Source organism: Peromyscus californicus, unplaced genomic scaffold (genome assembly GCF_007827085.1).
Source record: "Peromyscus californicus insignis strain IS unplaced genomic scaffold, ASM782708v3 Scaffold_9__1_contigs__length_137607984, whole genome shotgun sequence".
Classification (NCBI taxonomy): domain Eukaryota; kingdom Metazoa; phylum Chordata; class Mammalia; order Rodentia; family Cricetidae; genus Peromyscus; species Peromyscus californicus.
In genome coordinates this window covers 112,418,608-112,706,965 of record NW_026294617.1, presented here as the reverse complement: position 1 = coordinate 112,706,965, position 288,358 = coordinate 112,418,608, and the positions used below count along the sequence as shown (strand labels likewise).

Here is a 288,358-nt window from a genome sequence, read left to right as displayed (position 1 = left end):
TCTCTCTCTCTCTCTCTCTCTCTCTCTCTCTCTCTCTCTCTCTCTCTCTTTCACACACACACACACTATCTCTCTCACACTCTATCACCACACACACACACACACACACACACACACACACACACACACACAAGCTAGAGATGCAATATTGATAAAGGGTGGATTTGAGGATTTGGACACTTTAGGTAAGAGGCTAACATTTTTCTTGCCTCCTATATATCAGCTTTCCAGATAGCATGCTCAGTCTTAATTCCTGGCAGAGGCCCCACCAGACAGGAGGCATTAATGAGGCCTTGTGTCTTGCTGGCACCGGAGCAGGCTGTGAAGTCCAGTGACTCCAGGTCAGTACCAGCTCAGCCACTCCAAAGGTTCCATGTGTATTGTATAAACTCTTCGTACCTTAGTCCTTCTATAGTTCACCGTTTAGAAGATTTCAGAGAAGACCCAAGACACTGACTATGAGATCCTTAGCACATGTGCAATAAGACACAGCTAATTACTAACGGCCTCATTTTCAGAGAAAGAAACCAACAGAAAAGACCAAGGCCTCACATTCTTGATTTAAAAGCATTCAATAGTCTGTTATCTTTTCACTGGGGCACATGTCCTCGATTACTCTTATTCAGAGTAATTTTTCAGGTTTTTCAATTAGGTGTTTTAAAAGGAAGGGGCAGGCCATGAGCTGGAGGGAAGCTCAGAATGCCTCCCACTTCTTAGTACTTGTGTTCCTTCTTCTCTCTCCAAAACAAAACACGTTCCAAGATACAAGATTCATAACCCAGTTACTAGTACAGAACTAGCTACTTGTCAGTTCATTTCCTCCCAAACCACTTTGCATTTGCCTGTTTTAAATCCATCACTAGATGTGGATAAGGGTGCGGCTGTCCATAGACAGAAGGAGACGGCTCAGATAACTGGCCTATATCTAACAGTCACTATTAAGCACATCAGGTCACCTTTGAGCAAAATAGAACTTACTCAGTTTTATGCTAGAAGCATTTTCTGCCTTTTCATAAATTGGCTCTCTCCCTGCCCCCCACCTTTGATTTTTGGTCATCCCAGAATTGAGAAATATAATACATGTTTATCGAAAATGGCTGGACCATGTTCAAAACTTGAGCAAACTTCAAAATCCTTGGTCCATTGGGTTCTAGGAACTTCTGCTATTGCTTCATCCCCACACCCTTTTCAAATTCCTTCAAGACCTGTAAACCTGAAACTATGTAGGGGTGGTTATTTATTACTTTCGCTCCCAGGTGCTTTTTTTTTTCCACCTTTCTTAGAACATTTAAGTTCTTCCCAGTCGTCAGTCACACTCTTCTGTCACCTTCCTTATGTCACCGTCTCAGTCATAAAACCCTAGCAAGTAGCTACCTGCCCATCAACCATCACATTGGGTTGATGAAGTTATATATATGCACATCTATAGCGTTATATACTTCTGAGCAGTCAGAAGAACCTGCGTGAAGCAACATGGATAAATCGCAAACACATGTCCTCAATTACTCTTATTCAGATAAGGTTTTTCAATTAGGTGTTTTAAAAGGAAGGGGCAGGCCATGAGCTGGAGGGGAACTCAGAATGCCTCCCACTTCTTAGTACTTGTGTTCCTTCTTCTCTCTCCAAACCAAACACGTTCCAAGATACAAGATTCATAACCTAGTCACTAGTTAAAGGCTAAGTTAAAAAATGCCACACAATCATTCATGTGGTCCTTTAGAAAACCATGGGATAAAATTATTCTATCTAAATGAAATTCTGAAGAAGGCAAAACCATACTGACAGAAAGCAGGTCAGTAGTTGTCAGGAGATGGGACAAAGGACAGGGGAAGCACCAGGGGAGGGGGAGGCAGAAAGGTGACAGAGGATTTGTGGGGTGGGGTTAAATTTCACTTCACAATTTTGGTGATGATTGTATGCTTGCCTAGATCGCCCAAAAGTTAAAATTGACAAGTTTTATTGCATATCTAAATTATGAATCAATACAACTTTGCCATGTGGGTGTGGGGTATGGAAGAGCAGGAAGAGGTTATGTTAATTATGAGCACCAAGGGTGGTGAAGTGTAAGTCAGTATTGATGAGAGGAAAGGAACAGCAATGATTCATTATTTCTGGAGCTGAAACACAAGCGTGGCAAAGGCCAAGTGGGAATAGACTGTAGAAACTTCCCATGGCCACATCCACCTGCCTAAGAGGTGTAGCTCTAGCATTGGAACAGAGAAAAACAAAACGGGGGTGGGCATGCTCTTTTTATCTAGGGCAATGAGATCCTGTTTGATGGAGTCATGTGCTGACCTGGGATGCATAAATGTAATCATTTACATCATAAACTCGAAGCCCAGGTGGCATTTTTTTCCCAGCAGTGGTGGTGCTTCCGAAAGCAATCCAGGAAGCAAAGCATTTCAGACTAGGGGTAGATTTATCCCATTGGAATTTAGCAGTGTCCTAAGCATGTCGCCAGTCTCTCAGAGAGGTTCTTTGTCTCCTATGTAAACCTAGGTAAAAGTTGGTGAGCCGCTTTTAGCTACATAAACTCAAAAGGGAAATTCTCTGTGATGAGTAAACCAAAATAAAATTCTACTTGACCTACCACAAAAAACAGACCTGAGAGAAGATGACAGAGGCAGAAAAAGAAAATTAGAAATGAAAAGACAAAGTGAGGACTGGAAATCTACCTCCAGAGGAACGAAATTAGATCTGCATTTCTCACCCTGCACAAAAATCAATTCAAAGTTGATCAAGGAATTCAACCTAAAACCTGAAACTTTTAAAGAAAAGCACAGGGAATATATTTCAAGTTACAGGTATAGGCAATGAATTTCTGAATAGAAACACTCAATAGCACAGGAAAAGCTTTCCAAATTGACAAATGGGATTACCTGAAATTAAAACGCATTTGCACCGCAAAATAAATTCTCAACATGAAGACTCCACTGCCTACAGAATGGGAGAAAACCTTTGCCAGCTGTATTCCAGATGAGGAGGTAATAGCTAAAATTTACAAAGACTGGTAAAAAATTAAATCTGGACACGTGCCAACAAACAGACAGTGCTCAAAAGAAGAAATGCAAATGACCAGTAAATATTGGGAGAACTATTCAACATTCCTCAGGGAAATGCAAATTAAAACTAGAGATTCTCTGTCACACCAGTTAGGATGGCCATCGTCCATAAAATGAGTGACAGTGGATGTGGATGATGATATGTGGGGAAGGGATGAACCTTTACCCACTCTTGATGGAAGTATAAACTGGCACAGCCATGCTGGAAATCAGTCAGGAGGCTTCTCAAGAAGTCTAAGAATAGAACTGCCATATGACCCAGCTGTACCACTCCTTGGCGTTGACTCAAAAAACTCTGCATCTTGCACATTCATGTTTATGTCTGCTCTAATCACAATAAAGAGGAAATGGAAACAGCCTAGATGCTCATCAAGAGATGAATGGGTGATAAAAATGTGATCTATTTACATGATGATTCATTCAGCCATAAGAAAGCTGAAATTATGAAATTTGCAGAACAATGGATGAGACGGAAGGAAAATCATGATGTTAAGTGAGGTAACTCAGGCTTAGAAAGAAAAAAACATGTTTCCTCTCATATGTGGATTCTGGTGTTTGGTTGTTACATGTCTATATTTATGTAGGAATAAGTGTGGGTAGAGGTCAGGAAACTTCCAAGAGGCCTACAAGGTGGGGGGAAAGAAACTTCAAGGGAAAGGGGTGGGGAGTGTGATAGGACACAAGTATCAATAATGAAAGGGGAGTACTGGAGGTGGAAGGCCACAGTGGGCCAGGAAGTGGGGAGAATAGGACTGGGGCAGAACCAACCCAAACTCAGTAAGTATGAAAAAAGTCATAAGGAAACATGTTACTTTGTAAGCTAATTAAAATATACAATAAAAGAAAATTTAAAAAGAAGCCAACAGATTAATTTCATAAGAAAAACCCTTACTGTTCAACTGTTCAAAGTTGCTCCCTGTCACCCGGCCTCCAAGTATCCCTGTCCAGACAGCACCTGGCTTTGTTCTCTCCTGTACAGCAGACCAAAGGAATCCGGGGTCAGGGCTGGATTGTACTCTGTCTGGGTCAGGTGAACACGATAATCAATCTCCTACTTCCACACACACTGGATAGGTGTCATTTGCCTGCCCAACATTCGCAGTCCAGACCTCCTGCTTCCTTGTATGACTCCAGAAAATTCCGTGTAAGTACTGTTGTTTGCTGGTAAAACCAAGATCATGCACAAAAGACATTTTAGAATCCTGATTTCAGCCTGCTAGAAAGTAGTATAAAAGTTTGTGGATTTTATGGCTAGAGCTCAATGTAGGGCAGATGTAATTAAAAACAAAAACCAACAACAACAAAAGACCATGGAGTAGCCCTGCCTTCTCCTTCCTCTACCACTCTCTTCGGCAGCCTCCACCCCTCTGCTTTATTTGAGGCCAACAAGATTGCCCACACCAACAGAGCAGCTCTGAAGGATGACTGAACTAACCCAAACCCACACGGATAGAGATTGCCTTATCACTCACTCTGCAGAAATGACAGCGACAGCAGCAATAACAACTGTCACAAAATACCCCACACTAAGCACCCATAACTTGTTGGACACCCTACAGCACAGGTCTTTCTGACCGTGTGCAGCAGATCCCGTGATTCTCAATTTCTAGAGGTAGAAAGGCTTTTCAAGTTGATGTTCGGATGGTATATCGACAGAATGAAGACTGAAGCGCCATACCATGTGTTTTCCATGCGCATTGAAGGGAGCTGCGGCTAGTATAAAAGAAAAAAAACAGTTTTGTGTCCTCGTGGACTTGGGGGTGGATAGTCCCAAATTGGAAAAGCATGTGTTTACTGTTACCTGTAAGACATGAGCAAATCATCTAAACTCTTTGAATATCCATCCATTTGAGCCTTGGTGGCCGCATGTAGAAAAACTTCATGCATCTTCCAGCCAACAATTATGATGAGGGAAAATGATAGGCCCAGAGCGGTTATACATAGTCTAACCCTCAAAAGTGAGTTGACACCATGCAGTTGAGGGAAATGACATACCAGACACACACCTCCAAGTATTACAGAATTTTCTACATGTTACTACATTTGACACTTTGTTATTTTTAAGGTGAGAAAAAAATGGGACTATCATCATTACACCTATTTTAATAACAGAAATATTAGAAATAGAGGGTTGAGCCTTCTGAATCAACATCTCAAGACTCTCCTGATGCAATTGGGTAATGGGTGCCATGGAATATACTAGATAGTAAAATTTTGTAGGTATCAAGTTTTAAATTTTATTGTATCCTGTATTCTTTATAATATTCTACTTTTTAGGTTTGCTGGGTTAAAAATTCTCCCTCCAAATGTATGTGAGTATGAATGTGACACACCCTGTCAGCATAGGGCTGGGACAAACACAACATGAAAGTCACCTTTCACCTATGTCTCATGCCAATTCTTTTACTTAACGAGGGTTGCTTGACAGGTGGGCTGAGTACAAATATGTGAGCTGAATTCCTACATGTGTATAGAACAAGGCTAAGGAAGTAAAACATTTAAAAACACAGGGCAGGTTGCTCTGTATTCAGTGCTAATTGAAAGGAGAGTCTCTGAGAACCATGATGTCTACTTGAGTTCATGTCAGTCATCTAAGCAAACCACCCAAAACAGGACACTTGAGACAGATTCAGGTATTTGGGTAATTTTTCTGAAGAGCCCTGAAATATGTGAGCTGGAGAATGGCAGCATGCAGGGCAGGTGGAACTGAAACACCAAATCAGGTTCAGGAAAGGTTGAGATTGAAGGAAATTTGCAAAGCAGACCATTGAGACACACTGATAAGGGCTAAAGGAGTCTGTTGTAGAGCAGAAAAAAGTAATAAGTATGTGTTAGGGTGCTAAATTAAAACTCATTAGGTATTACTGTACATCAAACATTAATGTATCAGAAGCTTCAAATTTTGCTCATCATGTTTTCATAAACAGTTTATTACTATGTTCCTATTTCTGGTAGATAATAAAAGGGTAGGTGACTTACTTAGCCATACCATTCACTGGTTGAGATCCAGAGCTAAGATTCCACCTCAAGACTTTTGACTCTAAGGACCAAGTACTCAGACCCTCTGCTATTTCTGTTTTGGAGCTTTGTCTTGGCACTAAGCTATATCTAACTCTCTCCAGATCACCTATTGTGCTGTCTGTAATCTACTGGATGTCTCCTTCCCGGATTCCTAAGTTGACTATAACCTTTCATATAACTGTGTTTGGAAACTGAGCATTGGAAGTGGTAATTAAAGTTCAGTGTTGAAGAGGATGAGGCCCTACTCTAATAAGTTCAGCATCCTTATAAGAGAGAGGCAACAGGGATAACGGCACAGGTAGGGCTGCCATGAGAAGTGAGCCAGTTATCTACAAGCCAAGAAAAGAGGACTCACCAGAAACCAACCATGTTGCTGCCTTGGTCATAGACTTCCACCCTCCAAATGATGAAGGAATACATTTTTGTTTTTTATTTATTTATTTATCTATTTATTTATTTATGTTTGGTTTTTTGTTTTGTTTTGTTTGAGACAAGTTTTCCTTGTGTAACCGCTCTGTCTTCCTAGAACTCACTTTGTAGACCAGGCTGGCCTCACATTTTTTTTAAGTCATCCATTTTCTACTGTTTTGTTATGGTAGCCCTAACAGAGACAAAAGTTGACCTAAAAGACACATAATTCAGTCAATTACAAATATATGGTATGAAGAAAAACCAAAGTGCAAAATAGAGTCCTTGGTCTTAGCCTCCACAGGGTTTTTTTTTCCAGAGTTACACCATAACTTTGAAAAGCAAATAGTGAGAGAAGCCCATTCATTTAACAGGAATCTATAGAGACCAACCCCAGTGAGCTGGATGTGAAGAATTCATCACATACCTGGACAAATTGTACATATAAACAGGGCAATGTAGAACCATGATAAAAGCTTAGCAGCTAAGATATGGAACTAGAACAAGATTAAGCTGTTTTGAACTTGTGCTCTACAAATTTGTACTCTGTAACATTATGAACTCGGGAGACACCATCTAGCCTCCTCTCCAAGTCCAGATTTCCTCATCTACAACATGAGGTTAAGACACACTATAAAGTCAACATGAGATTTAGTTGTAATTTTTTTTTTACTCTTTGATTCTTTGCCTCTTTTAGGGGGCCTGCCATCCAGCTTCCAAGTAAATACACATGGAGGCTTATTCTTTCTTACAAAGGCCCAGCCTCAGCTTGGCTTATTTCTTGCCAGCTTTTCTTAAATTATCCCGTTTACCTTTTGCCTCTGGGCTTTTCCTCTTCTTACATCTGTGTATCTTACTTTCACTCTTACTTCATGGCTGGCTGTGTGGCTGGATGGTTGGCCCCTGACATCCTCCTCTCCTTCTTTTCTCATTCCTTAATCTTTCTCCCAGAAGGATTTCCCCTTTAATTTGTTCTCTTTGCCTGCCGGCCCCACCTATCCTTTCTCCTGTCTCACTGTTAGCCATTCAGTTCTTTATTAGACCATCAGATGTTTTAGACAGGCAAAGAATCATAGCTTCACAGAGTTAAACAAATGCAACACATCTTTGCATCATTAAAACAAATGTTCCACAGCATAAACAAATGCAACACATCTTTAACAAATAAATGTAACACATCTTTAACTAATATTCAACAAAGTACAGATAGTATCATTATTGCAATACAAAAGTACAAAGTCTGGTTAGAGGAACCGTAGAGGAACAGATACCTCCACATGGGAATATCAAGGAAGATATTCCAGAAAATTCAAATAACTAATCTGAATTTTTATTGTGTTTATGTATTTGTGTATGTGTATTAGTATGATGTATATACATGTATATTTGCAGATGTAGACACATGTGGGTGCCTGAAGACATCAAGTATCTTGATCTATCACTTTCCATCTCATTCCCTTGAGACAGGGTCTCTCAGTAAATGTGGAGTGAGGCTGGGAGCCAGCAAGTCCCAGCAATCCTCCTGTCTCCGTTCCCCCACAGTACTGGGATTACAGACACATTGACATGTGGCTTTTTACATGGGTTCTGAGGATTTGAGCTCAGTCCCTCACATCTGTGTAGCAGATGAGCCATCCCCCACTGAGCTACCCACCCCCCAGCCTTTTGATCTGACTTTTGAAAAATAAATAGAAGAGTCCCACTAGCCTAACTCAATAACTCTTAGTTTGCCAATAGATAAACCTTGAAAACTCTTAAACCATATGCCAGGTGTTTAGGTCAGACTCCCTTATGGGGAAGACAAATTTCCTGCAAGTGGAACAGGTCCCCCAAGTGCTTCTTATGCACAGCAAAGGAGGGAGCTGTTGCCCTTACTGAGCTGAGCCCTACAGGGAAAGACTATGCCTTCCATCCTAAGCTCATAATAGTGCCTGAATCATGCAGGGATTCTAGCATTCAAGGGATAGATGGATGGATGGATGGATGGATGGATGGATGGATGGATGGATGGATGGATGGATGGGTTGGTGGATGGATGATGGATGGATGGATGGATGGATGGATGGATGGATGGATGGATGGGTTGGTGGATGGGTGGGTGGGTGGGTGGATGGATGGATACATGGATGGATGGATGGGTGGGTGGATGGATGAAAAGCTAGCACTTCCTGGCCTCAAGGTACTTACTATCAATTTTTAAAAGTACAACTTGTACACAGATGCGTGATTCATACTATATTTCACAACAGAGATTACAATCTGAAAGAAAATCTATTTAAATGTTTAATAGGCACTTTAATTTATAAGCCAAACAGGAAAGACTTCAATTAACTTGCTGATGAGTACTTAATTTTAGAAGAGAAGTAAGGAGTCACCACAGAGATCTTATCATTTGGAAGAAATGAAAATGCTATTAATAATGAAGCGGGAGAGATTGAATCTTGAGAATGAATTCCAAGGCTCCCTTCAGCCCTTTCCCAGTACCTTTCCTGGAGTAGACTATGGGTTTGGTCGAGTTGGGTTTATGGTGACTTTCCTCTTCTCTTAACATTCCCAGATCTCCTTGCCACTGCCCTTTAATCCACAATTGGTGCTTTCATCCGGCTAAATAAGCCAGTTCTTGGATAATGATCTATCTGCGGCACTCAGCCAACATCACTGTTACTTAACTCCACCACACCCCAGTGTAACTCACCAAGACTAGATACTTTATACTAAACACTTCTAACAGGGCACTGTGCAAATGAGTCAACTCATCACAAACAACAGGGCATTCAGAATTAATACACCTTCTATTATCAGCTGAATGAATGAGAAAACTTTAGAAAACAATAACATTTTAACAAAATTTCTCTTTATAACCACTTCTGTATGTATGTCCCATGAGGAAGGAGAAAATTCTGATAACTTTTTTGGAGAAGAAACTATTAGAAATTTTTGGGATCTTTTCCACCATAGAATTACATAATGTGTCTAATCAAACATGTCTCTAATGTATAGGAGCATCTTGTCAGGATCAAAAGTGATTCTCAGTCAAGCCCTCCCACTGGGCAAATGAAGTATAAGCACAGGAATTGAAAGACTGGTATAAGTTAATACTAACATCTTAGTATCTTTCCCAAGATGCAAGAGTCCACTTTTCCTTTCACTCTCAGGAGTGAGGCTCACCTCAGGGTTGTCCTAACTCCAACCAGGAGGGAGGGCCTGAGTCCCTGCTGCTTGGAAAGGCAGCTTTAGTGCCATGCCAATGGTGCCTTTCCAAGCAGCAGGGCTGACAGTCACCATCCTTAGATCTCAGCCTAATGTGTGATTGCAGATGACCTAAGCACTCACAGAATTTCACCAACCACCAAGTAATATCCTCAGATAGTTGACCTTTCTTCCTCTTCAAGGAGCCTAAACTGCCCCCTTCTCTTCACAGACTGCCACTTCCACAGCTGTTGGGACCCATTTTCTCATCCTTTTGAGGTAAGTTTCTTCTGAAGTCTCCAACTGCATTCTCTTATGTGTCCAAGTCTCTAAAACAAAATTTGGTATCCTCTTACTTCCCTAAATGTCCCCCTTCTGTCTTGCCCATCTCAACTTCCTGGCCTTACTATGCCTCAAGTTGTCCACACTAATGGCTTTCCGAGTGTTCTGGATCACCCCTCAAAACTCAGCCCCATCCCCTCTTGCAGACGCCCGCTCAGACTCTCACCAGCTCCAGTCTCGGCTGATGCAAGAGTCTCCTGGCAATCTTCACCACTCATTTTCCCCCCACTCTCTCACCCACCCTCAGAGGTTTTCTAGGAAGCCAACTACATAATTCCAAGAGCCTAGCGGGCACCTGCCAGAAAGTAAGCCACTAACACAAACTCTATCTGAATGGCTCCCCATGAAAGAGACATAGAAGATGCTTTTGCTAAAGGCCATTAATCTCTACTTGGGCCACAGGGTGACTAGATTCAAGGTAACAGTTCTACCCTCACTTGGCGTCGGTCTCCTTTACTTTGTTTGAAGGCACATAGACATGTCCTGGTGTAGTTGGAAGTTGTCCCACTACATCCTGGTCTGTTTTTGACAGGGTTTCTCTGTAGCCCTGGCCATCCTGGAACTCACTCTGTAAACCAGGCTGGCCTGCAACTCACAAAGATCCACCTGCCTATGCCTCCTGAGTGCCAGGCTATATGTCTTAAATCTGAACTCATCCTGAGATTCTCCAGTGAACAAAACCTCCAAATCCTTGAAGACAGACCTCCCCCCTTGATGAAGGCACCTTAAAACCATGGTAATCATCCTGTGATTGATCCTCACAACAGATGACAGGGACAAGGACTTTATCTGTGCATCTGGAAGAGCCAGATCAGAGATAATGATCAACCAGAATATGCCTTGATGAGGGCTGTTTAATTTTGTACACCTCTTGCTCCACTGTTCAGATTCTTCTATTTAAACCTGAAACTCAAGCAGATACCTTGAAGATGGACTTGGGGGCATCACTAAGTTCCTCCATTTCTCTTCCCAGAATGGTCATATTGAATAAATCTCCTTTCTCTGATTGTTCCATCACTTGTCCCTTTAATTGCTTTGTTGGGAATGAGTGATCAAGGCTAGCTTGTTGCAGCTGCTGACTCCTAGCCTTTTACCCCAAGCTCCCTGCTTCTCCCCCTTATCCTCAGCATCTGACACTTGCCCTATTCTTTTTACATATTTTTATAAGGGAATCGCTTGCTCAAAAACTTCCCTGCGAAGAAACAGCCTCAAGCTCAAGATCGGATATCAGAGAGGTGCTAAAGAAGGAGGCGGGGAGGGATTTCAGTCATTGGACAAACAAACAAAATAATTAAGACCCAGGCAGTGGGAATAATTGAGTTTGAAATGCCCAAGAGGAAAGGCCAGATAGTAGATAAGGTTAAAAGGCTCAAGGGTGGGGAGAGGAAGTGATTAAACATGCCGGTCCAGGCTGAACCCAGGCTGGTAGATAAGAGCCCCCCTCCTTCCCATAAGTCCTTTTAAAGTGGTACCCTGTGCTGCAGTTCACCGGCCCTGATAAAGAACACCATCTTCCCTGAGTTTGTTGGTCCCTGTTGTGCAACACCTCCCCAGCACCTGACGTCACGCCCAGGTGTGACACTGCGTGACAACGCTGTGCTATAAATACCTTATGATACAGAAACCCCTGGAGCGCATGTAATGTAAACAAGTGAACGCTTGTCAGAAGGTCACCTCACTGGAGTCACACCAGTGATGCTGGCTTGAGAGGGAAAGTTCACAGCATCAATGTGTTGAGTGCTATGATGGAGTCTAAATCACACATGGTTTCTAGGAAGTTTCCAGCTGCTTTTCTCAGTCCTGTTTTTAGAGCAGTGATCCTGAATTTCATGACCTAGTTTGCGACTTTGAATACAATAACGTTTTACCTTTAGAGGCGGCTCTAGGTGAATGAGATACCTAATTTTAAAAAAAAATTTTTTTTTTTTTTTTTGGTCAGACTTGGAATACTGTAAGCCTCATTTTTAAAAGAGCAACACGTACTCAAAATTATGGGCTGATAAAGCATTATTTCAGCTTTTTGGTATTCCTCTGTGGTACAATGTAAATGTGAGCTTCTGAGATAAAGACTTTCTATAAGAGTTCTAGTGAAGAAGTCATAAATTCAATCACCCATACTGAGATATGAATCCTCTCTCTCTCTCTCTCTCTCTCTCTCTCTCTCTCTCTCTCTCTCTCTCTCTCCCTCTCTCCCTCTCCCTCCCTCGATCCCTCCTTCGCCCCATCCTCTCTCCTGGATGGGACAGTACAGAGGGAGAGATACCATGTGATCTCCAAAACTCATTAATCCCTGCTCCTGACCACGACTTGTGCTCTCTGTTGGAGCCACTAAGCCAGCATGGAAGACTTCCAACTTCCGACTCCCCTGTGAGCGTGGTGCTGGAGGGGTACAGGCAAGCCTTCCATGTAGCATCCTAGCTAAGCCTGGTTCAGCCATCCCAGCCCAGAAGGGTGCAGCGAGGGAAGAAGGCTTCTGGAAATAAGAACTCCTCCAACTGCAGTCTTGAAGTCAACCCGCCAAGTGAGCTGTCCTACAGAACTGCCTCTGCTTGGGCTTCTTCAAGTTCCTCACCACACTCGGTTCCACGCTTCAGACCTGTCATAGCAACGATTTGGTTGTCTGCAAGAAAAAGAGGGAGTCCAGGTCCAGGTGCGCTTACAAATGAAGAGGCCCTGACGCAAGACCCATGGGATTTGACCTGACTTTCCGGAGACTTCCAGACACCAAGATGGACAAACTTGACCCCGAGATCTGCCTCAAAGCACTTACCTGAGCAGTCTTAGACACCGATAACATCTCCACCTTCCCTGGGTTTTTGATATTATTTTTTCTTTGCTCTCCTTTCCTTATCAAGTTATAACAAGGAATTTTCTAAGCCATCTTAATTTCAGAGGGATTAAAGCAAGCTATAAATACACAAACGTAGTAAAAACAATTCTTAATTAATTAACTAGATGGCTCACTAAAAGTTAAAGCAAATGTCACTAGGATAAATGCTGCCTTGTCTTTTTTGTGACAAAACACGGTTATGCTGTGGAATGTACGCCCTATCCCTTCAGAGTTGAAACCCTAATTCCCAATGCTATGGAGGAGGCTTTGGTAAGCGGTTAGATCATTCATGCCTTGCCAGTGTATTCATTTACCCAGTTTCTAAGGGCACAGCCTATAAAAGGAATACAGAGGTCTTTCCTAGACCTCACACCTCCTGAGGACTCACTGAAAAGGCTCCATTTATGAAACAGAAAATATCTTGAACAGACACTGGATGTTTTTTTTCAGCACATTGATCTTGGAGTTCTCATCTTGCAGAACCATGAGAAATAAATGTTATTTATATGCCACCTGTGGTAGTTTGAATGTAATTGGCCCCCATAATCTCATAGGGAGTGGCACTATTAGGAGGTATGGCCTTGTTGGAGTTAGGTGTGGTCTTATGGAAGGAAGTGTGACACTATGGGGGCGGGCTCTGAGGTCTCTTTTGCTCGAGCTTTGTTCAGTGTGACACTGATCCTTCCTGTTGCCTTCTGATCAAGATCAGCACCATGTCTGCCGGCATACCGCCAAGCTCCCCACCATGATGATAATGGATGGAACCTCGGAAACTGTAAGCAAACCACCCCAATTAAATGTTTTCCAAGAGTTACTGTGGTCATGGTATCTCTTCACAGCGACAGAAACCCTAACTAAGACACTACCCAATCTGTAATACCATCCCAAGTGGACAAAAGAAAGTGGTAACAGCAACACAGTGATGAGTTTTGTTGTTCAGATTGATGTAAACAACCTGGAAGGGTAAGGGCTATCCAATGTAATCACGATACAGGGACAACATAGACTATTAAGCAACAAGAGAAAACAGGTCATTGACTTAAAGGGATCTTCTGGAGGCATAAGAATGGAAAAAGGTAAACTGTTGGCTAGTGCAAACAACATAAAAGAAAAACAACAGCATCTAAAACATATACAAAGGCAGCTTAGCATATAGAAATGCATGAAAGAATGCTCATCGAGTTAACACTCGCCTTGTGGAGACACCAGTGAGGAAGGCAAGGGACAGCCAAGTGGGAAAAGGTGCCCCACATTTTTAATGCTACTCTAATTATTTCCAGGTTGACAGTACTTTTGCAGTTTTTGAAAATTACTATCTTACTGTTTTATTTTTAATGACATATCAATTTCTTTATCTCGTGTCCATGTACATTTGTACACTCATGTCACAGCACTGGTAGGGAGGCCAGAGGTAATTTGCAGGAGCCAGTTCTCTCCCGCTATCAGGTGGGTCCTGGGAATCAATCTCAAGCTGCCAGCCTTTGTAGCAAGTGCCTTTACCCACTGAACTATTCTGCCAGTCCTGTCTTTATTTTTTTAAGTCCTTAAAATACCCATGTTTTCTTTTTCATTCCCCAATCCTCCCACACTCTCATAGTGATGTCTTGGTGTCTGTCTCTTGCATTCTCCATGCTATATCTCATGGGATAGAGTTTGAAATTTCAACAAAGATGGTATGAGATCATTGGAAAAGGAAAAGAGCTGTTTTGTCAGTGAGGTGTGACTAAGTGCACGTGTTCAGTCCCTGAGAACTTCCTTTTCACACAGCTTCTTGGTCTGTAACTAAGAAGCAGGAGACTAGAAGACAGAGGAGTCTATATTTTAATTAAATCCACCTCTCTGGGATGGTTGGATGGAAAACCACAACATTTGCAGTTGTTAATAATTTGTAAATAAATAAACAACTCTCGACAATCTCATTGAGATTATCAGGAGCCAAGAGATAAGCAGTCTTAGCTTTATAATTCAAATATAATTTCCCTTGCAAAAAAAGTAAATATTTTGTTATTGTACTAGACTGCATCCACAATTTTGCTACCATGTAATCAATGAAAGAAAGTTTGCTGAAAGTCCATGATCTCTAACAAATTCACGTTTTTAGCAGATTATCCTCCAAATTTAAATTAGCTTATATCTAACAACTCTAACTAGCATGCCAGTAATTTTTATAGTCAGGGAGACATTTCACAAATCATTTTCCCCCAAAGGGTCACCAAGAGCTCTCAACTACTGACATTTCACAACTGGCTATCTGAGATTTTTCTGTGGGTAATTCTGCTTCAAAATGTTTCCAAGCTGAAGTTGTCAAAGTGTGGTCTGCAGCATTGAACTTTGGAATTGTGATGACTAGTTTGTCCTTATCCTGGAGCACATCCAGAATTGGCTTCTGAGAAAAATCTATAAACTGCCTCCAGTGCTCCTCAGGCCTCAAGGTAGAGGTGGGTCAGTGTCTACCCAAGACACAGACTATGTTGGGAACCTTTACTTCTACTAGGAGATATTAATATGTTTTCTCTTTGCTCAGTTGAATATATTTTTAAAGTATATGAGTTTTTTTTAACTAAATATACTACAAAACAAAAAATTGCTTCAAGGCTTCTGATAGATAACAAAATATGCATCAGTCACTCCCTGATTTTTATCAAAAGTCAAAATACAAGAAATAATATTCATGTGGGACTAATTAAAGGATATAGAGTCTATCCAATCCTGTAAACAGGATATGTGTTGCTGAGGGACCACATCCCCCTTTCAGGAAGGGAGGGACCCCTTTGGATAGAATTGGGACTCTGAAAGTCTTCTAACCTATCTGTCACTGTAAAATGCTCCATCATCAAAGAACTTTAGGTAACTAAGGTGCTATTACATTAAAACCAGGTGGTGGGTGGTTAGCTCTTGGCATGAAATAGTGATTAGTTGGATTTAAATGCAGTACTATTGAAAATCACCCACATCAGGGGCCCTCAGCAGAGAATAAAGGAGAAATGGACTGGGAAAGAAATGAATGGGCTGATGTTACAAAGGTGGAGCTCAACAGCACGGCCACCCATGGGGACAAGGAGTTATCCACGAGTCCTCCAAAGCTTGGGAGATACTGGCTAGAGATACAAGCTTGAGAATCAGCATCCAGTGAATTGGAACAAAAACTGTGATAACACTCCAGCTTCCCTCTGTATCTTCTTAGTTGAGTCACATGAGTCTTATTGACTCATTTTCTCCCTGTGTGGAGATTATCAAATGGATTTGAGAGTCACTTGAAAGCATTATCCCTTCTGCTCAGTAAGCATTTGCTTAAATAACTAAATTATCACTAAGATCACTTTGGGAAGACAACAGATAATAGTGGTTATTAACCTTTTAGAGAGAATTAAGTGACTGAAAACAATTGTAAGCTGTAGACTTACTCACTGAAAATCACACATAACAAACAACCGAATTCTGTACACAATTTCAGGAGGTCTGTGGATCCCTAAAAAACGCCTGGTTTTAAACTTGTTTTAAAAATTTTAATGTATTTTATTTTATGTGTATGAGTGTTTCCCCTGCATGTATGTGTACCAGGTGAATGAACTGAGAATATGATTGCGCCCCCCCCCCACTTCCTCACCCCCAAAGTATACTTAAGGAGAAAGTTTTCATTATAGATATGAAGGAGAGTAAAGCCAGAGATACCTGGAATAGTCCAGAGCAGGGAAAGAACACAGTAGACTAAACATGGCCAGCAGACCAAACCAGGCCACGAGAGGAAAAAGGGGGTCGGGGAGGATGAGAGAGGAGAGGAGAGAGGACGAGCAGACCAAGACAGCACATGGCCAAAATGGCAGGGTTATGTAGGAACGAGAAGCTGGGGGAAGGGAAGCCCGTAAGCTAGAGAAGTTGAGGGTAAAGGGCCAAGTGAGAACTTCAAGAAGCCAGAATGCCAGCACGGGACTCTATAACAGGTACTTACTGAGAGAGCCTAGAGGCAAGCATGCACTTTGGTATGCTAATAAGCACCACAGTTAGCCATTCCTGGGGTCTTCAGAGGCCAGAAGAGGGCATAGATCCCCCTTGACTGTGGTTATGGATGGCTATGAGCCATGTGAGTGCTGAGACCAGAACCCAGCTCATTGGCAAGAGCAACAAGTGTTCTTAACCACTGAGCCATGGCTCCAGTCCCCAGGTTTTACATTTTCCAATGTTTAGAGGTAAAATGAAGAATCCAGGAAGCAACCAGAAAATTTAATAAGTTGAAGAGAGAAAGGAGGGAGACAGGGAAACTGGGATAGGGGAAGATGAGAAATGGAATACTCATGGACAAAAAATGAAGAGTTAAATGGAAGATAGAGAATCTGGGTCAAAAAGGACTGATTTATTATTTTCTGTCTATTAGGGGTTAGGGAGAAATGGTTATGAGAATCGAGATTTTTTTTTTGTCCCGTTTTTCTGGGGTGGTGTTGTTATTTCGTTGGTTTGGTTTGATTTGGTTTGGTTTGGTTTGGTTGGTTTGGTTTGGTTTGGCTTTTTGATGAGAGCCACTAGAAAGAACATTGGCACATGTTCTGTGTGTGAGACATATCAGACAGAGATGTCTGACGAGCAACATTTTGGGGATGGAGACAGGGAAGGAAGAGAATCAGAGTTCCAGACAACAGTTTGGCTTTAGGGGTGAATGGAAACAAGTGGTCCTCCATGACATACCTGAAAGGAGGTAGGAAAATGCCTGCACCTCAGGAAGTGTGGGGCGGGCCTAACAACTGACAGATAACCGGTTTTCCAATTAAGGAGGAGACTCCGTGCCCTGACAGGGACGCTGAGAGGTAAATATTGATAATGATGAGCATTTGAAGTTGAAAACAAAGAGCTGATAAGAAAATACAATTAAAGCATGTAAAATTCTGTGGCCCTGAGATAAGCTGTGAGGATGCATTTCTCATGAGAACTACCAACAGCATAGCAAGGAAGTATTCAGCAACTAGCCTTACTGTTGCATTATCAACAGTGTCTAGATGGACTCACTGTAATTACATCTTCACCAAAAATACGTCAGACACACAAAGTTTAGACACTATAGTAAGCATCATCGGTGGGCTGTGTTTCACCCTTAGGATTAGTGTGTGTTTGTGTGTGTGTGTGTGTGTGTGTGTGTGTGTGTATAAAATGTTGATACTAACTTCCAAAATTTCATTTGATGTTTAGATATGCTTAGTGTACAATTGGTTTTTTAATGATTATTGCATTTATCTATTTATTTATTTTTCTGTGTTTTTGTGGATGGGTGGACAGGTGTGTATATGTATAACATAGCAGGCAGGTAGAGATTGGAGGGTAACATGCCGAAGTGGCTTCTTTCCTTCTACCAAGTGTGTCCTGGGCTCAGGCTTTTCTTTGTGAAGAGCATAAGTTGGCTTTATCAGTTTCTTCCTGACTCTGCTTGTTAGAGTAGCTGGAATAAACTTCATTTCCCACTGTTAATACCACCAGCTTTGATGTTACTAAAATCAAATGCAACCTAAAGCATCTCATAAAATAAGTCCTGCATTTTTCTATAAGCCCGATTCCTTTTTTATTTTTATCTTTGGACCCACTGTGAGTCCCATCACCTTTAGTCATCATCTCAGGCAAATGTCCTTGTGATGAGGTAAGTTTTCTCACTAGATCTGGTGCACAAAATAGTAGTGTTATATACCACTGCACTTTCTAAGTATAGTGAAACCCTGTTATAAACAAAGACTAGTTTGTCTAGTTGTTTTCCTTTCCTCTTTTGGATTGTGTGGGGGAGGTGTGACATCTTTGTACTGAGAGTTTGTACAAGTGCGTTAAGTCTTCTTCTTCTTCACGTTGAGATGGTTTGAATTATATGGGAACAGTTGGGGAGGGTGAAGAAACCATGTACCCTGAATCATTTAAAACCTTAACTCTTCAACCTCAAGAGTCAAGTCAAAAGTGTTTAAGACTCTCATGACTCATAGGGGCTAAAAAAAAAAAAAAAAAACTTAACCTGTAAAGAAAAATAATGCTTTCACCACATTAAACACATTTAAAAATGAGTCAGGACGTTAATTCTTACTTGCCGAGCTGTCTTTGAATGTCCATGTCCATAGTGCCACCTAGCGGTCAGACCAATCTTACAACTATCTCTAAATACACTTATCCAGTTTATTCTCGATGTCAGACATCAGGTGGCGATAGAGTTCTTCGTAAAAGGGTTCTGGGCTTCTTTATAATGCTGGAAACTGTTAAGTTCCCATTCAAAAGCATCCATTTCTTAGGGAGATATTTTCTTAATTGAGGTTCCCTTCTCTCAGATGACTTTAGCTTGTGTCAAGTTGACATAAAACTAGCCAGAACAATTGACTCTTTGTTATCTAGACACACATACACATCATAGTTAATCCACAACCTTTCCTTTCTCATTCATCCCCAAGGTCTCACACTAAAACTATAGATAACTTAAAAGTCTTTACAAAGCCAAACACATTGAAAGTTCAGTCTCTTTAAAATAGCCAATCTCTTTTAAAATCCAAAGTCTTTTGAAATTCAAAATCTCTCAACCACATGCTCCTATGAAATAAAAAATAAATTAAATACTTTCTTACTTCAAGAGGGAAGAACCAGGGCACAGTGACAATCAAATTAAAGCAAAACCAAACTCCAAAAGTGTAAATAACTCAATGTCCCATGTCTGGGATTCACTCACAGTCTGAGCTCCTCCAGCTCCACCCTCTGCAGCACACACAGCTTGTCTTCTGGGCTTGGTCTGGCTCCACTCCACTGCCGCTGCTGTTCTTGGTAGTCAGCTCATGGTACTGGCATCTCTAAATGCGGGTGTATTCTGTTGCAACTGGGCTGCACTTTCTCCAGGAGCCTCTTCTAGGCTCTCTTCATGTTGCCAAGCCTCAATTTCTCTACATGACCCCTTCAAAACCAGTACCACCTGGGTGACTCTTACACTACCAAGTTTGGCTGCCAGCAAAGGGTACAGTACAGCCTTGGCCACCTCTGGAACACAGCTTCTGTGTGTGATGCTCAGGAAACACCAGGGGATTCATCTCAACGATGCTGATCTCTTCTCAATCACCAATAATTTCTCAGCTTCAGCTGACCAGCATCGAGCATCCCAGCAAAGCAAAGGTTTCACTTTAGTAGTTCTGATATCTTGTTGATCACAGCTGATTCTTCAGCCCCAGCTGACCAGAACCACAGAATCTTAATTCAAAATAACAAATGTCCCCAATAGAGTCTTTAAACTTCCCTCTGAAACTTCACAAGCCAGGCCTCCATCCTCTGCGCTGCTCTCAACATTCTTATCTTGCAAGCTCCTACAGAGCAGTTCACCAGGCATTAAACACTCAATGGCTTTTCTTGCACCAAGTTCCAAAGTCCTTTCACAGTCTTCCCCAAAACAATAAGGTCAGGTCTGTTGTAGAAAACCCCCACAATCTTGGTACCAACTTGTCTTAGTTGGGGTAACTATTGCTATGATAAACACCATGACTAAAAGCAAGCTGGGGAGGAAAGGGTTTATTTCACTCACAGTTCCATATACAGTTCATCACCAAAAGCATTTGAGAGCAGGAACTCAAGCAGGACAGGAACCTGGAGACAGGAACTGATGCAAAGACCATGGAGGGGCTGCTGCTTACTGGCCTGCTCCCCATGGCTTGCTTGGTCTGCTTTCTTATAGGATCCAGGACCACCAAACCAGAGGTGGCATGACCCACAATGGACTGGATCCTCTCCCATCGATCACTATTTAAGAAAATGCTTTACAAGCCAGGTGGTGGTGGCGCACGCCTTTGATCCCAGCACTCGGGTGGCAGAGCCAGGCGGATCTCTGTGAGTTCGAGGCCAGCCTGGGATACCAAGTGAGTTCCAGGAAAGGTGCAAAGCTACACAGGGAAACCCTGTCTTGAAAAACCAAAAACCAAGAAAAAAAAATGCTTTACAGACCTGCCCACAACATAATCTTACCAAGGCATTTTCTCAATTGAGGTTCCCTCCTCTCAGATAACTTTAGCTTATGTCAAGCTAACATAAAACTACCCAGAATACCCTCTAAACTGATAAAGATTTACATAGAAGCTTAAAACTGTAAAGCTACTAGAAGACAATAGAGGCAAAAACCAAGACATTACTATAGGCAGCAATGTGTATAGACCTCAAAGGCATAGAAGCCAAATGGAAAATAGACGAATGGGCTTACCAAACTAAGAAGAGTCTTCACAGTAGAGGGGCAAAAAGTCCACAGAGTGGAGAGACAGTGACTGCAGGGGAAAGTACCACCTGTTAGGTCAGTGCCTAGGAAGAGGTCAACACCCAAAATTCATAAAGAATGCCAACAACTGCAGACATAAACAAGCCGCTGACTTCGCAACGGGCAGAAGGAAGTGGCACTGAAGACATTTCAGCAGCTAAGCGCTCCTGTGGCTCTTGCAGAGAACCAGCGTTCAGTCCCCTGCACCCATGCTGGGAGGTTCAAAACCACCTGTAACTCCAGCTCCAGGAACTCTGACACCTTCTACACTCCTTAGACACCTTTGCAAAACGTGTACTTGTGCACGTGCAGGTGTGCAGGCAACACACACACACACACACACAGCATTTTTAAAATAAAATAAATCTTTATTAAACAGTCATAGGGCCTGAATAGACATTTTCCAAAAAAAGACATCCAGTGGATGAACAATATGAAAAAATACTCCCTATCACCATTATCAAAGAATACAAATGCTGGGCAGTGGTGGCTCACACCTTTAATTCCAGCACTGGGGAGGCAGAGGTGGGTGGATTTCTGAGTCTGAAGCCAGCCTGATCTATAGAATGCATTCCAAGGAAGCCAGGGCTACACAGAGAAACTCTGTCTCAAAAAAAAAAAAAAAAAAAAAATACAACCTAGCCCCATGAGCTAATGGCTCATTAGAATGGCTCATAGAAATATCCAATAATCAGTGTCGGCAGAGATGTGGAGAAAGGACGTCTCTGCTAGGTAACACTTACAGGAATGCAAAATGATACAGCCATTCCAGAAAACAGTACAGCGGGTCTACCAACAATGAGAAGAGAGCCACTGACCTGTGATGAAGCCAGTGCCTCCCAGGGGCGTCTGCACAGTCACGCTCACGACAGAGCTATGCACAACATGCAGGGTACAAATCAGCGTCCCTCTTATCCAAATGCTATCACTGACTGTATCTCAATAAAGTCGGGGAGGGCACCCAGGTGGTCACAATTTCCGGAAAAGTGGGACAGCTGGACCCGTCCCCTGGGAAGCTCAGCATCAGTCCCCGTCACTGGGTGTAGGACAAGACTTACGAATCATAAGCAGAGCCTTGACTCGGAGTGAGTTACAGAGCAATAGCAGGCCATGGAGAGTGGCAGCAGCAGCCCCGCAGCTCGAAAGCTGGGGGTGTCCCCACTTAATGCTGCATGAGTAAGACCCCGGTTTCTAAGGAAAAGCAAAGCGGAGAGCGCATCCTGACCATTGAGTGATGCTGTGCTGTTTGTCCCCGCAAAGGGAGGGAGGGGTGAGCTGAAGGAAAAGAAGGGAGATGGGGCATTTTAAGTTACCAAAGTAGGCAAAATTATGTTAGTCCTTATAGCTCAAAAATGATGATGGATCATTTCCAGGGTCTGGCTCGAATGTGGTTCCAGTGCCCACTGGACTGGTGCCATCTTAGAATGTCTAAGCATTGCCTGGTGTTGTAATTTATTTAGACAAGAAAGGAAGGAAGGAAGAAGGAAGGGAGGAATAAAGGGAGGGAAGGAAGGAGAGAGAAAGGGAGGGAGGTGTTTTGAGGGGGGGAGGAAGGGAGGGAGGGAGAGAGGGAGGGAGGAAGAATTTCTTCTCACCAAGGCTATTCCAACCTCCCTCCTCCTCCAACCTCCTGCTTCCCAGAATGACTGGCCTCAGTCATTGCCACACCCTAAGAGACAATCCTGTCCACACTTCCAGCCTCCACAAAGCCTCTACAAGAAAAATGGCAAGCCATTTTTAGCCACATAGAAAACACAGTGCAAGCATTGGTTTCGCTCTATTCCAGAATCCGAATGTTTCTGTGAGACAAACCATTTCCTTCTCAGACGAACACTCCTGTTCTAGTCTCCAGCTCACCCTACGCCGATGCTAGGGAACAGTTGCGGGAGGAAGTAGGGTTCCCCAGACTACCACTATTAAAGAACATTGTTTTACACATTTGTGGATTGCTGAATGTGTGTTCTCAATACAGTTTCACAGAGTAACTTTCAGATCTTGGAATTAATGCTTCTTGAGTTTAGCACAGAAACATATGTACGTATCCCGGGAATACAAATACCTGAGATGAGAATAAGCCGTGGAAAGCCAGAACAACGGGTTTGGTTAACATTTTCTGTGAGTGGATGCTTGTCTCAAAGCCTTCTGGGGAGTGGGGAATGCTTATAACTTCTTCAAGTCTGGCTGAATAATCATAACAATTATTTTGCTCACCTATACAAAAATACCACGTTATTCATCTGCTTCGTCGGCATATCAGGAAATAAAAAGCCATTGCCACTGTAAGAAACCCCGACCTGATGAAATGCCTTGGAGGTGTGCCTCAGCACTAATTAAAATAATAGACATTGTCACATGAGGCAATTATTTTCCAGAAAACAGCTGACGTGTACTGCACTATGCTTGGCAAAATTCCTGGCCCGTTTCGCAAGAATGTTTATTCCAGGCTGAGATCATCTTTAAAAAGAAAAAGAAAAAAAAGAAAGGAAGGAAGGAAGAAAGAGACTGAGAGATCAGAAGGAGGGGGAAGGGGGAGCAGTAAAGAGGGAGGGAGGGCGGAAAGGAGAATTCTTAGTAAATCAAAAGAGAGTTTCACATTGTCTTTCATCATTATCACCAGATACCTCCCAATCCTGTAATGAACTTTTGTTAATTACAGAGATGATGTACTTGTACAGGAGATTACTGAAGTATTTTAACCTCAGTATTAAAGAATAGCATTACATTGGCCTGGAGAGGGGCATTAAAGGGTGTAATAATCTTCCCAGTTCATAGAAATGATTGTAAAGAGAATTGAGTCGAGATGAGACTTTCTATTCACGGAGCTTTACAGAGAGGAAAACACAGCAAACGTTTAAGAATAAAGAACGCAGAATTCAGAAATCCAGGGCCGTGGATTATAGGCTCTATTCTTGCAGCATCTGAGAGAGACCAGCATCCTCTCCTCTGTGTCCTAGGACTGGGCTGCCCAGGCAAGCACAGCTGCTCACACACCCAGTGAGAGCTGGGCTTTGCCAGGCCAGGGCTGACATGCCGGTCCCATCTGGTCAGAAGATCCTAGTGCGTTCTTCCTGTCACACTGTTTGCTTCTGACTTCTGAGTCCTCGAGAAGGCAAAGAGAGTGAATTCTTTTTCATTTCTTTATTCAGAGTTTGGTGTGTTCACTACAAAAAAAAAAAAGAAGGAAATTGTTTTCTTGCCAATAGTGTACTGGGGTCTATTTAGGGATCTATTCATTATCTATTAGTGTTCCAGCAAAAATATCAGGATGTCAAGCTCTGGAAAAGAAATACAATAGTTTGGAATTTATTTCAAACTTACTGTGGGCCCCAAAGTACTTGTTTGATTCTTGTTTGCTCTAATATTCTCCTTTGGGTTTGTTTTCATTTTGTGTTTCTGAATTTTGGTTCTAGGGAAGTGTATCTACTTCTACAAGCATCTTGACAATGGTAGTTATCTCAGAAAGTTTGGAAGGCTGTATATAGTTTTAAGATTTCATACAACATTTGCTTTACATGCTCATTCAACAAGCTGGGTGCACGAAATGCTGGGGGAACGGTGAGAGCTTAGGGAAAACCATGACTATCCTGAAACTCCCACTTTGCTCATTCCTTTTCCAGAAACTTCTCAGTGAATGGGGAGGAGTAGAAAAGTCTTATTAATATGAGAGGACAAAGCTGGTTATGGAGTGAGTGCATAGTTCATATGATAATTTCTAATCACTGTATTACTAATCACTGTAATTAATTAACACCGTCCACCACTGTTCAACAGAAAAGGGCAAACTACCAACACACAGGCATTTGCTCCTCACTGTATTTACAGTTTGCGTAGAGATTCTGCTCTTGTGAGGAAGAGCAGTAGGCTGGTGAGGTGGTTCAGTGGTAAAGGTGCTTGCTGCCAAGCCTGACAGCTTAAGTTCAAACACCAGACTCACACGGTGGGTCAACTGACTCCCTGCTAGGCAAGCACTTTAAGGCTGAGCTATACCTAAACCCCACTTGCTTTCATACCTAAACCCCACTTGCATTCAAGAAATCATCCCTGAGGCTAGAAAGGGTCCACATCAAGATATTTTTATTCGTTTCTTTTCCTATGGCTGGAATAAAATTTTCTCACAAGATCAACTTAATGTAGAAAAGGTTAATTTGGCTGCACAGTTCAAGGGCACAGTCCATGACGGTGGAGAAGGCAGGAAGTTGAGGCAGCTGGTCATTTACAGCTGCCACAGGAAGCAGATAAAGATGAATGTTGGGGTCTAGCCAGCTCCCCTCCCTTTTCCACAGTCCAGGATCCAAGCTCAGAGCATGGTGCCACCCACTTTTAGAGTGGGCCTTCCTACATCAACAAATCTAAGTATGGCCATCCCTCGAAAGCAAGGCCAGAGACTAATCTCATCAAGATGGTCCCTGGGGGTTCATGTCCTGGTGATTCCAGATCCTGTTAAGTTGACAATACTAAGCATCATGAACATCATGAACTAAATAGTAGAAATGTATTCCTTCAATCCAGTGTGTATTGAACTCCTCTAACACGCCAGATGCTCTCTCAGGTGTTAGGAACAATCACTAGTAAGATGCACAAGTCCATACCTCAAGGTGAAAACTCACTGGAAGGGACTCTGGACTGGAGACGAGATGAGGCAACCTTTGTGGCAGTAGCAGGTCAACAGCTAAAATTCTTTGACTGAAATGATTAAATGTGATTTTAATCAGCGGAGGCAATAAATAACGTACTGGTTCATACAGCTGATACTAGAGAAGCGGGAATAGCGAGTCTACACGTGCCAACCCAGAGCTTCATGTCTGGTCACCAAGTCAGCCTGCCCTCTCTTTGCTCCATGGTCATCTATACTGCATTTGTTCCCAGGCTGTAGGGAAGGCCTCTGGCAAAGTTTGGTTTATTTCCCAGTGTGTTATTTGAGATTAACCCTTTTTTATTTCCCGCTATTGACAGAAAGGTAACAGGTTTGTGGAACTTAATCAAACATTCTTATTTTGTTTTTCATTCTTTCCCTATTGGGTCTCTGCTCCCGATTCCAGGGCCACAATCTGACAAAATTTCTGTACATAGAGCGAGTACCCTAACTCATTCGTTGACCCACTCCCAAGCTCAGGGGTTAACTACATTCAGCCTGTCAATGTCTTTGCCACAAGCTCTACACTGTGGAGATCCAAATTAAGACTAGGGTGTCGGTCCAGGACCCACTAGACCCCAACTCATCCTCTCTGAAACATTACCACAGGCCCCTAGCAGTTTCTACCAAGCAGTCATGGTCTCTGGTCACAGCTGGTAAAACTAGAGACTGGAGTCTGACATAATGACTGGGTTAGGAAATAGAGGTCCTTGTTCCTTCAGTGTGGGGAGACTCATATGAGGAGACTGAATGGCTCTCCTCCTTGTGGTTAAGTGAGTAGGAATTATGTCAGTGAGCTGTTGTTAAAATGCTAAGAACTGGAAATAAGCTGTTGGCTGTTGGAGAGGATTTAAATAATAACAATAATAATGATGATGATAGTGCAATTGGTATGAATCACTCCCCCCTTCAGGATGCTTACTATGTGGGACTGCCTCCTTCCCTTTGTATTTTAGAACCCATGAAATACTCATAAGGATCGAACTGCAGAGCAAAGCATGGAGCAAGCCAGAGATAATTCAAAGGCGCATGGTCCATAACAAAGGGCCTAAGTAACTTATTTGGGCAATGAAATTTGGGTTATGGCCTCACTACAGTGAAAAACTGCCTGGCATGAATGTCAGGGCCCAGAGTTGTCTGGCCTACCTGAGGCTCCTCACCGGCCCTCAGGCTTGGGAACTAACTGCTCTGGGACTGCAGTGGCAATTGGTCTGGTCAGGTTCCTCCCTGGAGACAAAGAACAAGTGACAGCCACAGGCCACAAGTCAGCAGGGGACAAGAAGGCCATGGACCGCACTCCAGCATTCTGAAAGCATGACCTCACCACTGCTTAACAAAGCTCAAGTGTCCGAATCATTGCTCAACGTCACTTGCCAGATCAACCATTCTTCATTAACATGCCACATGGATCATTTTAAAGGAGATGTGGGTCCTCCAATCTAGCCGCCTGTGGAGAGAAAAGGGTCCACACCTGTGTGAGAATGTGATCAGCTGCCAGTTGCCATGTTCCCTGCTGTGAGGTCTGAGGCGCTGAGGCGGCCACCACAGCCTATGAAGTGAAATGACCATGGCTTCTCCAGCCTCTTAGGCCCAGCACCTAAGGCACTTAGCATTCTACAAGTATCAGCCACTGTTTAGCTATTAATCCCAGCATGCTATTTCAAAGTCGTTTGTTTGTTATGGCACCAGGAATCGATGCCAGGGCCTCACACGTGCTAGGCAAGCATTCCACCAATGAGCTAATATCCAGTCTTGTTTTCATATATATTTATGCATGTGTATGTGCGTGCACATGTTTGTGTGTGTGAGTGCACGGGCACGCATGCCACAGGATGCCTGCAGAAGTCAGAGGACAGTCTTAACTGCTGGTCCTCAGCGTCTACCTTGTCTGAGGCAGGGCCTCTCTCTGTGGTGCACCACTACATACACTATCTGGCTCTTGGGCTTCTGAAGATTTTCCTGCCTGGGCCTCCCGTCTTGTCATAGGAGAGCTGAGAGAGTAGGCTCATGGTACCACTGCCCAGCTATTGTGTCAGCTCCGGGGTTTCAAACTCAGGCCCTCACGCTTGCTTGGCAAGTCATTCACCCACGGAGTCTTCTTCCCAGTCCCTTTTTCATGCACTGGAAACAGGGTCTTACTAATTGCATGGGACTGGACTCAAACTTAACAATACTCCTGCCTCAGTCTCCCAGGTAACAGCAACTGCAGGCATGTGCCTTAATACCCAAAAATGTTTGGAGGTTATTTAATACACATAATCAAGTCCTCAGTACTAAATATGCTGTGTGTGTGTGTATGTGTGTGTGTGTGTGTTATATGGGTGCATATGCAAGTATGTGTGCCTGTGGGTGGGTGTCTTCCTCTGTTACTCTCCACCTTATAATTTGAGAGAGTGGATCACTGAATTTGATGACTATCCATGAGGCAGACTGCCTGGCTAGTGAGTCCCTAGGATCCTCCCATCACTCCCAACCCTCTGCCCTCAGTGCTGGGGAAGAGTCATGAGCTACCACACCCAGGTTTTTACCAAGGAGCTGGGGAACTTCCAGGTTCACAGCAAGCACTTTACACTAGCTGTCTCCTGCAATTCCCCTACTACTGTTCAGTATTTAGACTTCTTTTGCCATCCGTGGTTAGAGAAACATCAGGCTATGGTCTGAGGAGTTTCCAATTTAAGGACCTCCACTTAGGTGTTGCCCAGATCTTCACATGTGCTGCAAGTAAGTGTTTCATTATGAGTTAATGTGAAGCAAAGTTTGGGCTTATTATAAAAGAGACGGGGCTGGGAAGACAGCTCTTGAGAAGGACCTGAGTTCGGTTCCCAGCGCCACATCAGGTGTCTCACAACCGCCTGGAACTCCAGCTTCAGGAGATCAGACGCCCTCTTCTGGACTTTTCAGGTACCACACTCACACATGAACACACACATCTGCATAATTTAAAATAAAATAATTTTCACATAATTGTTTTTAAATATCGAACACTAAGAGACAGTACATACTGAGATATATGTTCAGGCATTGAAAAAGACACACACACACTTGAGTTTCTTGCTACAACATGTGTGATTTTGTCACTTTTTAAATTACAAGGGATATAGTTCACAATGAGATTCAAGAATTAAGCAGAGTTTAAAATGAGCTTTTAAATGTACTTCCCTTATCTCTAATTCACTTTCTTTTCAACGTTTTGAGAATTCCATACATTAGTACTATGTTTCTATCATTTCCACTCCTCTCTCTCCCTTTCAATTCCTCTCATGCCCCAAGTCCCTCTCAAATTCATGACCTGTTCCTTATTACTGTTTTTCATATGCATGCACACACACATACTTGTACACATACATATATGCACATACATGCACACATACATACACACACACACACACACACACACACACACACACACACACACTACTAAGTTCAGTCATCTAGCGATGGGACCTTGGGAAATTTTCTCCATCCATGTTGACATGTCAACTGGTACTGTCATTATGCAGGTCTTGTTTAGGCAACAGTATTGTTGAAATTTCATGGGTACAGGTTGCCATTCATGTCTAAAAGACACATCTAACAACAGACATCCTGGTCCTCTGGCTCTGTAATCTTTCCAATCCCTCTCCATGATTTTCTCTGAGCCTTACATATAGAGATTGTTATAGATGTATCAACTGGGGCTGGGGACCCTGTGGCCACTTATTCTCTGTATTTTGACCAGTTAGGGATCTCTCTAATAGTCTCCATCTGCTACAAAAAAGAAACTCCTTTAATTAGGGGTGAGAGCTACAATTATCTGTAAATGTAAGTATTTAGGATATAGTCGAGTTTACATTGGTTTAGGAAAATGAAAGTAGTAGGCTCTCCTCTAGAGTCTATGACCAATCCAGCCAGGGGTATTTGGCTAAGTTTGCAGTATAGGCATGGATTCCCTCCTATTGAGTGGGCCTTATGTTCAAGTAAATGACTATTGGTTACCCCCAAGATAAAGGTGCCATAATTGCTCCACTGGGGATATCTTCCAGGTCACTGTTAGAGTTTGTAGGCTTTAAGGTTCAGTAGGACCATTGACTACTTCTCTCCCTTCAGAACTTGTGTGGCACCTTTGGACACGATGAGAGCTACTCCTCAGGGAGGAGACCTCAAGGTCAGTTCCCTTTTGACTGCTCTGAGTCCTGCACTGAAGTGCATGATATCTTCAGCAATGAGGATTTAGCTACAGCCTCCAGGAGGCAAGCAAGGGCAAGGTCAATAGCCTATATTGTCTGGGGAGTCTCTTCAACTCCACTGACCAAGAACTCAAAGGGCCATTTGTGGTGATATTGTGTTCCCCCAAATATTGTGTACCCTAATAAACTTATCTAGGGTCAGAGAACAGAACAGCCACTAGATATAGAGGCCAGAAAATGGTGGCACACATGCCTTTAATCCTAGCATTCCAGAGGCAGAGATCCGTCTGGATCTCTGTGAGTTCAAAGCCACACTGGAAACAGCCAGGTGTGGTAACAAGAGCCTTTAATCCCAGGAAGTGATGGCAGGAAGCAGAAAGGTATTTGAGGCGTGAGGACGAGGAACCAGAGCTGGTTAAGCATTTAGGCTTTTGAGCAGCACAGTTCAGCTGAGAGGCATCCAGTCTGAGGAAACAGGATCAGCTGAGGAATTGGCGAGGTGAGGTTCTGCTTCTCTGATCTTTCAGCGTTCACACCAATACCTGGCACCAGGTTTGTTTTTATTAAAAAGACGTTCTAAGATTCATGCTACAGACATTTCAACCCATGTCTGACACTAGGGTTTTCATTAAATAGTGTTTGATTCTTGGGGGGAGTGTTATCACCCCATGTGGCATATAAAATATTGTTGAAGCTTTTAAAATAATGTTTTCCTGTGACTTTTTTCAAACATCCTTATCGTCCATCTCTTATTCCTCCCTCTCCCTCTTTAGTACCCCTCTTCTCCAGTTAAAGCCCCCCCCCTCACTGTCCTATTTCCCCCCCCACCATCTCCTACTATCCCTTCTTTAGAATGCCTCTTTCCTCACTTCCTCCATGGTCCTCTCTACTTTCCTGGCTTCTGGAGTTACTTCAGGTTATATATTCAAGTTTAAAGATTCAGAGCTAAGATCAATAAATAAGAGAGAATATGGGGCATTTGCTTTTCTACAGCTGGGTCTGTGTAGCCCTGGCTAGCCTGGGACTTACTATGTTGACCAGGCTATTGTTCAACTCACAGAGATCCACCTGCCTCTACCTACCAATTGCCACCCCTCTACCCCGCTCCCACCTCCCACTCCCAGTACTGAACTTAAAGGCTTATGCCACCACACCCAGACAATTTCCTTTTCTAAATAAAACAGTAAAATGGTTTATAAGGTGCATTGTTTGAGTGTAGGGACTAGAGAGGGGTGCCGATAAGGTAAAACTCAAAGGTCACATGTTTTGCACTGAGACATTGTCTATGTTAGCATTCCTGCTTGAGATATCCCTCAGAAAGAGGAGTATTGTATCTACATAAGCAAGCAGTCCTCACAAGGGTATTGGTTTTGCCAGGCAGTGAGAAACATTAACCAGATCTCAGAGCAAAGGGCTCCTTTCTCCTCCCCTAAACTTTCCCTCTTTTCTAGTCTACTTCCTCCCCTGCCCCTTCCCTCCTTCCTCCTCTTCTTCCTCCTCCTTCTCCCCATGTCAGTCTCTCCTAAAAGATGAAGAATTATCCCAACACTTGTTAACCAGTAAAGAAGACTTTATTGCAGTAAGAGAGTGAACCAGACTCCACTCCAAATACAGCACAATGAACACACACAGCCAAGAGACACAGTAAGGGTAGAGAAGTGGTAATGGTAAAGCAGTTTTTACTAAAGATGAACCAAGGACTCATGCTTAGACGGGTAATGGGGCCCTTGATCAGATATGAAGAGTGATCCAATATCAATGAAGGGAGGATTTCTTACTAAACTGGACTTCGCAAAACAGCCCAGGCAGAAAGGCCAAGGAGGAAGCCTCACGCAGAACTCGAAGAGTTTGTGAAAGTTTCGTCAAAGTTGTTACAAAAAGAAAGAGCAAATTGTCTGATTAGAGTAGATTTCCCATAATGCAATGCAGTGCAGTCAAATGTTTGAAGGATTTTTTGCCTGTTTGTCTGTGACTTTATTTTTTTACTGTTCTGTGATGCAGGGTAGCGGCTACTTTGATAGAAGTAAACTTATAACACAAAATACACAACAAAATAAGGTTCCCCAATTTTTAAGTTTCCTTTTGGCTAGTTTCTAATATATATGAATGCCTAAAATTCTTAAGTCATATAAAAAGAAAAAGAAAAAAAAAAACCCTGAGTACAATCCTCTAATTTTGCATTTTATGAACAGAACTGAATGCTTCCTGCATTAAACCTGGAGTGCTTTTGAAGTGTTTAGGGCTGTGACCGGTGTCTCTAGAACACTGGACAGGCAGCCTTCTAGTCTCGAGGACACATTGGAGTTTATTTTAGACAGATTGGCTTCTACCTTCAAGCCACACGATGCATTGAAGTCTAAACACTGCTAGTTAGCCTCCTAGTGGTGGCTGTTCTGCTTGGTTTCTTTCTAACTGACTCACCAGGGACAAGGTAGTCTCAGCCACAGCCAATCGTTGTTCATGGGAGTCTTCTACTCAGTCATTAAACCATTCATCGGGTCATTTTCTTCACTGAGTTTCTTTCCCTTCTCTTAAGACGAAATAAAAGGGAAGCATTACAGAAGACAAGGGGTGAATGAGAACATTCTCACTATCTTAGTCACGGGCACCATTTTCAAATTTTCTCTCTTAGAAAATACAAAGAATTGGGGAAAGTTATGGCAATACAGCTCACACCAAATAGACAAACCTTGCATCTCATTAGAAAGTTCTCCAGTAAGGCTTCTGTGGGGTAGGAGGAAAATTCCTTTCCCTTTGCTCAAACACCATGTATTCTTTTCTACAACATGTAACTCCTGACTTGGACAAAAGGCAGGCAGGCAGCTCATGCTGTCCTGCTCTCTCCTAGTGCAGTCTCTGTTTAAGTCCTTTGCATGTGCTTAAATGTAATTAAAATAATTCCGTTCAAAATTAATTCAATTAATTCTTTCTAGCCAACGATGCGAGCATCATTGTACAGATAAAGAAAATGAGATAGGAATTTTGCCCAAGGTCACAAAGTGAAGTGAGGGACAGAGCTAAGTTGGTTCAAGACATGGTATGTCTTGTGTCTCTGTTCCAAGGATAAAACATAAACACTAAGCTCAATTTTCTTAATGACACACTAGGGCTGCGAGTCCAGTGATTTATCAAAACTCTTAAAATCATGCTTCTATATTCATTCAGTTGGTCTAGGAACTTCCACCTGTTTACAGTTCAATGTCTATAATATTATGTATACTTAGTGATAATTTGGGATTAATTTTGTTTTGTCTTGTTGCTGTTATTGTTGTTTTGGTTTGGCTTGGTTTTGGTATTTTTTAATTAATTAATCTACTTATTTTTATTTATTTGGTTTTCTAAGACAAGGTTTCTCTGTGTAACAGCCCTGGCTGTCCTGAAACTCTCTTTGTAGACCAGGCTGCTCTCAAACTCACAGAGATCCACCTACCTCTGCCTCAGAGTGCTGGGATCAGAGGTGTGTGCCACCACTGCCCAGCTGAGTTTTTTATTATTATTATTTTTTTAAGATAGTGTCTCACTATATAGCTTTAGCTGTAATTTACTATGTACACAGGCTGGCCTAGAACTCACAGAGATTTGCCTGCCTCTGCCTTCCTCTGCTGGAATTATAGGCATGTGCCACCACACCAGGCAATTAAGGGGTATTTTAAAAGTTAGGTCTACCCTTTATAGTTCTTAGATGTCAGAGAAATTCACATTCGTTGTCAGTTAATGACTCCCTAGACTGAGGCACACTCATCTGGTAATGTACCCTTGCAAGGATCTCTAACATCCCTTTTCCTTGTAACTATTGGACTTCCCCAAACATCTTCACATGTTTTTCTTAAGATGTACTGACCAGAGTCACACACAATATTACAGGTCTGCACCTAGAAGGACTTTGTTGAAGTGTAGGGAGTTCCATCTTTTTTTTTTTTTTTTTTTTTCTATGCCTCTGATGATGAATCTTCTTGACCTTTGGGGCAATTGACACACATTGGCTTTTCTTGGAAATCTCTGTCTCTGGGGTCATAATGTTATATGTCAGAACTGCATAGAGTGGAAAGAACACTAGCATGTAGATGAATGTCTCTGGCCCAGTTTCATCCTTGCCTATCTAATAAACCGTGATTCTGGGAAATTCTCTTTCATCTGAAGTCCCTCACCCACAAATGGGAAAATGATGAGCAACTCCACCATGGTGATGAGGAACCTACATGCTGGAGTTCAAAACCTAGCTTGACTCTATGGGCGTGCCTCGAATAGCTTCACCTTTTGTGCCTTGTATTCCTCATCTGCACCTGAAAATCCAAACAGCAGGCTCTATTTTCAAACATCAAATGGTTGCTGGTGAAGCTGTGGGAAAGAGGAAGCCTCGTTCATTGTTGGTGACAGTGTACCCTAGCATGGGCACTATGGAAATCAGCGTGGCAGTTTCTCAAACGATTAGTAGTAGAACCACCATGTGATCCAGCTATACCACTCACAGGCATATGTCCAAAAGAAGTCAGCATACCACAGAGATAGTTGCACACCCGTGTTTGCTTCTGTGATACAACAGCAAGGAAATGGAATAGCCTAGGTTATCTGTCCATCAACAGATAAATGGACAATAGAAAATGTGGTGCTTGTGCACAGTGTGACACTTTTTCAGCCATAAAGAAAAAAAACGTATGAAATTTGCAGGAAAATGGATGAATCTGAAAAATATTATGTTAAGCCAGGTAACAAAATCAGAAGGACAAATACTGCACGTTCTTCCTCAGATGCAGATCCTAGACTTTAACTTTGGTATGTGTGTACGGATGTGAATATAAGTCATGAAACTAGAAAGTGGGCTATGAAAGGGCAAGAAGAGGTTTTAAGGAAGGTAAGGATGGTATTATAACAATTATGACATAAAGGTCAGAAGGGACAAGTCAGGGAGGCAGAAGGATGGGAGTGAAGGTGGTCCAGGTATAAACAAAACACATCATGATGAAAATGGTAGGATGAAGCCTATTCCTATGTACGCTAAGTAAAAGAGAAAAAAATAAGGGGTCTGGGGAGACGGCTCAGTATGATAGAGTTCTTACTGTGCAAACATGAGGCTCTGAGCTTGGATTTCCCAGAACCCACACTATAAAAACTTTAAAAAGCCAGGCATGGCAGTGCATATCTGGAACCCAAGTGCTCGGGAGACAGTAACAGTTTCTTGGCAAGCCAGCCAAGCTGCATTGATGAGCGCTAGACTCATTGAGAGAGCCTGTCTCAAAAATAAGGTGGAGACGTGATGGAGAAAGACACTTGGCATCAACCTCTGGCCTCCATCCATGTGCATACACACTGCATGCACACCCACACAAGCATATGTACACACAAAAATAAATGTAACAATAATAAACATCAAATGGTGGGGAAAACCATCACATGAGTTTATGGACGAAGGTGCGTAGAGCAGTGTCTGGCACAGAAACTGTTAGTTATTATTACATTACAAGAGTAATGTAATAGGATGAAATGAGAAAACAAAAGCACAGCATGCCTGAACTATCGGCCAGACACTAGTTCACCCAGGAACTCACCTACATGGGGCACTTACTCCCTGCAAGTCAACACGCCAGGCACAGGCACAAGACCACTGGAAATACTGAGTCATCATCACACTCAGTACATTCTCATGAGAACGGAAACAATAAAACAACAAATAAGTGATCCAAAAGATAATAGCATGCATCTGTTGTCTTTCTACTGCGTACTGGCACTCTGCTGTGCCAGGCAGATGCACACCTTCGCGATAAGTCTTTATCCTTAGGGAGCTCTCAGACTCAAAAGTAGAATTGACTCTTCATTAAACTGCTACTGAATACTGTCATTATTAACTTAGGGAAAAAATGAAAGGATCTATAGATCATGGCATCAGACATCTATGTAAATCCAAAGCCCAAGTCTTCACCACCGTTCACAGCCTTCTAGCAATTTCTGTAAACAGTGGTAAATACCAATCCTAACACCTACCCAGGGGTTGCCAGTGTGTTTTCTTTCTCTTGCCATCAGCCTCAAGGCTTTCTAGGAGGCAGAGCTGGGTCCATCCTCAGGGGAAGATGCTTTGACAAATGTGACTTGAAGCTACCTACTTTAGATCTCTTCGATCAACTGAGAGGTGGAATAATTGGTGATTGTAAGTGCTTTCCTATAGGAAAAAAAAAAGAACCCAAAAAACAAAAACTTAACTTTGCACAAATTAAAAACAACCTGTGCTCTTATGATAGAATAGGGGTAAAAATGGAAAAGCAAATAAAACCCAAATGTGGCTGGGATTGTAGCTCTGTTGGTCGAGTGCTTGCCTAGCATGCATGAAGCCTTGGGTTCTGTCTCTCGCACCACACAAAACTCAGTGTGCTCGCCACACACCCGTGATCCCAGCACTTGGGCAGAGGAGGGAGGAAGAGCAGAAGTTAGCTATCATCCTTGTCTGCATACGAAGTTTGCAGCCATTATAGTTGGGCTACATAAAACTCTCTCAAAGAAAAAGAAAGGAAGGAAGGGAGGGAGGGAGAGAGAGAGAGAGAGAGAGAGAGAGAGAGAGAGAGAGAGAGAGAGAGAGAGAGAGAGAGAGAAAGAAAGAGGAACAAGAGAGTGGTCCCAAGCCCTTCCATAAATTTCACCAGAGTGGTCTCAAACATTTGTTGCTACTGTTTTTTTAAAAGATGGAACTGACTTGCAATAATTACTTTCTCTTTCAGGAGTGGTTACAAAAGTGGCAGGAAGTCTTCCTTAAAGGTAGCACGTGTGTGTGTGCACGCCGGCCAGCATTCTTTTAAACAAGCAAGCTGTATAAGCAATGTTTGAATAACCAACCAATAGCTCACTTATTTTTTTTTAAATCCCAATCAGATGACCCTCAAGTGGAGTTTCCTTTATAAAAAGCCCTCTGATTCACAGCTCGGGAGTAGGAATCCACATGGTTTCTAAGCTCGAACAATGCTTAGAATAGAAAGAAGGAAACAAAGATGTGAAAAACTCGGTTTTGCATAGCCTCAATCAGAAAGTAGCACCAAGTGCAGATGGTCATACAATCATCTAACTTAGAGAAACAGAAATCTCTGCTAACGGGTCCTATAGCTGCAGGGGAACTGACAGTGGGGGGCTAAGTTACCTGAAGACCCTGCCTTCCAGTCACTGGTGTGCACACCAGGGGTCCAACGAAAATGCGGAATCTGACCCAGTGCAGCTGGGTGAGGCCTGAGGTTTGGCATGTTTTTTCTTTCTTTTTTTAATCAACACATTTTGTTCTTTGATAATTTCATACATGCATGTAATGCATTTTGGTTACTCTCCCCTGACACTCTCTCTATTCCATCCCACCCCTACCAGATTCCTTTCTTCCTTACAAATCTTTTTTTCTGTTTGTTTGTTTTCTTGTTTTCTAGTTTTTGTTTCATTTAATATCCTAAAGACTTTAACTAGGGCCATCTCCATGACCCCGAGTTTGGAACTACCCATCAGAGCTTTGCGGGCTCACAGGTGGGTATACAGCTGGATATTATGCCTTCTCCTCTCCAAGAAACCACAAGTAGCCAATACATCAGCAGTAAATGGTGCGGTCCAGAATGGTGCGGTCCAGGAAACCCTCCCCGCTCTATGCCGACTCTTGCATGGTCCCAACTTGCAGGCCCAGCGTCAGAGGGCTCGGCTACTTTGAGTTCCTCCTTGCCACAGCTGGGACAGGCCCAGTACATGGCATTTTGTAGCTCTTTCCCCTGTCTTCCTCCAGCTCTTAGATTCTTTCCACCTCCTCTTCCATAGTGCTTCCTGAACTTTAGGGGATGGTGTGCTGAGCACTCTACTGTCCTTTCGTCTAAGAATCACGTGCAGCCATGTGTCTGTGCATTCACGTCTGTTCACCGCAAGGTAATGGTTCTCTGATTAAAATTGAGAGCAGCCTTCATCGGTGGGTATAAACATATATGTTTAGAAGGTAGTTTGAAGGTATGTCAGTTCAGCTAAGCAGGAGATTCCACTCTAGAAAATATGACCTTTACATTCTTTTAAATATTTCTATTATATATGTGTTTTATATTTGCATGTTGTATATTATGTTACTAAAAGTGTCCCTTGAGAATGTCGTACATGCATATAATACAATCTGATTACTTCCACCCCACATTCCCTCTCATCTCCCTCCTTGTCCTTGCCAACACCCCCTCCTCCCTACACGTCCTTTTCCTATATTCCTGTCTTTTTGTTTTGTTTTGCGACCCACTGAGTTTAACCAGGGCCCTCTGTGTGAACATGGGTTTAAAACTATCCATCAGAGCCTGGTCAGGCTCATCAGTGGGTGCACAAATGCATAATAGGCCTCCCTTCTCCCAGCATCCTTCACTAGCCAGCAGTTCAGCAGAGAGGGGTGGGGCCTCTGAGCCCCATCCACAGTTGGCTGAAGATAGGTGCAGTCTTATGTAGGCCCAATGCAGGGAAACACACATACTGTGAGTTCATGATTGCAATGGTTGTGTCACAGCCAAAGGACAACATTTCTTTACCGCCCTTTTCCTTATCTTCTGGCTATCCTCCTTTTCTTCTGCAGTGTTCCCTGAACCTTAGAGGGCTGCGCACTCAGCCACCACATGCTCTCAGCACCTTGAGCCGCCATGAGTCTCTGCATTCACCACTATTCACTGCAAAGAGAAGCTTCTCTGATTAAGGCTAAACGTTGTGTTTGTCTATGTGATGAGCATAAATATTTAGGAGTGTTTGGCGTCCTATCAGTTTAGCTAAACAGCAAGAGTGACTTCAGCATTTGTCACACACTCCTTGAAGGGGCTCTGCCGGACCCCAGCATGGCAAACATGACTCTGATGGGCCTCACCCTTCCCACATTTCCTCTTCCTTGCTAAACTGTTAGATTACATTCCTAAAACTAGCCACCAAGGTCTATTCTCTTATTTGGGCACTTCCTCCTCCTCCTGAGGCCCACCACCAAGATCCAGCTAACAAAGTATTGAAGTCCAGCAATCAAAAGCCCCCTTTTGGCTCACCAAATTAACGTGCCCAATTAAAATTAAACACCTCATCCTAACACGGGGATTCCCCTTTTACCTTTACAAATTGCCATTTGCCTACAGGCCAAGTCTGTCTCCTTTCCATTCAGAGGCGGTCTTTGTCCCCACCAGGACAAATACCCCTCCCTCTCTCTTCTCTCCTTCCCCTTCTCCCTGGTCCCCTGTCTCCTGTCTTTGTCTCTTGTTCTCTGACCTTTGTCCCTCTGGGGCAAATAAATCTCCTTTGTGCTCAGAACTTGGCGTGTTTGTGCCAATACTGATTCTTTTACTCCTCGCTGGGACCACAGAAGTTGGTCTCTGAGCCACACTCTGGTCAATACCATGTACAAAGTACATGTGTGCTTACTGCAATGTCTGTATCCATGCTTAATTCAAATGCTATTTCATATGTTAAACTGAGGAATCAGACATTAAGTAAGGCTAGAAAGTAATCATCCATTCTACTGATGTTATTAAGTGTTTTGTATGCCTAGGCATTATGGCAGGTGCTAAACCACTCAGTGATCACTAAGGCACAAAGGACCCATTCTGGGTCACTCTACTTTTGACTGTTCTCCCTCCCAAGAGAGCAGCAGGCATAAGGATTAAAATGAATGTCCCCCACTTACAATTCAAAAACGAATCAACCATGTTCCCTGTATTTTTTTCTTGATGTACTTTCCTAGGAGTTCTACAGCTCAGATCTCTACATGTTGAGAACAAGTGTCACCTTCACCCAATGAGAAAACATTGGTCTATTTTATGTGAACTAGCAAGAAAGTTTTAAAGTGTTCATATGCTTGCCATAGTTTGTGGGCAGCTATACTATTGAAAATGTTGTTGGATCATTTTATTTAAAATTAAAACAAATATGTCTAGTAATGGATCAGAAAACTCTTCACCAAATTTTGACATAGCATGTCCAGTGGCTCCATGGATGTCAGAGCCTTTGACTCCAGCTGGTATCCATCAAAGAATAGACCTTTTTCTCAATTACGTGCATCGACTAGTGTCCTGCTGCATATTAAACGACTAAACAAAATCACCAGTTAGTTTCAAATTCCGTCAGATTGTCCTTTCCACTGCCCCTTAACTGGATGACCACTAGTGGGGATGGAGAGTAGATGTCTGAGAAGCTCATTCACAAATACCATCTGACTTAAAGCCACCTCTTCGTAAGATGCCAGGAGGTGGCAGCATATATTGTAGCTTGCAGAACTGCATCAAAGTAAGGGTTCTCAAGGAAAAGTCAGACACAGAACAGGAAGGGTGGTGACACAGGACAAGCATCAGAAGCCTGGCTCAACAAGGCACGAGGACAATAGCACAGTTTTGTTCCTGAAAGTGAAACATCTCTGATGCTACGGGTGTTCTTTTAAATCTTAGAAGATCGACTTACAGGAACATTCAGAAGTCACAGCCATTTGCAGAGAGAGTCACAAAAGGAAACCTAGACTTTGGCTGAGATACAGATGACTAAAGTATAACCATGGAAATGTGTCCACAAACAATTTGCTTCACACCTATTTGTCAGAGGTTTGGTGTGGTGCCGTCTGCAGAGTGGGCGTACTTAATAACTATTACTTCCTTTTCTTAACTCCTCCCCCTAACTAGCAATCTATGTCCCGGCCATCCTCAACAAGTTCCATTTTTGATTACCTTACTTTTCTCATAGAAAAATAAATTTTAGAAGCCCTTACCATAAATACCTGGGAAGTGATGGCAGAAAAATGATCAAGAATGTAGAGGTTCTTGGGCCGGAGACAGCTCTTAACTCAGCAGTGAAGAACATTTGTTGATCTTACGGAGGACCCGGGGTTGGATTCCCAGCACCCATATGGCAGTCCACAACCATCTGTACCTCCAGTTCAAATGGATTTGATATCTTCTCCTGACCTCCTCAAGCACCACGCACCCATGTGGTGGGCATATATATATGCAGGCAAAAGACTCATACTCATAAAATAACGAAATAAATCTTTTTTTTTTTAAGGGGTGGGGAATAAAGTGTTTCTTTCTGGTCAAGGTATCATAGAACAACATTGTACTGACTGGTTTTGTGTCAATTTGACACAGGCTAGAGTCATCAGAGATAAGGGAGCCTCAATTAAGAAAAAAAAAATGCCTCTGTACAATCAGACTGTAGGCAAGCCTGTAGGGCATTTTCTTAGTTAGTTAGTGATTGATGGGGGAAGGCTCAGCCCATTGTGGGTGGTACCATCCCTGGGCTGGTGGTCCTGGGTTCTATAACAAAGCAGGCTGAGCAAGCCATGTGGAACAAGCCAGTAACCGGCACCCCTCCTTGGCCTCTGCATAAGCTCCTGCCTCCAGGTTCCTGCCCTGCTTAAATTCCTGCCCTCACTGCTTTTGATGATGAACTTGTTATATGTAACTGTGAGTGAAATAAACCCTTTCCTCCATAACTTGCTTTTAGTCATGGTGTTTTATCACAGCAATTGAAACCCTAACTAAGACAAACATGTTACCTAATAAATGTATTGAATGTGATGATTCTAGTCACCCTAGCCCCAGGTCAATGTTTATTGTGAAACCTTTTGTCTTACCATTAATTGATCTCCTATGCAGTAAAACATTCACATTTCACTGTTTAAAAACTGTGAATACTCTAAAGCTACACAGAGAAACCCTGTCTCAAAAAACCAATAAATAAATAAATAAACAAACAAATTGTGAATCAGTAGAATAAAAATTTCTTAAGTTTAAAAAAAAACAGCATTTACATGTGGGCACAAATTCTCAAAGCTTGATGATATGTATATTAAAAGCCTCACTGCCCTTCTTTAACTATAAAAATATTTTATTATTGGAAACATTCTCGATACCTTAGAAACCAAAATGTGTTCTAAGGTAATATCTCCCTTTGTTGCACCTTGCCAATAATTCCCCTAAAGTGAACTAAAAATGAGCAAATCATGAATCATGCCTGGTTCAGAATGACTCAAAATTCTAAAGAACAGATGTCCTGTTATATATTTTTTCCCAGAAAATAATACAAGCTTTCAGTCCTAGTGGCTTTCAAAAAACTCCACTAAACTCTATTTATACTAAGGTTTCAAAAGCAAAATGTAGTGCTCAAAGTGGCACCATGAGATAATTCAATATTTTTTACATGACAAATGGGAAGATATTAATAATCCAACCAGTTATTTAGATTCTAAAGTTTAAGAATGTCATTTTGAAATATTTGTACTCATATCCACGTACTTATTATATATTATATATAAAAATGTTAAATATTTGCTGTCTTCTTTTGTTTTTAAGAAAAATATGCTATATTGCTAAAACTGAGAATCAGTTATGACTTGCACACAGCCACGCATTTCATGACTTGATATGGCTGTTGAACGAGATTCTATTCGCCTCAGGCTGGCACAATCTAGAACATACGTAAGCAATGACTCCAACATCCACACGTGCGAATAGTTTGAAAAGAGGAGAAAATGTTGCAATGGCACAGATATCAGGAAGAGCAAGATAATTAGAAATGAAATGAAATAATACATTTTCATGGAAACACGAAGCACGTGGTTATGGGGGTGAATAGCCTCAGGGTTTGTAACCGGGAGAAACTGCAGAGAGATTCCCCACTGTGTACGGTGTGGTGGGAGGTGGGGAGTGTGGGGGTGGAGGGGCTTTAGGAAGCAGGTTAGACCCACCTAATCAATTCCTCCCAACTCATCACTAAAATTGTTATGACTGTAGTTGTCCTTATTAAACTGGCACTAGCTCGGTAAACTCCGAAAGCTTCTTGCCAGATTTGAGGTTGAATTTTCACTAAACATGGTGTCAAGAGATGGATGGATTATTTGCCAAATTTTTCCACACTCTGTACCAGAGTCAAATTGACAAGACCGAAGGAGATGGAAGATGCTTCAGTTCACCTTCCATTGAGCATTCAGCCCCCTTGATCTGTTTAGAACAGAGGAACACGTGCATATCTCTCAGACCCATAGAAATAGGATAGGACAGTCCCCACTGCCCTCCAGCCAAGAGTGAGAGGGCAGTCCCACCTGCAGCTTTACATGAAAGCGCATATGCTTAAAAAAAAATCTGTGTGTTCAGTGAATACTTTCTGTGAAAGGACACTCAACCTTCCTTGAATTGTCTATGAGTTTTTCTTTTTTCTTTTGAGTTGCTTGACTTTACCTCCCTACATAGCTACTTGCCTGGTTTACCAAAGAAATAAAAAATGGTCCTGAGGGGGTCATCATATATTTCACCCCAAACAAAATTGTGGTGATGTAATAAATTGGAAGCTGCTTTAGATCAGTTTTACACTAGAAAAAGGGAAGTTCTTCCAGGCTCTGAGAGAAAAACATCCAGAGTGAAAGGAGCAACTATGCGGTTAAGACATCCACGTCCTGTTGGAGTGAGTTGGACGCAAAATCCCCAAACCTTGACATTGATATATTTCTGAAAGTGCAGAAATTAACATCAAACAAGCCCCGTGAGCTTCCATTATGCAGAGAAAGAGTGAATTGGGGACTGGGAAGGTGGGGCTGAAAAAGTAAAGTTGTACGTCCCCCAAGCTCCTTCAAACACATCCCAAAGTGTTAGCAAGATGCATAAAAAATTGGAACTTCAGTCACAAATTCAAATATAGCAGAAATACAGCCCACTCTGTTTTTCTAGAAATCAATTACATATCCATTTCAAGTTCCTATTAAACTCAAGGCTCCCATCTCTGTTTTTGTTTTTTGGTTTTTGGTTTTTCGAGACAGGGTTTCTCTGTGTAGTTTTTGCACCTTTCCTGGAACTCACTTTGTAGACCAGGCTGGCCTCGAACTCACAGAGATCCACCTGGCTCTGCCTCCCCAGTGCTGGGATTAAAGGCGTGCACCACCACCCGGCTCCCATCTCTGTTTTAAACAATATTATTCATGGAGTATCATGATGAGAAGCTGGCTATCTGTCAACCATTGCCATGAGCATATGCTAAGACCTCTGTCAACCAATCTAGTCTTCAGCGACTGAGCATTACACCACCCAGAGGCAGGCACTCTGGACACTTTCTAGCGTATTCAGCCTGGGCTTGTTAGTCTTTCCTTTTCTAGGCAGAGACAGTTCCTCAGAACTGTGTTTGTGGGTCGGGGGTCCAAGAGCTCTTCCCAGAACACCAGGGTAATGTCTCTCTACTTGCCCCCATCCCCCTCCACTCCATTCTAATCTGAGAAGTATTTTCCTGTTCTGAGTGGACTAGGAGAGCAGAACATTTCTTTTCTTTTTCATCAGATAAGGTCTCAGATATCACAGGATGGTCTTGAACTTGCTATGGAGCTTAGGATGACCTTGAACTTCTGACCCTCCTGCCTTCACTTCCCAAGTGCTGGAATTTCACTCCCCAGGCTTGACACCAAGAACTTTCACCTGCTCAGCCCTCTCGTTGGCCCACATTACTAGCCCACTGCCTTCCAAAGACTACACACAACTAGCACATTACTAATTGCAACTGCCCCTTAGTAGCCTCAGGCAATTGTTCTGGGATCCCATAGATAACAAAAACACTCAGGTACTCTAGTCTCTACACGAAGTCAATCAAGAGTCACAGAAAACCTCTACGGGGCTTCACGTACCTTCACGTACCCTTCCTCCTTTCCCTCCAGTCTTCTTTTTTCTGACTTGGAACTGACTGTGGCCTCAAGATGATGCTGGACTTCTGGTCCTCCTATTTTTGCTTCCCCAGTACTGAGATTACCAGTGTGCACCACCACCCCTAGGTCATGCTTGCTGGGACTTTGTACAAGCCAGGCAAGCACTCCACAACGGAGCCACACCCCCAGCCATCACACAAAAACCCAAAACAATGTAAACTCTATGTAAATATTTGTTATTCCATATTCTTTAAGGAATGATGACAAGAAAAAAATTTGTATGTTCAGTACAGATGCCATTTTTACAAAATAGTTTTTACCTTCAGTCAGTTAAATCCATGGATGTAGAAACTGGGAATAAAGAGGAACAACTGTATGTTATTAAAATTCCTGAAGGGATTTTTTTTATTCTTCACCTGCTGAATTGCTATGTTGCCAGAAATCTTTAAAAACAATTTGTTAGAAATCTTTTTATTGTAAATAGCATAAACCCAATTCTAATTACCATAGTACCTTAAACGAACTAGTTACCTAGAGCTAATGCTAGCTAATTGAACTGTGATCTCCAAAATATGAAATTCAACCCAGGTTGGATCTAGGAATTCAAATGATGCCAAAAGGTTCTTGGTATTGCTTGATTCTGTCTTTTTTCCTCAGGAGGTTTCCTGTCCCTGGGAATAAGACAATTCTAGGCAGTCTGGACTTAGATTTCTTGGGTTTGGGGTTTTGTTTGTTTGTTTGTTTGGTTGGTTGGTTTTTGGGGGTTTTTTTGTTTGTTTGTTTTTTGTTTTCTTGTTTTGGTTCTTTTCTCTTTGTAGCTTTGGAGCCTGTCCTGGATCTCATTCTGTAGACCAGGCTGGCCTCGAACTCACAGAGATCCACGCTCTGCCTCCCGAGTGCTGGGATTAAAGGCATGCGCCAACGCCCAGCTTGGAAAAACTTAATTTTAATTCAGACACATAGCCCATTAAAATTACAACTGATCTGGTGCCCTCTTCTGGCCTGCAATCATACATGCTGTATACATAATAAATGAATAAATCTTTAAAAAAATAAAAAATAAAATAAAAATAAAATTTCAACTGATGTATGTTGTCTTACTGTGTGTGCTACCTTAGGTTTTTTCCCCCTCTCTCTCTCTATCCCTCCCTCCAACTCTTTCTCCCTTCCTTCCTAAGTTTCTATGCTGTTTTCTCTATTTCCTGTTATTTCCTCTTGGGTTGATTTTGTTTTGTATTATTCTCTTCTAAAATGATGTCTGACATCTGGTTTCTTTCTTTTTTTTTTTTTTTTTTTTTTTTTTTGGTTTTTCGAGACAGGGTTTCCCTGTGTAGCTTTGCGCCTTTCCTGGAACTCGCTTTGTAGACCAGGCTGGCCTCGAACTCACAGAGATCCACCTGCCTCTGCCTCCCGAGTGCTGGGATTAAAGGCATGCACCACCACCGCCCGGCATGGTTTCATTTTTATGGACAAATTTACAACAATTATTTGAACCAAGTGTGACAGTTAATGGGCCCATTTGACTGGACCAGGGGATGCCCAATTTTTAGTGTGTCTGGAAAAGTATTCATTAAATTGGTGTTTGAATCTGTACACTAAGGGAATCGAATAGTCATTTGTAGGTGGGGCTCATCCAGCCCACTCAAGGCCTAAAACAACCAGAGGCCTGGGTAGAAGGAGGTTTCTCCCTCACTGGAATGTCTCTGGCTAATCTTCCTGCCTTAGGATTCAGACACAGACTGGAGTGTTCCAGGGCTTTCTACGAAGCTGTCCAGTTGCAGCTATTGTGACTACTCAGCCTCCATAATAGCCTGAGACAAATGCTTGTAACAATTTTAATTAATGACGTGGCATAAGACAAATCCTTGTAACAATGTAATTAATGTCATGGCAGACTGATGCAGAAGCAAAAGTCAATAGTAATGCTGATAAAAACAGGCAAACTCAGAGTAGGAAAGGGAAACTCTAAGAGTATTAGTTTAAAAGACTTACCATGTTACAAAACAAAGTAGGGCAGAGAGAGCCATCATTTAGCAAATTCTTCAATTTTAAAGGTAAAGGAGAGGAACATTAGCATCATTTTTATAAGTAGTATACACAGAGAGCGCACAAATATGCATACAGTACCATCTGCTTATATAGAGAGACCCCTCAGCCACCTAGTTTTATGCTCGAATGAGATCACTGACAACTGACAGACCTGTAACAATATAACATCTATTTAATGGTGCAGAGACTCACAGTTGCTCACGGAGTTGGGACTAAGTGACAGTTGAGTACTCACTCAGCCCTAAACAAGAAATTGATAACAACTACTATAAAGCTCTGGAAGACATCAGAGGAGGGAGTAGAAAGAATGGGAAAGCCAAGAGACAGGAAGGAGGACTTCAAATGCTGCTTCCGAGTGTGACACATATGTTCCAATCATGAATTCAATGCAACTCAGTTTGCCTATGCTGAGCCCGCATGAGATGGGCCCTGTCAATAATCACTCCTGGATGGGGAGGGGCTCATGGGACTCTACTCACTGAACTACTTGCTAGATTCTAGGGGAAGGGGAACCCTTGTCTTCAGTTTGTGTACCCAAACTGAATTGGCAAGCCACCCATCTCCAATAGGTAATTCCAAACCCTGTCCACACAGAAGGCACTGGCTAAACTCAATGGACCACAAAACAAAATAAAACAGAAAGACATGAACGTGGGAAAGGGATCTGTTGTGGGGGTGGGGAAGTTAATAAGATCAGGAGGGAGATAGTAGAGGATGGGGGTGAGAGTAATTAGAATGCATTATATACATGTATGAAATTGTCGAAGAACAAATGTAATTAATCCAAAAGTTACATTAGAAAAAAATTAAGCATGCAACTACCATACAAGCTAGCAATTACATGCCTGGCAATTATCCCAGAGAAGTGAAATTTTATGTTCACAAATACCTGTACAAGAATGTTTCTAGAAGAATGTAAAAGCCAGAAAGCAATAACCAGATGTCTTTCAGTATGTGAATGAGAAAACAAACTGTAAAGCAACCAGACCATGGGACGCGTCAGAGACAGCAATACATAGAAACTGGATGGGGAGGTGGCTGGGTTCATAAAGTACCAAATGCGCAAGCGTGAGGACCAGGGCTCAGTTCCCCAGAACATGTAAAAAGCCAGGTGCAGTACTGTATGCCTGTAATTTCAGTGCTGGCTGGAGGTGGCGGGCAGAGACAAGCACATCCCTGAAAGCGAATGACCAGCCAGCCTAGCTGAATTGATAAGTTGCAGGTTCAGTGAGAAATGCTGAGGAACGATATTTGATATCAGCCTCTGACCTCCACGTGCACGTATATGCACACATGTGCATACATACCTGCACATACCTACACTAACAAGTACATGCGCCATGTACAGTGACACACACATGCATAAAATAAATAGACCAATTGTTAAGGTCCACAACCACCTGGGTGAATGTCAGAATATTGCACTTGCCCTTAGCAAAGAGGGCCCCCTTCTGTCCAATTCTGTAGTTAACATCCTGGAGGGATGTGGAGGGTGAGAAGTGGGCACAGCTGTGAAAGAGCAGCAGGAGGCATTTTGGTGGTAATGGAAATGTTCTGCATCTTAACTATCCATGTAGAAACCCTGGCTGTAATTCCATACCACAGTTTTGCAAGATATAATGCTATTAGGAGAAACTAGACAAAAGGCATGTAGAATCTCTCTGTCATCTTTTTCACAGCTGCATGTGAAACTATGGTTAAGTCCAAATCCAAGTTATGATTTTTTCAAATAGGCAATAAGAAAATATTATGAGCAATTGTATGACTAGAAATTCAACATCTTAGGGAGGAAAAAGCAAATTATTTGAAAGATCCTAACTGTTAAAATACCTGACAGAAAGCAACTTTAGGAAGGAATGGCTTCTTTTGGCTCACAGTTCAAAGGAATACAGTTCACCATGGCATTGAAGGCAGCAGGAACAAGGTATGGCTGGTCACATTGCAGCCGTAACCGGAAAGCAGAGAGAAAGAGGAACACTGGTGTGCATTTTGCTCTCTCTCTTTTATGCAGTCTGTGACTCAGCCTATGGGATGCATTCCTGCGGGGCACCCCCCCCCCCCTGTGCCATGGTAAAACATTTCTGGGGACACACCCTGCGGTGTGCTTCCATGGTGATTCTAAATCTGTCAAGTTGACAATGAAGATGGCCATTCTGGAAACATTTTACCACCTACTCTGAGATGCTGACATTACTGTGAACTAGACAAGGATGTCATGGATGACTATGTCTCACAAGTAGAGATACAAAATGTTGTAAGGTGGAATTTCACAAAATATTAGCAAATTGAATACAACAGTGTGTTAAGTCTGCTTGTTTTTGAGCAAGACTTACCACAGAAAGGTGAGACCGATGTAAAATTGAAAAAAAAAACATATTTCAATATGTAGATAAATTAAACGTGGAAAGTTGTATAGCCATTTCAGCTGATGATAGAGAAAACACATTTGATAAATTGCGAATGTTAAGAGCATTAAAAAAAATTCTCAACAGAGTTAAAAGTAGAAGGTAGTATCCTTGAGCTGGCATAAACCATCTACAAAAATATTGGTGTGGTTTGATGACTTTCCATTAAAGCCAAAATCAATATAAAGATGTCTGTTCCCTCTTAGCTTTATATTCAACATTGTAGCAGGGATTTTAACCAGGGCAATAAAGTAAGAAAAGAAAAAAAAGCACATAGACTTAAAAATAAGTGAAATGTATTATTCACAAATGCCATGAATATAAATGTTGAAAATCTAATGGAATACTTTTAAAACTATTAGAACTAATGAATAAATTTGTCAAAGTCGCACCAGGCAAGATCAATAAAATATGCTTAATTTTCCAGACAGTTTCTGACTTACAATTTATTTTATCACAGCTTGAGAGTAGTGCATGCTCAGCAGAAACTGATTCTTTTTTGTTGTGTTGTGTTGAGTTTGAGACAAGGTCTTCTTATATCACCTAGGCTGGCCTGTAACTTGAAATCTTCCTGCCTCAGCCTCTTAAGTAGAAAGCACATTCTGATTTTTTAGTTTTTATTGGTCCATGGTTATAAGATGCAGCAGCATGATACTCTAGCAATGTCAGGCAGTAGCCACAAGCTGTGTCTCAAGTCTTTCATGAAACCTAGATGACAATGGCCCCCATGACACACTGTGATGTTTGGTGCTCTGTTTTAATGCATTTTTTAGCACAACACACTCAATTCATGAGGATTGGTTAGCATGAAACTTGATTATTAGTCAAGGACTTTGTGTGCTGGAAATAAAATATTGAAATAAAACATCTAAATTCTTAAATATTTAAATAATATAAAATATAAATACTTAGGGATAAACCTGACAAAACTGTGGAAGTTTTAAACACCAAAACTTATAAACATTGCTAAGCTAAATTAAAGAATTATAAATAAGTTGAGACATGTAACTTGCCCATGGGACAATACCCATTATTAAGATGTGAATTCTTCCAAAACTAAGGAATAAATTTAATACAATCCAAATCAAATCCCTAGCACACTTGTAGAAGTTAGCAAGCTGGTTTTAAAATTTATATGGAAGGGCAGAAGACTTGGAATGGTTAAACCAATTTTTATTTCAGCACACACAATAAAGTTATAGGAATTTGGTGTGGGGGGTGTTGGGAGAATGTTGTTGGTTTTTCTCTTACACTTTTACTCTTTGCTCTCTGGGGGGCCACCACCAGCTCCCAAATACATACACACATGGAGACTTCTTTCTTATAAAAATGCCTGGCCTTAGTTTGACTTGTTTCTTGCCAGCTTTTCTTAACCTAAATTATCCCTTCTATCTTTTGCCTCTGGGCTTTTACCTTTCTCTATTTCTGTATACCTACCTTATCTTTCCTTCTTATTCCGTGTCTGGCTGTGCTGCTGGGTGGTTAGCCCCTGATATCCTCTTCTCCTTCTTTCTTGCTCCTTGATCCTTTCTCCTCCCAGATTTCTCCTCCAATTTATTCTCTCTGCCTGTCAGACCCACCTATCCTTTCTCCTGCCTTGCTATTGACTGTTCAGCTCTGTATTAGACCAATCAGGTGTTTTAGACAGGCAAAATAACACAGCTTCACAGAGTTGAACAAATATAACATAAAAGAATGCAACATGTCTTTGCATCATTAAAACAAATGTTCCACAGCATAAACAAATGCAACACATCTTAAAATAATATTCCACAACAGGATAGGGGTTCTCTGTGTAGTCCTGGCTATCTTGGAACTCACTCTGTAGACCAGGTTGGCCTCAAACACACAGAGATCCACCTGCCTCTGCTTCCCGAGTGCTGGGATCAAAGGTGTGTGCCACCACCACCCGGCTAAGTTATAGTTATTTTTAAAATGTGGTATTACTACATAATTAGAAAACAGATCAATGGAACAAAATAGAGTCCAGACATACAGAGAAACTGTTTTTGACAACTGAAGTGGGGAATGGGTAGCCTTGATAACTGATGCTAGAACAATCACATGCCAATATTTTAAAAAGAACTTTAACCAGTATTACCAACTGCCACACCCAGAACTCCCACTGTATTTTGTATCTAAACTTAATTCTTCAAATTATAAACATTCTAGAAGAAAACATAGAAAAAGGTCCAGCAAGATAGTTCAATGGGTAAATGCTGAGGACCTGAGTTTTAGTCCAGGAAGCCATGTAAAGGTGGAAAGAGAGAATCTACGAAGCTGCCTGGATTCTGCATGCACACTGTAACAAACATGCAGCACACCCTCACACATTCACAATTAAAAACTAAGGTATATTTTTAAAGGAAAATATGGGAGAAGATCATTTGTGGGCGAGTGTGAGTCAGGCAGAGTCCTCAGACTTGCTGAAGAAGCCACGATGCAGAAAAAGTACTCACCTATTACACTTCACCAAAATGGAAAATTGTCTTCCAAAAGGGGGGGGGGAGAGAAATTGAAAGAAAATTCAACACATACTATATGATTGCATTTATATGAAACTAGAAAATGCAAACTAGTGTAAAGTGAAAAGCTGATCAATGATGCTTAAAGGTGTAGGAACAGGAATGAGTGGCCACAGAAAGTCAGTAGGAAACTTGTCTTATTGCAGTGACAGTTTCATGGGTGTACATGCGTCAAAACCAAGTTGTATTCTGAAAACACTTCAGTGTGTCAATGATAATGCAGTAAAAATGTCTAAAAAAGATGTGTGCATGGTCCAGCCCTGGCCGATAGAAATGAAAAGCCCGATGAAGTCTTGTGGGAAAGCCCTTTTGTCTCACAAGCTTCCTGTGTCTGCCTCTCTGTTTCTCCTTTTCTCCACGTTTCTCTCTGAGGAGAATGTTGCCCACAGTACAGCTGGAAGTTATCTTATGACCAAGGAGAAAGCCAGCATGAAGAAACTGCTAACATGAACACAGACAAGCAGATACAAAATCCTCAGTGGTAACAGAGCCAAAGTCCTGCTTGCACTGAATCAGGAATCCCCTTTATCTAAGTATCTGTAGGATGTAGTACTATTCTATACTGGCTATATCATTTTGGATTGTGATTCTATACCTTACAGTGTAAAGGTATCTGAGTCAGGACAGGGATATTTTCCTCTGAGAATGACATCAGAAAAATAACTTTTTGTTTAAACCATTTGTTTAAAAAAATTAAAACTCTTTATCCAGTAAAAAAAAGTTGAGGAAATTTATCTACTACTGATGATACTTACATTAGTAAAGTTGACGTGTGCATCTGTGAATGTCTACAATGTATGAGATATGTAAGTGCTAATCCAAGCACACCAGAGGTTTATAATCTTCACTTATCCTTGCATTTCCTATAGCAGTTCTAAAGTTTCCTCAGAGCAATCTACTAACCTAGGGCTTGTCACTCGTGCATTTCAGATGAGGAAGACTCCTGCAATCAATAATCCATGAGATTGAAAGAGTGCTGTGAGAATATAGAAAACTACCCAGATCCACTAATGTTCCCTGGGAAAACCTCTCTCAACAACTTCCCCACATAGGAAAAAAAAGGCAGAGCAGGTAAGCAGGGGCACATGCAAAGTGCTCTTAGACTGAAGGCTTCAGGGTCTTTGTTTTAGATGGACTAGAGGATCTTACCATAGAGAGACCTACCACAAAGGCCTCAGTGCCATGGTTCCCAGGAAAAACCAGCTGGAGGATGCTCTGTACCTGCTATCGAAAGCTCTCCAAGCTACTGTGTGCTTCTGAAGGTTGGCCCAGTGCAGCCAAGGCAGGTAACACGGAGGGAGCTAGGCCTAGTCCTACCCGAGAGGCCCGGCACGAGTCCCCACTTGCACCCAAGAAGAGCTGGGAGAAGAGACGCTTCCAAAGCCTCAGCTGGGTATTGACTGACTGCCAGCTGGTTCAGTGCCAGCCCACAGGAGCAGAAACTTTCCCCAGGCTGCCTGGTCGACCCTAAGTACTTGGTCTGTAATTACAGGTCAGTGTATACAAGGCAGGAAATGGGAAATAACACCTTGCCCTGTAGCACCAGCAAGCCAGAGAGGAGAACCAAGACAAACTCTTCAAACAGGTGTTTCACTGAAATGAAACCATTGGGAGAAGCAGATAAAAGCTTTTTAAAAATAATGAATTCACTCAAGGAGATATAATTAAAGATTAAGAGGTTAACAGTTAAATATATGATGGGTGCCGGAACTTTCAAAACAGTTTAAGAAGTATGCACAATCTGCGTGTTCCTGATAGTAAGCCCCTCATGGTAGGATGAAATAAAATGAACTACAATGAAATGATAGCTGGGAAAAGCAAAGTCACTAGATAACATAATTTTAAAAACTGAAATACTGCTTAGCCAGTAAGTATATCAAGAATTCACCTATTTCCCAGAATGGCGAGTAGAGGGAGTAACTGATGGGTGGCCTGTCTACTCCTGTCAATGGATCAAAAGGAAAGTCTCACCTGTAGTTACCAGCCATTTTCACTGTAGGTGGGGAACAAAAGCATCCCAGGAAAGACCCGAACATATTCCCGAGTAGATAGTGCACCAAGAGAACATCTACAGAGTAGCAGTTTCCACCCAGGCTTCAAAGAATTTCCAAGGTTCAACTTCAATTTTCAAACATAACATCCTTTCAATAACTCAGTTATCAATTAAGCAGCAGATGAAACGTAGTTGAAAAGCAAGTAGATAAGCCAAGGAAATGATCCAGAATGTTATGCAATGAGATATGATATAAGAGGTATTTGGGGGTATAAAAACTATCATGAAGGTCTAACCTATGTCCATTTAAATTCCAAAAGGAGTATCTAGAAAAAAAAGGCAATAATTAAAGTAAGGAAAATGGAGTAGCAGTTTTTCAGAACTGTTGAAAGATATCAACTCTTGAGATCCAGGGAGCCATTTAAAGCCCAATAAAATCTAAATAGGGATATAAAAGTAGAACATGCCTGGATTCATCATAAGGAAGCTATAAATAAAAATCAGGAGAGCAGCAATTAAGCTGATCCAGACTGCCCTCGGAAGGGTGCAGGGAACTGAACCTCATATTCATGTTCCACCAATAAGCAGGTCCAAACTGGTAACAATGAAACTTAGATACTTAGGGGCTAAGACTACAAGTGGTATAGTACTTGATTATGAATATGAGACCATGGATTCAACCTCCCCCTGAAAAACACAAACAAACAAAAACACCACTAGCAACAAAGAAAACTAGAGAATTGACTAAAGTTGAATGGGGGGGAGTAACAATCTAGAATTGCGGATGAACCAAACAGTCATTGAAGAGTATCACACCATATAGGGCTGAAAAGATAGCTCAATTAATCAAGTACTTGCCAGGCAAGCATCAAAGAGACCAGTACCAGGTAGGTACTGGTAGGGAATGGACTCTGGGTTCACAGACAGACAGCTTACCAAGCACCTTTTGGATCAGATATCTGGTCAACCCAGGAAGCATTAGAAGTTCATCTTGTAAGGGACTCTGGATGAGAGGATGAGATGTGTCAGAATAACCTTGGTTCCAATCACAGGAAATTATTTCTCCATGTATTAAAACAACCTGGTCCCTTTGTAATGTTCTGTGGATAAGTTTGCTGTAAGAATAGAATCTAAGAGGAAAAAAGAGAGCACCACATCTAATATCATCTGACGGTTTTTCATAGGGATTGATTGCTCTGTGTTTGATTACTCGCCGAGAGGAGGACCTCCTTCACTGAACAGTGGCACTTCTAGGCATGATTCCAGTCTATCATGGCCTTCCTGTAGCCACAGAATGAGGCTCCCTATGTCACTCCATGCTGATGGCCTGAATGCATGTTTTATGGTAATTTGATAGGCATTTGGGTGCTGGGGATTGAACCTAGGACCTCTGGCATGTGAGAGCTATGTCCTACCACTCAGCTATTACCAATTCTCATTTAAAGAAAAGAATATAATCTTTTTAATATCTATTTATTATTTATGGAATACATTTTAGGTGCTCTGAAATTACTACAAACTACGCTTTGAACCCAATTTCATGTTTTTAAGAATCATTCTCACCCATCTTTTATTTTCTCTTGTTTATTTTGTCTCTATCTCTTATCCGTAATTCCAACATCCACTAAATGTTAGCCTTGTTACCATGTTTCCCCTCTGAGAAACCACAGTACAATGAATAACAGCAAATGTAAAGGAATGTTTTCGGAGACTCAGAGCCTTTATAAGTACTCATTTGACTGCTATGCGGCAGACATTATCTGCATCTCACCTCACAGATGAATGAAAGGAAGTCTTAGATGGTTACATAGCTTGATGGGGCTCACAGGGTATCCTAGTGCAGAAGAATGGATTCTTCTCTTAAGGGTATAATCAGGCACTGGGTTCAATTTTGAAGGTGGCTTTGGATTTCACAGCCTAAGGGCTTAACTTCCAGGAAATTCTTCCCACACTGCAGTATAACTTCCTAAGCACATAATTATAATTCCATGAAAGTATTTGCTGTATTCTGTCTTATGTGACACCACATACTACTTTGGCTTTTGTGACCTCTTAGAGGACAGTGACAGTAGTGTATAATTCATTGAAACTGACACAGGAGGTGCCAGTATCTGTGAAATCAGTGACAGTCTCCTTCCAAGTTCAATGATGTCCCCATTTCAATGTCTCTTCATCAGCAAGGGAAGAATGTTTTGAATTTTTCTGCATCAGAAAGACATTCTTGCTCTCTGTTGTTGGGGTCACTCTGAGTGATAATATCTAATACAGATCACTTTTGTCCTGGCTATTAGATAAAGGATTCTTCCAAGCATTACGTTAGGAGTAGAAATTGTACCTTCTTACTCTTTTAGGGGCTGGTTGAGAGCATGCTCAGTAAGATCTGCTTAGTGCCCAACTGCAGCACAGAATATGGCTGGCATCTTCATGGAGGTAAAATAAAATACTGTATCACAATGTGTTGTAGCGGTCATCAGTACAAGCATTAATAGCCCCTAAGACTATGAAGAAATTAATTTATTTTAAGTTCCCATAACAACTGTTTATGCTTGTAAACATTCCCTGTGCATTCACTAGCTCTTTCTGGTATATAAAACTGTGAATTAGGGTTGTTATAATGAAACATACATTGTGTGTGCATTATATATATATATATATATATACACATATATAATTCAACTTATAAGTTGAAATGTATATCATGTAAAGCATTATATAAATCTATCCTATAGGGTTTTTTTTAGCTGTAATGTATGTTTATTGTACAGGTGAAGAAACTGGGGCTCAGCTATTACTTGATAAATTACAGAGATAATTCAAGACAAACCTAGGGCTCCAGTTCAAGACTGATTTCAAGTCAAGTGAAGTCCTTCTGTTTAATTTTGGCTTTTACAGCTAGGAGCTGTGGCCCATTCTAAGCAAGTTGTATCCTTTTTAGAAATAGAAGCAGAACACTCTTATTCCATTTTCCGCACATGTTTTAGAGTTTACAATGCTCAGAGTATGGGTCTATTTCACGACTCCTCTTCAAACTGTATAATTTCTTGCCATTTACTTACTATGTGGATTTCCAGCCTCCGAACTAACTCTACACACTATTGTCAATACATAACTTCATGATTAGGGAAATGCATGTGATTTTATGGACTTAGCAACAAATACAATCTGAACTCACAGTATTGGTGAGGGAGTTCCCACATTTAAGCATTTTTTCTTTGTAGCCTGATTATGACAAATACCTTTTGACACCTTAGAGTGGATGAAATTGTTAGAAACATCCCAGAAAGCAGATCTATAGAACATAGAGAAAACATTGGGTATCAAAGCAGGAGTATCTGAAGAATGTTTCATGGCAATGGATTGCAGCCCACAAAAGAATGTTCAAGTTCGAACCAAAGAGGTCTATGAACATGATCCTATCTGGAAATGGCTCTTTGCAGACCCTGGGCTAAGAGGTGGTCATAATGGCTGGTTTCTTAATAAAAGAAAGGAGTAGTGACTGGGAATGGCTTGGAAGTTAAGAAGTCCCACTGCCTTTGCAGAGGATTCACATTGGGTTCCTAGCACATATCCTGGGTGTCTCATAACCACCTGTAATTCCAGCTCCACATGATCTGATGTTTAGTTTGGACTCCACAGACACCTGCACACACACATATACAGAGTTAAAAATTAATCTTTTAAATAAAAGAAAGGCAAGTCTCTCTGGATCTGCATTAGAGAAGGCACAGGGAAGGAGCTGACATAATAATGTAGAGACTGAGATGGTGCAGCCATGCCTAAGAATGCCAGGCATTGACACAGCCACCAGAGGCTAGGACTAGACGAAGGATTTCTGGGGAGCGTGGCCTTCACAGCCACACCTTAATGTCAGACCTCTGGCTTCAAGGGCTGTGACGGAACAAATCCCTGACATTGTGGGTTCTGTTGCCACAGATATAGGAAGAACCTAGTCTACCTGCTTCCCATGCCACCTCCTGTTTTAAGTATATTCCACGGGATCATTTTGAGCTTGAAATTCAACTTGGTATTTGTTGCTGATGAACTTGAAGTGAGAACCCATGAAAGTCTGGTCAATAATTTATTAAGGGATGCAATGGGAATAACACAGGCACGAAAGCTCCCGTCCTGGCTCACCCCACCAAACCCTCCATGTCCCAGAGCGCGTGACCCTCAGTTCTTTTTTTTTTTTGGTTTTTTCGAGACAGGGTTTCTCTGTGTAGTTTTGGTGCCTGTCCTGGATCTCACTCTGTAGACCAGGCTGGCCTCTTCTAACTCACAGAAAACTGTCTGGCTCTGCCTCCCAAGTGCTGGGATTAAAGATGTGCACCGCCACCACCCAGCGACCCTCTGTTCTTATCGGGTCACACACCCAGACAAGACCATGCCCTAGGGATAGTCACCCTAATACCATTGACTGAAGGGATTGAATTCCCACAACAGTGAACAGCCTTCCCCTTGTGTTCTCATGGATATCCCACTGCCTCTGCCTTTGTAACAATCCCTTCTGTATGCTTTTGACAACGAGACTGCCAACACCTTGCACACTGTAGTCTTCCCACCCCCACCTAGTCCAGACAGGAAAGAAAAACACCTTACACTTCATTGTTTCACGAGAGCTTGCAGGCGTTGTATTCATGTCAGCAAGAAAAAAAAATCATTTTATATTACACTCTATCAGTGTACTAAATCATATTAAGGGCAGTCTCTCTCTCTCTCTCTCTCTGCCCCCCCCCCGTGTGTGTGTGTGTGTGTGTGTGTCACTTTATGTCACTAAGCCTGAAGCTGGGCGGTTGGCTATATTGACTGACCAGTGAGTTCCAGGGATCCAAAGGATGCTGTCACTGCTAGGGTTACAGATGTCCCCACCTACAATGGCTTTTTACACACATGGGTGCTAAGAATCCCAACTCCCACCTCAGGGCTAGGCACTATGCTGACTGAACTATTTCCCAAGCCCCTAGGGGCACAATTTCTAATAATGTCCCATTAAAAAGTCGTTGCCTTCCATTTGTATGACGCTTCTGAACTCTAGATGTCAAAACAACCTCTGGGATTTAAATGAAATCGCTTTAAGGTAAATTATTGGGCTCTTAAGGTAACTTAAAGACTCCCCTGTATCCAATGGAAAACGTGTTCCCTCATCACTGTACCAAGAAGGTTTTTACAACCTCACGGGTTGCGGTGGAAAGCGGCTCAGGGGGCTAAGTACCAAAGCAACATTACCTGGTGTTTCAAAGTTGTATTTCCACTTGAACTCAGTAGTGAGACCCTGAACTCTAAAATATCTTTTTCAGGTCAAAACTCACTTGGGAGCTACCTCGCCCCAGGCTGTCATCCCCAACCCATGAAGGCACTGTGCCCAAAGAATAAAGCAGCTCAAATGCTCGCAAACGGTCATCACTGGGAGGCCTCTCCAGAAAAATAACCTCCTTTGAGCCGGATAAGGATTTATGAGCTGTAAACCAACACTGTGGGTCCCACTGCCGCTATAATTCCATCCACAGCAGTGATCACACAGGCCGGACAACGTGCTGTGGATGGAATAACTGACCAGACTGAAGACTTCACCCAAACCCAAACTAAGCTCATAGTTCTCTGGAGAGATGGCAGCTCCGATCTCGAAATTCCGGTTCAGTCTGCGAAGAGACCTGAGTGTAACCGAGACCCCCCAGAGCGGGGAACCTGCAGATGGGATTGACTTTTGTGCGGGGCACGTGGGGACGAAGCCGGTCTCCGGTGGCCTCCAGCTGTTCGGGCCTGCCCTTGGGCAACCGGGCGCCTCCCGGGGGCGTCACGACCGCAGCGGGGCTGGGGGTTCGGGGCGCCGGGTCGGGGCGCGCGGGCTTTCCCCCACCCCCGGCGGCGACCCCACCTCCCGCCCCCGCTGCGCGCGCGCGTGGGTCCGTCCGTCTGTCTGCTCTCTCTCTCTCTCGACGTCAGTGGGAATTTCCAGCCAGGAAGTGAGAGAGTGAGCGAGAGAGGACGAGAGAGAAGTACCGAGGCGAGCCGGGCAGGAAGAGGAGGTTTCGCCACCCGAGCGGCCCGGCTACGCGCTGACGGCTTCCCGTGCCCTGCGCGCCCCCGGCCTCCCGCCGCCGCTGCCGCCGCTGCAGCCGCCGCCGCCGCCGCCCTCGGCCTGCTCGCGGGCGGGCTCCAGCAGCGCAGGCCGGAGCTCAGGGCCCCGCCGCGCCCGGCCCGCCCCGCGCTTCTCCGCCCGCGCCGCAGCCATGGCGCGCCGCTGAGCCGCCGGCCCGCAGCCCCGACCCCGCTCGGGCTCCCGCCGGTCCGCGCCGTCCCGCAGCGGGAGCCCGCAGGCGCCGAGAGGCCGCGCCCGCCCGCCGCACCTCCAGGGTAAGCCCCAGGGATCGGAGGGGGACGGAGCCGCCACCTCTCTCTCCGCCGCAGCCCTGCGGCGGGTCCGATCGGCTCGCTGCGGCGCGGGGCTCCGGGCGGGTCCGCCGCGGGGGGGGGGGGGGCGGGGGGGAGGGCGAGCCGGGGCAGGAATTGCGGGACGCGCGGCCCCGGCTGCGGGGACAGGGCACATCCGCACTGGGCGACCCGAGGCCTCTCCGGCCGGCGGGGCCCATCGCGACTCCGCGGGCGGGAACGGGAACCGGAGGGGAACTCTAGCAAAGTTTTAGAGATAGCTCCCCAAGCCCCTGCCGCGGGGGGGTGGCTGCCGGGCTGAGGTCCGCTGCGGCGGAGGAGAGATAGGAAGGTGCTTGGTGCAGTGCACAGCCAGATTTCACCGAAGGGCGGTCGGTGAAATGAAAGCAGAAGTGTCTGTCAGTCCTCTTGGCTGGCAAACCCCTTCCCAGCTCCTCAGAATCCAGCAGGAGAGCCCGGGGGGCCCACTTTCCGATCTGTGATAGACACCCCAACACACACCCCAGCCACACACACACACACACACACACACACACACACACACACACACACACACACAGTGTATTCAGCTGCCAGATCTCAACATTGATTTTCAAAATATAAGGAGGGCCTCACACCGATTCTCCAGGCCTGGCATTTGAGAGAGAAATTACCTACTAATAGCACCTCTTAAGACACTTGAATGCAGGAAACTCTAGAATAATGGCACTGTGTATCGTGCATGACCTCTAAAACAAAAAACAAAAAAACAGTACAAACGACTCCTTTCCTACATGTAAGCTTTGTTAGGTCTCCTGAGATAGACACCGACCTTGACTCTATTTATTGGTCTATTCTGAAACTTAAATGGAACTAATGATAAAAGATTTCATCATCTAGATTTAATCCATTTTTTATGGACTTTTTAAAGTGAAGGTTGACATTGCAGCTTTCTGAGTAACCATATTTAACTAAAATTTTTTGTTGTAGGGCTCATAACTGAGAAATATTTGCAGTGTTTATTTACATTTGATAGCCATGGCATCAAATAATGGGTATAGACGGATGGTCGTTGGTAAATACAAAAGCTGGAGATCAAGATAGACTTCAGTAGCTTTCTAGTGGAATCCTCAACGGAGTATTCTTGGGTGGCATAAAAATGCATTAATGTTTGTAAGACCTTCAAAAGGGAAACTCGATTAAAGTAAGCCCTTAACTGAAGTGTGTTTTTCCCTGATTTTAATATTGTGCTTTCTAGAGATGGAGCCACTTACTGTCTGATGAACTAAAAATTATGTAAATTATTTACAGCAAAGTACTTTGCTTAGCCTATGAACTTGAGAAGATGGGAATCAAAAGATTTGCTTCCTGTTGCATTTAACATTTGTCATCCAATCGGATGACTAACAGAACACATATAATGATGGGAACGTGAAATCTGCAGCCCTTGTCCGTGTTGATACATCTGGGAGTCTCTTGCTAGCTTAGAGAAAATGTTTTCTTGGCTTAACATACTTCAACAAATGCGAGCACAAAAGAAGGCTTCTCCGTAGACATAATGCTGGCACTAAAATACTATACTTGCTGGGAAATGCTAACCACTTCAAAACCAAACTACTTTTAAAGAAAGTTGTTTAATCCTGTTAAAGGTTGGTGGCCACCTGACACTCTGTTATCTTTGTTCAGAAAGTCGGCTGCATCTTGTGTTCTACACATGGCAATTACTTGAGCTGAGTAGGTAGTGAACGTCCCTGTGTTTCAAAGCCAGTTAGTCAATACTGGAGTATACATACAAAAATAGTCCTTCCCCTTTGTAAGCACTGCTTTGATCTTTATGTTTCCTTTTTGACTTGTGCCTCTAAAACTAGATCAGCCAGGCTGGCTGGGTTGCAGTGGGTTAAAGCCCGACTAGTTGGAAATGGACAGCGTTTTAGATTTAGTGATCATGGTCCTTGTCGTGGTCCCTCCAGACAAATGGAAGCTCAGTGGAGAAGCTAGTATTTCTGCAGGCTGTTTTCACTGCTGCTTTCAGACTTCCCGAGAAGTGAAGTAAGCCACTGCCTTGACGTTCAGGGATTGCTCATTGTGGCAGATAGAGCTAGATAAAAAGTTGGCAGCCACATGGATTGTGGATTATCATTCAGTCAGCAAGCCCATGGTTTTACCTAATTTATTTATAAGGTATTCCCCGGCTCAGCAGAGGTGAATGTTCTGGCTTCTTGGGGGGAAGTGACCACTTATAACCTTCAGTTAATTTGAGCTTGGGAAAAGAAAGAAAAGTAGCTGCCATTTTTAAACAATAAGCTAAAATAATTGTTCCTGAGTTGCCACGTGGATTTATTGTTTAGCCAGACTGGGCGTTTAGCTAGTCGTTTGGTTTTGAAGTGGTTAGATAAAGGTTTACTAGGGCCTTATAAGTGTTCTACTATGGAACTATACCTCCATATACCTCCAGCCCAGCTGGCAGTATTTTTGGATAATGTGCTCAAGATAACATCTTTTTTCCCCTCCAGAAATTACTGGTAGATCTCCTGTTCTGGGCTCAGAGATACTGTGTTAGGAAGTGTACCAGGAATGACTAGTTGAACCAAAGGAGTAAATCCTTGTGTTGTGCTCTTTTCCTGTGACAGATTGGACAGGAATTCTGTCCAGGAGATTGGATGTCTGTGAGCCAGTATCTGAGTTTCATGAGTTTGTCTTCTGGTAGGAAGCTGTTTGGTTTGGATGGCTTACTAACTTTCTGCTTACAACATGAGTGAATTATATAAGGTAGTATGCTTGTTGTGTTAGAAGAAAAGGACCAGGTTGAAGAGAATTGTGCTAGAACACTAACATGCATTGCTCCTGCATTTCTGTCTGATTATGGCTGGTTGACACCAGAGCACCCAATTCTGCTTCTGGGAATTGTGATTTTGCACCTCCCATCAGTACTGAACCTAGTTCTTGTGTTAGAGGTGAGCAGGTAGAAGAATAAGAGAGGATGTATCCCAGCAAATGCATTCTGTGGAAGCTTGGGAGATTTGAGGTTTTTAACTAAGTGCAGACACTCAGCCTCAGGGAGGAATGTTTGGAAGATGGGCATAGTCTTGCAAGAGCAGAATCTGGAAGTTTGAAAACCACATAGTGTGGTAGAGTTAATAACTCTGATCTTTGTGCTGTTGCCTTAATGGGAATACATTGTCTTGTTGGGAAGGAAGAAGAGAAGGGAGGGAGAGAGCTGGAAGACAGGAGGGAAGGAAGGAGGGAGAGATGAAGGAAGGGAGAGATGAAGGGAGGGAGGGAGGGCATTCTTTTCCTGCTGATGAAATTGCTGTATCCTTCTTGCTTCTGTACTGTCTTGGAGGATGTTCCTGGGTGCTAGTTAATATTTTCAGATGAGAGTGGAAGACTAACCAATAGTTTTAAAAATAACGTAAGACTGCTTTACTTCAACACAAAGAGTTTACAGGCTAATAAAAGATAAGATTTGGTAAAAACTGTAAAGTCTAAGAGACAATATAGATAAAACTTTTGTTGGAGTATTAATCCTAAGTACTATATATTAAATTTTTTAAATGTACTATTATGAAGCCCTATACTTTGTGTAGTAACTAACAGATTTAATTATCAGTAATGTAAGTTTGATAGGCTTTAATTTGTTGTTTGTTTTTAAAATAGGAATAATGATATATATGTTCTAATTATCTAGTACAAATTGCTTTCTAACTTTTTATCTTTTACTGTTCAGCCCCTAATCTAACCAGTTTTCATTCTGACCCGTGCTTCTAATAGATTTAAATATTTATTTATTCCTTCTTTAACTGTGAAAAAACCCTGAGCTTTCAAGAAGGATATAAATATTCTATAAGTCATATTCTTTAGAAGAGCCTAAAATTATTTTAAAAAGAATAAAAGGCTATTTGAAAGAGTCTAGTCTTATAGTTCTAACTAAAAGCAAATAACATCTAATCTATACTGAAAAGAAATCTCTAACCCTTACGTTGATATTTATATGATAGTTATATTTATATTCATATGATATTTATATAATACCCGATAAATGATTCACATTAAATTGTTTCAACAGGCAGCCTTTTACTAAAGGCCAGTTCTCAACCTGTGGGTCGCAACCCTTTTGAGAGTCGAACAACCCTTTCAAAAGGGGTCGATATCAGATATCCTACATATTCAATATTTGCATTACAATTCATAACAGTATCAAAATGACAGTTATGAAGTAGCAAGAAAATAATTTTATGGTGGGGGGGTCACAACATGAGAAACTATTGAACGGTCTCAGCATTACGGAGGTTGACAACCACTGCTATGGGCAGTAGAAAGTACTCTGTTTGCCGGGCTGTGGTAGCAGCACAGGGCTTTCACCCCAGTACTTGGAAGGCAGAGGCAGGCGGATCTCTGTGAGTTCGAGGCCAGCCTGGTCTACAAAGCAAGTTCCAGGACAGCCAGAGCTACACAGAGAAACCCTGTCTTGAAAAACCACAAAAAAAAAGTACACTGTTTCATCTTTCTTTCTGGTAAGAAAGAAGAAGCCCCAAAACCCAGTTTTTGCTTCCTAGACACTGTATTTTATGTGAAGTACATTTAGAGTTTATTAGGGTGAATAAATTATTAAAAATTACCTATTGCTCTCATAAAAAAGGAAGGCTTTCATTCTAAAGGGGAATTTATAAAATGGAAAAGTGTCATTTTAATTTTAAAGTTTTAGAAAGACACTAGCCAAGCAAGGTAATAAAGTAACCAAAACACTTACACAGGTTTTGTGTGTGTGTGTATGTGTAAAACTTTTTTGCAAGGTTAGAACTTCTCTAAATTCCACTGAAACCATAATTTCAGTGCTAGCCTCTCTGAAAAAGGAACTAATGCTAACAGAAAGGTTCTTAACACCTACCCAAATCCATCAGCCAAAAGGTCTGAAATACAATATGGCCTCCAGAAGTAATGCTTGTCACTCGTGAGTCTGTGCCTGTTCCAAGGAACTGGATGGGAAACCCGGTGAGCATCACTCACTCAGCCACTTTACTGTGTTTCCATTGCCACCTTGTGATGACCTTGTAACAGCGGAAACCTGGGTCTCCCACAGGCGAGCTCGGTTCATCCCTCAAGTAGCACTTTCAGAAAATTGAGCTTGAAACTATGCATCTGACCACTTGTTTTTGACAGACTCAATTTATCCAATGAAGTACACCACCCAGACTAGGAAGGGACGAGATGCCAACCTCCATCCTGATGTCACTGTGTCCTGGGAGGCCCTAGGACAGCCTTCTTTGCTGTCCTCAACTAACTGTTCTGAGCCTCACCTCTCTTCACAATACTTATAAACATACATCCACGTTGGGGAAAAGTTAGTGCGTGTGTGTGTGTGTGTGTGTGTGTGTGTGTGTGTGTGTGTGTGTGTATGCTTCACCTCTCTTCATGACACTTATAAACGTATATCCATGTTGGGGAAAATTTAGTGTGTGTGTGTGTGTGTGTGTGTGTGTGTGTGTGTGTGTGTGTATTCCTCACCTCTCTTTACGACACTCATACATGGATGTGTTTATGAGGGAAAGAGTGTGTGTGTGTGTGTGTGTGTGTGTGTGTGTGTGTGTGTGTGTGCATGCATATCTAGTCTTTTTCTTTGTTACCAACAAACTCAGAGAATTAAGTGTGTACATATGCACCCCGTGCATGAAAAGCTGTCTTTGCTAAAAAGGGCAGTGAAAATGACTGGCAGAGGTGTTTGACAGTTAAAATCGTAGACAGCCCAAGCACACTGCCTGTGCCCTCCTCATGACACTGCTACTGCAAGCAGTCTGTTTAGCTGGGCTCCGTTGCGTGATGAACTCATCCTGCAGCTTCTGGATATATCTAGAATAAACAAAGCTGTAACTTTGTCCTGGCCACTGTGTTAGTCAAATGTGTGTGGGCAGCCATGCATTTCATATTGGACGTAACAGCTGTTTGTTGTTTTTTTTTTTCTTCCATGTAAACCTCTCCATAAATGAGGCTCAGTAGAGTTTCTATGGAGGGCTTACTATTTATAAACTTGACCTAAAGAGAAAAAAGAGCTATATCAAGTTGAGCATTCCTTCTGAGAAAGAGGTTAACATTTAGGAGCATAGATTGTTTGAATGAATTTTATTCACTCAAATAGCAACAACAACAACAAAAACTTCCCAAAGGATTATTCTGTTATATATTCTGTGATTTGATCTGAACCTGTTATGCCGTTTATCAGTGTGGGAGTACACCCACCCCTTGCTGTATCACCTGCCAGTCCTCCCATACCTTCTACATATTTATTGGCTCTCTCTCTAAGCCTACAATTCATTTTAATAGAAAAATTATTTACTTAATTGTCTTAGAAAATGTTCCTTCCAAGATAAGAATTTTAGGAGTGAAATCATCATGACTATTTTACATATGTTAACATAAATTTATACCTCGTGTCTTAATGACTTTCCAAGGTGTTTCCTAGCTATTGGTTCTTAAACATGGGTTTCTTTGTAGGGTCAACCATTTATTGATGTTTGGCTATTAACATTTACTTAAAGGCTTTAGTATCTTTTGTTGTTGTTGAGGTACAGGCATGGTACAGAAGACAACAGCATCTAATATAAAGCTCTATGTGTGATGGACTTTTTTTTGAAAATTACATTTATTTCTTTAGTTTGTGGAGATCAGGGGACAACTTGCAGGAGTCAGTTCTCTGCTTTCACCACATGGATCTTGGGGATTGAACTCAGGTCGTAAGGTTTGGCAGCAAGTGCCTTTACCTGCTGAGCCATCTCACCAGCCCCATACGGTGTGCTTTTATGGCTTAGAAATTTAAAGGTAGGACAGTGTGGAAGAAATATGGATGGCCATTCATATGGGGCAAACAGAGTAGAAAGGAAGAAATACACAGGCGAAGACGAGAATCAAAGTTACGTCAAACCTAACGTTGCCCTGTTGGACATTTATAAAAGTACTTAGGAGAATATGTAATACCATTGGTTTGTAGAAAATCAAAACTGAAAACAAATATAAAATCTAGGAAGTAGGAAATATATTTTTAAATATGCTCAAACTGCTTCTTCTAAACCAAGTAGGCAACCTGGGAGGGACTGTCTACAGGAAATGGATTAAAGTGAACCTAAGATACAGCCAGTTGAATACTCCATTTATTTAATCAATTTATTTCCAATGCTTCGAATCCATGGAGCATTGTAACCAGTATGACTGTGTAGGTGTCATTAAACCTCAGAGCCTTGAAAGATTTGGCCCAAACAATGACAATAAACATAAATAAAGGTTTAGGGAGAGTTCTCTGGTGTTTAAGATTTAATGTTAAATCTTGAATGTGAAAATAAAACAATCTAGAAGGTGAATCAGAATTCCAGAGAAATGGGTAAGTTATGAACTTCATGGCTGAAAGGGGAAAAGGTCACTAAAGTAGAGTTGTTGCCTGTGAGTAGGTGTTTGTAGGAATTTCACGGCACTTACCCTGTTTAGAAATTGAAAACAGGGCCTGGAGATGCAGTTTGCTTACTGGCCAGGTATTTGCCTATTCTGTGCAGAATTATTGCACACACTCCACTACAAAAAAAAAAGGTCATTTCTCCTATTGTAAGAAAAATTCTTAAGCAAACATTGTGCACTTGTTAAAATCAAAGCATGGTATCTGACAATAATTAAATATCTTCCATTGTTCTCTTGCCAATTATAGTACTCATTTGGTATAATATAATTTCTTTCCGTGTATTTACCCAATTTCCCATTGAAAACATTTAATTCAATTTTAACAAGCACACAGAACCATTAAAATAGTTCCTGATTGTTTAAGAATACTGTATGGTTGGTCATTTACCCTACAATTATGGTTCTTTTTTTTCCGGATGGGTAGGGGAAACACCCTGCTTCTCTTAGAAAGTCTACTGTGATAGCCAAATAGGAGTTAGTCCAAGTTGCTGTTGAGGTAGTTTAATCCTGTGTTGCAATAGATAGATGATGTTTTCGGTAAGTCTCTGCACTTACTACATATGTGCTCGACAGACGTGGGATAGCCATTTGGGACAAATCACAGAAAACAGGGTTTGATTGCTAGGCACTTGAGGATCTCTACAGAGATGCTCCCATCAGTATGCCAGTCTAAATTTCTCACCACCCTCTCACACCTGTTCCTTGCACACATCAGGGGATGTCCTTGCTCGCCCACCATGCCATTCTACAGGCTTGCCACTCTGCCAGTCTAACAGCCCTTCCTTCCCAACCCTCACTTTCTCCTTCAGTTGCATCTAAAGTCTCTTGATCTGCTGCCCATCCCTTCCGGGCTGGGTTTCTGGCTTTCTTTTCTCCTCTGTCTCTCAATGCAGTCTCTTGCTTTTGGCCCCTTTAGCCCAGGCATCATAGCCTACTTTCTTGTTCTTTCCTATTCTGAAGTGAATCACACTTGTTTTTACAGCTGATCTCACCATGTCTCACCTCCCTAAATCCTCACTCATCACCTAATTCTCAAGTCATTTATGTCGACTTTCAGTCGCTCCTCCCCACCCCCAGCTTTCTCTCTTTAATACATTTGCATGAGAGGACTCTCTTTTGTGCCCACCCTGCTGACAGCTGACATTCAGGCGACATTCAGGCCTGGCTCAGCATCACCTTCCTCCATCTTCCTTTTTCTGTTATGTTGGCCTCCCTGTGAGGAATTATGTTGGCCATTCTGTTTTCTCTTGACTCCTTACATATTTTTAAATGAGACATCATCAGGCAGAGCTTATTTTATTTAGTTTCTATTTGGATAGCACACTTTATGTTTGCTGAAGGAACAAGTAACTAAACAAAATGATTAGGAAGCTGTGTTCCTCATTAAGCTGTGTGGCTCTCAGTAAGCAAACTAATTTCTTTGGGTCTTGTTTTGTTTCTTGTAAAAAGAGAGGGCAAGTTAGGGATAGGCTGTATGAATATCTGCCTCTAATATAATTAGGCTTCTTTTCATGCCATTGCATTGATTGGAAGACCTCAGATTTTCTTGCCATCTTGAGGGGTCAATAAAAAGAAAGGGCATGGGTGTGCATGAAGCCAATTCTTGATTTTCAATGATTATATGACTTTGTTGGTTTTGTGGATAGTGGGTTATTTTTTTTTGGTCCTGGCACTAGATGGTTTTGGGATTTTATCATGCAGTTATTAACTAGTTTCTTACATTTAATCTACCCAAAGAAAACTTTGGCAAATTTGAGACAGACATTGAATATAAAATTCAGTATTTGAATTATTAGTTGATTCCAGTTTGGAAAAGGAAGAAGACACAGTGGTGATGGTGTAAGCTGAGCCCACATCTGTCATAGAAACTTGATAAGTCACTGACAAAAATATAAGCACATCTCTGGGAATGTGAATAAAAGGTAAATAGCTGAGTCTTTGGGGTTAGTAGGATTGGAGGCAGGCAGGAGAGAGGGAAGGCAGCGTTGCTTATCTTAGCAATCATTTTAACCTTATTTTTCTTCCTCCCTCCCAGCTTTCATAGACTAATTAAAAAGCATATATTTATGGTGTACAAGGTAATCCTGTTCACACTTCAGGAAATGATTAAATACACTGACGTATGTAGTATTTTAGTTATACAGTAGCGATTCATTTGAGGAGCCATCAAATCCTTCTTGTGTGCCGGGTACTCAGAAATACAATACTGACCAAAACAGAGGTACAGAACTGAATGGAGTTTACATTATGGAATGTTGATAGTTTTAAATTTCCTTGTTGATGTTAACCTTTCTGAAGCTTAAAGAACCAAATAACTAAGAAAGTACATGGATGATGAAGGGGAATCATTAGTGATTTCTCTTAGAATGAGTATACTTAGCCTTGGTAGAAGTCAAAAAGTAGAATATTGCTGACCCCACCAAACTCTTATGACCCCTCTAAGGACCTCTGCCCAAACTCTCACCTAAATGGCTCTATTAGCAGCTTCTGGATTGTAAAAATATTGATTCTCTCACTCACATTCATCCTCACCCAACACTTAAGAATTAAGGCATGGCAGCACATGTTAGAAATCCCAGCATTCTGGAGGAGGCTTCAAGGCTAGCCTAGGCTACATGATAAAAACCATGTCAAAAACAATAGCATCAGCTACAACTAAACCAAACCAACCCCCAAATCCCCACAAAACAATGAGTTGATACTGCGGAGTAGCTGATGGCCTCAATGTCAGTCAGTTTATTTCTGATTTTCCTCACTAAACAAAATGTTGTTTGTTTGTTTGTTAATTTAGGATAATTAATTGTCTGCCAGACAAATCAAATTCTCACATTAACTCATCAATTATGAGTTAAAGAAAATTTTTGCTTATTGAAACAGGGTAGTCGAGGCCACTGACAAGGGCACATGGGAGAGGGATGTCTTCACTTCTGGCATCAGCTGTGAGAGCGCAGGTGGCCTCTTCCTCCTTGGTCATGCGTTACACATTGACATCTGTGTAGAGTAAGCAGCGCCCAGTACTGACAGCCCTAAATGAGATTCAAGGACTGAAAGAGCTGTTTGTGAAGCCTGACTTGGGTGCTTTTGTGTGTACACCTGGAAAGTCTTCACCTTGGTTGTTCCCTCGGGGATACCATTTCTCACCTGAGCTTGGCTGTACTGCATTGGCAGAGCCAAAGTTGCTGGTTCACACAATAAATGCTTTTCTTTTCAAACCTAGGGGTTGGGGATGTGACTCATTGGTAGAACATTACCTAGTGTGCTCAGGCTAGAGATTCGACCTCTAACACCATACAATGAGACCAAAAAATAAATAAATCAGAAGAGACATATTTTCTGAGTTTTTGTGGATTTATAAAATAAAAACCCAGTGTGTCAACTCATTCATAATCAACACAGCTGGCTCAGTTTCTCATTAATAACCATAAAGTCATCATCTCCTTCATTCTGGAGATATGATCTTTCTAACAGGGCACTCAGTGGCAGACCAGACATGAGAATTAAACCCTGTGCTGCATGTTTTTAGGGAATAAGAACTCCGTACATCTAGGAATGGGAAGCAGACCTCCAGAACACAGTCCAGGAGACAAATGAGCAAAGGCTTTGATTTGGTAGTTATGAGGAAAACCAGGCAGGACTGACTTTAATTATAACATGTAAGTTTTTTTTATCTGATTTACTCCAATCATCAGAGAATATCCATAGCTCTACAAACTTATCCTCTATGATACTACTAAAAATAAATTGTACTGAGAATGGAATATGCCATTTGTTGTAAATGATACTTACTTACAACATGGTTTAAAAAGTGTCCCAAACATCTTTTTGATCTCATGTGTGTTAGTCTGCTATTATTAAAAGACATCCACAGCCCAAGATTTGTTTCTTATGGACCATTTTGTCACACACTCTAATCACCGTGCTGAGGTGTCCCTGTCCCCCTCGGTGACAGTGACTTTGACACAGCAGGACTTGAGATGTTTCTTTCAAGTAGGGGAATGAGGTTATGTTTATTTGTATATTTTTATTCTGAGGCAGTTCCCTTGCCACTACCACGATGACAACTAATCACATGTGTTTGAGAATTTTGGTGCTATCTTTCTTTTACTAGTTTTTTACTGAATATCATGTTTAGGTTACATAAGTATTCACCAGCTTTCTGTCACTATAATGCAATACCTGAGTTAATTAACATATATAAAGGAAAAAAGGCTTAGTTGATGGTTTGGGAGGTTCCCATCTACTGCTGGGTGGCCTGTTACTGTAAATGTCCAACGTGGCAATGTGTCATGGCCAGAGCACTTGGCAAGGCATAACTACCTGCTCATCAGGTCCCACAACATCCTTCAAGGTCACGTTCTAGTAGAACACCTCTTCCCAGTAGCACCAGCCTGTTGACCATGTCTTTAAAAACGTGAACTGTTTGGGGAGTCCTATCCGGATACCAGCACATATTCTGCATACTTTGCCTGAAATTTGTTGAGATGTGGATTCATGGCCTGGTTCTTTGAGATGTAATTTATGGCTTCTGTCTTTGTGACTGTTCTGCTTGCAGCCCTACAAAATACAAATGGCCAGTGTGGTATTAAGAGTAGTGGGCCTTTAAGAGGTGAGGAGGTCATAACACACACGCCCTGCCCTCCCCACGCCGTGAAGAGGGTTATAAAGGGGCTTGATGAAGGAGGTTCAACCCCCCTGCTCTTCCATCTTCCACCATGTGAGATTTCAGAGTTTGTTTCCTCTGCAGGATACGTTTCTCACTGAGATGCTTAGATCTTGGGCTTCCTGCCCTCTGAGATAGGAGAAATACATCTCTGTTCTTTCTAAGTTGCCCAGTCTTAAGTACTCTGTTGTAGTAGCACAAACATATTAAGGTAGCTTTTCATGTGCTGTCACTTTCCCTGAAGGCAGTACTGAAAGAGGAATGTTGCAAACTTCCTCCATAGTTGTGGATTTCTGTTTCTTCTTCTAGCTCGGCCACTTTTTGCTTCATGTACTTTGGCAAACTATTAATAAGAGCATACACATTTAGACCATTATTTTTTATCCGGGCCTGGTTTGCACACTTATATAGTTCCAACACTGGAGATCTAGAGGCAGGGAGGTCGCTGTGAGTTTGAGGCCAGCCAGGGCTACATATGGAGACCCTGTCACAAAACAAAACAAAATTAGTATTGCTCCTTGATGAAGTGACCCTTTTATTCTTATATATATCCTCCCTTGTCCTTGGTAATACTCCATCCCCTGAAGTCTTCTTATTGGTGATCATGACATAGGCTGCTGTCCTGTGTTTAGTATGATAAAGGCTGCTTTTCTGTGTTTAGTATCGCATGTTGTTAGCACAGAATCCTAGGCTTATGCTTTTAAACACTTTGTGTGTCTCATATTAAAGTGTAATTCTTAGGAAAAGCATTTTCTTGGGTCTTGCTTTTCCTGTATGGTTTTGACATCTCTTCTGCGGGTGAGTTTATTCCATTTGCATTAGTGTGGTTATCCATATGCTGAGTTTAAATCTCTTGGTGTTTGTTATCTCATCTGTGTCATCTTTCATTGCCATCCTTTAAATGAAACAAGTGTAGGGTGTCCAGAGTTCCATGTCACCTCCTTTCTGGTAGTTCTGTAATGGCATTCTGCATTAAGAAGAAATGCATCCTGAGTCTCCAGTGAATGAAGTGCTGTGGCCTCAACCTGGAAGCCTTGATGGTTCTCTCCTTTGTGCTAGTGTTATTAGACCTTTTACCTCTAAGGGTACTCCACACTTCAGAATGTATTGTATTGTTTTATTTTGAATATATTGTATTAAAATACAGTGATGTATTTTAAAAACCAAGAAACAAAAAGCGTAAGTCCATGTACCCATACTTTTATCATTATTAGTATTTTCATTGCTTCTTGTGAGTCAACGTCTGTCTCATTTCTTTTCAACACGAATATCTATTTTTAACATGTCTTTTGTCAGTTCTAGTTATGAATTCCCTCTGCTCTTCTTTATTGGAAGATATCAGTGCATCTTTATTGTCAAAGAGCATGAGCAATTATAGTGCATTCTGGGCTGGTGATTTTTCTTTTAGCACCTTAAGTTACCTTTGCATTGTCTTTCAGCTTCTGCTGTTTGATGGTAACTCAGCCACCTGCCCATTGTCCTCTCTTCCGCTCTCCCGTGTGTATGTATGTAAACATACAACTATCATGTCCTTGCCCCTTGATCTTTGGGGAGCTTTTAATTTAGGGTTAGTTGTTAGCACTTTGTGGTTTTGTTTGTTTGTCTTTTGAGACAGGATCTCTCTACCTAGCCAACGCTTTGTACTTTTCTCTTTATCTAACATGGAGATCTAAATTCTTGGATATATAGGTTGAGTTATATAAGCCAACTTTTGATATTTTTTACCTTTAGTTCTACAAATATTTTCTTTTCTTTTTTTTCTAGCACTTTAAATTGCAAATACATAAACTACTTCATATTGTCCCCTAAATCAGAGGTAGTGTTCACTTCTCTGCCTTTCCTCTGTGTTTTAGTTTGGTTAGTTTTTATTGATTTTTTTTTAGTTTATTGATCCTTTCTTCTATAATGCCCAACATACTGTTAAGTCCATCTGGTGAAATTTCATTTCAGTTCTAGGATTGATTTTTCTTTGTATTTTTCTGCTGACATTTTCCATTCATTCATTATGCCTATCTTTTCCTTTACATTATTGAACATGCATTTGTTAGCTGTTTTAAAGTTTAAAGGCTATCAATTTAATCTTGCCACTTTTCCTTCTTCTGGGACACAGGTGCCTGCTTCTTTGTAGGCTTCAGTATTTTTGTTGTTCATTATAGATATCATAATGTGCAGAATTTTCATGTTTCTCTTTTTCACAGGGTTGATTGTTGTCATAATAGGCAATAAGTTGATGGTTGGATCTCTGCCCTTATTAAGATGGATTTAGAGTTGCTCTTATTTTAAGGTGTGTTCCTGTCTCTCATAACATGGTTTTTCCATAGACTGAGAGAATCTCATGTTCAGCATGTTTACTGGTGTCTCCTCCACCCAGATGCTTTTATACACAGTGTCTCTGAGCTCTGTATAACTTGTAATCTTACCAGAGCCTTTGTAGCCCAACATCTTCCCACTGAGCTTTTTGGGGCCTTTGTTAGTATTTCACCAGTGAGTAGAGGTGGCCTGGATGCAGATTTCTGAGGCTTTTGCATGTACATTGTTTCTCTGACACCCTGACCAGTACAATTGCTGTTCTTCATTTGGGCTCTGCATTAGAAAGTGCCCTCAGTCAGAAGGTGAACCCAGAGCTCACTGGAACTGTGCAGCCTGTAGCTCTTGTTCAGCCTTCAGCTTTTGTTGTGTTTTGTAATTACACATGAATATTGCCCAAGATCAAATAGTGGTCAATCTACAATGACTGAAATTTGATTTGTGGCAATTTTTAAAGAATATTTTAATTGATGTGCAATACCTGCAATAGGCTATTGACCATTTTAAAATGTTATTCCAGGGCATTTATGTACTTACCATGTTGGCTAGCTAGCATATCGCTATAGCTTTGTTTTGGAATTCTCTCCTCTTCCCAGAAGAATGCCCTGAACGAGGTAACTACTCACTGCCTTCCCCAGTCCGCACTCACCCCCTGTCCTCTGGCAAACACTAAACCTTTCTCTCTCTAAGACTCTGCCTGTTCTGAGTGTTTAGTGTTAAGGGAATCATGTTATAGGTGAGGGACCCTTTCTATCTGGTTTCAGTATAATTTATTTAGTCCACCAGTTTTGAAATATAAAAATAAAAACTCATTGCTATCTTTAAGTTACTCATACACTTAAGGAAACTATAAATGTGTAGGTGGAATTAAGTTGCAGCAGAACAGTGGACTGTAGTCCACTGTAACATGTGTTATAGACCTTATATGGACTACAGGGATAGCATTGCAAGAGAAAATTCAGGTTTCATGGGAGAGGTTGATTATAAGTACCACTTTGCAGAGTATGTAATATGTAAACAGGATAGTATCTCAGGGTGTGAATAGATATACAAGGTGGAAATAGCAAGGTGTTGTTATATTTGTTTATATTTTGTATGTGCGTGCACGTCACACATGTATGCATGTGTATGCACAGTAAACATTCACATGTGTAGTGGTCAAAGGATAGACAACTCTGGAAGTTGGTTCTTTCCTTCTAGCATGTGAGTTCCAGGGATTAAACTCCTGTCCTTGAGCTTAGGAGCAATCATCTTTACATGCAGAGCCATCTTGCTGGCCCAGCAAGACGTCCTTAAATGACTTGGGTTGGAACATGGTGATAATTGTGATGCTTATGTATGTAATATAATACAATACAATACAATACAATACAATACAATACAATACAATACAATATAATATAATATAATCATATTCTGGTCTTTGGCCTTTAGTGTGTAAATCACCTGGCAATGATCTGAAAGACACTTAAGCAGAAAGAAACTCTGCCATGGAGGAAGCAGTAGAAAGGCTGCTTCCATCAGAGTGAGGTAATGAGGCCTGTCCTGAGGTGTGGCCATGGAAATAGGAAGTGCATATACAAGAAACAGCACAAAGAAAGAAATGAGCAACAACAAAATCGTTAACTGGATTTGCTTGAGATTGATATATTTGCAAAAACTAGAAAGCCAGAAATTGGGCTTGTTGTCAAGTGATAAACTGTAGATACCAGCGTTGATGGGATTTAATGTATCATCGACTTGTTTTGTAATGGCATCATTGCTTAAAGCTAGCGGTGGCTCATTAATGCTTACACCTTGACAGTGTTAACAGTTCTAATCGTGTGCCGATGGACTCATAGAGCTTTTTGTTGTTGTTCAGTTGGGAATTCAGTAGCTAACCGAGTAAAAGCCAGTGCAAAGTACGGCACTGTGACTAAGAGTGTAATTAAAGTTACAGTACTGAATTGCCAAGATAATTAACCCATGCCCCACATGCCCTCTGTTCCCATGGCACTTACCAAGCTGCATTGTTTAGGCAGTTGTCTTTCTAGTCACTAACAGTTTGGATTAGTTAGCTTTTGCTGCAAGAGAAATCACAAAGAAACGAATAGAAACGCAGACATGCCTTATTTCTTGTAAACCTGTGATTGTGTGTGGTGATTTGTCAGACTGGTCTGTGAAGTTGTTGAGCTGTTCTGCTACTGTGAGCTCAGCCTGGGAAGTCTTGGCTAAGCCCTGCTGTTTCTCCAACTCCACATGGGCTTTCATCCTCACTGGACTGGCCCAGGCCTTCCCTTCCAGGAAAGAAAAGCTGGTCATTGCGTGGCCTGTTGAAACCCATGTTCATGACCTACTTCTGCACCCCCACCCCTCTGTTGGTAAGTGCCTGCCGTGGGCCTGATAAGATTCAAGGAGCAGAGATATCGATTTTATATTCCCGAGTTGTAAGGAGTATGACACAGTTGTGGCCATTGTTTTCAGTCTCCCACAGCCAGGAAGGCTGAATGCAGACTGGGTCGCTCCTGTGCAGTTTTGTTTCTGTGGAAACTGACATGGTCAGATGATTGCTTTCCGGTGAATCGGTGAAGAGCAGAAAACATCCAGGTAACATTTCAAACATGGTTTGCCTGGGACCCAGAGCATGGCATAGACATGTACCATGGATCTGCTCCTGATAGCTGTAGATGAAGCTCAGACACATTTTAATTTTCAGTTTAGTAGCTGTGGCTTCTGAGAGAATCTTTTTTCTACCCTTTGAAACTTAGCATAGGAATTTTTGAAAGTATCACTTTGTTGTTTTTACCTTCACATTTGGATTGCCTTGGAAGTAGTTCATTTGAATTCATGCATTGTCAGGGTCCTAGTCTGTTCCTCAAGCTACGCTCTGTAAAAGAGCTAAGTGGGTCCACCAGGTAATAAGTGTAGGGACAGAAAGACACCCAGGAGATCAAAGAGTGGAAGAAGGTGGATTATTTGTAATGAGGAAGGAAAACATTCTGAGACTCCTAACATGGGTCTCCCCACAGGAGACAAAGGAATTTGGCTGGGCAGTGTGTTCGGAAGGCTGGAGAGGCTCCTCAGTAAACTTAGAGGAAGCCTGTTCCTGCTCCAGTCGCTGTGACAGCTTGCTACTTCATGTATTGGCATGCTCAAAATTGGCAGACAGGCAGAAAGCCTCTACTGTGGAGAATTTAGCATTATAACAAGATTATAGTAAGCAAAGATCACTCTAGGTCACCTAGAAGAGGGACTTGGCAAATGTGGCTGCTTTAAACCAGCTCCTTGCCATCTTCTCTGGAGGGGCTGATCTGAAAATGTGCAAAAACAACTGGTTAGAACAGGAACTTTAGTGCTTATCACAGTAGGCAGCATCCCATAACCTCCCACCTCCCCCACCCCCCACTCCCCCACCCCACCCCCCACCCGGCCACCAGCACGGGTGCTTAACCCTTTACACTCCTCCTTAATATGGCTTAGCCATTAAGAGTGCTCACTGCTCTTGTAGAGGACCCGGGTTCAGTTCCCAACACCCACATGGTGGCTAACCTTCTATCACCCTAGTTCCAGGGGATGGGATGCCAGCATCCTCACACAAGTGGTGCACATACACGCTTGCAGGCAAAACACCCAAGCCACATAAAGTAAAAATAAATAAAACCTTAAAGAAGATCCTGCGTAGCAGCTAACATTATGAGTAGACTAGTTCCAGCCAGAACATTTGAGAGGCTGGGAGCAAAGATGCCTTAAAGTGAATGATATTCGTGTCAAGAGGAAAATCACGTTGCCCATTACTGGAGTACAAGGGCAGTAGACTGTTCAGTCAGATAAGCTGGTTGTTGTCTGTCAGCCTGAGCAAATGACTCACTCTCTCGAGAGCTCAGCTCTTCACATGGATTACATTTTCTGGGCTCAGTATAACAAGTGACATGTGTGACTGTACCTAGGGTTCCTGGTTATGGGAAGCAGCCTGCCAAGCTTGGCTCTTCTTCCATATGAGCCAAAGCACCTGTCCTAATGCCACAGCCCTCACCATGGCTTCTCCTCTGCATAACTGGCACCTGGGATTAGGTAATTTGTTGTTGGGGCGATCCTGTGCCTTCCAGGATGTTCAGATCGCCTCTAGAAGCTGGTAGGACCAGCCGTCCAGTTGTGTCAGCCCAGAACACTCCAGAGAATAGCTTCCAAATCCCCCACCCACCCCAACAGGAGGAATACAAACATTTTATAGGGCAGTAGCATAAAACCGCTTCAGACTCAAATGTGGTCGAATGCCCATTAATATGGATGGGAAATTAAACATCTTATCTGCCTTAGTCACTGTTCTGTTGCTGTGAAGAGACACCATGACCAAGACAGTTCTTATAAAGAAAGCATTTAATTGGGGGCTCGCTTACAGTTGCAGAGGCTTTGTCTATTATCATCATGGCAGAGAGCATAGGGCCACCAGGCAGATGCTGGAGCAGTCGCTGAGAGTTCTACAGCATGATCCATAGGCAGAGTAAAAGAGAGGCTTTGGGCTTGGAGTAGGATTTTTGAAACCTCAAAGCCCACCCAAATGACACACTTCCTCCAACAAGGCCGCATCTCCTAATCCTTTTAATCCTTTGAAATAGTGCCACTCCCTGGTGACTAAGCATTCAAATATATGAGCCTATGGGGCCATTCTTATTCAAACCACCTCACTGTCTTTCTTAGGACAATGAAAACATTTACGGTTTGCATCACGCTTTCTGTGATTTATCTTGAGTGTGGTCTTTATTAGACAGTCTGATCTGTTAACACATGTTCTGTATCTCCCACTCACTAATAAGTTTTACATGAGTTAACTAACTGAATGTTTTCTGTGGATCTGCTATCCTGTTAGATTGACATTCCGTCATGAATGGAGATCTCTGCCAGTTCTCAGCACATGTACCTGCATTCACCCGGTGGCTGTTCCATAGAATTGTCTTGATGCAACCGGTGAAGTAATATTGAAAATGGAAGAAGTGGAAGACTAGTTTGCACAAATTTCAGTGTGGTAGCACACACCAAAACATTAATTCCTAAAAAAAAGAAAGAAAGAAAAGAAAACTCAGAAATCAGCATATCTGAAAAAAGTAAGACCACTACCAACTCTCATCTCTAGTGCGACATAATGTCAGAAAAGGGATACACAGCCGTTTGAAAGCCAGCTGTTTCCTAGTTTACGTCTTCTGAGAGAAATCAGGAGTAATTCGAGCTGGGCAGTGGTGGCGCACGCCTTTAATCCCAGCACTCGGGAGGCAGAGCCAGGCGGATCTCTGTGAGTTCGAGGCCAGCCTGGACTACCAAGTGAGTTCCAGGAAAGGCGCAAAGCTACACAGAGAAACCCTGTCTCGAAAAACCAAAAAAAAAAAACAAAAACAAAAAAGGAGTAATTCGAAATTTTGACTCGTTCATATTTTGTTTAACAATGTCAGGGCATTTTAAATTTAAGACAGCCTCTCTTTCTATTACAATATATCTCTAAGATATATTAGATAAATTTCCATGTCACTGTATATATCTCTCCAAATTATTGTAGCAATTCTATAATACTTAACTTACAGTTGTAGAATAATAATATAAACAATTATATCGAAGCACATTACAAATTCCTAAAAATGGATTTGCAGAAACAGACATCACCCCTCTGAATGTTTTACATGATATACACCATACATGGCCATAGCCCTTATGTCATGTTTTCTCCAGCAATTTCTCTATGGAAAAGAAGTTTCAATATATTTTATTATTTTGTCTTTAACAACTTATCCATGCGGAATATAATACAGAAATGTTGTGAAAAGTCCCTTTTCCCTGTAACTTTACCCTTATTGCTAAAAAAAAAAAAAAAAAATTGTGGATTAAAATTATACCTAAGTGGTACCTGTGATGGCTAATACAATTTTGAACCACCACCACCCCCCCATTCCCAACTGTACCTTCTAGTTGGTATCTCTACTATGCAAATTGTGATTCTCCATGGATGATGATACCATTTTGGTTTGGAAAATTAGAGGTTTTATTTTCTCCAGTGAAATCTAATAGAAAGAGTTATGTTGTTGCTGCAGTTGTTTTACAGTGAGTCCGCATCTCAAACTGCCGACATCACTGATCCTAGATCTGTACATTTACTGGCAGGAGTGCTCCCGACTCCTTCCATGATGGCTTTAGAGTTTCTCCACTCAGTCCAGGCTGCTTCACCAGGATGGCCCACGTGAGGCTTAGTGACTAGGAGGATGGCCACAGGAATGCAGCAAACAGTCCATTCAGCACTCAGACTGTGTCACACTCAGGGCTTGGCTGGTTTTGTTACATTACGCTTCGTGTAAAAAAGACAACTCGGGGGTATTTCTTGAGACTTAGCTGTGTTTTCTGTGTCTCTTTGTGTGGTGTGGAGAGCTGCCTAAAGCCTCACGGTTGGGGGAGATGGATACAGAAATGAAACCCAGGCTCGGCTCCCTTTGCGTCTCAAGGTCCTTCCTCAAAAGCACAGGAGTGAGCAAAAGGAGAGTGGGGGAAGGCTGGGGAGTCGGGGTACAGAAGGGACTTTCCCGCCGCTTTTCTAATCCCCAGTTCCAAAGGCCTCGTCGATATTTCAACATTTTAGATAGAAAACTGGCTTTTGCAATCAATGCAAATATTACCCAGTGATTCATCCTTTCCAAATGACTCTTGGTTTCTTTTGACATTTTATTTTAAAATTATGAATTAGCATTGACATCACCCTAGAGTTGCTATTACCTCTCGATGCTTCTGTAATTACCAAGGCTTTGTAAGTCAAGACTCCAAGCCATCCAAGTGTTCCTGGGGCTTCCTTAGTGGTTTATAGAATTATGTCTTCGGGCACACAGTCTAGAAGCCTTAGGAGAGAGATGTTATTGAAGACAAACTGTTTGGTGGTTTGTCAAGTGTCTAAAGTGGAGTGATCTTCTTAGGGCTTTGTCTAGAGTATGGACCAGGCAGTGTCTTCCAATTTGGAGTGAGACCTGCTCTAAGTCCCCAAACTCAAAGGTCAACAAAACCATCCAACTATTAGAAATAATTTTTGTATTTTTTAAGATGATAGTATAATTACATCATTCCCTTTCCCTTTCCTCAAAGTCCTTCCATGTACCTCCCTTGCTCTCTTTCAAAAACTCATGGACTATTTTTTCTTTAATTGTTGTTAAATACATATATATATATAATATATAGTGATATGTATTATATATAATTTATATAGATGTAAATTATTTTTTACTAAGTCCATAAATACAATCTGTTCTATCTGTGTAATGTTATGTATCTGTATGTTTTCATTTGTGTTGAATAACCAGTGTGTACTCTACTGGGGAAGACCATTTCCCCTGCTCTCAGCATTCCTTATTTACCTGTAGTTCTTACTCTAGGGTTGAGGCCTCCTGAGCTGTCTCAAGTTCGCAAGGTGCCATCCTTGTTCAGGTGTACCCATAATGCCATCAAAGTACTGAATGGGTTTTGAAAGTTTAATAAGGCAGTAGTGTTGCCTCCACCTTAGAAGACGTTTTTGGATTGCTAGGAAAGAATTCCATCACCCAGGCTAATGGACACCCTGAGTCAGAAGGATGGTGTGAACACTGTAGCAGTTTGGAGTAAACGGTATTACCCCCTATTTTATTCACTGTGACTTGTTCTAGCATTCCAGTAATTAGACTGTGTACTGAACTTTTAATGCAGAGATCCACTTACAAAAGTACATGTTTAATGACATGGTATAGATACATGCTTACACACATAAAATCCAAGTTTACCAACACACATTTTAACTTGGAGGCTGTGTTCTACAAATGGGCACTCATTAGCTAAAATATTCAGTGCACAGTGTTTTACCACTTACTCAAAAGTCCATCCAATCCAAGTCTTATAATTTTTCAGATGCAAAAACAGAGGCCACCTTGAGTTTAACTAGTATCCAAAGTTACACACCCGGCAGTGGCAGAACTCTGGTATTTTGAATGTCTTAATACTCCTTTACTATATCAAGTCAATATTCATGTTTTAACTACTTCTCTGAATAGATATATATTTAGTTGCAGCTGCTTGCTTGAAAAAAAAATTTTTAAGACAGAGTCTCACTGTGTAGCCCTGGAATTCACCATGTAGAACAGACTAGACTCTACCACCCAGTCAACTACTTGCCTCTGCCTCCCAAATGCGATTAAAGGCATGTGCCACCACACCCAGCAAATGTTTTATTTTTAAATATCTATATATGTTTAAATATATATTTAAGTTAGGTATTTGTGTGTGCACTTGCCTAAGTTTATGTATACTATATGTGTGCAGGTACCCTCAGAGGCCAGAAGAGAGTGTCAGATCCCCTGTAACTGGAGTGCCGGTTGTGAGCTGCCCCGTGTAAGTACTCAGCACTCTGAATTGTTGAGCTGTCTCTCCAGCTTGTGTCTGAATGTTTTCAAGTGTTAGTTTCTTTTTTGTTTGTTTGTTTTTGTTGTTGTTGTTTTGTTTTGTTTTTGTTTGTGTTTCTTTGTGTAGTTTTGGTGCCTGCCCTGGATCTCAGTCTGTAGATCAGGCTGGCCTCGAACTCACAGAGATCCTCCTGGCTCTGCCTCCCGAGTGCTGGGATTAAAGGCGTGCACCACCACCGCCCGGCCAAGTGGTAGTTTCTTACTTTAAGCAAATATCCCTTGCAAACCTGTGTGAACTTGTTCCAAAGGACTCACAGCTACTACGTCGTCCTTAGTTGCAGCAGGCATTGCTCCATGACCCACTGGGAGTGCTCAGGAGGTTTCCTTGCATTCCACTGGTCACTTGGTGCTATACCACAAGAGCGTTTCACTGGAAATGAAGCCTTATACTTTTGGGAATGTTATGAGATGTTTGCACTGGTGTGAGGCCCAGACATTTGACTGCAACTGGACAGTCCATTGAGTTAAAAAAGGACAAAGAGACTCCTTTCTTACATCAGCAAGGGTACATGCTACAGGTTGGGCATAGCAGCCCTGTTCCATGTTGTCACAGATCCAGAGTCCATCCACCTATGTGGTAGAAGCCAGGTCTTCTCTACATTTGGGGTTTATCCTGCATGAAGTATGATTTCAAGGTACAACCACGTGGTTCTTCATGTTTATCAGGGCCTCTGGGTGACTGAAGATTGCTGGAGCCTGTGCATATTCATAGCTGGGCAGAATTCAGTAAATTTGAGGTTTACAGGTTTGGTGCTATCATTGGTATTTTCTATTGTACTCTGTAGAGTTACAGAGTTTCCATTGCACTTTGACAAAGGCAGAATGAATTCAGTGGTCCTCACAAGAGGGCAAAGGGTGGCATTCTATGGCTTCCCTCCCCAGTGTTATGCAAACTAGGATCAGGACTTCCTGGGCTTTTCAACCAAGTCTAGAGAGTTCAAAGACCATTTCAGAGTTCACGAGAAAACAATACATATAAGGGATACGGCTGTAATCTGTTGATATTTGGACTATAATAAGTAGAAAGGGCCACACAACTCCATCTGCACATGATTTTTACACACAGGTAAGGCCATCTTAGTGAGGGGTTTGGATCCTGCAATCTCCCTGCCATGAGTTAGGTGCCACGGAGGGACTGCATACAGCATGCCCTCCTTCTGAGGTCTCTTGGAGCATATGTATCTGTCATCCCCACAGTAATTCAGCCTATCCCTGCAGATATGCCAAGGTTGTGGGACTTTGGAGGGCCATTCCAGTATTACAGTTTTGATTTCTTTTGTTTTGTGTACAGCTTCAACATGGCGGACGATGATCCATACGGAACTGGGCAAGTAAGTCATCATCTCACTAACAACTTTGTTTAAATGTATTCGTGTTCCAGAGTACACAGAGACAACACTGATAACTCAGTGGGAGGCAAACTCTAAATTAGTAAACATTACTCATTTTTTTTTTTTTTTTTTTTTTTTGGTTTTTCAAGACAGGGTTTCTCTGTGTAGCTTTGCGCCTTTTCCTGGAACTCACTTGGTAGCCCAGGCTGGCCTCAAACTCACAGAGATCCGCCTGCCTCTGCCTCCTGAGTGCTGGGATTAAAGGCGTGCGCCACCACCGCCCGGCAACATTACTCATTTTTTTTTTCAGTTTTTCTGCTCTTCCAGGGTAGGAGAGAGCCCTTTCATATGCATTTTTTTGCATAAAATTGTATGTACACTGTATTCACGGTGGCCAGAAGATAGCCGCTGAGCCGCTTGTGGTGGTGTTTGCCTGATCCCAGTATGTGATATATGTACACACACACACACACACACACACACACACACACGCACACGCACACGCACACGCACACGCACACGCGCACACACACACACACGCACACACATGCACACACGATAGCCAGTGAGTAAGATTTCTAGGGCTGCTATTAACATCGCTACAAACCCAGTGACTCAAGACGATAGAAATCCATCTTTTCATAGGTCTGGAGGCAAGGACTCAAAATTGGGGGCTGGCAGGGCAGTTCCTGCCTCACCCAGCTTCTGGGGGTGGTTAGAGATCCCTGGCACCCTCGGCTCACAGCACGCCATCACACCAGTTGCAGAGTCTGTTGTTACATGACTTCCCTCCCTGTCTTTATACACACGTCTCCTCTGTCTTATGAACACATCACGCTTTGGATTGAGGACCCATCTCCTTCTAGTGTGAATTCATCTTAAGTCATAAAAGCAGAGGCTGCATTTCCAAATAGCAGGAGCACTTAGGGATTCCAGATCTATGTTTTCAAAGGTACTGGAGTTAAACTCGCGATAGTCCCTGGGAATGCATGCGCTTTGAGAGCATTGAGAGCATGGCTCTGTCTTATCATTGTGTCATCACCGCTGTCAGCAGTGTGTTAGCAGTTATGACACAGGTTAACTCTAGGATATCTGTGTCCTCCTTCTTCCTCCTCGCCTTTTCATTTGAAAAACTCTAAACCTACAGAAATGTTGAACGCTCTGATGAATCCATGTTGGTTATTGGGACTTGTTTCTTTCTCTTCTCTCCAGAGAGAGAGCACAGAGACTCTGGAGAGCAGTTTCTCGACACTGGTGTGATTGCAGTGGTAATATTAAAAGTGGACTATAATGATCTTTCAAATTATTTAAAACTGGTGTCTGCTTGTTCCTTAGCTATTTATTGAGACTTTGTTATGTACAGACGTTAGCATCCTAGAGACGGAGAGACAAGGGATATGCGGACGGATTGCAAGAGCTGCATTCTAATTGGAGGATCAGAACCACACTTTCTGTAGTCAGTGGATGCTGCCATGGTTCACTGAGGGACAGAAGCATTAGCAGGGATAGCTGTTTGCTTCTCTGGGGAAAGGGCAGGTTAGGGATCACTTTCCAAAGGCGGTCTAAGCTGAGCTGTAAAAGCTACAACCAGTCCAGAAAGCACTCCTTACCTAGATAACCCTGGCACAACATTTGATATTACTTCACATTTACATTTTGATGGTAAACATCTAAGACTACCATTTCCCAAATTTATGCATGCAAAGAACCAACCAAAAATAAAACTGAAAATGAAATATTTTTAGGGGATCTAGTGTTTCTATAATCAAACAGCCTAGAACAAAATAGGAATCATGTTCTTACCAAGCCAGGTAGAGTAAGCATGTATGACATTCATGTCACCATTATCTCTTCTAATTTTGTTGTAAAAATGGTGATATTGTATAAATCTAGAACATTTCTCTTTTTTTTTTCAGCATAAAAGACACCTGGCAACTAGTATTATCAAAACCCTTTGTTTTACCTTTCACTTTTAATATGCTGTTTCTAACAAAGGCCAACTCTCACCAACATGAGGGCTGTTTCTGCTTGGTTTCAAACCATGCTTTCCGGTCTATACACAGGAAATATTATCAACCAGAGATGGTCTTTTATGCCACAAAAGAGTAAAACCTGCTGAGCACAGTCATTTTGAAAGTTTCTTTTGTGGGCAGTTTTGAGCTGCTCAGCAGCAGGAGTAGGCATGTTCTAATATTTTAAATTGGGGAACGGGGGAAGAGGTCCTTGAAGTTTTGTTTTTGTTTGTTTGTTTTCCTGTCTTGAGCTTTGTATTGTATTTCCTAAAGTCTGTATTCATCAGGGAAGTGCCTTCAGTGTTTTAGTGTACACTGGAGTTCTTTCTCCACTCCTCACCAAAGAAGCACCCGAGGCTGCATGCAATACAGCCTCTGTCTTATCTGACGTGTCCCTCGGTCTGTCATTGTGGACACCTCCATGAACACAGCAGAGGATTTCTTTTTGAGGTCATCCTTTCTGCTCAGAGATAGTGGACACCCTTTGTGGCCTGGAACTTATTTTTGCAGGACGTAGTTTCCCATTCTGTATTTCTTTGCTGGCAAACAGTGAATGGCACAGGAGAGCTTTGATAAGCATTGAAGTGTAGCCCACTTTTTGCTCCTTCATTGAGAATTTGCATCCCTCAAAACTGGATTTGAAGTGATTTTCATTAAAACATCACATTTTAGGAGCCAGTTATATTTTTCAGAGAATGAAGTGCTTTCTGAAAACCTGAGTTTGACACCCTCCCAACACACACACAAATGAATGTAACAAAATAATTTAAGCATTACTTTCCTTACTCTTGATTTAACTAGACATTTTAGGATTTGAGGTACCCAGGAATATCCAGTGATTTACTAATAAAGCCAAAAATACTTACAGCTTACAAGCTGAGCAGAACAAGTGAAATAAATAATTTGTTTTCTGTGTTATATTTCAACAAGTGACTTTTGAGAGTAAGAAAGATCATAAGCTCATGAATAGGAATGTGAATTTCTAAATGAACTAATTCCTTTTGGAATAGTTATGAATAGTAACTTATCAAGATAGCGCTTAATTCTATCAAAACATGTTATATGTCCACTTTTTCCAGTTTTTTTTAGCTGTATGTTGTTCCTGTAACAAGTTACCACAGTCTTATGACTTGAAACAAGACAAATATCTTCTCCTGTAGGGTAGAGTAAGAATTCCCAAGTCAAGGTACTGCCAGGGCTACATCCTAGCACCTGTTATTTCTCGATGAGTCCTCCCATCACTCCAGACTCCTGCCTCTGTAGTCATGCTTCTCTTTGATTTCTAACTCTCCTAAGTAGCACACTTGGATAGTCCCGGGTGATCCTGTCATTTAGCAGTCTTACATCAGTGTCACATGCAATACATCTTTGCCGTATAGAGCCTCGGTTCTTTGTGTAAAGTATGCAGACATCTTTGGAGCCATTGTGCAGTGTACCACCCTCTACTCAATTCCAGGTTGTAGTAGAGAAGTAGAGGTGGGGGAGGGGAGCATGAACTCCTGGCTCCCTTGTATTGTCAGTTACTTTGTAAGTTGTGTAGCTACTGTCTGTAACTCTTCCAGGCCCAAGAAGGAATATATTTATCATCAAAACACAGAGATCTAAGATTACATGCATGTGTGTATGTGTCTGTCTGTATGCACACATGAGTTCCTGTGAGTGTGCATGTACATTCACATGTGTTTGGTGACTGAAGGTCAATGCTGAGTGTCTCTCCCAATTACTAGCCATCTTATCTGTGGGGAGAAGATTTCTCACTTAACCTAGAGCTCGTGGATTCAGCAGGATACCCCGCCCAGCAAACCCGATCCTCTCTCGTCTCCATCTCCCAGAGCTGGCATTGCAGACAAACACGGCCATAGGCTGCTTTTCACATAGGAACTGGGGCTCTGACCTCAGGTCCTCATGCTCGTGCGCACGGCAAGCACTTCATCCACCAAGCGGCTCCCCACCATCTGGGGTTATATACTCTCACTCCTCAGAGGGTGCAAGATTCAGATCACTCATTCAACAGATGCTGCTGAAGTGTCCACCAGGCCTGAAGCTCAGTTGGCTCTGAAGAGGCACTAGCTAGTGGGATCCACAGGTCCTTGCCTTTGGGGACCCATAGCTCTTACTCTTCTTGAATTCCTTTCTTACAGACATAAGTTCCACATGCGACAGCCTAACCGGGTCTCAGAAAGTCACCTTAAAATCCTGATTTCATATAGACTTTCATTTCTAGTTTTCATTCTTGTAATTAGTTTTTTGGCTTCATGTAAGTTAGAAGAGGAATTAAAATATTTGTATTTTCTTCTTTACAGATGTTTCATTTGAATCCTGCTTTGCCTCATCCAATGTTTAATACAGAATTATATCAACCAGAAATGCCAATGTCAACGGGTAAGAGAAACAGGCCCTTTTTCCTGTTGTTTTGCTTTCCCTTAAAAATAGCATTTGGGGTCAGGGATCAGGGAGATGTGGATCAACCCTAACTAAGTATATATGAAAATACTATAAGGAAGCCTGTCACCCTGTGGGTGCTCGGGACCAAACCCAGGTCCTCTGGAAGAGCCACAAAATGCTCTCAACCACTGAACCGTCTCTCCAGCCACAATGGTCTCTTTTCAAATTCAGTGATGTTCATAGGAAGGAAGTGGTGATTTATGTTTTAAAACCAACCTTTCAGTATGCTTTCTGGAAATGTATTTCACAAAAAATGTTTCAGCTCACTCACACATTGTTTTAGTGAGTGTGGTTTCTGGCATCTACTAGAATACTCCGATGGTGTGAGGACTTTCCTTTCTCCACGTTTTGTTACCCTCTTGTGCTCCTCTTTGCCTTGTCTCAACTCCTCAGTTCCGTCCCGGGAGACCATTGTCGTGATCAGCCAGGATGCTAGACACTGGCTAAACAGCACCGAAGTCACCTTCCTATTCCGATCCATCCAATAAAGCTTCCAGTCCTAATCCTCCTAACATGACTGCCAATAAACGGATCCGCACACTGTTTAATGTCATACGTGCAATAGCACACACACTTCAACTCTTTATTGATTGGCTTGTGTATAACCTTGGTGTGATGGCTCTTTTCACTTCTTTGTTTGCACACTCACGTCACCTGCTGGAGTCAACCCATCTTCCAAAGCAGTGTGTTAGTCAATGGAGATTGTATGTGATGTTTTATCCTTCTCGTTTAGAATACTATGGTTGCACCAGCACTTGCCTTTCGTTGTTCAAATCAGAAAGTTTTCTCCTTTTCCCTCTTCAGACACACATGGGAGGAAGGAGAGTTAATGTCACACCCTCCTCACCCTCACCAGCATAGGAGAAGTTACAGCACAGAGGCCTGTCTGCCTTTACCCCTAAGTCACCATCATTTATGTGAGATCATGAGCTGTCCAGTGTACACGCTAGATCAGCTTCCTGTGAACAGTAAATGCAGCAGAGGCATCTCTGTTTCCTGCGAACTTCTAAACTCTGAGATCCGAAGTGTTTGCTTTGGTATTACTGTTTTATTGAAAATGTTAAGGACTTGGTTTTACCCTCAGGAAAAACACACATGTCTATAAAATGCTTCATGAATACTAAACAGTATCCTGAGGCAGATGATTTTTCAAATGTGTTTTTCCTCTTCCTTAGGTTTATAGACTTAGAAATAAAATTATCCAAAGAATCATCTCAGTAAATAGTCAGTGTTCATATTGTGTTGTGGAAACTCTTTTTTCCATAGTGTTAGAAAATTCTTTATAATTATACCTAAAAATACATTATTTTCTACTGTTACCAACCCTTTGTTTTTACTGGCATTTCCCCCTCTCTGATTCAGTGTGTTGTCCGGTTTTTATAGATGGACAGGTCATTTTGTTGAGATTTTAAAGGACTAGGAAGTTTGTCTAAGCCAATATTTGCTTATAATTTTCATGTGGATTTTTTTCAATCTTCTCCGACTCTTAAAATCTCAAACTATTAGCCGGGCGGTGGTGGCGCACGCCTTTAATCCCAGCACTCAGGAGGCAGAGGCAGGCGGATCTCTGTGAGTTCGAGGCCAGCCTGGGCTACCAAGTGAGTTCCAGGAAAAGGCGCAAAGCTACACAGAGAAACCCTGTCTCGAAAAACCAAAAAAAAATAAAATAAAATAAAAAAAATCTCAAACTATTAGTCTTTCCAACTATGAGTTGGAAACTCTGAAGCAAGGGGTAGCCATTGGGTCTGTGTTATTTTTCTGTGATTTAATATTCTCTGTACAACAGGAGATCATTTCTCTGGCCCAGAAATGTGGCCAATAGAAAGTTAGCCTTAAAACAATCGTGTGTATATCCAATCTAATGTTCTACTTGGCTTTGAGTGTGCTCTTAAGGGTAATAATGCCCACTCCACATGGAACTTCACATATGTAAGGCAACTCCTAGAAATAATCCCACAAGTAAGAAGGAAGGGACGTGAAGCCTAATGTGAGGAGGATCCCTACACCTCCATATCTCAGCAACATCCTGTCCAAATACCGCTTTCTTCCTGGTCTGGCTTCTTGGTAGATCTTTAGGATGTCTAGAGGAAATGTATGTTTGTAATATTGTCATACAAGCTGTATGGCATTCATAGCATGAAATCTTTTTCTAATCAGTTTTATTTCCTTAGAAAAAGTTAAATTCTAGCAGTTTTCTTTCTTAAATTTGAAATTATAGTTACTTTTCTAAAAGTTCAAAATGTCAAGGGATGTGTGTCCTCAGACAGAAGAATGTAGTTTGCTACTTCACCGCGCTGACCAGTGGTACCCACCGCCCATTTGCCTGGCTTGTTTTGCTTCAAATTTGGTCATTTCCTAACTGCCTTCTTTGTATAATTTTAGTCTTTAGTGTTTCTGATTCATCGTAATATTGAGAAGATAAACTATATTCTCTTTGAAGTTACAGTGTATTTAAAATTACAACTTCAACTTTTATCTCTTCTCAAATTTATTTATGCAAATAAGGCTTCAGCTTCAGCTGAGAGGGTGAATTTTCAAATGAGCACCAAAGCATTCTTCTAGAATATCTTTAGCTTCAAAGGTCTTCATTTTCATTCAAACAGATACAAAGCATCCACTATGTTTGCGTGCTGCACAGCTATGTGTTATCATACTATGACAAAACAGCCAGCTGAGGTCCTCAGGGAATTCCTCATCGTAACATTTATGTTTGTGTTCTCAGAAGTTGTGGTTTTTCTTTGAAATTTCAAGTCAGATATCACTGGGATAGGGATTAAGCCTTTAGGTCTTTTTCATAGTAATTAATTGGCATGCATTTGTCTTTAGTTGCATTATTTTTGGTATTTTGTCATATGCCTGGGCTGTTTTAGATCAGAGTTCATAGGAGAGCACAATGTTCAGGTATTTTATATCAGCATCAGAAGCTGTGGATAAGATGCCAGGTGTAGTGGTGCGTGCTTTGAATCCCAGCACTTGGCAGGAAGCTCTCTGTGAGCTCAAGGCCAGCTTGGTCTACATAACGAGCTTCAGGCCAGCCAAGGCTGCACGGCGAGACCCTGTCTCAAACAAAACTAAACAGGCCATGGATAAGAAAGCAAAGTTCCCCAGGTCTCACAGAGGATGAGAACAAGCCAGTTAGGCAATGGAGGCGGTACCTCAGGTTCAGGTAAGGGAAAGAGTGGAAAGTCGGTGGTAGCGTTAGGAGAGGCGGGTGACCCAGACTCATCCTGGACTCTGTCCTGTAGATTGCTATCTCCAGCTCTTCAGTTCATACTGAGCAGTTTGCTTTGAGGAAGGAAAGTTGTTGTCTACTGATGAGAGGCAGCCTGAAGTGCCATAGCACTCAGAGGTGCTCGCTGTACTTCACTGTCTCAGTGTTCTGAGATGAGTGTTGAGAGAGGAGGCTGAAGGCTGCTGACACTGTGATCTTCACCAGCCATCAGGCCTTTGCTTGGGTCCAGCCATGTACCATCAGCACCCCCCCCCATTCCCCGCCACAAAAACGCCATTTATTTATTGTTATTCACTTAAACTATGAACTGCTGTTAAAATACACTGAACTTTGGGGCTGGAGCAATTGGTCAGCAGTTTACAATGTTCGTTGCTCTTCCTGGGGACCCAAGCTTGGTTCCCAGCACCACATGGCAGCTAACAACCACCTATAACTCTAGTTTCAGGACATCAGACATCCTTCTGGCTTCCTTGGGCACCAAGCAAAACACTCAGATACAAAAAAAAAAATAGAGAAAATATTTTTAAAAATAAGAATATATTTAATGTTTCAGAAGAGAACACATCTTTGTAGAATCTCACCTATAAAACTGATTTGAAACATAATTTCAGCTTTTGACTTGCTTTGTATTTCATACTAGATTCTAGAAGTCTCACAGTTTCTTCTGGTTTTCCTTTGTTGTGTTTGTTTTTAACAGATGGCCCATACCTTCAAATATTAGAGCAACCAAAACAGGTAAGGATGAAGGGGTGGGGCGTTTGTTAATGTTAGATCTCTACACCTAGTACTAAGACTCAGGCATTGAATAATGGTAGCTAATCTGATACCAGAGGTGGTTTATCAGGATGATCAACAGCCTGCCATGTTATGTAATACCTTCCTGTGTCTTCTTTACATTTTCCTTAGGCATTCTTCAAAAGGCCTTGAAACTTCAGTTAATTATAGAGCCTTTGTATTCTGCATCTCTTTCGGCATAGCTTATCAGCCACTTCCAGGGAAATCACTGGTAATTTTCACTCATAAGGAAATATTCATGTAGAGGTTCATATCTACTCCCTATTGGTCATGTCCATGCCCACAGGATACTTCTCATGCCTTTAGAAACTCCAGCCTTTTCTGTGTGTGGAATGTGGAGCCCGAGGCACTGAAAGCATTCGGGGAAGATGATTAGAATGGACCATAGAATCCCCACCACACATGCCAGTGACCACTGACTTTAGTCCCAGCCTCTCTGGAGCAAGAAGAGGACCATTTGTGCATGTGTGTGTGTGTGTGTGTGTGTGTGTGTGTGTGTGTGTGTGTGTGTACAAGTATGTCAATGCAGGTCAGATGTCAACTTTTGGGAGTTGGTACCCTCCTGCTATGTGGGTCCTGGAGATCAAACTCACACCAGGCTTGGTGGCAGGCACCTTACCTGCCGATCAGTCTAGCCACCCCAGAACCTTATTTTTTTAAGCATAGCACTATGATAAGACTTTCAATGTGCAGTTTGTTATCATGAACCCCAAAGTCATAGGTATTTGTGATTTATTTGAATGGCTAATATGGTTCCAGAATTCAAAATTTAATTCACTGTGTGTGAATATATAAAATGTGAGTAAAATATTGTCTCTGTTTACCACTCTGTGTTTTATATCTAGCTTTAGTGGAAGTAAGGAGGTTGTATCTCAGTCAGACTTTTGACTGCATGGATGTGGCCTCTCTGAGGTTAATGACTCATTTTAAGTAAATGGAGTTCCTGAGATGAATAGGGGTAGATAGCAAACATTTAATTTCAAAATGTTAGCATTAGAAATTCATCAAGATTATGTATTTAAGACATCTTATTTTTTAGTTTTTTATTTGATTTCAAAAATTGACTTATTTTTGAAACAACAATCTCTGTAGTCCTTGCTGACTTCAAACTGGTGGCAATTCCCCTGCCTCCACCTTCCAGCTGCTAAGATCATAGGTATGAGTCACCACCCCCAACTCAGAATCATCTTACCATCCTAGCAGAGCAATATAAAGTTCCATCTTCAGAATAAATGCCACGTTGTATAGAACTTTAGATACTCTTATGCAACCAGGAATAATACCTAGTTTGACATGCTCTAAGTTTGAATCACCATTAAATCACATGATTACAGCATTAGGCATCACTCTCCATAAGGTATGAAAGTGTACGTGTACATATTTTTCCAATGCCATAAAGGAATGTTGTGATTAAAGATAAGGAACTAACTCCTGCGTTGATTTTTTGAGTTAGAAATGTTCTTTTTCTTGGGGGTCTTTTGGACACAGATTTTTTTCTAGGTCTAATGGAAATGAATCAAAGCATAGATTAGTAATATTTAGACTATTTAGTTTCATTGCATAGTTCTCAGTGTTAACTGTCTAATCATGTTGTGCTGTGTCTTGTTTTTTTTTTTTTTTTTTTTTTTGAGGCAGGGTCTTACTGTGTAGCTTAGCTGGCCTCAAACTCACAGAGCTCCATCCACATGCCTCTGTCTTCCAAGTGCTGGGGTTAAAGATGTGTGCCATCTAATAGGGTTTTAAACTGAAGGTGTGTTTGGATTTTCTCAGTTAAGTAGGTCTCCATCTTTATGGTTAGCCATTTGTAACAGCTAGGAGTTAGCTGTTACACATGCTGCTGTCTAGTTTTGGATTCACTGATTTCAAGTATTGTCCAAACTGGATCCCAAGTGCTGAGAAGACTGTCAAGTTTAGAGTATTGTAGCACACGGGCCATGTCCGTAACACTGATGCACTTTATTTGAAAAGGCACGCCTGTGGCCTGCCCCAGTTCAGCTCTGATCGGAGCAGATAAAGGAACACCTTCAAATAATTAGCATAACTGTTACTGACTAAAGGTGAAGTGGAGAGTTTGGCAGCAGCAATCTGAGATGAGAAGGCTGCAGCTGAGACAAGCTGTAGCATTGTGTCCAAAGCCCTGAACTTCTCATCATTCCTCCTCAGCAGAGGAGCCAGTGAGGTGCTGAAGATGCAGACACCAGCTAGCATCATTGACATAATAACTTCTGGAAAGTACTTCTTGTCTCCATAATTGTCTTCCATAGTTATATGTGTTTAGAAACTTGTGTGTAACATTGTCATTGTTGTTTTAATAATTACTGCTTGTGTTCACCTCTGCAGAGGGGATTTCGATTCCGCTACGTATGTGAAGGCCCATCACATGGTGGACTCCCTGGTGCCTCTAGTGAGAAGAACAAGAAATCCTACCCTCAGGTCAAAGTAAGTTTGAAGTCTACCACTAGCCAGGGAACTGTTTTAAATGAATATGAATCAATAGGATACTCCTTTGCCCTCAGCAGAAGAGTTTACATGGTTATTAGAATTTTTAAATAGAAATTCATCTCATGGAAATGACAAATTTTCAAACACCATTAACAGCTCCATTTAATTGAAATGGTTCCAATGCCAACTAAGAAAAACTTAATACCTCTCCATTGATCTTAAAGCTGTCTTATAAAATCTTGAAGATTTAAATTGTATATTCTCTGATGTTTTAGTAAAACTTTGAGCCAGGTGTCGTGGTACATACCAGTAGTCCTAGGACTTTGGAGGGTAGGGGCTGGAGTATCAGGCATTCAAGGCCAGTCTCAGCTAGATGGCAAGTTTGAGGTCAGTCTGGGCTATGTGAGACCCCTGTCCCTGAGAAAGCCAAGCAAACAAAAAAAATGTCTTTGAGACAAATTCCAAATACTGGGTTTATAAAGATTTCATGACAGAACAGTTGACAGACTATGTAGTCTATAGAGTATATTATTTAAGGTCATAAATTTAGTCCCAAAGTGATGAGCTAAATGGGCCTTGAAGAGACTTACCCAACTGTCCAAACGTATAAATACACAGACACTGCTAGTATGTACTTCATAAGATTTTTAGATTTAAATGAGGAAATATACTTAGGTACTCCATAGAGAGCCTGACAGGGACCCTGTGCAGCCACTCCGAATGAATTCTGTAGTATGGAATGGGCATGAGATTGGGTACAATTTCACTGTCTTTAGCTTCTTACATTGGTGATTTAATTGAGAATATCATTCTCTAGTTCTGAGTTTTTTATTTTCCTAATTCAGTGCCACGTTTTCAGAGACTGATAATGATTTTTCAGGGAAACAATGAAAAATTGCAATTTAGTCATTTCAAGTTTTTGTTTGTTCAGTAATTCAAGCTTAGACTAACAGTTACCAGCAGTAGAAGTTACCATCCTTCGACCTCTGTCTTCCTGCCAGCTTGTTCTGTGAACTCAGTATTCTGACACTGGGGGTTTACCTTTGGTTTTGCCAGCCTTCTAGTTTATTCCTCCTTTTCATACCCCCTTCCAGGCCCAGGCCTTCCTAGTTCCTCTCCCTCTGTCTCAAACAAAAGAGCCATGGCATCCTTTATCTTTCCAGTGAAACTCAACTCCTCGCCTGGATTCTATGAGTCACAGTTTCATTTTAAGACTCTTAGCTCCAGTTGGGGAATGAAAGGTATTTTTCTTAGAAAAGGTAATTGGACATAGAAGTGCAATGTTTTTCATTTGCAGAAGGCCACAGTTATATTAGACAGTGTTTTTCAGAGAAATAGAACCAGTGGAATGGAGATGAGTGGATAGATGATGGATCGATAGGAAGGTGGATAGACAGATGAGAGGTGGATTGGCTGTCCTAATTATGAAAGACAAGAAGTCCTACTGTGGGCTATCTGTAATGTGTATCCGAGGATGCTGGCAATGTTCCAAGCACAGAAGCCTGAGCACCAGGTGACTGATGGGACTCTCAGTCTAGGACCAGTGGCCCAAGAATCTGGGAGCAGCAATACAGGAAAGCCTGGAGTTCTGATGCCCTGGGGGGACAGGGGGCAAAACTGAGGAATACCCCACGTTCTCCTGGGACAGAGGAAGGAGAAGGAAGAGGAGGAGAGGAGAGGATTCTCTCTGGCTTTTCGTTCTAGCAGGGCTTCTACCTCACTGGATACATCTGTCCACACTGAGGGTAGGTCTTCCATCAGTCCAGCACACTTGCCAGTCTGTCATGTGCAGACACTGAGCAGGGAAAATGCTTTCTACATTTTCCCACTGTAGTTGACTGTACACCTAAAATTATCCATCAGGACAGTCAGTGGCTTCCAGTCCTTTCGAACCTAGCTGAGGAATGCAGAACAGAACACCAGCAAAGAAAACAAATGATTTCTTCAACATCAATGATTTATCATCTATTACCTCTTGTAATACTTATTAGCACTGAGGAACTGGGGCTCAGAGTTAGGGCAGGGGCCTCTCTCTCCTGCAGCTCGCTGGCCCTCCCATGTAGAGTGCGTGCTGCTGCTTAGGCGGGGGCAGGAGCTTAGGGACAAGACCTGGAGGGCTGTAGTAAATTAGGGCAGGGAGGATGAAAATTCTGGACTACAAAGAAGAAATGGGCAGAGGGCATCAGGGGTTGTCAGATCTAGAACTTCCCACCTTTCTGTGTGTCGTACATAAATACCATGTGCATTTATGTGTCTGTATCTATGGCAGGTAACTGAGAATCACTTGTCAACACTAACACTAAATGATGAACTAAAGATCTAATGTTAGGAGAAAAGTAGGGTTTTTCTGTGTGGGCCCTGTACAAACAGTATAAGTTGTGGTCTATTCATGAACTCTTTTCTTCAACGGCACTAGAACTTTATGGTCCACTGTGCATGAAAAATGGGAGCATCTGTAGAATGCTGCTTCCAGGTGGTATCATGAAATTACCTCACGTCCACCCCACAGTCCATCCCCAGAGGTGGGCGCATGCACTTACTGAGAGAAGTAACACTTCTGTAGCCTTGCACGAGCAAGGCCTGTGACCTGTAGCAAGTACATTTGTTCAGACTTACAGGTAAGATGGTCGGGCTCGGCTTCTTCTTCACCCTCATCAACATCCTCTGTCTCTCTGAACTCGGGCCCTGTTTCCCTGCCCCGCCTCTTTAGGCACCCCCACCCTGCTGTCCGTGGAAGGCTAGTGGTTGATGTGATAGGAGGATGGCAGTGCAGGATGTTGGAAGCTTTGGGAACTGGTCGTGACTGGGGTCTACAGAAATCAAGCTGTGCTTTCCGGAGCGTGTAAACTTCTGTCTTCTTTGGGAGTCTTCTTGTTGACTGTTCAAATCGAAGGCCCAAGGTGACTTTCGCACCAACTCTAGGAGTCTCCCCAAGCCCAGCATTTCCCATGAGAAGTACTCCCATGCTTAGAACTATGGCAGATAACTGGGACGCAAGCTCTGCCTAGATACCCTCTCTCTGCGGTACCACCTCTTCTGGAACTCGGGCCACTGTACCGTGTGCCTATGCGTGTTCCTTTCACGGGTCTGAGAGGAAAGAAGCTGCTTAGCTCTCTAATCTTGCTGTACAAAACTCCACACTCTTTCTATTCCCCCCTTGATTAACTGCTCTGGGATTACTTATTCCTGTGCCCTCATGGGTGTGGTTAACGTTCTCTTCAGACTGAAGCATTCTTTCTGCTGCCTTTGGTAGCGCTGGATTGGTGAATATTCTTTTTTTTAAACTAATTATTTCACATTACAAAATACTTCAAGCCTACAAAATTTAAAATTCTATATGGCAAATACCATATACCAAAATGTCAATTTAAAGGATAGTAATATTTTCCCTATTTGCTGTTTGTCTGTCTTTCTCTGGGTCTCTGTCTCCCTCTCTCTGTGAACCGCACCGTAGTTATGGTAGAAGCGCCTCCACTCAGCCACCAATTTGCCCTTTTACCGTCCGCTGTTCTGAATGGCCTTTCTCTGAGATGTTTTTATATTTTACCACATAAGCATGCATTCATAACTAAAATCACTTTCAAGACAATTACTTTTTACTAGCTTTAACCCAAAGTTTTTATTATATATGATGGCTCCTCTTTTTCAAACCAAAACAGGGTTAAAACTTTCCTGCCTGAAGATTAAGCCATGATCACTTTGATACTGTCTATTCCCTTTTACTGTCTGAATAAAAATGTCTTCAACCACATTACAGAATTCACGCCGACCCTTAAAGCAAAAAAGTCATATTCAAGGGGAAACCTCGGGAAACTAAATATGCAGAATTTAAGGAAGCTTTCCGCTTTTTAAAAACTGAGTAATCCATTGTCTGTCCTAAAGCTCTCCCTTGGGTGTTTGCTGGGTTCTGATTTCATCAGGGAGACAGCGGAGAGCCTCTTCTGGACCAAGCCTGTCGTTACCTGTTCTTGACTCAGCAAGGAGTGCCAGGGAAGGCTCGCTGCCATCCTTTTCCCGAAAGTGGTGCAGAAAAATTTTAAATCAAAGTGCCTTCCTGAAGCAGGTGGAGCAAGGCCAAGAGGAGAAGCTGCATGTGGCTTTAGGAATGCTTCTGCAGCCCATCGGCAGTCACTATGAGTCCTTCTGCACTGGCACCCTGTGCAGATTGCACATGGACATCGGTATCTTTCATTTCTAAAATACGATTTATTTGTGATCGTCAAACTCCAGGAGCTTGGAACCCAGTGGTGCCAGTGTGACTGTTGCGATCAGCTTTGCAGGCTGCTGCTTCGCTGCCCTCCTTCTGGGGTTGTATGTGCACTGAAAGGGTATACTGGAATGTTCGGGTTAACAGCTCCTGGCCCCTTCCTCCCACCTGCTGTAAAGTCTGCACTCTTAAGTACCTCTCACTTAAAAATCCTTAATGTTAACTTTCTGTCAAAGTTAATAAAGCCTGGCTGATCTGCTGTGTGCTTGAGGATATCAAATATCTTTGCATAAGCTCTCTTTTCTTTGCACGGACATGTCTGAATCCAGAGGCTTGCCATCCTAGAGATCTAGTTGGAATACTAATTTTGAATAATTTAGCCTGATACAGTTACCTAACATGCCGGGGGGGGGGGGGGGGGGGGGGATCACCATAACCGATTGGGCGTGCATTCAGAACCTGTTCATAGCATTTATTAGGATGTCCTTTGACACTCCTAAGATGTTTACTCTGCTCAAATAAAAGAAAATAGCCACATTTTCTACAGATACACGCCCTGTGCTTTGTAACACACATGCATGCAGATGCACACACATACACACGCAAGCTTATTGAAACAAGGGCTTTATAACTCAAGATCCATGGATCCTTTCATGGTTTCAAAAAGGGTTGGGACTTGTTAGTTTACACATAGAATTTTATGTATATTCATGTGGATTTTTAAAATCTTGAACATGTATAAAAATAATGCTGAAGGGTATTGGCTTTTTGACAGCAGCTCATTAAATTGATCTCTACAATTTTTCTTTTTCTTTTTTGGATAGGGTCTCATCGTGTAGTGTAGGCTGGCCTTGAACTCACCACCCTACCTCTGCCTCCAGGGTATTGAGGAATTGCAGGTGTGCAGTTGCCTTGAATATTTTCCTTCTTTCTTTTTTCATTTCTAAACTTTATATTTACATTTTTACCCATTTTTGGTAAATTGAAGCACTTCGTGTTTCTCAACATGTAATTTAAGGTAGTTGCCCTTCAGTTTTCCAGTCAATGGAAAAGATGTGAGATTTAGTGCCAACAGCCAGAAAAGGGGAAGTCTCAGTTAGTCATCTGTCTCCGTCTGTCTGTCTGTCTCTCTCCCTGTCTTCCTGCCCCCTCCTCCCTCCCCTCTCCCCCCACTCCCACCTCTCTTTGATACTGATTAAATATGAAGCCAGTCGTGGTTAAAACCAAACAAGAAAAGAAAATTATTTCACTAATATTCACTCAGCACTGTGGCAGGCCCTAAGCTCCAGACAGGTGACGTTCTCTGTATAACCATCTACATAATCTTTCTTCTAAGTAGCCTAGAAGTTTTGCATTTGGCTCCCAGAATAAAATACTGACTTAGGAGATTTTTAAAATAGCCCTTTAAATCAGTGTTACCATTAGAAGTTGGAGAAAGCTACTCATTGAAGGAAACTTTTGACATAAATCAGAGCAGTGAGAATTAATCCTGAGAATTAGGGGAGTCAGGCTTATCGGATTCGCAGGTTGTCTGAATTTCTAGGCCTGGCGTGGTGGCCTGCCTCTCCTGGCCTTCCTCTTCCCCTCCCATGTTTGTCTGCATGTACACGTGTTCTTAGGATGGTTGTTTGTATGGTCATCTCTGATCGAAGTGGCCTCTGTTGGAAGAGGATTAATGCTTCCACCATTCAATCAGGAAGCCACATATGGTCCTCAGTTGTCTCCAAGCACCTTCTCCATAGTCAGGGACTTCTCAGTCTTTGGCAGGTCCAGGGGTGCTGCTGCTGGCTCTCCCACAGTCCCCCTCCTTCCTCCTAAGTGGACTCCAGGTCAGAGTCTTCCAAAATGGAGGTGGGATGGAGGGTACATGCAGAGTTTCACTGACACCTTTGGCCTCGGTGCGCGGAACAGAGGGACGTGAGGATAGCTGGCCATGCTCATTTGCCCTTCTCCTGCGGTCATCACAACACTGCACAGAAGCAGCTTCTCTGATCCTCCTTTTGTCCATGAGGAAGTGGAAGTGCAGGAAAAGCTGAGCCACTCTGCCCGAGTTCCACTGCCTTTCAGGAGTGAGTCCCAGGGTTCTAGTGTAAGCAGTGTGATGTGAGATCCCGTGCTTTTTAAATAAGAAGTCTCTTATGAAATACATCACTAAGCGAGGGCTGCCATCAGCCTAACTAGCTGTTGTACAAACTTGATTAAAAACTATCATTTCCTCAGGTGTAAATGTTTTGTTACTGTTTATTTCTCAATAATAATTACTGAAGATAGTACTTCTGTATACATTATGCAAGTAAATGATTCATTATAAAACAATGGGAATTTTCAATGGTTCATTATTAAGAGCTCAGAAATCACTCAGATATAATTTGAATCTACCACACAGATGACTAGAACCCACACTCTCAAGCACATGGAATATTATTAATTATGATACTAAGTACTTCTCTCTACTTACAGTGTCCCTCAGATCTGTAGTTCTGAATCATAGTTGTGCATAAGAATTATTCAAAAATGTCCAACTACAGTGATGTTTAGGGCCCACTTCACATTGATGAGGCATAGCATGTCATCTAGTGAACCAGGTTTCTGTGGTCATTTCCTGAGGATGTCTATTATTTTATAATGATAATATGTGCTAGCATGGTTGAAAAGAAGTCAAGTATCATCAAGGAATAGAATATTATATCATTGTATTTTTAAATGATAATTGAGAATCTGTGTGACCTGAAAAACTGCCGAGGATCTAGTATTAAGACAGTAGGCTTGCAAGACCTGTGAGATGGCTCAGCAGGTAAAGGCATGTGCCACTGAGACTAACAACATGAGTTTGATCTTCCGATCCATGTGGTGAAGGAAAAAATGGACTCTGAGAGTTGTCCTCAGATCTCCACATGTACAGCATGCACTACCCCCCAAAGCCAACACTAAATAAGTAAATGTAATTTTAAAAACGACAGATAATCTAAAGTATTCCTTTCTAATAGTTCAGATATTAGCCTCTGTGCAGCCGAGACTGGAGCAAGTGTGTGCACTTTAGTTTTGTTTACTCGTGAATTAAACTAAATTGCTTGAGCCCAGACTCCTACTAGAGTAGCTGGACTTTGGACTGAAAGGAAAACACTGTGAGTCAGACTCACTTAGCAGCTACAGTATGTTTTAGCTGCAGGCAAGAGACATAAAGACACAGAACTACATAAACTGATCTCCTCACAAGCCCCATGGGAGACAAGCCAGAATGGTTCCCAAGCTTTACTCTACAGAAAACTTTCCTCTAAACTTATTTCAAGTGGTGGCTTTGTTCAGTGTCAAAGCCTTGTCTGTGGAGCAGGTGGTCCTTCAGTGTAAAACACTGAGAAATGTGCCTACTATAGAAAATATAGCCCCTGTGCCCAAGACACAGCAAACCTTTTCTATAATGTGTAAATAAACTTCTAAAAAAGTAGGAGGTCGGGGAGAAAGATCAACAAGATGTATGTATGGATATGTCATAATGAAACATATGCCTTTGTATACTGTTTTTAAAGCACACACAGGCACATACACAGAGAGACAGACAGACAGACGGAGAGTACTCAAATGCCATTAAAACAATGGGGGAATTTCAAAAGCACAGTAGATTTTCATGTGTACTGGGGTCATCCTGCCCTAGACCTAATTGCTGACCTGAGTAATTCAGGGGCATGGTTTCTAGCTCTCTCACAGAAGTAAAAGATAAGGTTTGGGTCTTTCCTGTCTGAGGTCCTGAAACTGAGTCCTCCACTGAAGTCAGGACTCTTGCAGGGCTGCAGTGTCTGTTAGTGGGTGACCTTGAGAGCCATGGTGAAAGGGCAGGTTCCAGCCGGACCCTGAGGAGTCAAACGATGTGATATCTCTCCAGAGAATCAGGCCTGGCTCTTACAAACACAGAGCTCAAGTTTATATACCCTGCAGACTCTAGAAACGCCAGGTCTAGAAATGAATAGAGTGAGTCCAGGTCCAGGGATACCCTCCATTCTTGGCAGGAAGAAACAAAATATAATCTGTTCACATATGAACTCCTGACCACAAATAAAACACATATGCAAGCAAGCCAGTATTATTGTCAGCACACCAGTGAAAAGCAGGAATAAATTTCCAGAATCTTTAGATACCTGAGTTATCAGTTGTTTGATACATTAAGTACAAAATAAGTTTGCTTGTACTAGAGAAGATTTGGGGATTGAAAACAGGCCAGGAAGAATTAAGGCCAAGTACACATTTTTCAAATCATGTATCATTGAAATGGTCTAGACATCAGAAAAATAATCGTCAGATGGCAAAGTGGATAATGAGGTTCCTCAGAGTGGAACAGAGAGACATGGAGACCAGAAGAAAGGGTGAGCCGGAGGGTGAAGAGCAGCAGGTGTCTGTCTGAAGTCCTGGGAGGAGTTAACATGGCTGTACATGTGTGCTTCTCCGTGTATGGGTCCAGGCTGGCATGCAGTCCTCGGCTTGTGGACAGCATAGTCAGGGTTTTAAGCAGCAGCTGTGAAGTCACCTCCAGCACTGGGTGTAATGTCGCTTCCTAGATTTGCATTTATTAGTGGTGTGATGAAGCGTGGCTAAGCCTCAACTTCTTCACCTATGAAAGTGGCATAGAGAACCAAATTCATAGAATATGTAGGTAAATTCAGTTGTTCTATGCCTGGTACACAGCCAGCACTAAAACATAATTCCTTCTGTTTTTTGTTTAAAATTTCATGAAATTGAATACTGTACCAAAAGCTTGTATTTAGAGGTAACACATGATGTTGTAGGAATCTCATAGAAAACAAGAGGCAGAAAGAATTTTTAGTTTGGTTAGGTCCCTTCACTGCCTCCTGGCAGGCCCTATGCATCTAATGTGCACAGTATTATATTCATTTCCTAGGGCTGCCATTACAAATAACTGTAACCTGGGTCATTTTCAACAACAGAAGTTTATTCTCCAAAGGTTCTGGAGACTCCAGAGTCCACAGTGAAGTTGCCAGTGGGTCGTGCTCCCTCCGGAGGCTTCAGGGAAGAATCAATCCTTGCCTGTTTCAAGCTCCGGGTGGTTGCTGGCAGTCCTCAGCATGTCCCAGCTTGCAGCCCTGTCTCTGATTTCTGCTTCTCTCTTCACATGGCTGTTCTTGCTGACTTTGTAGCTGAATCTCCCCCTCCTTTCTCTTACAAAGACACAAGCCAGTGTGGTTAGGGACTGCCACATTGTGTAATAGGACCTCTTCTGACTAGTTGCATCTGTAGAAACACTATATGTAGATGACGTCATGTTCTGAGCTTCTGAGTGGGAATGACTTCTGGGAAGCGCTCTTCGACTCACTCACTGTGAGCACCATGCCCACTGGTTAAGCAGTGTTCCTGAGAGTATGTGGTTAAGGCCATGTCATTCCATGCAGCACTCAGAAAGCAACTTATGCACATCCATGTGCAACGTTGTTATATAGTTAGGTAGTGGTAGAAAATCTTTCAGGTCTGAGGGATTTGCCAGTGTACTGGTGTTTTGAATATTGTATTCTAGAAAGAGAAATTCCTAAGGTATTTCTTTATTGAGTAGATGGAGGGTATGGTAGTGAATGTTTGACAGCGGTCTCTTAGATGTAGTGCTCTTAACTGTAACATCTGCCAGTTTCCTTCCCACAGGAAGTTCCAAGGTACTAATGTGAAGTCAACTGGCTTGCAAAAAAATACAAAATAAAATAAATGTGTGAATTTAACCATCAACTCTGTGAACTACTCAACCCATTTCCAGCATACTACTTCAAGATTTCATTAAAAATGATAATTTACAAAATCACATCTTAGATATTAACCTCATGAACAATAGTGAGATCCAGAGAAGGTGATAATTTTTTTCCCATAGGAAATAGGTTCTGTACCCATATGTTGCACAACACAGTTACCAAAGATTTGCAGGCTATGAGTGAGCCGGTATGTGCTGTTGTGGAGAGTTGGTCTTGTGAGAGTCAGAGAGCCGTGGGTTAGTGGGAGGGACACTGTGTTGGAAAGCAAAGCCTAGATCTCCTTCCCGATTATGCCGCTTGCAGGTGGTGCGATCTTCAGCAAGTTGCCAAAGCTCTTCAAACTTTGCTTTGTTTACGAGTTGAAAACAGAGACAACTACCTTTGCAGGAATTGTGTGTGGTTAATGAAGAAGGAACCTGTTTTTAAAAGCAGCTAGCATTGTCCCTGGCACATCTGTAGCATGAAATGCTTGTTTGGGGCATGTGTGTAGGCTGAATAAAAAGCCACGAAGACGCCTGTTATTTCCACAAGAGCAGAAGTTTGCATGTACTGTATTAACAGCACCTGGAAGATACCCAGGCATAGAAGGTAGTCCGCGGTTACTTGTACTGTGAACAAGTGGTCCGTCAGTGTGCAGAAGCTGAGAAAATCATCTGAGGGAGCCCTGGTCCTCCCACGGTGGAGCTAAAGGAGACACTGGCTGCACAGTGTCCACCGGGTCTCCACCTGCCATTCCTGCTCGCTCTCCACCAACCTACTTCTCTTCTGCTTCTCCAACCCAACATGACTAGCAGCCAGGACAGCCACACCCCAGTCCTGGCTAGACACTTAGGCATAGCACCAACCTTTTCCAGGTTGAAATCGGCTTTTCTGCCTCAGTTTCTAAGCCCATTTGAATCTTCCAATTGCAGAATAAGAATTTAAAGACAAAAACTAAAACGGTTTAAGCAAAATGGACATTTATTTATTTTAAAAACTCAAAATTCTAAGGGAAGAATTAGCAAGCACCAAATTCTCCCAAAGCTGTAGAAAAGCTTCCATCTGGCTTTTCTGCTTCTCTCGGCTGTCCTCTGAAGGCTGTCGGCAGCCCGGGCTCACTGTGAGCAGCGGGAGTTCCCAACAGCTGACATCAACGCTTGCAGTCCCCTCTGGGCCGTTCCTAGGCCTCGGTTGCTGAGTAGTTCCACCACCTGCCCCTAAAGGTAGCCATGGGACCGGGTGGCAGTCGAGCGACAGCTATTCCCACCCTCTGCCCCTGATTCTGAAAGTGACATTAGCCACTGACAACCAACGTGGAATGAATTGAGTGGGTGGCTCACCAAGCAGAGCTCTATATACTAGTCAAATGCAGAGGACCCGAAGTCACAAGTGTCAATTAATTCCTCCCTCTTAAGATCAGCCTCAAATGTCTAACCTCTTTAATCCCTAAAGCTGTGTGATCGGGTGGTTCTTCCTTAGAGAACAGCTGCTCCATGTCGCTCCTAGTGTGAAACTTTGGTTTAAGAATAAACCAAGAAAATATTTATTTATCTACAGATATCACTTGCATTAATAAAATTTCAAGAAACACAAAGACATATAAGTGAAGAGCAAATTCCCCTTCTGCCCGAGATTCCTTTCTTCCCTGGAGAGAAGGCTGTTATGAACTTCTTGAGTGCATTCCCAAACATCCCATGCATTCACAGGCTCACCATTTTATCTTTATGCCGGTCAGCACATTTATACTTGCACATCCAAATGCATGTAAACATAAGTAAAAGCTTATGGATGCACATGTACTCTACTGATCTATAAAACATTCATTGCTTACTTTTTTTTCACTTAATGAATCTTAAACAATCTGCAGTACCTCCCCAAAGAACTCTCAAAAAGTGAGATTGCATGACTATGCAGCAAAGCCAGATGCAAATGCAGCCCTGTCCCCTTAGTAACTGTGTAACCTTGAGCCACCTTCTCCATGCCCCTGTAAAACTAGCATCAGAATCACTCCATACCTCAGAATGTTGTTGGGAATATGAAATGAATTAGCACTATAAAGAGTGGTATCTGGCCCAGGGAAGTGTTCTGATGGGGATTTTCGTATCAGTCCACTCTGTCAAGGCTGAGTTGCTTTCTGCTACTCACAAGCTGCTCCTCCTAGCTGTTTGGGACATGCTGCCTTTTCTAATGTCCCAGTCTGCCTTCTATCAGAGGCCAAGCTTAGTAATACTGATTGACAGTCCTTTCTGCCTTATCCTGAGGTCTTTGTTGCTTTGGAATGTTTTGTCATTGAGATAGCTTTTTAAAAAGATTCACTTATTTTTATTTTATGTGTCTGAGTGTTTTTGCCTACATATGTGCCTCATATGCATCCAGTGCCCATTGAGGCCAGAAAGAAGGTGTTGGGACCCCGAAACTGGAGTTACAGTTGGTTGTGAGCAGCCACATGGGTTTGCTATAAGAGCAGCAAGTGTTTTTAACCACTGAGCCATTTTCCAGCCCAGAGATACCATTTTAAAAATATAATGTGTAATTTTTTGTTTTGTTTTGAGATAGAGTCTTCCAATGTCGCCCTAGCTGGCTGTGAACTCACTATATAGATATTGCTGGACTTGAACTCACAGATGTCTGCCTGCCTCTGCCTCCCAAGTGCTGAGAATAAATGTATGTGCTACCATGATCAGCCCTTTTTTAATATAATCCTTTTATTTTTGGGAAAGTCATAATATATTGTGATTATATTCACTCCTTCACTCCCCACTATTTCTCCTAATTCCCCCCACACACCCAGTCCAATTTGAGCAGTCTATGTACTCACGGATGTGAGACCATCCACTGACCATGGTCATTCATAGTGATCACGTTTTCTTTTCATAAATGTTACCCCATGCATGTGGAGGTCAGAGGGCAGCTTTGCGGAGAAATTCTCTCCTTCTTCATGATCTCTGTTGGTTACCACTGTGGTACATACTCCAGACTCACTGGCCCTCAGCTTCCTTCCAGCTGACTCTCCTGTGTCTACCTCTCATCTCTCTGCAGATGTGCTGGGATTGTAGATGTGCATCATCAAATAAGGCTTTTGACCTGGGTTCCAGGGACCAGACCCAAGTTAGCAGGTGTGCGCAGAAAGTGCTTTTACCTGTGAGCCTCTCTGTGGCCCTGAATTCTGATTTGTTTAAAACGTGGCTTTATTTCCACTCTGTGTTGGATCATTTAGTTCTTCCACGTTTGATGATTTTTCCATGTGATGACCCCTTCGGACAGTCTGCCCTGGTTTGTTCCCGTTCGCCAGCTCACTTGGCTGAGTTCTTAGGTCCTTTCCTCATAGCCCCACTACACCTACATGTCTGTCACACTGACTCACTGCTCGTCTCCTCATCTCTAGGCCTTGTTCCTTGAGGATAAGAACCATGTCTTATTAGTTTTATGCAGGAAGACCTACAGTACATACTTTGCAAGAATTCCTTTTCATTCTTTGGGTACTCAATTATTACCCCAATTAGTAATAGAAATATAGTAGAGGTAAGGAGACACATCATTCCCATTAGTCTTACTGAGCTCTTGTGGTATCTTGTTGTAAATGTTTTTCAGCTCTGCCAGGGAAGGAAGTGTTACCATCCCAGTGTTTGGTCAGGTTTGATGAACACTTGACCAAAACCAGCTTGTCTTTACCTCTCCTCTCCTGGCTTTCTGTACAGGCACACGCATATCTTCTAATTACTTTTTCCAACCTTGACTTGTCTCAAATAAGGTGGGAGTTCAGATTTTTAGAAATGCCCAAACTGTGAAGTTTATACAAATATTCCAAAATTAAAAAGCTTCATAATCTGGAGCATGTTTAGACCTAATCACATCAGATAAATACAGTTTTGGATTTTTGTGTCATTCTGGGTACCATGTACCATTTCTGCCGTTATTTATTCTCTGTTTGAATTGTGCTAGTCACCACCAGTGGAAGTCTTGCATGCCGGCTCTCATGTCCTTTAGACATGGCTCCACCCACTGTTCACACTCCGGGCATGGTCTAGGTTCATCCTCCCTCTTCCTACACTGTCCTGAAATGAGTCATCTGTCCAAGAAGCCCTGACTCCTCTTAGCAGAGTGGCATTTTCTAGACTTTCACTAGGCTAGATCTTTTCTTCAGTCTTCAGTTCAAAGCCTATTTCACACCTCTAATTGTAGCCAGCATCACAGGCGCTCCCCCCTTCCCCCAGCCCATGTTTGTGTCTCCTTTCCCCAGTAACACAAACCCTCATTTCCAATCATAGCAGTAATACCTATGCGGTTGGCTGGTCCCATACACACAGGGAGATAGTATGGTTTTAGAGTTACTATGCTAATATCAGCCCTAGCAATCTAACAAACAGAGTTGAAATTTTCTTTGCATTTTTTAACCAAAATTCAGAAGGGAATAATCAACCAGAATAATATTTTCTTTGGTTACATTTTTCCTGAAGTTATAGGGTTAGACTATTTTCTTTATGTTGAATTCTAGGAATTTTCCTATTCCTACTGACTTTATTTTATTTTTGAATGTTAGTATTAATCAGCCTCACATAACCTTTCATTTGTATGAGATAAACTGGACCCTTTAGAAATTATTGTAAAGTCGGTTTGTTTTGTTATCAAAGTCTTGACTAAATGGTTATTCTGGAATCGGAACCCAGTAGACTCACAGTGCTCCATGTCATTTGGCGCCCTATTGGCCTTCTCACATTCATGAAGTACATACATGTATACAGTGCACTTGGCCTTCTCACATTCATGAAGTGCATACATATATACAGTGCACTTGCTAGGCAAGGTGCTGACTCTGAGGTCACACACATGAATGAGATCGTTCCTCTGTCCCAGGGCCACAGGGAGTAGCCAAGCAGCAGACATGTATGAGATGGTATTGGAGTGTTTCCTGGGAATTATTGGAGGATGCTCTGCAGTGTGTGTGTGTGTGTGTGTGTGTGTGTGTGTGTGTCCGGAGTGGGTGGAGGTCTTCCTTACTGGAAAGCACTCCTAGCTCTGTAGTCATTCCCCGTCTCTAATGATGGGGTGCCAATGGCACACTGAGTGGTGTGCTTTTTACACTGAATGTCAGAGAGGTAGGCACATCACACAGTGTCTGCCTCACTGCCTCTGTTATAAGACTTCTAGAATGCTGAGATGATGGAGAGAGACTGGAAATGCCTGCTTTGGCCCTTCAGAGATTAATAGAATCTTCTGAGCTGGTGATGTCATCCTGGAGAGATCAGCCCAAGGGATTGTTCTTAACCATTTCAATATATGTTTTAGCCTTGATGGCTTTAAAGTTCTTATCAAGTTTTTGACAAGAAGTGATAGATAACAGATACTTTAAATACAAATTAATCTTGAAAGCAGGAGCAAAGTGCCAAATTCTTAAGCCTTGATGTTGAACAGAGACACACAGGGCAGAGGAATGAATCAGCAGCCAAGCATGTACAGAGAGTGTAATTGATACACTCAGCATGCTCCTGCAAGGCCTGCAGCTGCCAGACAAGTCACTCCTCATTAGGTGACATTAATGGGAATATGGTACATAAGCCCCAAGAGGTGATAGTCTCACGCCTACCTTGTTGAGATGTGTGCAAGCTGCTGGGCAGAGAGTAGAAGTCACCTGTGAGTGCGTTCAGATGAGAGCAGTGAAGTGGGTGTACTCAAGCCTTCCTCACAGGAGAAGTGGTTCCTGAGCCTGGGAATAGTTACAGTGTACAGGCTAGTCTTGGGAGCCCTCAAGTATTGGAATAGCTGTCCTGGGAGAAGATAAAATGTGCCCTGTCGTCACAAGAGGGCAAAATAAGGAGCAATGAGTTGGAGTCCCAGGAGACATGGGTTTCATGGGACTCACAGGTGACATAGGACAGAGTGAAATGGTTGTCACTGCAGTGGCTCAGAACTGACCTGGAAGAGTACAGAGAAGGAAGGGAGGAAGCTGAGCAAACGTGAGCTCTACAGTTGGGGGTTCTGTGGCTCTTTTTTATATGCCTTTAGAAAGACTTTTCCTTAATAAATCATAACTTTATAACAAGGGCTAATCAAGATTTGGGTACAGGGAAGTTGCACTCTTCTGATAGATAAGAAAAAACAATAGATGCTAGTGTCTTGCTGGCCATTTTCTCCAAGGCTCAAAGTGCATGGCTACTCCTTACACTTGTGTGTCAGTTTATTAACACAGGCCAGACAATTTAGTTACAACTTGAAAGAATTTGGTTTGGTTTGGTCTAGAAGGACCAGGTATAAAGTGAAGCCATTTTTCCGCTCTCTTGCTGATGTTATCCTAGAAATCAAGAGAAGTGTTGGTGTTTCCCCCTTCCTGCTTTTGTTTACATCATGCTGTGCAGAGCACGCACTGTTTTGGTTAACCTCAGTCTGACACTCAGACTGTCATTTCTCTTTTGCCATGCTCCTATCTGGGGGCGTAACATGACCGACGAAGTGTCACCAAGAAGTAAAACAAAATTTCCCAGTCTACTCACTTGTAATTCTCCTTCTTTAGTAGGGGCTTTCCACAGGAAATTGCAGGGCTGAAGTGCTCTCTGTCTAGCGTACTTTCCTCCTACTTTCCTTCTTCCCAGTGGCCTCACGTCCCTTGTAATGCAGCTGTATTTACCATGGAACAAACTAAGTTGTATTCATAATGAGGGCCCTGGCTTCTGCCCATCAGTTCAAGCGTGATTGCTTCTTTACAGTGGACTTCTATGGGGGTGATACAGTTGGTTTTCTGAACAAGAAAAGTCCAGACAGGCTGGAGAGGTGGCTCAGCAGTTAAGAACACACACTGCTCTTGCAGAGGCCCCAGGTTCAGTTCCCAACACCCATATTAGGCAGCTCACCCCTGTCTGTAACTCCAGATCCAAGGGATCCTACACACTCTTCTGGCCTCTATGGGTAGCCGCACCCCTGTGTACATACTCATACACAGTCACACATATATACATGATTTAAAATAAAATAAAATCTTTAAAAAATTAAGAAATATATACCCATAGAATGATTATATGCCTCTAAGAAAAAATAAGTTAGTGATATTTAATCCTAAATAAATTAGGACATCATAGAATCAAAAATATTCCTAATTATCCCAAATTAGGTTAGGCTCAAAATCATTTTAAGGGAAGTCTGGAGAGACAACTGAGAGCTCTTGGCTGCTCTTATAGAAGACCCAGGTTCAGCTCCCAGCACTCACATGACAGCTCACAACCATCTGTAACTCCAGGAGATCTGACACCCTCTTCTGGCCTCTGCAAACACCAGGCACACATATGGTACACCTATATTCAGGGAAAATACTTATATACATAAAACTAAAATAAATTTTAAACTATCATTTTAAGATAATGCTGGAAATTTTATATGAGTTATATCTGTTTTAGGAAATAAACAGGTCAGTGATTTAGGTTTTGTTTTGGACTTACTTTGCCTAATGTGTTTTAGACTGCTTAGTTTTTAAATTTATACAAATTTTTTAAAATTTGTTGAAAGTAGCTAATTATCTCTTTGTTTGCCTGTTGTGTCCCCCACCATCATGACCAAGGCCTTGCTGGCATCCCCAGAACAAATAGTTGATTAGTGCCAGTACAGAGCTACCCAAGGCAGAGCCTTCACCAGTCACTGAGAAGAAACACCTTGAATACCTAGGCTCAGCCTTGAGGAAAAAAGTTGAAATTGTTGCCTAACATAAAGGTTTTTCTTTGTCTCTAAATCTTGATTTCCATGCTATCAGAGGCCCCCTTGCAACAGGTAATTTGAGTGTTGATTGTATGTTTTCTCGGTTTGTAATTGTGGTTAAATGTATTTAAAATACTCACAGTTTTAAAGCTGTTTACTTGGTAAGGGTTCTTTCCAGCTTAAATTCTGTGTTGTCAGATCCTTTTTTTTTCTTTTGTTTTAGATTTGTGATTGGTGACCATTGTCCTGTGTGTCTTACATATATAGTTTAGGGAACCATAGCATTTTAAAGCTGGAAGCTATGTTAGCGGTGGGCTAGGAATTTTACAAAGGAAGCATTAAGAGACCAAAGTGGCTAGTGATTCAAACAAAGTTACTAGGGGCTAAGACATCTACAGAGCACTAAAAATTAATCTAAATGTTCTTATCTGAAAATTTGTAGACTCCAAGTCAGACCTTTAAAACAAACTATATATGTGTGTGTATAACAGGGAAGTTACGCTCTTCTGATAGATAAGAAAAAGCAATAGATGCTTGTGTCTTGCTGGCCATTTTCTTACACACACACACACACACACACACACACACACACACACACACACACAGTTTTTACCTCAAACAGAGTAAAACTTCCTAATTTTATACTCGTGTGTGTGTGTGTGTGTGTGTGTGTGTGTGTGTGTGTGTGTGTGTGTGTGTGTTGTGTAGTGAGGGAGGGAGGGAGTTAAATATTTTTGAGAAAGGTAAGCTTTGGTAAGACTGCCTGACACAAAATTCAAAATGCTTTTGCTATAGGCAGGATCATTCTCTCTTTATACCAAAATGGAAATTTCTTAACGTTCTGTAAATTTGAGAATGACAATTCAAACTTTTAATAAGCATCCCTGTTGTTTTCTTCAATCCTGAAATCACAGTTGAAAACAGGGTAAAGCTTCCGAATTTTGTACTCCAGGATGTTTTTCCTTTACTTGCAAACATAAAGGAATGGTGTGAAACTGGGGTGGCCTCTTGTGGGAGAAAGGCACCTTGTGTCTGGAGCAAGGGAAGCCAGCCTCCTGTGCTGCCCTGCTGGGCTTTGCTGATGGTGACTTGGGAGCTGCATCCAAACCACAGGCCTATGGCCCAGAAGAGCTTGCCCTCTACCCAGTCTCATCTGTTTTACCTAGAACCCGCTCCTGATCATGTCCCACCCAGCCGCCACTTTGGCCAGACCCTAGCACAATCAGGATGTCATTTCCCAGGGTTGAATTCTGAGAGTTGAATTTTGAGGAAATTGCTTGAGCATTTCTGCTGCTAGTCCCTCAATAGATGAGTTATATTTGCAAGTAGAACAGCCTAAAGGAGTACAAGGATTCAAAAAAAAAAATTCCTCTTAGAAATTTCAGTGCCAAGTTAGTGCCCTTAATTTCAGTTTCCAGCCAAGGAAATAGTACAGTTTCACAAGCTGGTTGGCTTTGTGCGCTCACCTTTACTAGTACTTTCCAGATCCTCCAAATCAGATTAATGAGATGAGGCTGCCTAACAGGGCGCTTCCCAGCAGTCCTTAGTCAGGGATCCTGGGATGTTGTCGACATCCTTTCCTAAGGGGCCAGGAGCTGGTCACCACCATCCACTCCCTCCTACCTTATTCAGATCTTTTCACAAAGCAGAATCAGAAAGTACTGGTTCTGCATCTCTGAAATGCGGTGAGGTCCTCTTGAGGGCAGTACTTGCTGCTCTGTACTGGCTAGAGTTTGTGTAAGAATGGCCTCAATATAATTGTTTATTGTTTTTTGTTTTTTTTTCAATAAAAGCACACATGATCTTATGGCTCTAAAGTAAGGTAGGTTTATGTGAGTCTGCCATTCGGAGTGTTTATGGGAGGATTCCTGTCCAGGATTGGGGTGGCATCTTAAAGGTAGGCATTTGAAAGCATCTATCTAGCTAGAGAAAACAGCACCTGTAGAAAAATCAACAGGTTCAAAATACAAATCCCACAGGTTGGATGGGGATAGTGAATAGTTTGCTGCAACGAAGTGTCCTTAAAGGGACCAAGTGAAAATATTTTTTAGAAAGAAATAATAGAGACAAATTGTTAGACTGTATGTGTTTTTAAGAAAATGGATCTGCAGTAGAAATTTTATTATAGTAGAAACATGTACTATTAAGCCTTGTGCTTCAGGAGCATAAACCTAGTAGCTGTTGCAAAAGGGTCTCAGGATGGAAAGGCCCAGGGACAGCAGTTAGAAGAATTTTGTGATTCCTCTTGAGTTAGACTTAGATTTCAAGCTAAGATGGGTAAACTGAGGCAGTGAGAACAGAGAAAAGGGGTGAGTGCAAAGTGGGGAGCCCTTGCACTGAAATTTGGCAGTTAAGTGATCATAAGAGGAAACTGAAGCAGAGCACTCCCACATGATAGGAAGGTTTGGGTACAGTCGCTCTGCTTAACAGGAGGCAGAGTAGGTTGGGGAAGGAGGGTGATTAGTCCAGCCTTGGGGACATTGAGTGGTAAACCTGCTCTAAACAACAAGGTATCCTGCTAATGGCGAGAAATGTCAGACATGCTCATCAGGGTGGTGAGAACATTGGTTTTGGCTTGGGGGTGGGGGTTTAAGTGTTTATTAGTGCAGATAGCGCGTGCTTTGCACACTTGTGCGTGAGTACAGGTGCCCAAGGAGACCAGATCACACTGGTGCTGGAGTCACAGGTGGTTGTGAGCCTCTCAAGCCAACATGGAACTAAGAACCAAATTCAGATCTTCTGCAAGAGCAGTCTGAGCTCTTACCAATAAGCCATCTCTCCAGCCCATAGATTTTAATTTAGTATCATATGGAGTAGATAATTCAACCCATAGTGGATGAATATCGGAGACCAGAGACTAAGAACCAAGGACCATTGCTGAGACCGCTCCTGGTTGGTGGGGTGGCGGGGGAGGTGGAGGGTGGGGAGAAGCCATCAGTGATGTGGGAGAAGGGAGGTCAGAAGAGGGACTGTGCTTCAGGAGTCATCAGTGGGGTAAACAATAAGTGACTAGTGGGTCTGGAAACATGAAGTCAGTCACAACCTTTAAGCATGTTTTATTTGAAGACTAGTAGAATTAGTTAAGTTTCAGAAGGCTTCAATTTGAGGTTCTGCTTGATAACTAGAGACGTTCTTGAACAATTGGTGCAGAGACCGGCATGTGAGCAAGTGTGAGTAGAGTCTTAAGAACCTCTCTCACCGGCTTAGAGAAAACATCAAATGAAAAGCAATGGTTCTGCTTTCTTGGAGTAGCATCAGGCTGTATGTGTTTGAGTATGTGATGGCCTTTGTACTTCCCATCATCAAGAAAGGGCTGCTGTTTTTAGAATAAGGAAGAAAAGGGTGTGTGTCCGGAACTAAGGGAAGGGTCCTTTAGATCCTTGTACAGGTGGAGAGTAATTCAGGGGATTCTAGAATAAATGTTAAGGGTAAGAACAAGACCATTGTTCCTGGAAAAAGGAACAGACACAGTTCTCTGAATTAGTGACCAGTCTTGAGCTTCAGTGACAGAAAGGAGAAAGATGTTTCTGGAAGAGCTTGCCTGTGGAGGCTTCTCATTAAGTCACAGGAAATCCCAGCAGCAGATATCTGTGAGGGCAAGAAGAGATAAAGGAGAGTTATTTTGCATCAAGAACTGTCCTAAGCTATTTAAATGATCTCTTTTAATCCTTGTGAAAACCTAGAGATTATGTTTTCATGTTCACATTTTTCATATGAAAAGAAGTCAGAAGTCAAATAACTTTCCCAGGGTCTGGTAATGAAGGGTCTAAGATTCAGAGCCAGTCTGTCTGACCCCAATGCCTGTGTTCCTGCTGTAAGAGGGTCCATTAGTTTGAGGTCTTGTAGGTACAGCTCTGTCTCACATCAGGATGAGATCTTTGAGGGAGGTACATCCATCCACCAAAGAAGGATCCTCTAGTCTGAGGAGTTGTGAGGCTGAGAAATTGGGGTGGAACAAAAATGTGGACCCTGCCAGTCTGAGGGAAGTAAGAAAATAAGTGGACAGGAAGCATGTGAGGCAGGTACAGGAGAGAGGCCGCCTCAGGCCAGCAACAGACTGGCAACAAGAGGGAGGCAAAGGAATATCCTGGTTTTGAGGGGAGCTGTTGCCTTGCCTTGATTTTCCTAGTGGTGAGGATCAAAGAGTCAATTCCCACAGCTGCTGGGATTCCTACCTCCTGGAGGTTTCAGTCCTTCCCGTCTAGTGACAAGACCAGGGCCCCAGGCACAGGCTCAGGCTAATGTTGTACTCTGGTATATAATAGTCACATTCTAACTCAGGGAGCTTGTTAAGAGGGTGTATTAGGATCCAGGCATCTTTTAAGGCAAAAGAAAAAATACCACTTTAATTTTCTTCCCACCTGATACAACCCTTAATATTTTAGTAATTTGTCTTCACTAAATAACATTTTAATACTATCTCAATTGTTAGTTATGCACCCAGTAACAAGATAATATAACAGGAATTATTTCAGGCACTAGAGAAGAGAAAGGATAAATGAAAGAAATACTTCTATTCCTATAGTTTACCATTCTTTTTGGGGGGTAAAGGGGTTTTGAGACAGGGTTTCTTTGTGTAGTACTGGCTGTCCTGGAACTCAGTCTGTAGACCAGGCTGGCCTCGAACTCATAGAGATCCACCTGCCTTTGCCTCCCAGGTGCTGGGATTAAAAGCGTGAGCCACCAATGCCCAGTGGCACCACTGCCATTTTAATGGAGAAGATAAGACATTATTAATATAGGGAACATGTTGATATTTATTGGTTGTTAACATATAAAGAAAAGGGCTGGAGAGATGACTCAGCAGTTAAGAGCACTGGCTGCTCTTCCAGAGGTCCAGAGTTCAATACAGTTGGTTCACAACCATCTGTAACTGTGGTCCCATGGGATCTGGTGCCCTTTGCTGGTATGCAGATGTACATGAAGACAAAACATCCATGTACTTAAATAAACATACAGAGAAAAGATGAAGCAGAGAAAGGAACAGCAGGTGGAGTGGGAAGAGTTTAGGTAGAAGACGACTCAAAGAACACTTGTCTAAGAAGAGAGTGTGCAAAGCCTGGAGGTAGACAGAAGATCGCAGACATCCTGAACAGAGTCCCAGCAGAGTACACAAGTCCAGAAGCTCTCTGGTAGGAGCTTACCTGGGAAGTTCCAGAACAGCAGAGTCTCATGTGGCTGCATTGGAACTACAAGAAACAAGATCCAAGAGGAAAGGAGGAGCAGATTCCCCAGCCCTGGGGCCTCCTCAACTGCTGTAAAGGCTTTTTGAGAATAGAGAGATACTAAAATGGTTTGTTTGGTTTTGGTTTTTTAACATGGAAAATTGTGATCATGTAAACACGGAATTATATAATGAGCCCCTTGTGCTAATCACTCAGTTTCAACCATTTTTACTTTTGGAATTTTGAGCAGAGGAATGATGAGACTTAGCATGACTGGACTTGAACAAAACCCCTCAGCATAGATCCTCAACGGGGGCCAGGCTCACAGCCAAGGAGAAGCCCTGGAGATGCTGAGGACTGGTTGTCCTGAGGGGGCGGGTTCACAGCCAAGGAGTAGCCCTGGAGATGCTGAAGACTGGTTGTATGGAGGGTTTCTTTTGACAATCTGGCTTGATATTATTTATATTCTAATTTCTTCAAAAGAAGAATTGACAAAGCATATAGTATAGTAAGAAGAGTAAAATAATAAACAGAAATGTTTCTAGTGAGCACTATTTATACACTTGGTTTTCTGTTTAAAATGCACTCAACTGGCAGAAGCTGGCAGAAGTGAATATTCCTAGCACCGTTTATCCAGAAAACACAAGCTGCATTCCTATGTTCTTTTGCAATCATGGATTACTAAGTCACAAAAGGTGAGGATTTGTCACATGTTACCAAAGCATCACGACTTCCCTGCACCTGAGGTGCTGAGGGAAGCCTGACCGCTAGATATTTACATCTTATGTGATAAAATTGAAAATTAAAAGAAAACCAAAAGGAAAAAAGGAAGGCCCAGGGTCAAGGTATGATGACATGAAACTCTCAGAGCAGGGGTGTATGCAGTAGAGGTGTTACCTACTCTCAGAGCAGGGGTGTATGCAGTAGAGGTGTTACCCACTCTCAGAGCAGGGATGTATGCAGGGAGAGATGTTACCCACTCTCAGACAGAGCAGGGGTGTATGCAGAGAGAGGTCTAACCCACTCTCAGAGCAGGGGTGTATGCAGGGAGAGGTCTAACCCACTCTCAGAGCAGGGGTGTATGCAGGGAGAGGTCTAACTCACTCTCAAGCAGAGGTGTATGCAGTAGAGGTCTAACCCACTCTCAAGCAGAGGTGTATGCAGTAGAGGTCTAACCCACTCTCAAGCAGGGGTGTATGCAGTAGAGGTCTAACCCACTCTCAAGCAGAGGTGTATGCAGTAGAGGTCTAACCCACTCTCAAGCAGGGGTGTATGCAGTAGAGGTCTAACCCACTCTCAAGCAGGGGTGTATGCAGTAGAGGTGTTATCTGCCTGCTCTGGGGGAGACCCTCCTATCTGAGTGGTGGTTTGCATTGTAGTCCCGGCCTGAGTCTTGAGCTACATGTGCTGTTGGTCACTGTAGTAGGGAGTGTTGGGAATAGTACAAATCATTGAATTCCGCTAGAGAAACAAGTGTGCCATTAGCAGTGAGTGAATCAAAGAGGTTTTCATGCGTCCCATCCCCTGCTTACAATACCACACCAATACTCAGGGCTAAGAATGAATTCCACAGTGCTCTGCATCTTGGCCCTCTCTCAGAAGGTTACATCACCTGTTGTTCAGTCTGTCTAAACTTGTTTTTTTATCTGCAAGATGGTGCTACTAGTGCCAGCCCTGCCTATCTCAGGGTCATCAGGAGACCCAGATGATCTCCACAGATAAGGAGGAAGGAGAGAAAAAAACTTCCTGGTGCCAGACACTGTGCAGGCCACGTAACAGGCTGCCCACAATTGTAGACACAGAGCATGAGCTTCAGAAGTCACCCAATTCATGTAAGATTGCAGAGTTGAGAGGAGGCAGAGCTGGGGTTCAATCCTGATTAGATCCACTCAGCATCCCCTGTCTGAGCGAGAAGAGACCGACTTAGCGCTTTCTGTGCCGGGAGCCGTGATCTCATTTAGCGAGCTTTGATCTCTGCTTTCTGGTTACACAAATAAATAATAGAGAATAGTAAACTGACTACCTGTCCTCCTTGGGAGGGTATATATTTTCAAAATAATCTCCTATTCTCTCTCTCTCCTCCCCCCTCCCTCCCTCATTCTCTCCCTCTTTATAATTTGACTTCCATGGGGAAGAGTAAGTGTCATTGTTTAATGATAGCTGTAGAATTTTTTTTTCTTTAAATGGAAGAGACTTGCAGGAAGACAAGAAAACTTTTGATCCTTCTTCTCACGCCTGGCTCTGAGGCCTTTCTCACAATCCACATCAGCAGTGCCAGTGAGCAGGCGTTTCTGTAACTGCCATGTGCGTGTGCTGATAGGCACACAGAGCCATAGAGCACTAAAGGAAGTTAGACACAGAGGAAAGTCACTGAGCCAGGTGGTGACGCGGTGCAGTGGAAATGTGAATCGGCGTGGGGGTGGGGGAAGACCGCAGTTCAGGGAACTGCCCAGTTACTCCAGTCATAGGAACCAGGCCCTGCACTTCAGCTTGCCCACTCTGGGCTCTTCCCTAGTGGCATGGGGTACCACTACTGACCCCACATGGCTGTTGTGGGGATTGCTCCCTCCCCTTGGATAGATAGAGGTTAGGAAGCAGATATACACGGACTCTGAGAAATTAACAAGCAAGCGAAATAAGACCTTGTTAACACTTACTCGCCAGTTACATATCATGTCCCCACCCTGTGCCCTCCAATCATTTTCAAAACAAGGACAGCAGTGGAACCTTGACAGGCTAACATCATGAGGAAGGTGTTATGGAAGATTTGGGGTTAGGTCTTCTCTTAAAGAATGGGTACCATTCTCAGAGGGAAAGAGAAGAGACATGACTGTTGGTGGAACTGTTGAAGGAATGCCTCTGGGGTGGAATGAGCAAGGCAGGCCGGGGGTCGGGAGGACTGTGAAAGCACTGTGCATGCTCTCCACCAGCCAAGGATGCCTGCCAAACTGCCTGTCCTCCACCTGCCCTCTGCTACACTCTACCTGTAGATCTCGGTCCTCGTTAGTTGTGCTGGAAGGATCTCTCACTTCCTGATCATGTCAAAACCCTATTAGAAATTCCTTCTGATGAGTTCTCCAGTTAGGTTTACATGGATTAGTGTCTGCCCCGATGTTTAATCCCTGTGAGAGTGGAGGATCGGGCTTGTTCGGAGCAAAGTGCAGCCTGCACTCCCTGACCTACAGTGTGGAACCCTCAGGGGCTTTACAAACGTGCACTCAAGAAACTGGTGAACTTCAGCTCTCAGTGAAATGATGGACTAGATAGGAGACAGTTTATATGTGGGGTTGGTGATCCCGTGGGCACCAAGTGTTGTATTCACTCATTTAATCTTAAAGCAATCCTGTGATCGTGTGGTTTTGGTTGGATTTTAAAGGTGGAGAAGCTGACACTCGGGAATGTTAAGTGTCACTCACCAGCAGCTAGCTGGGGGATTTGAACCTGACTTTCAGAGCTCTTAACCATGCCATTTTGTGTGGTAGAGAGTAAAGTCAGGTTCACAAGCAGTGTTGGGACACTGAGGATGTTCCCTTTCCCATTCATAATCACCACCATCATCATCGTGAAAGAAAATCTAAGCAGAAAAGAATGATTTTATGTGTGATGTCTTACATTCATGCTGCTTCTACTTTCTGTCAAAGTGCTTTCACCAGATTTACCCAGAGAGCAAACTGGACTTTTAAAACTCTGGTTCTAAAACAACTCTAGACCACTGGGCTCTTCTAACCCCTTTGAAGAAGCAGCATGTGCTTTTCCACGGTTGGGCGGGTTATTTTAGGTCAAAGTGCATGGTTGACTAAGATGAACATACCTGAGCCCATGGCTTCTAGTTCCAAAAGCAGCTCTGACCTGTGGACCCAGAACTTCTAGAATGATCTTCAGTTTTGTCTGGGAGGTCAAGAAGTCTGGTTGTCCCCAAGAATGGCAGCTGCCACTAGAACAGCATAGTATTTTCTAGAAAAATAAAACACAGCAATGTAGGAAAAGACTTCTCCTAGGAGGAGAAGTGAACCTCGTATTTTCTAGCCACTCGCTTCCCTCGGATGTTTTCAAGGTCATCCTGGTCAGCTAATATTCCAGGCCCCATAAGTAGAGGAGTGTCAACATAATGAATGACTAAGATGGCCCTTTTCTGTCATCTGCTACACACTGCCGGGAGGACTTGCAAGCTTTAATGCATGTATTCCTCACCACAGCTCCTTGAGCATTATTATCCACTGTCCAGATAAGGAGACCAAGCAAGGTCACACAGCCTTGAGTGTGGACTGTCCCGGACCCAGCCAGCCTGTCCCTGAAGTCCACGCTCTTCCCATTCTCCTGAGCAGCTGACCAGGCAGGGCGGCACCTTTGTCTCCCTGCCTGTGGTTGAATGCCTACCATGTATTTAAGAATACGGTCAGACTCTCAGAAAGACCTTGCTAACAGATACAGTTGCCCTCTGTAAACTTTATTTTCAAGAGACTGTTCTGTGGAGAATTTAATATTTTCATTGTCTTCGTAGAATAAATTTCTAAACTCTTAGCGAACACCTCTTGGTCACCATGGCATCATAAACGATGGTTCTCCCAAGTTGTCATGTCAAGGTCTGCTGTCCCCACACTTCAGGCTCGCTCGCTCTCTCTCTCTCTCTCTCTCTCTCTCTCTCTCTCTCTCTCTCTCTCTCTCTCACTCTCACTCTCTTTCTGTCTCCCTCCCTCTCCCCCTCCCCTTCCCTCCCTCTCCCCCTCCCCCTCCCTCCCTCTCCCCCTCCCCCTCCCTCCCTCTCCCCCTCCCCCTCCCTCCCTCTCCCTCTGACAGTATCTTGGAAAGTACAGAAAGCACAGGGACCTCCCTCTTCTTATTCTGTGGTCTGTGTAAAAACCAAATGATGCCATCCTGACTTAGACTCTTTCAGAAGGATCAAACAGCACATTAGTCACTGGCAGATCTTTCAGGTTCCTTACCTCACAGTCTTCCCAGTTCCTCATTCTTGCCGTCCACCATGAAGTCAATAGTGAGAAAAACAAATGAACACACCTCCCAGCTCTCTGTCAGCGCCAGTGACTGACTACCCCATCACGGTAGCATCAGACAGTTCAGAGGCCAAAGTGACTGGCCTTCCTGGCTGAGCTCGTTCTGCCTAAGTGGAAAGCTAGCCTGATTTCACCCAAGTGAAGCGCTTCCTCCAGCCTTGCTCTGCTTCATTCCTGTGCACAGTGTCAGTGAAAAGTAAAATCACTTGTTTTACTTAGTGCTCCTCTGTTGATCATTAGCAGATCGAGTTCAGATACGATCACCCAGAGCTGGCATCAGCAATTCAGGGACTGTGGAGGGGTAACAGTCACCCTCGGAACAAACCCAGACTTTTTATTCTTTGTCCTACACTTAAATGGGACGGCCTTTGGCCTGTTAGGAAAGACCACTTGCCAAATTCCCTTTGAGATCTTGAAGTGCTGTGCCGAAGAAATTGGTCCATGCTTTGGGGTAGTGAGGGCTAAAGCTAGTGCAGAGCTTCCTTTGAATTAGCTTGCTCTACAGCTGTGGGAAGGCAGTCCCATAGATAGCCTGGCCCCTGGGGAAGGAGCATGTCTGGATCTATTTCATGTTGCCATAGCTGACAAGCAATTTGCACAGAATTAAAGTGCATTTGGCCCATGGTTCGAAGGCTGGGAAGCTTCAGATTGGGCAGCCATATCTGGTGGGAACTCTCTGCAGTCCCAGAACAAGACAGGAAATTACATAACAAAATAGGCCAGCCTGACTTAAGTATCTCTTCCTCTTTGTGTAAGTCATGGCTCCATTGGATGAGGGACTGGCCCTTATGACATATTTGACTTTACCTCCTACAGATCCACTTCTAGACACCATAACTGGATTAAGTTTATAGGCCCAAAACATCTCATGAGTGTTGGGGTGGATTCAGAAGCAAACCATTATAATGCTGCATCAGGGCTCAGTCAGGGAGGCCTTTGAGGAGTCTAGGGCAGCTGCCTTGCTGGTTAGAGGGCAGACCATTGTTCAGAGCTACAGCATCTCTTCTCCGTAGCCTCTGGGGAATAATAGCAGCAGCAATCAACATCTCAGCTCTGACAATCAAAGGTTCCATTGGGGGAAATCCATACTGAGAAAAAGTTCTACAGAGCCCTGCCTTAGTGGAGTCCAGACCCAGTTGATGGTGATATTAGAAGTAAGCTGACTGAGGAAGGCTGTGTGTCTTTACAAGAAGCTGCATTAGCAGATGCAGGCGCTTCATGTTTATGTCGGAAGGACTTCCAGAGATGCCGTGCATTTCCAACAATAGGTGGGATTTGTGACAGCTTCCGACTTAATAGAATTCAGAAGGGGAAAATGATGCCACCGAGCTTTTGTATTGGTGTGATTTTCATGTTGGGTCTTCTTGGGGGAAAGGATCTGTGCTGTGGAAGTCTGCATGATCAACTAGACAAAAAAGAATGCCTGGTCTCTTCTATTATTTCCTCTTCTTTGCTGCTCTCATCATGTTAAAGATGCACAAGTAAAAAATGACCTTATATGGAAAACTGAACTATGTAAAATCAGAGCTGAACAACCAGAGGTGAACCCAAGACTTCTCAGTTAGGGAGAGTGCTCTTTCAAGAACTTGAGAGGTCTGAACACGTACAGTGTGAGTGACAGAGTCCATGGCTGAGGAAACTATTGAAGGCTAGTTGGGTGTCCTATTAGGTGACTGTGGGCCAAGCCCTGGGTTTGTATAGTTAAAACCAGCCTTCAGAGCCCAGTCCCTGAACAATTTCCTTCCTGGCTTAATTCCGTGGCAAGGAGTTGGGATACACTCTTGTGTCCACTCCCCTTATGTGATCAGTCATCCATTCTCTCATGCACAGCTTTCCCAGTTTTTGTCTTCAAAAACTGTGACAAGGATACAAAAAAAACACAGTGTTATTTAGTAAGGAGGGACTACTTAAGGACTCGTATGTTAGTCCAGTCTGATGATGCATACTGTGTTTCAGTGACTCGCTTCCTGGATATACAGTCTTACTGCATAAAACAACTCCCACTAACATTTTGATTTATGTTCAACCTGTCATGTGTTCATACTGTATTTCAAGTTGAGCTATAGTCACGTGTGTGTATACATTTGCAAAATGTTATATTGTATTTATGCTCACTGGTTCCATTTTACAATAAGGTCAAATATACTGACTGTTTAAAATGTGCTTCTCATGTAGATTTGCAACTATGTGGGACCTGCAAAGGTTATTGTTCAGTTGGTCACAAATGGAAAAAATATCCACCTGCACGCCCACAGCCTGGTGGGGAAACACTGTGAGGATGGGATCTGCACTGTGGTGGCTGGACCCAAGGACATGGTGGTTGGGTAAGTGGGGGCATGTGGTGCTGAGGGGGATGGGACAGTAGAACATGAAACACGTGGATGTGAAATCAGTAAGCCCTTCTCCATTACGGACCTGTGCAAGGCCTGAGAGGGTCTCAAAACACACAAACATAGAAAGGAGAACCCCAAGGAAAAGGAGGTGACCAGATACCTGCACTGCCTAAGATAATCCTTGCATCTGTAGTCTTGGTCTCTCAGGGGTGGGTGGTTCAGTATGGATGATGTTATAATTATAGGCACTTGACCTAAGAGACATTTTCAATATATCTTTGTGCTACTTTCAGAAGTATTTTTCTTCTCCTGGAAATAAAGATAAAGACAAAAAACAACAACAAAAAAATCACCACTTTAACTGTGCAGAAATGGTTACCTTATAGACGCTTTGTACTTGTTTGGAGCAGGATCTCCACTCTGTGGTCTAAGCTGGCCTTGAACTCACGACTACCCTTCTACCTTCTCTGCCTCCCAAGTGTTCAAACTGGGCTTAGAGACATGCACCACACAACCAGCTCTGAGTCTTATCTATTTGTGATTCCCTTAATAGATTCCTAGTGGGAACATTTGAGACATGAAGCAGATAAGTAAATATTGTTTCAACTCTGTGCTACTTAAAAAGTATGCAGATTGAATAATCAAGAAATGCAAATTGGTTTGAGCATTCATTAGATCTGGAATGTAAATAGAAATTAGTGTATTCATTCAAGGCCAATCAAATAAAATAATTTTTAATGAATGAAACTTTATAGAAATAATTTATCAAAAGAATCAGGAAATACTCAATAAGATATAATTATGGGCTGAGAGTTAAAGAGCTTATTGAGCAAGTATGATGACCCAGGTTCAAATCCCCTGACCACACATAAAAGCCCATTGCAGAGCATGAAGATTAGTAACCCCAGCTCCTGAAGGGTAATGGGAGGCAGAGACGGGAGACTGTCTGGAATCCCATGCACCGCCAGCCTGCCTAGTGCAGTGGACAAACAGACTCCATCTCAAGCCTGAAGTTGTTCTCTGACCTCTACATGCACACCATAGCTCATACACACCCGCATTCACACACACAAATGTGTGCACACATAAAATAAAGACATCTATTGTGCTAAGGTTTTATTTTTCATTATTCTGAAACACTAAAATAGCAGACAATGTAGTAACTTAACTGAGAGTAAAAATTGATGTAAGCATTCAGTCATCTCAGAAACAGTTAACTCCTGCTTTGGGGATTCTTAAAAAACCAAGATAAGGGCCAGTCCAGTAACTCAGTGGGTGAGTGCACTTTCCACCAAGTCTGACAACCTGAATTTAACTCCTATAACCCACGTGGTCAGAGAGAACCAAATTCCATGGATTATCTTCTGACTTCCACATCTAACAAAGGGTTATGCATGCAGCACACTCACAAACAAGTAAAATGTAATCAAAAATTTTTAATAAAAATAATAGTTGTCTTAGTTAGGGTTTCTGTTGCTGTGAAGAGACACCATGACCACAGCAACTTTTATAAAAGGAAACTTTAATTTGGGTGCTTACAGTTTCAGAGGTTTAGTTTATTATCATCATGGTGGGGACATGGCAGCATGCAGGCAGACATGGTGCTGGAGAAGGAGCTGAGAGTTCTACATCTTGACTTGCAGGCAACAGGAGTGAACTGTGTCACTGGCATAGTCTGAGCATATGTGAGACCTCAGAGCTCACCCCACAGTGACACACTTCCTCCAACAAGGCCACACTTCCTAATAGTGCCACTCCCTTTGGGGCCCGTTTTCTTTCAAACCACCACAATACTTAATTAAAATAATTTTTAAAAACAAAAGATGAGAGCTGGGGAGATGGGTCCGTGGGCTAAGGTTTTTGCAGTACAAATTCCGGGACCTGAGTTCAGGTCTCCAGCACCTGTTGTTGTCTCTTTGGGAGGCCCACCACCCAGCTACAAAATAAATCACACACAGAGCTTTATTCTTACTTCTGAATGCCCGGCCTTTGCTTGGCTTAGTTTCTAGTGAGCTTTCCTTAAATTCACCTGTCTAACTTTTGCCTCTGGGCTTTTCCCATTCTCTTATTTCTGTAAATCTTACACTTACTCCATGCCTTGCTGCTTGTGTGGCTGGGTTGCTGGCCCCTGACACCCACCCCTTCTCTGGCTCCTAAATCTTAGATCTCTCCTCCCAGTTTTCTCCTTCTATATATAATCTCTACCTGCCAGACCCGCCTTTCCTTTTTCCTGCCTTGCTATTGACCAGTTCTTTATTAGACCATCAGGTGTTTTACACAGGCACAGTAACACAACTTTACAGAGTTAAACAAATGCAACATGAACAAAAGTAACACACCTTAAAATAATATTCTACTACAAGCACCCACATAAAAAGTCAGGTGTAGAAAACCAAAAACATAAATAAAATAAAAAAAGGAAAAGGCTGGACATGATGGTGTACACCTTTAGTCCCAGCACTCAGGAGACACAGGCAGGTGGATCTCTGAGTTTGAGGCTAGCCTGGTCTACAAAGCAAGTTCCAAAATAGCCTGGACTACCAGAGAGACTGTGTCTCACCAACCCTTTACCCTTGCAAAAAAAAAAAAAAAAAAAAAAAAAAAAAAAAAAAAGCCAGGTGTGGTGAAGCACCTGAAGCCCCATGCCAGGGTGGCGGAAACATCAGACAAGCAGATTCTTGGGGCTCACAAGCCAACTAGTCTAGCCAGTTAGTGAACACTAGGTCCAGTGAGCAACAAAGTGGAGAAGTGACTGAGGAAAATTTCCTGCCATCGCCCTGTGGCCTCTGTGCTTGCATGCAGATACACTTTTTGTTAATTTTATTTAATTGTGTATAACATCAATTGGAGTTTTCTAATCTTAGTTTAAGTGGTGTCTGCTAGAAGCCCAGCATATGTGGGCTTCTTATGCAAAGAAAGGAATTGCTTAATCACCTCTGATGAAGTTTGAATTCCGTTGTTTTGAGTTACTTGTTCTTGGGAGGTACAGATGGCTTTCATGTTCCATTTCTTTGTTTGACTGTGAAGATGTTCAAGTGTGAAAAACCTAGAGAGAGGGAGCTTTCCTCTAAGTCACTAAAATCTGACGCTTTTTGATGTTGGGGGGAAAGTATCTAAATTAAAGGAAGAAGCTTAAGTTGATTCTTGTGTACTGTAACTTGTCTCAACATCTCCTGGAAGGGCTGTCTGTCCTGCTTCTTGGTCTTCACATTTGGTTCCCTTCCAGCTCCTGCCTGGCCTGTGAGCAAGGTGAAATGCAGGGTTATTGTCAGTTTCAGACAATTGAGCAGTTAGTGTTTGCTGATTTTACCACAGCATTGCCCATCCCTTCAAAGCATTTGTCCTCTTTTGGTCTTGTTTAACCCATCTTACAATTGCATGTTTTTGAGGAAATTACACATGGAATTCTCTATTAGTAATATTTATTATTATAAAACTTCCAGTATGTAGTCCACATACTGTTGTGTCTCTGTACTGGTTGAATAATCTTTCATGATTTTATAAGAAATTACCGGTGGTTGTCTCTAGCTCAGTGGTAGAGGGCCTGCTTAGCGTGCACAGGGCCCTGAGTTGATCCCCAGCAGCAGCACCAATAAAAAGAACTAATGGGTATTTACGCTAGAGCCTAGGCTGGCAGCAGTGGGAGTGGATTCTGCAGCTGTGAGCAGAGTGAGGTGGTCCTTCAGTGTCCGGCAGTGCAGTGGGGTATATGGCTCTGGGGTTGAGAGTGCTCATCATTCGTTCATTTAGCAACGTTTTCAGCCTCTCATTCCTGAGTTTCCTCCCTGTGGTTTCAGTTAGTTGTAGCTGGATGGGATTTTCTAATTTTAGAAAACTTCCCTGAGAGATGTCTTCAAGGAGATGCCACCTGAGTGATAATGAGCTTTTCTCATTGAAGGTTCTATAGAGTGTCTGCACTCACTTGTACATTTGCTATTTAGCTGGGAAAATTCTGCTCACAGTATTTCCCAAAAGAAACCATTTCCTTCATGATTCATGCATCTCTGTCTCTGAGTTTCTAACATCAGACCCATATCTTACTTTTTCTTTCTTTTTTTGTGGGTGTAAAAACAGCATGCTAGTAGCCTGGAAGTCAGAACCCTGCTTACACTTCTGTCACTGTGCTCAGGTTGCATGACTTTGGAGGCTTGAATTTCCTTCCTTACAAAATCAGAAAGACACTCTATCTCCAGGCACTTTCTATCTGTAGCATTCTAGACCAAGCCAACATTAGCTAATGCTATAAAATAGCGTGAGTAAACTTGCCACTATCTTTCTATGGTATGACATCGATTAGTTTATTTAGTTCTGACTTGTAGGCAAGAAATTTAGGAAGGCAGCCAAAGTTATTTCTTAGACTTGTCAATACTAGAAATAGAGTGAAGATAACCTGTTTTCAATAATACAGATTAGACTGAGTATAGATTCACAAGCAAGGCAGAGGTCCAAAACATCAAGGTAAGTAAAAATGACACCAAGAAGACACATAGCTTTGAATGCATCAAAACCAGGAGACTCCCCTTTATTTACAGTGTCTCTCACACATTCTCAGTTTGAATTCTCAATGAGTTTAGTTCCTATTTTTCAAAATTATTTTATCAGTGTTAAAGCATTCATCTTTTAAGTTTTGATTATGGATTTAATGATTTTAATATAGGGTTATTCTTTTAAAAAAATTTAGCTAGCTTTCACTGGTGCTCTAGTTTCTTATTCATTTATCTAAACTTCACTACCTTTCTTGATAATAAATAATCCTATTTGGTATTTTACTTTGACCTAGAATGTTAATTTTTTTAGCAACATTCTAGTTCTTTGAAGTTTTTCATTCAGTGGGAAGTGTCTATGCTTTTCTACTTTTTGTAGGCCATGTTCACCAACAGCCACCACACCCTGTTTGTTTCCTGGTAACCTGGGTTGAAAGAGTTGTACAGTTCTTCTCTTTTTTTTTTTTCACAACTAATTTATATAGCTATATCAGTTGGTAAGCACTAGCGCAGCGGTTCTCAACCTGTGGGTTGTGACCACTTTGGGATCACCTAAGACCATCAGAAAACACAGATACTTACATTACAATTCATAACAGTAGCAAAATTACAGTTATGAAGTAGAAACAAAAATAATTTTCTGCTTGGGGGTCACCACAAAATGAGGAATGTATTAAAGGGTTGCAGTATTAGGAAGGTTGGGAACCACTGCTCCAGAGACTATATAAATATAAAAACACAAAGGAGAACCTTCGAGCCCCCTCAGGGGAACTGATAACATTCAATTACTATTTTAGAGATCCAGAATGATTGAGATTGGTCATTTTGTGTGGCTAAACATTATCCCCCAGGAGAGGCACTGACTGGAGCAGGCTGGCCAGATGTGGACTTAGGTTAGAAGTGTGCCATTCCAAGTTGGGGTGTGCACTATGAGTCGGGGGCTGCTTTTGAATCCTGTGAAATCAAGGACTAAGTCTTGAAACAACAAATGCCAAAGAGGGGCCACTTGTGAGCCCCAACCCAGTGTCAGGGATTCAGACACATCAGGACTTCAGATGACGAGGAAGATGAAGACAGCTGGCCGACTGCTTCATGTTGATTGTGGCTGCAGGGTCTAGTCAGCCTGGGTCACTTAAGTAAGACTGATGCCAGCCTCCATCCAGGAGAGTTTGATTTCACAGAGCAGGGTAAGGCCAGGCTCTCCAGCCTCGGCATTCCTCAGAATTAACTGAAGGCCTAGTTAAAACCCTTTGTTTGTTCAGTAGGTTTGGATCAAACCCCCATATTTTTAGTATGTTCTAAAATAATGATGTTGCTGATCTAAAGACTCTCATGTTAGAAAAACAAGAGTAAGAAGCAAGGTTGTGGTTCCAGCCCTTTTATTAGCGGGTGTGGCCTTTCTGTTTTTAAAATGTCATTGCTGCAGTAGTCACCCTTTCACATGTTCATTTCTGTGAATTTTGAGAATCATACGGCCACTACCATGAAGTATACAATGGTTCCTGACCCCAGAATCTCCTCATGCCTCTTAGTAGTCAACTCGTCCCTCCACTCAAGGCCCTTGAGAGTACTGATGAGTTTTCTTTAAGTATAGTTTTGCCTTTTCAGAATTGCACGCAGTAGAATCATACAGCATTCAGCCTTTTAAAGCCTGCCTCCCTTCGCTCAGCATCGTGCACTGAAGTCCTCCATGTTGCTTCGTGTGTCTGCTCTTGCTTCCTTCCAGTTCCTCTGTGGTAATGCATTGTACTGATGCCTACAGTTGGTTATCCGTTCATCTGTTCAAGGACATGAGGTGCTTTGTGTGTGAGCAGAAGTTGTCATTTCTCTTGGGTAAACACTGAGGAACAGAATGACAAGGACACAGGCTCCTAGAGCGATATTTACAAGAAAGTGCCACGTCATTTTCTAAGGTGGCTAAAGCGTTCTATACTCCTTATGTGCCCATATTATAAGACTAACAAAATCGACTCTCGTTTTCTTTGACATTTTATTGCAAATTTTTTCAAGCATTTTTGAAGTCAAAGAATATCAGAATAAGCTACTATTATGCCCTAAACCAGAATCAACAACTAATTATTTCATTTCCAAACTTTATTAAATGCATTCTTACTTGGATATCTTTTGACTATGAATATCTAATTCCATTAAGGTAGGAGGATATTTTATATAATTTGTGTCATTTTAAATTTACTGATGCCTGTTTTATGGCTAAGGTAACAACCACTGTTACTCTAAAAGCATGCTCACTCTTGTGTAGTAGAGTAGATGGTCTGTAAATGTCAGTTGGGTCCAGATGTTTGAGTGTTATCCTAGCCTTATGTCCTTATGGTTTTTTGTCTATTAGTTCTAGCAGTTACCAAGAGAGGAATGTTGAAATCACTGATACATTTATAGATAGGTCTATTTTCCTTTCGTTGTTGTGAGATTTTTACCTCCCATAATGTGGAGCTTTCTGTATCAGGTGCATAAATATTTAGGATTCTTACTCTCTCTTGGTGAGTTGATGTATTTGAAGAAATAGTCTTCTTTCATCCTTGGTAGTGTCATTTGCTCTAAAAATCCACCTTGGCTGACAATAATATACTTAGCGTGATCTCACTGTGCGTAGGATTTTATGTGTTGTATGTATGTGAACCTAAGGGCAGCATGCTTTCACTTCCTGCTCCAGGCCCTGTGCTGTCTTGTCATATATTTTACAACCACATGCTTTATCAATTCCATAATATATTTGTTTTGTGGGGTTTGTTTGTTTGTTTGTTTGCCCTAGACAGGAAAATAATTTTTAGGTAAATTGCATAAACTAGGGGACTTGAACTTGTATTTTCACACATCAGAATTTGCACTGCTCTTCGTCCTGGTTTGCAGGTCAGGATTTCTATCTAGTCCCGTCTTCTGCCTGTATCACTTCCTTTAACTTTCCTCGTATTGCTGATCTGATGCTGATGAGCTCGTTTCGTTCTTGTGTCTGAAAAGTCTTCTCTTCATCTTCGCTGTTCAAAGGTGGTTTTTGACGAGCAGCGGATTCTGAGTTGGCAATGTGTTCTTTCATGTCCTGGTTTTAGGTTGATTCACTGTCTGAGGACTTGACCTGTTTCCAACAGGAGCTCCCCTGTACATCTTGCCAGGTTAGCTGTTTTGAAATGTTCTTAGTACTGTTTCTGACTTCTCTTCACCCATAGTTGTAAGCACTGAAAGTTTTGAAGGACTTAAGTATAGTTTTCTTCATAAGCTTTAGCTTCTTGGGATTCCATTTTTATTAAATCGTAAAAAATTCCAACTGTTAAATTTTCTGTCCACTGCTTCTCTGTCTGTGACCCTTCTCTCCGTCCTCCTGTTCTCTCTCTCTCTCTCTCTCTCTCTCTCTCTCTCTCTCTCTCTCTCTCTCTCTCTCTCTCTCTCTCTGTCTCTCTCTCTGTCTCTCTCTGTCTCTGTCTCTCTCTGTCTCTCTCTGTCTCTGTCTCTCTCTGTCTCTCTCTTAGACTAAGGTTGAGTTGGCACCATTACTAAGGAAGTACCCTCTGAATATTCAGTCTGATGCTTCATGTATTTTGAGGCTTCTTGAACTGGTCCAGCCCTGTGGGTCTACGAGAACAGTAGCTCTCTCCAGCCTTAGAGGGCTTTCTCACGAACATCAACAGCCAGCTAAAGGTATGCCTGGAGCTCTGGCTGTATAAATCCTAGTCTCTATTTACCTCAAGTCCTTACCTGTCTCTGCAACTGCAGAACACTGGGCTTCCCATCCTGCAGCCTGGTTATTAAGCCAGGGAATTTTAAGAGTCACTTTATTTATTTCTCTTTTCTTAAGGATCACTGTTCTGTGTCACCTGTTCCGCAAAGCCTGCGGTCCATCTAGCTCTGTATTACTCCACTGTGGACTATGGCAGTACACTGACTTGTGTATTCTTTACTAGGGTAACTCCTTCCATCATGGTTGACATAATAAATAAGGATGATGCCTTTCTCCAGATGTGAAGTTAGGTTCACGTAGGAATGCACTGTGGAGAGAATGTGAAGTGAAGCTGAGGTGCTGGTCACTGATGTTCCCAGATGGTCCTGTCCTCGTAGCGGGGGGATGGTCTACAAAGAAGGAGACTCAAAAGAGCAGACATGAGAGCTGTCGCTCTGGGAGGCATGCCTGGACCTCCAGGCACATCAGCAGGTCCTGTACTCGGCAAGCATTCGCTGAGCACTCACATGTCCGCCTCTATGCTAGAGCTGGCGATCTCTGTCGTGAAGGAGCTATGGATATCCGGCATGTTTGCTTCTCAGAATGTCCATGTAACTCACTCCACATCTGGGCTGCTGTATCTGTTCATTCTGTCTTCACTTCTCTTGTCTTTCTCTAGTTCATATGACCTTTGCACAGTAACTTGTTCTTATTTGTGCAGGTGAGTTGTCTTATCTCTTTTATTGGAATTTTGTATTACATTTAGCGTATGTGTTTGTGTGTGTTTCTGCCTGTCTGTCTGTTTCTGTGTGTTTTTCATGGGGGAGGCTGCGTGTGTGTGTGTGTGTGTGTGTGTGTGTGTGTGTGTGTGTGTGTCTGTCTGTCTGTCTGTCTGTCTGTCTGTCTGTCAGTGTCAGAAGACAGAAGACAACTTGTGGGAGTTGCTTCCATCCTCCTACCGTATCAGTTCTAGGGATTGCGCTCATGTCATCGAGCTCGGCAGCAAGCACCCTTACTAACTTGGCCGTCTCACTGGCCCGTATCTTTTTCTTCTAGTGACACTTATTTTCCTGTCAGAGTAAAAGTTCTTACAAACATCTCTCTTCTGTGAGAGACCTGGGCCCTGCACTTTTCCCTTGGAACTTGTCTGTCACCTCTGAGTCTGCTCCTTTCCCTCAGCCCACATGCAGCCTCTCTGCCCCTGTTGAAAACACCAGAGTGGACTGCCTTGGGGCCGTCTTTACCCGCACTCTTTCTGCAGCTGAGATATGCCTCATCCAAAATCCACCTCTTCCTCTTACCTCCCTCAGTCCTGGCCGAGCTGTGACCTTTCCAGGGTCCTGTCTGGGGTTCTCTCCTACCGTCTCGCCTTCCCCCCATTCCTGTCTTCTTTTCCTTGGTTACATGCATTTCTCTCTAAGGTACACTGTGAAATGAACTTGTTGGCTGGCTGTCATCATAACAGTGTGTGCATTATGTGAGAGCAGAGGTAATCTACTGACAGAAACACCTTGACCACGGTTCCACACTACTGACAACGCACGTGAACACTTGTTGAATTAAAGAGTGTCTTCACTAAAGTGTGGTTTGGCTTCTTTGCCATATTACAGTTATTGAATACACTCATTTCATATTCTTAAAAATGGATGATGAGAGCATTTTACATGTTTTTTTCTAAGATCTTCTCAGTTGCTATATTCCATTTAACACATTTGCTCTATTGTAAACATGTAGCATTCGGGAGATAGAAAGTTCTCCAACACTGACTATGTGCATAATTTCAGGCTGAAGGCCACAAAGAATTAGAAGACAGTTTTGGTGGTGATAAGTGACTCTAGGGTTATAGATAAGCCACAAGGAAATGGGATTCCAGGGAGACATCACATCACATCCAGAAACCCAAAGAAGATCCGAAAGAAACATAAATCCCTCTACATATAACACTCTTCCTATCTAAACATTAATATGTGTTTATGAGTTATAATTCTTTTTATACAGTCCTCATAGAAAATACCCTAAAATGAAACCACATGAAACTTCTTTAGTAAAACATATATACAAGTGTACCCCACACACAGTGACTTGTGATTTGACATCCACAATGCGCTGAGACCCAAGGTGCTTTGAGTTCACTACCAACTAACTCATTTAGTCACCCAGTTTAACCTGGCCCGACTCACGTGGCAAGTCTGGTGCTAGGCTCTCTGTGGAATGTTAAGGAGCTGAGTACATTGTGCGCCCCACCCTGCCAGCACTGTTGTGTGTTATACACTGTATACCATACTTTACCCTCATACTATGACAATCCCAAGTTCAGATGTTCATCCAACTCAGATTTGTGTAAGACCTCAGTGCTTGTGTATTTTTTCAAAATGCCCTTTACTGAACTAAAGCCCACTCTCCTCTCACAGCCTGCTTAACTTTTGGTTCTTTTTGCTGCTACTCTTACTGCATTTCTCCAGCTTTGCCAACCTGGGAATACTTCACGTAACTAAGAAAAAGGTATTTGAAACGCTGGAAGCGCGGATGACAGAGGCGTGTATAAGGGGCTATAATCCTGGACTCTTGGTGCATTCTGAGCTTGCCTACCTACAAGCCGAGGGTGGAGGAGACCGGCAGCTCACAGGTGAGCACCCTTGCCCAGCCCTGCTTAAGGCCTCTGTGTCACCAGAGGCCGGCTGTGTCCGTCAGCGTGGTAGTCCCTGGGGGAAGGGGCTAGTGCCATTGAGTCGCTCCTTTCTGCACTGGACACCTCCCTCGTGCACAAAGCCTTTACACACTTATTTCCACCTTCTCAGTGCACAGTGGTGTGTAGTAGGCATATTTCACTCTATTCTCACCTACTACGTGTGCTTTAAACTCTTAACCAAAGTAGAAAGGCAGATAGGGAGAGGATGGCAGAAGACAGTTGTTACAATACTCCAGAGAAAATGCAGGTTTCCTTTGATGGCTTTAATTTACACAATTTAGTGGGGCTGTTATGTAAAATTTTACTAACAGTTGGAAGGATTTCAGGCTGAAGTATCCAAGAGAAGACCAAAATTATTAAATTAAAGATAAAAATCAGGAAAACATTACCAGAGATACTGGTGAAATTCAAAGGATCATTAGGGCATGCTTTGAAAGCGCATATATTCCAATAAATTAGAAAATCTTACAGAAATTGATAAATTCAGGTATATTTGGCCTGCCAGTATTAAACTAAGAAGATATAAACAACTTAAACAGACCTAAAATAAGTGATGAAATTGAAGCAGTAATAAAATGTCTCCCAGCTAAAAAAGTCCCAATCCCAAATGGAATCACGGCTGAATTCTACCAGATCTTTGAAGAAGAGTCAATACAAATTATCCTTAAACTATTCCATGAAATAGAAAGGGAAGGAACATTACTGAATTTATCTTCTGAAGCCAGTATTATCTTTATACCAAAACCAGATAAAAGAACAACAGAAAAAAAGAGAAAAGAATAAGCCAGTATCACTGATGAACATGGGTTTATAATTCTTGATAAAATGATACAAACCCAATTCATCAACACATTAAAGAGATTATTGACCATGATCAAGTTGGTTTCATTCTTAAAATAAAGAATGGGTCAGCATATGAAAGCCAATAAATGTAAGGCATAAATAGACTTGAGAACAGAAATTACATGTCATCTAAATAGATACAGAAAGCTTTGGACAAAGTACAACATCTCTTTATGATCTAAGAACATTTAGAAATAAGAGAACCATACCTCAACATGCTGAAGGCTATACACAATAGACAAAGCCAACAAAAGGGGAAACAACGTGTTTCCTTTGAAAGCAGAAATAAAACAAAGTGTGCCTTTCTCCACTCTTACTCAACATAGTGCTTGAAAACTTAGCCAAAGCAGTAAGACAGGAGAATGAAATAAAAGGATACAAATAGGAAAGGAGGTGGTCAAAATATCTCTATTTGCAGACAGTATAATCCCGTACACAAGAGACCCTCACGACCCCCCTAGGAAGGCTTGGGCCTGGTAAAGTATCGAGTTGAGAATCAGCGCACAAAACTCAGTGGCTTTCCTCTCTACCAACAGTGAACGCACTGAGAAAGAACTCAGCAGAGGTAACAACCAAGTCTAGTGACAGCCGTTCACAGTAGCTTCAAAATAAGTAGATCAGATTCCTTCCTGCGATAAACTAGCCGTGCGGAAAGGCCTTTGCAATAAAAATTCTAAGACAGTGAAGAAACAGATGACAATAGATGATGGAAAAACCTCCCATGCTCCTGAGTGAACATAATTAAATCTCAAAAGTATTACCAAGAGTGGTCTATAGAGTGAATGCAGTCCACATCAAAATCTCAATGGTGTTCCTCATGGAAATAAGAAAAACTATCCTAAAATTCATATAGAAGCACAAAAGACCTCAGATAGCCAAAGCCGTAGGATAATAAAGAGTATTGTTAGAGGTGTCACAATTGCTGATTTCAGGTTACACTGTAGAGCCATGGTAGCAAAACCAGCCTGGAACTGGTATCAAAACAGACGTATAAATCAGTGGAACAGAAAATGAAGAAATAAACATAACTATAACCACCTGATCCTTGGGAAGGATGCCAAGACATGCATTAGAGAAAAAGACAGCCTGTTCAACAGGTGACGCCAGGGAAAGTGGATAGCCACATAGAAAGGAGGAAACTGGATCCCCATCTCATCCCGGACAAAGTCAATTCAACATGGATCAGAGATCTCAGCGTAAAAGTTAATGGTCTGAAACTGCTAAGGGAACACACACAGAAAATGCTCCAGGAGGTGGACATAGGCACGGAATTCCTGCAAAGGGCTCCAGCCACTCAGGAAATAAAATCAACAGCTAACAAATGAAATGAAAAGGCTTCTGTACAGCAAAGGAAATAGCTGAGTGAAGAGACAACCTTCAATATGGGAAAGAATTTTTGCCAGCTATGTATCCGACATATTAGTATCTAGTTATATCAAAAACTCAAAAGATTAAATTCCAGAAAACCAAACAATCCAGGCAATAAATGGGCCAAGGGACAAGTAGTTCTCAAATGATGAAGTACAAGCAGCCAACAGACGTGGTTACGCCGCTAGCCATGAACATTGCTTGAGATTCCTTCTCACCTTTATTAGAATGGCAGTCATTAAGAAAACAAGTAGCAGGAGCTTGGCATGCAGTGCAGGTAGCATAGTGCTTGCCTGGTATACAGGAAGTTCTGGGTTTGAGTCCCACACTCCAGAAAAACAAACAGGGCAGCACATAATCCCCGCAGCTGGGAGACGGCATCAGGAGGATCTGCAGTGCAAGGCCACCCTCAGCTGGACATTGAGATGATTCAGCAGGTAATTTTCACCAAGTCTGCTGGCCTGAATTCAGTCCCCAGGGCCACATGGTGAAAGAAGAGGTCCACCTTCCTCAGCTTACCCTCTGACTTATACACAAGCTCTGTGGCCAACAAATGCAAAGAGATAAAGAAATAAGAAAATCAACATGGAAAGTCCTCAAAAATAAAGTAAAAGTAGAACTACCATATGACACAGCTGTACACTCCTGTGTATACTTGCAAAACTCAAAGTCGGCATACTACACAGATATATTTACTTGTACATACATGTTTATTGCAGCCATATTCATGAGTCAAGTTAAAGAATCAACCTCGCTCTCTCCAACAGATGATGGATAAAGGAAGTATGATATATATGCATAATGGAGTTTTAGTCAGCCATTTAAAAAAAAGAAACATCATTTACAGGGCAATGTATGCAACTGGAAGTTGCATAAGCCAGACTACAAACATCATATACTGTCTCTCTCATCTCTGGATCCTAGATTTTATATAAATATGTAAGATTATTTGCACATATGTGAGGAGGACATGAAAGTAAGAGAAGGGTATTCTATTGGTAGGAAGGGAACTAGTGGGCTTGAGGGAGAGGGGCAAGGAGGCTGTGGGACGGAGTATTGGCAGAGGGCTTGGTCTGCTGGGGTGGAGATATCTTTATAAACCTGTCACTGCATACAGAGTATATGCCAATAAAAACACTTAAGGAAGTATTTCTAGAGGAAAAGAATTGGTCTTTAAGATGTTCTTTGTTTGGGCTTCTGAAAATATGCCATGTTAAATGTTCACACTCCCACCTGCCCTGGCATGAGCAAACTGTACTATGTGACCCTAGACAGGGAGAAGGAGATCATCCGCCAGGCGGCTGTGCAGCAGACGAAGGAGATGGACCTGAGTGTGGTACGCCTCATGTTCACAGCCTTTCTTCCCGACAGCACGGGCAGCTTCACCCGGAGACTGGAGCCCGTGGTATCAGATGCCATCTACGACAGTAGTGAGTACTCAGTCCTGAGGCAGGGTCGCTTCATCCAGCATCGAGATCAGACACCAGCCCTACCTCGGCACTTACAAGAGCCAAGGCCTGCAGACAGTGACTCAGTCACCTCGAGCTCTAGTCTATTGTCTCAGAGTGTGACTGCTGCAGTCTAGGGTAGAGGGTTGGTGTCCATTTAAGCATCTTAAAGCCATACCAGACAACAGAGTGCTCTTCCGTGTAACACCAATTTCTTACTTCTGAACACGTGACTGTAGGGTAATTTGCTGGTGCTCTTTAAGATGGCCTTATTATCTACCCTGGCAGCTCTAAAGGGAAACTAATAAAAGACAATTATTATTTTTATCTGTCCTTATCCCCACTTGGTAGTACATTCATTAAAACAGGAATGCCGAGGTAACTGAAGAAATAGTATGTCAACATTCTCTTTCAGTCTGTAGATACTAGACTGTAGAGGGCTTTCACTAGCCATTATTATTTACTGTGTAACTCTATTGTTTGGCATGCATTGGGCTTGATAAACAGTTGCTTCAGGAACCCTGCAAGTACAGTAGTCTCATTGAAAGGTTATGGAATATGATGTAGTAGGAAAGCCCATGTTCCACATTCATCGGCTAGTTGATTTGTCTGATTTAAACAAGTGTAACAGGAAGTGAGAAGTTTATCAAATGAAAAAGATTCTTACTCAACAGAGAACCTTAAAATGCAGCTGTTGGAGTTTTTAAAGGGGAAGCTCCATAATACTTGCTAGTTCAGGCAGCTTTACCCCAAACCACACAGAATGCTAATTTAGTTTGAGGAAAGGAAATAGAACATCTTCATTTTCCTTTGTAGAATTAAAAAAAAAAGTAGCTTAAGAATTGTACTTTTCTTAAAATTTTTAGGACTTTTATAAATGGCATAAAATTAGCATGAAAAAGCCACTGACCTGGCAGTTCTGGAAACATCGGGAAAGCTTCCTTCCGTATCAGCCTGTGTGTTAGGGGAAACCAGATACCATCATCCAGAAAAGCAAATACCACCATCTGTTCCTCATCTGATCCTTTCTGCCTCACCTGTTTTGGGGAGAATGAGTGGCCCAGACCCAAGAAGTGCTCCAAGGACACGGGCAGCTACTCTTGCTCTGTTTGTGTCTGTAAAAGTGTAGGAGTGAGCTCATCCGTCGAACTTTGTGAAACCAGGGCTGAACTAGGGTGTGCCTTGTTTTCTCCCTTTGAACAGAGGCCCCCAACGCATCCAACCTGAAAATCGTAAGAATGGACAGGACAGCAGGATGTGTAACTGGAGGAGAAGAAATTTACCTTCTCTGTGACAAGGTTCAGAAAGGTACGTGTACACTTCCATCTCCAGATGTGAAATGCAGCTGTCAGAGTCATCTGTGAGTTGCTCACGGTGGACCAGGAGTGTTCTTTTTGCTGCGGGACCTCTCGGAAACATTTCCAAGTGTACACTGTGTTGTTTCCATTTTGCACAGAGGTAAAAGGACAGTGATCATACATAGAGCTGTTCGGCATGATGATACTTCATAAACTTTGTTTCCGGTACGCAGTTAAACTAAGTCACAGTTATTATCTGAGTTTTACATAACATGAAATTACAGAGCCTGCTCTTTTCTCTGTGTGTGTTGTGATGTGGAGAGAGCCTTCTCAGTCTCCTCCACGTGTCACTGTGATGCCCGGTGGGAGAGAGAAGGATAACGCACACAGGGTCCTCAGCACTTCCCTTGGTTTGCACTTTGAGAAGTTCTTCATGTTTTACTCTCACTAGATAGAGCAAGATTGGGAAATTAGTCAAAGCTGAAGGAGATGTTACTTTCCCAAACTTCATTTTAAATAAAATTATAAATAAATAGTCTTTATTTTTAAACATCTTTGCCTAGACTGGTGTCTTATGGTTTCTGTTGCTGGGACAATTATCATGTCATGATCAAAGCCAACTTGGGGAGGAAGGGGTTTGTTTTAGCTCTCAGCGTATAGTCCATCATCTAGGGACGATAAGGCAGAACTCAGAGGAGGAGCCTGGAGGCAGGATCTGATGCCGAGGATCTGGAGGAGCGCTGCCTGCTGCCTTGGTCCTCATAGCTCACTCTGCCTGCTTTAACACCCAGACCGCCTGCCCAGGGCTGACACTGCCCACAGTGAACTGGGCCTTCCCACGTTATCAGTCAAAAACGAAATGCACCACAGGCCAGTCGGTGGGGACATTTTTCTCATTTGAAGTTCCCTCTTCCCAAATGACTCTGGCTTGTGTCAAGTTGACATAAAACTAATTCCAGCATGACTGGTATCAATCTACACCCAACCCACTGAACCAAAGTCATATTCACTTCCAGATGCTGGCTATATGTGCCATGGGCAAAATTATTTGTATTTAATTCTTAATATTTATCATTACACTGATATGTCTCAACATCAGAGGCCTTAGAAGACTATTTTTTTTTCTTTTTTGGTTTTTTGAGACAGAGTTTCTCTGTGTAACAGCCCTAGCTGTCCTGGAATTAGCTCTGTAGACAAGGCTGGCCTTGAACTCACAGAGATCCATCTGCCTCTGCCTCCCGAGTGCTGGGATTAAAGGCATGTGTCACCACTGCCCAACGACCATCTATTTCATACTGCCACAGTGACTTGACCACATAGTGTTCTCACACTGTCCATAATGAACCTGAGGACAGGGGTACCCTAAGGCCTGGGGACCCATGCTAGCAAGTGTGTGACCTGGTTAAGAAGGTGGGCTCAGAACCCACCCTTGGGTGCCAATCCCTGTTCTACAGACCCTGCCCTGAGAGAAACAACTAGAAATGATAAACCACACCTTGGAGAGACATGGTATGACATTCCCAGGGCCAGACCTTTGTGGCAGGAGGCTATCTCCAGAATGTGAAGCTGGCCCCAAACCCGAATGCTCTGGACCTCCTCATTCCCTCCCCAGAATTGGAAGACTTACTAACAAAAGATGCCACCAGAAGGTGAAACGTAACTTGTCACCAAACCATGGTCCTGACTATGAGATATCAGTGCATTAGATCCCTGTGCCTAAAGGAGGTAGCTAGGCCACAGAGGCTCATGGCCTCCTCTGGAGAGCATCTGTTGGTGGTTATGCAGAAGTGCCTCCAAAGGACAGAAGACTGTGAGAAGAACTGTTAAAATGGTCAGCTAAAATAGTGACTTAGAGATTCCTCCACACTGTGCAACGAAAATAAAAACATGATAAACTGAATGTTAAGTATCATAATACAGTTGCATTTCCCCATCACATACATAAGTAAAATGAACAGGGTTGGAGGTGAGATGAAGGGAGACAGACAGACAGAGTATGAAAATGACAGGTATCCTGTTCTACTAAGCCTGGGATAGACCTATCCAAAAGCAAAGGATTAGACCAGAAAACAATGAAATTATTTATTTAATCCTAATATATCTAAAATTATATTAAAATAGAAATATCAACTTTCACTAGTCAGTAGAGTGGTCCTTCATATGAACTGAGCAGTAAAGTCAAGGAGATGCCAGCCTGAATTACATGTCATAGTTCTGCAGAACTAGAGTGAAAAAAAATCCTAGTTTCATCACAAGAGGACATGGCCATCACTGTATTTAAACCAACTGCTTAATAGGGAGTAAGGAAGTGGTGTGTGGAGGTAGTTCAGCAAAGCGTGTAAGCGCTGGGACTGTGCATCTATGATGCTTGCATCCCGACTTCTTCGTTTATTAGCTATTCAAACCGTGAACAACTTAAGACACAGTCTGGGGCTGGCAGGATGGCGCAGAGTAAAGGCACTTGCTGTCAAGCCTGACAACCTGGGTTCAATCCGCAGGGTCCAGGTGGAAGGAGAGTACCACCCTCCATAAGTGATCCTCTGAGCCCTGGGTGTGCTCGGAGTATGCATGTGTACTCCCACGCATGTGCACACACCAATAGACCCAGATGAGGACAGCGTTAGTACACCTATATCACAGGACTGATTTGAGGACTAAGTGAGTTAATATTTATGCACAAAGCACTTAGGACAGCTTCTGCCATGTGGGAAGCTTCATTTATGTCAAGTGTCACAGTGTACATCTCCATACTGGGTTGAGTCACACCCAGAGATTCTGATATTCTTCCATACTTCAAGTTTCCCAGAAGTAAACTAGTTTAAGGGTGGAGAAGTGGGAGGTTCATGTGTTGACTAAGACAAAGCTTAATGGATTGGGTAAATCTAATACTCCGCTACTAGGGGTGAGTAGTAGATGCCCATTCCTGGAGTAAATAATGTGTAAAGAGTCAGCAACCTGTGAAAAGTTTAAATGGTGCAAATCTCCTGCTACGAATTCTTTTCCAAGCATTTATATTTACATGAGATAGAGTGATGTGCTAGCTGCATTTGCTAGCATGCTCGTCAACGTGATTACAGCCATTGCAGTCACATGCCTGAATGTAACCGTTTGCAGATGACATCCAGATTCGGTTCTATGAAGAGGAAGAAAATGGTGGAGTTTGGGAAGGATTTGGAGACTTTTCCCCCACGGATGTCCATAGACAGGTAGGTGGGTTGTTACTGCAGGTTTTATTTTAGTACATGTTCTGCCTTGGTGGAATTCAGTGCTCAGTTCCACATGCTGAAAAGAAACCAAGTTAGTCTCTTTAACATCCATACAGCAATGCTATTTTTATGGCTCTTCCAGAGAAGTACCCTAACATAGATCTTCAGGCAAGGTGCTGCTGGCTCTGAGAGCCTGGCATGGTGCCTCATTTGGTGACTGTTGTTCAGGTACTGAAGGCAGTGGCCCTCAGTTCTTCCCATGAAAATGGTTAAGTATTGACCTTTATGGCAAAGCCTGAGAAAAGGGAACTGTGCTGAGGAGTCTGAAGGCTGAGGCTGATCTCATCCTGATGATTAAGGGTCTCCAGCTGCTTATATGACCAGGGATGAAGATGCTGAGCCACCTCATTAATTGTCACCCTTTGAGGGTGACTGAGAAATATGTTTTCGAGGAATTATCAACAGTCCAAATATTAACCAGTAAATGGCTAGTTAGTTAGTGGGGTGTTTCTATGTGGTGAAATATCATGCAGTTACTAGAAAAGGAGAGTCTGTGAATGAACAGAGACATCAAAATAGAATGCTAAGATTTGTAAAGATTTATTGAGAACATAGTGTATATAAAAACAATTCACTGTTCATGTGCACAGAAAGCATGAGAAAATAACAGCAGATCCCTCTAGGAATCTGTACTGGAGAGGTGCGTGAATGGGAGCTAGGGAGGCGAGAAGAATTATCAGTGTATGCCGGTGTATTCCTCCTACATTTTATGAAATCTTGATCCTTTTGAATATAAAGATAGAAAAATGTGAACCTAAGTGTGTCCATGCCTAACTATCCCAGCACTACCCCAAATTAACACATGCCTCCAGCACAGCATTACTTCCCTGTTGGTGTCTCTGGCTGCAGGCTGACAGTGGCACCCCTGGTTCCATCTGCTTCCATACCCAGTCCTTCATGTGCTGCTCTGAATGATCTTGGGGGCTTCTAAGGCTAATTTGAAAGAGAAATAATTAAGATGTATTAGTTGAGATAATTAGACAGCATACTTTTGTGTTTTACTTTCACGGGGACAATATAATAAAAATGTATCCTGTACTGTGGTGGTGCATGCCTTTAATCCCAGCACTTGGGAGGCAGAGGCAGGCAGATCTCTATGAGTTCGAGGTCAGCCTGGTCTACAGAGTGAGTTCCGGGACAGCCAGGGATACAGAGAGAAACTCTGTCTCAAAAAACCAAATTTTTTTTAAAAAAAAGTAAGGTTGTGGCATACTGACTGGAACTCTGTCCAGGTGCTGGGTTTTGGCACACATTTGAGCTTGGAGTTTGAATATATGCATACAGAGTGTGTCTCCTGCTCACCACCGCTAGAAAACAAATGCCCTCACCAGTGTCTGGGTTTTGTACCCTGCAGTTTGCCATTGTCTTCAAAACTCCGAAGTATAAGGATGTCAACATTACAAAGCCAGCTTCCGTATTCGTTCAGCTTCGGAGGAAATCAGATCTGGAAACTAGTGAACCGAAACCCTTCCTCTACTACCCTGAAATCAAAGGTACCTGGGTTATTTAGACTCTTGAGCTTGATCTGAAAGATCAGTGGGTCACCTCCTTCACACAGCCTCCCAGACACCACTGTCTGGATGTGAAGGGCTTATTTTTAGAGACAAGAAGGTAATGAATTGAGATCATGGAATTAGCCCCAGTCGCTTATGATACTGTTATTACTGCCAAACTTGTATGTGATTTAGACATTTGGCGACTTAACCTTTGAATAGTAAAATCTAGGGTTGAGCTGGCAAGATGGCTCAGTGGGTTAAAGCACTTGATGACCTGAGTGTGAGCCCCAAAACCTGTGTGGCTAAAGGAGAGAACCAACTACCAAGAGATGATCTTTGACCTCCACATTCGTGCTGCAGCCTGTGCACAGAAAGAAGGGGAGGGAGGGAGGAACAATGAGAGAGGGAGGGAGGAGTGGGGGATGCAGAGAGGGCGGGAAAGGAAAAGAAAAGGAAAGGCTCAAATGTTTTTTCAGCTACTCAACACCACCTCAAGCGTAAAACAGAAAACTCAGCCACCATACAGTGCAGAACTATAAATGAAACGGTTTCTATACTTTTCCTCGCCAAGGACACATCAGGAAAGGTAGACTATAGTTAAAATACAAAGTATGATTTTTTTTTTTTTTGAGATGCTAAGCATCACATTCCGGGCCTTGTAGAAGCTAGGCAGATGTCCTACTATTGAGCTGTTCTCCAATTATAGTAAGTTCTCAAAGCAAAGCATCCACAAACCTATGAAATTGTTGAGGGGACAGCCCTGGAGCCCGTGGTCTAAAGAAGCCTCCAAAAAGTCTTCTTCAATGAGAAGCCACTTGGGATGTTATTGAAGGTGAATAGAAGTCAGGGCTTCCTCTGTTTATAAAACAGAGAAATGCTCAGGGGCAGAGGTGTGACAGCTGGTGTTAGGCCTGGGAGAAGTGATCTCTGTGGGTGCTGAGATGGACTAAGGAAGGCTGAGGCAGGGGAGGTAGGCCAGGTCCAGGCGGTGTGAAGGATTTTACATTGACTCTAGAGTGAAGGCCAGGCCTGCCCGAAAACTGTCTGGGATGACACAGTCAGAATGATGCAAGAATCCAGTGGGGCTTCAGGAGGGTTAGAAAGGTCCCAGAGCCTGGGAGCGGGCATCAGCAGACACTGCCATGGTGGCACTGTGGAGACCTGGGCCTTGGGTGAAGGGAAGTGGAAGAGAGACTCAGAGTCACAGACGGTTCTAGCATTTCCAGACTGGAAACTGATGGTGTGGTTAAGTGGATAGGGCCATCAAGAGAGGAAAATGTGAGGGTGAAGGAGAAGCTCAGTGTAAACATGTTTCAGTTCAGGTCAGGTGCAGGGTGGAGGCCAATCTAAGGCCAGACTCAGGTGAGTGGAGACTCAGCATCAGGAGAATCCCTGACCCTGCAGAGTTTAAGTGCAGGAACTCACAGCACTAGTCAGCCTCTTTATACCTCTATTTTCAGTTTTTTCTTGAAATCCATGGTTCTGAGAGGAGATCTGTAAACTTGGAGGCTACACAAAGCTCCAGCAAAATCAGCAATGTCTGGATCAGAGGGAGTGAGGCTGGAGAGGAGGAGGTCAGCAGCATGATTGCCACCAGATGCAGGGCCCTCGCTGAGGTTGGGAACACAGAGGGGAGGCAGCACCGAGGCCCACCCAGTGTTGGCTCCTTGAGGGCAGAGGGTGATGTGCTCAAGAATGTGCTGTAGCGGAACCATTTAGAAAGCATTTCTGGGAGTCCATGTTTCTGAGCTGTGATCTCTGCTGGGTCAGATTTACAGGACATTCTGTGGCTGGCCTACTTCCTTCCTTACTGGCCTGAAGTCTTCTAGATCCTTCCGTCCACACAAGGCAACGTGAAAATCCATGCTTTACCTGAATCCCCTGCCCTCTAAAAATAGGAGAAAAAAAATTATTATCTTTCCTGAGAAAAACAATAGAATTCATCTCCTAAAATATGCCTTCAAAATAATGTTATATTTGCTGGTGCAGAATCATGAGAAAAAGAAAAGAAAATACAGGTTAGCTACACAGGATGTGAGCCTACAAACGTTCTGAGCTTGACTCCCAGGCCGCCTTTTCTGGTGCTGTCTGCACCAGACACTTTGCTACACTAGCAAAGGCCCAGCTTCCTCAGTACTCCACCTCAGCAGGGTAGGGGCTGTCTAACAGCTGGATGAGAGGATGGGGGGGTTCTGATTTCCTCAACAAACTTCAAACACACCATCTATACCATCATAAGTACAAGTACAGCTCCATAGAGTACAACCAATGTAAAAATTATCTGGAGAAGGAGAAGTGGCAGCTGAGCTCCAAGGACGGAATGGCTGCCATGCATTAATATATTATAGTCTGGTTATTGTATTAGAACTCTTGATTGTGGATAATAGATTCCCTTGTTTCATTTTCCTTTTCACATTCTGGATTTTGTTAATAGTGTTTTGCCTGTGGGTATGTCTGTACACCATGTGCATGCCTGGGGCCTGAGGAAGGCAGGAGGGCCTTTCCGATCCCTGGAATTGGGGTTTCAGAGTTAGGAGTTACCATGTGAGCACCAACATAAGCACAAAGGCTAAGTATACGCTGGATCCATCAAGTCAGGCATTAGCATGTATGAAACATCGCCCTCTCGTTACCACCCTGAACTCTGTGTCCTCTGGAATCCTTCCTTGACACCGTATCTTACAAACACTTCTTGGGGACAGTGAGGTCAGGAGACAGTTAAAATAACCAAGTGAGAGGTGGTTATGTGGCAAGAAGATACTCAAGGACTTTCTGTACTCAAGCAAAGAAGGACCGTAGTGAGTTTTCAGTAGGAAAAGCTAGAAGTCAGGATGGAGAACAGTCATGTTTTAAGTTATAAAAGACATGACCAAGCTAAATACAGGCATTTGCCAAAGAACCCAGAAACTGAGACCGAAGTGCTTTCGAGGCACGTGTGCAGGAAAGGTCAACAAAGGCTGGGCTCCTCTCTGAGCTGCAGCTCTTATCTACGGTCACTATTAATGCAGCGTTAATGTGCAACACTGTTTCTGAAGAATTGCCCAAAAAGTAATAGTCTGCTGTGATAAAAGGGCACTGGGCTCTGGGTCTGACCTTCTCGACCGTAAGATGAGAAAGTCACTTAAACACCCCCAGCTTCAGCTTCCTCTTCTGTGAAATGAGATTCTGTAGAAGTGACCGTGTGCTTCCTTCTAGAATGAGCATCCACAGTGTACCCTGTGGGACCACTGTGAAAAGCAGACTGAGAGGCTGGATGGACCCAGTAAGAAAATCTCCGCCTTCCGGTCTGTGGGACTGAGACTAGCAAGTTCCTTCATGAAGGCTGTCTTGTAGAATCTTCTGAAATAGCATCTTGCCACTGAAATAATCCTGGCAATGCTATACCCAATATTTTGAAAATTATCTCTTAAAATTTTGAATTTGGAGAATAGAGAAATGGTTGATCAGTTAAGAATGCTATTGCTTTTTCAGAGGGCATGAATTCTGTTCCCAACACCCACATAAGCCAATTCACAACTGCTTGTAACCCTAGCTCTGGGGGACAACACCCTCTTCTGGCTTACACAGGTACCTGCTTACATGTGGCATACACTTACACAGACACATAAACAAAAACAAACATTAAAAAACTTTAAATTTTACAGTGAACAGTAAGCATCTCTACTTTAAAAGGGAACACACAGTAAATATGAAGCCTTTTTGCTAGAAACCCTGTCAGCAAACAACATTTTGGCTGGGGGACAGCTCAGTGTGTAACATGCTTAGCACACAAGCATGAGGCTCTGAGGTCAGATCCCCAGAACCCACACAGCAGCCAGACACGTAGCGTGAGTGATTATAACCCCAGTGTTCCCACAGGACGATGGGAAATGGGTCTTCGAAGCTCATGAGCCAGCTAGCCTTGGATACACAACAGCAAAGAGAACTGCTTTCAAACAAGAGGGAAGGCAGGGACAACACCCCAGGTTGACCTCTGACCTCTATATGCATGCTGTGGGCACACCACGCCCACTCACACACATGCATGGGATGGGGTATCTTTTATAAAAAATAACATTTCTAAAGATGAATAAGTTACCTGTTGTGTTTCATGCTTCTACAGTGGAATAAAATTCCATGTGAGATAACAGTTCATGGGCTGACTGAATATAGCTATTAGTTTTGGTGTAACTGGTAAGGAAACTTTACAAATCTTTCTGTAAATCTTTAGTTAGGAAGTAGCCAGAGTCTCTTCCCCCAAGTTCACTCCTTTCTGGCAGAAGCTCATTTTCTTCATAATCATCCTGGTGTGCCCGACTTTGGCTTTAAAGGGACTAGTGCGGTCCACCATACTACTGTTCTACTTTCTCCTTCAGCTGCAGTAGATGATCCAAGGGAGTCCATAAACACCAGCCTTGTGCCTCACCATGGGGTGACAGAAACACCCACAGAACTAGAAAAGTGGAGATCTTTCTGAGCATAAACTGGCATTGAAGAGTCAGACACAGGACAGTTGTTAAATTGGCCTGTCCCCTGGATAGAGAATGCCATGCTGACTGTTTTATGTAAACAAAAACTACCTTCACTTCTCGGCCCCAAAGACAAAATAAACAAGTATCTGCCAGGAAACTCACAGACCATAAAGGAACAGGGACACCGTGGTAGATGCCTCACACAGTGACGGACTGAGAGCACAGGGGCTGATGGCCACACAGGCCATGATGCAACTGAGGGCAGTCACAGAACCATAGAGGACATCTTGGCTAATGAGAACACAGACAGTGAGAAACAAGAACTAGAGAACCCCATGAGGAGCAGCAATCCAAAGTCTCAAGGCACGTACACCTGGACAGGCCACTGTCCCAGAGGCAGTCTCCGTATTTGATCTGAGACCCTAGGGGCCAAACCGTCAGTCGCGAACCTGTAGGCCTTCTCTTGTTCCCAGGATCTATCTATTTCTCTTGTCACAATAGTCAGGAAGGAACAGGTCTCCATTGCTTCACGTCTGCAGTCTTCCTCGGAGTTTCTAGAAAGTCCTATATACAGTGACAGATGTAGCTCCCTTAAATACTGTCCTATACACATCATTCTCTGAGACATTCAGTAACTCTCCTCTAAACAAGACCCTTAGGTTCATATTCCTGAGACTCCCCAATGTGCGTGACCCGAGTCCACCTTACTTCTCAAGAATTTCTTATACTAACTTTTCACTCCAGCCAAAAGGTTTGCCTTTATTGTCAAAAGCACCCCATCCATGTTATTACTTTGAGAAATCCCTCCATGTCCGCTTGCCAGAATATCCCCTGTTCTTCTCACATAAGGTCTTTGGTCTTTACAGAAGTTTAACAGACCATGAATCTGCTCCATTAAGTTTTCACATGCATACCATCATAGTGCTTCCCACTAAATCTCTGCCTTCAAATTGAGATGGAGGGTCCTTGACAGCAGAGATGTTGTGTCGTACATCTCTTTATTCCAGCACCTAGCTCAGTGTATGTACATAATAAATGTTAGCTGGTTCATCATAATTGTCTTAGGTGTGCAAGAACAAGTGTTCACAGTGTTGGCTGGGTATGGCAGTGCATGCCTCTAATCCTAGTACTCAAGAAACAGAGGCAGTTAAATCTGTGTGTGTTTGAAGCCAGACTGGTCTACATAGTAAGTTCCAGGCAGCTAGGGCTATATATGGTGAGACCCTATCTCAAAATAAATAAATAAATGAAAGTGCTTTTTAAAAAGATTGTGCATCTTTGGGTTATCTAGATCTTGAAGAGCAATCAGCTCTTTCACCAACTTGTTAACACTGGGAACTTAGGAGATGTTGCCTAGTGGAGTTGGGTGTGTGTTGAGCTGTGGTCATCGAGGCTGGTTCTTGGTCTTCATGCCCACTGGAATAAGTATCATGCTTCCTCCTTGGGTGCCCTCTATTTCCCTTTAAGGATTTAAAAATATCCTGAGAATCAATAGTCTCTCTGTGGCTGCTGGTGGGACCCAATCAGTCTTTCCCCTCTGGTTTCCCTTCCTGTAAATACAGACAAAGAGGAAGTGCAGAGGAAGCGCCAGAAGCTCATGCCCAACTTCTCGGACAGTTTTGGCGGTGGCAGTGGAGCCGGAGCTGGTGGTGGAGGCATGTTTGGTAGTGGCGGCAGTGGAGGGAGTACCGGAAGTCCCGGCCCAGGTATGAGAAAAGTCTCTTCTGTTGAAAGCCTTTTCACGTTGGTGAGGGGATAGTTTCCTTTCCCAGGTTTCCAAGCATGTCTCCTGCTTGAGTGGCGGTGACATTACTAATTATGAGATCTTAAATTAATGGACATTTTCCTACAAATGTAAAGTTTTGTCAAAGGAGTGTGTGTTCACCTTACAGTACAGTGGCTCCTCCCCCACCCAGTTTCACTTTCTGCGGTTCAGTTGCCCGCGGTCAGCCTGAGTCTAAAAATACTACCATTGTCTTGCCGAGAGAGACCACATGCCCCAAACTGTTAGTGCAGCCTGTTGTTATAACTGCCCTGTTCCTATGATTATTGTTGTTCATCTCCTGTCTTTTTACATTGTGAACTTTACCATAGGTCTGTGTGCATCAGTTTTAGGGGGTCTTGGACCATGTATATCAGGATAATGGGCAATCCCCAAAACTGTAAAAAGGAAAAGTCAACTGAAGCATTTATGTAGAAGATACCTTTCTCAAATAATTTTTGAGTATTACCCCCTCTTTTGGAGGAACAATTGTTGTATTATGCTGGGAAACATTAAAACAACAATCATACCTGTTAAATGGTAGATGTGTATTATATACCTCTACACAATACTGCAGACTCTAGACACTACACTGTAGAGCACTGAGTCACAGAAAGTCCTACCACTGAAGAGTTAGCAGGAAAGCACTATGATGCTATGTGGATGAACTACTTCTAATTTTGCCATGCGTATATTACAATAAATATTTATGAGCTTCTGGCTACAGCTGTGATCCTCATGCATGGGTTTTCAACCATTTATTTGTATTAGATTTTTATTATCATTACACCACAGTTGTAGACGTAGAGTGATGGGTGCTGTGTTTGTTTCTGCTGTTAGCTTGAGCAGTTCCTCATGGTAATACAGTTCTTATAGAAGCATGATTAAGTATCATGCTTAATGACTCATACCAGATTGAGTGAAAACCCTTACAGCCCAACTGACTTGAATGCTGTTTCCTGTTTTCTGTGTAATATGCTGTGCTGAGCATGGCTTTCCATTTATTCCAGATCACTTAAACTGTCACGTCAGAGTGTGTGGTGTTACATGCTGACTGCTTCTCTGGGGAACTTTATCAGTTCATTCTTCCACCAAAAAGAATGAAAATGAAAGTGGTGGCCATTTTGTCCATGAAGGCATCAGTCTATTATTGGATTTGGGGTTTTCTCACCAGGGGTCATCTTATTTAACTATTTTCATGTAGCTCTTGGTATGACTACTTGCTGTTAGCTGTTCCCCTTCACTTGGGAGGAAAGGACCTTCTCAGCATCAACTTCTCTGAGCTGCCAGTCTGGGCACTGTGTTGCCACAGTGGAATTCACCTGTCTTTTCCCCCAGTGTACTCTACTAACTCTTGGGCGAAGCCTGTGTAGGCTGGCACTGTACCACACCACGGCTTGTTCCCCCCAGTGTGTGCCCAGTCTGTTAACAGTCTCCCTGATGTTCCTTTGTCTCATTGCTGGCTCAGGGTATGGCTTCTCGCACTACGGATTTCCTGCTTACAGTGGGATTACATTCCATCCTGGAGCCACTAAATCCAACGCTGGGATCACCCATGGTAAGTCAGACTTGAATACCAAGGAAGAAAATGCACGGACAACAGTGTCATCTTTAAAAGTTTTAGAAAATAACTTTCCAGTAAATTCTTATTTTTGTATAATTCTAGGACAGCATAAGGAATACTCCTAACACTTATATATTTACTCATGACATTGCATGAATGGAAATAAGGCAGAGGCACAATGTAAAAAAGAATAGACTTGACTATCCAAGCATAAAAATATCACCTTTCCTGTCTGTCTTTTCACCTCAAGTGCTATCCTTTTGAAATCAGTTTTCATTTGAGAGGATTGGTCTTTTCCACTCACACACATCCTCTAGGTATCTGTGGTTACGGTCTGCTCGTAGTTTATATGAAGGTATATTCTTGTAGCCGTGGAAATTATTCTATAAAACCTTTCATATATACTACATGTTTGTGCCAGATGCATACATCACTGTAACCTTTTTTAAAGATCTTAACTGACATTGTAGTTTATCCTATAATCAGATAATGATTATTTCCATTAACTATGACTTCATGACCCCTGTGCAAGGAGAATACTGGTCTTGGTACAGTCTGGACAGAAGCTGAGGTTCAGAAGACACAGCACTGGTGGTGGTAGAACTGGGTTTTGTACCAGGCCTGCCCAGGAGCCTTGGGTGGCCTTGTCCTACCTGTCACAGAACATGGTTCCATCAACAGCGTGATCAGAGGTGGAGACGGCCAGACTGAGTGGAGATGAGCTCTGTGGTTTCCCTTGTCACTCAGCACTGGGAAAGAGAAAGAATGGCCTTCAAGAACTTTCCATTTTCTTCAGCTAACTTTCAGCGTGCAGAACTTCATCTTGTTTTTCTCCCTCACAGATAAAATGAGGTTCATTCCCTCTTTTTGTTTGCGAGAGAATGTCACTGTGTAACCTTGGCCTTGTGGTGTTTCTCCTGCTTCTGCCTCCCCGGTGCAAGGGAGGAGGTTATGGGGATGAGTAGCCACATCTGGCTGCAAATCAGATAGGAGTGTTTGGAAGATGATCTTTTAAATGTTTCTGAATATTTAAAATATTTCCAAAACATGCCAGGTGTTGTGGCACACACCTTTAATCCCAGCACTCGGGAGGCAGAGCCAGGCGGATCTCTGTGAGTTTGAAGTCAGCCTGGTCTACAGAGTGAGTTCAAGGCCCACCAGAGCTATACAGCAAGACCCTGTCTCCAAAAGTAAATAAATGAATAAATATAAAATATGTCCAGAACATATTGTTTATGTTATGAACATTCATATTTTTCCATTTTCAACAAACCTACCTTTTTTCTTTTTTCTGCCCTATGTTAAAACTGTGAGTTATAGTTTAATTAATAGATTTTACTAAGAAAAAGCTGATGTTTTTGCATTTATCCTAGGAACCATAAACACGGAATTGAAAAATAACCCTAAAGACAAGAGTGGTGACGGAGAGATTCTAAATGTCTCTAAGAAGGAAACAGCAGAAGAAGATAAGGAAGCTGGCATGTCCGATACCAAGACCGATACAGTTGCACTGGCATCCACCGTGGAAGACAAGGAATGGGATGCTGAGTTTCAGGGTAGGTGGGCATGCCCACCAGGGTTTCCACGGGCAGCTGGGGACGGGGCAGTTCCAGGTACAGGCAGCTGTCTCCAGAACATGGGTTTCCTTCCTGCTAATCTAAAGATGATGGGTCAGCAACTCGTTTGGGCGCTCTGCGAGGTGTCGTGTGCCTTCCAAGAAGCGTCTTCATGCGGAAGCTTGTAGTCCATTGCCTGGTCATATGCAGCTCTGGGTATTAGAAGAGGCAATTCACTTTGTCCCTAGCCCAGGTGACACAGAAGAGTGTCCACATCCTTCACTAGCCCCTCCCAGCAGCCAGCTCAGCTGCCATATAGAAGAAGTTTGCCTGAAAACGAGGCTTTTATTTTTGTACTCCTGCCCTCCTTGAAAAAGCAGAATTTAAAGGAAATGTTTCCTTTGAACAGGCCTCATTAGCGTATGTCATATTTCTAGGTCAGACGTCATCCGGAAAGAGAGAGTAACTCTTTAGACATGGTGGCCACATACGATTACTATCAAGTGTTTTCTTTTTTCTGTTTTTTTTTAATACCTCTTTTGAGATGCACAGTGTGTGTCCATGGAGCCATATCAAAACAGGTTAGATGAGCCCCTTGACCTTAAGAGAATGAATTCTCCAAGGACACCAGTGGCTCTCTGGGGTTCTGTCTGAGGCCAGAGGGCATGTTTCTTCACTTTGACTCAGACTGGACTCCAGAAGCAGATTAGCTTATAAAACGATTGATTATTGAAAATCATGGCAAAATCCAATTACCCTGAGATTGATTACTCCCTGTAAGTCATAGACACTGGTTGTTTTCCTTGAAATAGCAGATATTTCTAAATTGTCCTCATGGCCCACAGACACGTTGAAATCAATCTCTTGACTATACTATCTGTCAGTGAGACAATGCCCAATTGTGCTTTTTCTAGTCACCCCAGTCCAGAAGCACCAAAAGGAGCATTTTCAACTAAAATGGTGTGCCATGCCATGCGTGTAGGGCGAGCAAGCGAATGAGACTCAGCTGTGGTTGTGGACATTGCCTTGCAGATAACCTCTTTCTTGAGAAGGCTCTGCAGCTCGCCAAGCGGCATGCCAATGCCCTTTTCGACTACGCGGTGACAGGGGACGTGAAGATGCTGCTGGCTGTGCAGCGCCATCTCACCGCGGTGCAGGATGAGAATGGGGACAGGTGAGTGACGTCAGGACGGCTGCACAGCCAGCACTGTCTGGGGACAGGGACGAGGACGGACGAGGCATTGGCCGACATGCCCGCTAGTGCTCCTGGGAGCTGGAGGAGAAACAACGTGCTTCTCCAGGTGTGCCCTCATCTGATGAGCCCTAACATATGGTGTCTCTAGGCAAGAAGACTCAGCTGTGTGGATGGCATGTTGGGTGTTAAACCCTTGCTTTATTTATCAAAATAATTGAGAGAATTATTGACAGTCTTGCCGAGTCCCTAAAGCATTATTGTCTTGTACCCGGAAGCGCCCGGTGACAACAACAGCATCAGTACAGTAAATAAGAGGAAATGCCACTCCTTCCTGGCTACTGCTCCTCCTCTGCGGCCTCTGTTAATGTTCACCAGTAGGTGAGGGGATCGCGCTCTGCCTCAGCTCCAGGCCATGCTGCGTGGGAGTCAGACATTCCAGACACCACGCCTGCTGTCTGTTCCTGAGGTTTTGTTTGCAAAGCCACCTGGCTCCCTTCTAAAACAGTTCTCTTAGTCCTTTCATTGAGACTTCTGAAATGATCTAAAAGCCTATAAAAATAGCCAGAGCCAGCAGTCTTGAGATTCAAGTGCTGTTTCTAAATGATCCTAAAATAGCATCAACACTGAAAGTCCTTTTCGGTGGAAACATTCCGGAGTGCTGTGTGTTAAGTCTCAGCTTAAAAACAGAATTTGTTAGAATTTTGGAGAATGCCAACCTCAGGGGTTTCATACAGAGACCTTTGTCCTCGTCGCTTGTGGCGTAACCAAGGATGTGGTATAACCACTGGCCTTGTTCTACAGTACAAGAGGAACCCAGACAACCTTCTCTGTGTAAAGCCCTGACTAGCAGAAGGCATCTTTAGGGGAAAAGCATCCAATTAACATTCAATAGCAAATAACCACAAAACAGAGCAGCTAACCCAAGCAGGACATGGGTGCTTCAAGTGACATCTTTAAGGACCCGCTGAATTGATGAGTTTGATGAGGACATAAATGTGAAGAAAAGGGATGCTGGTGTCTTAAGGAAGGATTGTGGAAAGGATGCCAGGCAAATGCAATCCAGCAAGTATGTGGAGAGAAAAGCAAGGACATGTGTAATGACCCTGGACATGCATGGAGCATCTGAGACAGTGGCCTTTCTTGACCATGCAAGATACAGATACAGAGCCCCCCTCAAGACTTAAACAAGCAGGCTCTCTGAGAAGCCAGGGCATGAGACCTGGGAGACAGAGGAATCCACTTGGGAGTATAGACCTCTGACCTCTGACCTTCACTCAACTTGTCACATTTGGCTGACATCTGAGCCTCGTGACTATTAGTCATCATAGAAAATACAATAAAGAAAAACTATAGAGCCCTCTGGTATTGGGGGAGTTCCCAGGAGGGTGTGAGGAGCCGAAGGGGAGGGGATGCACCTCTGTGAAATGCTGAGCTGCACATGGAAATGTTTAGGCATCTTTTGAAGCATGTCCTTTTACTCAATGTGTGAACATCATGTCTACATCACTTCTTAAGAACCTTCTGCCAGCATTCCACCAAGAGCAACAGTGAAGCCCTGGGCTGTAGGCTGGGTTGTTTCTCATCAAAGTGTGTATGAACTCCTTGGGGTTAATATTGGCGTAGGGGGTTCTAAAGAGCAAATCGTGACCTTCCCTGAGAAGTCTTTCTAGTGAATGATTTCAGGGCTTGTTTAAAAATAAAAATCACTTCCCATTGTTTCGGAGGAAGAGAGCTGGGCAACTAAGATTTCCTGAGCTGTTCCTAAGCCTGGGCATTGACGTTTGTTCACTGTCTTTACATGAGGGAGAGATGGGGAGAACTGCCTGGGTCAGGGGCACAGGCAGAACTGGCCTGAACCTAGGACCATTTGGTCTCCAGCCAGGGTGGGTGCCTTTGCACTTCATGTGTTTGTTCCAGAGTCAGATGGGTGTGCCATCAGTGAGTGTCACAGCCTGAGAAAGGCAGTAGGAGAGGAAATGTGTCACCTCAGATCAGTATATTTTGCAGATTTAAAACATGATAGGGCCAAAGAAAGCCATGCACAACAGCTGGATTCAGTCTTCAATTCTAATCATTCCTTGAAATGTTTTGTTATTGTCATTTGTTAACCCCTAGTTAACTGTTGCCGCTGTATTTCATTCCAGTGTCTTACACTTAGCCATCATCCACCTTCATGCTCAGCTTGTGAGGGATCTGCTGGAAGTCACATCTGGTTTGATCTGTGATGACATCATCAACATGAGAAATGATCTGTATCAGGTAGGCAGAAATCTCAAGGCAATCACTGAATTAAAAAGCATTATTTTGTAATACATCTGTGTGCTGTTTTTAATAATGATAACAAGAAAAGGAAACAAAACCTTTTGTAGGTGATATCTTAAAAGTGTCTTCAGTTTGGAATGTTATTTTATAAATGAGAAACTCTGGATCGTGGGTTTGATAGCAATAACCCCACACTGAAATTCAGTACCCCTCTGGAAAAGGTGAACTCTAAGCTCTAGAATTCAGAGTTGATACTGTTTGGAAGGAGAACCTAGAAAAAAAAGTCACAGCTATGAAGAAAGTCAAGTTGAAAAAATCAGTACTTTATAAGAATTTTGAGTCTGGTGAGAGGTACTTGGACAGCTGTACCAGGTAAAGATTCTGGAGTCAGAGCATCAGGCAGTGGAAGGCTCCAGGAACAGGAAGGAGGCCCTCAGTAAGCAACTCTCTGAGCAGCAGTGTTCTGTCCAGCTCAGGCTTGAGTTCGACGTGCTGCCAGAGACAGCAGCTGAGGCCAGCCGGAGATTTTAGGGTAAAGCAAAAAATAGAAACTCCACAGGTAGAACCAAAGCATAGGTATGGGATGCTGAGAGCCAGGCCGGAGCCAAGATGGCGGCCTGCTCTGAGGGCTCCCTCCTCGCTCTGCCCCTCTCATTATCCCCAGCCCACGCCCTTTCCTACCCCTCAGGTCCCCGCTCTCTGGATCTTGCCCTCTTGTTAGCTTTTATGTTACTCTTTGCACTCACTTGACCAGAGTGTCTGTCCTTCTGATTACCATGGCCAGGATGGGCTTGGGACTACCCCAGAGCTGAGAACGCACCACATCACTCTGTTTTTAAAACAAGTCGTTTCCACTTCTTCATATCCCCCCAATTTCTCTCTCTCTGTCTCCTTCCCTCCCTCTGTCCCTCCCCTCTTTCTCTGTCTCTTCCTATCTCCCTCCCTCTCTCCTCCCTGCCCCCCACCTCAGCTGTGTAGCCCAGGATGGCACTGAACTATCAGTGTCCTACCTCAGCCTCCTGAACGCTAGATAGATAGGCATATGCCACAGTTCCTGGCATGCGATCTCATTTTAAAGAAAAAAATTCATTATTTTAAAAGAAAAGAAAAAGAGCTGGGGAGATGGGTCCACGTGTGTGGGTGTTCAGGGGTTCAGCTCCCCTGAACCTCACAGAGCCGGGTTCAGTAGCACTCCCCTGTCACAGCAGGAGTGGGGGGGGGGGGATCTGGCAGTATGCAGAGCCAGAATCAAGAGACCCTGCCTCAAAGCAAGGTGGGAGGCAAGGACCAATACCCATGGTTATTCTCTGACCTCTACATGCATGCTGTGGCACACATGTGCCTGCACCCACACACACAAAAAAAAGAAATTAACTGTACACACACAAACAAAACAAATCTAAAAATTCATTTTCTTTTAAAGGAAATCATTAAATTACTTCTTATTTTTAATTCAGCATTTTTAAATTACTTTGCAAATTCTAAATTGGAGACTGAGAGTGGATCTGTGAGAGTTTTTAACTAGCACATGCAAAGCTTTGGGTTCGGTCCTCAGCACCAAAGAAAATGCTAAAACATTGGCCTGTAGCTCTCAAGAGGTCTTCATCCGAGAGCTCTCCTCATAGAGGAACATAACTGCTTTCCACAGCACTCCACACTTTCTGTCTACAGTGAGTGAGATGAGGGGAAAGCTGAGGGCTTTCACTGAACCTGAAATAACTAGGAAAAGAGTTATTTTAGCTGTGTACGTCAAGAACTGTTTCTCAACCTTCCACGCCATCTTGGGGTATTAGAAGTATTTGGAACGTCATTTGGCCCCAAAAGTTTCATTTCCCAAGCTTTTAGGCTGACTGCATATTTGCCCATCACAAGGATAAGAATAAACTAGGAAGAGGATGTTGTGGCTCCCCAGCCCTCCTTTCAAAGACCGCTCCCTCCACCGCCTGGAGGCTGGCTTCCAGGAAGCCCTTGTTCTGTTGACAGACAGGATCTGCAAAAGCAGGCTCAGTGGGGTGGGAACCAGCTTTCCGTGTAGGGAGCCTCTCCAGTGTGCTGAAGGCAAAGGCCTCTCTGATTTGGAGCCCCTCAGGTCCCCCTCTGCCCCCCCCCCCCCCCCCCGATCCCCTCTCACACACACCACCCCATTTTTCCCACCACTTAGTAAACAAAGCCTCTTCATTCCCTGCAGTGCCCTTGGCTTCTTAGCCTCAAGCACATACTGACTGACTGACAGGTAACTTTTTTCCCTCTGGTAACTGTTGGGTTTTGTTGTTGGCTTTGTGGAGTTGTTTTGTTTTTGAGGGAGGGTATTCCTGTGTTCGGAGCTAGCCTGGAACTTGATAGATAGCCTAGGTAGTGCTGGGATTACAAATGTATGTCCCTAACACCAGCCTGTTAACTCTTTTCTTTTGATATTTGGGGTGTTTGTTTATTTGTACAAGATACATAAGCCAGGCTAGATTGGAACTCATTGTATAGGCCAGAGTGACCCCAAATTCATGGCAATCCTCCTGCCTCCACCTCCCCAGAGCTGTAATTATAGATGTGCACCACCACACCTAACTTAATAACCATTCTTGACAGAAAACTATACAGTTCTCCAAGTAATTTGGATTATTTGTAAATTATCTTAGACATTTCCCCCAAATATCTTTCACTAATCACAGTGCATTTCTGTGACCATCTGTCATGATCAAATCCCTGTCCCCAGCACTCTCTAGAGAGAGACACATTCATGCCACAGTGTGGCACAGAAAGGACTTTTCTGAAATCATTCTTTAAGCTATAGTCCCTTCTTGCATTTGCCCAGTGTTTGGCATGGGTTGTTTTATTTACGTAAATTCCCATAAGATGTTATAGGGGGTTTTCCATGCACTTATTTTTGTTCTATGTTTTTAATTACTGTAAATTCAATATATGCATAATTTTTAAATAGCATAAAAGGATGTATTTTAAGAACTCAAAATTACCTTGCCTAGAATCTGACAGGTTCCCAAATGTAGCTGTTATGTTTGTGGGAAGAGTCCTTTCCTGAGTGTTGACTACATACATGTACATTTGAATGACATGTATTTTTTAGTATATTCACACAGTCCACATTATTATTTTATTTTTATATATGTATATATATACATATATATATATCCTTGCATTAGCCTTTCCCTTAATTTTCAGTATAAAATAACTTACAGATGCATAGTTACTGCAAAAGTAAACTAAGAGCCTATATATTTCCTAAGAGTAAACTGGAAGTTCATTACCTAGTTTCACCCACCAGTTATAGCTTGCTTAACACAATATTACAGTTAGAAAATTGCAACAGGTACAATCCACATATCTGAATCAGAGTTTACTAATTTTACGTGCGTGTACATATGGATAGCTAGCTCTGTAGGTTTTTTTCCCAAGGCAAACACGGTGGTATATGTTTGTGGTTCCTATTATTTGGGAAGCTGAGGCAGGAAGAGTCCTTGAGTGTAGAGGTTCAAATGCAGCCTGGGTGACAAAGAAGACTCTGTCTCTAAAATGAGTGAATGAATACACAAACAGTCACGAGCACACTCGTAAGTGTGTGAGCAGACTGGATCCCAGTCTTGGCTCTTTACAGCATTTACCTGTGCAGTTCCATGGACAGCTGGTTTATTGCCATTGATCCCAAAGAGAATGCTGTAGTGCCCCCTAACCAGCTGCTCACTGTTCACCTGGGTTGCAGCAGGGGTCTGCATCATGTCCTCCTGTAGGTTTGTGTCAGAAGTTGGGGTACTAGGGCAGTTTGAGCACTGACCTCCACAGACAGATCCTAAGGATTACTTGAGCCTCACCCTTTACAACTGTTGAAGATATAATCCTGGGGGTTAGATCTAGAAGCCTAAAATATCACCATGGCATCTTGGGTCTTGGTGGCTCACCTGTCACTGCTTCTAAGCCAGGAACTGTTCCCTGCATGGGAGGTTGGGCAAGTCCTCACTGCGCAGCTGGACTTCATTGTGAAGCTCTTGTGAAGTATGCAGGCTTGTCCTGAAGGAAGTGTTACTCTCTATCTGCGATCTCCAGTTCTTTGACAGACACGTTCATGGCTGTTTTAGCCTTGCTCATTTCTGAAAACAGTTTTGCATGCATTCCATTTGTATCCATGGAAGCACAGCCTTGTGGTCAGAAGACCTTTCGTTACTTGTTATGGACAGTAACTGCGATTGGTTTTTGCCTGAGCTTTCTTAGGGAAACTGTTGCATTGTCCTAACTACACCAACTAGAATCCAGTAGCACCTTTGATGATGTTAGGCATAGCTTGTAACAACAGACCTCTTGAAGTCAGCCTGCAGCATTGTGTTCTAATTTAGCAAATGTAGTTCCAGGCCATTGTAGAAGGATGGTACCCTCATTGATTTTTTTCAATAGTCTATTTATATTTCTTCATTAAAGTCACAACTCTGGTTGGATTTGATAATGTACAGAATTCCAGCTGTAGATAGAGTCCTATCAGAAACTCAGAAAAACAAAAACCTAAATTTGCTTCTAGGTGAGTTAAAACATCAATTGGACTGTGACAAAACTAAACCACTAAGCATTTTAAATTATCCTGTACTCCTGACTGTTGCATGCCACCTCCCTCCTTGGGCCTTGGCGCCTGCCCTGTGAAACAGGAAGCTCCTGACAAAGGTCAAGAGTTCATCTGGGAGTGACAGATGGCCCACAGCCATACTGCAGTGACGGCTCTGAAGCCAGTGGCTGCAGATGTTCACAAGCAACCAACGACTCTCCTGCCCCTTCTCTACCCAGACACCTTTGCACTTGGCCGTCATCACCAAGCAGGAAGATGTGGTGGAGGACTTGCTGAGGGTTGGGGCTGACCTGAGCCTTCTGGACCGCTGGGGTAACTCTGTTCTGCACCTAGCTGCCAGAGAAGGACACGATAAGATCCTGAGTGTCCTGCTCAAGAACAGGAAAGCAGCACTCCTTATTGACCACCCCAACGGGGAAGGTAAGGGGCAGTTCCTTGCTGCATAACCTTCCCATTCAGCTTCTACACAATTGCTTGGCACTGGGTAAATGTGTATACCTTGACTTGGACCCATAAATGTTCTCTTGGCCAGCTGGAGTTCATCCTATCTTGTGGCTACTTCTGCTGTTTACCACGACAGTCCCCTTTAAAGGTGATTTGGAGTGTTACTTAGTAAGTGGAAAAAGCAGGCCTAAGCAAACACTGGTCTTAAACTATATAAAGCATCATTTATACTGAGAATATGCTTCTTTAGTAGCTCAGTATCTCTTGTGAGCATAATAGGAGCTTGTGGCTTCTAGAAGCAGAACAGTGGCCCTTCAGAGCCTTTGAAACATGTCCTGAACAGAAACCGGAAGTGCTGCAAGCTAGTGGCATCCCTCCTTCCCACAGTCCAGTTTTGCCAGTCCCGCCCACATCTGTATCTCTGCTTGGCCTTAGGTCTAAATGCCATCCACATAGCTGTGATGAGCAATAGCCTGCCATGTCTGCTGCTGCTTGTGGCTGCTGGGGCAGAAGTCAATGCTCAGGAGCAGAAATCTGGGCGCACAGCACTGCACCTGGCCGTGGAGTACGACAACATCTCGTTGGCTGGCTGCCTGCTTCTGGAGGTAAAGGACATACTTGTGATCGTGAATTAAATCCCCAAGGGAATTTTAGGGAAGTCTTTTCAAAGCATGATGGCAGTGCCAGCTGTGCTGTCAGGATTCAACTCTGCTTAGCATCTGCTTAGAGTGAGTTCAGAGAGGCCACTTCCTGCATCCCCAGCTCCAGCCCCACTCTCTAACTGGGGACTTCTTCAATGACAGAGCCAGTCCAGTATAGCTATTGGGTGAACGATATAACCTGAGGGGCCATGCAGATCGGGAGGTAGAGACAGGGGAGAGGAGGGCCTTCTGCTAACTCTTCCTTTGTGGGCTGATTTAGGGCGATGCCCACGTGGACAGTACCACCTATGATGGGACCACACCTCTACATATAGCAGCTGGAAGAGGGTCCACCAGACTGGCAGCTCTTCTCAAAGCAGCAGGTAAGATGGCCTGGCGGTCACTGACGGACATTGACATCAGCCAAGCAAACTCTGCCAGAGAGTGCAAAGTTTCCCTCTGCAGCTGGGGTTCTGCTCCTGGAGAGTGGCTGGTCACAGTTACAGCAGAGGCTCTGCTTGGCCTCGTAATCCTGGGCTTACCTTGACGGTGTGTTTGTTTTCGTTCTCTGATTCATCTGTCTGTGTTGTATTTGGGTTATTCAGGTTGACTCAGTGACTATAGGCTTTTGAGCTGTATCTAGTCATATCACAAGTCCCCAGAAGAAAAAGATTTAAATATTTCCTTTTGTAAGAGAAGTCTCTTAGAGGCTGAAGTCATAGGAAAAGCCAATGAGCCGTGGTGTATTCATATTATCGTGAATGAGACATTAAACCCTGCTAGCATTCACTGCCTCTACTGTGTTCCAGGCACCATGCTGGCATCCCACATACACTCCTTTACCACATTTAATCCGAAGTAACTCTTTGAGATAAGTTCTGTTGTTATTAATCCCATTTTATCGCCAAGAAGACAGACTGGAAAGACAAGCAGGCCCACTCTCAGTGTCCTAGACAGCTGTGGGTCACACCTCCACAGCCTGGACCTGCACACTTTTTTCCTCTGTGTGTTGTTTCTTCCTACTTTGCCTGGGGTCCTCAGGCAGTTTTCTAGTTAGCTCTCTAGTCCTGTAAAGCATAGGGAAATATTCCAGCTCATCTTGTTCTCCAGTGCCTTATGCATTTGTGTTTGCACATGGCTGATGAGATTGGCATTTCTGGCCTGTCAGGACAACCTAACATACTTCAGAAATTGTTTTGGAAAAGATCTGTGGAAGGCACATTCTTCATCGAGTCAAGCGAACTAGATTATATATGGAATGTGTGGTAAAGATAGAAGAACAAAGTGGAATAAGCAGCAGCCTTTATCTCCTCCTTAGTCAAATTGAACTCTGTTTTGCCCAAGGGGCCCCGGTTGCGATGTGTATGAGTCATTTTGGAAGTCACTGATTATATTGAAAAAAAAAGTTGTCTCTTAAGCCAGGCATTGTGGTACACACCTGTAGTCCCAACACTCAGGAAGCTGAGGCAGGAGAATTTCCATAAGCTTAGGCCAGTTTGGTCTACATAGTTCTGGGCCAATCAAAGATACATACATACTGTCTCAGAAATAAAAACGTAATTTAGAAATGTAAAAGTTTTTACTTAAATTCACCATGAAAATGTAGCAAATAATAGCTTGTGTGATACAAAGAAAATCAGACAAAGCCTAGCCCTGGCGTCCCCAGGGTCATGAAGGTCACAGGACTGTTCAGGAACATGTGTAGCCCTCAGCTCTTCAAACCCATTTCTCCACCATGCTCCTGGCCATGTAACGCTCACAGACTGCAGAGGGCAGCAAGACGGCACAGTGCTGGCCCAAGTCAGGTGTCCTGCCAGGAGAACTGAAGCAAAGTCTTTATCCCATAAAGCTGTGCTGAGCCTGCCACTGTCCGATAAATACTGAGCTGAACTCTGACAGAGTAGCCAGGAAGGCTTTAAGAGGTAACTGGCACTAACATTTGAAGTACTCCTTCGGTTTCCTTGCTGGAAGCGGAAGAACAGGCTAGAATCCCACGATTTGTTAGCACATTTTTTTTTCCCTTAACAACACATCCTACCTAGCACAAGGTTCTTTTGGTATTTATTTTCCTGTTGCTTAAAAATTAGGGGCCTAAAATTGCTGCACCTAAAATTGACCATGCTGTCGTAGACATCAAGCAGATGGGCTGTTTTGAGCAAGCAAGAGAAGAGAGTGAGATGTGTGCATGGGTAGATGTAAATTTGAAGATTCAGGACTTAACCCCCGAAGGTGTATCCCGGCCCCTATAAATTGCCGCCTACTAATTCTTAGATTAAAATGCATCATTCAATCAAATACATCCTGCAGAGTTGCAAGTCAGAGTATTTGAAGTCTTTTGTTTGTAATGGTGTCCTTGGCTGTAGAGGGCACCCTTTGATAGCTTTTCAGTAAAAGTCAATTAAAATTTAAAAAGTTGTTTTAAATTTTACTAGAAATAAACCTTAACCTGTAATCGCCTCTATGAGCTAAAGGAAATTGCCCTTAGAAATGTGACCCCTGTGTGCAGTTGGAGGTTGACAAGCTTTGCATTTTACATACACTGTGTTGCCTGACTCCGTAGGAGCAGACCCCCTGGTGGAGAACTTTGAGCCTCTCTATGACTTGGACGACTCGTGGGAGCAGGCTGGAGAGGACGAGGGGGTGGTGCCAGGCACCACACCCCTGGACATGGCTGCCAACTGGCAGGTGAGCTCTGCCCAGTCCATCTCACGGTGTTTTGGGGGAGCCAGTGGCTCAGGAATGTTAAAAACAGATGGCCCTTCTTGGCACTCTTCTCCCTAAAGAACAAGCCTTTGTATGAAGTCTGCTGAGCAAGAGGCATGTTTATCTTGAAATGCCTAGCCATGAAAGATCTAGGTCAACTGAGCCCTAGCTGTAAAGCTGTTTGCTTAATCAGATCGGGGTTGAGATGTGAGGTTAGAAAAGACAGAAGTCACAGAAGAATTACCTTTTCTGTGCACGTGACAAGCATTCTTGCCATCTCCGTCAAGCTAGTTTGCTCAGAACTTAGGTGCAGGGTTTCTGAACTTAAGATAAACTAGGAATTCTCTTGTGGATTTCCATAAACATATTGAAACCCTTCCTTTAAACTCAGCTGAGCTTAGACTTAAAGGAGAGAGCAGTCAGTAGTTGTTTGGGCCGAGAGAAAAGAGCCAGAGGGCAGAGCAGGCAGTGGAAGGAGCTGAGACAGTCAGGTTTGTAGGGATGCGGCAGCTGCTCTCTACACTGTGCACCTCCTGGGAGCCCGCTCGCTGGACGGGGTGCCCTACAGGAAACACAGAAGACTGACCCACTGCAGTGCCCCGTGACATTCCTAACCTGTGCACCATCGGCAAAGGAACTTCAGAGAACACCCGGAAAACCTCTGTGGTTAAGGACTTTTAAAAGTCATGTCTGCGAATATTTTCTTATGTTTTTCTATCCAACAGGTGTTTGACATACTAAATGGGAAGCCATATGAGCGCGTGTTCACATCTGATGATATACTACCCCAAGGTGAGTTGTGACAGAACAGGTTCTCTCAGCCAGTGTAGCCCCCATGCTGTGGTTTACGGGAGGAGAGGAAAGCCAGCATGTTCCAGGGTATGCTGCAGAAGGTTCAGTTCTTATCTCAGACTCAAAGAGCCCCGGTGTGAAAAGGGGAAAGCTTGGTCCTGGTCTGATAGAAGCATCGACTGCTGCTGCTCAGCGGGGGCTCTGGACTTTCTAGAAGCTTCATTGCTTCCATCAGAAGTTGAGGGAGCAAAAGGACAGTGGTGGATCCTCTCAGACTGGCTGTCCCTGGAAGGTTAAAGCAGCGTGTCTCTTCCTTAGGAGACATGAAACAGCTAACAGAGGACACGAGACTACAGCTCTGCAAGCTGCTGGAGATCCCTGATCCAGACAAAAACTGGGCCACTCTGGCCCAGAAGCTAGGTCTGGGGATACTTAATAACGCCTTCCGGCTGAGTCCGGTTCCTTCTAAAACTCTTATGGACAACTATGAGGTAAGGCACCACCTTGCCATTTGTAGTTATATGTGTAACTATGCATAGTTGACTGTTAACATGACTGACCAGGGTACAGTCCCCTCCCCTATATCATGATGTTGTCAAAGAAGAGCAGCCATTGCCTAGGGCACTGGGAGGTGAAGGAACCCAGGCCAAGATGGAAACCTGTCTTCCTGAGAAGACTGATTACCTACCTCTAGACATTGCCTGTTTTCAAATTCTCAGAGCCTTCCTACAAAAAATTCTACTGACCACGTAACTGGGATCCCTCTAAGCTAAGATCAGTATGCACAACCCCTGTTTCCAAGAGGGTGACCCAGGGCCATGGGCTCTTTGTTCTGTGAGGTGACTCCTACTGGAACAGTTCTAAACCAAAAAGTAGAAAAACACAGGGAGATGATTGTGCATGAGGCTGTCATTGTTAGCTGCTGTCTCCCCTGGTTTCTGCTCACAGACATCACTGCAAGAAAGCAGTCTCTCTGCCTCAATGGACTCACAAGCTTTTTTCTCTCTCTTCCTCTCTTTTTTCTTTCCCTGTCGCTCATCTTCTCCATCTCCCTCATCATCTTCTCCATCTCCCTCCATCTCCCTCATCTTCTCCATCTCCCTCATCTTCTCCATCTCCCTTATCTCTCCATCTCCCTCTTCTCCATCTCCCTCTTCTCCATCTCCCTCATCTTCTCCATCTCCCTCATCTTCTCCATCTCCCGCATCTCTCCATCTCCCTCATCTCTCCATCTCCCTCTTCTCCATCTCCCGCATCTCTCCATCTCCCGCATCTCTCCATCTCCCTCATCTTCTCCATCTCCCTCATCTTCTCCATCTCCCTCATCTCTCCATCTCCCTCATCTCTCCATCTCCCTCATCTTCTCCATCTCCCTCATCTTCTCCATCTCCCTCATCTCTCCATCTCCCTCATCTCTCCATCTCCCTCATCTTCTCCATCTCCCTCATCTCTCCATCTCCCTCATCTCTCCATCTCCCTCATCTCTCCATCTCCCTCTTCTTCTCCATCTCCCTCATCTTCTCCATCTCCCTCATCTTCTCCATCTCCCTCATCTTCTCCATCTCCCTCATCTCTCCATCTCCCTCATCTTCTCCATCTCCCTCATCTTCTCCATCTCCCTCATCTTCTCCATCTCCCTCATCTCTCCATCTCCCTCATCTCTCCATCTCCCTCATCTCTCCATCTCCCTCTTCTTCTCCATCTCCCTCATCTTCTCCATCTCCCTCATCTTCTCCATCTCTATCATCTTCTTCATCTCCCTCATCTCTCCATCTCCCTCTTCTTCTCCATCTCCCTCATCTCTCCATCTCCCTCATCTTCTCCATCTCTATCATCTTCTCCATCTCCCTCATCTTCTCCATCTCTATCATCTTCTTCATCTCCCTCATCTCTCCATCTCCCTCATCTTCTCCATCTCCCTCATCTTCTCCATCTCCCTCATCTTCTCCATCTCCCTCATCTCTCCATCTCCCTCATCTTCTCCATCTCCCTCATCTTCTCCATCTCCCTCATCTTCTCCATCTCCCTCATCTCTCCATCTCCCTCATCTCTCCATCTCCCTCATCTCTCCATCTCCCTCTTCTTCTCCATCTCCCTCATCTTCTCCATCTCCCTCATCTTCTCCATCTCTATCATCTTCTCCATCTCCCTCATCTTCTCCATCTCCCTCATCTTCTCCATCTCCCTCATCTCTCCATCTCCCTCATCTCTCCATCTCCCTCATCTCTCCATCTCCCTCTTCTTCTCCATCTCCCTCATCTTCTCCATCTCCCTCATCTTCTCCATCTCTATCATCTTCTTCATCTCCCTCATCTCTCCATCTCCCTCTTCTTCTCCATCTCCCTCATCTTCTCCATCTCCCTCATCTTCTCCATCTCTATCATCTTCTCCATCTCCCTCATCTTCTCCATCTCTATCATCTTCTTCATCTCCCTCATCTCTCCATCTCCCTCATCTTCTCCATCTCCCTCATCTTCTCCATCTCCCTCATCTTCTCCATCTCCCTCATCTCTCCATCTCCCTCATCTTCTCCATCTCCCTCATCTTCTCCATCTCCCTCATCTTCTCCATCTCCCTCATCTCTCCATCTCCCTCATCTCTCCATCTCCCTCATCTCTCCATCTCCCTCTTCTTCTCCATCTCCCTCATCTTCTCCATCTCCCTCATCTTCTCCATCTCCCTCTTCTTCTCCATCTCCCTCATCTTCTCCATCTCCCTCATCTTCTCCATCTCCCTCATCTTCTCCATCTCCCTCATCTCTCCATCTCCCTCATCTCTCCATCTCCCTCATCTCTCCATCTCCCTCTTCTTCTCCATCTCCCTCATCTTCTCCATCTCCCTCATCTCCATCTCTATCATCTTCTTCATCTCCCTCATCTCTCCATCTCCCTCTTCTTCTCCATCTCCCTCATCTTCTCCATCTCCCTCATCTTCTCCATCTCTATCATCTTCTTCATCTCCCTCATCTCTCCATCTCCCTCTTCTTCTCCATCTCCCTCATCTTCTCCATCTCCCTCATCTTCTCCATCTCCCTCATCTTCTCCATCTCCCTCATCTTCTCCATCTCCCTCATCTCTCCATCTCCCTCATCTCTCCATCTCCCTCATCTCTCCATCTCCCTCTTCTTCTCCATCTCCCTCATCTTCTCCATCTCCCTCATCTCTCCATCTCCCTCTTCTCCATCTCCCTCATCTCTTCATCTCCCTCATCTTCTTCATCTCCCTCATCTCTCCATCTCCCTCTTCTTCTCCATCTCCCTCATCTTCTCCATCTCCCTCTTCTTCTCCATCTCCCTCATCTTCTCCATCTCCCTCATCTTCTCCATCTCCCTCATCTTCTCCATCTCCCTCATCTCTCCATCTCCCTCATCTCTCCATCTCCCTCATCTCTCCATCTCCCTCATCTTCTCCATCTCCCTCATCTCTCCATCTCCCTCATCTTCTCCATCTCCCTCATCTTCTCCATCTCCCTCATCTTCTCCATCTCCCTCATCTCTCCATCTCCCTCATCTCTCCATCTCCCTCATCTCTCCATCTCCCTCTTCTTCTCCATCTCCCTCATCTTCTCCATCTCCCTCATCTTCTCCATCTCTATCATCTTCTTCATCTCCCTCATCTCTCCATCTCCCTCTTCTTCTCCATCTCCCTCATCTCTCCATCTTCCTCATCTCTCCATCTCCCTCTTCTTCTCCATCTCCCTCATCTTCTCCATCTCCCTCATCTTCTCCATCTCTATCATCTTCTTCATCTCCCTCATCTCTCCATCTCCCTCTTCTTCTCCATCTCCCTCATCTCTCCATCTCCCTCATCTTCTCCATCTCTATCATCTTCTCCATCTCCCTCATCTCTCCATCTCCCTCATCTTCTCCATCTCCCTCATCTCTCCATCTCCCTCATCTTCTCCATCTCCCTCATCTCTCCATCTCCCTCATCTTCTCCATCTCCCTCATCTCTCCATCTCCCTCATCTTCTCCATCTCTATCATCTTCTCCATCTCCCTCATCTCTCCATCTCCCTCATCTTCTCCATCTCCCTCATCTCTCCATCTCCCTCATCTTCTCCATCTCCCTCATCTTCTCCATCTTCCGCATCTCTCCATCTCCCGCATCTCTCCATCTTCCTCATCTTCTCCATCTCCCTCATCTCTCCATCTCCCTCATCTCTCCATCTCCCTCATCTCTCCATCTCCCTCATCTCTCCATCTCCCTCATCTCTCCATCTCCATCTCTCCTCTGATTTCCTGGGTGGTTTTTGGTCTAAGACAGGAAATAGAACTTAAACACTGTATTTCCTCAGATACTCCTTTCCCTGCCCTCTTCAGACCCACTGGCCCTCTGGAGCAGACCCAGGGAAGAAGGGATAGACATTGATGTTTGCAGTCTGCAAAGGGGCTAGACCACACAGACATACTCTCCATTTTCCTACCAGGTCTCTGGGGGCACCATCAAAGAGCTGATGGAGGCCCTGCGACAGATGGGCTACACGGAGGCCATTGAAGTGATCCAGGCAGCCTTCTGCACCCCGGAAACCACAGCCTCCAGCCCCGTGACCACTGCTCAGGCCCACGTGCCGCCTCTCTCATCTTCCTCCACCAGGCAGCACATAGGTAAAGAGGCTGAGAAATCTCCTTTTGCTCCTGGGCAGGGTGTCCGTGCTGTGATACGGTGCCACAGTCCCCTTTCCCAGGCTTTTCCTGGACATGTCTTCCCACGTGGCACACCAGCCAGTCCCTGCCATGCTCCCATACACAGGAAGGAGCAGTTCCCACAGACACTCACACTGGTACTTGGGTCACTTGCATTCCCAGGAAACATTGGATATGGGGGCTAAAGAAACACTATTTCTCATACTTGTTATATTTAAAGAGAGGTTCTAAGAAGGATGAATAGCCCTGGGTTCACAAGACAATAAGCATAATGTATGCCCCTGCTTCCACGCCACCCTACCTCATGTCCTCCACCTCCTCCCTCAGGTCCTCCACCTCCTCCCTCAGGTCCTCCACCTCCTCCCTCAGGTCCTCCACCTCCTCCCTCAGGACCTCCACCTCCTCCCTCAGGACCTCCACCTCCTCCCTCAGGACCTCCACCTCCACCCTCAGGTCCTCCACCTCCTCCCTCAGGTCCTCCACCTCCTCCCTCAGGTCCTCCACCTCCTCCCTCAGGTCCTCCACCTCCTCCCTCAGGTCCTCCACCTCCTCCCTCAGGTCCTCCACCTCCTCCCTCAGGTCCTCCACCTCCTCCCTCAGGTCCTCCACCTCCTCCCTCAGGTCCTCCACCTCCTCCCTCAGGTCCTCCACCTCCTCCCTCAGGACTTCCACCTCCTCCCTCAGGTCCTCCACCTCCTCCCTCAGGTCCTCCACCTCCTCCCTCAGGTCCTCCACCTCCCCCCACCAGCCATCTCTTTCCATGACACCCCACCTCAGGTTCTCCACTTCCTCCCTCCAGCCTTCTCCTTCCTTCGCTCCCATCCACACTCATGGTCCTGGTTTGTTTTCCCGCATCAACAGTTCCACCTGTCATCCCCCCAAAACACACATTTGTAGGAGTAGATGTCGATTAGACCATGAACCCTGTGTTTCTTATCATTTTGTTAGTCTCCCTTACTCAAGCCATCTCATGCTTTCTCCAACCCAACACCCCTTTCTTCCTGCTCACCTGTACCTTAGCCACAAAACTGCATTGAAAACAGAAACAATTAGCAGTCTCTCATCTTTGTACTGTGCCAGTACCCATGTGGGAGGTCTTCCATCTGGGCTCAGTAGGTTGTGTGTCTGCCCTCGACCCGGGGCATCTTCCCCCTGGGGCCCTCCCTCTCACCTTCAGCAGGTCCCGCTACCTGATTCTTGCCTCTTTGTTCTGTATTATCCATTCCTTCCCCCACCTGCTGTGGAGAGCTACCTACTTATCAGCTATAATTTCCTCATCCTTAAAACATAAATCAGAGAAAATAGAACATCACTTCCTTTACCATCCCTAGCTGGGTTCAAGCTTCTCAGAAGAATGGTTTTAAAGCTGCTGCCCACCTCGTCACCTCAGTCCATTTCTCGACCCCTCACGTCTGGGTCTGTCTCCACCTCTCCTAGGCCTGCTCTCCTCACATGACCTCACATGTTGCCGGATTGGCCACCATCCTGCTCCTCTCATTGATGCGTCTGTCATGGCTGATAGCCCCTTGCTCTTCAGTGTCCACTCACGGCTTTGTCACAGCACGTCCACCTGGCTGCCTCCTCCTCACTCTTTTTTATAGGCAGGCATAGTCCTAAGTGACCTTCTCTGCAGAGTTGTGTATCTGTGCATGTGTGAGGTTTGTGTGTGCATGTCCATGTGTGTGCACTTGGTTTCCTTAAGCATTTCATCACTTCTGGTTTACCCTCCTCCCCCCCCCCGTCCCCGCCCCCCGTCCCCGCCCCCCGTCCCCGCCCCCCATCCCCGCCCCCCATCCCCGCCCTGCCCCATGTCCTCACTTGCGCTCTTCCTCCCTGTCTTCCACTCCCACATGTGTCCTGTCACCCTCCCTACCCTCTTCCCTCCTTTAAAGCCTCCTTTCCACCCCCCACAGGCCCCTTTCTAGTTTCCTGGCCGCTACCCACACGTACTCCCACATACATACATATGTGACTGTTGGAAGCTGGGATCCACATGTAGGAGAGAACATGTGATATTTATCTTTCTGGGTCACCTTGAGTAGTGTTTTCCAGTTCCATCCATTTCCCTGCAAATTTCATCTTTCTTGATGGCTGAATAAATCCTATTAGCTGCACACAACTCTTACACAAACTCATATTGGCCACATCTGTCAGAAGTATAGCCCTCTTCCAGACGCAGACAAAATCTGAGAGTTGCCATGGGCGTTTTCTGGCACTCATGTTCAGCCCGGCAGGTTTCCTTCTCTCCGTGACGGCTGCCTGGTCCGGCCCTTGCTCATTCCTTGCCTGAACTCCAGCGGTGGCCGTTTCTTTGCTGACCCCTCCATCTGTTCTCTGCACCACAGTGATGTGACATGATAGGCTCCTATCATAATTAAAGAGCAAATGCTTAGCAGCTAGGAAGATGGCAAGTTCGAGAGCCTGACTCGAAATGCCTCCTGCATTTGTGGAAAAGCCAGGAGGGTGACAAATACCTGTCATCCCAGTAGTCGGAGCGCGGAGGAAGAAGGAACAGCAAGAGAGGTGGATCCTTGGGGCTCCTTGGTCAGTCTCAAAAGACAAGATGGAGAGTAATCAAGAAGTTACCTGGTGTGAACCTCCACACATGGGCACACTCCCCACAGACACACGGGAAAGCTGATATTCCACTGTTGGGTCCCAACTCAGAAGGAGGCAAGATTTGGTTTGGGTCACAGTTTATAGGTTCCATGGTCCGTTGCCTTCAGGTATGGCAAAGCCTTTACCATGGAAAAAGCACATGGCAGAGGAATCCTGTCACTTCACGGGGTTTGGACAGCACACAGAGATGGGGAGAGCCAGAGGCCCACTCTCTCTTTCAAGGCCACACCCCCAATGACCTAACTTCCTTCTTTGAGGCCCTCCCTTCAAAAAGTACTACCTCCAAATAATGTCACAGGCTGGTAACCAGGCCTTTACTTAACACACAGCCTTTGGAGGACATTTTAAGATCCAAACCATAATAGACATCAAGCCTTTAAAACACTCCATAGTCTCTATTACATAACAGATAGCAGACAAAGACTATTGATTGGAGTTAGCACCAGGACAACACTATGGTACTGTCATTGAAGTCTCAGGTCTGACGTTAAGATTCAATGATGAGAATTAAGCATTTTGCTTAGTGTGCGTTAGGTTTCTGTTTCCTTAGTCACTCTGTACAGAGAATAATCTGGTCTGGTCAGATCCCCAAGGATGCTTTGCAACAAATAAAATTTAAGCTTTTAGTATAGAGACATTTTTACAAAACAGCCTCAATTTCTTGCACCAAAATTTTTTCTAGGCAATGTGTATTATTTAACAGCTCATACAGCCCAGAGAGAAATCTCAGTTTTAGTTCCTACTTCTATTATGAATTTATTTTGCCTTATGTTCAGCAGTTTTCCTGGCTGTAAAAAAGTAATAGAGCCGTTAGGAAAATAGGCCTCATTCCTAAGGGGGAAATAAGTATATTCTTAATGAAGAGAAATCAGAAAGGATTCCAACAAACAGAAGGCAAGATTTCAAAAGGAAGATGTCCTCTTGGCCAACTCTGACTATAGCAGTTTTTTAATGTCATTTGCTGTCTCCTGCCCTTCACGCCACTGTGAGCAATGCTGATGAGCATGGGTGGCCAGGTGGGATGTGGTGGCTGGTGGAAGCTAGCAAGCACATCCCTCTCCACGGCAGTCCACAGCAGATCCAGGGAAGGGAGCCCCACTGCTGTGGAAGGTGGGTGTTCTAGCTTTATTAGGATACTGTAATACAACACTCTGACCAAAAGCAACTTAGAGGAGGAAAGGATTTATTTCCGCTTACGGGTTACCATCCATCATTGAGGGAAGTCAGGACAGCAACTCAAAATCCGAAACCATCGAGGACTGCTGCTTGCTGCCTTATAGGCTCATGCTTAGACAGCCTTCTTACATGGCCCAGGACCGCCTCTCAGGAAGTGATGCTGTATATAGGAGGCAGGCCATCCTACCTCAGTTAACAGTGAAGACAGTCCCCTCAGACATGCCGCAGACCAGTCTCATCTGGGCAGTACCTCAACTGAGACACTCTTCTCAGGTGACTCTGGACTGTGCACAGTTGACAGTTGAAGACAACCGGGACAGCAGCGGGGTGGAACCAAGGCCTTGCCTGGGAGTAGCCAAGCCTCTAATGAACTTGTGCTTTGTCCACAGATGAGCTCCGCGACAATGACAGCATCTGTGACAGTGGTGTGGAGACATCCTTCCGCAAACTCAGCTTCACAGAGTCTTTGCCTGGAGACAGCTCACTGCTATCTCTAAACAAAATACCCCACAATTATGGGCAGGAAGGACCTATTGAAGGCAAAATTTAGCCTGCCGGCAGTTCCCCACACTGTGTAAACCAAAGGCCTGAGTTCCACTGCATCGATCCAAACGAGGAAGGCCGAGCGAATCCAAAGGTGCTGGAAGACAACCGGCCACCGGGTCATTCTTGATTTCATTCAAGGCCTTCTGAACTTGGCTCCCTTCCCTGGTTCTGAAATGAATTTTAGTTGTCACATACAGATGGTATCTAGCGATCCCAGTACTCAGCTGTGGCTTGGGGGAGGTGGCTTGAGCTTTTCCAGCTGCTACTGGATTACACTTGCTTTGTGTTGTTGCTACTCTCCCTCTGCTGGGTTCCTGCTGTCATTAAAAGTGTCCCTGTCCCCACCCGGTGTTCTTTCTAGCCGTCTGCAGTACAGTTGTGCATTCAAATTAAGATTAAGGAAAAAGATATTTTTAAATGAGAACTTGATGAGTAATAAAAAAAGACATTGCTTTTTCTAATGTGGTTTATCTGTGATTTAAAAAAAAACACATGAACTTAACAATATTTAAGACATGCTACAATCATTGCTGAAAATACTATTTTCCCCCTTTTCTGCATTTTACTATTGTAAATATGTTTTCTAAATCAAATACTTTAAAAGAAAAAATGTTGGATTTATAAATGCTATTTTTTATTTTACTTTTATAATAAAAGGACAAGCACATTGTTGACCTCATCTTGTCTGATCTCTGCAAATACTTTTTTCAGAGGAGTCCCTGTAACTGGGATCAGTCCACAGTCTGTTTATTACACCCACATTCTCCCCTGTAACTGGGATCAGTCCATATAGCCTGTTTATCACATCCACATTCTCCCCTGTAATTGAGATCAGTCTGTAAACTGTATCACATTAAATTTTCCTTTAGACACATTTTTTAAGCTAGAAATGTGCAAAAAGACAAATATGGAAAGAAAAGTGTTCTATCCCAAGACTGAAGATGAGTTTGGCAAATTCTAGCCCAGGAAACCTCATCTGGACACATGGCAGCGACATTTTCCATTCTGTACATTACCCCTCTCCAATGTATTCTTTCTGTCTCTGTGATGTTTAACATATCGAAACTTCCACATATCTTCTGGATATGGCATGGCTATTGCATTTATGAGCACATAGTAATTATGGCTGACTGCACAAAACCTGTACAAGATGTGACCCTTCAACCTGTATGGGGAGGGACTCATGAGTGCCACCCACCCACACAAGCAACTGGCCATTAATGGTTGCTAGGGAAGCGAGGGGTCATTTCTCCAAATCCCTGGAAGACTGGCTAAGGTAGTGCTGGCTTCATCTCCCTCTGTCCACCTTCTCAAAGCTATCAAGCTCGAGGTATGCCAAATAGACATCTTGTAAGCCAGTGCCCACATCAGAGTCGGTATCCCAGAGAACTCCAGCTGCATGGATGTTGGGGGGAAAAAAAAACAGGATGAATTTGCATATGTTAAGTCACATAGTCTTAAAAGTAACCCAAATGGGGGGTGGGACCAAAATATTCCCAACTTACAGAGAAGAAAATTGAGGCTCAGAGAGCTCAACTTGGTTGTGACTAAGGTGCTTCCGAGTTTATAACCAGATATTTAGCTCCTAGGGCATAATTTTATTAGGACAAGAAGATAAATAATGATTGAGTCCATCAGTAGGGATTTGGTATAAGATTAAATAAAATGTCAGTGATTAAGAGATTTTTTGTTTTCCTTTTTTTTTATTTATTTATTTTGATTTTATGTGCATTGGTGTTTTGCCATGAGTCTCAGATCCCCTGAAACTGGAGTTACAGACAGTTGTGAGCTGCCATGTGGGTGCTGGGAATTGAACCCGGGTCCTCTGGAAGAGCAGCCAGTGCTCTCAACCATTGAGCCATCTCTCGAGCCCTCAATTTTTTTATTAATTTTTTTTCATTTATTTTACATCCCAACTGCAGCTTCTCCTCCACCCTTCTCCCATCCCCTCCCCCCACCTCCCTTCTCTCTGCCCCCCTCCCCAATCCACCCCTCCTCCACCTCTGTTCAGAAAGGCAGGCCTCCCATGGGTGTCAACAAAACATAGCATATCAAGTTGAGGTAGGACTAAGCTACTCTCCTTGTATTAAGGCTGGGCAAGGCAATCCAGTATGAGAAATTGTAGCTAGAGTTTTCCTGCCTGGCCCACAGTCAGGACAAATCTCTGTCACCCGCCAGTCCCACAGCCGCTCAGACCCAACCAAGTAAACACAGAGACTTATATTGCTTACAAACTGTATGGCCATGGCAGGCTTCTTGCTAACTGTTCTTATATCTTAAATTAATCCATTTCTATAAATCTATACCTTGCCACATGGCTCGTGGCTTACCGGCATCTTCACATGCTGCTTGTCATGGTGGCGGCTGGCAGTGTCTCTCTGACTCAGCCTTCCACTTCCCAGAATTCTCCTCTCTCCTTGTCCCGCCTATACTTCCTGCCTGGCCACTAGCCAATCAGTGTTTTATTTATACAGAATGATATCCACAGCAAGAAATAGGTTCCTGAAAGCCAGCCAAAGCATTAGGGACAGATCCCAATCCCACTGCCAGGAGTCCCACAAGCAGCTCAAACCACTTGACCATCCCACATTATGCAGACCATAGGCTTGTCCCATGGGGGCTCCCTAGCTGTCAGCTCATAGTCTGTGGGCTCCCATGAACAGGCCAGTTGTTTCTATGGGTTCCCTTGTGATGATCCTGACCCCCCTGGTTGTACAATCCTTCCTCCCACTGCTCAACGGGATTCCTCAGGCTCAGCCCAGTGTTTGGCTGTGGATCTCTGCATCTGATTCCATCAGTTCCTGGACAAAGGTTCTCCATGACAATTGGGATAGTTATGAATCTGGAGAAGGCCAGTTCAGGCTACCTATCCACCATTGCTAGGAGTCTTAGCTGGGGTCATCCTTAGAGACTGATGTGAGTTTCTCTTACAACAGGTTTCTACCTGACCCCGAAATGTCACCCCCTTTCCAGTCATCTCTTTCATTACTCTCCCCTTCCATCCACCCCACAACCTGATCCCTCATGTTCCCATCCCCATCTGCAGATTTACCCAGGAGATCTCTTCTATTTCCCCTTCCCCGGGAAATACATGTGTCCCCCTTTGGGCCCTCCTTGTTACCTAGTCTAAGGATAACTATTTAATAAACCAATATCCCAAGTGGCTTAATTACCAATTAATCTGAGTCCTTCCCTATCAGAATTTCCAGATGTATGAAAATTTAAACTGTAAGAATATTAGACATACTACCAATCATGGATAAATAATCTGGAAGTCAAGAGGCCCTTTTAAGCAAGACTTTATTCTGTGGTATAAAAACAATCTTAGAGTGCATCACAAATAAATGGAAACTTGTTAAAAAGAAAATTCTATCTTCTATTATATTACCATTTCTCTGTCCTGACACACCCCTGTTATTCTGAGTTTTGAAAACTATAAAATGAAAAAGCACTTTTCTAGTGTTCCTTAGTACTTCTTGGAACAACCTTGCCTCCATTCCTTAGCCAGGTCCTCTCTGCGGCTGTTAGCTGCTGTGTCCCACAGCATAATGTCGATACCCACCCCACTGAGAGAGAGAGACCATCTCTTCCTGAGTCTAGGCCACCTGTGGCAGGGCAGTAAAGATGCAGAGTGACTTCCAAACTTAGGTCCCAACTTCTGCCAGCCTCCCTGGGCGTTCTGGAACTCAGCTACCACGTTCAGAGGGAGCCAAGCACCCACATAGAGAAGCTCCGCACCAGTGTTCAGCCAACAGCCTTATTAACCAAGATCCCAGCCAATGCCAGGCAAGCCAACCTCTCAGCTGCCAAGTGACCCTGCCTGGCCTTTGGGCTATCTCAGCAGACGCAGCCCATGATAGAACCAGGCTGTTTTGCTGTTCTGCTCAAATGACAGGTTTGAAAGCAAATTAAATGCTAGTGAGGGTTTTAAGCCCTGGGTGTAGAGTGGATGGCAGGTTTCTTGTGAGACGTGAGACAGTTCTCCTACCAGAAGTTCAGCATTAAAAGATACTGACTTAAGACAGGCAACGGTGGTGCACGCCTTTAATCCCAGCACTCGAAAGCAGAGGTAGGCAGATCTCTGAGTTTGAGGCCAGCCTGGTCTGCAGAGCGAGTTCCATGATAGCCAGGGTTACACAGAGAAAACCTGTCTCAGAAAGCAAAAAATAAATAAATGAATAGATAGATAGATGATAGATAGATAGATAGATAGATAGATAGATAGATAGATAGATACACAAGAGACACCAACCAGACTGCCCACGCCAATATAGAAAATAGCATTTCTATTCTTTAATAAGCAATTTTGGCTCCCTTTGTTCCAGAAACTTCTCCTTCCTACCCGGGTCTCTATGCTAGTTTGTAGGAAGGCAGCCAGCACTGGCTGCCTCCCAATGGAAGGAGAGTCCACTTTTGTGCCAGCAGATGGGGATAAATACCAGAGGCAGTGTAGGTGATCAGGTGGGAAGCTAGAATGGCCTGAAACAAGCTTGCCCTGAGAGCCTGTCTCACAGCAGGCCGCCACTCAAAAATAGCTTCCTCAGAACTTCAGTCAGCCTTTGAGGTTTCTGTACTCTGCAGGCATAACCCAGACCTTTTCAGGATCCGCAGCCTTTCTTCTTCAGCAGAAGGAAGCCCTGCCGTTGTTCATTTACCCACCTGGGTCCCCTGCCGTAGCTCTCGGCAACACAGACATTGCGGTCACCAGCACAGAGTACAGACCCAAAGCCTGGTAAGTCTTAGCAGAGAAAAGCGAAGGGGAAGGAGCCAGCCAGAGTGAGCAGCTTTACACAGCAGCCCCTTTCAATCAAGAATTACTAATCATTCTCAACCCGTTTCTGATACAGAAACAAAGCTCCATTTTGGCCCACCCCAGATTTAAATCCTGGTCTGACCAACCCCAAAGACTATCTTTGAGGATGGTTGGGGTCTTTGATGAAAAACTAGCTTGTGTTTATAAAAATGTGTACAGCTCTGTGCAAAGATGGAGTCATCATGTATCGACCCATACCCAAAGTGAGCTGAGAATATCACCAAAAAGACATATTGCTTGCTTAAAACCATTACCAACAAGCTAAGATGCATATGCATGAATTATTCATGAGCTAGAGGCCACTGTACCTTTCTTCTTCCTATTTTGTGCTTTCCAGGAAATTTTTCTTTCTGACGTACACTTCCCCTGGTAATGGATGTGGGGAGACACAGGAGTCAAAATGGGGTGAAACAAAAATTGTGTTTATTTCCTTCAATAGCACAGAACTTAGGGGTGGGAAAGATCTTAAGGTTACCTATTCAGATGCTAGGGGTGTGGCAGAGTTCACAGCTGTTCCTATAACACTGCTTGAAAGATGTCAGGCTGGCAGACCTTAATATATTAATTTCTTCAGGAAGCTATGGCCCATAGGGATCCCACCCAAAGGAAAGAAGAGGCGAGTTGGTCGGTCGATCAGTCGCTGTCTGCAGAGAGCTGGCATGGCCTTGACAGCCACGGGAAAGAAACCGTGGAGATTTTGTTTATTCTCTCCAGGTCAGAAGCCTAGCAGACAAGGCAAGAGTCCCTGCTCCAGTCTTCCACTCAGAACCGTAGCAGAGCTGGGGCTGAAAACACAAAGCTGGAAAGGAAACATCTCCCACCGGGAAAGGCTGAACGTTGATGCCGGTACCAAGTCCCAAATTGTTAGGTCTGTTTTATGGGGAAAGAGACGTTTTTCTGCATTTCAAAACCATTTTGTAAAGCCAGGCTTGTGGCACATGTTTGTAATCCCAATGCTCAGGAGGCTGAGACAGGAGGATTACCATCATTTGAGGCAACTTAAACTACAGTGAGATCCTGTTTCAAAAGCAGATGATGATGATGGTGATGATGATGATTTTGAAGTTCACCTTCCCTTTCCCAAAGCAACAGTGTACAACTTAAGTTACAGTATAACTCAAAGATTTGAAGGAGAAGCTTCATAGCATGGATGATTTTGTTCTACAGCACACTTGTTTATCTCCATGTTCCTTACGCATTTGAAATAAATTTCTTTCTGTGATTTGGGAACAACTATCTTGTTGTTGTTGTTGTTGTTGTTGTTGTTGTTGTTGTTGTTTTGAAACAGGGTTTCTCTGTGTAGCTTTGGAGCCTGTCCTGGAACTCGCTCTATAGACCAGGCTGGCCTCGAACTCACAAAGATCCGCATGCCTCTGCCTCCTGAGTGCTGGGATTAAAGGTGTGCGCCACCACCACCTGGCTGGAAACAACTATCTTACAAAACTAAGCAAGTATCTTTAAACGTGAGTGCTTCCACCTAAAAATATTTCCAAATACTGATTTCTGTGACACTCTGAGGTAAACGGAGGGGTTACACTTCGGGTCACAGTCCGCAGGACGTATGTGCTGCTCTCTGGTCCTTCTGTGAAGAGAGAGAGCCAGACCAACTTCACTTCACGGTTTGGGTCTCAGCGGTGCTCTTTAGCCAATCAGAGTGCAGGGCTGCCTTGAAGGACAAATCAATCACATGGTTGTGCCAGAAGGAGCCGCTTGCCAGTCAGGGGCATTGAAGGACAGTACCCACAGCTGGCCAAACAGCTAGAAGGGAGCAGTCCACCAAACTAACTCAGCTAAGAACACTAAAACTAGGGAGAGTTCCCAGGACAGGGCAGGAGGTGTCTTAAGAGTACTTGCTCATCTTCCTTCCTTCACCCTTTCTCCTTCCGGCCCCTTCCCTCTGGCTTGGGAGCCCCCAGGTGCTTGTTTCTCAACACTGCCTGGCCTTACTTCCTGGGGTGCATCTTCCTTCAGCAAGTACTTAGCCCTCCAAAACCCACCCATACTCCGCCTATGCTCCACCCACACTAATACAGAATCCTGCCTCCCAACAGCAGCACAGGCAGACCCAGACAGGCCAATAGGACCAAACGGAACAGCTCTGTGAAGTCCTGCTGCAGCCTCCCAGGCAGGCGTTGCCACCAAAGCTAGTAATGACCCCTTCCTGGGGCTCCACAGCCCCTGCACCTCTCCATCACTGCCTGGGACACAGTAGCGGTACCACCATCCACCCAGGAGTGAGGACTGTGTGGGCTCCCCAAGTATTTGTGTGAACCACTCAGATCTATGCAAAGACATCCCTACAAGCCTTCCCACCCCAGTTTTGACCCCTTGAAGGTCACAGTCACCATTTGGCTCTGCTTTCCCCACCCTCCAGCCAAAAGCCTATAGTGACTGGGGCACAGCATATGCGCAGAGCATGCGGGCCAGCCGCCGTGGTGGCTCTGAAAGGCACCAGGGCTCCTTAAGGCTGCAGAGAGGAGCGAATGCCATCCCTTCCCACAGGCCGTGCCACATGCTGCCACGCAGCGGCTGACGGTCACGTCTTTTCTTTTGTCGCGGAGACTTTCTCTGTAACTCATCGAACTTCTCCCCTCATCTATTCCAGAGGCTTTGCGTCAAGTTTCCATAGAGTCACAGTAATTAAATTTCCATTAGGAATCATTCAGGGCTGGCAAGGTGGCTCTGCTCGGAAAGGCAATGGCTGCACAAGCCTGGCAAGCTGAGGGATCCCCAGAACCCACAAAAGGGTGGAAGGTGAGAACCGACTCCACAAAGTTGTCCTCAGACCTCCAGACACCACACACGCACACGCGCACGCGCACATGCACGCACTTTAAAAATCACTCAGCTGCTACCTTTTTGCCAGGGTAGCAGGATGGACAGAGATGAAGTAAAGTTGCTCTACGCGTTGGAACCTTGTGACCCAGCCCTGCTGTTGCCTCTCTCTGTTTGCCAGGAGCCTGGAAAGAAGCTGGAGCTCAGCTAAGAGATCTGCAGCCTCCTTGCTTCTCAATCCCCTCCCCCGACCTTCTCCTCCCAGCCCCGCCCCCGTCCGGTCCTTCTTGCCCTTTCTCGCTCTTCCTTCTCTGTTGCATTCTTTCTTCCTTTCTCTCTTTTCCTCTTCCTGTCTCTCGCTTTCTCTTTCTCTCTCCCCTTCTCTTCTCTCTTTCTCTTTCACACTCTTTCTCTTCCTATCTTCTTCTCCCTCTCTCTCCACCTTTCACTCTTCATTTCTCACTGCTACCTTCCTTTCAAAACAGTCGCCCATGCACACACTCCAGTGCAGTGGCAGCTAGCTCCCACCGGCTCTTCCCCCGCCCCCCGCCTTAGAGCAACAGGGTGCCGAACCCCCCAGGGAGCTTGCTGAAAGCCAGGCCCTGGCCAGCTGCCTCCCAGCAGCCTCATTTCCTGTGCATAGGAGATAAGTAGCCTCTGTGGGCAGCTGCTGAGCCCTGCACAGTCACCCGGCAGGGCCCCGCCTCCTGCAGCTCTTTTGTTTTTCTCTTGATAAAACTGGACCCAGCCATACCAAAAAAGGAGGAGGGTGGATTTGAAATGTATTCATCTTTCCGCTTTTTCAACTCAGGTCATAGAGCTGGGGTCATCCCCATCCCCAACCCTTGGTAGTAAAGCTTTAAATGCCTTTTTCACTTTAGCCCAGAGACTCCCTAGGCCTGATGGCTTCCACAGTCTTTTGCTGAACAGTAACAGCAAGGCAGCATTTACTGTGAGCTGATCCCTGCTGGCACTGGACAGGCTGATCCCACTTAATTCACAGTGATGCTATGAAATACTTGTTATTATTGACCACGGTCTGTAAGATAAGGAAATTAAAGCTTGGATGTTACGTGACTAATTCAAGATTAACACATGTTGGAGTTAGATGATGTTGCATCCAGGCATGGGCAATGGGTGACCCAGCACTCCATGGTCGAGGGGAAGCCCGTGTGCCTACCCTGCCCTACACAAGACCTAGCTATGTGTGGGACCTCAAAGCTCAGGTGATTGTGAAGGTGATTTTGACTGATTATAAGTTAAGATTGCCTAGGAGCAAATTCACCAAATATAGGCTTTACAGTTTTTTGTTTTGTTTTGTTTTTCCCTATAGCATGAAGATCAGAGACAAATAAATCCATTATTTTGAATGAACTCTCCCTTATTAAATGTTACCAGGTCATTCAAATTTCTAGAGCACTTCTGGACTCCCATCTGCTAGCCAAATGGGCTCTGTGATTTCATCCAAACTTCCTATACGTGTGTCTTCAGGACAGCCAGTCAAGGTAGAATAACAGGGTGCTTGCTGCTTCCCTTGACTCTCCCTGGATCCCTGGGTGACACTGTCCAGGCTACTGATCCTGCCCAGATGCAGATATGCCCACCTCCCTAGACCTGTCCTGTGGCTTTCATGTGGAGGCAATAAGCATGATAGCTTACATTTGCTGTATTTGTGCTACCATTATCTATCATCTCATTTAGTATTCACAATTAACGTAGGAGGTGGGTTAAATTATACATATGCATATATGTATATATATTAAATTATACATGTATACATATTTACATATATATACATATACATATAAACCTAAGGCAGAGAAGGGCCAGGAAGATGGCTCAGCTGATAAAGTGCCTGCTGCTGATACATGAGGCTCTGCGTTTGGACCTCCATCATCCCCATAAGAGCCAAGCATAGTGGTACACATCTTTAACCTCAGAGTAGGGAGAGCAGTGGCAAGCAGATCCCCAAAGCTCATTGGCTGGCCAGCCTTGCTGAATCAGTGAGCTGCAGGTTCAGAGAAAGACCCTGTCTTAAAAAAATATAAGGTAGAGAGAGGTCAAGGAAGACATCTGACATTGACCTTTGGCCTCCACACACATGCACACTCACAAACATATACATATACCACACACACAAATAGAAAATATAGAAATTAAGGCACAGAAGGACTCAAAACCTGCTAGTATTGGCCCAGTATTCAAACACAAGTACCTAGTACATCTACAAGTACCTAGTGCATCTAACGCCAAAGCTCATTCCTTTACTTGAATCAGTTAGGATGACTGGTTCTCAAATCAGAAGACCTGACTGACTGCAAGTGGGTTAAACAAATGAGGCCTTTTTGGTATTCTAAGAAGACCCAAGTTCGAGGGTGGAGGGCTAGTCTAGCAGCTCTACACCATTGCTGTCCCTGTCAACACTGTTTCATCAACAGCTCTGAAGTGTCCAGTCCTCAAATAGATGTTTCTCAGTTACACCCAGTAGCAAGATTCACTTCCAGTATCTATTTATAAGGAATATTTTATGGGTATGAGTGTTTTGCCTGCCTGTATGACTGCACCCCTGCACACCTGGTGCCTGAGGTCAGAAGAGGGTGTCTGACCCTTGGCAGTTACAATGACAGATGACTGTGAGCCATCTTGTGGGTGCTGGGAATCATAGCCCAAGTCTTCTGGAAGGGCAACAAGTGCTCTCAACCGACAGAGCCATCTCTTCGGCCCCTCCAGTATCTCTTTTACCAGGCAGGAAAATCCTATCAAGATACCTACTTAGGTCACCTGCTTAACCATATACCACCCACTGACAAAGGGGAATATGCTTGGTATAACCAAGTATTCACTCCCTGGAGTTGGACACAGCCTCCTCCACAGAGCAGACAGTCTGGCTGTTGGCTGGCCAGTCAGTAATAAATAGCTGCTCCAACCCCTAGGAATGTATGCTGTCTCTCAGGACCCAATCAATTTTACCAAGGCCACAATAAATAAGGACAACAGAGTAATAAGAGGGTGCTCCCAAACATGTTAGAGGCAAGAACGAACGCCAGTTTGCAAATAGAAATGTCCCCCTTCCAGAGAGCTCTGGGTAATGTGTGTGTAGAATCTTGCTCACTGCCCAGCATGAGATGGCACAAGGGAACGTGCTAAATCTAGCTAAAGAGCCAAAAAATCAAGCTCCATTATCACTGCAAACTTTCCCTTTACGGCAGGACTGGCAGCCCTTATTTACAAACACAAGGGAGGATGTTTATCAAACATGAGACAGTGACGCAATGCCATTATTTCTGCAAAGCCCATTACTGTTGGACTCCTGCTCAAGGGCTCAAAGATGTCTTGGCAGGTTAGCCGACCCTCTGCTTGTACGACAGAACCTGGCCAGCTGATCTAGTATTCTTCCTTATGTATTAATTACAAAGAAAGCCTTTAGAGACCCATTCAAAACGTTTTCATTTTATCCTAAGTTTTCCAAAACAACTTTCCCAAAATGCTGGACAAGATGGCCTTATCGAAAGATTTCAAGTATGGGGCTCTTGGGGAAACTGACGCAGGTTGTCCTTTTGGATAAGAAGGCTATTAGAATAATGATTAGTTTACTGCTGATGAGGGTGAGGAAAAGATGCCCTCCTCCACCCCTTACGCCTGTCACCTGTGGTGGGCAAGGGAGCTGACCCTCCCCCTTACCAGTTGCAGCTCTTGGGAAAGTGGGACCTGCACCTCACCTGTTTCAGGTCTTTATCACTTTAAGAATTTGGCAAACATGCTTTCATTTCTACAGTTCACCTTCATTCCAAAAGAAAACAACATCATTCTGCTTAATTTGCAAGTGACTTCCCAGGTGTGACATCTCATCATAAAAAGTCCAGTAATAAGGCAGAGAGAAAAAGAATTACAGTGAATAGGAATGAGAAAGTTACTACTTGTATTGTTCTCTGGGACTGGGAGGACCCAACCCTGTGCAGTGTGACCTGGCCATCCATGCACTCTCCCTGGAATACACTTTGCAAGGTTCTATCAGTGAGACCTGCCCCTGCTGTTTCTACCTTGTCTACTATTCCCATAAACACTAAGGAGCAACAGAACTCAGAAACCCAAACCCACGAGTAAGCACATCAGACTCCACTACAGCAAACATGGTTAAAAAAAAAAAAAAAAAACCACTGTAGCTTGAGTTTTCCTGCCTGGCCCACAGTCAGGACAAATCTCTCTCACCTGCCAGTCCCACAGCCGTCAGACCCAACCAAGTAAACACAGAGACTTATATTGCTTACAAACTGTATGGCCATGGCAGGCTTCTTGCTAACTGTTCTTACAGCTTAAATTAATCCATTTCCATTAATCTGTACCTTGCCACGTGGCTCGTGGCTTACCGGCATCTTCACATGCTGTTTGTCATCATGGCGGCTGGCAGTGTCTCTCTGACTCAGCCTTCCACTTCCCAGCTTTATTCTCCTCCTTGTCCCACCTACACTTCCTGCCTAGCCAATGGCCAATCAGTGTTTTATTTATTGACCAATCAGCAACACATTTGCCATACAGACCATCCCACAGCACTTCCCCCCTTTTTTTTTCAAAAAGGAAGGTTTTAACCTTAACAAAGTAAAATTACATATAATTTGGGAATTTGGGCGTAGCTTCTCTTACTACTTCCTGCTGGAGGGGGGTGCTGTATCTTATGGGGATACAAAGAAAATTTTAGGATTATGGAATAGTCCATGAGACTGTATTGTCTGAGCCAGTTGCCTTCAAACCATTCTGGATGTTGGATCATCTGGGCCATGGTGTCATCGGAAACCTTTCAGGGGGTCTTGGCTGGTCAAACCTGATGTATCTTAATCTTGAAAAATCCATAGCCTTTGGCTTTCTGTGGGAACAAAAGCAGAGTCTCCTTTCCAAAGCAACATATCCTTACATCCAAATTTTGAAGTCATGGTATCTTTAAAATATACATATTGGTTTAACTCAACATCTTTTATGATCAAATGTTTCTCTACAGTTAAAAATCCCAAAGACAACACAATCCAGATTCTCTGTGTAATATCCATTTTTACGTGGCTTATTTTTTATACTACCTTTACTGTCTCTTTAAAGACTTTATTTTTTAAAACTATGTATTTGTTTCTATAACTGTATATATCACCTTTTTTGTCTCTTTCAAGCCTACGTATCTTTTACACACATTGTAAACTATTACATCTGAATCTGTCTTATTGTGAATCTATTGCCTTAAACTGCAGCATCTGTGGCTGCTGGCTCCGCCCACCTCAGCTTCCCAACATGGCTACGTTTACCACCAGCTCTGAGAGCTATCGTGGGTCTATGCTTTTATCCAAGCAGCGTGTAGTCCAGAAACCTCTTTTTTTGTTTTGTACCTGCAAAGGCTAAATCCACCTTGCAGCTTAATGCATGAGGCCACTTGCAGAGGCCTCATTCCCGCCATACTGCAGGTCGAGCATGCACGCTAGGAACCCACCAGTAGCTCAAACCAGCAGCTGCTGCTCATTTGAGAGAGACAATTAGGAAGCTGTTTTTAGCTCCATTTTAGAATCTTTTTTCTCAGTTTTTAGGTGTAAACTCTTGCCCCACGTTGGGCGCCAAATGTAGATGTAACCAACCGTCTTATTAAATAAGAAACACAGAGCCGATTCAGAGAAGAAAGTCAAGAGGTCAGAGCTAAGAGCCTCACCCTTCCTGCTTCAGCGATCCTCTTCAGTCAAGAGAGCTCTCCAAAAGGGACCTACTTCCTGTGTGTATGTCTTTATATAGTCTAGCTGTTCTGCCTTCTCATTGGTTATAAACCCAAACATGTGACTGCCTCGTCACTGCCTGAATGTACCGCCCTCCAGGTCCTTAAAGGCGTGCGCCACCGCCGCCACACACTTGCTATGGCTCTAATAGCTCTGACCCTCAGGCAACTTTATTTATTAAAATACAATTAAAATCACATTTCAGTACAAGCAAAATACCACCACAAAACACACCTGTCCAGATCGTGCACAGGCTCTCTGGAAGAACTCTGGCTACTGCCACTCCCTAACAGTATTCATACCACGTGCGGACAAAGAAAACTGAAGTTACTACCCAAGGTCCTACAGCTAAATAGCCTCAGAATGTGGGTTTGAATTATGAGAAGTGTGGCTAGCAGCCCTGCTGTCTCTGCAGCCACATCTTTGAGCTAAATTATTTCACTTATTCTGCAAAAATAAAATAAGAGGGGCTGACTACTGATTCCATTTTACCACAAGAATAGAGAATACAGAAGTTCAGCCACTTCATTCGTGTTGCAGAATTGATTTGAGGATAAACCCAATGTAAACATCATGAGGTGTGGCCAACATTGTGATATGTTGTTGTCATCTGCAAAATTCGCACTAGAGAACCATGCAATGAGTTCCTCCAAAAAAGCCTCATGATTTTTAAAAGTATGTGCATGCGTATCTATGCATGTTTGGGAATGCATGTCATTTATGTGCAGGTACCTACAAAGGCCAGAAGAGGGTATCAGATCCCTTTGACCTGAAGGTACAGGCAGTTGAGAGATGTCTAACATGAGCTCTGGGAACCCACCTCTGGTCCTCTGGAAGAACAGCAAGTTCTCTTAACTTTCAAGCCATCTCTCTATTCCCGGTGGACTAGAGAGCTCTTTTCTCTGGCAATAATAACCACACACTTCGTCTTCAGTAGGTAGCATTTCACAGTGCTATTACCCCAGAACCTCCACATTTGGTTCCACACATTTCAAGTTAAGTGATTTTACACTGTGTGCTGGGTACATCTCTCCCACACGACACAGACTGGATATGGCTGCTAGTCTATTCACTTCAAAGTCCACTTCACAGACTTCTCATATGGAATCCACCCAGTTAATGAAGAGCCAGGTCCTCTGTTGCCCTCAGCAAGGTGGAGTCCTTGAGCAGCCTCACGTGTGTGTGTGTGTGTGTGTGTGTGTGTGTGTGAGAGAGAGAGAGAGAGAGAGAGAGAGAGAGAGAGAGAGAGAGAGAGAGAGAGAGAGAGAGACTGTGTGTGTTTTTGTGTGTCTGTAAAATGAGGAAACCCTTGGGTATTGAAGAAAAGCGCTAAACAACCTGTAGTATTTATCTTCTTTTCGGGGATCTTCAGTCTAGTGCTCTTCAGTTTTAAAAACAAAACTATTACTTAATGAGTCTCAGATAGCAATAAAAACACTCATCACCTGTCCATTCCACTAAGGAATTATGAACACTTTCCAGTAATCTTGGTTTATATTCTTCAAATTCTCTCATTTATCAAGCAGAAATGAATGGTCAGTGCAGCCTTGCACACAATGGAATGTTTATTAAATGGTGAAACAGAGTGCAGATGAACTATCAAGTTGTCAATCAATTTGTATAAACTATGGCTTTTTATATAATTTTAAACATATAGAAAGTACAAAAGTAGTACAAAAAAGTCTGCAAACCTGTACCCAAATTAGCTACCTATCAACATTTTTTGCTACTTCCACACCAGAGTAGATGAGTTTAAATGTAGCTCATATCTTTTGATTAGAAAGCTCACCAGAATCAGTGTTAGCCTAATGGTCACATGAAAGCTTAGAGCCAATACAGGGGAAAAATTCTACAGTGTAATCAGGGCCAGCCTTGAACTTGTGATTCTCCTGCCTCTGCTTCCAGAGTGCTAGGACTACAGGAAGGTACCAGCACAACCAGTCTATACTGCTCTTCAAAGAAAGATCACTCTCTTGGTCTTTTAATAATGAACTATACGAAAAAAGGAATCCTACCTCAAGATGGTAACCAAATGACAACCTTCAAGCCCCTCCACTGTCTACCAACAACAATCAATATGGCTGCCATCTAACAGTTTCTCTTGTAACTATTGTAATCTCTATTGTACTGAGCTCCCATTTCCTCTGGCAATAATAACTTCACACTCTGTCTTCAGTGGGTAGAATTTTACACTGTTCTAAAAGGCCTACATTACCTCCACATTTAGTTCCATGCATACTGTCAGGTCACAATCTAGTGGTTCCCCAAAAGATCATCGAGTTATCTAACTCTTCTTCATTGTGTTTTAGCTGTGGAACAAAGTCCTAAAAACACAATCCTGGGAGATTCAAGAACATCTGGGCATGACCTTGTCTAAGGGCACCACCTGGGTGATGAGCCATCTTTGAAAGTATTCACTGTACAAACTGGAAGAGTGAACAGTCAGTGCACACCAGCTAGCAGATGTGCCGTGGCTTCTTTAGCTCTGGCGGCCCTTCTTTCCAGCCACGCTTTAGAAAGGCCTCATTCCCAGTGTCCACTGAAATACCGTCCATGTCTCTTCAGTAGATATCTGCCAGGGAGGTCACACTGAAAGCCTGCTGCAGCTCACTCTTGCTAGTGAGCTTCCAAGGGTAAAACAGTACAGAACGCATCTTCTCAATCATGAGGAAGCCATTGTCACTAAATCTCCCTGGGATGCTTCCTACATCCAACCAAACAAAGGGAGCGATGGCAGAAGTTTTCAGGTCAAACACAAACAAATCACCCTTCTGAGAGATGTCAACCTGAAAAAATAAAAAAGATAAGGGCGGTGAAGGGCAAGAAAGAACTGCAGCCTACATTTATGTCTGCAGACATTTATGTGGGCCCAATAAAACCTGCATTTCCAGCCCTTGGTCTGAACTGCAAAGTCATATATTCTGTGCAGCTTATGACACTTGACAACATCTGGGAAATGATTTAGGTCTGTGGAAAATTACCAAATTGTCGTCTCGAGCCAAGGAAATGCATAAATGCCAATTTTGAAGGAAAATATCTCTAGAGAAGCTGAAAGCGTTATATCCTTACAAACCTTCATTAGAACACCAAGAAAGAGGTGTTCAGCATTTTGGTGGCTTCAGTGACTTTTAAAGGACTAGAACTGGACCTAGCGGCAGACCTTAGCCACAGAGCTTCTAGACTCAGGTATGAAGTTATATCTTATTCCCAAATCATGGCACCTTCTCTTCCAATGGAAACCCCAATGTAGACACAGGCAGGCTGATCAATGGCTTACCCCACTTACCCAGGTCAGGAGGCACTGGCTACTATTGCTGCAAGGCCAAGGTGAAAAGAGGCACCAGGGCCAAGCTCTCTCTGATGCCTGCTTTGAAGAAAAATGTCACAACTCTGTACACCTTACAGCAGAGCTGGGGATTGAGCTCGAACTCCCGGTTCACAGAGATACATACAATAAGTACCCCTGACAAAAACAACTAATCAACATTATTAGAAGAACAAGTCTCACTGATACACTAACGAAATAGAACAAGAAGCCCTTCTGCTGTTTTACCCCAATTATCATGAAGTAACCAAAGCTTAGCTAAGCAAGAATAAACAAATAATTTCTTTTTAAATTAAGTCTTTTAGGTGTGTGTGTATATGCATGCATGTGTTCATGTATGTATGCACACACACACACACACAGCTGAGCACACTGAGGTCACAGATAAAGGTCAAGTACCCTTCTAAATTGCCTATCCACTTTATTTTTTTGAGACAGGGTATATTCAGACTTTTTGGTGAGGACTGCTAGCTCAACAATAATGGCATGGAGACTTATTATTAATTATAAAAGGTTGGCCGATAGCTTAGGCTTGTTACTAACTAGCTCTTACAACTTAAATTAACCCATTTTTATCAATCTACTTTTTGTCTCATGGCTTAATTACCGTTACTCTGTACTGCCCATGCTGCTTCCTCTCCAGGCTGGAGACCCCCTTCTTCTTCTTCTTCTTCCCAGCATCCTGTGTGCCTGAAAATCGTGCCTAGCTATTGGCCATTCAGCTATTATTAAACCAATCAAAATGACACATCTTCACAGTGTACAAAAAGATTATTCCATAACTGTGGGGGGCCAGCTGGGAGACCAGCTCCCACATTTTACCTCAGGGTACTCTTGAGGAGTGAGGGATAAGAGATTTAGATAGAAGGATAGAGGGAAGAGAAACAGATAGAAACACAGGATAGCCTTGGGAGGGCCTGGATCCTCATCCACCAACCCATTCTGTCTCTTCTAAAGGGCTATATATAGGAATGCCAAGAGATGAAGCAAAAGACCTCCCCCTAGCTCAGCCAAGTGTAGACCCTTCCAATCACCTAGAAACTATGCACAGGGTCAAGCAATCCTCTAATGCAGCTCTGCTGGGTAAAACAAACTCAAATCTCACTAGGAAACCTTTGTGGGCCTCCACACACAGCAACAAGGTCTTTCACCAAGGCTAGAGCTCTCCAATTCAGCTAGGCTGGCTGGCAAGCAAGCCCCAGGAGTCTTCCCTGTCTCTGCCTCTCCAGTGCTGGGATTACAGGAACAAGCTGCCACAACTGGCTTTCGACTTGGTTTCTGGGGATCAAGCTCAGGTCCTCATGCTTGCTGGCACCTTATCAACTGAGCCATCTCCCCAACAACAACAAACCAAATTGATTTCCAAGTCCTAAGTTGATAGAGTGTGAATGGGTGCGTTATTCAGTTGTCTTTGCTATGGTGGCACCTTGAAGGCTCTTCTGTGTCTGTGATAAAACACTATGCCCAAAATAACATACAGGAGAGTGTTAAGATTCCATGAGGGCAGAGCAGAGGCCTGCCAGCAAGCAGCCAACACAGCAGCAGAAACAGAAGCAGAGGCACAAAGCGTGGAGAACAAACTGGAAGTGTCCTGAGGCTTTAAAGTCTCAAAGCCCGCCTCCAGTGACACGCTTCCTCCGAGAAGGCTGCGCCTCTGAAACCTCCCCAAATAGATTCACCACCAGGGAACCAAAAGTTCCAACAGGCAAGCTTTAATGTTCTCATTAAACCGCCACAGGTCATTTCTCTGCTTTGCTGTTTAAAAAAAAAAAATGACATAAGCATATGCCAACCTTCTTATCTCCATTCTACCTCAGTGTTTCCCGAGCACTTAGACTTGGTTGCGTGAATATGTCACTATTAATTTGGAAAGAAGGTATGTTTGTTTCAACTTCTTTTGAAAAAAAATTAGGTGTTTTTATATTATCATTTCTCAAGCCAATTTTAAAAAATCTCAATCAAGTAAACTGTGTAACAAATTTAAATTTGACTGAAATAGAGACGGAAACTTTCTAGAAAAGTACTGTCAGGTTTTACATGGAGGAAGAAGAGGAAGGAGGGCTGGAGAGATGGCTCAGAGGTTAAGAGCACTGGCTTCTCTTCCAGAGGTCCTGAGTTCAATTCCCAGCAACCACATGATGGCTCACAACCATCTATAATGAGATCTGGTGCCCTCTTTTGGGCAGAACACTGTACACATAATAAATACATCTCTCTTTTTTTAAAAAAAAAAAAATGAGGAAGGAAAGGTATTCAATCAGCTAGACAGGTGCCAAGTTTACCAGTTGCATCATTTTGAGAAAAACATATCCTGATTATCCTTTTTTTTTCCCCTTTGCCAATTATAAAGAGATTCAGGGATTAAGTGACTTTGAAGCTGTGACTCAAAGGCAGCAAAGTGATTAATAAACTTAAAGAGTCAAAACTGGAGTGACTCGGCCCACCCCAAGGCTTCCTGGGCCACAGAACATGGAGCCTGCTGCCCAGCCCTCGGTGGACTGCTTTCTTACTGGCAAAACAAGATCACAGCACTTCAGAGAAGCTGGGGAAGCCAGAGCTTAAGCAGCAGCACCCCTAGAGCACAGCCTGGAACCCAGTGGAGATGCAATCTGTGTAGGTGGTTTATGCCACCTCACTCCACCATACCGGCCTCATCAGGGGAAGGTGACAGGAAAGCACAGGTGGCAGAAACCGATTACACACAAATCCTGAAGCAGAAATAAAGATTACTTAGTCTTAGCATCCAGCAGGAGGAGAGGAGCCATCCTCAGGGCTCAGGTTACGAGCACTAAGAGGGAAGTGGGAGATGACCAGGACACAGCTTGCTGGCCCCAGAGAAGGAACACCCCATCAGCCACTAGAACCCCAGACTTACAGTGATGTTGGCCCTGACCAGCCCTTTGGCATCCTTCAGGGAGGACAGGAAATGATAGTTGGTTGGGCTGAAGAGGTCACTGTCAGTTGAGAGGTGGAAGGAAATCACACAGGTTTCCCTCGTACAACCCCAACATCTCTTCAGCAGTTCCAGCACCGGCTTCTTGTAGAGAACCACAGCCTTCCCAGCTCTAATCACAGTAGGTGAAGTCACAAGAGAGCACAAAGGCTCCAGGGATCTCCAGCTGTAGAGCCTCACCTAGGGACGAAAGAATGACAACGGACATTCTCGCTTACGGCTTTGTTTGTCTAATTAGAGAGTAATATTGGCCCAAGAGCAGAGCAGCAGAACTGGTTGACTGTAAACCCTGAGTTCTCATCCCAGCCCTTAAGCTCTAGCCATGTCATTAATTACTCCGCTTCCCAGAATCCATTTCGTCATGAGGAGCACTCCATTGAAAACTCTACTGCCTGTCATGAGAACTGAAAATGGTAACAGCCCATTGTCAGCCCAGGACCCAGGAAGCCCATGGCTGGCTTTCTACAGCCAGGGCCTATTTCTAGAGTTAGCGGCATCATCTAAACTGTAGACCTCCATGGGTCTCTAAGTCTTTCTTCTTACTTGAACTTAAGACACGGTTTATTTTTCTATATACCTATTTCAGATAGTTTTACTGATTGCAGCCTTACCACACCCTTTACACTACTTCTTTTGTGAAATTTGGACTGGTACCAGCTTCTCACAGTTATAATCTTACATTTACTTAGCACTTTGAAGTTTACACAGTTCCTCATGTAATTCTTCTATTCATTTTTTTTTTTTTTTGGGTCATCTAAAGGAGACAGACTAGTATTATCTGACAGTTGAAGGAACTGAATCCCCAAGACGATAACAGCTTTGCTCAGGTTATGTAATACATAGCAGATGTTAGCCTGAACACTGTATGCCTACACAGCCCGGCTTATGCTACAAACACTAGAAGCATTCTGATATGGCCCCAAGAGAATTCCAAACAATTAAAGAAGGCATCTAAAAGTCCCCCTCAGCCTTAGACACACACACACACACACACACACACACACTCCAAGTAACTCACGGTGAGCTGTGTGTTGTAGTCTCTGTGAAGATCTGACACACCGTAGACATAAAACACTCCTTTATCTTCAAAACCGACCGGCAGCAGCGGAGCAAAGAATCGCCGAGCAAAGTAATGCAGCATTTTCCATTTTCCTCCATACTCTGAAAATAGTCAAGAGAGGCACCGGGAGCGAGCGGTCAGGCCAGGCTCCGTGTGCGTAGCCAGCATGGCTGGCCAGAACTTTTTTTTTTTTTTTTCCGGTACAGGGCTTCTCTGTGTAGCTTTGATGCCTGTCCTGGAATTCACTCTGTAGACCAGGCTGGCCTCGAACTCACAAAATTTCTGCCTGCCTCTGCCTCCCGAGTGCTGGGATCAAAGGCGTGCGCCACCACCGCCCGGCTTGTCAGAACTTTGTGAAGCACACATGTGAGGGAGTCTGTATTAGGGGGGACTCAGGTGTGCTGGGTGCTCTGCACAACAATTCTGGAGACTGTTTGACATCAGCCTCACAACATTAGAAAGATGAAGGCAGGTAGTAACTACTTATTTCCCACAGGAAGAAAGAGGGAAGTACTTGAATGGAACATGCTGGGGGCAGTATCTCGAGCCTAGATTTTTACCTCAAGATAGCTCTTTCTCAGAGGTAATCTTGCTTCCAGAAGTTCAGTACATCAATGCTCTTCTGATTCCTTGTTTGTGTGTCTTGTTTAATACAAGATCCAGGCTAGACTTAAACCCTGGATCTTCCAACTTTTAGCCTCCTGCACATTGGAATTACAAGGTACACCAGTGTGCTGGCTACCATTGTTCTTTTTTACTACACACACATAAAGGAGAAAAATCATCAGCACCAGGAGTGGATGCTTGTTGCTAATTTTCATTCATAAGAAATATCTAGACTGGTCTCCTTTCCCACAGGTACAAAATCTCCTAAGCAAAGCAAAACAGCCACTATACAAAAATGGCTTTCAGAGTCAGACTAAACACCCAGATCCATGGCAATTAATAATACCTCCTCAAATACAATGCAAAATTGTCAAGCCTTTGTAGAATTCCATGCCGCATTCAGATGTCCAGCAGGCTAAACCTCCTGTACTGATTATATTTGAATTGTTGTTAAAAATACCACGACCAAAAGCAACTTACAAAAGGAAGGTTTTGTTTTGGCTTAAGGTTCCAGAAAGAGAGTCTAGAGTGCAGGAATGGCATGTCATGGTGGCAGGAGCTGACTGGTCACATTTTAGCTACACACAGGAAGCAGAGAGAAGAAGCAGGAAGTGGGACAAGGCTATAAACCCTGTAAGCCCCACCTCCAATGACATACTTCCCCTATCAAGGTTACTCCTCCTAAAGGTTCTGTAACCTCCCCACACAGTGCTGCTAACAGGAGACACTTCTCATTCAAACCACCACAGCTCCACACTCAATCTTTTATTATCTTTCTCTCTCAATATCTGTTGGAGAATGAAGATTCTCCCTGATAAAGAAACATTTCTGGAGGCTGGAAGACAAAGAGAATAAGGTGGGAAAAACCTTCTCAAGGAAGTTGATGTATAAAGTAAATTTTAATTTTGCTAAAATAGGGAGTGAACTTTCTAGAAAATATTGTTAGCTACTATTTGGAGGAGGGAGAAATGATGTAAAGATTTTAATTAACTAAACAGATAACAATTTTTCCAGCTGCACAATTTTTAGAAAAACATCCAGATTGTCCATTTTTTCTTGTCAATTATAAAGCAATTTGGTGACTAAGCCACTTCAAAGCAATAAATCAAAGACAGTGGACTGATTAATAGGCTGTACTTAAACAAAACTGGAGTGATTCAGTCAGTCTCCGATGCTTTCTGGGCCACAGGACATTGAGCTTGCTGCCTAACCTCCACGGGCTGCTTTCTTACTTAAAACCAGATCACAGCACTCCAGGGATGCTGTGCTGTAGGGCACCTAGGACAGAGCCTGGAGCACATTGGCCCACAGCCGTCTCCACAGGAGAGACAGAGACCGGGAGGATGCTAACGCAATGTGCCGTGCAAGCTGTGGAGGCAGAAGAAAGATAAAAACCAAAGTCTTCCAAGGTTTGCAAAATTCCAAGTCTTAACATTTTATTCCCAATGGTTCCCGCTTTCTGAAAACAGCAGTTGGTGGGAGCAGCGGAGTATGGAGAGGCCAGTCCCATGGGTTTCTCCTGGGCAAGTTTTCTGCGAGTGGGAGATGGCTCCTGGGATAACTACAGTCTCATGTATGACCACCACCAGAGTGGGGAGACTGCAAGATGGCCACATACATCACTCTTTCACCTCACAGCATCCCATTGTTTCCTCTTCTGGAGGTCAGAGACCCATTATGACTCCTTCAGTTTTTAAAGGTACAAAAATAGATGAAGACACAAACTCCATTCCGGTCACATAACCATTGCTAGTTGAAATGGTTCAGCTGGCAACCTTTCCGACTTGCATTTCTGACCCACTACCTTTTCCAAAACACAAACAGAGCCTATAACGGGGATTTTATAGACTTAAGTCAGAGTCAGCGAATAAGGACACTTTGACATATACATGAACCAATCTTCTGCTTGGCAGAATTCTCCCACACAGAACAAGATCAACCCTCTTAAATAAGTTAAATGCAATGCAATGGGGACTGGGGAGATGGCTCCGTTGGTAAATTGCTTGCCATGCAAGTTCAGATGCTCAGCACCCACGTAAAAGCCTGGGCACACCAGCATACCCGGCACTGGGAAGGCAGCGACTGGGGTTCCTCAGGACTTGCTGGCTGACCAGCCTCGCTGAATCCATGAGCTCAAGAGCTCTAGGTTCAATGAAAAAAACACACTCACACACTCACACACTCACCAGCTCACATGCAGACGCACACAGACACCACTCCACCTCACATCACACCTGGGATCTCTGTACCTGAACACACGCCTCACCAGGCTGCCTTGGCCAGCATAGCAGGGCTCATGGAAAGACTCGTAGGGGCAGCTGGGTGAGGAGTTCATAGAAGGTTCAGGGAATAGCCTCTTTGGCCCAGCTCTCCTTGGGGTAATCTGATTCTTCAGGCTCTGTGCTTTCCCAGTCCCTCTCCACACAGGCATTGATTTCTCTCACACAAAGAAACACTTACCAAGAGAGGCCCAGGAAGGAGCCTGCCAGATATCATTCAGCTGCCAATAAAGAGCCCCCATGGTGTGGCCTTTTCCATCCACTATCTCGCTGCGGCTGCGCATGTAGAATTCAGTTTCTGTTTTGACACACTGGGCCTGCATCACCTGATGCGAGAGGTGTTCACACATAGGTGTTATTGTTTGATGGAGGCTGTCTAGATTTCAGAAATTACAGGTTTGAGGTGGTTTGTTTGTTTTCTTGCTCATTTTTTAGAGTAAATTGGATAAACTAGAGTTGGACTAGCAGTGGGGATAGGTTATTTTTATTAAATCTAGAGCTAGAGAGAAATCTAGGCATGAGAGAAACTGTTGTCTACAACAGTGGGTTGGAGGAAGGGGCTTGTTTGTTTGTTTGTTTGTTTGTTATAACAGCAGGTGACAAAGGAAATGGGATGGTATAAAAGCCAGTAATGATGCAGGCAATGACAGAAAACAAAAGCTATTATTCCAGAACAAATCCTGTATATGGCCAAACATCAGGTTGTTTTGCAACAGCAGATTTTACAAATACATTCATAGCTTTAAAAAGAAAAGAAAATTTTTTTTAGAAAAAAAACTGTAAGAAAAACAACATTGTTGTTACGAGTAAATTATCCAATCTCTGTTTTCTAATTACACTAACTTTTCACATCATGGCTTTTGATAATTAACCTACAATTTCTTATGATTCTCACTTCTTCATGAGAGCGGGACAGATGGTATTATACCAATAAAGAGCAGCTAGTTCTTGTTCAAGAGGCAGGCCCTTAGTTCCCGCCATCATCTCTGGAAAGTCGCTCCTGCGTATTGCTGCTCTTACTGACACTGTACCTGTGGCCTTAGCTGGAGTTCTGCTCAGGAGGGGCTCATGGGTGGCCAGAGAGCCTGGAGAGATGGTCAGAGCAAGATTTCACTCAGAGAACAGGGAGGCCTTAGAACAAGGTGTAACCCCAGAAAGGGAAAAAGAAACATTCCTAGACACTAGAAAACTAAGTGCAGATCACTTCTATAAACAACAACTCTCAGATGAAGAAAGACCTTTTAGACAGTGGTAGGCTGGATGGGGAGGAAGGAACAATGAGGTTACTGCTCGCGTGAGTCAGACACACATTTCCGGAAGGGTGAAGTCACGGCCATCCAATAAATAGTGAGTATTGATGGTACACATTATATGTTCGTGATGTTTTAAACCTCTTATCCAAGCAAAAAAGAGGATATATCCTACCCTCGTGGCATTTCCTGCCTTGCATAGAAGATAGGCCAATGAGATGAGCCTCTGTGGTACAGCAAATGGGCTTAGTAGAAAAATAAGGGCTGTCTTAAGAGAATAAAGCAGAACCTTCCAGCTAGAGAGAACAATGTCTGTGTGTGTGTGTGTGTGTGTGTGTGTGTGTGTGTGTGTGTGTGTGTGTGTGCATGTGCATGCCTGTGTGTGGACTGGCTGAGAACAGAAGGCAGGCTAAGGTGGTCTGATCAGAGAAGGCCTGGGGCAGTGGGAGAACCTGGTAGAAATTCAAATCCTGACTAGAGAAGCCATGGAAAGCATGTATCCTAAAAGCTACTGAAGTCCTGGGATGCTACCAGGCGAAAGAGGAATGCAGCCATCTTACACTTCCAAAATGCCACTAGGATTTCTGAGCAGAGAAGGGGCAAGGGCAGGCTAGAAGGATCTAGGGAGACACCCACAGAGTTGGTGAAGCTTCTATTAAAGCTGTTTGTTGAGCTGCTGAAGACACAGCCATCTCATTCTGAGCCAGCTTGCTGAGACCACAGCAATGACAGCCAGAAGTATGCCACAGGACAGTTTAAAAAAAAAAAAATCTCTGCAGCAAGCAGCCTGGTGACAGCTCAGAATGGCCAGTGGACACTTGGAATGTGTTAGTCTAAATATATCTCAGAGGGGGTGAAATAAAACAATAGACCAAAGGATTTTTCTGTCAGTCAAGCTAATCTGCAATTCGACTCAGGATCTCTAGCCAAGTTCCTTGTTAAAAACAAAAACAAAAACAAAACAAAACAAAAAAACCCCAAAAAACAAAAAAAACATTCTTGTCTGAACTAAACAGAGCAGGATTTATCTGCTTTGAGAGCTTGATACCTATGCAGAGAGAATCTGGGTCCCTGGAGTAAGCATCTGCATGTGTATTGAGTTACTGTACCAAATCAACTTAGTAGAGCAATTTCTGTGAAGAGATGCAGCCAAGAAGTGCAATCTTAGTGGAGATAGATGGGGAGGGCGTGTCGGGTCTGGGGTCTGCACTAAATATCTGTCTACGCTCAGCTGATGCCTCAGGGATAGGGAGATGGCCCAGCGGAGAAAGCATGTGCCATGCAAACGTGAGGACTGAAGGTCGGATCCCTGGTGCCCAGGTCAAGGCGGGAAGGTGTGTCAGCTGCCGGTAATCCTAGCACTGGGGAACAGAAACGGGGGATCTCCAAAGCCAGCTGAAGCTGGTAAGCTATGGGTTTAGCAAGAGACCTGTGTCGATAAAGTAGACAGCAATGGAGGAAAACACAATGTCAACTTCAGTCACGCACACACATACACCCACATACACAGGAACACACATACATACATGCATACCACACACACATGAACACACACAAAATAAAAAGATTTAACCTTTCATCAGCATAGAAAGTAACCCATTTGGTTTCAAGATTTCCTAATAATATCTAAATCTACTTAAATCACTGAATCTCCAAATAATGCCTTTACAACCTCGCCACATGTGATCTGTGGGGACAATACCAATTAATGCCCCTGCCAATGTAGCTCACACATCCAATGCTCTGACTGACTAGAAATCTCTTCTCACCCTGAGATTCGTGAATCACTCATTGCTTCAGGGACTATGTATGAAGGGTTCACCAGCGGTACAGGAAGTCTCCATTATGCCTCTGAGAAACAACTCAAGATCCCAAACACCCAGGACCCAAAGTATCCCCAAAGGCTGGATCGACCATTCCTCACATACCAACGAGGTTAAGAAGCATGGGACACTCTGAGAATAGCTGGAGACCAGAGTCAGCCTCAATTCATGAGTTCCAGTGTGGAAGAAGTGGACCATTCGAGGCAGCTGGGGTAGAAGCTACACTCCTTAGATCTAGATTTATAAATTAAGGTGATTAAGAGAAAGGCAAACACCAGGATGATGCGTAATCCCAGGCACCGCCACATGCCAAGGTGAGTAGAGAAATCACCTATTTCAGGCGGAGACAAAACTTTCCGGACAAAGCTATGAAATACTGAAAAGGAGTGACTTATGCTTGATTGACTACAAAACGAGTCACAGCTAGGTGTTTTTCCTTACAGCTTTGATGGACCTAACATGCCTTTTCCTTTTATGTAGGAGAAATCAGTTTTTATTTTTCAGGCAGAAGAAAAAAAAAATCTAACGAGGTCCAAATTGTTCACCTGACTCTAAACACTTTTCAATCTCATTAGCATATGTTACAATTCAAAAATCTTTATTTTTTAATTTTTATTAGGTTTATTCATTTTATTCTGTGTGTGAGTGTTTTGCTTGCATGTATGCGCATGCGCCTCCTGCATGCTTGATGCCTGTAGAAGTCAGAGAGGGTAGCAGATCTCCTGGAACTGGAGTTACAGATGGTTGTGAACCACCATGTGGGTGCTGGCAATCAAACCCAGGTCCTCTGCAAGAGCAACAAGTGCTCTTAACTGCTGAGCCACTTCTCCACCCCCTGGTTGGTAGATCTTTTAGCCTTGCTTTCTGAAAAGAAACTACACCAGTCTCTGCCTAGAAGCCCATCATACATGAAATCAACATGGAAGAGGATGACTAAGACTTTTGAGCACTTCAGGCTCTAGCATAGGGTAGCACGTCCTAAATTCAGATAGTGCCAAGCCAATAACATGAATCTGACTTTACCCAAACCAGTTTTCGCCAGTTAGGAATAACATTTAAGAATCACTGTGCGGCTTAGATAAACAACTTATGTGTTTAAAGGTTTGGTCCCCCAACTTGATACTAGACAACTGTTAGAAATTTTAAGACATAAAGATTAATAGAGGTCTTAGTATCATTAGAGGGTATTCCCTCAAAGAGGACTGTGGAACACCCTAACTTTCACTTCCTGGTCTTAGGGTAAGCACTTTAACTTGGTGAGTGCCTGCCATGAAGGGCTACCACAGGCCCAGAGCAATAGGCCCAAACAGTCATAGACTGAAACCTTTAAAACTTCAAACTGAAAGAACCCTTTTCTCTTCCTAAGGTTTTTGTCCTAGATGCTGGCTTGTGATGGAAAACTAATGCAAAAAAGAAAGAAAGAGAGAGAGAGAGAGAGAGAGAGAGAGAGAGAGAGAGAGAGAGAGAGAAAGGAAGGAAGGAAGGAAGGAAAGAGAGAGAGAGAGAGGGAGGGAGGGAGGGAAGGAAGGAAGGAAGGAAGGAAGGAAGGAAGGAAGGAAAGAAAGAAAGAAAGAAAGAAAGAAAGAAAGAAAGAAAGAAAGAAAGAAAGAAAGAAAGAAAGAAAGAAAGAAAGAAAGAAAGAAAGAAAGAAAGAAAGAAAGAAAGAAAGAAAGAAAGATGGCACCAAGAAGCGGGTAATCACTGCTACAGCAGAGATGCTATGGGGAACTATTGAGCTGCAGACTCGTTTGCAGAAAGAGTTCGGGAAAGTTTAGGGGAATAGGCTGGGGGATAAACCTAGTAAGCAGTAAGCAGAGTTTAATGGAAAATTCTGTTAGGGACTCAGTGTAAGGATTAGGTCCTTATTACGTCACCAGCCTGCAACAGCGTCCCAGCCTAAAAAGCGGGTGTGCCTCCTAATGAAGCTCTAAAAAGGTAACCATGGCTCATGATTCTTCCGCCACCCCAGCATCCAGCACTCTCTTCTGTCAGCCTGGCCACCCCAGGCTGCAACCAGCCACGAGCGCCGCCGCTTAACCAACACCCAGAAATCAAAATGCTGATAGGAACATGGAAAGTAAAGGCCAAACTGAGGAGGTTTCAGTGAGAAATAAGAGTTCCGTTAGGAATTAGCAGTGCTGTGGCAAAGAATTTGGATGCAAATTGCCTATACCTGAGACTTCGTGGGAGAGGTCTTAGCTTATCGAGCAGAGGGCAGCATACCATTTAGATCATGACAAAGGCATCACTCACCGCGTAGGCCAGATGTACAGAGCCAGAACATGGAGGAGCAGAGAAGTAAAGGTTTTAAAATAACTGAAACTTGACCAGAAAAGGAATATGCATAATCTTTCAGTCAAAGCTGTACAAGGAGAGGAAAACAAGCCAAGAGCACTCTACTGGCACAATACGGAAGAGGTCCCACCCATTGCAGGCTCAGTGATGTACAAGTACAAGCTTTGTTCAAAGACTTTCAAGGGAAGAGTCTTCTGAGAAGGGACTCACGGGGTGCTCTGCTTACTCATGGCTGCCTAGGGCAGTAGGGCATTCAGAAACCACGACACCTGTGACTCTAGTGGTCCAAGATGAACTCATGCCAGCAGCAGACCTTGTCACCTCCCATGTGACGCTAGTTTGGCAGGCAGGCATCATGCAAGAGTTGCAGGGTCATAGAGGCTGCCAGTGAAGGTTTCAGAGGAAACCTGGGGGAGACCAGCCACGCTGTTGGGAGGCCAGAGTCCCTGGAAGAAGCCCTGGGAGGGTCACACTTGGAACTGAGAGAGTGAAGCTGGAGCTCCAGTGGAGACCCTGGAAATTAGAATCAGTCAGGGTCTAAGGAAGGTAGCGCTCAGGATCTTGGTAACGCATATCCAAGCAGAGTAGCTGGAAGAGGCATGCTTTAGCACGTCACATTTGCCCTGTAGGATGTACATCCTCTTCGCTATCCTTGCCTCTTCTGTTTAAACCTTTGATTCATCTTGGTTAATCTTACATGGTGTGAAGTAGGAGTCTACATTCACTCTTTTGCATGGTTCTGTTCCAGAACCATCTGTTGAAAATTCTGTCCTTCCTACCATATCATTGTCTTAGGAATGGAAACTAAAACACACTATAGAGGGTCCTCAAAAATTTTAAAATCGGGCTTCATTACAGTCCAACAGATACACTAGTAAGTTTAGATGACAAAGAAATGATATTAGTTTATCAAAAAGATACCTACATTTCATGTTCTGTGTTGTATTATTCTTAACAGCCAAAATACAGAATCAGCCTAGGTGTGTTGTCAACAAACAAATAGGTAAAGAAAATGTAGGGTATGTATACAATGGAAAAAAGAAAAGTGTATTGTTTGTGACAATGTTAGTTAACCTGGGGATGTTGTGTTAAGGTAAACAAGCTGTGTTGGTTAGTTTTTGTCAACTTGACACAAACCTAGACATATCTGGTAAGAGGGAATCTCAATTGAGGGATTACCTCCATTAGATTGGACTGTAGACACGTTTTGGGGTCATGTTCTTGATTAGTAATTGATGTAGGAAGGCCCAGTTCACTTGTGGGTGGTGCTATCCCTAGGCAGGTGGTCCTGCATTGTATTTAAAAACAGGCTGAGCAAGCTATAGGGAGCAAGCCAGCAAGCAGTGTTTCTCCATGACCTCTGCTTCCGTTCTTGCCTCTGGGTTCCTACCCTGACTTCCCTTCAGGGTGGACTGGACTGGTATGTAAAAGGCAAATCCACCCTGTCCTCCTCAAGTTGCTTTTGATCTCGAAGTGTTTTTTGTTTGTTTGTTTGTTTTTGTTTTTCCAAGACAGGGTTTCTCTGTATAGCTTTGTGCCTTTCCTGGAACTCACTCTGTAGACCAGGCTGGCCTCGAACTCACAGAGATCCGCGTGGCTCTGCCTCCCGAGTGCTGGGATTAAAGGCGTGCGCCACCACAGCCCGGCCGAAGTTTTATCATAGCAATAGAAACTTAACTAGAATGGAAGCCAACAGCAGAAAGAAAAATAATGCTTAGAATCACCTACATGTACAGTTTTGAAAAGTTGGACCCATGGAAGCAGAGAATAGAATGGCTACCAGGGGCTGGGAGAAGGAAATGCTGATACATTTCAGCTAGGAGAATAAATTCGAGAAATCTGTCATAGAAAACAAGATCAAAACTTAATAAGATTATATCACATATTTCAAAAATGCTAAGAAAGCAGATCCAGTGTTGTTAGCTCAAAAAACGATACACACATGAGATAGTGCATATGTTTTGACATTCCATGTGTATCCTAATCACTTTCCTTTCTGCTGTGACAAAAGCCAATTAAGGGAGAAAGGGTTTGCTTTGGCTCACAGCTCTAGTTCACAGTGCACTGTGCTAGGGCAGTGGAAGCTTAAGGCAGAGATGGTCACATGCATCCAACATCAAGAAGCAGAGAATGATAAATGTTTGTGCCAGCCTCACTCTCTCCATTTATACAACCTAACAGCCCAGGAAACAGTACCACCCACAAGACATGGCTTCCCACCTCGATGAACCCAATCAAGATAATTCCTCATAAAAAAACACCCAGAGGCCCATATCCAGATGATTCTAGACCTCATAAAGTTGACAATTGAGATTAACAATTGCAGTGCTTGTATGTATCGTGTTATATACTATAAATATATACAAGTTTATATGTCAATTGGAAGTAAACAAAAACTTAATTTTAAAAATTCAATTAACCATACAGATCGCATTTATTTCCAGGCTTCTGGTCTACTGAATGAATGTGTAACACACTCTCTTGCTTCAGTAGCTTTACAGTGAGTTTTAATATTGGAAGTATAAGCTCTCCAATTCTATTCTTCTTTTTCAAAACTGTGTTGACTATTTAGGATATCTTGAATTTTCCAAATGTATTATGGAATCTGCCTGCCCATTTCTCAAAAAAAAAAAAGTTGTAGAAATGTTGACAGACATTGAATCAGTAGATCCACTCAGAGAGTACTGTTATCTTAACAATTAAGTCCTCTGATTTACAGACGCTGGGAATTGTATTAATTATTTCATTCCTTTCAACAGTTTTTTGGGAGTTTTCAATGTTCAACTCTTGTGCCTCTTTGTTGAACTATATTCCTAAGTACAGCTCGTCTCCAGATAACAGTGGTTGGGGTTATGATTCCTCAGTTTTGTAATGATGAAAAGCAATGTGCACTCAGTAGAAACTGAACCTCTGATTTTGAATTTTTATTTTTTATTTTTTCTGATGCTAACACTGTATGGTACAATAAACTCTTCCCATGAAGCTACAAACACATGTGGTCAGAAGGGTAAACAACCGATCGATGTGTTGCAACATATTGTTATGTTGCTTAGCTATAATGCTCGATAGGTTAAGTGCTGCCCTAGTTAGCTTAATTGTCAACTTGACACAGCATAGAGTCATCTAGAGGAACGCCTCGACTGAAGAATTGTCTAGATCAGATTATCCTGTGGGAGCTTGTCTGTGGGGGTTGTCTCTATTATTTATTGATGAAGAACCCAAGCCATTGTGGTCATACCACCCCTAGGCAGGTATTTCTATGCTATATAAGAAAGCTCACTCACTAAGCCCAAGCCTGTGAGTGAGCCAGAAAGCACCATTTCTCCATGGTTCTACCTCAAGTTCTTGCTTGATTCCTGCCCTGGCTTCACTCAATGATATACGGTGGCCTGGAAGTGTCAACCAAACAAACCCTTTTGTCCCCTAAGTGGCTGTTTGTCATAGTGTTTGTCATAGCAACAGAGGGAAACTGGATCTGGCACACTTCTAGTCAGTGCTCTACTGGATATCCCAGCCAGAGCGCTTGTGTGAGTAAATGAAAACAGACATCCAGAAGGGCACAGAGGACGTGAAACTATTGCTATCTGCCGTGGTATGACCTTATATGTGGATACCCTAAAGAACAAAGGAGAATCCTGTTAGACTAAGAAATCAGTTTTTCAAGTTCATAGTATGTAAGATCAAAATAAAATGTCAGTTTTATTTTTATGAAACAGCCACAAACAACATTAAAGTGCAATCAAATAAACAATACCACTTATAATAATTCCCAAAAGGATAAAATAAAGATAACCTTTTAGTTATAGTGACATTTTATTGAGGTAAGCTCATCATAAATTAAAATGACCATAAATTGGGTGGGGATGAACCTGGCTTGGTTAGTTGTGACAGATCTACTCAGATACTCTACTTCTTCTTGAGTCAGTTTTCACAGTCTCACTAGTAACACATTCATTTCTTCTAAGTTCCTTGATGTTACTTATCACAGTTGTTTATAGTTTTTCCTTACAATAATTACTATTTCTGTAAAGCAAATGGTACAATTTCTTCTTCCATTCCTAATTTGGTCATTTGACTCTTCACTTGACTAGTCTATCTAAACATTGTTCATTTTGTTGATCTTTCCAAAGAACTAGTTATTGGCTTCATCTTCTCCAGTGTTCCAATAGGTTCTGGAAATTAATAAGTCGACCAAATACCTCAATAGTTGCACAACTTCCCTTTTCTCAACTGTAAGGTTGTGGAATATCATAAATAATTTAAAAACTGAAATTTGGTTCTAGTCATTGACTTGAGTTCTTAAGCAAAAAATTACTCTTATGAACCTCTATTTCCTAGGGTATAAAATTAAATAATGGTTGCATCTGTGATAGAGGGCTTGCCTAGCATGCATGTTCATTCTCTCAACATTGCCAAAATAAAAAATAAATAAACAAAAATCCACTTTACAATATAAATGGCCAACATGATGTCTGGAGATGTTAGAATTTCATGAGAAAGGGTTCAAAACATTTTGCGACCAAGTATCAGATATTTAGTAGACACCTAGAAGAGTGTTAGTTGCCTGATTATTAAATCACATGATGCCTAGAAAGGATTCTAATATATGCCATGTGCTATGTTAGGAACTGCTCTTTCATTCTCTTCAACGCAATACACACACCAACACAGACAAACACACACACACACACACACACACACACACACACACACACACACACCTAACTTTACTGTGGTGCTTGGGATGGAACCCAGATCATATTAGGAAAGTGCTGTATCACTGAGAAATACTCCTAGCTATTATTCATATATCTGATAAGAGACAACTGTAGTCAAGAACTTCTACAAAATAAGAGAGAAAACCTATCAAAAATAAGTAAAAACCTTTAATAAACACTTCACTATAAAAGCCACCCAACTAGTTAACGAATAAATGAAAATGAGCTTAATCACATTCTTTTTTTAAAAAATTATTTGATATGGCCGGGCGGTGGTGGCGCACGCCTTTAATCCCAGCACTCGGGAGGCAGAGCCAGGCGGATCTCTGAGTTCGAGGCCAGCCTGGGCTACCAAGTGAGTTCCAAGAAAGGCACAAAGCTACACAGAGAAACCCTGTCTCGAAAAACCAAAAAAAAAAAAAAAATTATTTGATATGTATGGGTGCTTTGCCTGCATGTTTGTCTGTGTACCATGTGTGTGCCTGGTACTCACAGAGGCCAGAAGAGGGCATTAGATTCCCTGGAACTGGAGTTATGAGCCACCATATGGGCGCTGGGAAATCAAACGTGGTTCCTCTAGAAGAGCAGCCAGTGCTCTTAACCACGGACCCATCTCTCCAGCTCTCTAATGTCTTTTTTTTTAACCAAGCAAATGAATATTAAAGCCATTTAAGATGCATACCCACCAGAATTCCTACAATTAAGGACCGACACCAGCAGCTGCTGAAGTAAAGTAAGCCAGCTGGAACTGTAAAACACTGTTAGACAAAGTGTCGCTTTGTTTAACCACTTTGGGAAAATTTCCAGCAGCTTCTAGCAAAGCTGAATACTGGGTTTCCTTGTAAATCAGCTCTATACCTAAGCAAGTACACTTGTCTACTAAGAGTCATCGAAAACACTGTTCATAGCAACGTTGCTCCTAACAGCCTCCAGCTAGAAACAACGTAAGTGTCCTTTAACAGGAAAACTGCATGCAGTGTGCTCTGTTCCCATGATGAAACAGTCCACTGCAATACAAAAGAGTACACACTGCTTGTATTATCAGGTTAGGCAACTCTCACACAGAGTGTGTTGAGTAAGCAAGCAGAAATGGTTTATGTTGAAATCCAAGTGTAGGGAAGACTCTGATCAAGGCAGACAGGCACCGGGGAATTATCTGCTCGTGGGTTTTAGTGAGATGCGTTTGTCTGAGTACTTAGCATTAGTAGCCAGCTAAGCCTTGGCTCAGAATTGGACTTCCTCTTACTCACTCGGCTTCGCACCTCGCCTTGATGCTTCCTAATTCTAAACTAGATGGGATCTCAACAAAATTAATCTGCTATTTTTCTCTTTGCCCTCTTACCTCCACCTTTCTCCCTACACTCCCTGCTCCTCCTTCTCTCCCTGTCTCTGGGAGCCCCTGCCCCAGCAAGGTGGTCATCACCAGGCTAAAACCACACAAAATTTGCATAATAAATAAATAATAAAAAAAATTTAAATCCTAGAACTGAAAGCCAAGCCTCGCCAGGTAAGAAAGGACCAGGACAAATACAAGGAGACACCAATTAGGGAGAGTTAGGAACTGAATAACCTTTATACAACTTTCATTTAGATTTGTTTAAATGATAGGAAAGAAGGGAGAGAGGGAAGGAATAAAGGAAGGAAGAAAGATAGATTAATTCTTTCTCTGGTTCATCCTCTCTACTCCCCCAGTTTGTTCTTATTAGTCACCCATAAGGTCAGAAGAACAGGCTATGTGCCACGTCACTTTTCAAGACACTATTAGTTGGCCAAATTGTGTAACTATCAAGAGTCTGAACTGAGAAGGCTTTGCGGCAAGCTTCTTCATAAACATGGAGAATGTCCCCTGGCTTTGTCTTTAAGTCACAAGTAGGTTCTTCTGCCTCTCCAGTTCTCCCACTATCCCAAAGTCCCCTCTCATTCTCCTTTCTTCTCTAGTTATAACTGTCCCCAATGGCCGCACACCCAGACATGCTCTCTTAAGCTATGGTTCACAGCTAACACTTTCCAAGAGTGACTGGAGAAAACAGCATGGCATGCCCCAGCAGGTCATCTCACTAACCACCTGTACCGGGAGGCTAACTCAGTCTTGGCCAACCCCTTAGCTTAGAGCCCCTCTAGTGCTTTCCTCTGTTCCTAGCATAGTTGTTGGGCAGCTGGTGACAGCCAGAAACTGATTCTTTAAGGGCACCTTTTGTCTTCCTGCCACTCAGGTCATTTGAGTGGCAAAACTCAAGGGGATAGAGTAACGTTGTACTGTAGACCCAGGTGTGAATTAGACGCGACTTATTTGGTAAGCAACAGACGTGATAGAAGACCCAGACCAGACCAACTACACATAAATGAATTATAACCACTGCTCCTCAACCTATAGCTTGTCCTTTCCCGTTTCTTAGTAGTGCTTTAAAAAAAAAACAAATTCAAAAGCCACTAGTTTTAGTGAAATAAAATTTATCAACATTTTCTTTCAGGGTTAGTGTTTTCATTCTTTAAGAACTCTTCACCCATCTCGAAGTCATGAAGATGCTGTCTTGTGTTCTCTCCAAGGAGTTTATTGTACTGCTTCCATAGTTCAGGTTGTTTTCTTTGTCTCTGGGATCAAACCCAAGACCTGGAGCATGTAAGCATGGCTCTGCTCCAGACCCTCACATTTGAATCTCAGGTCAGTGGTAAATTAATTCGTTTACATGGAGGACTTTCAATTTCCTATAAAGCTATCCACTTGATACAGCACACTTCATGGACAACTCTATCCTTTTGCACATGAATTGCCGGACTGCACAGTCAGAACCTGAGTAACTATATCATGTGTGAGTCCATCTCTGACCTGGGGAAATTCTACTACCGCCTTCATTGCTGAATGTTTATACTAATCTTAAACATTTTAATACACAATTTGTTTTAGAATTTTATAAGCTATTCTTGCAGGAGAAACAAAGCCAAAAATTAAATGCAGGTCTTATGGGGTATCGTGACCGTATTGTGAAGAAAACAAAAGCTTTTATCAAGAGAATGCAAACCTGAACACTTCCCACCACATAAGCCTACAAAATCTGCATGATCACATACGTTCAGTGTAGAAACCTGTCACCTCCACACTGAAAATGACATACCTGAGTAAGGTAGAGAGTATCTTTAAATTTGAGTAAGGGGTCTGTCCTTTGGGGGAATCTGAAGTGAAGTTGAGCCTGTTCAAGCATTTCATTGTTACCATTTACGTGATGCTGTCGGTGAAGGGAAAAGCGGCTAGTGTAAGACCAGTCCTCCTGAGATGAGACCTTGTGAATAAAATAAGAGTTACAGATCTTAGCAGTGAAACTTTTTGTACACATTCCTGACAGACCTGGAAAGTGCTCTACACATCAGAAAAGAACTTAAGGTTTGTTCTCTGGCATTAATTTCAGACATTAAAAAAAAAAATCATTCTCATTACTAGTAAAGGACCAGCAAGGAGGGATCCAATTTGGTAACCATGGTCTGCTTTCACATCTAGAAAGTAACATTTTAGCATTTCTTTTAAAAGCCTTGCCTAGCAAAACACAACTTTGTTTGTTAAAACACTTATTACTTCTATCTTTTCCTGTTGTTGACTTTTGGTTTTCTGAGATAGGACCCCATGTAGCACCTACACCCTCTAACATGTTAGGGTTATGCTGAGCAGAAATGATGCTGATCCTTCTGCCTCCCAAGTGCTGGGCTTACAAAAGCCAGTGTCAGCCAACTGGCTTCACTGTGTGTATCTTGCAACGCTGTTTCCTTTATTTAGGTAAATTTTGTTATTAGGTTTTTAGAATTGAATAATGGGCTACAATTGATATTCTGTTTAAAATGTCATAGTTTTAAATAAGTCAAATAATGGTATTACAATAGCAAATGTTTTAGAATTTGTTTATATTTCTTATCTGAGAACTACCTAGGCCAACAGTTTTCAACCTATGAGTTGTGACCACTTTGGGGGGGTCGAATGACCCTTTTCTCGGGGTTGACTAAGACCATCAGAAAACATCGATATTTACATTACAGTTCATAACAGCAGCAAAATTACAGTTATGGCGTAGCAACAAAGTAATTTTATGGTTGGGAGTCACCACAATGTGAGGAACTGTATTAAAGCGTAACAGCTGGGGCTGGAGAGATGGCTCAGTGGTTTAGAGCACACTGGCTGTTCTTCCAGAGGTCCGGAGTTCAATTCCCAGCAATTACATGGTGGCTCACAACCTCCTGTAATGAGATCTGGCGCCCTCTTCTGGCCTGCAGTCATACTTGCAGGCAGAACACTATGCATAATAAATAAATATTTTTTAAAAAGGGGGGTCACAGCATATACATTTCTCAAAGGAAGATATACAAATTGCAATACGCATGTAAAGAAATACTTAGAATAATCAGTCATCAAAGAAATGCAAATTTTCTATAAAACTATATTTCCATAAAAATGTTTTTTAAATTGAAAAAAGTGTTGGAAAGGATGCAGAAAAGGCGGGGAGGAAAGCTAACCTCTCGGTGCAGTCACTGCAGAAAACAAGTCTGAGCATTCAAAGTGCGTCATTTAATGATTCAGCAGCTGCACTCATAGGGTCCCACCCAGGAGGTCTGAAAACGCTCATTCAGAACCAGGCACACTAATGTTCACAACAGCTTTCTTCATGATAGCCAAGAGCTGGAAATAGCATAACTGTCCATCCACAGACAAGTGGGTCAGCAAAGTGGAAAATACATCCAATAGAACATAATCAGCAATAAGGAGTAATGACCTTCTAATGCAACATGTTAAGTGGAGCCAGTTTCATAACACCATAAATGTATTCTTCTAATCACACTAATTGTGAACAACACATAAACCTATGGACAGACACAGAGGAGTGGTGCTTAGGGCTGGGGGGAGGGGCAGAAGAGAGTAGAGAATGACTGCTAAGGGGATCAGAAGCTCTCTCTCTCTCTCTCTCTCTCTCTCTCTCTCTCTCTCTCTCTTTCTATCTTTCTTTTTGGTTTTTTGAGACAGAGTTACTCTGTGTAGCCTTGGCTATCCTTGAACTCACTTTGTAGACCAGGCTGCCCTCAGACTCACAGAAATCCATCTGCCTCTGCCTCCTGAGTGCTGGGATTGAAGGCGTGTGCCACTGAGTGATGAAATGTTCTGTGGGGATGGCTGTACAAGTTTGCAAGTACACTGGGGACCGACCGAGTTGTGCATATTAAGTAAGCAAATTCTTTACTAAGAGAACTGCATCTCGTTAAGGGTGTTTTGAAAAGAACACACACAACTCTGAAATCAAATCTTTGGGTATAGAGTGTATATCCATGCTAAAAACCAGATATATTAACAGGAAGAAAAAGCAGCAAGAGAGACAGAAGACAGACATGAGGGAGGAGGAGGAGGAGGAGGAGGAGGAGGAGGAGGAGGAGGAGGAGGAGGGAGAAAATAAAACTTGGAAAACACAGATCAGAACTTGCTTACTCTGTTCAACTCTTCTAACATGATTGGGTATCCAGTTCTGAATAGCTAGAAATGATTAGACCGTATAGAAAGTATCAACTCAGGGTCAGCAGGATAGCCCAGCTGGAAAGGCACTTGCTGCTCAGCCTGACAGTTGGACACCCAGACATCCCATGGTAGAAAGAGAACCAGTTCCTACGAGTTGTCCTCTGACCACCACACTCGTGCGGCAAGAGTAAATGCCTATAGTAAATAAATAAATAAATGTCTTTATCAACTAGAGTTCTTTTCGTGCACAATTAATTTAAGTCAAGCTTAAGCTTCCATGGGCTTCTTTCAAGTGTTCCTGAAGGCACACAACTAAAAACATACTGGAAAGTCATCCAGTCAAAATGGCAATATTAATATTTTAGCTCCCCAGATGTTAAAGAAGAGTTCTTTTCTTCCATCCTCTTCCTGAACTGTCAATTAAATAAGAAGTTGCTCTCATCTGACTCTCTGCACCCACTGTCTACTGGTGTAAATCATAGGAAAATTGAGAATGGCTTACCTTTTCTAGTGTGCTAAAGGAAGGCCATGACTGGTAGCCATATTCGGATACAAATCGAGCTTTTGGGAAGATCTTCCAATCCCAGCAGTCACTGACATAGTCATAAAAATGTACGTCACCATAAAGGCTGCTGTAAGGGTCTTCAGAGATCCCACCTTCTTCCATGGTTTTGACCCCATTGGTGGGGCTGGACACAATAAAAGGACGGGTCTTGTCTTCCTGGACACAGAAATAAAATGATTTTAAGGATAATATGTTGATTTGGTAAGTTATAAACCATTAACTTCTTTTTTAAAAAAATATCATAAATTCCTAGAAATGCCAAAGAGCTGAGAGAACGTCAACAGGGTGGTCACCATTCTCCCTGTCAACACTGCCCTGCTCATCTTTGTTCTTCTCCCCTTACAAGCACCAGAGACCATGCCTCGTGGCACCTCTTCCCAGTGTTTTCAACCATGGTTTGCCTCTTTTCCTACCCCACAGGCAGTGTGGCATGCCATGCAGTTTCTCAGCTTTGGTACTCCTGACATTTGGGTTAATATTGGATATGGACATGAGTGGGAGGAGTCTCTTGTCACAAGAGACATTTAATAACACCTCTAGCCTATAACACCTGCTAGATGTCATGAGTCCCCTTCACCTAAAGTGTCTTCAGTTGTGACAAATTTTCTCTAGGAACAAAATTGCTGCATTTCAGGAACCCAGGTTAAGAACAAAAGCTATTGAGTCAAATGTACTTGGGTTTAAAACTCAACTCAGAATCTTCCTGGTTTGGGGCAGGTCTTAGCTTTGGGAGTTTTATCTATAAAATGAAGGAAATTCAAGGTCATGATCTTAGATGCTCATTTAGAGGAAGATGAACCACTAGGAACTAATCATAATAATTATGACTTGATGGAAACAACAACAGCAATTACTGCATAGCATTTAACGCTATCCATCTTCAAGGAAATCTGTAAACATCATCAGGACCTAGAATGAAGTCATTTGTGAACTTTGAGACAAAGAACCATAAGAGCTCCTAAGAGTCAGTCCCCCTTTCTAACTCAATTTTATAAGTGGAAAAGAGGATATTAAGCAAATTGCCAAAGATTACATAGACAGAATTGTGAATCGTAGGCACGTCATCACTATACTGCTAAATAAAAATCCCCAAACAGTAAAATCAATTTCTTGCATTGATCAGATATGAAAAATAAGTACTCTTAACTGGTAAGCCATTTCTCCAATACCCACATTGTGGCTCACAACCACCTGTAACTCTAGTCCCAGGGGATCCAATGCCCTCCACAGGCACCAGCCATACACATGGCACACATGTATACATGCAAGCAAATACTCATAAAATAAAAATAAATAAATCTTTTAAATATACACACTTAAAATCACTGATTAGGCATACGTAGATGTTACTTATCACATACTGTTTTTAAAAATACATTCCTTTTACAAATTGCTTCAGAATATATCAAATCTATGATTACAGACACAAAATAGTAAAGATGGCCAAATTATTAAATTACTTAGTAAATATTAGAGTTTTTAGAACAATCTTTAGAAATGGTCACTGAAAAAAATACTACCTTCCTCTCAGCACAAAAGAAAGGCCAATGTATATTAGCACATACTGTTCAGCATGCCTAGTTCACAGTAGTGACACAAAGAGAACTACCATAGAAGAAGGTCTCAGAATCCACTGGCAACAAGAACTGCCTTATTCCCATGACCCTCATACAATAGACCAAGATGTTCATATGTGATACACATCAAAATATACATCAGCACATACAAGTACACATATTCAGTTACAGACCTGTAGAGGTGGCATACCATAAAAGCATCTAACCCACAGACTCAGTAAACAGTTGAGGATCTATGCATGAACTCTAGAGTGTGTGATAACCTGCAACAGTAAGTACTAATACATGTGGAGAATCCCAAAGACAGTTTATCTTCCAAGAAATCCATACATAATCCATGTACAGGTTCATATGCTAGAGAATTATAATGAAATATTCTGAATTAAAATGATGTTCCAAAGACTTCCTTAAAAGAGGCCCTCTACTACACCAATATTGAGACCTATGCATCTTAAAAACACCTCCTTAAATTCTACTGCACCAAAACCATCACTTACTGATAAAACAATCTCTCTGATGTTTCTCACATAAAGGGTCACATAGTCTCTAATGTAGGTTTTCAAGTCATGGTGCTTAATATGAAACCAGTTGATACTCAGTGCCACTTCATTCTCATTATTACCACTCCATATGATGATTGAGGGGTGAGATTTGAGCCTCCTGATCTGAAATTTAAGAAAACATAAAATAATTCCCCATACTCAACATAAAAGAACTCAGAGCTATAATGATTAATAAAATTACAATCATTGCATTTCCACATAGAAATTCTTGCCTACCTGATAATTCACAAAATGGCTACTCATGCACTATGGAAATTCAATTTTAATAGTTCTCTGAAAGACAGGGAGAGGTTTTTCTGAGTGCTGCAAGATATTTGATGACACTGTGTAAAGACATGTCATTGTGATTGGTTTAATAAAAAGCTAAATGTCCAATAGCTAGGCAGGAGGTATAGGTGGGACTTCTGGACAGAGAGAGCTCTGGGAAGAAGAAAGGGGGAGTCACCAGCCAGACGCAGAGGAAGCAGGACATGAAGACAGAGAGGTAAAGCCATGAGCCACATGGAAGCACATAGATTAATATAAATGGGTTAATTTAAGCTATAAGAGCTAGTTAGAAATAAGCCTAAGCTAATGCCAAGCTCTCATAATTAATAAGAAGTCTCGGGGCTGGAGAGATGGCTCAGAGGTTAAGAGCACTGACTGCTCTTCCAGAGGTCCTCAGGGTTAACCCTGAGTCTAATTCCCAGCAACCACATGGTGGCTCACAACCATCTATAATGAGATCTGGTGCCCTCTTCTGGCCTGTAGGTGTACATGCAAGCAGAACACTGTATGCATAATAAATAAACCTTAAAAAAAAGTCTCTGTGTTGTTATTTGGGAGTTGACTGGTGGGTCAGAGAAAAAAACTCTTTACATATGGTACCCAATGACAGTCATAAATTCCCACATAGGACCTGAAAAGGTTAAAAAAAAAAAAGCTTCCAAACACATAAACACAGAGCCAGACATGGCTTCCTAGTCCTGCAGTCTCTGAGGCAGCCTGCAGCATATAGACACCCGGCTCCCAGCTGCTACCTGATAATTGTTCTTATTGCATATAGTTTTACTATATTAGAGTTAAAACCCTTTCCTTTTTATTTAGACAAAAAGGGGAAATGTTATGAGATATTTGATTACACTGTGTAAAGACATGTCATTGTGATTGGTTTAATAAAAAGCTAAATGTCCAATAGCTAGGCAGGAGGTATAGGTGGGACTTCCAGACAGAGAGAGCTCTGGGAATAAGAAAGGGGGAGTCACCAGCCAGATAAAGAAAAAGCAGGACATGTAGGAGGAGAGGTAAAAGCCACAAGCCATGTGGCAGCACATAGATTAATATAAATGGGTTAATTTAAGTTATAAGAGCTACCTAGAAACAAGCCTAAGCTAAGGCTGAACTTTTGTAAATTAATAAGAAGTCTCTGTGCCATTATTTGGGAGCTGGCTGGTGGAACAGAGAAAGACTCATTACACTTGAGTTCTATCCCCAGCACCCATGTCAAAAACTGGGCAGGGTGGAGCACATTTGTAATTGTGGTGCTGGGGAGGCAGAGCCAGGAGAATCTCAGGGCTCACTGACTGGTCAGCCTGTCCTAATCCATGATTTCCAGGTCCCAGTGAGTGTAATAAACAAACAAACAAATAAATAAATAAGCACATAAAATCATTGAGTAGGCAGATTTGGAATGTAAAACAATTCATGGATTCAAGGGTCACATTAAATCTTTGTCCTGAGCTAGAGTAGTGTTCATTTGCTAGGAAAACTACAGGAGCAGCAGGGCTGGGGAAGTGATCAGTGTGTGGCTTGGACACGTTACACTAATGCCCATTAAAACTCTGACCACACCACCAAGCGGGCAGCTGGTTACTGCACCAAGGGACTCAACAGAGACTGGAGGATGGGGCATAAATGTGGGTGTTGCCAGCAAGCAGGTGATATTACAGCCACGACACTGGTGAATCACTCAGGAAATCAGTTACCAGACTGCAATTTTTCATAGGATTTAGTTGAAACAACAAAAAGAAATGAGCGATTTAACAAAAGGAAAAACTAAGATGCATGTTTTCTCCTCTTGAAGGTATAATAATAGCATACCTGGTAAGCAGCTTCGGCTCTCACTAACGCCACGAAGCTCTTCTCAGCTGGATAAAGGGCACTGGCAAACATGAAGTCCTGCCATACCTATCAAACAAAACAAAGGCAGTGTCATCGCACAGAAAGCAAGACTTCGTGTTCTCTTAGGGGGTTATCTTTCACATAAAGGAAAAGCAAGTTCTTCTGCAAACGCACCCACCTGAATGCCTCTTTACACTGTGCCCACACACTGAAGGACTTCCCAGCATCACACAAAAAATGTTTAGAAACCTGAGAGAATGCTGAACAGGCAGGAAGGAAAGAGGATTCAGAAAAGGAACTATAATGAGAGAGTGGGGAAAATGAAGCTTTAGGCTTTCCTCGTCTCCCTATTCTTTCCCATTTCACCAGGCATTGAGTGGCAAGACACACACCAGACCACTAAAAGTGTAGTTTGTTTAGAAAGGATTTAACTTCTTTTGCAGACAGAAAGATTACTAGATGCCCGCTTTAATAATGAGACCATGAAGTCCTTTCCTAGGAGGCCTGTGTGGAGTGGCTGAACACAGCAAAGCCCCCAAGCAGTCTGCCTTCCTGCCAGTATGGATTCTACCACACACAGATAGTGAACTATTGGGCAAGGTATACACCTCTTCATGGGTCACTTTTAAGCTCTGTAAATGGGACAGAGAACAAGAGTTACTATGTCATGAAGGCATGAAAAAAATAATAAAAACAAACTAAAAAGTGAGAAAAATAGCACTGATAAAAATGCCTGCCATTCAATGAACAGTATAGTATGTGGTTGCCATCATGCCTATAATTGTTGCTGTGATTCCAACTCTCCTCTGGTACTCTGTATATCTGATAACTGTATTTCTGAATCTGAAAATATATACAATTGACCCTCAATATCCATGAGTTTGTGTCCAAAGATTCAACTATGGGTCAAAAAAATATACAGAAAAAATCCCCCAAAATCATATATACCAAACATGCACAGATTCTTCTTCTTGTCATTAGTCCTTAAATAGTAAGTATGGCAACTATTTATATCATATTCACAGGGCTGGAGAGATAGCTCAGGGGTTAAGCTCGCTTGCTACTCTCACAGGGAACTCATGTTCAGTTCCCAGCACCCACATGGCAGCTTATACCCACCTTTAACTGCAGGTCCAGGAAATCTGACTCCCTCATCTAACCTCCAAGGGCACCAAGCATGCACATGACATACATACACACGTAAGCATTCATATATACAGTGTATATGTGTGTGTGTGTGTGTGTGTGTGTGTGTGTGTGTGTGTGTGTGTTTAATGTATCATGTTCTGTGAAGTACTGTAAGTGATCCAATAATAAGATAAGGCATATGGAAGGATGTGGGTGGCTTGGTGTGAGCATTCCATTTCTTTATGTGAGATGACTGAGTATCTAGGGCTGCATGCCCACAGGGCTCCTGAACTCAGTTCTCCAGAGATGTTAAAGGACAGAGGTATCTCCTTGCTTAGTCCTCCTCAAAGTAAAACTTGCATAAGTAAAACTCAAAAGAAAACATCTTTTTCTTGGTTAACTTTATTATTTTTGTTTCTCTTCAGAGTTCATCAGAGCTCTTTAAGTTATTTAACATTTTATTTTATTTTATTATGTATAGCTACATATCACAAGAAAAATTATGAAGGAAATGTAGATCTACATCTGATTAGATTATAATTCATATACAATAGCTATTATTTTTAAATAGTAGAAAATTCTGGTATTTGTTAGCAACTATAGTTCATTTATCCCTTGGCCAAAATTAATAAATAAGTAAACATAGATAATAAGGAATAAGGAACCCACAAATAAGGAACATGACTCCCTGTTCTGAGCAAAGTATTAAAGGGCAATATCAACTCACAACATCAGAGTGAGGGATGAGTCACCTATGGATACATCGAGACTGTATCACATACTCACCATTATTCCAAGTTCATCGCAGAGTTCATAGAATTCATCCTGCTCATAAATACCTCCTCCCCAGACCCGCAGCGCATTCATGTTAGCATCCACAACAGACCGCAAAAGGAGGTGCAACCTGTAGAAGGAATTGCAAAAGTAAATACTAATTCAGAAATTGGGGAACATTACAAAATATTTCAATCTGTTAAAGGAAAAATCCACTTTAAAATCAAAATGATTTTGTTCTCATTAATACCAAAAACTTAGGTAAAATAACAAAGAGACTAGTTGTGACCACATTAAGCAAACAAACTGAAAAAAAAGCTATGCATGATTTCTTCATTATGTAAGTTGTCAGTAACCTTATACTATTTCTTAAATTATTTTTTGTTTTATATTTTGACATGTAGAAAAATGCAGTGTGGGGCCGGGGAAATGGCTTAGAAAGTAAAGTATTTGACCCACAAACATGAGGACCTGGATTTGAGTCCAAACACTCATCTAAGCAGCGGGATGGGCAGGCACATGCCTGAAATCTAGCCAATCAGTAAGCTCCAGGTTCAGTGAAAGACTGTCTCAAAGAGTAGGGAGGAAAGAGATGAGTGAGAACATCAACCTCTAGCCGCCACATGCATGCACATCCCCTGAACACGTACACACATACACACACAAAGGAAAAAGGACAGTATAAACACTCCATACACAGAAAAGTATATTAACTTTTAAGTTCCATTTTCAAAACCTTCAAAAAACACTTGTAGTTATCTTCCAGATAAAGAACTTCCATGTTTTTGTTTTGTTTTATAAGTTTTATTGTGTGTATATATGTATGTGTGTGTGTGTGTATATATATATATATATATATATATATATATATATATATATATATATATATAATTGTGTGTGTGTTTAAGGTATATGGCATGGTGTTGTAGGATAGTTATTGATGGTAAAAGGTTACTATTGAAGTGAATTAACAGAGCCATCATTTTGAATTATCTATCTCCCCTTGGTTTTGTCCATCAGAAAATTTTGTTACCCAGAATCCTCATGTCTTCACATTGTCCTCTGGTCTTCAGACTTGTTCTCCAGACAGACAGACTACTTTCTGTGCTCTTATATTTTTACATTTTCCCCTCACACCAAGAATTTTTTTAGTTCTTTAGTGAAGTAGAAAAAGGATTGGTGAGATGGGTAAAGTGTTTGCTGTACAAGCATAAGGATCTAAGTTCGAATCCCCAGCACCACACAAAGCTGGGTTGTTCTACAGCACACAACTGTAGAACATTCCAGGGCTCCTATGACAAGATGAGAGGTGAAAACAGAATCCCCAGAAGCTCTTGGACCAGACAGCTTGTCACATACAGTGGTGAACGATGTAAAAACCCTCTCAGGTAAGATGGATGGTAAGGACTGACACCCAAGGTTGTCCTCTGTGTTAGGTAGTTCTATGTCAACTTGACTCAAGCTACAGTTATCAGAGAGGAGGGAGCCTCGGTTAAGAAGATGCCTCCATAAGGTAGGAGGCTGTAGGACATTTTCTTAACTAGTGATGAATGGGGGAGGGCCCAGACCACAGTGGGTGGTGCCATCCCTAGGCTGGTGGTCCTGGGTGCTGTAAGAAAGCAGGCTGAGCAAGCCATAGAGAGTAAGCCAGTAAGCAGCACTCCTCTGTGACCTTTGCACCAGCTCCTGCCTCCAGGTTCCTGGCCTGTTTGAGGTCTGGTGCTGACTTCCTTCAGTGATGAACAGTGATGTGAAAATGTAATTCAAATAAACTCTTTCCTCTCCATATTGTTCTTGGTCATGGTGTTTTGCCACAGCAATAAAAACCCTAACTAAGACATCCTCTCACTTCCACAGGCATGTGGCATGATGTGAGCCTACACATACACATGAGCACAACCCCCCCAACACACACACACACACACACACACACACACACACACACACACACACACATCATACATACAAAAGAAGTTTTTTTCAAGTAAAATACCTTAGCATAAAAAGTAAATGTAGGCCCTTATCCCTTAAAACCATGCTCAAAATTATTTAATGTATTCTTTGAAAAGCAACAACAAGCTGGATTTAAATTTTTTGAGACTAATTGGTTCAAATATCAACTTGTTGCTTTCTTTTTTTTCTCCAGAGAAAACATATAGTAATAGTTTTGTAAGAAGTGAATAGGATGCCTTTAACAGTCTCAGACCAGCTAGCTGTAAAACCGTATCTCAAGAGGGAGAACAAATGATTGAAAACAATCTTGTCTATCCTGAAATCTCCATCATGCTATCATTCTGCATTAGCCTCGGCTCCTTCTGCCCAGAGTGAAAGAAACAGATGTGAGGAACTTTGAACTTGGAGCTTAGTGGCATTGCAGAGAGGTGGGGGAAGGATGGGCAAAGAAGCCACCACTCACAGTTCGGAAGTAACTTTATCCTGGAATGAGTCAGCTGGGATCCAGTTTGAGCCTTTCAAAAATATAGGAAGTCCATTAATTTTGAAGTAGAAACTCCGGCCAGAAGACCCTTCTATGGGCTCTTCTATAAGTTGCACTGTCCTGAAATAAACCTGCCGTGAAAAGAAATAAATATTGAATGTCAACTTAGAAGTGTAAGCAAACTGGTTCTTTAAAAAGGAAAGTGCGGGGTTGGGAAGATGGCTCACAAGCACAAGGACCCGAGTTCAGATCCCCAGCACCCAGCTAAACATGACTACACACTCCTATAGGCCCCACCTAGAATTGAAGTAAAACTGAGACAGCATTTGCCTCCGTCCCTCTCACTACCTGGAAAGATAGCGGTACTTTCCAGAGACATGTGATGTATAATGACATCATCAACAGCAGATAATAGACTCAGTTTGCGTGTTCTGAATGATCTACTTCTAAAGTAGAGGCTGGAAGAACTAAAAAGTATTTTTGTTGTTATTGTTGGTGGTGGTTTCTTGTTTATTTGTCTGGTTGATTTGGTTGGTTGATTGGTTTTTCAAGACAGGGTCTCACTATGTAGCTCTGGCTCGCCTGGAATTCACTCTTGTAGACCAGGCTGGCCCCAAATTCACAGAGAGTGACTCAAACTCACAAAGAGCCACTAACCTGTGCCCCTTAATGCTGGGATTAAAGGTATGCTCCACCATTCTTGGCTGAAAAAGTAGAATTTTAATAGACTAGTTTAGGCGGGGCCTGGGGGCATGCACCTTATTCCTTGTGCTCTGGAGGCAGAGGCAGGCAGATCTCTGTGAGTTTGAAGCCAGCCTGGTGAATTCTAGCCCAGGCAGAGCTACACAGTGAAAACTTATTTCATAAAGAAATAAAAATAAAAGATTAATTTATAGGCTGGGAATGGACTGTACACTATAATCTGCTTTCAGGAGGGAGAGATAGGAGGAAAAATGTTCAAGACTAGCCTGGAATATATAGTGAGACCCTGTGTCAAAAAACAAAACAAAACAAAAGACTCAGTTTGTTCTCTACAGTTTTCCTGAGAACCTACGAGCTTGTCATTGGCCATCTACTCTGAACACTGTAACCTCACAACTGTTCAATACATCCTTACTTTGAACCCTAATGTCTTCCCAGCAACCTACCCAAAAACATAAAGCTAAGTTATATTCATTAATTTGATTCACAGTGATACCTGATATTTTAAATTTAAATTAATTTTTAATCATAATCAAATTTGCTTTAGAGTTAAGTAATATTTTAGTTCATTGTAAAAGGACATTTATAAAAAAATTTTCCTACTCTAAGGATGAATTGCAAAAATGTGATTGGAAGACTTAAATTCTCAGGCTCTGGATGTGGCGCCACTGAAAGCCTGCCTGCCTAGTGTGCAGAAGCCCTGGGTTGGATTCCTGTGTCTCATAAAGCTAGGTGTGGTGGCGCACATCTATGATTCCAGAACTCAGGCGCTGGAAGCAGTGGGAACAACAGTTATAGGTCACCCTAATCTGTGCACCAAGTTTGAAACCAGACTGGGCTACAAGCAACTTATTCTAAAGAAAGGAACACTTCAATTCTCAATCTACAGCTGCATAGCCTACACCTAAAAATGCTGAAACTTAAAAATGACAAATAAGAGGCACCGGGTATAACTATAAATAAGAAATGGAATTTTGATAAAAAGGCATCTTTCCCTTGATTTTTCAGGAGTCAATAATTTATTATACCTAATGCAAATGTAACATCTTTTAAAAAATATTTATGGGGTATTCTTCCTTTGGGTGCTCTTTCTCAGTTTTCCTTTATAAATCTACTTTCAGTATAAATAAGTAGGTAGATACTTTCACTATAAATAAGTAAGTAGATAGACAGGTAGGTAGATAGGTAGGTAGGGAGATAGATAGATAGATAGACAGACAGACAGACAGACAGACAGATAGATAGATAGATAGATAGATAAACAGACAGACAGACAGAATGTTTGTAGGGGCTAGGGAGATGGCTCAGTGGGTTATGTGCTTGTCATGAAGATCTGAACTTGGAGGATCCCCAGCATCTATGTCAAGAAAATCAGTATGGCAGTGCACCCCTGTAATCCCAGCATGTGTCTATAATCCTAGCACTGGGAAAGCAGAGACAGAAGGATCCCTAGGACTGACTGGCCAGCTAATTTTGACAAATCATTGAGCTCTAGGTTTAGCGAGAGACTTAGTCTGAAAGAGATCGATAGAGCAAGACTTCATACATCACACACGCACAAAAATATTATGGTACAGTTGTGTTGTTCTATGACCAATTATTCATGGTATAAAGAAAAAGAAATCAAATATTTTAAACATAGACATAATAAGCCCTTTAAAAGTCAAGGATTGATGAACCAAGAATGCATCAAAATTTTCACAGTGTGGACATGATGCACTGGCTGGAGAAGTGTATATATTAGCTGAGAAACAAGCAAGCAGTCGGTATTGCTGTATGCCTACAGGAAGAAACAATAGTGAATGGAATCTCACCACCTCCCTCTTGGCAATACACAATAACCTAGATAATTAAAAGATTTAGCTGCAAGAGACAGGATGGGTTGCAGGCTATCTGAAGGTACTTTGCTTTACAAATGGGTGACTCTCTAGGCGTTGATAGGCCTGCTATTTTGTTATATTCCCTTGTTATCAGCTTAATATATCAAGGACAATCTACTATGTAAATTTTGGGCACCAAAATATAGGAAGTATTGAACTATTCAAAGCACAAGATGATTTTTGATCCTCAGGGTAACCATGTAAATTCTGTGCTAACATCTGCACAGATGTTACAGCAGCAGAGGTAGGTGACATGGCAACTGCATTAGTAGGAGTCATGGCAGTACCTCCAAACTGGCCGAGAGTCACTGCTTCCTTCATCTTCACCCATTAACAAGAAAAGAAATGACAATCTCACATGAGAAAATCCTTGGCAAACAGAATATTTTAATTTTTATAAACCCTTGTGGTAGTTTGAAGAAGAATGGTCCCCATAGGCTCATGTATTTGAAGGCTTAGTCCCTAGTTGGTAGAACTGTTTGGGAAGGATTGGGAAGTGTGGCCTTGTTGGAGGAGGTATGTTACCGGGAGTAGACTTTGAGGTTTCAAAAGCCCATGCCAAATCTGTTCTCTCTCTGCTCCAGTGCCATGCCAGGCTGCATGCTATCCCCCATCATGATGGTCATGGACTAACATTTGAAACTGCAAGCAAGCCCCAACTAAATGCTGTAGCTGAAGTTTTCCTGGTTCTGCCCAGCTACCTCAGTCAATAGAACATGAGATTCTTAATCTCAGGGTCATGGGCTCGAGCCCCACATTGGGCGCCATTTGTTGTTGAAGTTTTTCTGTGTCCCACTGGGCCCATGGTCAGGACAAATCTCTCTCACTCACCAGTCCTGCAGCTGCTTGGACCCAAGTAAACACACAGAGGCTTATATTAATTAAAACTGCTCAGCCATTAGCTCAGGCTAACTATTGACTAGCTCTTAAATTAAATTAACCCATATTTTTTATTTATGTTTAGCTATGTGGCTTGGTACCTTTTTTCAGTTCTGTCTTCACACCTTGCTTCCTCTGTGTCTGGCTGGCAACTCCTGACTCTTCCCAGAATTCTCTTCTCTGCCTGTCCCGCCTATACTTTCTGCCTGGCTACTGGCCAATCAGCATTTTATTTATTAACCAATCGGAGCAACACATTCACAGCATACAGAGCGATATCCACTTTCTTTTATAAGTTGCATTGTCATGATTTCTCTTCCCAACAAAAGAAACGTAGCTAAGATAACCCCCAAAGCTGAGTACATGTAATCATTTCAATATTCATAAGACAAAATGGAAAATACCCATAGAGCATCAAGTTGATAATGTCTTAAGGGGAGAGGAGCTAAGTCAACCACCATTTGAGCTGTGAGCTGAGTCAGCCATTTTGCTCAGGAAGTACCATGTTTATTTACATGAACAGTTGACCAACAACCACAGTTGTTGGACTTGAGGACATTTTCTTGAAAGTGAATTAAATATTCACTGACAGTATTTAAGGCCAATAATAAAATTCAAGAAAAATAAAAACAAGGCTTAAGAAAACTTGTGCCCACCACATTGAGCTTGAACGCATTCAGTATTTGAAAAACATCTCAGATGACGTCAGTAGAAACACCAAGAATGTGAATGTGTACCACAGGTTGAAATATTTCAACACTGAAAAGATTCATAACCCTCCAGAAAGCAGTATTTTTCAAATAGCCCATGCAGTGTATTACAGTATCACACATGGGAGACTCTGTTATAAGCAAAGGGCAGGGTTCTAAAGAATGCATTGAAACATCTTGAATTCACAGTCCAACTAACTTTAAGAAACTAACTCTTGTTGGTTTTACTTTTTTAAATAGCTGCCTTTAAAATTTTTAATTATGTGTCTGGTGGGGAGCGGTATCTGTAAATGAGTACAAGTGCCCATAGAGGCCAGATGAGATCATGAGATCCCCTGGAGCCATCGATAGGGTGCTAGAAACCAAGCCAGGGTCTCGTCTCCCATCCCCAGAAACGAGCACTTACTAAACCTTAGTGTAATATGAAGAATATCTACAATTATCTGAAAAGACTACTAACATCCTCTCTTCCTTTCCAGCTAAATATAAATGATATATACGGTGCATATTATCCCTGTGAGGTCAGAATTTCCTCACATGTTCTGAAGCAACACTGCAAATTGACTGTACATAGATGTAATGACAGCCTCATTCTCCTCATTAGAATATTAAAGAGATTTGCAAACATGAAAAAAACATATTATTATTCACCCCCAATTTTTTATTTCCTAACTATGCTTTTTTTTTTTTTTAAATTGGGAAAGCTTCCCATTAATGAAATTTTATTCCACTTGACATCAGATGTATAAAACAGGATATTTGCCATTCAAGACAGGAGAAAGAGAAAATGGCACCTTGATATAGTGACAAGTCTCACCGGGCTTTGTCAGAATTTAAAGCATACCCCCCTAGGAAAGCTACTATGCATAAAGCCAAGCAAGGTATAAAACAACATTTTAGCAAGCAGTATTGTGTATAGAGGCAACGAGAGAATGCAGTTTGAATGGCATTAAAGGAATGATTACATTACATACAGTATGAAATGCACACTATGGAATGCAATACAGGCATTGAAAGGACTGTCGAAAGGAATATTGTTGAGAAAAACGAACCTATATAAAAATATCTCCTTAGAAACATATGCATGATTACATTTGTACAGGACATTGAGATTGAGGGGCAAATTCTTTTTAAAAGTTAACTTTAATTTTAAACATCCTATTTTCCAAGCCAATTGAGAACAAATAAATAATTACACAAGAAAACTGGGTTTCAGACTTGAAAGTCCATAGCTCAAGAGACAGTGGTGAAGGGCATCAACCACCTGAAGTAGAAACCGGAAGGACAGATGGACGGACAAGCTGGGAGATCTGCAGTCCAAACCAGAGCGAGGCAGAGGACTTTGCAGGACAACTTAGGGTAGGTCGGAACCCATAAAGTGAAGGAAGTATATGAACAAAAAGGCTACAGTTATATACATTAGTTGGATCCCACTATACTAAAAGCAGTTTTTAAAATATTCCTACGTGTTTCAGACAACTTCTGTTATCCTAGAGTCAGAATCGACCACATTCAAATGAGGTAAGCTTTGAAAGTAAAAACGTCAACCTTTATTGAAGAGCAAGTAAACACTGTATACTATGTACACGTGGCACATGGTGCCAATTTGCAGATGTAGTAGTCCACTTGAGTTATGCCTTTGTCACGGCCTTGGACAAATTTTGAACTAGTGTACAATTCACCTGTGCCAGAGTGCTGATCTTAGCATGCTTGGATGCTGCATACTTATTCTTGATAGTCATGTGCTTTGTAAGGCCACGGTTCACCATGACGACATTCTTAGCCAGGTGCTGCATAACAGGCAGAAGGGATTCCTCAGTGTAGGATAGGTAGTGCTGAAGAGTTGGTGTCCATTCACCATTGTCGAGAATTTTCAGTGCTAAGCAGAAAGCTCCAGCTGCAACTTGCGAAGAAGCAAAGTGCACCATGTCGTAGTCCAGCATAGTGAGCTCCATGAGGTATTTGGCCAAAGTATGCTGTTCAACGTCAACCTCTCCAATTTTAGACGCTCTACGGAGGAAGTGCAGAGGCAGAGGGCGACCCAAACTGAAGTTTAGAACTCTAAGAATCTTCATTTCCATCTGTCTGATTTGGTGCTTAGTGTAAGTATTGTTAGTCACAAAAGCGAAGTCACCTATTTCTGGAGGGTACATTTCTTCATATTTGCTGGCAATAAACATGGCAGTCACACCAACCAGCTGCAGCATCTTCTTGGGTACACAATTATCCTGCATGAAGCAGTCAATAATGGAGACAGTCATGTACATGGTCTCCTGCAGCAGCCTAAACTTCATCTGAACCTGTATCAGCCAGTCAATTAGGATGGCTCTCATGTTTCCAGTGATTTCACGGCCCATCAGGTATTTTGGTCTGACTGACTGTTCTTCCTCCAGTTGTCTGAGATAGGCATATATGTCTTTCACATATTCACTGCAGAGGTTTGGATCCGCTCCATCATCTGCATCCACATCACTCACGGCAAGGATTACATCAGAGAAAGCCTGACACAGATATTCTTCTGCAGGGGCACATCCAGATGTTTCCATTGGGCTTGGAGAGGGGTTATCAACCAAAATAGGTTCAGGAGAAAGCTTTCCTTCCATAACAGGTTCAGGCTCGGGCTCGGGCTCAGGCTCGGCAAGTTCCACTTCTGGCTCACTCACAGGCACCTTCTCCAGAAGTTTTGGTGGGATTTTAGCTGAAACCTTTCCAGTAACTGAAGTTTTTAGTTCCTTTTTCAGAGGCACTCTTGCCTGTACCTGTTCGCTGACTTTGTTACCAATATCTCCGAGCGCAGTTCTTGGTCTCAGCCCGGGCTTGGAGGCCGCAGCAATGGCCACAGGCACACGCTTGGCGCCTGCCATGCTGACCTTGGCCTTATTTTCTGTGTTAATTTTCGTGTTCCTAGTGACCCTGAGCGCCATGGCTCCTCCCGAAGAAGAGGCTCGGCGATCAGAAGCAAAGACCCCGGCCTCCGGGTGGCCACGGGCAGACACCAACAGCCGTTCCTCCGCAGCACGCCCCTAACTATACTTTTTTCACAAAAGGAGTCAGTGTGCTAACATATCATGGACTTCCGATGGTGACTTCAAATGAGTAAGTATTTAATTCTCAGTTTCAATATTTACCATGCTAAGTATCAGAACCTATGGCCCACAGAAACATAAGCACAGCATAATGTTTAAATTTTTTGTGAGTATAAAGTAGTTCTGTGTCAAAGATAAATTTGAGAATCACTTAAGTGGGGGAAAGGAATTATTTATTTCTCACTATCTATAAATGTTACAAAGAGGATTATCTACAAAACACAAATCTTTTTGATGCTTTTTCTGTGAAAAAGCATCTCTTTCCATCTCTCAACCCCTGCAGCGCAACTGTCCAGCAAGAGTGGAAGGCAGCTTCAAAGTACCCAGGCGTCTCTGGGGGAGCCAGCTACCAGTCAGCTTGCTTCCAGCACTCTGACATCTTAGAGGCCAGTGCGCCCAGGATGAGGGTCAGTGCTCTCAGGTCCTCTTGTGTCCTTCTCTAACTCAACAGGTAGCATAAAAGCCTTCTACAACAGGTATTTTATTTCCCAGAACACAATGGCCTCTGAAAACGGCTTTTGAAAAAGATTCCTGAGCAATACACATGTGCATCCAGAGTGAGCATATCATCCACTAATGGGGCAGAAAAAAAAAATGTAAATAGCCCAACAAAGTAAAATATTACCCAAAAGTAGGGGTTTGGTTTGGTTTGGTTTTTTGGGTTTTTTTGTTTTGTTTTATTTTTGTTTTTTTGTTTTTTTGGCTACTTCATAAAGATTTCAACTCATAAAAATTGTTTTTAATTTACTTTGTTTTGTCTTTAGAGACAAAGTCTCATAAAGCCCCAAGGCAACCTTGACCTCACTAAGTAGCCAAGGCTGGCCTTCGTCTCTTCTTGATCCCCCTGCCTCAGCTTTCAAAGTGCTGGGATTACAGGTACGTCCCATCATGCCAGCTATGGTTTCCTTTTTAAAATAGAAGAGTTAGCTTCAAAAGTACAGAAGAGCTCAATGCATTCTTCCAGATGGAGTTCTGGATACTGTAACCAAAGGCTAGATGAGGTTACAGTTGATAAGTAAATACCGAACTCCTCGAATTTCTCTCTCTTGCTGATCAGACAGATCGTGAGTCACAAGCTCAGAGCCACGACTTGACTGTGTGTAATCAGATACTTATGAAGTTGTCCATAATTTTCTTCCTAACAACAACATTGTTTGTTCCTAAACTTTGGCAAACCTGTGCTGTCTAAATTCATTTCAGATCAACTACTATGCACTTTAGAGATAAAGACCATGTTATGTGCACCAAAAATGATCACTTACACAAAAGTGAGAAAAAAAAAAATGCCTGCTTTCCACAAATAGCTCCGGCCTGTAGAAATGACAGGTGGCTTCTCTTCACTGCACCCTTGTTAACAGTAGGTGGACACTCTCCACTGCACCCTTGTTAACAGTAGGTGGACACTCTCCACTGCACCCTTGTTAACAGTAGGTGGACACTCTCCACTGCACCCTTGTTAACAGTAGGTAGACACTCTCCACTGTACCCTTGTTAACAGTAGGTGGACACTCTCCACTGCACCCTTGTTAACAGCAGGTGGACACTCTCCACTGCACCCTTGTTAACAGTAGGTGGCCACTCTTCACTGTTAAATGGCACAAACAGAAGTTACCAGGCTGGCATTTGCACAGCGCAGAGTTTATCTGATCAATTTTTAGTCAGATGTGTATCTTGTGTATCTGACGCCAAACAACCATTTTAGACACCTCTCTTTTCTATGTGGGTTCTATTACAACCAAGCAAAGCTGGGTTTGGTTGTAAATACTATGGGGGACATTCATCACTCAAACCAGCACAGGAGGAGAGGGTTAATTTGGGCTTGTGCTTTCAGGGAGCTTTCAGTCCGCTGTGGTGGGAGAGGCCTGACAGAAAAGCTCAGTCTTTGGTGGCAGGCACCTGTGGCAGAGACTGTTCACTTGGTGGCTGGCCAAGAATCAGAGAGTGTCTGGAACCAGGGCTGCTCTAACCTTCAAAGGCCTGCTCCTACTAACTTCCTTCCACCAGATAGGCCCTGCCTCCCAGAGTGCACAGCCTCCCAAAAGAGCATTACCAGATGGAGAGCAAGTGTTTAAAACATGAGCCTGTGATGCGGGATATTGGATTACACCGGGACACCGGAGACTGTTAATAAAGTTAACCTTGAATCAGGGGGTGGAGCCAGTGACTAGCTGACCAGAATTAGCCATAGAGAAGCCAGGAATATGGATGGAGAAGACACAGGAAGGAGTAGGGAGGGACTTAGAGATTGTACACTCTCTTCCATCAGGGAAGTGTGGAGAGGTCAGCTGGTCTCTCATCTGCCGCTTCTTTGATCTATCAGTTTTTCACACCCCAATATCTGATTCCTGAGTCTTTCCTGGTAATAGAACAACTTAAATAAACATAGCAAGCTAGAGGATGCTTGATGCAAACCACAGTATTGGTCCTTGGCTATATACAAAGAATATACCCAGGTTTGCCAATCAATCTTGTTACAGCCAACAGAAAAACTCCTTTGGTTAGTCTTAACTTAGAGATGTTCTATCAAGTGAAGTCAAAGAGATGTAAATACCTTGGAAAGGATTAAATACAATGGTAAGTTTGGCAAAGATTCCCAGCTTTTGTTTCTTTTTGATCCGTTCCAACTACTCTGAAATTAAATAAATTCTTCTCAAGTGTTTCTTCCACAAATTTAGAGAAGTGCTGAGCAGGAGCAAATGTTTTCTGGCCACTGATTCTGAGCAGGGGTCTAGCTCCCGCTGAAAGAGCCAGGGCACTCTGCAATCCTATCTGGACCTTCCAGAGCAAAGCTACACTGTTTGTTACTCCTCAGTACACCCTTCCCCACAGCCGACTCTTTTCTCTTATGAACATCTATTTCCTTACGTTTTGTTGTTTCATAGTAAGTTGTTTCCACCAAATTTCCTGTGCGCTTATTTTCAAAGTGGCTTAAACCTCAATGTTGCCCTGTATGTCATTTAAGACAGTGTCTGGTGATTGCCAAATATACCGTATCTGGTGGCCCTCACCTGAAACTACAAGAAGAAAAAGATAATTCCAAAGAGAATAATTCATGCAGACCAGTACAAAATCTGAGCTGAACTGCAATGTCTACTTTTTGGGTTTGGTTTTGTTTTATTAGAGTACTTCCATGTCAAAGTTTAGATTAAGTTTGGGGCTATATCCCTCTTCTGCCCCAGGTTCACAGTAAACATTTTCACTTAGGATAGAACTTCTAGACTTTATAGAACCTTTTCCATCATGAGGCAAAAAAAAAAAAAGAATGTGCCAGATCCAATTCTCTAAACACATTATTCAAAAGAAGGAAGCATTTCCAAAGTTCTGAAAATGTCACATTTGAAGACATGCTCCCAAAAAGAACAAGGTCCATGAGGTTCACAGAATGAGCTTCAGGCAGCAGAGGTCAGTTTGGAAGTTGATTCCTTTGACTTCTGCATAATTTCCACAGTGATTGTTGGTATGCTAGCATTTTTATCTTAGACAATGGCAGGGAATTAAGAAACATGGATGTAGTTGCTTGAATATATCTTGTCTCTGCCTCCACTTCATTAGGATTACAGGCATGCATCACTGTACCCAGCTTTCATGCGGTGCATGCTGGCGATCAGGTCCTCGCCTGTCAGTGGTGGTGCACGCCTTATTTAATTCCAGCACTCGGGAGGCAGAGGCAGGTGGATCTCTGAGTTCGAGGCCAGCCTGGTTACAGAGTGAGTTCCAGGACAGCCAGGGAAACCCAGAGAAGCAAACAAACAAAAACCACTCAGGTCCTCATGCTTGCCTGGCAAGCACTTTACCAGGGGAGCCATCTCCGTAGTCCCTTCACTTATTCCTAACTAAGTGCAAGAACATGTCAAGAAGGCAACAACTAGGTACACAAATTGTGTTCAAAGCAAACTCAAGCAGACGAACTTGCTTTAGAAAGAGCTATATGGGGCTGGAGAGATGGTTCAGCAGTTAAGAGCACTTGTTGCTCTTGTAGAGGACCCAGGTTTGATTCCTAGCACCCACATGGTGGCTCACAACCAACCATAACTCCAGATCCAGGGGCTCTGATGTCCCCCTTTGACCTTCTCCAGCACACACATAAATGCAGGCCAAACACTCACAAATAAAATAAATGAATAAATCTAATTTTAAAACTATATGAAACCAGGGATACCATTCAACAGAAGTTCTCTGAAGAAACGTCCATGTCTATCATAATATTTACCAAATGATCAATAATAAGAATGTGCCAGATCTGCCAGGCAGTGGTGGCGCACGCCTTTAATCCCAGCACTCGGGAGGCAGAGCCAGGCGGATCTCTGTGAGTTCAAGGCCAGCCTGGTCTACAAATCGAGTTCCAGGAAAGGCACAAAGCTACACAGAGAAACCCTGTCTCAAAACACCAAAAAAGAATGTGCCAGATCCAATTCTCTATATACATTATCAGAATTCAAGAGTGAACACCCCATGTGAAAAACTTAGGCCAACAACAGATGTGGGAGAAACAGTATTTTATCACTAGCATTTTCTAGAACTCCCAAAATAATAATTAAAATTTGATAGCAAAGCAAAACAGGGCAATCTACACCCACTTACTACATGTACTTGGGTAAACAGCTCTCATAGCTCCCTGAGGAAGCCACTGACAGTGGCCTTTTGTAAATCTGTAACTAAGCTTTTGACAGGGAGAAGGATGAAGGAAGGTGGACTGGCTTAAACATTATGTCCCCAAAATTCAGGTCTACCCCAAACCACAAAAATGTGACCTTATTTGGAAATAATGCTTTAAAGATATCAATCATTGAGTTCGAATGAGGTCACACCAAGCTCTAGCCCAACGGATGGCATCTGTTTAAAGAAGGTAGGCATGGTGACTCATGCCTGTGACCCCAGCATTTGGGAGGCAGAGACAGGGAAAAATGATGTAAAGTTTCAGAAGGTGGAAGGGTGGGCTATGTGGTGAAGGAGACAGAAGCTGGAGTCTGGCATCTACAAGGCAAGGAAAGGGCAGGGTTGCTGCCAGCAAGGAGGAAGAGGCAAGGAAGGGCCTTGCACAGGTCTGTAGGGCAGCCTGGCTTTAGATGCACGTGGTCTGCACTTCAGAGTCTGCTGCTGAGAGAGAACACACTCTCACTGTTTCCAGCAACCCACTTGGTTCGAATTTGCTCCGACACCACTGGGGAAATTAACCCAGACATAAACACTGCACAGCCTCAGGGAACTCTCTGGATGGAAACACACTTTGATTATTCTGAATTTCACCCCTGTCTGGCTTGGAGCTAGTGAGGTCTTCAGAGAGCTCTGGGTAACACTCAGAAAGAAAAAGCAAGAACTCCATGGCTGTCATGTTCTCTTTCTGCCCTAGGAAACTGCAAAGATGGAAATGGGGATTTAAACATCAAAGAAAGGAGTGAAGTGTATTTTAAATTTAAAAACTGAGGAAATCCCCCATTGCTTTTCTAATTAGAACGGCTATTGGCAATCTTCTCCTTCTGGCTTTGGGGTATGAGATACAAGTTCTAATTGACTGCTTACATTGTTTTATCACCTTCTGACAATAATTTAACTGAATAATCTTGACATCAGAGACAATATAAATAGACTTCTGTTGCTTTCAGCAAAGTCAGTTACCTTCCATGGAGAGTGCTGGGAGATAAGATACGCTAGAGGGAGATGGCGGCTAAGTGACTTTCTATCCAAAAACGCAAACTATGATTATCATTCAAAACTGTTTTTTGGGTCAGTAAGTGAGATGTCTTAGCAGATAAAGGCTCCGACTGCACACTCCTGATGGCCCCCTTTGGCTTCCCAGGACCCACGTGGTGGAAGGAGAGAACCACCTCCACGACACTGACCCTTGACCACCAGGTAGGAGCTGAAGTAAACCGCTCCTTCTCTCCGGTGCTTCACTCACAGCGACGCAGAAGTAACTAGCACACTATAGACACCAACCACTGGGCAAACTCTGGTTCCTAGCACATCAATGCAAACACTGATTTGCTCAGAGGCCCACATGTGGACCATAGCCTAACCCACAGCGGGCCACCATTACAAACTGGTGAAGTCAGACATGTCAGCGTTAGTGGTTGCCACAGCCACTGCCTTGACGGCCATCATTGCTGGAACCCTTGCAGTTCGGTTTCCACTCTGATCAAGGCAGCCAGCGGCCTCCTCACTACCAAACCCACGGGACCCTTCAGTGTCTTTCTATCATGACATCTTTGCAGTGGCTGATGCTTGTGAGCGCGGCCTGCTCCCTGAACATTCTCCCTCTAGCTCCGCACCTCTCCACACAAACCGGGTGACTCTCTACCTCTGACCATTCCTTCTTAGTTTTCTCTACAGACTGTTCTCTTGCCACATCCTTATTTTAATTCCTCAGGGTTCAGCCCTCTTTGTGCCCTTCCTGAGGTGGTTCATCCCCTGCCAAAGCTACAATTATCTGCATTCTGCCAATTTACACATCCGTATCCCTAATCCAGTTCAAATCCTTATTTTGTTTTGTTTCGATGTTTTCTTTAGAGATGGGGTCTTACTAGATAGTCCAGGCTGGCCTCAAACTCTGACCCCTTACCTCACTCTCCCAAGTGCTAGGATTAAAGGCATGTACTACCATGCCTGGCTCGCCTCCAGAGTTCTCTATTTCTCTAGCGGACTCATCAACTGTCATGACAAGTGCTGGTTTAATGAAGTCACCTCCCAGCTGAATTATTAGTCTTATTAAGTTCTCAAAGAAATAAATGCAATGCCTTATCCCAGTTTTATCAGGAGCATAGCAGTCAAAGCACAAGAGGACCCCAAGAGGTAACTGAACGAATAAGCACCAACAATCATGATCTCCACAGAAGCCACACAGGGAGACAGTACACTCCACACCTACACAGGAATGCAGGTACAGGCCGACACATCTTCATCCCCTTCAGTGCTCAAAGGCTGACATCTTCATTCAGAGTGAACAATGGTACAACCAATATAAGCCTACATGAAAAGGAACGACGTACCACAAATACAAGCCCTACTTTTTTCTCTATAGTAAGCTTGAACAACTCATTATTTTTCACATTTTATGAAGACAACACACAATAAATCATTATGTGGAAGGATGCACTTCCCCGGCCAAGAGAATGAGAAAAGAAGTCCAAGAATCGTGCTCAAACATGCTATGCATGTGTGCACACACTCACATTCATACTGTCTCAGAAATATGTAGCACACTTAAACAAAAGAAAAATTCAAATGAACTGTATAATGGTATATCCTATGCTCAGGATGCCATCTGAGCCCAAGGAGAGGTGATGCCCATTGTGAGAGATGGCACCACAGGGCAACCTCCGTCATCTGTAGATACTTAAGGTTGATGTCAGGGGAAGGAAAACTCTAGGTATGGATTATTGTCACTGCTATTTAGATACTGTGGCTGTGATAGGCTAGATCCAAGTTACATCATTCCAACTGCCCCCATTTTAACACAAGGGTATGGCACTTACAGGGTTGAGTAAACCCATATAACTAATAAGTAAGAGCGTGCAGTTCTTTGCATTTCTAAGTGCTATACCCCAAAGTGGAAAGGAGGGATAAGTTAGAGAGTCTCAGTAGAAGCATGTGAGCTTGGAAAATGAAGATAATTGGCTAAAGAGGTAAGTATAAGTTAGTGTTGCTGTTGTTGCTCCGTGGATTAGGAGTAAGAAGAAAAAGGGTTAGGCCAGGTTCCTTCTTATCATGTGATCCTTCTAATGGTATTTACACTTTAAAATTATACATATGTGTTACTTAGATGTAAGGCAAGAGCACACTGGAGAAGACCGAGGATGTGACATACGGAGAGAGACAGTCTGAATTCCGATCCCAGCTTAAATCCCAGCACCAAGAAAGAAAGAAAACAAGGAAAAGAGTGTGAAACATGGAAGACTATGGCCAAACAAGAAATCTGATCCATTTAGGAAGCCACAGCGATACACCTTTGAATGCTATTACTCTGGGGGGTAGAACTGTAAATTTTACTAATTTCTTCTTTTCTTTCAAATCTCAGTATTGCTATTTTATTAAGACATAACTTCCTTTTCACAAAATAGTGTACTTACTTACCATGGCTGACTTTTTAATATTTAGGCTTTCATCCAGCACAAAGAGAACTGTCATGCTGTATCCAGTCTGGTTTCCATGTCCATGAGGCCACCAGGTCTCCACAGCAACCTCCTTTTAAGAAATAACTCATTCTAAGTGATATTAAACATTTTTATAAAAAATAGTACGACTCATCATGTTACATGAATTTCTCAATAATGAAGCATAAACTGTGTCCTAAAGCAGCATAAATTTCCATGCCTACTCTCTGCCAAAGTCTAGCCACAGAATAACTATTTTAAAACTTTGTACTTTTATTTGTTTGCTTATCTTGAGTCAGGGTCTCCTGAGTCCAAGTTGGCTCCAAACTCTCTGTGTAGCAGAGGAGGACCGTGAACTTCTGATCCTCCTGCCTCCACCTCCAGAATCCTAGGATTACAGTTTATGTGGTACTGGGGATCAAACTCAGGACTTCACACATACCAGGGAAGGAGTCTACCGACTGAACTATATTCCCTGCCCCTCCACTGAGAATATCTAAACAATCAGCATGTTGGGAGCATGGCGCAGATTACTAGACTAGAGCATCTCTGTGTTCAAGAAACAGCTGTTCCCGGCCCTACCGCTCCAAAGCGTGTTTACTCTACAGTCTCAACACCTAGAATTGGACTTAGAAGCTGACTCTTCAACGCCCAGGACTGAAGCTCTTGTTTCTTCCAAGTTGTTGTTACTCTGCTCTGTCTTCGCCTGTTCACAATCATCAACCAGATTAATAGGAAAAAAAAAAAAAACCAGAAGCTAAAACCTACCCCATCTAAACATGAACAAACCTTGAGTCCAAGTTTAGAGTGCTACAGGGGGAATAAACACCAATATTCAAAGCCAATGAAAATGAATGGAAAAGAACCACCACACTGAAACCAGAAATGTAAATTAAGGTTGTAACTGACTTCTTAGAATAAAAAATGACAAATTAATCACATATTTTTCTATTATATTAATCTTACATGTGAGAAACCATTCATTAGTTAACTTATAGAATATATGAGAAGTTAAAAATAAAGGCAAAAATGCTATGCGTGGTGATATACACCTGTACACCTGGAATCTCATCACTTAAGAGTTCCAAAGGCCAGAGGATGACTTCAAATTGGAGAGCAGTCTGAGCTACACATTGGGCTTTAGGCCAGCCTGGGCTACGATGCAAGACCCTATGTCAAACAAACAAACAAGAAAAGAAGCCAGCCTGGACTGCTTAGTGAGTTCCACTTTGTACCACAGTGTGCAATCTTGTCTCCAAAGAAAAAAATTCTAAATAAATGAAACTCCTAAAAATGAAAAAGTAGTAAGAAAATGATTAGAAAATACAAGGAGAAAGTAAATGCCCACCCCACTCTGCCATTTCCTCCCTTGGACAGCAAGGGCATTCATCCAGCATTTCCCCGGAAGTGACATCACTCACCTTGCTAATTTTCACCAGGAGTTTAACAACCCTTTGCCTCTGTTGGAGTTTAATGTTGTATTTCTGCTGTATTTTCAGTTTAGGGATGGCTACAGTCACCTCACCAACAACTGGCTTGGAGCTGACAACGTCAAAAGAAGCCTCGATTTCAATATTCCACTCTTGAGAAGTGTTATCTACAGCACAAAAGAAGAAAAGGACTCGTGCTAAGCACCAACCCTGTGTGCGACTGGACTCACTGGAAATAAGACAGGAGCAGCGGCCATGCAGTGAGTGCTCCACTGTGGCTATGCAGTGAGTGAGTGCTCCACTGTGGCTATGCAGTGAGTGAGTGCTCCACTGTGGCTATGCAGTGAGTGAGTGCTCCACTGTGGCCATGCAGTGAGTGCTCCACTGTGGCCATGCAGTGAGTGCTCCACTGTGGCCATGCAGTGAGTGCTCCACTGTGGCCGTGCAGTGAGTGCTCCACTGTGGCCATGCAGTGAGTGCTCCACTGTGGCCGTGCAGTGAGTGCTCCACTGTGGCTGTGCAGTGAGTGCTCCACTAGGGCTATGCAGTGAGTGCTCCACTAGGGCTAAGCAGTGAGGGCTCCACTGTGGCCATGCAGTAAGTGCTCCACTAGGGCTATGCAGTGAGTGCTCCACTAGGGCTAAGCAGTGAGTGCTCCACTGTGGCTGTGCAGTGAGTGCTCCACTGTGGCTATGCAGTGAATGCTCCACTGTGGCTATGCAGTGAGTGCTCCACTGTGGCTATGCAGTGAGTGCTCCACTGCGGCTATGCAGTGAGTGCTCCACTAGGGCTAAGCAGTGAGTGCTCCACTGTGGCTGTGCAGTGAGTGCTCCACTACGCTGCCACAGAAGAAAGCTAAGAGGAAACGTTCTTTTAATCTGCAGAGTGGAATCCTTTGTTCTATACAACCAGAACTGTGCATTTTATACAGACTTAGAGTAGCACAGGGAAAATTAAGCAACTGGAGTTCACAAAACCTTAAACAAGCAGTAATTTTATGATATTATCAGAATAGCGTATAATCCTTTCTAGTCATCATATGCAGTGGGACCTAGACATAGGAGGCTCATCTCTTCCAGAATCTAAAAGTTACCAGTTCCTAAATAAACCTTCGATCCTCAGCTCTCTTGTATGCAAGATACTTTTGAAAGTATTACTGGGAGGCAAGAACAGAAGAAAAGGGCTGCAGGTACCCCAGAATCCTGTCCTTCTCAGCCCAGCTAAGTCTGATGTCCTCTCCCTCACTCCCACACTCTAGGCCCAGACAAGAACTGAACTCTTAAGGGAACCCGTGGGTAGGCAAGGCTGGCCTACCCTGTCTGTGAGGCTCTCCTTGGCCTGCAGCCTCCATCCTCACACCCTGTGTCCAGGCAGAAGAAATTGCAACTTCTTTTGGTCCTGTGATCTCGACCCAGAAGACAATCCAGAGGACAGCAAAGACTGTGGTTCTAAACAATGACTCATTTCAGGGGTTTCCCAGGGCCAGCTCATGCACTCATGCAGGTTCTTGAAAGGAAGGAAGGAAAAGAGCAAAAGGAAAGAAATGGGAGGGGAAGGGAGGGGAGGGGAGACAAGGGGAGGGGAGGGAACAGAAGGGAAAGGTGGATGAGGTTTGTCTGGCCTGGACAGGAATCCATAGTAATGCCAAGCAGACATACCCCCATTCATTAAGGCTTCTCTAGCACGTGTGCAACACATTTGACTGAAAATCTCTAAAGAAAGCCTGAGGGTATGACTAAGTAGGAGAGTGCTTGCCTAGTGCATGTGAAGTCTTGGGTTTCATCTCCAGCCTAAGACAGTAAAGACTTCTCCATTGGTGAATTTCTTCACCCTCTGCGATTTGCTTCTTGAGTGCTGGGATTAAAGGCAGTGACCAGCCCACACCTTTAATCCCAGCATTTAGGAGGCAGAGGCAGTTGGATCTCTGTAAGTTTGAGGCCAGTCTGGTCTACAGAGTGAGTTCAAAGACAGCCAGGGCTACACAGAGAAACCCTGTCTCAAACAAACAAACAAACAAACAAACAACAATTCTCCAAAGAATTCCAGCTTTTCTATTATAACAGACTCCACTTCTTTATCTGGATGTGGCTGACAAAAGAAAAGGGGGAGAGGAGGGTTGGCTCAGCAGGTCAAGGCCACTGCCACACAACCTGAGGATCTGAGTTCCAGCCCCAGGCCCCACATGGTAGAAGGAGAGAATCGATTGACTCACGCATGCACACAAGCACACGAGTGTGCACACACATACATGAAATGAATAAATAAAATGTAATGTTTTCAAAAGGAAAGAAGCCTCTTTACTCAGCTGTCTAGAAGAAAAAAAAAAACAGTGTAAAAGAGAAATGGAGAACTGGGCATGGTGGTGCACACATGTAATCCCAGCACTTGGGAAGTAGAGGCAGGAATTCCTGGAGTTCGAGGTCACCTTCTGCTACACAGTGGGTAAAAGAGCCTTCTGAGCTACACGACACCCTGTCTGAAAAGACGTACAAAACATAAAGGAGAGAGAAGTCAAGTTGGTTGAGCTCATTAAGTCTTGCAATATGTTCCTGGAAGACGTGCTTTCAAACTGTATCTTATGGGGCTGAAGAGATGGCTCAGAGGTTAAGATTGCTTGCTGCTCTTCTAGAGGACCAGAATGATATTCCCAGCATACATGTCAGACAGTTCACAACTAACTGTAACTCCAGCTCCAGGAGATCCTACGCCCTCTCCTGGCCTTCGTGGGTACTTGCATTCCGGGCACATACCCACATACAGACACATACAATAAATACTTAAAAAAATGCCATACCCTAAGCCTTGCTTTAGCTTGTGCCTACACTAATAAAGTCTCAGGCATCGATGTCTCCATCCACCATATGGTATCTGGCTTCAAGAGAAACTGAGTTTTTCCACAACTCTTACAAGGTGGAAATGAGACGTCTGATTTGAGAACAAAAGGAAAGAACCATGGGACATTAGAGGCAGAAGGACCTTGGATGTCTCCTAGCCACTCAGGCAGTTTCTGAGACCCTACCGGTAGCCCTCCCTGATAGCCGCCAAAGCCAGCAGACAGGGAGAGGCCCTGGGTTTCCTGACTTGCTCTCACAGCTTCCCACTGCACGGCTAGGGAGGTGCCTAGCAAACAGAATGGCACTGGGGACATGAATTCGTACACGACCAATGAGGAACAGCACAAGAACTTTCCATCTTTCATAGTGCAAGTCCAAATATCAGCTATGTTCAATGTGAAACTGTTGTGAGGGAAGCCCACCAGAAACCAGCACACGGTCACTCTTAAAGATGAAAATTAAGTCTTTATTGCCAGTCAGAGGCTGACAGGAAATTTGCCCAAATCATGCAGCCCTGAGCCATATAGCCCTTTGTCTTTTATACACAAAAACCATATCCGAGTTATTACACGCAGTTAGCAGGAAACAGAACTACAGAAGCCCAAAAGCAAGGTTAGTCATTTAAGGACTGCCCTGGACCATAGACTAGGTCTTTGGTGGATTTGGTCTTTGTTCCCATTCTGGTAGGTGCTAGGACCCATAGGCTGGGTTTTAAGGTCAGAATTGTGCTTCTAACATGATGTCAGTTGTGCTAAGGTCGGGGGCCCTGTTAAAAAGCAAAGCATTTGGGACGAAGCAGAACATTGAGTCTGTATATCTCAAGGCTTAAGAGATAGATGGCTTAGCAGTTAAGAGCACCAGCTGCACTTCCAGGGAACCTGGGTTTGTTTCCCAGCATCCACTTGGTAACTAACAACCACCTGTAACTCCAGTTCCAGGGCATCCAGTACCTTCTTCTGAACTCAAGCACCTGGCACACATGTTGTACACATACATACATGCAAGCTAAACACTCACACATGTAAAATAAAAAATAACTGAATCATTTTTGTAAATGTTGTCCTGAAAATAAGAGGAGCTCGGAAGGGAGACCCCTGAATCCCATGGAGAGTATGTTGGACCCTACACTGTGATGACATGGTGCCATGCACAGTCCCTCCACTCCTCCAACACCATCTTTGTGCCCAAGCTACCTGAGAAGGGCAGGATAACAGTCCTGTGAGCATCTTGGAAAAACAAGTGAAAGACTTTTCCTGAATGATTACTGCCTGAAACTCCGGACAGGTCTACACACTCTAGCCAACATGCTTCTCTAACTCTAACAGTGTACCTGGAGAAACGTCCCAGTTAAGAATGCCAAACAGGCTGGTGAGATGGCTCAGTGGTTAAGTGTCCTGAGTGTTCTTGCAGAGGATTGAGTTTGGGTCCCAGCACTCATATCAGGTGACTCATAATTCCTCTAGTTCCAGTTCTAGGAGACTGGACACCCTCTAACTTTCAAGGGCACTTGCACATACATGATGCACATAAACTCATGCAAATACACACATATGCACTTTTTTTTAATTTTAAAAACAAAAACAGACAAGCATGGAGGCATGGGCCTTTAATCCCAGCACTCAGGAGGCAGAGGCAGGTGGATCTCTGAGTTCATGACCAGCGGTCCACATAATGAGTTCAAGGCCAGCCTGGTCTACGTGGTGAGTGAGTATCAGAAGGGCTGCCGTGATGATTCAGCGGGCAAAGTGCTCGCCACCCGGGTGTGAGGACCTGAGTTTGAATTCCCTGAATCTTGTAAAGCTGGGTACTCTAGCACACATCTGTAACCTCCAGTGAGACTGGAAGTGAAGACAGAAGACTCCTCAGCAGCTCGTGGCTAGATATCCCGACATACTCCACAGCGGTCGGAAGTAGAACGGAAGACGATGGCCGACACCCAGCGCTGTCTTCTGACCTCCAAGTCTGCGCTCCGGTGAGAGAGGGAGGAGGCCAGACAGTACCCAGGGCGTAAGGACAAACAGAAGCCAGGAGGCACGGGCTGGCCTGCAATGGGTGATCATGGCTGGTGCTAAGAGGAGGGGATTTTATCGCACTGGCAGAGAAGGCTGTTGAGAGGCGGCTGCCTTGATTGACTTTCCCCTGCTGAGTCCCTCACTGGCTCCCTGCCACGCTCTGCCCTCCTGAGCCTTTATTAGAAAATGAGAGGCTAGAGGGGAAAGCGGTCCTGTGCGTCTGAAGAAGGCATGACCACACCGCTCTGCAATCTCTGGATCACGGGCTGTGTAAATTCCGACACCACTCTGAAGCCCCCACACCATGGAATGTGTAAACTCAGGCACCACACATTTTCCCAGACTCACATGAGAACGGCAGGACAGATTCAAGCAGCTATTTTTCAGGGAAGCTGCCGACTGCACTGGCCAGAAAGGCAGGCTCCTGGCTGATTAACACAGCCCTGCCCCCTGCTTCACCAATGGACAGAGCTCCTTGCCTATTTAGAGGAAATCCTGAACTGAAACAGAACCGAAAGCAAAACCCCCGAAGGCAAAATCCACCCAAAATAAGGGCAAGCCAGCGAGAATGTGGCATACTTTAGGGACCAGTCAGCTGGCAAGACTCAGGCGGCCTCCTGTGGATGAAGCTATTTTAAAGGAAGACAATAGCATTTTCAGGGGAAAGTAATTCAGAAATGAAGAAGAAAGAGAATCCAAAGGAACAGAGAATGCCAATGACTGCCTGCCAACCAGACGCTCAGCAGGACTGACACATTCTTGCCATGGTTTTGCATTATATTTTCCAAAGGAAGCCGGAGTAAAGAGCAGCTGGACACTTCAGCACAGGGTCCATCACAGGCCACAGTCTAGCTGGGAGGACAGCCCATTCCTCCACCTCACAGACAGCAGCGCGTCTAGAGTGAAGGAGGGGCGGAGGTAGCACCCACATGTGGGCAGGGCAAGAATGGAGCACCTCTGAGGTGGTGGACCAATCTTTAACACAACACAGTCACCAACAGCCCTGCTCAGCTCAGGAAGTCCAAAGGCAGGCTGCAGAGATGGTGGGTAAGAGCACCCGCTGTGTGAACATGAGGACCTGAGTTCAGGTCCTAGCACCGACATAAAAAGCTGAGTGTGACGGACACATACCTGTAACCCCAGTGCTGGGGGGGTGGGGGTGGAGACAGGAGGATGGCTGGGGCTTGTTGGGAGGCAGGGTGGAGACAGGAGGATGGCTGGGTGTGGTGGTATTGTGTTCCCCAAAATATTGTGCACCCTAATAAACTTATCTGGGGTCAGAGAACAGAACAGCCACTAGATATAGAGGCCAGAAAATGGTGGCATACACACCTTTAATCCTATCACTTGGGAGGCAGAGATCCATTTGGATCTCTGTGAGTTTAAAGCCACACTGGAAACAGCCAGGCATGGTGACTCACACCTTTAATCCCAGGAAGTGAGGCTTTAATCCCAGGAAGTGATGGCAGAAAGCAGAAAGGTATATAAGGCGTGAGGACCAGGAACTAGAGCTGGTTAAGCTTTTAGGTTTTTAGCAGCAGTCAGCTGAGACCTATCTGGATGAAGACTCAAAGGCTTCCAGTCCGAAGAAACAGGATCAGTTGAGGAATTGGCGAGGTGAGGAAGCTGTGGCTTGTTCTGTCTCTCTGATCTTCCAGCAATCACCCCAATACCAGGCTCTGGGTTTGATTTTATTAACAAGACTCTTTAAGATTCCTGCTACAGCTGGGGCTTGCTGGCTACCGCATAGCTAGAGTTTTATGGAGAGACCCTATCTCAAGGAAATTAGTGGAGATTGATAGACCGGGGGTCCCCTCTGGCCTCTGTATGCACACACACATACTCACATACCATATAGACACTCACATAAAAGACATTTAGAAAGAAACAAATACACAGCATAAATACAAAATTAAGAACGATTAAGTGTAGAAGCAAGGAAACTGGCCGTGGAAACGTGGCTCTGAGGAGAGCGCTGGAAGCCTAGCATGGGGTCGGAGTCGGTGATGGGGAAGGGTGGCCGGGGCAGGGGGATGTCTCAAGTGTGAGGCAGCCTGGGCTACAGAGTGAGCTCAAGCAAACCACCCAATCTTCCCTCCCTTTCTTCCCTTCCCTTCCTGTCATCCCCCCCCCCAAAACAAATCTCCTAACAGCTATCTACCGACAGACCTGGTTTATGCTGTAAATTCTCACGACAAACCATTTGTCTCAATTTCACACCAGATACTATTGTAGCGATCTATAAATTGGATATGCTGCATTATTTTAAGAAGTCCCTGAAAAAATATACTGATATCCCAAATTACAAACACAATTTTTATAATAAGAAGAAGACTTAAAAAAAAAAAAAAAAAAGAAGAAGAGACCACAATTCTTGGCTTACCGTATATTGTAGAAAATGTGAGGTAATTCAGATGACTAATATTATAGGCTTCAAGTCTGACATCTCTCCAGATTCCTTGAGAGGGGAAGGAAGGTCCCCAGTCCCAGCTGAAGGAACACTGCTCCTGCAAGTTCAAGGGAAGGAAAAGAGAGGCACACTCTGGTGACTTGAAAACTTAAGCATTAGAAAACTCTTTTCAAGAGGAGTGGCCAGTAAGAGCTAACTATAAGACACACGTGGGTGAAAATGTCATGACGCATGCTAAATGAAAAGGTTAGTAAAAAAGCAAAGATTCTGTCTCTAAAATATTATATACACACTCATTTATCAGTTTACTAATGAGGCCATAGCAAAAACCCCCGGGGCTGGACAGGGAGGACCTCTGTGCCTCTCTCTCGCCTTCCATCCCTCCCATCTCCTGATGTCCAGATTCCCTTACCCTAAACACCTCGGTTAACTGAATCACCTTAATAAGAGTGACTCCAAATACTTGAGTAGAGGGGGGGGGTTACAACTTCAACATTTAGTAAGTTTGGGGAACACAGTTCATCCCCTAACTAATGTGTGTGTTTCTGTGTGAGTCTGTGTGTATGTGTGTGTGTGTGTGTGTGTGTGCACCTGAGTGTGAGCACACACAGCTCACAAGTCTCTCTTCTGGCTCTTGTGCCCCCCTGTGCTCACCTCCCTTGCGCATGGGCTAGATTAAAGAGAACCACTTCCTGTGACTGGAATATAGCAGAGGTGATGTCATTTCCAAAATTAGACTGCGGAAGACTGGCCCTTCTGTTTTGGACCCGCTCCCATGCTCTCTCTGGGCCAAGAGGGAAGCCCGCTGCTGTGTCCTGGAGCAGCACAGTGGGGGGCCTGCACGAGAGATCTGGGAGCAAGATCTGAAGCCATGGTCAGCTCAGAACTCTCCTCAGCCCAGTCAGGCACAAGGTGATGGCCTGATTAAAAGCCTCTGAGCTATCGGTGCCCAGCCAAGCTGTATTCGGTTCCCAACTGACAGAACAAGAGTAGTTTAGGCTGAGAAATGCTGGTTTAGTTTGCTATACATGATTATTATTTGCTGTACTTATCATTATTATTATTATAACCAAAATATCAACCTAAGTGCCATAGTAAGTTTATCCAGAAGAAAATAAAATCTAGTTATAAATTACTTTACATTCATTCTTCAAGAGCCTATTATATCAGAGTAATGTTATTTTATTTTGCTTTTTGCTTTTCAAGTGGCACTATGGAGTCCAGGCGGGCCCTAGTCCTGTGCTCCTCCCAGATGGGCCTGTAAGAGCAGGGCTACAAGCCGTGGCCACCACCCCTGCAAATGCTTATTCTCTCTGAAGCGCTCCCAAGCACTGCTGGGCCTAACCACTGTACTCAATATAACAATGCGAAGAATGAGCAGCCTCATTGAAATTAAAGATATTACTAACACGTTTAAGAAAAACAAAACAAAACAAAACTAGCCTTGGCCCCTACCTCATTAAGTATGAACTCAACAGTCCTTGTTTAGGAATACCAAGGCAATCACTTCAGACTTGAGACTCTGACCCGGGTGGCTACCTGTCTGAGAGATCTAATCTTATCTGCCGGCTACCTGTCTGAGAGCCAGGACACTAAAAACTTCCAATTATGAAGTTACGAAGGTTCAGATTCAAACAACAGCAGGTAATTCTGTAAATATAACTTCCCAGGGGAGTGGAGGAAAGAGAGGATGATGGAATCCAAGGGAGAAGAAAGGGGAAAGGGAAGAGACTCCCTGGGGACAGAGTAGGGGGGCACAGCGGGTGGCGGGGGGTGGGGGGTGGAGGGGGACCTGCCAGGAACAGGCAGGTCCACGAGGTGAGCAGTGGGGCAGGGGGATCAACTAAGAACAAAGTGGAAAGCCACGCGGGTCTGAATGGCCATAATGAAACCCGTACTTCGTGTGCTAATCTAAAATTTTAAAAAAAAAGAAAGAAATCCTAACAAGCAGAAATTTTTCTTTTACTTCTTAAGAGAAAAAATATTCTCAAAATAATAAAATCTATGACACTATGAGCTCGGCTTTGAACTAAGGCCTAAAAGAAGCACCCTGAGCTTGGGAATTAAGGTATCTGTCCACAGAGGATCTGGCCAAACTGCTCTGGGTGAAGTTTTATTTCCTTCACTCTAGATTTAGGTCAGAGAAAGATAAATGTGTTTCTACTATAGAAGAAAAACAAGCAATAAGTGTGGCTGTCACTGCCCATCAAAGAAGCTTCTCTTTTCGACAGGCAGAGACCATTCCAGAAAACTACAAGTACTAAAATACAGAGAACAGCTGGTCATATGGTTGCCAGTCATAGGAAATACACGGACAGCACAGCTCCTGCCCCTGACGCCCAGGAACTGCTGAGGAAGCAGGGAACAAAGAGTGGAGGGTCTAGATGATCTCCAAGTCTGCTGGGGCCCTATACCCTAGAAATCTCGACACTGACAGTATGGCTGTCTGTACAAGACCTGAACAATGAAAAGACCATAGATGTGAAAGGGGACATTGTCACAGGGCCCCACCCCTAACAAAGAACAACTGGTCACAAGTGACTGCTGAGAAAGAAAGAGAGAGAGAGAATTCATCTTCCCCAGGAATAAGATCCCTAATTGGTCAAACACCACCAAGTGGTCAGCCCTGAAATCATGTACAAGCACTATCAAACAGAGTCAGCAGGTGGTATTTATATACTTATGCATTTATATAAACATACGTCGATAAGATCAAGGAAAAGGAGGCCATGGATTTTTAGGGGGAGGAAGGGCGAACATGGCAGGGGGTGGAGGGAGAGAACACATGAGGGGGAAATGATGTAATTATATTTCAATTAAAATAAACATATTAAGAAAAAAGGAAGCAGAGCAACTGGAGTTGCTTCCTAGCATCTACATCTGTCTAAACTTACCACTTAAGAATCAGATTTTCACATTTGGAATGAAAACCATCTTGAGGATCTTTATGGAACATTTGTAAAGGCATCGATAGGTTCAGACCTTCTGCTGGCCTTGGGGGGGGGGGGTGCTGGGTAATTTTATGTCAACTTGACACAAACTAGCGTCACCTGAGAGGAGGGAGCCCCAACTGAGAAAATGCCTCAGGAAGACTGGGCTGTACAGGCAAGCCTGTAGAGCATTTTCTTAATTATTATGATTAAGAAAAGTGATTATGTGGGAGGTCCCAGTCCATTGTGGGTGATCTCATCCCTGGGCTGGTGGTCCTCACGAGGAGCAAGTCAGTAAGCAGCGCCCCTCCACAGCCTCTGCATCAGCTCCTGCCTCCAGGTTCCTACCCTGCTTCAGTTCCTGCTCTCATTAGTTTTAAAGATGAACTGTTACATGGAACGGTGAGTGAAATAAACCCTTTTTTATCCCCAAGTTGCTTTTGGTCATAGTGTTTCATCGCAGCAAAAAATAACCCTAACTAAGACAGGGGAGGGCGGGGAGGAGGGGAGAACAAAATATTCAACATCCCAGCAAGCTTCAAATCACTTAATTCACTCAGCCACTCCCAACAGAATTTCCACTGACTCAGAAAGTATTTGGGACACACTGTGTCTCAGGCTGGGGTATTGTTAACACACAACACTGTAATGGGTCCTACTTGTGACGCTCACCCACCAGCAAGGGAAGTGGGTACCGAATAAGTGATGCCTGCATGGTGAACTTTATAAAGGAAATAGGGAGCTAGAAGCCGGGAGGCAGGGTCAAGGATCTACACAAGTTTCCTTTAAATAAATAAATAAAAAGAAAGAGAAAAAGGAAAGAAAGAAAGTTGGAAAAAAAAGAAAAGAAAACTTTTAAGCTAAGGATTTGGCTCAGTAGTGGAGTACTTGCCTAAGTCTGCACAAGACCCCGAGTTCCATCCCCAGGACAAAACAAAATAAAAACTTTTCTTGCAGGGCAGGTGTCTCTCTCCACCTTGAATTAGAGAAAGGGGCTGTGGGAGGACTCTGTCAAAGGAAGCGTGTGCACGCGTCAGCACGATGCCGTCCCAACCGGGGGAGGAGGGGTGAAGACAGCTAAGAGCTGGACAGACATCAGCCTGCCGCTGGTGCGGAGCTGTTGAAAGATGACACGATAAACAGCTTAAAAATATATAGCTAGCCTTATCAGCCCCTTCCTCGTTAAGTACGAACTCCGAGGTCCCTGTTTCTGTTCTAAATAAAGGATTGCCGGGGTCATTTTGCCTGAAAAAGCCATGCCAGCCAGCTGCTCCATGGATAACTAATTAAAGAGAGGCGGATGACGCTGTGGGAATGCCAGTCAGACAACCAGGGCCGCGGGCTGTGCAAGAAACGCCTGGACCCAGACTCAAAGACTAAAGGCTGTATTGGAAAGTGGTGGGAACTAGGATGTGGGGCTCGCTGGAGGGAACTGACCACGGACGGCGAGCCCTTGAGGGCAGTCCCTCAGTCACTCCCTCAGTCTCCCCCAGCCCCAGATGCCATGAGGTAAGCGGCTTTGCTCCACACTCCCTCCTACTCTACCTCAGTGTTCTCCCTCCCCACAGGTGCAGAGCCAGAGGGCAGAGACTGACCCCCCTGAAACCGAGAACCAAAAGAAATGCTCCCTGAGATTTGTTTATCTCAGTATGTTGCCATGGTGATTAAAAATGACTGACACAATGGCAAGAGGGGAGCTGACAGGATGGCAGACAGAGGAGGAAGTAGAAACAAGAGAGGCTTTCTGTGGACGAGTTGGAAGTAGAGGGTCAAACAGTTGACAAAGCAGAGTAACGTTTTCCCAGCCTCCGCCTCCCGAGTGCTGGGATTAAAGGTGTGCACCACCACCACCCAGCACGTTTTCCTTCTTAAAAACTAAATGGCTCTCAGAACTCTGGAAGCAGAAGCAGGAGGATCTCTGTGAGTTCAAAGCCAGCCTGTTCTATATAATGAGTTCTAGGCTATATAGTAAGACACTCTCTTAAAAAACAAAACAAACAACAAAATCTTAATGGTATATACAATTATAATACAATAACTACACATTTGTATAAATTTAAGTCCTGTAGAACAGACTAAATTTCAAAGAAAAAAAATCATCTATGGATTATACCTTTTCATTCTGTTTCGTAAGATACTAGCAGTAAAATACAAGAACATCTCAGAAAATATGTATCTTTTGAGCAGGTTGCTAGTCACAAGAATCACTAATAAGTTTTCACATCTGGTAATAAGTTTGATAAACATAAATGTTAAAAATAATTTATAGCCAGGCAGTGGTGGCGCACGCCTTTAATCCCAGCACTTGGGAGGCAGAGGCTGTGAGTTCGAGGCCAGCTTGGTCTACAAAGCTAGTTCCAGGAAAGGCGCAAAACTACACAGAGAAACCCTGTCTTGAAAAAACAAAAACAAAACAATAATAATTAATAAATAAATAAATGAATAATTTATAGAGATGAGAATGTACCTAACTCTAGAATGTAGCCCTGAGCTAACTCTACGGCTCTGCCTAACATGCACAGAGGGTTCCCTCCTCAGTACCTCATAGAATCAGACATGGTTGTACACACTTGTAAACTTAGCACTCAGCAGAGAGAGCTGGGAGGATCAGAAGTTGGAGGTCATTCTTGGCTTCATAGCAAGTTTGAAACCTGCCGGAGCTAGATGAGTCCCTGCCCGAAATAAAAATATAATAATTTATAAAAGTTCAATTATAAGCCAGCCATGGTGGTTCATGCCAATAGTCCCAAGATGTGGGAGGCTGAAGCTGGAGTATTGCCTCTTTTAGCAACATAGTAAGTTCCAGGCCAACCTAGAATGCAGTATCAAGTTCAGTTATCCAGTTTGTGTGTGTGCGTGTGCGTATACCTAAATTCTGAAACATGCTTCAGGAAGAAAACCTAGAAGAATGAAGATTCACCACAAAAATTCAGAAAATCTTCAAGTCTGACTGAGGGATCAGGAGACTGAGAACCTTTGAGGTGCCCCTGAAAAGAATCAAGTTAAGTACTCACACACTTGCCGCAGAGCACATGCACTTGAAAGAGCAGTACCTTTCGGATAAAGTTGACATGACATTCACCGTTCTGCTCCTTCGGGGGGCAGTCTGGGGGCACCGAGTAGCGAGTGTGAGCTTTGCTCCGAAGCTCAGCATATTGCACGGCTGACTGGAACCGTAGCCTTAGGGAGTTCGTGTCTCTGACCATACCGGTGACGTCGAAGCTCTGAAGTAAAGAGAAAGAACACACAAACCCATGTGGAGGAAAACGTCTTGTGTATAAACATGTAGTTAAAGGCAGACTACATGAAAGACGCAGGTAGATCTAGACTCTCCTCATAAGCTTCTCTCTGCCATAGAATTTAGTGGCCTACCTTCAGTTATAACTCCAATCTCCTGTCCAAGTACAGGCTTCTAGGCTTCTCCTATTTTTACTGACAGAATTATGATCCCAGAGAAATATGCAGAGCAGAAAGTATCTTTAGCCCTGAAATGTCTGCTCTGGCTTGTGCACGCGGCCTTGAGCTGCCAGGGATTCCCGGACATTTTACGACAACCTGACTCTCTAGGATGCATAGTATGCATTTCTGAGTCATAAGCTATTTTTGTTTCCCAAAGCACACCCTTGAAACAGAAGGAAAATAAGAAGGATACAATTTCCGAAAGAATGTCTTTCAAAATTGTCTTTCAGTGGTCATTTCCCATGAAATGCCGGACCACCACACCACAGAGAAGTGAACAGTAAAGCGGAAGCTGTAATTTACTTCCTCAAGGCCTGCAGAACCGCCATGGAATTTGCATTGCCCCTATCACCCTACCAACAGGGCAGCTGAGAAAGACAGGAATTTACCCAGTGTTCCAAAGGCCTTGTACTTGGCCCAGGACCGATTATGTGACTAGCCTTCCCTGTTCACACCAGGAACACAAAAGGCACGCTCACTCCCTTTAATCTGTAATCTTCATGTACTTACATATCCAGTGAACATGTTGTTTGTCTTCCCAATAATGACATTGTTGAACAGGATTTCTGCAACTGTATCAACTCCTTCAAAAATCAACTTTACTTTCTGCCATTCACTAAAAAACAATTAAAGATCTTAAAAGCATGATGTATGAAACATTAATTTAAGTCTCTTTGTAATCAGTTAAGAACTAACAAACTAAATATTTTACAGGAAAATATACACCTTTAACTGGCAACTTCCATCAAATTTCAGGTGTGGGGGATGGCTATATCTGTAATTTCTTTGAGCAATCCAACTCATTTTTCTGCATGATGTGTCAAACCATTGTAATAAAAATCAAGAGCACAAATTATAATTTCAAAATGAGTTGATTTTCCTAGATACTTCAGAGTTCTTAGGTCACATAAAAAATATCTGTCAAAACCATTGCATTTGTTGACACGATCCAAGAGAACACATTAACCACCACCTTTTATCCATGAGTGAGAATTTTGTGTTCATTACTCTGCTCAGCCTTGTAAACAGACATTTCCTGTCCCGACTACCCAGTTCCAAATAACCAACTCAGAGGCTGAACATGAATTATAAATGCTCCACCAATAGCTCAGGCTTGTTACTAACTCTTACATTTAAATTAACCGATTTCTATGAGTCTATGTATTGCCATGTAGCTCATGGCTTTACCTGTCCTCTAGCAGCTCTTGCTTCCTTAGCAACTGCCTGGCATCTCTCCCACCATTCTCAGTTTGGCTTTCCTGCCTAACTTCCTGCCCAGTTACCAGCCTGTCAGCTTTTTATTAACCAATGAAAGTAATACATATTCATAGTGTAGAAAAGGATTGTTCCACAGCACAGTCTCACAGGCACAACCTGGGAGAGTTTTTGAAGAGTTCATAGTCTGGATGGCATTCAAGCCTAGTACTCAGGAATCAAACAGAAACTTTTTGATCTATTAGACAAGGACTATCAGAGGCTTATTGTGTAAGGAAGACTTCAAGAAGAAAATAAGAACTCAGCCTGGCGGTGGTGCCACACGCCTTTAATCCTAGCACTCAGGAGAAAGAGGCAGGTGAGTTCAAGTTTAGCCTGGTCTACAGAGTCAGTTCTAGGGCAGCCAGGGCTACACAGAGAAACCCTGTCTCAAAAAAACAAAACAAAACCAAAAAAAAGGAAAGGAAAGGAGGAAAGAAAATAAGAACTCAGAGAAGTTAAACAGAATGTGACATATCCAAACATTGGAATACTATTCAGCAATAAAAAGGAATTAGGTGATTATGAATGCTACAACACTAATGAACTTTGAAGCAATTATTATGTTTAGTAAAAGAAGCCCTTGTCTCTGAAGTACCAGATCAGATAAGTCTACAGAGAGGGAAAGTGAGTTAGTTACTGGTGGTCTAGCCTGGGACAGTGGATGGGAATGGAACTGACAGCAAATGGGTAATGGACTGTGGTTGGGTTTTTGTTTTGTTTTGTTTTGAGGGAGGTTTTTTGTTGTTGTTGTTTTGTTTTGAGACAGGGTTTCTCTGTGTAACCACTCTGGCTGTCCTGGAACTCACTTTGTAGACCAGGCTGACCTTGAACTCACAAAGATCTGTCTGCCTCTGCCTCCCGAGTGCTGGGATTAAAGGCATGTGCCACCACTGCCCGGCATGGTTATCTTAATTAGGGCTTCTATTGCTGTGGTGAAACACCATAACCAAAAGTTCCTTGAGGGGAAATGGATTGGTCTCAGCTTATAGTTCTCAGGTCACACTCCATCACCGAGGGAAACCAATGCAGGAACTCAAGACAGGAACTTGGAGGCAGGAACTGAAGCAGAAGCCATGGAGGAGTGCTGCTCACTGGCTTGCTCCTTGTGGCTTGTTCCGTCTGCTCTTTTATACAACTCATGAACACATGTCCAAGGGGTTATTACCCACAGTGCACTGAGTCCTCCCACATTAACTGTTAATTAAGAAAGTGCTCCCCCAGGTTTGCCTACAGGCCAGTCTTATGGAGGGATTTTCTCAATTGTGGTTCCCTCTTAGATAACTCCAGCTTGTGTCAAGTAGGGGGGAAAAAGGGACAGTGGTGGTGTCCGCAGAACTCTGCGAACACACTAAAAACCATTGACTTGTACTTTAAGTAAATTTCATGTTATATAGATCGGAGCTCAATTAAACTTTTCATAAAGATAAGTAGAAATGCCTAGAACCAGCCCACTGGACAAAGTCCTAAGAGCATCATTTCCTTTAAAGAGGAAGACTTTTTATTTGGACACACCCTGGAGCTGAGGAGCTGAGAATGAGAGAGACTGAACACGAGGTGGATCCACCGCAGAGCCAGAGGTGGCACAGGCCGCGCCACAGCCACCAGCAACTTTCACAGGGACACAGAGAAGGTGGGGCTTTATTTATGAAGCAAAGAAACAGACTTTCGATTCCTGAGGAAAAGCGTTTGGAGAAGAATGGAATGTTTCCTCACGTGATCAGAGACTGAAAGGCAAATGCCAGACACTGGATTCCGCAGCTTCTGGGCAAAGTGGGGAACAGGAGACTGAGGAGCGGCTCCGCTAAGAGAAGCGGCAGGGAAGCATTAACACACTTAGAAATAATGGAATGAACGTAAGGCAGTGGAGAAAAGAATGAGGAGGCAAAACCCCATCCCTGGGCACGAACTTCGGAGCGGTGCCTCAGCGTTACATGACGAAGGGCAATGCGGAGATGATGGTGTAAAGTTGTTTCAATAGGGGATGTCAGCTGCTGGTTTTGGAAGGCGTTACGTTCACAGGGAGATGGGACTTTGTTTTCCTTTTTTTTTTTTTTTTTTTTTTTTTGAGACAAAAATCTCAGGGAGCCCAGAGTGACTTGGAACTAACTATGCAATGAGAGACAGGATTCTTGTGAGAAATATTTTAAGCGTTATCTGAAAATAAAAGCATGACACACAGGAGCTCCATGATATTGATCATAATATTCTGGCTTGTTTTTCAGCTCTGGGCATTGAACTCTGGGCTTACACACACTAGACAAGCTCTCTACCTCAGTCTGTGGCTTTAGATTTTTAAAGAGATAACAAGTAATGACCAAAATGCCATATACAAGATAATTTTTAAAAATTAGTAATAATGGTGGCTTATATACTTGCTTACATTCTGCTTCACCTAGAAATATTTTCTCAAAATAACAGAACATTACTGAAAATAATATTTGTACTTTTCTTCATGGCCCCATGATGTAGTATAAGGTCAAGGTCCTAGTATCAATGGTTGTTTAGCACTACACAGAAAAAAAATGATGTATATCTGATCTTACTAACAATACTATAGAGCCAGGGACAGAATGTGATGTATAAGGCTCTGGATCCAACTACCACACACACACACACACACACACACACACACACACACACACACACACAGAGTTGTGGTGAGAGAGGCCATGGAGATACCTTAGTCAGTAAAGTAAAGCACTGGCCATGCAAACATAAGGATCTGAGTTCAATCCCCAGACCCACATAAAAGATGGGTGCAGCAGCACCTGCCTGTGATTACTGCACTGGGGAGGCCGAGACAGGAGGATTCTTGCAGCTCATTGGCCAGTCCAGCCAAACTGGAGAGCTCAAGATTCAGAGAGAGACCTTGTCTTAAAAAGCAAAGTGGAAAGTAATTGATTAAGTCACCTGGCATCTACCATTGGCCTCATACATATGCACATACACGTGCATGTTACACACACACACACACACATTAAAAAAAATTAACAAAATGACTGCCAATCAATATATTCTCCTAGTTACTGGGGAGGTAGAAAGGAGGAAATTTATATAAAAGAATTGACAGCCGGGCAGTGGTGGCGCACGCCTTTAATCCCAGCACTTGGGAGGCAGAGCCAGGCGGATCTCTGTGAGTTCGAGGCCAGCCTGGTCTCCAAAGCGAGTTCCAGGAAAAGGCGCAAAGCTACACAGAGAAACCCTGTCTCGAAAAACCAAAAAAAAAAAAAAAAAAAAAAAAAAGAATTGACAGAGTTTAAATGACTCCAGTATACCCACTGAAGAAATGATTCCCTCAGACACACTGTGGATCAGTGGCACCATCCTCACATAGAAACAAAACAGAAATTGTACAACCACTTCAATGACACAAAGATATAATCTGATTTAATTCTGACATACAACCTAAGCAGACAAACATAAAAGAAAATCTCTGGTAATAATATAATATATATACAATATATGATATAGAATATACAAACATATACACACCTGACATTAAAGGGGATTTTAAATTCTGTGCTGTAGGTCCAGTTATCTAAGGAAATCCATCTGTAGTGAAGGTCATTATATCTGTAGTATGGATCCTGTTGGTACAAGGTAAACATTAAGATCATTAATCTTAGATTTATGATTAAACATTAGATCACTAAATATGCCAAAAATGAATAGGTAACAAGCAAAAGCTATTGATTACCTAAAAATTAATGAACTCTTGGCCTAGGTAAGTCCGACCATAAACACTAAGAGTGGGGGATATAGCTCAGAATCTGAAGGCAGAGCCCAGTGGTGAAATGCTTGCCTGATGTATACAAGCCCCTGAGTGTGGTACCCAGTACTGTAAAACACCAAAAATGCGGGAGACTATCCAGCCATATATCTGAAATGAAAGAGCTCTGGAATACAAATAATATGTTAATTACCAGAGAACACGTCTGAGGATAGATACTGGCTCTCTTTGTATTGGTGGTATTTAATTTTATACGTGTGTGTGTGTGTGTGTGTGTGTGTGTGTGTGTGTGTGTGTGTGTGTTCATGCATGCACACATACATGGAGGTCAGAGGACACCATGGGAGAGTCAGTTCTCTACTTCCACCACGTGGGTTCCAAGGACTGAACTCAGCCATCAGGCTTGGCAGCAAGTACGTTCATCCACTGAACCGTCTCAATGGCCCTGATGCCTCCTTTACAACCAAACACAGAACCTCCCCAGTATTGACAGCAAATGAAAACCAGAAGCTATGCCTTCTCCCATGGCCCAGTTCTTTTTGGTCACTGTTGCCACTACCCCAGATGGCCTCCAGGGGGAGCACATCTCCTCTACTACCCAAAGTTTAGCAAAACTCCCATTCCGTGGAGTCTTTAAGCATTTCCAAATTACTTTTCCATGCTTTCCTGAGTGAGCACTGGAAGGGCCTGGGTGTAGTACACTCACTACCAAACTTACAAGATTCAGCTTTCCCGTCTCATGCACGTTAACAACCTGCAACCCATGGGTTTGCGTTTGTGTGGCAGCCAGACAAGGACCATAGGCTGATAACTAAAGGTGTGGAGATGGCTTGTTGCAAAGCATGAGGATCTCACTTTGATTCCTTAGCACCCCCATACAAGCTGAATGGGGGGGCTGGAGAGATAGCCCAGCAGTTAAGAGCACTTGTTGCTTTTCCAGAGGACTAGGATTTGATTCCCAGCACTCAAATGGCAGCTCACAACCATCTGTATGTAACTCCATTTCCAAGGGGTCCAATGCCCTCTTCTGGCCTCCCTGGGCACTGGGCACACATGTGGTGCATAGACATTCATATGGGCAAAACACTCATACATATAAGATAAAATTTTTAAATCTAAACATTTTTTAAAGGGCAATGAGTCAAGCTTTCCAGGGCTATAGACATACCAGATAGAATAGTCATAGCAACCCTGACTTTAATACAAAGAAAAAATACTTATAGAAATCTATTATCTAGCCAGGCGGTGGTGGCACACACCTTTAATCCCAGCACTTGGGAGGCAGAGGCAGGTGGATCTCTGTGAGTTCAAGGCCAGCTTGGTCTACAAAAGTGAGTTCCAGGACAGCCAGGACTGTTACACAGAGAAACCTTGGGGGGGGGGGGAGGAAAGAAGGAAGAAATCTATTATCTAGAACAATCAGTAATTAAAGCATTATTTTTCTTTTAAATCTAATCCACTGGGGCTGGTGAGATGGCTCGCAGTCAATAGTTCTTACTGCTCCTGCAGAGGACCCCAGCTTGGTTGCCAGCACTCACATCAGCTGGTTCACAACCACATGTGACTCCAGCTCCAGGAGACCCAATGCCCTCTTCTAGCCTCTTCAGGTTCTTGAACATAAGTAGTACACATAAACTCACATAAGTGCATGTGTATACACACACACACACACACACACACACACACACACACACACACACACACACACCACACACACACACACAAATAGATAAATACATAAAAATTTAAAATCTATGCTACTATCAGATCCCCTCAAATTGTTCTTTGTATCTCTCCACATAATATATAACAGTCCAAAGGGCCACACCTCAAGGGCAAGCTAGGAAGGATGACCTACTGAAACAAACATGTCCATGATTTTCCCGCATCTCACCCTTCCTAAAGTCATCGATTGGCATAATCATGTTATTCTTACTGAACCCCCATGAAACAGGGTTCCTGGCCAATTCCTATGACTGAAAACCCAATACCTCCTCTCCACCCAACAAATAAAATAGAAGAATCTTACAGTGCCTCTTAGGCAGGACTATGCCCATCATCAATATGAAAGTAGTGACAGAAGATGATTAATCATCACCCTTCTGCACCCCAAAAAGACTTTGGGATCCCAGCTCCCAGGTGGGGAGTAGGAACCGGAGAAAGTAGCATCAATAGCAACATGAAAGACACCAGTTTTGAAGAGATAGATAAAGCCATTCCTTACCCTGATGTCATCTAATAAGAGTATGGCCAGGCAGTGGTCATGCGTCTTTAATCTCAGCACTCAGGAGACAAGACAGGTGGATCTCTGTGAATTTCAGGCCAGCCTGATCTACAATGTGAGTTCCAGGACAGCCAGGGCTATACAGAGAAATCCTGTCTCAAAACCAAAAAAGAAAAAACAGAGTATGCACAAAATGTGTGTATCTGTGTGTGAGTGCACGTGTGTGTATGTGTACATGTGTGTGTGCACTCCCGTGTGTGAACAGGATGGAAAGAAGTGTCAACAGACCATATACCACATAGCCAGATGCATTGGTGCTCTTTATCCGTTCACCCACTTCCATTCTGTTCTTTGGAGTACCTTTTCCATTCTTAATAATCTATTTCGAACTTAAAAGACATGACATTTTCTTTATCTCTGCTAGTTGTCAAGAATTTCACCTATCCTGTACCAATTTTCTATTAAATTCGAATGTAATTTTTTTCTTAAGCTTCAAATAATAGTAAGGTGGAGAGTGATAGAAGAACACCTTGTATCAACACACAGGAACACACATAAACACATACACATGCATACACCACACACACAAAGAAAGCCTTAGTGAGCTTAAGCCACGTCCATGCTTTATGCATTATGCATGGCTGCTTCATGCTCCAGTGGCAGAGACCAAATGGTCCCCAAAGCCTGGTATGTTCAGATGTTTTACACATACATCTGCCACCCCCGGCCCTAGGTGAGTGACTACTCACGTGTTCACAGATTTTGTTCTATTTGAACATCCAGCCCCAAGTTCTCTCTTGCATCATCCCTAGGTCCTTCTTTCTTGCCCATTCCCCACCTTTCCTTCCTCAGAAGGGCTGTTCCTCAGGAAACAGGACCAACAGTAGTAGTAGGTGTGAACAGTGACTAGCAATTGGTGAGGCACACAGGTCACCCGTGAACATAACCATGGCTACAGAGAAGGAAGTTGGGGAGGCCTCTGCCAGGCAAGGTGCCTGGGCTACTGATAACTGTCAGCTTGACACAAACTTAGTCATCTCTAGGAAGGTGGAATTGTAAATGAGAAAATGCCTCCATCCAATTACCCTGTAGGTAAGGCTGTGGAGTACTGTAGTGGATAGCCATTCCAGCTTTTTTTTTTTTTTTTTTTTTTTTTTTTTTTTTTTTTTTTTTTTTGGTTTTTCGAGACAGGGTTTCTCTGTGTAGCTTTGCGCCTTTCCTGGAACTCACTTGGCAGCTCAGGCTGGCCTCGAACTCACAGAGATCCGCCTGGCTCTGCCTCCCGAGTGCTGGGATTAAAGGCGTGCACCACCACCGCCTGGCTCGCCATTCCAGCTTTGATCTGGAAGTTCCAAGCCCCATTGAGGCTTCGGTAACTGTCACGCCTACAAGATGGGGCCAAGAGAGAACCCTGAAGACCCGAGATCCGGATGCGCCGCCTCTCTTGGTTCCTGGACCCTGGACGCTGGAGGTAGACCGAGCAGAGTTCTCCAGAGAACACCACTGGGCTGTGACTGCGCTATGTTTTCCCCAGACCCTGCAACCTACCTATCCCTTCATTTGTAAGTTACATCACTAAATAAACCTCCCTTTTAACTATGTGGAGTGGCCTTAATAATTTCACCAATAGAGTACTGTCTTGATTAATGATTGATGTAGGATGGCCCAGTCCACTGTGGGTGATGCCATGCCTAGGAAGGTGGCCTTGCTTGTGTAAGAAATCAGACAGAGCAAGACACGAGGAGCAAACCAGTACGCGGCATTCCTCCAATGCATGTGCTTCAGTTCTTGCCTTAGCGTCACTCAGTGGATTGTAACCCGGGATGTGTGTGCTGAGTAGTTTTACACCACCTTGACACAAGCTAGAGTCATCTGAAAGGAGGGAACCTCAGCCAGGTGTGATGGCGTATGCCTTTAATCACAGTACTTGGGAGGAAGAAGCAGGTGGATCTCTGTGAGTTTGAGACCAGCCTGGTCTATATTAATCATTAGGACCCAGCAACACATAGTGATTTCCAGGATAGCAAGAGGTACATAGTGAGGCCCTGTCTCAAAAACAAACAAACAAACAAACAAACAAACAAAAACAAAGGGAACCTCAACTGAGAAAATGCCTGCATAAGATCAGGCTGTCGGCAAACCTGAAGAACATTTTCATAATTAGTGATTGATGGGGGAAGGCCTAGCCCATTGTGGGTGGGGGGGCACCCCTGAGCTGTTGATCCTAGGTTCTGCGAGAAAGCAGGCTGAGTAAGCCACAAGGAGCAAGCAAGCCAGTAAGCAGCACTCCTCCATGGCCTCTGCATCAGCTCTAGGCTCCAGGTTCCTGCCTTGTTTGAGTTCCTGTCCTGACTTCCTTTGATGATGATCTATAATGTGGAAGCATAATCCAGAAATAAGCCCCTTTCTCCCCAAGTTTCTTTGGTCATGGTGTTTCATCACAGCAGTAGAAACCTAACTAAGACAGGGCTGGGTATTATTTCCTCAGGGGCAGCATCTCTGGAGTAGAAGAAAAAGCCGGTGTCATCTAAGTTCCATTGAAATGAGAGCTGAATGACCATGCTTGACTGGTAGTGGCCATCTGGGCACTGTCCAGGGTTCCCACCCATAAAGAAGCACCATAGTATTCCCAGAGAAGTAAACTAAGATCAAGATTCCTATCTGTGATACATTGCTCCTAAATAGGGTGATTTGACAAGCTGCTGTGGAAGAAAGTAATACGTGAAATTTAATGCTACCAAACAGGTTTTTATTTTAAGTTCTGCTTAATGGTGAGGCTCTGCTAAATGGTGTGTTTCAATCACAACTACCTTGCTTCCTTTTTTTTGCTCTTTCTGAATACAGGACTGAGCCTCTCCAGTGAATAAACACAGATAAATATTTGAGGACACAGGCTGGAAGAGAAGCTTAATTATTAGCTTGTCCAAGTGTCTCCACTCAGCCCTATTTATAACTGCTCTGTGGACTTAAACCAAGATAGTTAAAAATATCAGGAAAAAAATACCAGGGAACTGTGAGGGCGGCTCAACCAAGTACCTCAACATCCTGAGCCCCAGGACTAGCTGGCCATCTGTCTAGCAGGGCTTGGATCTCCTTCCTGTCTCTCGGCTACTTGTAGAAAACTACATGGTAAGCTCAAGAAGAATAAATTATGCTAGATTTATTCTCTCTACACAAACAGAATTTACAGGGTAATTTCTCCCACTTGTAGGATTCCAACTTTTTCATTTTACTGGTTTATGTCGGGAGGAGAAGGCGGGGTGACAACTTCCATGACACACGTGTGGAAGTCCGAGAATAACTTGGAGTTGGGTCTTTCCTTCCACTGTATGGGGCTCAGGGATTAAACTCAGGCCATCAGTCTTGGCAGAAAACACATTTATCCTCTGAGCCATCTTGGCAGCCATATACCAACCTTTTTAAAAAACAAAAGAAAAAAAAACTAGTCTATAAGCACAGTTGGAGAGATGGCAGAAGTTAGCTACAAATTCAATGGAAAAGTTCTTGTCATTCCAGACACTAGCAGATGGACACAGGGCCAGGATATAACCCTCTGAGGGGTTACTATCAAGACTCTATATGGAATCTCCCATGCCTGAACCAGTTACTGAAACAAGTAAGTTGTTCCATGATGCTCTGAGTGGGTGGTGTCTCCAGTTACACTTCATGGGGTGGTCATGCTCTCTAACTGGCTCTCTGATCCATAAATACTTTGTAAGCACTCTGTTCCAGCCTCTGCTTGAAAGCTGAGGGTTACTAACCACACAGGGCAGAGACCAGCTGAGTTTCTAGAAACAGGACACCAAGCTGTACAGACCTGGTCATGACATGGCCTGGCACTAACTATGCAGCTACATTGGTATACCAGCTGGCAGAGAGAAATGGGAAGATGGGAAAGTTCCAGGCTTTGGAGGGGTCAGGACAGAACACCCCAAACTCAGGGAACACATCTTTCAGTATCCTTTCCCTATACTACTAATGACTGGGACACAGGCAGCCAAGATCGCTTTCGAATGTGGGGGTATTTCAATCTTTTGATATTGTAACATAATGTAATCATCGAAGTTCACATTCAAGAACTGTGCAATCAAACTGAAAATAAACAAGTCACACAAAAATGTCTCATAAAGTTTTAAATAAATTTTCAATTCTGTGTTAGACCATACTCATAGTTATTTTTGTGGCAACTGTAGCCCATGGACCACAGCCTGGACATATCTAGATATTTGGCAAAAATTATGGGAGGCTCGAGGCCTCCCAAACAACACTACTGCCATTGCCCTTGGAAACCTACTCTCAACAGATGGTAAGACCCTATTTCTTAAGATGCCACAAACATGCTACAGTATCAGCTTACCAGGTAAAAAATGCCCACTGGTACAACGGTGGCATGACAATTATGAAGGTAACCAGGCACTTTCTGACTGGGTTCTGAGCCCTGCTCCACAGGACCAAATGCCTGTTTGGTACTGAAAACCTGGTCTAAAACCTTCTCATGTCTAGAAAAGCCATACATACTTAGATTTGTGCTATGCTCAACTTTGGCACCGAAGCCTCTATTCGCAAATGGCGGGAGTTCATGCTGAGACTTCCAACTGGCTAAAGTGCTGAGAACAAGTGACTAGGGAGTGCTCAGTCCTAAAGAGGACATTTACATCAAACCCTGCCTTGGTCTTTATTGCTGTATAAGACACCAGGGACAAGGCTGGGGCTAATGGTTCCAGAGTTTAGATTCCATGACCATCATGGTGGGGAGCATGGCAGCAAGCAGGTAGGCAGGCATGGTGCTGGAGCAATAGCTGAGGTCTTACATCTTGATCCATAAGCATGAGGCAGAGAGTGAGAGACCTTGGGAATGGAGTGGGCTTTTGCAACCTTGAAACCAGCCCCATGGGCACACCTCATCCAACAAGGCCACACCTCCTAATCCTTTCCAAACAATTCCACCAACTGGGGACCAAGTATTCAAACACCCTATGGGGTGATTCTGAACCAAACCACCACAAACCTTCTCCTCCAAGGATCAAGGAACATTTCAAAAGAAGGGGTGGAAAGAATGTAAGATGGAGGGGAGAGCTATGAAATGCTGTCTTCTGGACAAGCCATGGCCATTGTACTCATGAACTCACTGTAGTTATGGTTACCTTCATAGGACCTATACAAAATCATGCTGGTCAAAATTCTAGCATGAATTAGGGAAGAGTACACAAGGCCCCAGGGCTAGCTGAGGAGCGAGTGGTAGTTACAGCTGCTAGGAGAAAAAGTCATTTTTCTCTTGGGGTCTGGGTACAGTGGATGCCCAACACTTATCTGTGTGGAAGCAGCACTAACTGGGCTCAGTGGGTTATTTATAAAAGAGGAGGAGGAGGAGATGAAGTTGGGAGGGGGACATGTTGAGAATATCTGGGGGCAGAATTGGAGAGTGGAGTCAGGGATGGGTATGATCAAAATGAGTTCTCAATGAATAAATTAAAATTATTATATTAAGAAAAATTAGAAAGGCCATTATTTTGGATGGAGCCCCAACAGACCAGACCAATAGTTACTCATACTCACTACACATAATCAAATAAACTTAGGGGCACAGACAGATACTCAAATAGACGAGTTTTTCCTAAAGACAGAAGGTTCTAGATCACCCGAGTCAGTGCAATAATGGCAAATTTTGACTGTCAACTTGATTGAACTATGAAACATTTGTGACATTAGTGAAGCAAGAGGATCGGTTTATAAGAGAAGATACACCCTAGATGTGGGCAATACCACAGACTGAGTTCCAGACTGAATAAAAAGAGGAAAAGGAGGAAGCCAACTAGCCACCAGCGTCCCCTGCTTTCTGTGTCCTGGCCAGCCCACAGGAGGAGAGGCTCAGCCACATATTCCCGCCCCACGAATTCAGCCATACCCACCCTGCACCTAATCCATAGTCCATGGACTCTACCTCTCAAACTGTCAGTCAAAGTAAAGCCTCCTAAATTGCTTTATGTCAGGGTCTTGGTCACAGGAACCAGAAACATCTCCTACTCCAACATCCTCTCTGCTTGAACTCTTGCAAGAGAAGTAACCTGGTGTTAGCAGATCCATTTTGGACAAACAGTACCACATAAACTAAAAGGCATATGTACAGCAGAGGAAGAAAGGAAGCAGACAGCTTACAGAATGGAAAACAAAACTTGTCAGCTCTATACACTCCGGGGGGGGGGGGGGGGGGGTTGTTAATAGCTAACTATATAAAGAACTACAAAAATTAAACACCAAACATCAAAACTGCCGGTCAACAAATGGGCCCATGAGCTAAACAGACAGCTCTCAAAAGAAGCAATGTAAACGGCCACCGAATACTTTTAGAAGTGTTCAGCCTCCTTAGTCGTCAGGGAGATGCGAATGGCAAGTACTTGGAGGTAGGGTGGCTCAGTGGGCGAAGGTGCTCCCCCTGCTCAAACTGCAAAGCCTGCGTTCAAGTCCCAGGTTCCACAGCGGAAGGTGAGAACTGACCTCTGACCTCTACAGGCATGCCCCATGGCCATGGCACAGTCAGGCACAGATATGCACAACTGCCGCCCCCCCATGAATAAGTAAATACTGAAAATTGAAAATTTAATTCAAAAAGTCATCAGTATAGCTATCATTGATAAACCAAATGCTGGTGAGAATGTGGGGAGAGAAGGTCATTGCTGGTGAGGATATGAACCGGTACCGCCACTGTGGAAACCACTGTGGAGTCTTCTCAAAATGCTACACACAGATTACCATATGACCCAGATAGACCATGATTCTGCACATCGATGTTTACTGCTGCCTTATTCACACTATCAAGGAGATTAAATCATCCTAGACGTCAACCAACAGAAGACTGATAATTAAAATATGGCATATATACACAATAGAACTTTGCTCACCTGTAAAGAAAAATGAGATTTGCAGCAAAAAAAATGGATGGAACTGGAAAATGTTACATCAAGTGAGGAAATCCAGGCTCAGAAAGCCAAACACAGCATGTTCCTGTGCAGATCCTAGAGATTAATGTTTGCTTATGTGTATGTATGCGGGAGAAAAAGTGTAGAAGCCAGGAAACTGGAAAGGGGTCCATGAGAGGGGGTTAGAGGCTTTGGGGAAGGGATGGAAGAATGATAGAATACATGTGACCTGACAAGTTGGGAGGGGGAAGGAACACCCAAACCTGGCACTCTTGAACATGCCAGAGCAAACCTCTTACGTTGTATGCCGGTTAAAAATAAAGTAGGGCGAGTGAGAGGGCTCAGCTGCTAAAGGTGCCCTCTGCCGAACCTGACCACCTGACTTCAATGCCCAGAACCCACAAGGTGGAAGTATGAACTCCCACAAGGTGTCCCCTGACCTCCACCCGTGCACCATGATGCACACATACATGCCCACATGCATACAAACACATTCACACAAAATAAACAAATGTGTAATTTAAAACTTTAATAAAGTAAGAAAAGATTTTTAAAAATACACATATATAGAGTACAGGCTTGAATCCCACACATGCACACACTAAATGTGCCCATATGCTAAAATAAAATAGTAAAAGAAAAAAAATCACTTTTGGTTCTTAGTAAGGGAATATATTATGAAAAATGTTTCAGAGGCTTAGATTATATTTATAATAGCTATTCTAAATGTTAATCAAGCAACATAATTTGGCTCCAGATTAGCTGACCTGCTTTGAGCCACATTAAAAATCTGAGTCCTGCTTAAAGTGAACAGCAGTTCAGGGACACCTCTCCTGACCAAAACGGAGTCGTGCAAGCTGCTGTGTTTCTAAGCAACCCACAAGTCCCCAGACTGATATAGCCCAGCCTTTAAGGTAGGCATTCACATCTACATAAGGAACATGCATTGCTGAGTACCAAGTTGTAGAGGCAGAAGCCTAGAGCTCCAGGAGGTGAAGTGACTTTCTAAGGTCCTACACATTTCTGCCCAGTGAAATCTGCAGCAACAGCAGCAGTAGCTAGAAGATGCTGCCTGTGGCTCTAAGAGGCAGGTACTGTTAACAGTCCCATTTGCTACCGCAGAATTGGAGGTTCAAAGTCAAACAGCTGTGAAACAATGGAACACTGACTCAGCCCAGAAAAATCTGGCTCGACATGCTTAACCATGACCCAGCACTTAGGCTAGCGTCATGGACACTATTGATAATTACAGTGTCAGTACAAATTAAGAGCCATGAGACAGCCATGTCATATGTGAGTCCCTGAGGAAGCTATTTGCAGTTGATAGTTATCATACTTACATCATCTTACCATGTGAAGTAGCATGTGGTGTTGCATGTCTGTAATCTCATCACTTAGGAAACTGAGGCAGGAAAGTCACAGCAAGTTCAAGGCTACCTAGTGAGATCCAGGCCAGCCTGAGCTGCAGAATGAGATACTGTTTCAAAAAAAAAAAAATGAGGCAAAAACAAAGCTGGGTGTGGTGGTACGTACGTGCCTATAATGCGGGCACTAGAGAAGCTAAAGCAGGAGGATTGCCGTGAGTAAATGGCGAGGTGGGTTCAAGATCAGCTTAGACTACACAGCAAAACACTGTCAGAGGGACAGCGAGGAACCTCGGCTTCCCCCTTTCCTCCTTAGCCTCTCCACCTGCATGAACACTGGCTCTGTCACACACTGACACATGACATGACATGCCATGCCCCCAAGGCCTAAAACAGCAAAGCCGAGTGATCTGAAATGAGGCCTGCAAAACCAGGAGCCAAAATGAGCCTTCTGTGTTTCCAAGATGCCACAAAGCCAGCGGGCATGGCGGGAAAGGCAGGCGCTGGGACTGGGGAGTGGGCAGGTGACTGCACAGGGATGTGTGGGCGCAGAAGCTGGAGAGTGGGTACACGGTGTTCATTCAATTATTAGGGTTTAGAAATCAGAGATGCAGGGGGCTGGTGAGATGGCTCAGTTGTTACGAACACTTGTTGCTCATCCAGAGGACCCAAGTTTGGTTCCCAGCACCCACATCTGGCAGCTCACAACTACATGTTAGTCCAGCTCCAGAAGATCCAATGCCCTCTTCTGGCTTCCATGGGTACCACACACAGAGGCAGTATACACACAGACATTTAACAAGATACTTAAAAATCACAAATATATGTGTGCATATAACCTTTCATGTGCTAAGTACTAATGTGCTGATATCAATGGGATGCTAAGCTAATGCAAACCACATGAAGGTATCAATGAGGTCCATTCAGAAAATGGTGTGTTCTCCAAACTTCAGTTGCTCCATTGTCAACTTTCATCTTCACCTATAGTCCTTATTTCCAGGACATTTACATATTTACCTTTACCCAAGGTGCATGGGTATAGCCCAAGAGTGAATCTGAAAACTGTATTTCTAAAGTCCTTCTATTTGTAAATACTGCTTCCATTGACCAGACCTCTAGATGAAAAGCAACTAAAACTCAAAGAGACCTCTTATTTTTCTACCAAAGTGAGTTCAATTTAACAGGGAAAACAACACAAACCATTTTCTTAGTTTACTACTCTATGCCAAGGGTTCTGCAAGGGGCAACAGGAGTCACAGATATAAGGTCTTAGACCTCTGACTGTAGTGCAGCAGTGAGTTCTGGTGCTGGAGCTCATGAAGGTTAGGACAGATGCCCCAAGCAATTGTTAACCAGCAAAAGGGTCAGGGCTGGACTGTGCTGGGCCTCCTCCATAGAGATAGCAGCTGCTTCTGAGATGAATGAAGCCTGGAGGTGCATGAAGTCAAGGTGTAAGAGACAGCGGGCTAGTCAGTTTTGAACATCTGAATTAGCCAGACTGCCTGTGGGATATATGTGAAGGGCAGAAAACATACATTCAGAGCCAGCAAGATGGCTCAGTGGATAAAGGCACTTCTCATCAAACCTGAGGCCCTGAGTTCAATTCTCAGAACCCACACAGTAGGAGAGAATTGACTCCTGCAAGTTGTCATCGACCTCTGCTGTGGGATAACCCTTCTGTATTCTGTGAATATGTTTTATTGCCATTGGTTAATAAAGAAGCTGCTTTGGCCTATAGCAAGGCAGGATAGAGCCAGGTGGGAAATCCAAGCAGAGATACAGGGAGAAGAAGGGCGGAGTTGGGGGCAGATGCTGCAAGCCACCCAAGAAGCAAGATGTGAAAGAAGTGGTAAAGCACGGGCCATGTGGTGATAGATGGATTAATAGAAATGGGTTAATTTAAATTTAAGAGCTAGCTAGTAATAAACCTGAGCCACCAGCCAAGCATTTATAATTAATATAGGCCTCTGAGTGATTATTTAAAAGTGGCTGTGGGATGGGATGGGATGGAGAAAAGCCTCTGGTTACAGACCTCTATATGTACCCCATGGCTCATCACTCACACCCCTGCAATAAATAAAAATGTAATGAAATTTTCTTAAAAAGAAATAAAGTTTAGGACAGTGGTGGCACATGCCTTTAATCCCAGCACTTGGGAGGCAGAGGCAGGCAGATCTCTGTGAGTTTGAGACCAGTATGGTCTACAGAGCTAGTTCTAGGACAACCAAGGCTACACAAAGAAACCTTGTCTCAAAAAACAAACAAATAGAAAGAAAGAAAGCAAGCAAGCAGCTTTGAAAGCCTGACTATACCCCACCCCTAGCCCCACACCCATGCACCCCACACCTATGCCCCCTTCCCCTCCTCTGAGAAAGAAATTATTTCTCAAGGATCACAAAGACTGGGGAGGTAAAATTGCTTGGAGCTGTTCTTGGCACAAAATGAGCATCCAGTCGTGATAGCTAGCATTTCTATTTGCATAATGATCTGGAAAGCTTTCTAAGACTTATCAAGTGACATGTTAGTATAAAATAATGGTCATAGAATGTCATCATTTGTGGGAGGAGGAGACAGACACATCTAGATAAGATGCATACCTACATATGTCTATAAAGCAGAGTTCACAAGACGTTGTTAATTGTGGTTGTTTCTGAGAAAGAAACTGGTGATCTGGAAGGCAGGCAGCGAGGAACTGCACCGGGCTGGGCGATGGCTCAGGGGCCAAAGGTGTGGCTGTGCTAGCCCTGACAGCCAGGGTTTCCTCCTCGAACCCACGGGAGACGGGGAGAATTCCACGGAGCCAACGGGGAGAATGACTCCACTGAGCCAGCGAGCCAGCTCCATCAGTCTTTATTTAGATAAAAATGACTAAGTTCCCTTATGCCTATACACCTAGGGGTTGGAGATTCTGTTGGAGGAAACTCTTGGACAGTCAGCTTTGAGACAGCCAAGGTCGGTCACAGAGCCGCTCTGTAAATACAAGCCACGAGCTCAGGTACAAATCACTGATGCTCTTTTAGGCTCCTCTTGGTACTACTGCTCACATCCAGTTTATAAACAAACCCAGCTCTTGGTTCTCCATTTAATAGATGCACCCACAAACTACTCAAGTCAGGTGTGCTGGCACGGAATCCTGGCACTTGGGAGACTAAGGAAGAAGCTCGCCTGCAAATCCAAGGCCATGCTGGGCTACAGAGTGAAACCCTGCTTTGGAAAACAAAACAGAGAGGGCCAGCAAGATAACTCAGTAAATAAAGGCACTGGCTGCGAGCCTGACTACCTGAGTTTGATCCCTGGAATCCATGTGGGAAGGAGATAACCCACTTCTGCAAGTTGTGTACACACACACACACACACACACACACACACACACACACACACACACACACAAGACAAGAATAACAACAACAACAACAAATCCACAGAACTATTCTTTTCATTTCCCTGCTCCAAGACAGAAGTCCCCAGGCCTCAAGATGGCGAGTGTCCCACAGCTGACCCCATGCCTCCCTCCATCTGTGAGCACAGGAGCCAGGACAGTGGCCTTTTCCAAGGTAAAACCAACTACGCTTCTCCAAGCCAACGCACTCAACAGTTTCCCATCTGTAGAAGAAAATCCAAACTGTTCCATTTGTGGTCACACCTTGGTGATCTTGGAACTCATCTTCTCTCCAGGGCTCTGAGTTTCCTGGTCTCTCTGCTCTGCCTACTATGGATGGAGCCTGTGAGGCATGTCAGTTCCTTCTGGCCCACTCCCACCCTTTTCTCTCCCGGGCTAAAAATGTCCGTCTCCTCTACAATGAAAAAGTTCTCTGCTGAGAAAAATCCATATAAAAATGGTTATCTCCAGCCACAAAAAAACAAAAACAAAAACCAAGGGTTGGAGAGATGGCTCAGAGGTTAAAAGCACTGGCTGCTCTTTCAGAGGTCCTGAGCCTGAGTTCAATTCCCAGCAACCTCATGGTGCCTCACAACCATCTACAAGGAGAGCTGGTGCCCTCTTCTGACCTGCAGACATACATGCAGGTGGAACACTGTGTACATAATAAATAACAAATAAATAATCTTTAAAAAACTAGCAACTTTCCGGCCGGGCGGTGGTGGTGCACGCCTTTAATCCCAGCACTCGGGAGGCAGAGGCAGGAGGATCTCTGTGAGTTCGAGGCCAGCCTGGTCTCCAAAGCGAGTACCAGGAAAGGCGCAAAGCTACACAGAGAAACCCTGTCTTGAAAAAACCAAAAAAATAAAAAATAAAAATAAAAATAAAAAAACTAGCAACTTTCTAGCCTTCTCTGCCTTTTATCTGCTAAATTTTTTTCTTCAGTATACCCCCTATATTGTAATTTATTAACCTGGTAACTAACTATGTCTTTAGAATGTTTGCTAGAGTAAAACTTTTTCTTTACTGTTGTATTTCAAGCACTTAAAACAGTGTCTGCTACAATCTGAGGCACTAAATGAATACAGGGTAATTAATTAGACAAATGGATAAAGAAATAAATGGCTTTCCCAAGATAAGTTTCAAGTTCATATCTGGTCCAGTGTCTGTGCCAAACCATAGACTATTTCTCAAGGTCAACACCAAACAGGGATGTTATAATAACACAGGGTAGCAATGTCACCTCACTCAGTTTGGATAAAGTCTTCTTCCACAATTCACCAACGGCCCTTCTCCTATCTCCCTGCCACTAAGGACTCCAATCCCCTTTATCTGAATTTGGCTTTTCTAAGAACCTGTGAAGAGGTTGCAAGGCCTTGTCAGTTACCCCCATGAAGAAGTGTTAGTTAGTTATTTCACAACCCAAGCAAATGTCTGCAGTCAGAACTAGCGGAGTTTTTTCTTGGTAGGTAGCCCTATTGGACAATCATCTGATTTGCTAAAGTTATGATTTCCTGGTGGCTTAATTCAATTAGTCAAAGGAGGCAAATTGAGAGTCTGCAGATGGGAACCTGCAGTAAGCTGCGGCCTGCCACATGCACTTGGGTTTTACAGTTTTTATTATTTGCATACAAAGAATTTGGTTTCATTCTGGCATTTCTTTCAAACATTTTGTTTTAATTGCTTCTCTTCCCCTCCTCCCCTCCTGCCCTCCTCACCATCCCCTCCTCCTCTCTCCTGTCCCCTCTTCCCCTCCCCCCTCCTCCCTTGTGCGCTCTCCCTTCCAGTCACTCCTTTCCACTTTCATGATACATGTCACTTTTTACCTTCCCCTGTATAATCTGTTAACCAAGAATACACTACTTAAGTTTCAGAAAGATTTACCTAAAAAGTACACCTAAGTTATAACATTCACTTTCTTTCTGATATATGGGATGAAAAACACAAAGACAGACAGACAGACATGTGTACCCAATCAGAAATTTTACATAATCCTAGTTTGACTACTTTAGCATTTAGGGCAACTACAAATGTCATCACAACAGTCAAAGACTCTGTGTGTGTGTGTGTGTGTGTGTGTGTGTGTGTGTGTGTGTGTGTGTATGTGTGTGTGTGTGTGTGTGTAGGATAACAAGTTACAGGTCACCCTGGGATACCCCATGAATTCAGGACCAGCCTGGGCAACTTCATGAGACAATGCATCAAGCTAATAAATAAATAAATAAATAAACAAGCAAACAAACAAACAAGAAAAGGTATGATTATCAAAATGCCCTAATTTTAGCTCGTAGTGCCAACTCTAGGCTATGGAGTCAAGGCCAGACTGGGTTAGGACTCCACCTCTGTCAGCTGGCTGCTGTGTGATACTGGGCATCTTCTCTAATGCTCTGAGAAAGGAATGTCACATTTACTCATACCCTGGGAAACCTTAAAAGCTATGTGGGCCGGGCGCTGGGAACATAGTTCAGCTGGCAAAGTACTTGTCTCACAAGGAAGACCAGAGTTCAGGTCACATCTGTAAGCCTGGCAATGGGAGAGTGGATACTGTGCCCAACTAATCTAGCCAATTGTTGAGCTCTGGAGTCAGTGAGAGACCCTGTCTCAAAAAATAAGGTAAACATGACTGATGAAGACATTCAGCCTCACTCTCTGGCTTCCATGTACACATACATAATACACACACACACACACACACACACACACACACGTGAGTACAGACAAATGTGTCCACATATACCACACACACAATTATGCAGGTTTACTATGCAAATCAGTATGGAGGTTCTTCAAACCATTAAAAATAGTGATACTCTGTCTCAAAAACAATAAAAATAACTCCCCATGGGAGACCTCGATTTGGGGGATGTGGGGATGAGGGGTGGCTTGGGAAAGAGGGCTGGGGGTGCGAGGAGGGAGGAGGGGGGATCTGTGGATAGCATGTGGAGTGAGTAGAAAATTTCTTAATAAAGAAAAATTAAAAATAAAAAAAAAACTAAGACTAGACCTACACTACAATCCAGCTGTACCACTCCTCAGTATGTACCTGAAGGATCCTAGGGCAACATACTGCAGAAATACCTGCATGTCCATTTTATTGCAGCACGATAGCCAAGTGACAGAATCAGCCCAGGTACCATTAACAGACAAATGGATAAAGAAAATGTCACACACACACACACACACACACACACACACACTTATCCATAAAGAAAAATGTAATTCGACTGTTCATGGTGATGCACACTTGTATCTCCAGCACATGAGAGGCAGGGGCAGGACGATCAGATGTTCAAGGTTACCCTCAGTTTCATTAGGAGTCCAAGGCCAGCCTGAACTACATGAACTACTGTCTCAAAAGGCCAAAAAAAAAAAAAAAAAAAAAAAAAAAAAAAAAAAGGTGGGGGCAGTTAAGAATAACAAAACCAAGAAATTTGGTCAAAAAAGAATGGAGATAGAAATAATCACATAGGTAAAATAAACCAGACTCAGAAAGACAAATACGAAATGGCGTGTTTTCGCTCATGTTGAGTCCAGCTGTAAATCTATGGACGCATATGTATATAGGACACAATAATAGAACGAAACTACTTGGAAAGAGCGAGGGATCAACTGAGGTAAGACAAAGAAAAAGTGAGTATTAGCAGAATACATGGTGCGCTCGCATGAAAATGACACTGCCCATTACACTGTTGGATGAATATACCCCATTTAAAAAAAATCAAACGTTATTTATGTTTTAGGACTGGGGTGTAGTTCGATACAGTTACCTGTGTGCTTAGCATGGCTCTGGGTTTCATTCCCAAAACACTCACACACAACCCCGAATATTCAGGCTGTACATGAGCACCAATAAACCGAACTTTATTCGTGACTTCCCAATCCCTTGAGTTTATTTCAAACCACACTCCCCGAGGCTTCAAAGCGAACACGAAAACCCGAGACGCTATAGTCAACGAACTATGACTAACTAAGGGTTCCTACCAGCGTCCAGATGATTGAAACAGTAACCCTGTCCTTAGAGAGAGGTAAGTCCTCTTATCGAATACTTGAGTCGAGAATCACCTCAGCAAGCAGACAGCAGACGTGCTGTTTGTTTTCTATAGGCAACTTCCGCCTCTCAGGGTCACCGATGGCCCAGTGAGGGTGGCTAAGTGTCCACAACTGGCCTGAACCCCCACTGCCAGGCCATTTTCCCAACTGCCCACAGCAGCACAGACCGACCTGGACCGCATGGAGGGGTGGCAGCGAGTCCTACCTGGATCAGCCCGCGCTGGTACAGGGCGCTGTGCACGCAGCCCGGGACGGTCCCCGGTAGTTTCAGGGAGCCGTTCCTGTTGCTCACCCGCCAGCTGCCCCGCAGGCTGTAGCTAGGACCCGCCGCCACGCAGCACGCCCCGCACAGCGCTAACAGCGGGAGCAGGTGGAGATGCATGCTGACGGCTAGCAACAGAGACCCGGCAGTGTCGCCCCAGCCCTCGCCAAGGCTTGGCCGCTCTGTCCCCGCCCAGAGTCTGGGCCCGCCCCCAGGTCAGCTGAGCACCTCCTGCACCCTTGCAGGGAGGGACTGCGGCGGGGACCCGCCACCCGGGTGGAGGCAGAGCTCAGGGCTTGGGTTGCTGCGGCCTGCGCGCTTCTGCAGCTCCAGCTTCCCGTTTCAAGTCGACGCTGTTAAGTGGGACAGCAAAGCGACAGAAAAGCCTGGGAAGCCGAGCCTGACCATTTGGGAGACCACAGGTGCGCGTCCTCAACCGTGCGCACACCCTGCACGGGGAGCCCTCCCGCCACGCCTGCCTGGAAGATGGTCCCAGGCCACAGGGTCTGCCAGGCTGAACGCCCCCTCGATGAACCTGCTGGGACTAAACAGTGCTAACTATAAACTCGTAGGGTTGCTTCCACGGTTAACTGAAACGCTCCATCTACTACTCCCTGTTAGCCTCGGCTGCGTCATGTCCTAAACCCTGTGGAGTTCCTCCTGGGGTTCCCAGGAACTTGCATTAGTGCTACAGGGGAGTCTGAAATCCCCTCCCTCGCTGCAGTGGGATTGGGCAAGCAACAGAATTCCCACTTCTTGAATTTAAAAAATGCAGACAATTATTTCGGAGGCACAATTCTTCTTTTAAACAAACAAAACATCCCATATTTGTTTTCTTATTAATTTCATGGTTGGAGGGGATTCCTGCCACAGCATGCGTGTGGAGGTCAGAAGACAGACTGTCAGAGGAACTTACTGGAGTGCTCGTCTTCCACCACGCGGATGCCAGGGACGGAACTCGGTGTCAAACTTGGAGGCATTCTCCTTTAACTGCGGAGCCATCTCATCAACCCCTGAGTTCTTCTCAGAGATCTCCACTCAGGTGAAACCAGGATCTTAGGCCACAGAAAAGAATTTCAGAAAGTCCATGTGAAGCAAAACTTGGTTATCAAGAAAATATAGTCTCTAGCTTAAGCAAGGGCGTTGAGAGAAGCCTAAGAAAGCATGACAAAGTCCAGTTGAGGAGGCTCAGACTTCTCAAGACAGAAAGCAAGCCTGGGTTTGGAAGTTACACTGTCTAAAAGAAAGATTAAGGGAGGTGCAGGTGTGGGTAGTGGCTTACACCTGTAACTCCAGCAATCGATAAACTGAGGTAGAAGGATAGCCTTTAGTTTGAGGCTAGCCTGGGATACAGAGGAAGTTCCAGGTCACCCTGGGCTTGAGCCAAACGTTGCCTCAAAAAACTGAAAAAGAAAAGGAAATTAAGATACATTGGTATGCTTATTTTTATCTAAAGAATTTTTCTTCAATAAATGAGGTTATAAGGTTGTTGGAATGTTGTGTTCGGGGTTACAGGCTTATAAAATAGGGCCCAGGAGATGGCTCACTGGGTTATGGGGCTTGCCACTCAGCCTGAAGACCTCCATTCAGTCCCTGGGACCACAAGGTAACTTAAACTACACTCCTGGTTAAAGGGTCCCTCTTCCTTCCATGCCCACTTAGCGTCCCCTGCCCATTATATCCTGCCTTACTCTTGGGTTTGATAGTCACATATGCTGCCTGACCTCCCTCCTCTGCCCGCCCCCTTTTCCCAGTGGATTTGTTATTACACTGAACTCTCAGAGTTCAGAGGGAATTCCATACTGTGCAAAGTATTTTTACATTGTTCATGTTATTGTGAGCTCTCCTCTCAAAAAAATAAGTCTTCATTCCCCCGCCTCACCACTCTGGTATCAACTGAATCTGCTAGCACAGAATTGGCATTTTTAAAACCTTGGTATTTTGACTTAGGAGACCCAGGTTTTCCAGCCCCACCCCATGGATCTCAGCTGAGAGATTTGAATCCAAAGAGGTCAGTTGGCTTACCTGTCACATCACAGCAGGCAAGCTCAAAGCCCTCTCTGCTCTCCTGGCTGCTACTTGCCTTTAAGTAGATCCGCTCTTATTCCATGGTAAAGGCTCTAGCTGGTTCAAACCTTCCTAAATCTCCAGGGCAAACTTCCCTTTGACATGACTAGAACTCCATAAGATGCCATGTTTTGTGGCATTAAATGGCCAGCTGTGGTCTGTATAACACTTAATAACAGAGTTTTTGGCAACCAGATTGGCAAAGAAATTTTTGCATAAACCCTGGACGTACCAGGAATCCAACCAAATCAAAGGGAAATTCACCTGAGCCAACCTGTGGGTAGAGTCTCCTTTCTATTACACGTTTAAGAGGAATCGTTTTTCTTGGAAAATAAAAAGAGAGGCATCCTTCTTCTTCCCATCCCAGCCTTCCCACACGGCACTTGGATCACATGTGTCCATGAAGAATCAACACCATCAAAAATGTCCTTTCTAAAACTGGGATTGGCACACAGGACATGTTGGGCTTTAGTTTCTTATAGACTCATTTCTTTTTTCATAATTACCTCAAGAAATAAATCTTATTTGACCATAAAGCTTCTTGACAATGCAATTTAAAATTGGGATACCAAATGCAGTTTTAACTTTAATAGTCATGAGTGTTTGTAAATGTACATGGCGTAAACAGATTCCATTTTCACCATCTCGTCTGATGCCTTCCAAAAGTTCAGTTATGTAAGACAAATGATAGTCCCTGATTTAAAGAGATCAAGAAGTTTGCCAGAGGTGAAATTCATAGGGTCAACATCCTGAAGGACCATGCAATAAAGGCTCTTTGGCCCTTTGTTGTGTAAAAGCATATCCTTCATGTCTAAATACATTAAATTACTAAATACAGAACTTTGTGGTATAACAAGGACAAGGATATTCTAATTCCATGTGATAATTATAAAAGTAACAGGAAAAGGGTGACCGGAGAGATGGCTCAGCAGGTAAAGGTGCCTACTGCCAAACCTGATGACCTGAGTTCAATTCCTGGGACCCACATAGTGGAAGGAAAGACCCAACACCCACAGCTTGTCCCCGATCTCCACCTGTGCACTGTGACAATACCCCCTACACACACACACACACACACACACACACAGTAAACATATTTTAAGTTATATGAAAAATAAGAAAGTAAAACTATAATGATATATCGAGTGGATGGATATTCTCCTTTAGATCCAGTGTCTGCTTTCTCTCCAGTAGGCCACAGATGTTTCTCTCAAAGATTGTTTCTAGTTTTCTGTACTGGGGATTGAACCTAGGGTCTTCGACCTGCTACATAGGTACTTTACTACTAAGCTACACTGCTGGTCCTCACTCACAGGTTTTATTTATCAGGGAGTGGCCATACTGGTGCTTGTACTTAACTCTCACCAGGCCATGAAGTCTTAAATAATCAGAAGGTTAATTGTGGCTGGCTGTAACCTGTACTCTCAGCACTTGGAAGACAGAGGTAGGAGGATCAGGAGTTCAAGATCATCCTTGTCTACATAGGGATTTTGAGGCCACCCTGAGCTACATAAGACCTATCTCCAAAATTAATAATAGCTGGGCTGGACAGTTGTCTCAGTGGTTAAGAGCACCTGTTCTTGCAGAGGACCTGGGTTCAGTTCCCAGCACCCACATAGATGCTCACAACCACCTGTAACTCCAGTCCCAGGAGATCCAAGATCCTCTTAAGACCCCTAAGGGCACCAGATACACATGTACTGCACATACATACATACAGGCAAGACATAAATTCATATGAAATAATAAAATAAAATTTAAAGTAGTAATAGCAAGGAAGATTAAGTCTGTAGGTCTAGGTGGGGATGCTCCAATAGAACTTCTCACAGAGATTAGGAACACAGAAAAGAGTTTGGCAACTCATTCCCCAGTCAAAAACTGCAACTGTAGAAATCCCTAAACCCATCAAGAATGGGGGGGGGGGGGGGCCCTGACAGTAGGATCAGGATCTATCCCTGGTGCATGAGCGGGCATTTTTGAGCCCATTGCCTGTGGTGGGACACCTTGCACAGCCTTGATGCAGGGGGAGGTACTTGGACCTGTCTGAATGTCCTGTTCCAGGGGATCCAATGCCCCACTCTGGCCTCCTTAGGCACTAGGCATGCACACAGTACACAGACAGGCAGACCTGCAAGCAAAACACCCATACACTGAAAAGTAAACAAAACAAGAAAGCAGAGAGCAAGGAAAGCTGCTGCTCCCTGGCTTCTGGTTTTCTTTTTATTCAGTTTAGGACTTCAGCCCTTTGGGACGGTAGCATTCATATTCAGAATGGTCCTTTTCTCAAATTCTTGGGAAATACCCTCATAGACTGTGCAGAGCCATGTCTCCTAGGTGACTCTAAATCCAGTCAAGGGCCAGTGAGATGACTCAGTGGATAAAGATAAAGGCCACCAAGCCTGATAACTTGAATTTGCTTCCTGACCCACAGGATGGAAGGTGAGAACCAATTCCCAAACGCTGTCCTCTGACCTCTTATGTGTATTGTGGTACACACATGCCAGTGTGTATGTGTATAAACATGCACACACACACACACACACACACACTCACACATACACCACTGCCACCACTTTAGAAGCTGTCTTTGAGTACAATCAACTCATCAGTAAGTATATATAATATGGCTGAGAGAAAAACTTCTGAGCTTGAAAATGTCAACAGAAACTTTCCAAAGTAAAAATTAAAGCAAAATAAATAGGCTGAAAAGAATCAGACTATCCAAGAGTGGTGAGGCAGCTATGGAAGCTGTAAAAGACATGAATTAGTGATCCTGAAAGCGCTACAGGCGTGAATTAGTGATGCCATAGGAAAAAGACAGAAAGGAGCACATGATATGGTGAGGAAATACTGAGAACTTCACCTGAATTAAGGTCACACATCACGCCACAGATGCAGGAAGCTCAGAGACCATTGAGTGAAATAAATGATAATGAATAAACAAATATATCTAGGTGCTGGTGGCCCTGTCAGAGGAGCAAGCAGCAGGTGGCAATTGGAGTTCAGGTGTTAGCCCACCAGGAGGAAAATCCCTGATGAGTAAATATGGGACGGACAAGGCCCTGAGACCACAGACTCCAGAATGGCTTTTGCTTCTACTGTGCCTTTACATATTCGCCACTGCTATCTTTCTCTCTTTATGGTGTAAATGTGTGTGGGGAGATCCCTATGGCCTGTAATGTAGTGTACTTATCTTATGGAAACATCTCATTCTGCTTTGCATTTTTACCTGTGGATTACTATGAAAATGATTTCTTCTTAAGCTGTACTGTCGAATTGATAATAATAATGTTAGTTTAAATGACGATAAAAAATAAAACAAGGAAGTGTCACACAGTTAAAAAACATAAGCTTCTATAGAGGAGTCATATAGACTGTGGTATAGGTTAATGATTAAGAAAAACAATTGAGTTCCAGTAGCCCAGCTAGCTTAAATTCTTTTAACCTTAATATTGGGAGATGTGTTCACAGATTTAGGAGTGCATCATAGCTGAAACAAAGCTTTGAAAAGAAAAAGTTAGACTAGATGTTTTTTCCAAATGGCTTTGAGGTAAAAAAACCCAAGAAGACAATCTAAAGTTTTAGAAAGGCATATAATTGAGTGAGGAACTCATTAAGGTCAGGTAACAGATAGAAAGCAGTCCAATTATTATTAGCTGATGTACACCTCTTGTTAGTTTTGGTTGGTGATCAAAGGTGATGATTGATTCCTTATATTCCCAAGTTTACCCTCAATCTCTTGATATAAAAAAACTATTGATGAGTGGGTATCTTTTAAATAAGATTTAAAGTAGAGTCGACTGGTTCTTTTTCACTATACAAAAGTTTAGATTTGTGATTCCTTTAAGAATCCTTCTAAGATTACCTTTCAAGGTCAGTAATAAAGTGATTGGTCCTTCCTTCGTAACCACAACACGCAGCCTGCATTATCTTACTTGCTTACACACTGTTAATTTATAACAAGTTGCTTGGGTATGAATGTATATGGGTTTGGGGGATAACTTGTTTATCACTTGTAATATGTAAAATGTTTAATCATCTAAGGGATATGGAAAACATGTTTTTTGTTTTTTGTTTTTTTTTTCCGTTTTTCGAGACAGGGTTTCTCTGTGTAGCTTTGCGCCTTTCCAGGGACTCGCTTGGTAGCCCAGGCTGGCCTCAAACTCACAGAGATCCGCCTGGCTCTGCCTCCCGAGTGCTGGGATTAAAGGCATGCGCCACCACCGCCCGGCGGAAAACATGTTTTTACTTGTATTCATTGTAATCATTCACTTGAAAAATGGAATGTAACCACATTGTAATTTTTATATTGCCTGAAAGATTTTGCTGGGGTATATACGCTGTAAGGGAAAGAATGAAGATAGGGTTAAAATGAGTTAGAAGGAAAAGATCAAGAATGAGAGAGTTAGAAGGAATTAGAAGGAGAACATCAAGAATAAAGATAAAGGAGAAGGAAAACAAAAGGGACAAAAGGGACATTTCTGGATAGAGATAAGAATACAGAATAGAGAACGAAAAGAAGAATACGAAGAATAAAGAAGGAAACCACCAAGAGAGTGTGAGTGTCTTTTCCCCTACCCACTCAGATAAAAAAGTCTTAGCATGAGCTAACTCTATGGATTTCCTTTGAGCCCTACATGGCTGGAGGCTGTCCCCACCCTCCTGCTCCAGGCATCAATATTTAAGCTTTTCTTAATCTAATTGTAAACCATCAAAGGTAAAACTACAATAGGGCAAGAGGAGGAAAAATCTTGCTAGAACTACAGAAGAGTCATCTTCAGCTGATACCCAACTTCTTGGGGGTTGTCAGGCAAGCAAAAGGGCGTGGAGTGAGATATCTCAAATGCTGAACAGGAAACACACCAAGACAATTCTATGCCTTGCAAAATATCCCTCCAAACCCAAAGAGAAAGACTTCCTGATTTCTTCCAGACCTTCTATGCTCCTTCTGTTGGTTTCTCTTTTCTAATAATGTGGATATTCTCTTGATTTTTTTCCCCTTTTTAGGTTTTTTTTTTTTTTTTTTTTTTTTTATAAAAAGCTTTTTGGAGGCCTGGAGATGGCTCAGTAGGTAAAGAAACCCATGTAAATGCAGAAGGGGAGAATCAACTCCTGAAGGTTGTCCTCTGACCTCTGCATATGCATGGAGATGTAGGTATGCCTGAACTCACACACAAACTCTCCCTCCCTCTCCCTCTCTGTAAAAGAAGCCTTTTATTTTCAGATGTTTTGAATTTATAGAAGTATCACAAAATTAGTGCAAAGATTTCCTCTGTGTCTGTTACCTAGTTTCCTTTAATACTTCACTACTATATAGCCACAGAATACTAATTAAATCTAAAAAGTTAATATTGATATAGTATATCAAATATTTGCACTTGGATTTTAATTTTCCATCAACACTTTTTGGGGTGGGACATTCAATCCAGAATTCTGTATTCCATCTAGTTATCATATTCCTGTCTCCTCTGATCTGTGAGATTTCCACTTATAACTCAACATTTTGAAGAGTACTGGGAGTTATTTTGCAGAATGTCCTTCCAAGCTGGGCTTGTCTAAGATTTACATAATGAGATTGAGCATGTGTGTGAATGGAAAGGACACCACAAGTGCTGAGATGCCCTTCTCAATACAGAACACTGTGGAGATGTTGTGTATCAGTCACAATAACCTTGCTTGGGTGTTTAAGGTAGTATTTGCCAGGTTTCTCCAGAAGGAAGCTGCAGTTTCCTTTTTTGTAATTAACAAACATTGGGTAGGAGGTGAGAGTTGGAGCCTGTGAGAACATGCTGGTCCTGTTAGACATCCACCCATGAACTTAACTTTCATCAGTGGACCTTCCTGCAGTCATGGTTGCTTTGGAGATAGTCTGCCATGTCCTTCATCCTTCCTATACTTACTCATTAGAATTCCCAAAGAATGTGGAGTCTTTCCCTGAACTACTGTCTCCTTCTGACTGCTAGGGCATTAACACAGCCTGGTGCACAGCTAGCTACTAAGTGTCTATCACCAAACTACACTCCTAGTTTCCACACAATGCATTTGAACATGCCCACCTACCTTACTGGGTTCTAAAATTTATCATCTTTACCCTCTCTCAAATGGTCTTAATTAAATAAAAAAATTGCTGTCTTATGCCTCTCCTCAGTTCATACCTTTTTGTTTAGTTCTAATGTTTTTTTGTTTTTTTTTTAAAAAAGTTGGAGCCGGGCGGTGGTGGCGCACGCCTTTAATCCCAGCACTCAGGAGGCAGAGGCAGGCGGATCTCTGCGAGTTCGAGGCCAGCCTGGGCTACCAAGTGAGTCCCAGGAAAGGCGCAAAGCTACAGAGAAACCCTGCCTCGAAAAACCAAAAAAAAAAAAAAGTTGGACAAGTACCGAGCTACTTGGTTTATTTTAATCCCAGAAAATATTGTTTCATACAGTTAGTTTTGTATTTCTCTCACTTTATTGTTTTCTACTTTTGTCACTGGTGAGAGGCAGAGGCATAGCTACATATCACCCTCAGCTGTTTGAAGAGCCCTTGAGAAGTTACACACACACAGGTATGTGTATGAGTGTTTTGCCTGCATGTGTATGTCTGTGTGCCACATGTGTGTATTGCCCTCTGAGTTCAGAAGCCAGAATCCCCTGAAATTGGAGTTACAGATGGTTGTTAGGTGCCATGTGGGTGCTAGAAATCGAACCTGGATCTTTAGAAGAGCAATCGGTATTCTTAATTGCTGAGCCGTCTCTCCAGCCCTCGATTTTGATTACACAAATTTCTCCTTCACTTAGGATTTAGTTAGGGGCTTGCAGTGCCTTTACATGCTGCTAAGCCATCCCTATAATCTTTTGGTTTTGCTCTTAAGTGAATCCCCTCCACACGCACACACACCTTTTTTTTGTAGATAATTTACTAGTTTTTGTCTACTTGCTTTAAAATTTTTTCTTTCGTATCCAGCACAATGTCTCAAGGTGTTCATTTTCCTCTCTCTCAGGTGTCACTCATTCTCAGGAGCCATCCACTTTTATTGAGAAAGGGCCCCTGGCACTGGCTAACTTATGGTTAGCAAGCCCCAGGAACCTACCAGTCTCCAATTCTCCAGCACCGAGATTACAAGCATGTACCACATTAGGCTTTTTACATGTGTGCTAGAAATTGAACTCAGATTTCCATGTTGTATGGCAAGCACTTGACTGAGTTATCTCCCCAGACCTCTGGTTATAGTTCAAGTTTCTCTCATATATACCAAAATGGCTAGGTGGTAAGATTCTAGGTGAATATCTCTATTTAAATCTGAATATCTGCCATTAGATGAGCATAACCTCTTTTCCCTCAAGTTTTACATCTGAAGTGTAGGGACAGACAGTGATATAGCCATATAAATAATAAGTGTACAAGTTACGAGAACTTGATTTATAGGGCTGGAGAGATGGCTCAGTGGTTAAGAGCATTTGTTGCTCTTGCAGAAGACCTAGCTTCAGTTCCAAGCACCCATGTGGTGGGCTCACAACTATCCCACTTCAGTTCCAGAGGATCTGATGCCCTTTTTTGACCTGGCCACCAAGCACATGTGTGGTGCATATACATATATGCAAACATTCATACACAAAAATCTAAATATTTTTAAAATGTTGACATATGCAAAAAATTCATAATAGAACCTGGAAACTAAAATATTATGGTGTTATCTATTATCATTTGTGCTGACACTCCCCCCACCCCAAGACACGTTTTCTCTGTTTAACAACTTTGGCTGTCCTGGAACTCTTTTGTAGACTAGGTTGGCCTTGAACACAGAGATTCACTTGCCTCTGCCTCTGGCATGTGCCACTGCCCAGCTGTGCTGATACATTTTTAAAAGGGAGATTGATATAAAATTAACCATTCAAGATTAT

At 43.3% G+C, this 288,358-nt stretch overlaps 3 protein-coding genes, 2 long non-coding RNA genes and 1 other non-coding gene across 6 annotated transcripts; 1 reads left to right on the top strand and 5 right to left on the bottom strand.

Annotated features, from left to right (window-relative positions):
- The first annotated feature begins 59,728 nt into the window (after nt 1-59,728).
- Nucleotides 59,729-177,215, top strand: Nfkb1 (nuclear factor kappa B subunit 1). The gene is made up of 25 exons (XM_052730730.1): nt 59,729-59,827; nt 82,542-82,610; nt 83,973-84,012; nt 88,328-88,406; nt 92,399-92,436; nt 94,837-94,935; nt 124,901-125,049; nt 135,675-135,838; nt 139,384-139,542; nt 140,764-140,868; nt 143,973-144,064; nt 145,479-145,617; nt 151,634-151,777; nt 153,302-153,391; nt 154,771-154,953; nt 155,986-156,127; nt 158,293-158,407; nt 163,190-163,391; nt 163,851-164,020; nt 164,337-164,439; nt 166,617-166,741; nt 167,485-167,551; nt 167,870-168,042; nt 171,979-172,156; nt 176,380-177,215. Exons 3-25 carry the CDS (start codon nt 83,980-83,982, stop codon nt 176,538-176,540), a joined length of 2,910 nt encoding a protein of 969 aa, XP_052586690.1. The 5' UTR covers nt 59,729-59,827; nt 82,542-82,610; nt 83,973-83,979; the 3' UTR covers nt 176,541-177,215.
- Nucleotides 115,423-124,892, bottom strand: LOC128105510 (uncharacterized). The gene is made up of 3 exons (XR_008216359.1): nt 122,657-124,892; nt 121,525-121,667; nt 115,423-116,136 (listed from the first exon to the last, which is right to left on the bottom strand). It is a non-coding gene; the product is annotated as an uncharacterized LOC128105510 (long non-coding RNA).
- Nucleotides 177,216-181,750: 4,535 nt separating the features above from the next.
- LOC128105622 (uncharacterized) lies at nt 181,751-184,339 on the bottom strand. Its single transcript, XR_008216423.1, has 2 exons — nt 184,205-184,339; nt 181,751-183,015 (listed from the first exon to the last, which is right to left on the bottom strand). It is a non-coding gene; the product is annotated as an uncharacterized LOC128105622 (long non-coding RNA).
- A 7,072-nt stretch (nt 184,340-191,411) lies between these two features.
- Nucleotides 191,412-281,489, bottom strand: Manba (mannosidase beta). Its single transcript, XM_052730996.1, has 17 exons — nt 278,355-281,489; nt 259,978-260,072; nt 255,739-255,844; nt 254,823-254,993; nt 248,813-248,936; nt 241,575-241,750; nt 240,134-240,244; nt 224,786-224,937; nt 222,382-222,499; nt 220,447-220,533; nt 218,302-218,469; nt 216,165-216,383; nt 213,291-213,455; nt 200,273-200,417; nt 197,165-197,307; nt 196,069-196,326; nt 191,412-192,654 (listed from the first exon to the last, which is right to left on the bottom strand). Exons 1-17 carry the CDS (start codon nt 278,529-278,531, stop codon nt 192,430-192,432), a joined length of 2,640 nt encoding a protein of 879 aa, XP_052586956.1. The 5' UTR covers nt 278,532-281,489; the 3' UTR covers nt 191,412-192,429.
- LOC128105703 (G2/mitotic-specific cyclin-B1-like) lies at nt 229,689-231,993 on the bottom strand. Its single transcript, XM_052730997.1, has one exon. It carries the CDS (start codon nt 231,899-231,901, stop codon nt 230,609-230,611), a length of 1,293 nt encoding a protein of 430 aa, XP_052586957.1. The 5' UTR covers nt 231,902-231,993; the 3' UTR covers nt 229,689-230,608.
- LOC128106791 (small nucleolar RNA SNORA71) lies at nt 266,328-266,460 on the bottom strand. Its single transcript, XR_008216839.1, has one exon. It is a non-coding gene; the product is annotated as a small nucleolar RNA SNORA71 (small nucleolar RNA).
- Nucleotides 281,490-288,358: the final 6,869 nt, after the last annotated feature.

Bases quoted from the DNA above. Each gene is read 5' to 3' on its own strand.
- Nfkb1 (XM_052730730.1), top strand. From the start codon at position 83,980: ATGGCGGACGATGATCCATACGGAACTGGGCAA. The intron at 135,839-139,383 runs GTGAGCACCCTT...ATGTGACCCTAG, and splicing joins AGGAGACCGGCAGCTCACAG to ACAGGGAGAAGGAGATCATC. The intron at 167,552-167,869 runs GTGAGTTGTGAC...TCTCTTCCTTAG, and splicing joins TGATGATATACTACCCCAAG to GAGACATGAAACAGCTAACA.
- LOC128105703 (XM_052730997.1), bottom strand. From the start codon at position 231,901: ATGGCGCTCAGGGTCACTAGGAACACGAAAATTAACACAGAAAATAAG.
- Manba (XM_052730996.1), bottom strand. From the start codon at position 278,531: ATGCATCTCCACCTGCTCCCGCTGTTAGCGCTGTGCGGGGCGTGCTGC. The intron at 222,500-224,785 runs GTGAGTGGTGGC...TTCCTTCTACAG, and splicing joins GATAAAGTTACTTCCGAACT to GTTGCACCTCCTTTTGCGGT. The intron at 216,384-218,301 runs GTAAGTGATGGT...TTCTGTGTCCAG, and splicing joins TCAGAGAGATTGTTTTATCA to GAAGACAAGACCCGTCCTTT.